The 288,358-nt window shown below is 43.6% G+C and overlaps 6 protein-coding genes and 1 long non-coding RNA gene across 35 annotated transcripts in view; 4 read left to right on the top strand and 3 right to left on the bottom strand.

Annotated features, from left to right (window-relative positions):
- Positions 1-82,010, bottom strand: part of PDGFA (platelet derived growth factor subunit A) — an 86,496-nt gene extending 4,486 nt beyond the window's left edge. Inside the window, exons 1-8 of one of the 17 annotated variants that reach the window (XR_010030008.1) lie at positions 81,546-82,009; positions 80,294-80,390; positions 72,952-73,056; positions 70,668-70,855; positions 63,966-64,092; positions 62,267-62,349; positions 61,160-61,273; positions 57,833-61,051 (exon numbers count right to left, since the gene is read on the bottom strand). Coding sequence is in view for 9 of the 17 variants with exons in the window: in XM_063171836.1 (XP_063027906.1) it covers positions 56,024-56,157; positions 63,966-64,092; positions 70,668-70,855; positions 72,952-73,056; positions 80,294-80,390; positions 81,546-81,608 (714 nt within the window). In the remaining 8 variants the exon portion in view is untranslated. The other 16 variants (XM_063171832.1, XM_063171833.1, XM_063171834.1 and 13 more) reach the window with 16 other exon arrangements.
- Positions 82,011-102,698: 20,688 nt separating this feature from the next.
- LOC134426641 (uncharacterized) lies at positions 102,699-109,357 on the top strand. The gene is made up of 3 exons (XR_010030007.1): positions 102,699-102,805; positions 103,110-104,578; positions 109,100-109,357. It is a non-coding gene; the product is annotated as an uncharacterized LOC134426641 (long non-coding RNA).
- On the bottom strand, positions 105,575-199,269 carry PRKAR1B (protein kinase cAMP-dependent type I regulatory subunit beta). 2 transcript variants are annotated; one of them, XM_063171829.1, is made up of 11 exons: positions 199,170-199,269; positions 197,396-197,600; positions 187,947-188,117; positions 184,073-184,164; positions 146,850-146,911; positions 146,067-146,113; positions 137,456-137,614; positions 128,636-128,696; positions 125,103-125,224; positions 108,525-108,606; positions 105,575-108,107 (listed from the first exon to the last, which is right to left on the bottom strand). In XM_063171829.1, exons 2-11 carry the CDS (start codon positions 197,570-197,572, stop codon positions 107,935-107,937), a joined length of 1,146 nt encoding a protein of 381 aa, XP_063027899.1. In that variant the 5' UTR covers positions 197,573-197,600; positions 199,170-199,269; the 3' UTR covers positions 105,575-107,934. The 2 variants fall into 2 exon arrangements, with proteins under 2 accessions (XP_063027899.1, XP_063027898.1); XM_063171828.1 differs by having other exon boundaries at positions 197,396-197,579; positions 199,170-199,246.
- Positions 199,270-201,656: 2,387 nt separating this feature from the next.
- On the top strand, positions 201,657-227,918 carry DNAAF5 (dynein axonemal assembly factor 5). Its single transcript, XM_063171827.1, has 13 exons — positions 201,657-202,194; positions 202,907-203,091; positions 204,079-204,203; positions 204,653-204,768; positions 208,684-208,916; positions 210,610-210,822; positions 212,940-213,083; positions 216,940-217,108; positions 219,745-219,892; positions 223,344-223,494; positions 224,826-224,982; positions 226,237-226,428; positions 226,910-227,918. The coding sequence occupies exons 1-13, from the start codon at positions 201,657-201,659 to the stop codon at positions 227,047-227,049; spliced, it is 2,511 nt and encodes an 836-aa protein (XP_063027897.1). The 3' UTR covers positions 227,050-227,918.
- Positions 227,919-229,929: 2,011 nt separating this feature from the next.
- Positions 229,930-263,045, top strand: SUN1 (Sad1 and UNC84 domain containing 1). Of its 12 annotated transcripts, none has more exons than XM_063171817.1 (23): positions 229,930-230,062; positions 240,787-240,883; positions 246,493-246,684; positions 247,016-247,206; positions 248,324-248,350; positions 248,440-248,634; positions 250,295-250,417; positions 251,386-251,469; positions 251,775-251,885; positions 253,262-253,360; positions 253,994-254,087; positions 254,203-254,261; positions 255,110-255,255; positions 255,406-255,630; positions 256,131-256,217; positions 256,591-256,634; positions 257,320-257,459; positions 258,002-258,252; positions 258,786-258,870; positions 259,278-259,393; positions 259,851-260,018; positions 260,837-260,929; positions 261,341-263,045. In XM_063171817.1, exons 2-23 carry the CDS (start codon positions 240,807-240,809, stop codon positions 261,452-261,454), a joined length of 2,721 nt encoding a protein of 906 aa, XP_063027887.1. In that variant the 5' UTR covers positions 229,930-230,062; positions 240,787-240,806; the 3' UTR covers positions 261,455-263,045. The 12 variants fall into 12 exon arrangements, with proteins under 12 accessions (XP_063027887.1, XP_063027885.1, XP_063027894.1 ...); XM_063171815.1 differs by lacking the exon at positions 229,930-230,062 and adding an exon at positions 234,212-234,301; XM_063171818.1 differs by lacking the exon at positions 229,930-230,062 and adding an exon at positions 234,679-234,866.
- A 582-nt stretch (positions 263,046-263,627) lies between these two features.
- Positions 263,628-275,570, top strand: GET4 (guided entry of tail-anchored proteins factor 4). Its single transcript, XM_063171813.1, has 9 exons — positions 263,628-263,822; positions 267,751-267,829; positions 268,237-268,318; positions 268,594-268,743; positions 270,371-270,509; positions 272,676-272,816; positions 272,901-272,976; positions 273,136-273,208; positions 274,254-275,570. Exons 1-9 carry the CDS (start codon positions 263,665-263,667, stop codon positions 274,340-274,342), a joined length of 987 nt encoding a protein of 328 aa, XP_063027883.1. The 5' UTR covers positions 263,628-263,664; the 3' UTR covers positions 274,343-275,570.
- Positions 275,571-276,971: 1,401 nt separating this feature from the next.
- ADAP1 (ArfGAP with dual PH domains 1) overlaps positions 276,972-288,358 on the bottom strand; it is a 50,334-nt gene continuing 38,947 nt past the window's right edge. The window contains exons 5-11 of the mRNA XM_063171812.1: positions 284,572-284,684; positions 283,578-283,724; positions 280,594-280,677; positions 279,684-279,746; positions 279,244-279,315; positions 278,611-278,839; positions 276,972-278,240 (exon numbers count right to left, since the gene is read on the bottom strand). Coding sequence (XP_063027882.1) covers positions 278,212-278,240; positions 278,611-278,839; positions 279,244-279,315; positions 279,684-279,746; positions 280,594-280,677; positions 283,578-283,724; positions 284,572-284,684 — 737 coding nt within the window. The 3' untranslated portion in view covers positions 276,972-278,211. The remainder of the gene's footprint in view (positions 278,241-278,610; positions 278,840-279,243; positions 279,316-279,683; positions 279,747-280,593; positions 280,678-283,577; positions 283,725-284,571; positions 284,685-288,358) is intronic.

Here is a 288,358-nt window from a genome sequence, read left to right as displayed (position 1 = left end):
TCTGGAGGATAAAAAATGTGGGAGTATGAAACATTTATCTGTTAATTAGCAATTATAAAACAGTAATGGAGCTTGTGTGTTTTAAAATATATAAGACAATGTTTGATTTTATGATTCGTGTGGAAATATCGTAAGGATTGAGGTATATTCTGTAAATAATTTAAAACAATAGAGGAAGAGATAGGTGTAACCAAATGAAAGAGACAAAAGTCTATGCCTTAAGTTACAACTTTTTAGCAAAGCTGGGTGTGTTTGTATGAGCACAAATGTCTGGGTGCCAACTTCAGCATTAGGACTTGCCTAATTCATTTAAACATATGCAAATGAATACAGGGTATCGGGCTATGCCAGTTAATTGCACAATGAGTTGCATTCGTCAGCAGAATTTCCTTGCACTACCCTTTCCCTGCTCCACTGATAACAGATATTTTTGTTCTTTCTGTACATAGGGGAGTTGGAGAACATGAGGTGTCTCAGTACTTATTTGATGGGGTGCAACCATTGTCATCATGGGGGGAAAATGCAGAATAAATCAGTGTACAGAGTGACTTTGACTGACACGTGGTGGGATCATAGATCTGAAGTTTAACCTGGCAGAGTTTCTGTCCCTTCTGAGCCATAAACCCCTGTCAGCTTCACACTGCAAAGCAACACCAGACAGAAATCCCCACGCTGAAAAATTTACACTGAGCCAGCAGGAAATTGAGCCATTTGCAAGTGTGCACACCAGGAAGGGGCTGAAAGGAGAGGCCAAGTTGAGAGGAGGATTTCTGTGTCCTGATTCCATTGAGAGCAGGATTGCAGTGGTAGGGGAAAGGCAAGTCCTGTAAGCTTCCATCTGAGGCTGGAGCAGAAGGAGACAGGGCTGCAGAGGATAAAACAGCAACAGAAAATCCCTTTCTTGTTGAAGGGATATCCCCTGGCCTTTGCCATCAAGGTGCATCTGTGGTTTTATTTATTACTGTCAGGTGGTAGCTTATATCTGAGAATAGCCTTTAAGATTCTCTTCCCAAACACTCACAGAGTAAATATGGAATAGAACTGTAGCAGGACATTTTCTGAATCTGAGGAGAGAAATGCCCAAGTGCAACTGGGCGTTTCAGCCTGGAAAAGAAAAAACTGGGGACACAAAGATGATTCAAGAGAGCCATGGGTGGCCTGGCCCTCCAAAGTGACCACAAACCCTCTTAACCTCACTCAGCCTGGCTCGCTTGGGCTTGCTGACACGGGCAGCTCTGAGGTTCTTGTTTTCTCTGTAATCTCATCTCTATTTGTTGTGAGATAGAACTCCTGCAATGCTTTCTTCCACATTGTCGCTATTCCATTTTTGGGGAGTTTATGAAGGGCCAAGGGCTTTGTGTCTAAGAAGGGCTCCAGTGAATTGCTTTGAATCACAGAAAAACTCCCTCATGGAAGGCTGGGAAAGATGTGAGTGGTCTGTGAGAGGATGAGCTTACTCAAGAGCTTAAAGGGCATGGTGAAGATGCTGAGCTGGCACAAGCAGTGACCTTGGGAGGGAGCAGAGAGACTCTGAGGAAGTGAGGTGTCCATTATTTCTGAAGCTTCCTTCTTCGCTATTTCCTTCATTTCCAGATCCAGCTATCAGTGCACAGGGTAGCTTTGATGAATTTCCCTAGGGCATGGCCAGACACTCTCCTACAGAGAAACAGCAGGCTTTAATGGCAAGCCAGAATGAGCTGCCTTCCTTGCCATTGCTGCCACCTGAGGATTGCAAACCCTGGGAGTAAGTCTAGAGGGATGCCAGCCAAAGCATCCTCTTGTTTCAGAAAAATTGTGCCTGTCATTAAAGCATGGCAGGGCAGTGCTTCCATTATCTCCTGGAGATATTCCTCCCTTCCCATCACCACTTCCTTCCTACCACCACCCTCCCAAGTTCCTGCAGGAGCAGACACTCCTTATAACACCCACTGTGCTCTCAGGCTTGCTGCTATTTATATTAATCCCAATATTAATTGTCACTATTAACCGCAGGGGACTTGGGAGGGCAGTTCTCAAGCCAAAGCAATGCCAATTACATCTCCCTTCTGCAGAGAGCTTCATGTCCATCCATCAAAGGCAGCACAAAGAGAGAGACTTCAGGAGGTCAGATGTTGAAAAACCATGAAAAGCTCACATTTCCCTGGAGTGCTCTGAGTTCTATTCACCTCCTTACTCTGCACCTCCTCTCAACTGCCCTGTATCATGGCAACCAGCTAATGGGACTGTGCATTAATAAAAATAAGCTCTGCAACCAGAAATAAGTGGATATTAGATATTTTCCCTCATTTGTGACTCCCAACCTTGCAGATCTTTAGGGTGTTTTTTTTTTTTTCCTGTTCCTGAACCTTTTCTCTTGAGGCTCTACAGGGGTTCAGACCCAAGCAAGCTGGATACAATTTTCAAATAAAAATAGACAGCTTATTTCTCCAATGGACTCAAACAGATGATTTTTATATTTTTTTTTTTAATAAATTGTATGTTTGGGGAAGTTCTTTGTATGCTGGATCTGAAGTCCAGATTCCCCATTTCATGAATCTTGTGTCCCAATGACATCCTAACTATTCTGAGTGTTTCACCTTGGAGTTTTTGAGGGGAAGTTTGTCTGCTTGCTCATTTGAGAGACCCACCAGGGCACATGGGACATCACTCCTACTTCACTGTCAACAAAACTGTGTGTTGCTAGAAACAAAACAAAAAGAGAGACTAAAAGAATAAAGTTAGTCTTGTGGAAGGAAGTTGCTAGTTAAGAACGTGGTTGTTGGAAACAGGTGTTAATCTTTACTGGCTTGGTCCCTGCAGGAGTCATACAGGGTGCCAAAATGTCCCTGAGCTCCTTGTAATGTCATTGCCAGCTGCACAGAGAGTGCAGTGACTTCTCCTCCCTTCCCTGCCCTGAGAGACACGGGAGAAATAAAGGGGGAATATTTTGGAAGCCCTGCCTTGGGAAGTGCTGGCTCTATCTGCATTGCCCACTGCACACAGGAAGAGCAGAGGCTGCAGCTCAGCTCCAGATTAACCCCAGCACAAGCTGCTAACACCAGTTCTAACCAAGGCAGGATTTTCTGAGACCTGACCACGTTACCCATGCCAAAGATGAGCCCTCTCCTTCCTCTGCTCTGTCACACCCGTGGGCTCAGCAGTGCTGCCCCAGGGTCCTGCAATGCCCAGGGAAGTTCCTGCTGCTGGAGGAGTCTCAGAGAGCTGAAACGCACCCCAGGCAAAACAACCAAAGACTCATGGAGCAATAGTGGGATTGGAGAGAGATTTCAAACAATTTCTCTGTATCGTGCACTGAGCTCATTGAATTGTACCGTACAGAGGGGACCTCTGGCTCCATACCAGACACTTCCACTCTTTCTATGCAGCTATTAATAATAATGGCAAAAACTGCACTCCTTTCCCTGTTACCCTGCTGTACCAGCTGAGTCTGTTTTTTAGGCAGCATGACAGCTCTCTATTCACAGTTACCTTGTGAACAGACCCAGAGTGCAGCTGCAGCTGTGACACGGCAGCTTGAGCATGCAGCACACACAGCTGTGACAGGTACAGCAACCATGTGTTATCCTGCTTCTGGGCTTGGGCAATTAAACATCTGCTTTCCACAGGGAAATAATCTTTGTTGTGTAAGCCTGAGGGAGAAGAAGCTGGTTTGTTTCATTTTTTCACACTGAGCATTTACTCTTCATTAAGACAGATTACAGTTAAGGCAGCCCAGCATTGCCCAAGCCATTCCTTTCCACCAATAATGAGAGGGGGCAACTTTTGATCACTGCCCACTTTGATTGCCAAACCATCAACCTTTTTGCTTGTTCATTCAAAGAGCCTTTGGGGAGCTACCAGCTCACTTGCAAGCTCCAAACACTCCCATGGTACAACTCACATCCCAGCTTCTTTGACCCACTTCTAATCATTACATTCAAATCATTATTTTTAGATTAAGCACTTTTGAAAAATAACCTCTGTGCGAGGCAGAAAAGCCAAGCTGAAGTCAGCTTGCAAATTCAAACCATCTCACACTGCAGCAATGTCCAAGAGAGAGGCCATAGAATCAAAGAACAGCTGAGGTTGGATGGCACCCCTGGGTATCAGCCAGTCCAATTTGAATGCCTGTGGACACCTTGGCTAATGGATACCATAAATACAAATCTGCAAGGACAGAGCAGAGAGATATTGCCTAGAAACTCAGCATTGCAATAGGATTTTAAAACTTAAATGTGATGTGCACTTAGCTACAGACTCCCAGAAAAAAAACAGAGTACTCTTTGTAATAATTTGTCCATACAGTAAATTTGGGTACCCACAGATGAGCCCCATCCAGCCAGGACAGAGGAGCCAAGTGCACACAGATATTTATTCCCTGTTATTCCTGTTTACTGCTGCAGCAAACCAAATGCAATTTCCCATGTGTTTACCCAACATGAACACAAATCTGGCCTCTGAACTTCCCTGTTCCATTTTGACCCTTTTTAAACTGCAGTGTCTCTCCCAGACAGGCTCCCCCACTCCCCCCATGTTTTCCACATTTCACACATTTAGCACATTTCCTCTTGCCATTTTCCCAGTTCAACCAAGTGTGTTTTCAAGCAGCTGGGGGCTCACTGGTACACACGTGCATTTTACACGTTTTGAGGCTTCTGAGCCAAGTGAGGAGAAGCAGCAGTTTGGCTCCCCCTGAGCCATCACAGAGGGCTGGAGCTGACCCAAGAGGGTGTGTGTGCATGTGTGAAAGGGAGAGAGAGAGCACTAACCAGCTCAGGTTGCATCCAAGACAAAACAGTTACTCATTGCCAGAAGCCAGTGGCTTTGCCTGCTTGAGGAATTCCCATCTCTAACCTTTACAGATTAAAACAAAACCAAAACCCTGTTGCATTTAGCCAGCCCCAGATCATCCTCTCCTTTATCAAACACAAACATCTCTAACAAGTCAGCTAGAGCATACAGGGAAATGCAGCATTCCCAGCTCTCAAACCTATCAGTTACAAGCCAAGAGCCAGTGGCTAAACAAATAGAGGAGTAATCTTTCAGAGGAATTGGCTTCCTATCTATTCTGAGAGTGCCTGCAAATCCAACAGTGATTTATTAACCTCTATTGAAGGACAGAGCTGTTAATAAAAGTTCACCTACAAATACCTCAGAAAATGTCAATGTCCACAAATGACAATTTCCTGAGATTCCCATTTAGCCCAAATCAGCACAGCACAGTGCATAAACAATTACTTCCATTCATATAATGTGCTTAAGTCCCATTGGTTTATTTTATTTAAGATAAAGACAGATCCAGACTAAAACAACAGCACTTCTCATGACCTAAGTTTTTAGATCTGGCAAATTCATACTGTTGAAATCATGCTCAATGTTACTGGATTAGGAGCAAAGTCAAAAAGAAGAGGTCAAGAAGTATTAAACACAATTGCAAAGATCACTCACATATTATGACTTATTTGCATTTGCATAAAAACCCAGGTTTGGGGTATTTTTCATGTCTACTGGCCTAAATTTGATGTAGTTCATATGAGAGCAGAATCTGGCTTCCTTTCAGGGAAAGTGGTAAGTGTATGATCTCTTAGGATTCAATATTCTGTGTGATTATGCTTTTGTCGAGAGCAGGATGTTGCATCAAAGGCCTTCTTCATTATTTTACAGACTCATTTTTTCAGGCCTGAAACACTTTAATATTGCTGAGGACAATAGAGCTGTTGTGGCAATTAAAAGAAAATAGATTACATTTTTAAGTAAGGTACCAAAGATCATACTGTTCATGCCTGCCAAAAATAGCAGCTTTGGATTTCTCATAAGAATTTCAGTACTGAAAGGAGGGGAAAAATGTCAGAGCAATCATTCCTCACTCTGGGAATCAGTGAAAAAGCTTAGTGGTCCAGACTGTGCAAGATCCACAGCCTAGATTCCCACCACTGTGTCCCTCCTGTGCTCATTTAGACATGTGCAAAGGAGACATAAATTTCTATTGCAGCACAGAAATATTCCTGCTTTCCCAGTTTCCAAAAGTTTAAGTGACAAAACCTATTACAGGAGAGGGGAGAATCAGCCCCATTACAGTACTTCTTTAACTGGAACTCCTCAGATCTTTTGCTTTTTCCCAGGAAGAAATGATCACTGAGATTAGATTTTCTTGTTTTATTTCTCATAAATTCTAGTCAACAACACATTGAAAGTGTGCTGACAAAAAGGTTTTGTTAGACTTGTCCACAAGATTAAGAAAAAGGATCCAACTAGAAAAATTAATTGAAATTTTAAGAATTTGCTATCAAAAATTATTTCAGGTGTATGAAGGAGGTATAATTAGGGGTGAAGCTTTGGTAGAGATTTATAGAGTTAGATTTTCTGGTTGTGACATACAGATCTACAAGTACTCTCATTGTGTTGTATTTGTCCCATATGAGAGCCTATTAGACTGTTAAATCTATTTTCAATAAAACACACGAAGCTTTAACTGTGCATACTTTAACAAATGTCTGTGCAATAATGACATGAACTCTATCCAATATTTGTGCTGTTTGCAGCATATTGGTAAATATCAGGCAGAATTTAAGTCATTTGTCCTAAAGAATCCCATAATTTAAGACACCTAAGGAATTCCAGTGCTTTGCAAGGCAGTACACGAAGTAACATGCAACTCCTGCTGTCATTATGGCTTATTTGAGGGGTTTAGGTAAAGGGGAAAAATGCCAAAAGCAAACTAACACTTCAGAGGCACAGTTAAGAAATGACATGCTTTATTGGGGGGTGGGGGGGAGTGTAACTTTTCCCTAGCTGATTTTATTATTTTTTTTCCCCCAAATCTGAATAATTATGGCATTCCATTTCTTGCACAGCCTAATGCCTGGATGTACTGCCCAGACTGTGCTGCTCAAACACATTGTCAGGACACAAACTTTTCTTTCCTAGGGCACAGACTGAGTGATCCAATCCTCCACTGTTGAATTACCCTGCCTGTGTCTGGGGCAGGTCCCTGTGGAGAGCACACAGGAATCCTGCAGATCAGCCAGGAAGCACTCCAGCCCAGGAGAGACTTTCCCAATTCCCTTCTGAGGCACCAGTGCCAGCATAACGTTCTTGGCTCAGAAAAGTGTGAGCTTCTGGTTCATTTTTATTTTTAAATGGAGCACTGCATGGTGGAAACCCCAAGACTTTCCATTCCAAGGGCTGCCATTATTATCAGTGACATTTAGCTGGGGAACACTGGGTATCACATAAGAGCAGCAGAGTTTCCTGGAGGTCAAAATGCTCAGATCCAAGATGAGGATGCTGTTGCGTTCTGTGGGGGTAACCAGCCAGAGGTGTGGGGAGGTTCTCTGCCCAGGATGAGCAGGGTGGAGAGCATCCTCTCTAGATTTGGGATGCTGCTGCTGCTCCTGTTTGGAGCCTGCTTTGTTTAGAGCCTCCTGGTTTGGAGGACAAATGTGGGCAGTGAATACAAAGAGCAGAGGCACACAGACAGGAGGGAATGAGTGAAGGAAAGGGGAAAAGAGATTTAAAAGTTCTGGGAACTCCAATGACAGACTTTGCACACAGGGCATGTGTAGCACAGAAGCTGCCATGCAGCAAGGGCTCCTCCTCTGTCCCTGTGTCAGACAAATTTGGATTTGGCCCTTCTCAGCATGGCTGGAAAGCCTTGGCTTTGGTTCTGTGCCTGGTGGTAGCCCAGGGATTCACAGTCCTGCTGAAAGGTGAGCTGGTCAGCAGCCTCAGGTGAAGGAATTGTCCACATCACCGCAAGCTTTAAAAGATATGTTATTCCTCAAAAAGTAACTCAGCAGAATAATGGCAATATTTTCAGAAATGTCTTTTTCTTCACACCAGAATTAGCCTCTTGTGCTCATGGTCAAGCAGACCATGCTAGGCAAAATTAGGCAATCAAGGCTTGAGCTACAATAAATTTCCCAAGGAAAATGGTATCAAAATGACAGAAGCCAGGTAGGGAGACACGCACCATGTATTGGCTTGGGTTTGGATTTTTTTTTTTTTAATTTCCTTTTATCTCATGAAATGGGGGAAAATAAAAGCAGCAGACACCAATTCATCGGCATCATGAGCTTAATGGGCAGATATGGTCATAACATTTCCACCAGCTACTCCAGACCCTCAGCCTGGACCTCAAGGTGCAAACCTTGTTTACTGTGCAGCCAGGCTATTGCACACAGGGACATTTTAGTATGCAGCTGACAGCTCTCACTTGCACTTCACATTAGGAACAGGGCAGCTCTGCAGGCACATGAGCATTTCCAGCACTCCTGGGTTACTGTGTACGGAATGGCTCAAGTGTTCGTGCCACTGGCAGGCCTGGCAGAAACCCAATCTCACTCCTGACTATGTGGCAACCCCGAGTTTAATGATCAAAACTGAAACAAAAAGCCCAGATAACGTTAAAGTCACGTTTCAGCTCAATCTCTGTAACTTTGAACCACCAGGTCAAGGCTGAAGGTTTCCTGGGGAATTTTTCAGCAGGACAGCCACGTAGCTCACTTCAAAGCACACGGACTTCAACATCTCATCTCTGACAAGGGATCATTTAAAACCTGCCCAGTTGTTGTTGTTGTTGCAGGGCAGAATTCAGGTCTGAGAGTGAAATAATCCATTAACTTTCCACCTTGCTGCTCCTTGGTGCTGCTGTGCTCGAGGCAGGGACCCAGAAATTCCCTCCCCATCACCTTTTGGGGCCATCCCCAATTTTGGTTCTCATTAATTGCCTCTCAGTAGAATGGAGGGCCCCCAACAGAGATCAGTGCCTGACACCACAGATAGGTACAGAGGGTGGGATTCCTCTCACCTCATTTCAGCTGCCTAAAGATTAGCTATCTAGTTTAAACTAGTCATCTAGTCTCCCTTTATAGTCCATGGAGAGAGATAGGCACCTTTGTGGCAAAATTTGTCAAGGGTCCTAGCTGATGAATTTAATGTGTGTGTTTAGGCCTGAATTCAGCAAAGTACTTAAGCAAATGCTTATCTTTGAGCACATGAATGATGTGATCTCTGTTAAGTGGAGCACTTCAGCATGTTCTGGGTTTAAAGATTACCACAGGCCTAAGTGCTTTGGAGTTGGGCTTGACACATGAATCATGGCAGAGCACAAACCCAAAGCACAGAATTAAGCCTGAGAGAAAGAGGGATTTGGGGAAGGGTGGTGGGAGGGAAGACAATGCTCAAAGGAAAACAATGTTCAAGGGATGGCTGAAAATCCCAGGTGAATGAAGGAGACTGGGGGGATTAGGAACAATCCTGGTGGGTATCTCTGGTATCTGTGAAATTCCCAGGGCTCAGGGCAGGTGCTCTGCCCTCTGTGCTGCTGCCACTGAGCAAGGTGACATTAAGTGCAGTGGAAATGCAACAAAACCAATAAAAGGGAACAAGGATTAAATGCAGGTGCAATTAATTTGTAAGCACATCACCTCCACAGAAAGCCACCCAGGGCTTAGCACTATCAAACAAGAGGTTGAATATTTCCTAGGGTATTCAGAGAGTGACAGAAATGATACCAAGAGGGAAAATTATGTGTGCTGACTCAGCATCCTTCTCTAGGTCTTGAGCCAATTTCTAATGGCTAGAAATAAAGGTGAAACACACAAGGAAATGATGAGGGAGCAGCCTCTGTTTGGGTCCCTCACATCACTCTGAAGTTTTTCTACCAACCACTGTCAGATTCACACTGAGTTGATGTGAGCATCCATCCCTGGTTCTTCTTTTGAACCTTTGTATGTAAAAAATCCTATAACAGTTTCAGCACTTAAATAAACGCCCTGAATTTATTTCAATCTCCTGAAATTAATGGGTGCTGGTTGGAGCACAGTGCTGCATTAGGAAAGGTTGGCTTGATATGGTGAAATTAGGAAACACCCATGTCTATAATACACTCTGAACTATCTCATGCTTTCTAAATACTCTGTTCCACTTCATGCAGATCAAAGTGAGATCTTAACTATGTCCTGAACTACAGAGCAAAAACATCAGCTCAGGGGGGGTCTGTATATTTATGTGTGGTCCAGGTTTCACATCTCTATCTGTACCCAAACATCTCCTGGATCTGTTGAGATGTCTCTCAGTTCTTTTTCTAATCTTGGCATCATTCTCCCTACAAATTTCTGACAGGCAGATGTCATGCAGGTCCCATGGAAGAGACCAGGACAGAGGAGGCTGCAGACACCAAACCCCTTGTAGAGACAAAAATACCAAAGAGGCAACAAGACAGCAGGCACCCAAAGAAAATGCAGAAATTCAAATCCCACAGCAAAAAATCACCTTCAATGGCACTGTAGAGCCCTAGAATCTTTGTGCAAGAATGGATTTTTTACCAGTTTGGTACCTTGCTTTTTAACCATGTCCTTTGCACAGAGCCCTGCCCTTGGAGACGCCTCTCTGTCCCTTGCAGGAAGGACAAGTGATGCAAACATCTGCCAGGTGACCCTGCCTGCAGCCCACATTGCAAAATGTCACAACAGAAGCACAAAAAATTGCTGCTGCACTTCAAATCAGGTGTCACTGATGCCAGGGGCTGGGACAGCACAGAGGCTGGAGAAATCTGAACTCTGAGGAATAAATTCCCTTATTTTCTTACAGGAAATCTTTGTATGACAGAGTAATTTGCCCATGAGGCTCCAAGTGGGAAACAAGCGTGAAAAACATCAGCATCTGGGGATTTTAGTTGTCTTGGTCTAACTGGGAAAGCAGACAGGAAAACAAAGGTGATTTACTTTTTTCGTGGAAAAAAAAAGGACACCCAAGCAGAAAGTCACAGGAACCACCTTCCCAATAATTTTTTTTTCTCTTCTTATTATACATTCCTTTTCATTTCCTATGTGTGTGATAGTTACAGGAAGCTAATTGAAGATGTTTTATAGTGCATGTCAGGAAATATTAATATCACCTTTTAATTACCATGTAACACCCTGAGTGCTTTAACAGGATGTGTTGAGGGGGAGAGCTTTATAGATAAAATGAGTAATAGAGCACCTTTCAGTACCTAAGGCCTTTGCAGTGCTGAGCAGAAAATTAAATTCCAAAAACACCAATCAATATTTCTAATGCAAACACATTGCTTCTAACTATTCTGAATCGTCCCTCATCTCTTGGTATTTTGTTCTTTCTTAAATGGTCTCCCTGGAGACAAATGATTGCATGAGGTTCAGGGCTTTTCCTTAAAATAGAAGAAATTGTAAGTTTTTAAGTCCTGGTGCCTATGAAGAAACATCTGAACAATGTTTCAAACAACTCAGAAGATGATTTTTCAAAACCCCATACACTTTGCACCCTGTATTTATTGTCTCCATTCTCCAAGCTCATCTCATGTATTTGCACACCTGCCAGATGAGATATGAATATTCATTGCAAATTACCAAAATGCAAAATAAAATAAGTGTTTGGGCATTAGACTGGCAGATTTGGATGAGTATTTTGAGGGTTTTTTGAGTATATGAGGTTTTTTGAGCAGCCACACCCGCAGCACGCAGGTCAACCCATGGTCACTGATTTCCAAGGACTTTGTGTCAGCCACAGCCACCAAACTCCTTGGTGCTGACTGTGCCTTTAAACTTTATTCCTACTGCAGAAGGAATTGCCATTGATTGATTAAAATCTTGGATCAGGGGCCCAGGCTGACTGCACTGCCCCCGGGCAATGGCTGTGATATTGCCTGCCTCAGCTCCCCACAAAGAAATGTGTATTTATCTCTGTGAGGAGGGGAGAAAATCATTTTCCCCATTGATTTTCCCCAGTGATCAATCCACACAGATTTCCAATAATCAGAGGGTTTTCTCTGGTCCAGCAGCATGTTGTAAACTAAAGTTCATAATGTTGCAACAGCAATTGCTGGCAGATTTCTTCCTAATTTCTTGCCTAAGTGAAGTGCAGAGACCAATTTCCCATTTTGCTGTTACCTTCAATAAAAATTAGCGTTTAACTTGTCACAAGGAGCTATCTTTCATGCCAAGCAGTGTCACAATGTTGAAAACTCTGCACTGGTATGTTTCTGTTAGCTTTTTTCCAGCAGCAGGGCAGTTCCCAGAAAAGGAGAGCCAAGATTCAATTCCTTCTAATTATTGACAGACCAAGCACATGTGCTTAACAAAAAGGCAGACACAGAAGTACAGCCCAGGGCCAAGTTTAATGGTCTGTTGGTGATAGTGAGCAACAAATGGACATTTGAGAGATCTGTGCAATGAATGAAAATGGCTTTTTAATTATGCATCAGCTGTAGAAGTTGTTTGCAGCCAAGCCACTTTTAAGAAGGATGTTGGGAAGATCAAGACGAGAGCTCTGGGAGCTCTTGGGTTTGGTGAAACTGTCCTGCCACTAAGGCAAAGCCTTTTCTGGTGGTTACAGCTGAGGGGTTTGGCTCTGCTGGCACTGTCCCCTCCATGTGGATGAGCTTTTTGCTCCTCTCCTCCATGGCTGTGAGGAATGTTCCCTCCACAGCTCCTGCTCAGGTGGCTGTGTTGACTTTGAGGAAGGTCACCTGGACATTCTCACTATGGCCCACAACATCAACTGCTGGACTCAGGCACCCAAACCTGCCCCCCACATCACAGTGCCCACCCTGCAGTGCCAGAAGTGGCTATTTTAAATATCTGTGTTTTTAAATACGCACGAGATCTCCTGACAGAGCAATTAGCAGTGTGTGAGCGATGTGGGTGGGATCCACCTCACCCAATTTCAGCTTCTCAACACAAGAATGGGTGTCACCCATCTGGGCTTTCCCTGTCATCAGCAGAGAGAGGCGAGCACAGCCGGAGGGTGACTCATGCAGGTTGGATGGGTGAGCTGGCTCCTGGGAGCAGGGATAACTCCACAGGTTGAGATGGAGTCTAGACACCCACCTGCAGCCAGACAGCCAATTCTGAGACAGGAGAGGGAGGGCAAGCCCACCCCATGGACCTGCTGCTGTGCAGGCAGTGATCTCAGTGAGAGGTCCTTCAATTAGTAAGATTCATGAATGTTGACAAGCACAACTGTCTGAGGGAATTTTTTGGCTCCTTGATGTCTCAGAACTGCATCTCCTTGCATCCCATTCCCGTGCTCACTCCACAGCACTTGAACCAAATAAAACCAAGGGTAAGAAACATTTGAATTGGTAGGTACTGTGTTTCTGGATATTGCCTGACCACCTCAGAAGGCTGGGCTTGCTAAAATATGGACTTTGAAAACAATGATGGGTTGGTTGATAACAAGTTTCCTCCTTCATTTTCAACCCTTTCCTTTTTTACAATCCTCAATATCAAATGGTTCTGAAAGCATGATTTAATTTATCTTCAATGGGAAGATCAGGAATCAGAAATTGATCATATCCTGGGACCATTACTTTCTTTGACCTGACCAAACTGAATTCCCAACCTCAAGATTTGGTTCTTGTGAATAAACTGCAATGGAAACAACTGTGGTTGAACTAATGAGATAAAGATCACCCTTTCAGAGGGCTTTAAATCAAAGAGAATGACTTCGTTTCTGTACAAGTGGGGCTTCTTTGTATAAGCCCATTGACTTTTTGAGTGATTTTGAGGGATTCTGTAGGTTTCTGAAGGATTTTCTCATGCAAAAACCCCCCAAGTCTCTGACAGCAAACTATTTAATCACTTTTCATCTGAAATGCTCAGTAAACCTCTATTTCAGGGGGGAAAATGCAGGTAAAAAACCCAAACCACCAATCAAACAGGTATAACTATATCTTCTAAATGAAGTGGCACCTTGTGTAGACTTCTCCTCTCAGCTTGTTTGAAAAATTTGTCAAAACTGTAAGGTTTTGAGAAGTGCTCAGGTTTGACTGACATCCACACCACTGAAAGAGTGGTAAAACTCCAACTGGCATTAAGAGGAACAGGAATAGCCAAACCTGAGTATTTCTGAAAATCCCACACCACTACTCTTATCAGTAATATCTGAAGGGAATGTGGCAGATGCTCACAATTCAAATTCACTTCAGATGTAGATCCCAAACTTAACATAATGAACTTGATTAATTCCAAGAAAATATAATTAGGACATGTTTATAGGCATTAAGCCATTCTGATGAAAGAAATATTTTTCAGCCTTATGAAGAACAAGTCGTAACAGACTAGTGCAGGTTTAAAAATCTCGATATGATTAATGTATTGGATTGTACTTCTATCCGTAAGCAGAACAGTAAATTAATTCACTGATGAATAGTAAGAGGACAAAAATTACCCAAACATCTTGTACCTTCAAGTGCAGCAAAACTTAGCAGCCCTACAGCACTTGAAGCAGTTTTCCATTTAAGCCATGTTTAAATGTATATAACTTAAAAATGGAAGAGATCCCTTTAAGCTGAATTAATTATATTGATAGAACTATGTATATAGCCTTCAGACCTCAAGGATGAAAATCCTATTTCTGTATTAGAAAATTATCTGGACTCTCCAGATGTTATTTTGCAAGTTTTAGCCTTACCTCTGATAGTCTTAAGAAACAGACAGGCTGCTTAAGGCATTCTTCCTTGAAATCAGAGACAGCACAGCAGCCCATCCAACATGGCAAGTGAAAAGCTCTGTAAAGTCATTCCTGGGGTTAAAGCATTGCTTTGCATCTGGCCATTCAAAGGAAGCAATGGGACTTAGGGGTTTTAAAGCTGGTGACTACAAAACCCAGCGAACGTCGCTTTCTGCAGTTGGCAGTGGGGAACAAAAGGAGAGCTACACTCCAACTGGCCCCAGGAATTCAGCCCAGACTTTGACAGACTTTCAAGGGCTTAAAAGAGAGGAATGGGAAGGGAGAGCAGTTGGGTGTGAGACATCCAAAGGACTTTCTGACCCGGAAGGATTTCTTTAAACTGGAATAACCATTCTGCGGTAGGCTTTGACAAATGTGCTTAAATAAACAAGATGGGTAAAAGGAGTTACACTTTATACCATTTTCTGGAGACAAAAGGACAGCCCAGCTGGAAGAAAGACTATCTGTTAGTTTGTCATGGCTGATTCCCTTCATCTCACAAAGTCTTTGGTAATTGGGTGGGATTAAGAAAAGTTCAGTACATTCCTGATTTTTGTATACCAGTGATAACGATGCTCATGGTATACTCAGAAGCTCTCACCATTTTACATGTTCAAAGCATTTTATAAACATCACTTAATTAATAGTTGCTAAACAGGGCTTTTTTCAGGTGCTTCTGATATGCCTTTTAAAGGTACATAAGTACTTAGATAGTATATAGATTATATACTTTGATACATTTGTTCATTTTAATTAAGCTTTTCCGTGTTTACATACATGATACAAGGTCACAAAACATGATTGCAAAGGTGCTGGAATGGAGAGGAACCACAGGGGCCCAAGGGGATACAGAGAGCTGGAATGAGATGAAGCTGGGAAGGAAAATTAGACAGGTATCAGACAGTGTTTGCTACTGACTGAAAACTGGAGGACTCCTGAGCATGCTGTATTTATGGCAGGAGACGTGTTGGCCAGAATGATGCATGAGAAAGAGCAAGGGAAGCAAGTTGAATTTCAGACACACGTCCCAGAAATGCCATGGAAACATAAGTTCTAGTCCAAAGGACATCAAAGTCAATGGAAAGATTCTTACTGAATGCAGAGAGCTCTGGATCCCAGGTTTCCCAGGGGAAATTGTGAAGGTGTCATTTCTGGCTCACTTTAAAGTTAAAAAAAAAGTGGAAGAGTAGTCTGCACTTAGAGGGGTCACAACCAGTGTCTGAATTCTGTTCTTGCACAGCCCAGTGATCCGGAGCTGGTCCATCTCAGCCTTCCTTCTTTATTTTTTCTATTTTCATTAAAACTGATAAATGCGCCAAAGTCCAACCAGAGCAACTAACATAGTAACAACCTAGTAACAGCTGATGAAATCAGTTATTTCCAAAAATTGGTCATAAAAGGCTACTACAGCAGACAGAGCGAATGGCCTGAGAACAATGAGGATTGCCTATAAGTGTAGTCCTTAAATAATGATACCAAGGCCACATCTGTCACAAAGAGGACAATTCTACTGCTGCCTTTTGTCTGCCATTGTCTTCTGCATTTGCTTCACTGAACAAGAGAGAGAAATTTACATGGTTGTGAGAAATGATTGGAAATGCCCAGGGGCTGTGGTCTTTACTCTAGATTTTAGTTCTTCCCATAACATATTTTTCAGAGATAGTGTGATTTAAGTGATTTAAGGAGGAGGCATAGTTGTGTCTCCAGTGCTTCCCCAGAGATTTTGACCTCTTCAGCTCCTGGATTCAGCTCCCCTCTGACCACCATAAATATGAAGACTATCCACTGAATGTGGTGGTATATTCAGCCACACTCATTTACAAAGCTTTTTTCCATGCTGTTCCCAGTTTCCAGCATTCCCTCTGATCTTTTTCCTACACTGAAATATCTTCCCGGGGTTGTTTTTTTTTTTCCTCCTGTCTGTCCAGCAATCCCCCAAAGTCTGCCCTCATACACTTACCACGGGAGCTCCAGTAGGACACTCAACCTGCTAAAATGCGTGGAATTTCTTGGTCCTACTAGTTAGAACATGATTTGGTCTTCATTCAAAGTGAAAGGCAAATATTTGTCTGGCAAGGTGACTCTGAGCATTTACTGCGTGTTACTTATCCAGTTGAGTCTTGGCAGCTCTCCCTACCTCGCACAGGCTGCCTCTCCTCCCTCTGGTTTTTCATGCTCAACTAAAGCTCCTCCTGACTCGCTCTGCTGCTGAGACAAGCAGGGCTAATTTCCATTCTCTCAGTGTGGGGTGGAACGCTGCATTGCCACTCATGCCTTCCCCAAATATCAGCCCTTTCTCTACCAGCAAAAATAAATGTGTTAAAGACCACGGCTGGCCCAGGCAGGACAGCATGGAGCCCGTATAAGTGCTTTGCTGGACAGACAAAACCAAGCCCTAAAATGGGATAAACTTTCATCTTGCTCTTCACGAGGGTAGAGCAGCCATTTCTCTCTGTGGGATCTCACATGAAGAAATTAGTTCTTGTGAACGTTTCACTCCCTCCAGCCTGGTGAAGGACACTTGCTGGCGTGTTTCCAACCATGCTAGAAGATTACTGAAGGCTCCTGGAGGGGAGCCAAGCCATGTCACATCCATGGGGCCCACTTTGCATTTTTGGCTTGTATGTGATTTTTGTTTTCAGCTGTAATGGATAAAGTTTTCAAGTATATGATTCATTGGTGCTGTGTCAAGCCTACAAATCTTTGTTTCTGAAATCTTTCCCTTGCTCTTTAAGTTATATGCCAGCCAAGGCTAGAAAGGCAGAATTGTCATTCAGAGGCTTGCATATGGCTTAAGTGAAAATTGCTTAGTAGGGGGTGATGTGACTTTATGATACCTATGCTGTCAGCTGAGGAGGGTTTTTTATAGTTAAATGTGATGACAACTGCACCCTATTTATACCAGTGAACTTAGGCATATCAAAATAGTAACATCAAGAGGAATATCCTGGGCAAAGAAATTCCCACTGCTCAGTTTACGCTTCAGAATAAATATTTCTTTAGCTTACAATTGATCACTGGCTACAAACATTGCAGAAGTATTTTGTGGCTTTGACTCCACCCTGCAAACAAGAGGAGGTTTGGGGCTTGGCTCATTCAGGTTTATGGGACTAACAAGGCACATGAGGATACAGGTTGCCATCCCTACAACCAAACATCCACACTACCACTGGACATTTCACTCTGTCTCCAGGGCAATTTGAGCAGCAAACAACCAGAAAGGGAAGAAAACTTGTAATTTTGTGGTTTGCATGGCTATGGCTCTTACCATGATTTTTATTATTGTCATTACTATGAAGGGGGGTTCAGTGCCTCCGTCCTCCAAAATTTTGGAGTGCCCTTTCTAAGCCAGGACAAGCCTGTTTTCCCCAGCTGAGTGCAGGGTGGAGGAGTGTATCTGGAAGCCAGGCATCCCCTTTGTACCATGGAATTTTTGGGGGGTGTCTTTAGGCCACACTGAGAGGAGAAGCAGCATTCCCAGCTCTCAGCTTTCACCTTCCTCCCGAGAGGCTCCCGAGCAGCTGAGCACAGCAGAGCAGTGCAGGGGATTCAGACACAATTTATTTAATGGAGTGGGCAGGCTGGCAGCACCAGCAGGCTGCTGCCCATGCTCCCAGAGGAGTTATCCACCGCTCAGCCCACTTAGCTCCATGCTGTGGGAAGATTCACCTTCAGAGGGTAGGCTAGGCTTGCCTGCGCTGCTGAAACAAAATTCAACTTTTAATAGTCACATTTGCTCTTTTGCACCCTGTGGTATGATTACCAGAATTCAGTCTGCTCCCAAATCCCCCTTCCCACCAGTTCCCACAGCTTTGGAACAGTTTAGAGGTCACTCTGCATTTTGCTCCATAGCCCTAATTACTACTCAGCACTATAATTGATACGTTAAAGCCTATTAAAGTATGGAGCCGAGCCACTGCTTTACAGTCAGTGCACTTGTAATGCCAAAAATCACTTACAGTTTGTTTCTGTGCTTCATTTCAGCTACTTTTAAATAAATGTCTCTCCCCAGGACCTGGACGATGCGAAAGGGATTTAGTCTCAGAGTGTGAAAGTTGCAGCCTGCAGCACCAGAAAAATAAAGCCTTCTTACAAAGCCATTCAAATGGATTTCCCTCACTGATTGCTTCAGCCAAAAGTAAATTATAAGCCAGACGTTATCAAAGAAAATCACTGTAGCACATTCCAGTTCATTTCACTGTACAGCAAGCATTTGAATGCAGAGGTGCAGGCCCTGGGTCACATTTTCATATTTGCTAGGCAAACTCACACACCAGAGCAAACTTTATGTATACATGTATACTTTAACTATCACTTCTGTTATTTATTATGGCAGAGGATGCCTTCAGGACATTCTTGAGGGGATGAGCTGTCTGGCATGCATATAAAAATGAAGCAGCAAAATCAAGAACAATTAAACTTAGCAGAACTATTAAAAGCCTTAGACACCCAGCAGCCAGGCAGGGCTACTGCAGGACATTTCTAAAAGCTCATGAATAGAAGATAAGAGGGGAAGGGGCTGCCAAATGCCAAGGTGGAATGTGTGCTCTTGCATATAATTTCAAAAGAAACACTGGGAAACAGAGGGAAAGCAAGAGAGCTCAAACTGTGCCTTGTGTCAGGACAGCTTGTGTCAGAGCAAAGAATAACAAGGAGAAAATACAAGTGCTGAGATAAATATAGCCACAGTTTATTAGAGAACAGCATTCTCAAAATCTAGAAAACAGAGGGATTTCTCCAGGAAAACTCCACAAATACAGATGGATTTAAATAAACTCTACCTGTTTCAAGAGAATTAAATACTCTGCAGCTAAGACCATGCTGGGAAAACCGAGTCAAACTGAACTTTTCATAAGGCCTTTTAAGAAACAGTTTGGCCAAAGTTTCAAAGGCATCTCAAAAGTCACTGGGCACTTCTATTCAGGCATAGAAATAGGCACACACTGGCTCACAGGGTTTGTTCCATCTGAGTCCTTTAAGGAGACATTACAGACATGGAAATGAATCCCCTCCATGTGCCCCACAACAAGACTGCCAGATGCTGCAGGTAACACGTGGATTTGTCTTCCCAGCCTTCCCAAAGGACCCAGAGCTTCAGAGAAGCTCACCTTCCTGCCTTGTAACAGCATCTGCTTGGATTTCTCCAGTGCCACACTCAAGACAGACAGAGACAGAGGGGACAGATGGAAATTAATATCTAAAATCAGTGGAGGACTAAGAGGTCTGATACCAGTGACAGCAGGAGCCTGGACTTCTCAGCACTGTGTGCCTCAATCCCTGTAGCTCTGCAGCTCCCACAGGGTTCAGCACATGGGAATCTGCTGCATCTTTCAACCAGGACCTGGATTTGGCTGTCATGGAGGAGAACCTGGGAAGGGCAAAAGTTCTACATCAGCAGGACCCTGTAGAGCAGAGGGAACTGCCCCACTTGGAGCCAGCAATGACACCAAGGTGGCAGCCACCAAGGAAAGACCATTTTCAGAAACAGAAGGCATGTGAGGGATGTGTGGAGCCAGGGTGGTTGTGTCCTGTTTAGGGTGTCACTTGGGTGTGAACACAGCAGCTGGACACCATCCTCCTCCATCCTCCTCCATCCTCCTCCATCCCCCTCCATGCTCCTCCATGCTCCCCCATCCTCCTCCATCCTCCTCCATCCTCCTCCATCCTCCTCCATGCTCCTCCATCCCCCTCCATGCTCCCCCATCCTCCTCCATCCTCCTCCATCCTCCTCCATCCTCCTCCATCCTCCTCCATCCCCCTCCATGCTCCTCCATGCTCCCCCATCCTCCTCCATCCTCCTCCATGCTCCTCCATGCTCCTCCATCCTCCTCCATGCTCCTCCATCCTCCTCCATCCTCCTCCATGCTCCTCCATGCTCCTCCATCCTCCTCCATCCTCCTCCATGCTCCTCCATCCTCCTCCATGCTCCTCCATGCTCCTCCATGCTCCTCCATCCTCCTCCATCCTCCTCCATCCTCCTCCATGCTCCTCCATCCTCCTCCATGCTCCTCCATGCTCCTCCATCCTCCTCCATCCTCCTCCATGCTCCTCCATCCTCCTCCATGCTCCTCCATGCTCCTCCATGCTCCTCCATCCTCCTCCATCCTCCTCCATGCTCCTCCATCCTCCTCCATCCTCCTCCATACTCTTCCATGCTCCTCCATCCTCCTCCATCCTCCTCATGCCCAGCCCTCAGCAGACTTCCCCCTTTTACCACTTCTTTCCTCTGTGTTTGCAGCTGCAGTGTGAGACCCCATGCCTGGATTTAACCTGACAGGACATTCCCAGTGGCAAAATGATTCCCAAACGGTGTCTTCAGATCTGAGTCCATTCCAGATGTGATCATCTACAGCTGTACTATATATCCAAACTCTGCATATCAGATTCACATGTCTGATAAGGAACCAGCAGCTTCTGCAGCTCCTGCCCTTGGCAGGAACCAGGACATTATGAGAGTTTGATTCTCACTAAATTCTCCCTACCCCTGGCACACCTGGGACAGGGTCTGGGTGCTCTCACAGCTCCTGAAAGAAGAGGATTTTATTCTGGATCCATGTGAAGGAGAGGTAGATCTCAGCTGGTGGGATGCAGCCCAGCTTTCTGAAGATGAATATTAAAAGTGTTTGAATACCCAACTCTCAGCTCACAGGGAGGTGCCATCACAGCTCTGGGAGAGCCCTGGACTGACAAACTGCAGCAAGTGCCTCATCCATCACCCTGCTGCACGGGAGCTCTGAGCCACCCTCAGCCAAAGTCAATAAAGTGCCACAAAGATCCAGGATAAATTTAAGCTGGAACAGCAGTAATTTGGTCTGTCACCCTCCGGAGATGTAGGGAAAAAAACTCTCTGGCACTGCTCAAGGACCTTTAAGCTCCAGGGCAGAGTGGCCATGGAAAATCCTCGAGCTGGATGAGATTGTCCCAAGGAGCAGTAGCAGAGCCAGTGGGCAGGAGCTCCAAACAATTTGTTCCATTTGAGATAGAATAAGAGACTTTTCCATGATTACTTCCAAGCCGGACAAGAACAAGTCTTTTCCTGCCATCTGAAATACATCCTACTAGTGTAATACTGGTTTAAGGAAAGAAAAGGAAAAAAGAAACCTATTTAAAAATTACTGCAGTTAAGCCATGCCCACAGGAAACATTGTGGAAAACAAATTTTGTCATGTGAGCACTGGAGCATAGATGGGTCCTTTTAACCAAGAAGATGATTGTTGTGCTAAGCTGGCTCTCTTTGTGCTCCTCCAATGGGAGCAAAATGGATTGCAAAATTAGTAGTTAATAATAAAATGTCAAAGGGTGAAGGAAGTGCAGGTTCCCCCACATAGCTGGGTCCCTGTTTGGGAGTTTCCAAGCAGTTTTCCACATCCCTTTGCTATTCAGCCACGCTGCCAAAAGGGCCAATAAATGGAGCAGTCATAGTTGTGCTTTTTGCGCACAAAATTCATGCTATTCATGCCGGGCCCTCCACGTCAGACAGATGCAGCTCATTCATCTCATGAGGCCATCAGACAGAATCTGGGTGCTGAAGGCATCCTGCCCCCCTAATTTGGCTCAGGTCTTCCCCACCACGAGGGTCTCCCCACCCCACTGCTGGCCCTTGGAGCTGCTCACTGGCTGAATTTTGGGCTCCTTTCTTCCCATTAATGAAACAGAACCGCGATTGTCAAGGAAATGCTGGCAGTGATCTAATAGGTCATTCCTATCTTTAACTTCTATCATTCAAAATAGAAGGAAATAATTTTCCAATCAGTTTGAAAGTTCGCATTGTGAGCAAAATAAAGCAAAGTTCACCAACCTTTCGTTTGCTTTGTGAGTTTTTTCCTCTTATGGGTATTTAAAGAAATCAGATGTGACAATTCTGGGTAATTAAATTCTTTAAGAAAGGTCAAAAAGCTCCCCAAAATAGAGAAATTAAAATGTTTCCAAAAGGCTGTTAAATCATTTCCAGTAGATTTTGAAATAATAATAATTTTTTTTAAAGCCCTCTGTTTCTCTGCCAAGTGCCACCAAACAAATCCATGTTAAAGCCAGAATCCTCTCATACAGACTAGTGCTGCACACTAGAAAGATAAGTTTCCCGATCTGAAAATTAATCTGAGTCATGTCTGTATTTTAGCATTTGTGAGGAGCACTTTTGTAATACTGCTAATTCCCTGATTAGTCTGACAGGAGTTTTTTTCCCCCAGATAAAGGGATTCTGTAACGCAGCAGACATTACCACATTGTCTTTGTGCTGTTGTAACTGCAGAGGGGAGGAATTGCAGGCTGGGATTTTCAAGGGCACATCAGGCATTTGGTTCCAGCTGCAACTCCACACAACTGGGCACCTACCCCGGGCTGTAACCATCAGGCTCCAGCTCTCCAAAAGGTCCAGCAGGGATTTCAGCCCCTTCTGGCACGGGTTCCTGAGCTAACCTCACCTCTTACGTTAATAATATCAAGATTTTCCTTCTCCAGCAGAGAGTGGGGCTGGATGAAGTTCAGCTCTGGCTTGCTAAAGCCTATTTTGAGAGCTCACATGAGACTCTCCTCCTAGAAGAACGAAGAGAGTCTTTTCAGCCTCTGGCTATTGTGCACATCACAGCAGGTGAAAGCATTGTCTACAGCTCCTTCCTTGTTTTCTGTGCAAACTTTCGCTGCATCATTTCTCTGGAGGGTTAAGGAATGGTGAGGGGTGGGAGAAGGGAGGAGGACAAAAGGACTGACAGATGCGTTGGAAAAGTTTCAGTGTCGGCACCTCGAAACTTGATGTTCTTGTCTGTGTGAGCACCTCCATGAGAAATAGATAAAGCCTGCCTGAAGAACTCACTGGGAATGCAGTGAACCAGTGGCATGACTTTGCCTCATGCTGACTTCTTACAGTGTCAGTCGGGAAAAATAAAATAAAATCAGAAATGTCTGGCCCTGAGTCAAAAGCAGTTCTGTCCTTAGGACCACATGGTCAAGTTTTGTCCTGGTCATCCAAGTGTGGCTGATATTATCAGAGAAAAATGAAGAACTAGAACAAAAGACACAGGCAGACCTATCCCCACACATGGGAAGGGTAAATCAGCTCTCAACCCAGCTGCCTGCAAACACTGATTATTGCTACAGCCTTCTGAAAGCTGACGGTCACCAAGGACGTTGAGCAACGTGGTGTGTCCTTTGCAACACAGCATCTCTGGGGCAAGGGCTGCATTCTGGGCTGCAACCATCTGAAGTCTGCTCGTTGCTCTTACCATTATCTACTCATTGCTCTCACTAGTAACTACTCACTGCTCTCACCATTACCCACTCACTCCTCTCACCGTTGTCTACTCACTGCTCTCACCATTATCTACTCACTGCTCTCACCTTTACCCACTCACTCCTCTCACCTTTACCTACTCGCTGCTCTCACCATTACCCACTCACTGCTCTCACCATTATCTACTCACTGCTCTCACCTTTACCCACTCACTCTTCTCACCTTTACCTACTCACTGCTCTCACCATTACCCACTCACTCCTCTCACCATTACCCACTCACTCCTCTCACCATTACCCACTCACTCCTCTCACCTTTACCCACTCACTGCTCTCACCATTATCTACTCACTTCTCTCACCATCACCCACTCAGTGCTCCCACTAGTACCTACTCACTTCTCTCACCTTTACCCACTCACTGCTCTCACCATTACCCACTCACTACTCTCACTAGTAACTACTCATGTCAGGGCAGCTCACAGGCACAAAAGGCAGGGACCCACAGCTCCTCACCCCAATAACAGTTCTGAATGACAAGTGGGACAGAGAGAATTTATCAGTGTCCTAATGAATTACCCTGCAATGGAAAACTGATACCTGCTCCCCACCTAGGCATTTTCCAAAGGTTCTTTTCCCAGCTCCCTCTAATCCCACTCAGGTTATCAGCAGCAAACCAGCTTGGCAGCACCTACAGCCACCCAGTAAACATGTGATGCAGTCACTGAAGCCAAAGTTTGTCTCTGAGCACCCTCCCACGAGGAATGCAGTTGTGGCAAACTGGTTTAGACCAACATCTGCATGGCCAAGATCAGCTCCTGCTGGCCCTGGGGAGGCCAAAGGGGACACACACTGCTGAGCAGTGACTCAGCAATAATTCCATCACAGATATTTATTAACTGCATGCTGGGCAGTGGCTGGTGATGTCAGAGGTGCTCAGTGATTGTCACTATGGGCACAGCACAGCACAGCACTGCTGCTCTTTGGTTTCCTGCTCCTCCACCTGCCTGTCCCAGGAGGTTTCTGGGTGTGATTTGTGTTCTCTGCCCCAGATATTGCAGGAGAACAATTGCAGAGGTTTCAGCATCTTTTTTCTTAATTTTTTTTTTCAAATGATGTGAGCTTTCCTGCTGTGAGGGGATCATAAAAATACAGACAAGCTCTCACTTAGTAGGACACCTGCAAATTCGCCCTCTGCCTAAGTATTTTTGGAAATATTATTGGCTCAGCAGGGAATTAGAAATGTATTGAAACATCCACAATACCTGATAGACAAATAGGCCACACAAACCCAGTTCAATTGGTTAATTATGTCTTTTCGTTAAACAAAAAGCTTATGTAATAATCCATTCTTTTCCTAATCCTATAAATATATTTTTTTCTTGATATAATTTATTTTTAATGGGTCAAGAGGAATTTAGCCATGGATTTTAAATAAAGAACAATTAGACCTAAATACAACAAAGTCCTAGGAAATGTAGCAATATCTTGCTTTAAAAAGTCAGTTTTATATAAAACAAAATTAAAAGGTTTGTGTCCAATCAGATTATCTCAGTACAAAAATGCAAAGAAGAAAAAAAATAAGAAAATATTTAAAAGGAAGTATCCCCTTGGGAAGACAAAACTGCAGTATATTAAAAGAGTAATAACAGGATTGGCGCAAAATAGGAAATTTTAAATATAGACCAGTGGTTCTCAGCCTCTTCTGTGCCATGATCCCATACTTTAAGGGGGAAAATTTTGGGACCTTATTTATGGAAAGAAGGGTGTTGCCTGTTCCTTAGAGATGGAGAACCACAGATCCCACACAGAGCATGAGGAACCAAAACCTCAAGGAAATTCAGAAGTAGTTCCAAACAGCCTTTTGGAGGATTTACCTAGGTAATTTCTTAATCATGAACAATAATCTATCACCCAATCTACAACTGTTGTTGCTAAAATACATTAATACCAGAAAATAGGCCCCTCTACCATTTGGGTATCTTGGGAAATTCTAATCTCAGATCTCAAGACCTATTTTCCAAAGAGGGCTGGAAATCAGGACTGCCTTGCTGAAAAGATGATCAGCAGCTGAGAGCAGCTCAAGCCTTTGTGGCTCAGGTTTCAAAGTCCATGAGAACCTGGCTGATGACTCGCTGTGCCTCTCCAAGGCACACAGCAGCTACAGCAGTGGGGACCCTGCAGGCCAGTTTATCACCAAATCAACCTCAGCAACCAAGATTTATCTCAGCAGCATCATCTCTCACTCCCTTGCCTTGGTCTCATCCTGGCCCCAACAGCAGAGGCAGCTGTTGGCCTGCACCCTCTGGGGAAATTTTTCCTTTTCCCCCTGTGGAGTTCAGTAAGCCATCCCACTTTTTCTCTCTCTTTTGGAAGAGGTGTTGGTGGTTTTAGCCAGACAGGGAACCAAATCCCTTGCTAGCAAGGGACCTTATGCAAAGACTCTCCTTGTGAAGAAGAATCTTTGTGTGCCTGGCCATGCTGCAGGAAGTGAATGTGACTGTCTCCGTGTGAGGCTTCTCAGAAGTGTCCCAGCTTATCAATTGTGCATGGCACAGGAATGAGAACTTCAGTAAGAAAACAGAAAAGATCATCAAAATGTCAGGAAGCCACCCCGCACATGCACAGACAAGACGAAAAGGACTTTCATGCACACAATGATTTTTTTTCATCTCTGACTCAGATGGCCAAACACAGAGCAGAGTCTGGCCAGACTTGGGTGGGCTCTGTCTCCTCCCAAAGGGGGAAATGTTTGCTGAGGAACAGAATGATGTCTCTGTGTGGTGTTGGAATGAACCTGAATGGGGACAGCTGGAGAGAGATCAAACAACTTTCCAGGTAGTGCTGGTGAGACCCAGGGCTGCTTCTTTCTCCATAAACTGTTTCAGGCAGATAGCAGAGACCAGGTGTTCCTGTTGCTTGGCTCATCTCTGCTCCAAGGAGCATTCCTGGCATTTCTGCTCCCTCCTGCAGGCTGGGTATGCAGGAAGCACCCCCTGTACCCTGTCCAAATGAGGCCTGGGATGAGGCCTCACTCCACCACTGCTGGGAAAGTCTTCCCAGGCTGCCCTGTGTTGCCAGGGGATGAAGATCTGGGCCCTGACTTCTAGGCTGCAAGCAGTGCTGGTATACCATGTGAGGGTCTTCCCCTCTCTGTCTTTTCTTCCTCACTCCACTGTTCCCCTGTGTCCAAGCCATACCAGGATGAACAAGTTGGTGAAGGAGGCCACTGGAGGTTCAGGGACTGCCTGATCTTGGGTTTTACCTTCTGCTACCATAGAGGTGGTGACATCTCACACCACCTGGATATGACTCACCAAAGATGCCTGTGACCCTCCTGAACACAGTGAGGATTGATGAAAATAAGGCATTTCTGCCATCAACTTCTAAGCTACACTTCTCCCTGAGATCATGATATGGCTGACCAGGTTTCCTAATTTATGTCTCATCAGAATCAGAAGAGAAATCTAAGCAAATCCGAATAAATTATGGTCAGCACTCCTAGCTGGCCTGTGAACTGTTAATGATTTTCTGTTTTCTGTTACAGTCATTCATCCATGAGGTGCTTTTGTGGTGTTACAGTAGAGCCTCCCTGTTCTGTGCTGCTGCTGAGCAGTCTCTCCAGTGCATTTATATAATTCATATCAGTAAAATTTTCATGTGTGCTAATACATGAGACAGCCAGAGATAAGAAAGAAAGTTTGCTCAGGGGGAGGAAAAATACCATCAGCACCAGACTTAGCTGTTTCACTTAATAGCTTTCCTGGAATATACCCATCTTGCCAATAGGAGATAGTGGCTCCAGTAAAGCCATCTCCTTCACACAACATATGGGACCACAGAGTGTGGGGAAGATGAATTCCTAGAGCTACCTTTTGAAATGTAATAGCCTGGCTCGCTCAGCCTGTTACCCATTTAATAGCAGAAGAATGAAATGCATCTCTGTGGATCTATTTCCACTGGGGTAAATGCTTTTGCTGCAGCTACCAGCTTAATCACATCATGCACTGGACTCTGCTCCCCACTGAGAGCTCCCAACCACCCCGTGGCTGATCTGTCACCAGAGCAAAAGCCCTGCAATCAGATGGTTGGGTGAAAAGCCACAGAATCACAGAATGGTTGGGTGAAAAGCCACAGAATCACAGAATGGTTTGTGTTGGAAGGGACCTTAAAGCTCATCCCATCCCCTGCCATGGGCAGGGACACCTTCCACTAGACCAGGTTGCTCCAAGCCCCATCCAAACTGGCCTTGAACTCCTCCAGACATCCCCACCTCTTTGGGCAACCTGTGCCACGACCTCATCACCCTCACAGGGGAGAACTTCTTCCTGACATCTAATCTGCCCTCTCTCAGTTTAAAGCCATCACTCCTTGTACAGCCTTCTGGTTCCCACCTTCCCTTCTTTCCTGGACAAATCTGGCCAAAACTGGGTGATGCCCCCCAAAGAAAAGCAGCAGCCATGGAGACACACATGGTTCTGGGCCCCTGCCCCCTGTCAGCTCTGAAACTCCAGGCTTTGCTCTCCTCACTCACAGTGACCCTGGATGTGGGGTCCCCTCTGTCCTGCTCCTTCCTCTCTGTTCAAGCCTCCCACCAACCAACCATCATTCTCCTCTCATGTGAGTTATTTTCCCCCTCTTTTCTGATCTCTTCCCTCTCTTTATCACTTTTCTACCCCTTCACACATTTTCTTCTCTCCTTTCCACTGTTATTTTTCCACCATTCTTCCCCCCTACCTCACCCCTAACATCCCCTTCCAAAATTCACCCCAAGGCACTTTGTCTCACTGGAACTCTTCTGCAGGAAAGAATGACTGGGCTCATAAAACCCAGCTAAGTCTCTGCTTAGGCACATCTTTCCTCTTTCCCTTTCCTCTCTTCCCCGCACACTGCAGGCTGGGGGGGACAGAGAAATTATTTTCCTGCCTATCTGCTGGCACACACTGCACACTGTTGTTCTGCTGAGCTATGAACCTCCCCAGCGCTGTAGTAAAATCAAGTGGCTCGGGCAAGGGATACAGTGGATATATTTGCCTTGTTTCTTGGAAACCTGAAAGCCAAAAACCTGTTTAGTAGAAAATTTTTTGCACTGGGAGCCGGAGGAGGGGAAGAACTTTCAGCCAAAAAAATATCAGTTTTCTACTTGAAAATGGAAATGTAACTACAGCAAATACTAATAAAATTGTTCAACTCACAGTACAGTTTCCATCTCAATGGAAGAATTTCCAGCAGTCTTAGCACAGTATTTTCTAAAACTTATCATGTATCATGCTTATTCTGTGAGAATTATTTATGAACAAGAAGAAAATCTTTTGTGGCTTTCTCTCGGTATGAAAGATTTTTTCAAGATTAGTCACCACTGCCAGCCTTCCTGATTAAAAATATTTATCAGAAATCAGTAAAAGATCAAAACATTAAATGTAAAGTCCTAATAGTTCATAAGATTTCCAGTAATGAATTCTTCCAGAATGTATGATTTTCACTAAGTAATAAAGCTTCATATAGTTGTTTTAAATTCTTTATATCCCACACTCAACCCCCCAAAATCTTGAGAAAATCTCATTTCACAGTTTCCCATAAAACCAGGTGCAAAACAGCTGCTTTGGGCATGGAGGGATTCCTGAAGCACTTCATTGGTATCAGTAGCCAGTGAAAAACCATGAAATTGAAGGGATTTTGATAGGTACATTCCCAATGCTTCAAGAAGGTGCCATGGAGGGTAGTATGGCTGAGCATTTCCCACATTTGCAGGAAGGACATTCACACAGCCAAGTTTTCCAAGCTCGGTGGAATATTGCAGTAATGGCTTGGTTTGTCTCTGTTCCACTGCTGAAAACAGCCTCAGCTTGCTCTGCAGTGCTGATATGGGTCACTGACACCCCAAAGCTCACTGAGAGCATCCATGGGGAAAGGAACTTCCCAGCCTTCCTTAATGACCCTCACACCTCAAAGATAAATGGCTTTGGCCATTTTGTGAGGCTTTCCTGGGTGGCTGCTGCCTTTCCCACACACCTTCCCCAGAATAATTTGGTTTTTATGGCCATTAAGGCCATGGTAAGAGGGAGATTTTACCCATAACTCTGTCCAAAGCAAATTAAAAACAAAATCTCTCCATAATTCATCTTCTTCAGCATTACTTTGATTGATCCCCAGGTTTCTTTCTGCTCAGTACCTGCCTTACTATAAGCCTTGCTTTAAAATGGTTCTCTCCAGACAGGTTCTGTAGAGCTGTAATTTAATTTAGGTGATTCAGCCCTAGAAACATTTACCACCTATGTCCCATTCTTCCTCCACCAAGCTGAGTTCTGCAGCTCCATAGGAATGTCATTTCAACGACCATGTTTTCATCCACCTGGAGAAGGAAAAGGGTGAGATCATGTAATGTAATAATGCCTGTAAAATTAAACCTAAACCACTGAGAAAGCAAAAGAAGCAGCTGCAGGTTCTAGTTGCTAGATGTTGGGGGTTTTGTTTTGGGGTTTGGTTTTTTATTAGAACTCCATTGAACTTCTCACTGTTCAGCATTGATTTAAAAATATGCTGTTCTTAAGTACAGGTTATGCATTTCACTCACTATGTATGGCATCTGAGAAAGACATGATGATATGTGCTTAAAAGAGTCAAAACAGTGAATCAAACATTGATACTGGAAGAATGACAGTTCTTTTTTCCACCTCTACTTTAAATGATTATTTTAAAGAAGAGCACTGTGCAAATTGCAACAGCTTCAGCAAGACTCACCTACTGGGACAGAGTCTGACTGCACTGCATTGTAAAGGATGTTTTCTAGGGCCAGGGGGTAGGTGGTCATTCTGGCTATAAGGCTGATACCAGTGATATTCCTACTGTGAAGAAAGTATTCAATTTTCATCATTTGCTTAAAAAAGTACCGTTTTGTTTTAACAAATGGGAACATAAATGAAGGATATTTCTGTGTGCTTCGCTTACATGAATATTTCCCAGTGTTTTTATATCTCAGTTCTCCAAGGAATAATGTTTTCAATTTCCTTCTGAAATGTAAAATAAGACCTCTGGGCTTAAAGACTCCATAAACGATAGTTCTTACTTGCTTTCTATTTAATTAGCATGAAACAGATCATGTAATCACTCAGGGATAAATCCTGACCTCTCTGGAGAGAGAGGAGGGAAAAGAATAAAGGAATTTTCTTCTTTTGTCAGTAGCAAACAAATAAAGGCATAAAATATATAAGAATGAACTGGCATTTGCTGTTCTATTAAAAAGTCACACTCTGAACTGATCAGCAGCAGAAGAAGGCATTTTAAATGCTGCTCCACATGCTTTATGCCATTGCAAATCACAGAACCATTAAATGGTTTGGGTTGGAAGGGACCTGAAAGATCATCTGGTTCAGTCTTCCTGAAAGTAAACCAGCTTTCAACTAAACCAGAGGCATTTCCTTTCCACTGTCTGCATCACCTGCATATTCCAGGTCAGCTTTTGGTTAAGAGAAGTCCACAGATGGTGAAGAGCCATTATATAACTGTGTCCATAGGCAAGAGGAAACCTTGGCCCAGTGCTCTCAAAACTGTCACTATTTATTGATACTTCTCACATTTTTCCACTGAGAGACCTGCCTCTGGAAAAGCAAGCTGCAGGGCTAGCACAGCCCATAATTGGTTAGAGTCACACAGCTGAGCCTTGGAGCTCGCAGGCTCTGGAGACCAGAGCACAGGGAATAAACCCAGGACCATTTTCCATCAGCAATTCTCACAGCCCAAAGTCCCCTCCTTTCCCAAGGAAATTCGATGGCAACAAGAGGATTTCTTCACAGCTTGGGTCAGCCCTGAGCAGGTGGGGTTGGAAAGCAGCTTTGAGGTGCTGCTGTGAGTTGAAGGGAATTCTTTAAATCCCATTATTTCCCTGCCTGGGTATCTTTTGCTTGATCCAGAGCTCTCTGGATACAGAACAGGTTTAGCACTGACCACAAATAGGAGGCTGCTCCTCAGCCCCTGCCTTTGCAAGAGCTGCATACTGTTTTTGGCCCGGGGATTTTGGATGTTACAACCCTGACCTGCTGTTCTCCTGACTCCAAATAGCTGTTTGTGCCTGTGAGGTGCAAGGCAGGTACAGAGCCAGCCCTGTCTGCTAGCAGGCTGCATTTATTTCTCCCTGGAAAGGTTTCCAGACTATAGATGCAGCAATAAACATCTGAAATGCCAGGAGAGATGGTCTACTAAGTGCATGAGGCTAAGGACATAAATGAGTGGAATAAGCAGGTACTGGAGGAGCAAATTAGACACTTGGCTTCCTGTAGCTAATTTAAATGGGAAATGGGAGTTGTTCCAGGTATTCAGTAAACAGGCTTGCAAATTAGCTTCCCACAGTTTCCTTATGCTGCTGTACATGTATAAAAAAACACGTACTGTGGTTCATTGCTTTAACTCACTTTGTTTCCCAAATCAGTGCATTCTCCCATTATTTTTATTTTTTAGAGTGAATGTTTTCATACCTGGTTTTGAGCAAATAGAGTAGGAGATAAGTAAGCACTGGGCTGTTAATAACCAGGTAGCCAGATTCCTTATTTATGAAATGTTCCTTGAGCCTGGTGTTACCAGGGGATACAAAACTGCTTTTCAGCAGCTGCTATCTCCCTGCATGAGAGAGAGAGAGGCTCAGAACAGCTTCACATCCTCACCCCTTTTTCAATTCCTTATGAATTAACTGGAGGCCAGTTCAGGCTCCAGAGGAGAAGCACAGAGGGAAGGAAACTGCTTCCCAGAGCAAAATCAGCTCCTGCTCATGGGGAAAAAGGGGGCTTGAAGGACATCTATTATTTAATAAAGGACAAAATCGTTTAAAACAATCAGTTCCTTCAAACTCCAATGTTAGCTCCAGATTAGCTTCAAACCTTACCCCAAGATTTTTCTATATGACAACAGATCTAACTGCCTGTACTTGCCATCACAATATCCCTTCCCTGGCTAAAGGCAGCAGTGAAGATGGTGTTACTGAGCTCATGACAGTCTCTGGCAAGTACCTACATGTCCCATGAGCTTCTACAAACAGTCCTTTCCTGTGTGCTCCCTACCCATACACAGGATGAACACAAGAGTAGGGCAGCCCCTTCCTTTCAAACTGGTCAGAGACCATTATGCTTTAGGAATATAATGTCAAACTTCTGATTCCTGGCTGGTGAATCATCAGCAAAGGGGCCAGCAAAGCTCAGAGCAGAGCACAAGAACACCAGAACTACCCACAAACCATTTTCACTGGGAATATTCAGTTCGCTACATTGTCCATTTCATTTGAATGCTAAAGGCAAAAAAGAAATCAGCATTTCCACTTCTGCTCATTCCTTATATGGTGAAATGTTAGATAACTTGTGTTATTTATAACTTGCACATTTGGTATTTTTTTCATAAAGGGGGGAGGAGGAGGACATAGTGGGCAAGAAAACTCTGGATCTTTTCCTGTGTGACTGAAGAGTTAAGAATTAAACTGTATCATAAGAGCAGTCAACTTTATGCCTATGCCATGTAGAGGGGGAAATTTTGACCTGGACAATCACAATTGATGTATTTTATAACTTTAAAAAGGGATCTACACACATACCACATACAGCATGGTAAAAAGTGATGGACATCAATCCTAAAGCTTAGAGCTGTAAGGTAGCCTTTAAATGTTTGTATTTCAAAACCTTTATACATCCCAACTCTGTAGCACTTACAATAAAACCCTAGGAAAAAGGTTTTGGACTTACAGAGATAGATGGCTCGTATAAGCTCCTGGCTTCCCTCCTGCCACAGCTGAGGTGCATTTTCAGTCATGATGAGCTGCATAACACGGCTGTGCCACTGCTCATTCCCAGGTAAAGTGCTCTCCATCCCTCTTGTCACTGCCATCCAGCTGTGTTGTCTCATCTGCTCATTTTGTTTTTCAGCAGTGTTATTGTTCTGAAGGTAAATCCTGCCAAACCTCACTAAATGACCGTTCTCCCTCCATGGTGCTCATGCCATGTGCAGTGTGGAGCCTTCCCATTCCCCAGCCCAGGTTTCACAGACATCACTCACCAACCCTTCTTCCACACCCCAGGAGATTTATTTCAGACGTGAAGGGAAGGCCACACCATCACCCTGCCAACTTACCCTGATCAGCATGTAGTGACATTTCTCTGCCATATTCATGAACCACACCGCTTTTTAAAACTGTCAAACAGGCAATTTTATTTCACAGAAATCATTTTTGGACAAATGACCTTTACCTGAATCTGTGTGGCAGCTCTGTCAGGCATTCTGCAGGGCTACAGCACAGGACTCTGAAGCACATAATGCTGCCCAAAATGTCAGTCATTTTCTCCATAGTGGCATTTAACTTGGGGAAACCTCTTTGCATGCAGCAGTCTTTGTCCTAACTCTTCACTCAGCAACAGCAATGATATAAACAAGATCACAGGTTATTTCTAAACTGAGCCTAAAACAAAGGTTAGAATGGCATGACATATGTGAATTTAAGGGCAGCCATTAGCTGTGCTTGAAGATTGCTTGCAGATGCTGACTACTGATTTTTTTTTTAAGTTTTTTTGCCTTGCTCTGCCTCTCAAAATATTGTTTTCAATGTCCTCATTGTCTTATTAGCCTTCCCTTCCCCCTGGACCTAGCGACATGCAAAAGGAATGACGGTAGATGTTACTTTTTCCTGCTCCGTGGCAGAGAGGAGTGTAGGGTTTCAGAGATTGTAAACTATTTCTTCTGCACTGAGAGACTGACTGCATGGGTAGAGCCCATTAAATATAGCCATGCTGACAGTATTGCTTCAGAGAGTTCTGTGGGAAAAAATCTGTCTGCACTATGTTGGTACCTCCAGCCAGGCAGAGAGCTGTCTTGATAACTCATTCAGATAATGAATAAAATGTGGAATGAATTCCATGCAGGATCAGCACTCTGCTGATGTGAGAACCGGTTGCAAAACGTAGGACAGGATCCTCCTGTGGCTGTTGTTTTAAGCTTGGCAAATACCGTGGATTGTATATGCTAAAGTCAGGATATTATTAAAATAAACCTCTCAAAACTCCAGAGAGTTAAGATATGATGCGGCTTCCTTTGAGCTCAGGTCCCCTTATCACCCAGAAATGTTGTGTGTGAGTGCAATTTATATGAAGTTCTTTAAGACCAGGACAGCCTGTTATTTCTGCCATGTCCAGGAAAATCAGGGAAGGTATGTAACAGTAATAAATCAATTATTTCTTGTAAATTAGACCAAGATAGCATTGCTTAACAGCAGTCTTCCAGATGGCTGGGATGAAAGGTGGACTGGGCTGGAGGGGAAGGGAGGATTTCTAGATAACCAGAATAAATGGGATATACTTTAGCAGTAGAACTGGAAAGATCCAGAGGGATGACACCTGTGTATAGAGATATCTGGCAGCTCGGGTTATGTCACTGGGTTGGCAGAGCAGGATGAAACAAAGACTTTTTCTTGACATCATCAAGGAGGCAAAGCTTTTGTGGTGTTGAATTAGGAGTAACCAAGGGGAAAGGAAATGACAGATTTAAATAAATGTGGCGTGTTTGTACTCACCCAGTAACCTTCAAGTGACACAAGACACATTCCAGTTCTTCTAGAAGAGATCAGTCCAATACTCTTCAGATGGGGATGTTGAAAGCAATAGTAATTACAGTTTTAAAAATTGTAATTTTTAAATTACAATTTTTAAATTAATTTAATTAATTTTTACAATTAATTTCAACTGCAAGGCTTTTATCACACCTAACCGCCAGAAGCTGTAAAGTGGTCAACTGAGCAAAGAATATAATCAAAGAAACTTGATGCTAATTAGCCAGAAATTGCCATTAACTCATTAATATGCATATCTTGAGATAATAAAATGTAACATCTAGTGATATTAATATATTAACATTAATTATTTTAATATTAAGAGGTAAAACCCTGAAAGCTATTGAAGAATATCTGCACGTTGGTCCCCAAAACACAATCTTGATTGTCAGCAGAATGGGTGATTCCATGAATCCTTCAAGGAGAAGGATTCAAACCCCAAAAAAGTCCCTGACTGCCCAGCTGGGGTGGCCAATGGGGAGCCCAAGTAACTGAATCCAGCCTGTGAGGCTGCTCCCTGTGGCCCTGTGACAAGCCAAACCAAACAAATTAAAAGCATTTTTGCAGGTATTTGTCAGTGAGGAGCCAGAGGGTCTGGTGAGGCACTGCCCAGATGCTGGGCCCTCCTCTGAACATCTGGCTGGGAATAAGAGTGGCTCTGGAGTGTAGGAAAACTGATGTGATAAACCAAGTAATCCCTGCTAAGTCTGTGTAACAGACCAACGTGTCTTCCCTGCTAGCTCTGAGAGGGAATTAGTCACTCAGAGGATTTGGGATGAACCTAAAGGAACAGCTTTGCACTTTGTGGGAAGCAAGAAACACTCAACATCATTTTGTGCCTACGCCTAAAATGCTGGTGAAGAAGTACATGTTTTACCAGAGGCGTTTTTCCCAGTGTCTCTCAAATTGCTGCCACTTTCACAGCACTCCTAAGACAATTCCTCAGCATAATTCCTTCCCCCATGGCTGAGTTTGCTCAGGCCTAATCACACTTGGGCAGCTGATGAGAGCACGTGGTGCAAAGGCTGTGGAGCTCGTGCTCTGAAAGAACAGGGCAAAGACAGACCTATGTCCCTCCTACCCTGCGCAGATTCTGGGCTGAACTTGAACCTATGGCAACATGGAATAGCCCCATGTTCTGCTATGAATTAGTTACAGACTCCTCACAGCTGCCCCTGTGATGATGTGGAGATGAAAATCAGCCCAAGGCTCACACCAGGCACCAAGTCTCACTCTGTGTTTTGCATCAGTCCCACTGTCTTCATCAAAATGACTATTTTTCTCCATTCAAAGACAGAAAACATCCACATCTGCTATATTTGGATGCTGGACATCTGAAAAAAGAATCACCCATGCAAACAGCCTGAATGAACCTGCTGAATGGCAAACCACTGCCAACGAGTCTCAATGATTTCTCTAGCAGAGATGTTTTTGCTGGTTTTGCCTCTGAGAAAAATAGAAAAGGATGGGGGAAGAGCTGGTTTCTTTTCTCACACATGCACGCATCATCAACAGCTTTGCTAAGGCAGGAAAATGATTTCTGGGTTGTTTTTCTTGTTCTTAAAACTTGTAAATTCAACAAAAGTGTTTTGGCTGTTATTGCTGTTATTGTGAGGTAATAAATACAGAAACTCAGAGTACAGAAATTCCAGGACAGAAGCATTTAACCCAGACACAATGAAACAGAAACATGAATCTCTTTGAGAATGAGGCAAGGGAAAACCAAAAAGCAAAGGAAGAGGATGAGGGTTTGTTCCAAGGTCTTCTTTGTAAGTGAAGAGGGTGGGTGGTTCAAGATAAAATCAGGAATTTGACTTCTCAGGACAGATGGATTTGAAAAAGAAAAAAAATACATCTACAGGCCAAACTAAAAATGGTTATCATGGTGAAGTTATGGGCTGTTTCAGGCTGCCAAGACAAATAGCTTGCATCCCAAAGCAGCAAAGGTTACATGCATGGAAAATGGAGCTATCCCTGAGGACTAACTAATATACTACAATTATTATTATAATTTTATCAAAGCATTTTGACAAAACCAGGGCATGCTGAGCTACCTAGTCTGACTACATCTGCAAGAGTCTTCACAAGAGACATTCCAGCCTAAAATGTTTTCATCTTCTGATCTTCATATTCTAGCTAATATCAGCTAATGCTGTTTGAGATGTGAGGGCAGTGTCACTCCAGCAATTAACCAGAACTGTTTGAGGTTACTGATGTACTGAAAATGCTTTGAATTTCAGTAAGTTGGAAGTTATTTCCTAATAGGCCTCATGCCACTGCTGTAGGAGACATACCCAAGGAAAATGTAATCACCTGTGGAATTTCAGCTAAGTGCAGGTATTGCAGAGGGAAAAAAGTATCCACACTTCTGACAAGGTTGTATCAATCTCCACTTATCTGCTGTTTTAGTAAAACTGCCAAGGTATGCTGAAAGGCACTGTGTCCAGCCTGGCACTTACTCTGATGCACTGATAATATACATTATTATGTAATTATTCTAGATTTATGCTTCTAATTGTATAAGAATATTGCTTCTTTTTGGAGCAACCTTCATGCTTGGAAGACAGTGTAAATTCCCCCATGTCCCATATTTCTCCAAGTGTAGCCTAATGGTTAGAGGAAAGGACAGGACACTGGGATCTCCCAGGCCTCTTTCCCAGCTGTGCAAACCATGAGGGTCACACAAATCAATGAAACTCTGCACTGAACTTTCCTGGGAACGCGATAAAATCCTTAATCTTCCCTATCCTGCAAGACATCAAGCACACCAGCCCAGCAAAGCCCTCCAGCAAATGCCTGGAGCTCTGTAGCCAAATCCAGAGCTTGTGGTGAGCAGAGCTCAGGGTGTGCTGCTGCTTCCAGAGCCAGGAATGAGTGGGGGGCGACCACATCCATCTATCCTCCAAAAGGGTGTTTCAAACATTAAGTAACAGGATTCCTGGAGACTGGGCACAGGATGCAACAGAGGGAGATTATCATTTCTATCCCTATTCTTAATAGCTATTAATGGAAATGGGTGATAAAGCATCTCTAGCTAAACATATACAACATCTCTCTCATCCTGTCAAGGTAGAGCATTACCCTGTAAAAAAAAAACAAAACAAAAAAAAAAAAAAAAAAAACAACAAAACCTGGGGTTCAGGGTGGGGAAGGGGCAAAAGAAAAAGCTGTTTATAACACATAAAGCACAGTTTGGAAGTTTGCTCTCTAATTCTCCCTGGGAAGCCAGAACCTGCCTACAGGGTGTGTTGAGTTAGTTCCTCATTCTTTCATTGCTTTATTTTTTTATTTTTTTTTAAACTTCTTTTGAAATCACGGTGTGTGGAGCATACCTTGCCCCGGGGGAAGGTATTGCTGAGCCATTACTCACACTGTAAAAGGGTGCTAGCTCTCACTCCTCCCTTGCTTTGAGGCCCCTTTGGAGGTGAGGAAAGGGCTGCCTGGCCAAAGCACCAGAGCCCAGGGTTCAGCAGCCCTGGGGCACAGAGCAGGGGGGTTTGGGGGGCTCATCCATGGTGCCTGGCTCTGGGGAGCTCCAGCCTGGGGTCATGGTAGGCTCCAGGAGCACAGCCTGGAGCCTGGTGTACCTCTTAAGGTTGGGGTTGGCTTAACAGCTGTCTTTGGGGGGAATATCTCCCTATGAAAGTCCAGTTTCTGTCTTCTGAATGAGTGGAGATTCGGAGGCAATGGAAAAAGGGGGTGTTCTCTGAAATTTAAAGGTAAAATCCCTCACTCCCAGTTCCAGTGGACTCTGCCCCTTTTCTGTTTGCTTTTCCCTCTGCATGTGCTGGCAGTTGGCCCCAGCTGAGGCTCATGTGGGGTCATGTTGATGCCCAAGATCAGCAACTCTTGGAGCTTTCCCCTTCCCCTCAGCACAGCACACAGCCAGGGTTCCTCACAGGTGTCAGAAAAAAGGAGAAATTTCTCATGGTTTATAAACTTCTCTGACTTCATGGACCCCCATGAACCTGCAGCCTTCCAGTTCCCTACCACACTGCAACCCAAGCTACGTGAATGAGGAGAAAATCATCAATGTAGTTAGCAATGTACCATAAAATCCACTGATTAAATTACTGGATAAATATTTGAGTGGATCTAGCTGACAGGTATGTCATGCATGCAGTCTTAAAATAGGAAGGCAAAGGGAAATGAGGGAGAAATGAGCCAAGGAACAGGAACAGGAATGTGATTTCTGGTAACACAGCTCATGTTCATCAGTGCCTTTTTGGCAATAGAGAGGATGTGTGTGGTGAAACTGAGAGCAAGGCACCATGTTAAAATAAACTGAGAGAAATTGCAGCTATGAAGGAACAGAGCATTGAGCAGCAGTTCTCAGGGAATAAGGCTGGTGAATGAATTTATGAGGATTTACATCAGCTGAACCTGGCAGGTAGTTTTTAACATGCTTGCAAGAAACAGAGGCAGGTATTTCCAGCAAAATTTTGGGAAGCTGGGGCAAATGTGAGCTCAGTGGAGAGGACAATGCTCTCACCAGCCTCTGATGGTGCTGGGCTGTGCTTCCACACTGGCTCCTCCACCTGCCATCCCCACCAGGGGCTGGCTGCTCCTCCTGCAGCCCCAGGATCTTGTGTTTAATATAAAAAGATGAAAGGAAGAGCTTGCCCTGTTGCACAAAGGCATCAGGGCAGCGTGTGGTGGCCAGCAGGGCCCTGCTGATGAGCTGTTGAGGCACACACAGCACAACTCTGGGCAGCAGCATCAGGGCAGGATTAGGCATCACCACATCCATCAGGTCAGGCCTGGGAAGGCCTCTAAGGACAGGCTGATCATATTTGCGCCGTTCCAAGTAAACAGTCTGCACAGGAATTACTTTAAAACACATTTAATCCATTTCTGACCGATTTTGCAAATGTTTCCCCTTTCCTCAATGCGGCATTGACTGGCCCTGCAGAGCCTTTGGCAGTGGCCTGGGTGGTGTGTGCAGTCACTCTGCTCCTTGATGTTACCTCATCAAAGAGCAGCTGAAAATGATATTTCCAGCCAGACGGTTCTTGAGAGTGGCCGGTGAACTCGCTCTGCCCTGTGCCCTCCAACTGGAGATTAGAGCAGCTTCCTGTATGCCAATTCAGTGATAAATTTAGGATTGCGACACGCTGACCAAAAAAAAAAAAAATCAGTAAAATCATGACAGGCTATTTTTGGATTCAAAAGAAACTCCTCTTGCTGGGTCTTTCTGAGCCCTCACCTCCACGTACAGCTGCAGAGGAGAAGGAAAACAGGATGCAGGTTTGCAGAGCTGGAGGAATAGAGCATAAATCAAAGGAGACAAGCTGGTCCCTGTGTGGTGCCTGGGTTGGACCCCAACCTTTGGGCAAGGTGAGCATTTGTCCTCACTGGGGACTCTCCCAGGAACAGCTTTGCCCAGCTGCCTGAACGTTTATACTGGGCCATAGCCCCGTCTCACTTTTTCCTCCCACTGTGTCACCTCCTTCCCCTGTGCTGACAAGTGATTTAGACAGCCTGCCCTGCTGGCCCTGCATTTGAAATGTAAATCAAACATGGGACATAAAGCTGGGTTTCAAAGTTGACTATTAACTAGGGCGGAAGGGGTGGCGTAGCAAAAACAAACAGTTCCAAGTTCAAGTCTAAACCATGAGAGCAGGCTGCAAACCCTTCCTGCTCTCCCATCACCAGCCAGCACGAGGCTGAGCACTCTCCTTGGGGCAGAACGTGCTTAGGGGCTGTCTGAGCTCCTATCCCATGTGCCTGGACTCCAAATCAAGTCTGACAAGTGACTTCAAAGGGAGGAGGATGCTGGGATGCTGGCATTGCACATCAATGTGCAGTGGTCACAGAATCACAGAATGGTTTGGGTCAAAAGGAACCTTTAAACGTTGCCTAGTGCAGATCCTGATGTCCTGGAAGCTTTTGACATTGAGCTCTGCAGTGGGCTGGTCCAATAGCTCACACCCCAGAACACTTCACAGGCCCTGCCTTGGAAAAGCTGGTGTTTGAAAGCAGCATCTCCTCAGCTTCCTCCAGGGGAGCTAATGGCCAGCTGTACCTCACGAGATGGGAGGTAATAAATACAGTACCCTGGAGGCACCTCTGCTGCCCCACTGCTTTCAAAACCAGTGGAAGTTTTGCTCCAAAACTATTGGAGGCCCAAAGCAAATCAGTGTGAACGTGGTTTTTAGCAAGTAGAGTGTACTTTTACCATTACAGAATGTAGTTTAATATTTATTTACTTGTCACCTCAAATAATTCTGGTGGGTGGGACCAGCAGCAGCACTTATTTTCTCTGAAAAGATTTGTACTATGACTTAGAAATTTGTCTCTGATAATTCTGTACTGTCACCATTAAGGTCTAACTTGGAGCTCAGAGATATGAGTAACTGATAATGCAGAGAGGTGTGAGCAGTGCTGCTAAGTACACCCATCCTGGTACACAGCAGTTCCCTGGGCTTGGCCTGGTCAGCATCAAATCCTGCCTGGATAGGGTGAGATTTCTTTGCTCTCAAGGGCAATCCAGCAAAAAAGAAATCCTCACCTTTTCCTGAATCAGAATTCAGGCAGTATTTTTAGTGGAAATTTTCTGCCACTGAGAGATGGTGAGAAGAGCAGCTGTGAGAAGTGCTGATCTCCAGCGAGCAGGGATGGTCCCAGTGGTGCTGGGCACCAAGCTGGCTGAGCAGGGGACATATTTGTGATAGATCCAGCCTTCAAACACCCTGCTCTGATAGATGGGTCACATCCCCTGGTAGACAGGATGGTGTCCTGGACTCCAGGGAGCACCTCTGCCTGTCAGATGCCTTGGGCACATCATTGCATCTTTCTGCCCTCAGTGATCCTATTGGTGGAGTGACAACACTTAATTGCTATTGAAGACTCCTTTTGGGGAGGGAAGCAGTGCTATGTGATGTTTCCCCATCTCAATCCTGCATTTCTGTCCCCTGTCCCCTGTCTCCTGTGTGCACAGGAGGCTGTTCCACCCCGGGGAGCAGCTCCACCCCAGGGCTCTCTGAAGGCAGAGAGCACCAAGGGCAGTTTCACACGAGCTGCTAACCAACATCCCCGTTAGTAACATTCCTTTGTTGATAGTTTGGACTGTTTTCAAACAGGCTCTGTCAGCTCCTCCAATATGGGAAAGCGTTGTCTGAAGCCATATAGGATTATAACTGTCCTAGCCTTCCTGTAAATAATGTGTCACTGCAGTGAACTGCTCTGCTCCTCATTAGGCAGCATTGCAGAGCTCATTGAAGCCAATTTACCAGAGCAGCAGTGAGGATATCATCTCACCATCTCTATTTCCATTAAACAACTGGATCTAACTCTCTTTTATTTTTAGGCTAACCATGCTGAGCTTTCAAATTGCCTTGATGATAATGTAGCTTTTAACTGATTTGTCGTGGCTGGTTGTTTTGCACATGAAAGTTGCTACTAGCTGATTAGGAAGAAAAAAAAATCCACCATTGCTTCTTCTATTGCTCAGGAAATTGCAATCCCCAATCTGCAGCTTGAAAAGCATGTTGCCATGGAAATGATGCTTATGCTGTCGTAAATAAAAGTATTCCAGGGTCACCAGGGTCTGCAGCATAAACAGGGGCACAAACACTGCCTGGAAAAGTGCCAGTGTGCTTTAAACATATAGGAAGATAATTTTAATGGTATTTTGCTTTCACTGTTATCATCAGAAGGACTGATGAAGGTTAACACATAGCTGTGACCTTGGCACAAAAGCGAAGCAGAAAAAGTCTTGGCTCCTGGTATTAATAAGAGTAGAGAAAACTGTATCACAGCTCTCCTGGCCAGTGTTCCCCAGCTCAGTCAGAGCACTGTTCTTTTCCCACTGTATCTCTCACACATTCAGCAGTGAAATTTCATTGTATGTTCAGGGCACTTTGTTGGATTCATGAGCACAGGAAAACCAGTTGATCCTGTGAAATGCTGTGTCATGGGCTACCTGCTGATGCAGTGAATATTCCCTGATTCTCTGGCTACATCCCACCTACAGCCCAGGAAAACATGGGAAATTGCTCTTTTCCTTGGAGGGGAGACACTTTTGAACAAGATCCCAGCTGAGGGAAGGAGCCCATGTGCCTTTCACTGCTCCTGAGCGAGGGCAGTGGGAAACAACTCCCTGCAGAGCATGGACACAACTCTAAAGGAGAAATCCAGAGGCCAGCAACACAGAGGGTTGGGATGTGTTGGTTCTTGAGAGTGTTCATGAGGAAAGCAGGCAGTTACTGTTTCTGGTGGGTTCTTAACTGTTCAATGGACTGCTCAATGGCATTAAATGGGCCATACCCTGAAGCTGCCTTGGGCAGTATCAGATCAAGGATGCACGCTTTTCTATCTGTGTTTTTAATACCCACACAAGCATTTCCAGTACAGGCAGTCACTTTAAATAAAACTACAAGAGATTGCAAATGCCACAGCTTGCTTATTTACTTACTGTCTCTTAGTCTGCCCAAAATGTGGAAATAATGTTTCCAGAGATGCTCGAATTCATGTGCCTGTTGAGAATCCTGGCTTGTGTCCTGGATGATATTGCATATTCAAGGGATGATTCACTCACTCCTGAGAGGGAGGAAGGACTGTACCAGCTGTACCACCTCCCCGTGGCTGACTGACAGCCTGGTGATGTTTCCACAAGGAAGCCTCATGCCTCCAGGTTAAGCCAGCAATTATGGAACAAACAAAAGAGAAGTGAAATGGAGAGATGAATCACTGAGAGGCCAAACAAAAGAGAACTGGAAAGGTGATGCCAAAGCCAGAATCACAAAACAAAAACAAAGTCTTCATTTGTCTCAGCCCAAAATGTCTAGAGTGGATTCTGCATTTCTTTTTTGTGTAAATCAACAATGTTCTTGGCCATCTGCAAAGGGAGGATTTGGGAAGGACCAGCTCAGTTTTTAGGGCTTTCTCACCTCACCCCTGTGAGAGACTGGCAAAACCTACAATCAGCAGCCCTTGGTTAAAACCAAGAGGACCCAACCCTAACACTCTTGACTGCTCCATAAACTGACTCAAAAGTCCAAGAAGTAGGTTTTCCCCTTTTGTACTCCAGTTTTTAAAAAAGCTTTCATCCCTGTTGGGACAGGAACTGTGTGGGATCTGGGGCTGATACCATGTGCATTACACACCTCAGCATGGATTTATCACAGCAGGGCTGGCCAGGGCTTTGAAGGCAGCTGACAGCTCCCAGCTGGCCAGGAACTCACTCGCGTGGCCTCTGCAGCTTCCTAATGGGAACAGGGTGGAAAAACTGGGCTCAAAGGTTGCCCAGAATGACTAAGAGAGGAAAAATCCCTCCTGCCACTCCTGCGCTAATCAAAGGGGTGTGGAGAAGAAGTTTCAATTCCTCACTGCCAAAGAGGAAAATAAGATAAATATATATGTGTATATATATAGAAATTACACAGCCAATTCCTGTATTAAGGAAGAAGCCTTCGTGCCATTAAAATCAGTCTTGAAATAATCATGCTGGTGGTGTAGGGAAGCTGAGCCAGATAGCCCAAGCTCCCTTGAAATGTCTTTCAAACACATCTAATCTGTTTACTCCTGGGTTTTACTGCTGGCAGTACCTGGGACTTCGCCTCTGAGATTTCCTACAGTTTGTGATCCCAGCAGGTCAAAGTTCCCAAAGGTGGGGAGAAAAGGCAATCCCTTCCCTGCCTGTAGCAAAGGTATGTGCCTTGGGGCTACTAATTTAGGACCAATGAATCAGGAATAAGTCACATAAAACCCGTCCAGCAGTGGTGTTTACAGAACAGCTCCTCCAAGCAGACAAAGGCATGTGCCAACAGGGAAAGTGCCCTGTAGTTTGTGTGGTTATTCCAACAGCTTTTGCAGAGATTGAGAACATGTTGCCAGGGAAGCAGGAGCCTGCACAGATAGAGGTGCCCTCCTGCTCTGTACAATGGGAAAATGGAGCTGCCCCTGCACTCCTCGCTTTTTGTTTTCATCTTTGCAGCTTAAAAATAGGCAGAAAAGGCAGTTCTTCCAGAGGCTGATTAATGGCCCTTCTGCACTAACTGCATTTTGCACATATTTAAAAATCTTGAGCTAGATAACTCTTTGACCTAAAATATAATGGGTTCCTTTTATTTTTTCCCTGATAATGTCCAACATTTGTACATTTTCATACCTTATTTTTGAAGCAAGTCCTTCCTAACGTGAAGAACAAAGTGGCCAGGCTGTGGGTCTGGACGTGTGTGCACCCCCTGCACCTGTGTGGCTGCTGGCTGCTCTGAGACATCACTAGCCCAGCTCTGGGGCTCACCAACACATCTCAGACCAGTGGGAGAGATATCCCAGCCTGGCACCAAGAGGCCGAGGAAATGTGCCCAGCACAACTCCCATTCCCATGGGGCTGGAGTGATCAATGTCATGCCCTGCCTGTGAACCATTCCCCAAATTTTCTGTGTGTGTGATGTGAGACCAGGTTATATTAAGCCCATTGCTGAAAGGAGCAGGGACCATGGCTCCCATGGGCACATAGCAACTATGCTACAGAAAGAGTGAAAAATTCAGGGAACAAGTGGCGCTGTAATCCATCTTACCTACCCGGAATAGATGTATCCATGTACTGATCTCTATAAACACACCCTTTTCTCCATATGGGTGGGTATATATTTATATGCACCAGCCTCAAAATACCAGTAAGTTTTTATTAGCCCCATTTGCAGATGGGGTGATGATGACAGACAAAGTGCTTTGATCCCTCTAGGCTGCTCCTCCTTGGGAGGGGAGAGCTGGAGCCTTCTCTCCCCAGGAGAGGTAACAGAGGGAGGTGAGTTCTCCCAAACCCCCAAGGAGCTCCTTGGTGTGGAGATCTTGCTCAGCTCTCACTTGGAATCGTGCTGGCAAATAAACATGAAAGTGAAATCAGCATTGTGAGATAGTTATGCAAGAGCGGGCGGATCCCAGGACTCAGCCATTGTTCCAAAAGTTTAATTAACATTATGAAAGCTGATTAAAGGAAAATCTTTAACCTCCAGGGAAATCCCATTTTCCCTCACTTCCCATACTGCTGTAATTTTCACAATGTAAGAAGGAAAGTGTTATTTCAAGGCATGATTCATATCAGCTACAACCTGATCTTTGCCACAGTCATGTCCTGCATCTTAAATAATCACCAGCAGTGACACCAGACGGGGACACTTCTGAGACAGCATTTTTCCCCCTTTATCCCATGACCTGAATTGCCATCATAATTTCTAGACTTTGTGTCATCCTGGCACGACGACAAGCGTTCACCCACGCTCCAGAAGTAAAAGTTGGTTTCACAAGGACAGTGATACCTACCCAGACACAGCATCTCAGATACAAAGTGCGAGTGACACGCCACAGTCCAGCGTGGTAACAGCAGGGGCTGTTTGCTTTGGTCACCACAGCAAATTCCTTTGAAGGCAGGAGTGTGGAGCACCATCCCCAGTGACTCCCACCTAACCTTGAGCCAACTACTTACCCTTGCTGCTCTTTTGGAATTGGGGGCAAAGGCAGTGTTACCTCTCAGGGCACTGCAAACTCATGAATATAACCAGGCACTGGAGATGTTTGCGTGGAAATTGCTGTTGTAAATTAATGTTAGTGGAGAGATTTACTTTCAGCTGCAGTGGGTCTGTGAGCAAGCACAGCCCCCTGGTATTCAGCTATATATGGATGGCACATTGCCTCTCTGCTCCTCCAGGACTATTTTAATTATATGGCATGGCCCATCAGAGACCTAATCCCAGGATCTAATCCTGGAGGCAACAGACAGCTGCCTGTCTGCCCTGTGTGCTCAGAGAAGTGCCCTTGGGGCTGCAGTGAGGGTGATGCAGATGATGGGACAGCAAGACAAGCACTCACCCCACACACAGAGCAGGCACCAGCCCTGGTCACCCCCTGGCCAGGGCACCACCAGCTCCTTGACCTCTCTGACATGTGAGTGGCACTGGGCAGACTTCAGAGCCCTGGGTCCTCCCTTGATTAACAAGAATCTGGGTGGATGCTGCATCTACAGACCTCCAAATCTAATTAAGAACGCACACGGCTCCAGTCCGTTCCGAGCATCAGGCTTATATAAATACATACACATATAAATACATGGTACAAATACAGCCTCTGGCAGCAGGAACAGTCTCGTACTCAGATCTTCAACAGCTCTTTCCATCTGTAGATCCTGCAGGTCAAAGACATGGCAGAGCTTCAGGAACCATTCTGAAAAGGGGAAAGATTATTTTTTCCCACTGTTGTCTGCATGTACGTGATGCAAAATCCATTTTAATTATGATACAACAGGGTCATCCTCATTACTCTGACTCTGAAGAACAGGCACCACTTTTGTGCACACAGAGACATAAGTAAAGCAGAAGTTCTATTTGTAGGATGAAATTTCTCCTTCAAAAAGCACTAGAAGTAAATCAAATTCACACCATGAATACCAAATGCATGAAATTCTGACTCAATAAAAGGCAGACAGCTGTATTTTCTGATAAAAATGTGCCTTTATTTTTTTAATATTTCTTTTCATTACCTGGATTCTGTGTTTGTCAGAGCAACAAAAACAAAACATAGTTCTCTTTGATACGCGGCAAATCTGAAAACAATCCTGCAAACAGCACAACACAAAAACTCCCACAAAAAGGGAAAGCTATAAAATTTGAGAGGCGACGAGGCTTTCAGAAGTGCCAGTTTCCCAGTGCAATGGCTGGAAGGGTGGCCTGGCCTGGCGGCAGTTCAATCATTTTGTAACGAAGGACAAATACTTTCAACATCCTGAGAAAGAGGGCGGGGGGACGGGGGCACGACTCCCTTGCTTTCCCTCCTCCTGCTATTCTTTCTCCTCCCTCCCCCCACCCCTTGGATTTTCAATAGCTCTTTAGTGTTTCCATCAAAGGCTTTTACCATTCATCCTCCCTTCTGGTGCCTGCCTTCCACCTGTCTATCCATCACAGCCCTAACCCAGGTCCCTTCCCCCCCCCCTCCCTTTTGCTATTTTTCACGCGGTGGGATTTGTTTATAAGCTTCTGTATTACCTAAACTGCAGGGGAAGAGGCTGCTGGGAGGAAAGTGAGAAAGCAGGATTAAGGAGGAATAATTCAGCTCCATTGCATTTCCATCTGAACGGTCATAAAATGTGCAAATCCTGTTCCTGGGAATTTCGTGTCAAAGGCCTTCCCTGCCACTGCCCTTCCCGTAGCCCTTCTCTCTTTCCCCCTCATGGAAAAACAAATGTTGGGAAGGATGACTGTGACTCCACAGACCCCAAAAGCCATGACGTGTGTGCCAGCAGGGAGGAGGCTCCTACCAGCACGTGTGCAGGGAGACACTCCAGATGTGGCCAGAAACTACAGACAGTGGGGTGGGAGGCTGCAGGGATTGAATCCAGCAGGACAACAGGAGTGAGCAGGGAAAGGCTGCTCAATATGACAGCTCCCAACACCCCCCAGCTAATTAATGAGCCTGGGTAAAACACAAAAATAACCTCCCAGGCTTGTTGGCTCTCTAAGTAAATCGTACAGAAATATGTGATTCAGACCCCAGCAGCTTGAAGAGTTTCTACTCTCTCATTTTTAGCTCATCGCCATCAAAAGGCACCAAAATAGGCACAGACCACATTTCCAGACCCCAGAGAGCCACCAGCAATCCACCTGTCTGCAAACTGGGAGACAGAAGAAGGGCCCCTGCTCTGTACAGGTCAGTGGAGATTTGTCACCGATTCAAGCAGAAGTCACTGTGACCCCTGGACTACCTGACCAAACACTCTCAGGGGAGCAAAATTTTAAATTTTTCATGTTAAAAAAGGAGGTGGCCCTTAATCTGTCCCCAATCCTTTTGAGCCCACAAACCTTTTCTTGGTGGAACTTCATGTCATATCTGCTGGACCTGGCAACAGCTAGCAGCTATCTTCCACTTACAGACACATCCTGGAGATACTGCAGATCACCCAGCAGGTAGCACATGTCAAAATAAGTTCCTTTGATTGACAGTTATTTATTATTTTTAAATAAAATGAGAATAGATTGAATGGGTTGCTCAGCAGCAGCCCAGTTCTTTGTTTGGCAACTTCTTGGACAGTTTGACCATACATATGACAACACAAAATAAATTTCACTTGCTTGCAGTAGCAGTTGGCTATAAATTCAGTCCATCGATGATTTATAGCTCTAGCAGCAGTGGGATATATGAAATGAGAAGCCCTTTCATCCTTGAACTGCTCTGCAGTCTGGTAGAGATGATGAAAGCCATTGTTCCTAAGGCCAGAGGAGAGCAGGAGTTCATTCAGCTGTGGTAGGAGGAGGTGTGCAAATAGGGTCCAAGGTGAGAGGAAGCCCAGAGACAGAGCAGCCCTTGGTTTCGAAGAGCAGCCAGAAAGAAATCCTTAATGATGCTCCAGCTTTGCAGTCTGGAGGGGAGCAGTATTTCCATCAACTAAATCATCTCAACTCTTTGGCTTCCCTGAGGGCACTGCACCACGACAGACTGGGATTGCTCAGCAGAGCCACTCTCAGATGTTTGTGTTCTTCCCACCCACCAGCAGCCCCAACCTGAGCGTGTCTTTGGCACAGCAGGTGGGATCCTTAATCCTGCCCAGGGCCAGCCCCAAGCAAAGATTAGCAGAAGAATCTGTTTTCATTAAAATCCAACCTTCCATCACCATCCTGCCTGATGGTTCAGTTTAAAATGCACATGTCCAGCTCTTGTAGCAGCTCTGGTTCTGCAGGGAAAGGGCAGTTCAGCAACCTGCCTCTTCCCTGGCTAATGTCTCTCTTTCTTTTCATCAACAAGTAACTAAGACAGACACTCTGAGGAATGTTAAATGCACCTCTTCCTGGAGAATTTTGCCAGCAGGATCAATGGAATTGGGATTTTGCCTTTATTATGTTTCTTTTGACTGTGGAACTGGTCTGATTTTCCTCCCAGTGATTTTTTTTTTTTTTAAACCCCACAAAACAACAAAACAGGAGAAGACATACAAATAAACACTAATACGTACAGGAAAAATACAAAACTTAGCACCATGCACTCCCCTCATTATTAGACAAAGGTTGGGAAGGGTTCACAAGTGTAAAACACTCATGTGAATTATGAGATTACTGCTCAGTTTTCTTTCAAGTCGTGGGCTGGAAACAGATGGTGGCTGTAGCATTTATGATGGCACAACATGTTACTGCAAGCCTAGCCATCTCTCTTTCTCTCTCTCCTCTCAAAAATGCAGCTGCAAGGAAAGTTGTGGAAAATCACATTAATAGTCTCTTCCACCACACAGTTTTCCAGCCCTTCATCCCTGGCCAGCACATGGACAGAGCCATCTTGTATGCCAGCAAGAATACTCTCCTAATCCCTGTCCTGAATAGTTACCACTGACTGGCTTATTTAACAGCTAGTTAAAATGTGAGGTTTGTTAGCATTGTAAAAAAGCCTCCAGAAAGCAGGTTCTTAAGGTCAGGGCAGATGCCATGTGATCCCAAGGGCTCCCTAAGGGAAACACTCAGAAAGAAGCCATCAGAGAGTCTTTTAGCTGTTTATTATTTAAACATTCAGTTCAGACCAAGCAGGTTGATTTATAAAGAAGCAGAAAGACAGATAAAACAATTGCTAAAGCATCTTTGTAACTCAGGAGTCCAAATCTCACTTCCAAGCAAGAGTAGAAACTTTTACAAGGGCAAAGGCCTCTGGGTTTTCAGTCAGAGAGCCTTCCAGTGACCATAGGCTAAGAAGGATCTGGGGCCCTGAAGATACAAAGAACAACTAAACCCATCTTTAAATGTCTTGCCTGAAGACAAGAAAAAAATGTCCATGTACTTCAGTCCTGATGGAAATGCCTTGCTGCCTAAAATATGTTCATACTTGGGCTTAAACACTTGAGCTGAGCCTGGGGCACAAACCCTCCACTCTCAAGGCACCACAGAGGACTCTGCTGACACCAGAGAACTCTTCAAACAGTACAAAACTGTTAACCTGTGACTTCTGTGTGTTTTACAAATGTGAAGCAATCCTGTATCACATCTTTTCTGAGAGCATTAACTCTCTGGGATTCCAAAACTGGGATTTTAGAATTACTTCTTCACTTGAGTTAATTAAGACTCTGTCAAGTAATAATTTTTCCAGACAAGTGTCACTGGTGTATTGGAGTATCCATGCTGCTATTTTCACTTTTCTGGCCTCACTACCTGGTTGGGAACATCAGCACCAACTTTATGTGTTCATCCTTAGCCACTCCAGCGTGTTCCTGCCAAGCTTCCTGCACCCAGCTGCACACAGGGCAGCATTTCTGTCCTCTGGGGTGTAGAACAGGGCAACTGAAAGCAAGATAGACTTTTACCATTCCCTTTATCACTTTTCACAGCTAGACCAGGAAGTTGCCACAGAAATTCAATAGTGTACACACTTGAAACTCCAAATCGCTTTTTGCCAGAGATAGACTCTCTCCAGGTGATATGACCATACATATCCACTGCATATCTGTCATAACTGCAAAAGCCCTCAGACCTTTTCTCTAAGATAGAGAAGGTGCCATTTCATTTTTCTTTTGGAAACCTCCTCCTGCAGAATTCATTAGTATCCTATGCAACAATGTACTTCCTGTAAGTACTGAAATATAAAGTGTATTAGAAGTTTCCACTTCTGTTTTTATCTTTTCCTGATCTAGCCTGAAAATTCTTTTGAAGTTCCTCAAAGTGTTCTTCATATATGCTTGTTTTAGGAAATACAAGATCACTATTGGCAAACTTCTCTTTAATTAAGTGAGATAAAGGAATCAAGATGATATGATCTGCTTAATTCCCCACCTTTTTTAGGTCCCATTTTAGGATTTTTTTTTCCCACTTGCCTTTGAAAAGAAACATTCTGAAGAAACTAAGGAAGGGGAAGGCCCAGAGAGGGCAAGCTTAGCTCTGGGCTCTCCAGTATACCTGAGCTGACTGGTAGAAAACCACGGAATAAAGCTCTCCCTCATTACTATGGAATGGTTTATTGAAAGGTTTCAGACCCTTCTGAAACTCACATCTCTCTGGACAATGCTTAAGAGGAAAAGACTAAACTGCACTGTGTTAGCACAATGTGCTCCTTCAGGCCTCAGCTCAGCAAGCCAACTCAGATCATGCCTAACTTTAAGCACAAGTAACTTCAAAGAAACATTTCACAGGCCTCAAGTTCAGCTCTGCACTGTCTCCCTTGATGAATCACAACTTAGGGTATGCAGGGAGCTAATGGGAAACATTTGCACTCCCTAACCCCAGCTGCAAGGTCCCAAAACCCTTTAGCTAAGCAGGCATGGCCCAACCACTCTGGATGAGCCAGAGGCTCATCACAACAAATGGGTACAAGCTAGTAAAGCTCTTCTGAAGCACTTCTACAAGAAACATATCCCAGAGCAACTAAACTTTGATTTAAAGGCAGTATTTGGGGCAATCAGTGAAGTACAGCAGCTGAGCATCAACCTGTCCGACTCCTGTGCGGCCTGTTGGAGAAACCACTCTGTGGGATAAATGTTTCTGTCACTTTTGCTGTGGAAAAACCTTGGATAGGTTTCTGAGGAGCTTTCTGGCTTCAAGGAGACCTCTGAGCAGAATGCTTTACAGTGGGTGAGTTTGGGCCAAGAAATGTCTGCGGGGTGAGCCCTCAGGCCTCACCCACACTGGAAGTGCTGGAGCATCTCTTCTCCCTCTCTCCCTCCTCCTCTGGCCCCACACAGACTCCACCAGCAGCTGAGCAAGGCCCAGAGGTGAAATCTGGCCTTTTGAAACTTCCCTGGTTTTCAGATTAAACCAGCACCACCTTTACACAGAAAATGCATGTAAAGCCAAAGTGCTAAGCAAAGGTGAAGCATGGCTGAAGTGAAGGGGCTCCGCATCTGAAATGTCTGAAAACCAAGGTTTGAGTGCTGTTGCCTGCACATGGAAGGCAGAAGTCACAATAACATCATTGGGTCAAATTAGTCTCTCTTCAGAACAAAGACAGAGATGTTCTGAAGCCAACAAGTGTTTCATGAAAGTTACGTAAAAATGAATTAAAAGTGGATGCCCAAGTCTCTTAGACTGATGAAAAAATTCCAGCTAGGGATATCCAACAAGTCTGGAGGGGTCCTTCATACTTCACTGAGGTCTAAAAGTTTGAGTTCATCCCCAAAGGGAGCTGAGGCCACACAGCACTTTACCCACAGGCCCTCTGTGAACAGAGTCTTTCTTGTGGTCAGAGGGGCTATCTTGAATTTATGTCTTACTTCTCCCCTTGTAAGCAAACAAAACAATTTCTATGAGTAATTCTACCCACTAATTGCCAAGGAAAAGTCTGGTAAGAAATGCTCTGCATTTTTGACAGGTCAGAGGCTTCCCTAAACAAAGTTGCTGTTTTATGTTTTCTATCAGCACATGTTCACATCCGGGGTCCTCGCTGAATTCCAGCGTGGATGAGTCTCTGTGGGAAATTGCTTTTCCCTATTTTCTTGTTCTAACTGCTCCAGGAAATGAGTCTATTTTTACAACAACACTAAACAGCAAAATATGAAACCATTATCTGCTTCGTGGCAAGAGTTTCGGGTCAGTTCTCAGGTAAGTGTCAAATCCAGAGAAGTCAATGGAGTTGTATCTGCTCCTGCAAGGCAGAGACCTGACCAATTATGTAATTGGTTGATCAGTTACCAGAGCACAGAGCTACCACAGGCCTAAGGAGTGTCTTGTTTTCATGCGTCTCAAAGTTCATCCAAGCCCTGATGCATTGATAAGTGAAGTATTCTAGTATTATGGTCTGTAAAGATGATAATTAACTGCTGAAAGATTTAAGCATGAGCCTTCTCTGCGAACACATACTTTGTCACTGAATGATCCTTATAAGTAGTATCTCTTCTGGATCCTTTTTTCACCTGCCAAATAAACCAGGGTGGGATTTTCAGAAGTGTTTAAAATGCTTTTCTCCTACTTATTTGTGATTGCTTTCAAGAATTAAGATGTTTTCAAAATCCCTGGGGATTTCAAGCCCTGTAGGCTTGACTGCATCTCTGTGTACTTCTGCTTTTTGCACACTTGATTTAACAGCTACTTTGAATTCAAAGCTGGACAGTAAACCCAGTTTCCTTCATTACCAAGATCAAAGATAGTACATAGAGGCCCAAACACTAAGTCTGATCTGAAGATGAGTGTGTAACACTTGTCACAAACTTGGCCTCCTTATTTACTGGTTTCAGGGACTACTCCAGCCTTCACATGTGAACTTCTTTTCTGTTGAAGCACTCAAGTGAGCCTTTTTTGTATATTTTATCTAAGAACTTGGGAGACATCTGGCATACACAAGTATCAGTCCAAACAGAAATTCTTGAGCTGCTCAAAACTCAAACCAAGTCAGATTTGGTGGCCTGCTAGTAAGTCAAACAAATAAATTATCTGATTCCTCTCTACAGGAAGAAGTAACCCTGGAAAAATGTGAGATTAAATCTTCAAGTGGCAGAAATTCTATCACCAGGATGCTCCCAGAATTTCATCCATTGATGACGAGCTAGACTAAGAGTTAGCACTTTCTTACCTTCAGGCTGGGAAAGAGGTACTCATGACTTTCCACCTAACTGGAAAGCTCACCAAACGTCACTCGAGACCAGCATACAGAAAACAAACTTAGAGACAATATCTAAGGAAAACAGAACCTAACCTATGACTTGTTCTTTGATTTACAACTGTGATTGTGGGCCCCACCTCACAGTCATATGCTGTGGCAATAGGCAGCAGTTCAACAAGAACCAGTCCTAACTTTTCACATGTTGCAGTGATTCTGAGCTACTTCAGCACATACTTTAGCCTGATGCAGCAAGTAATTAGAATGACTAAAAGGACAGGTGGCATGCCACAACTGAAAAAAAAGATTGATCGAGCCTTTGGTCTTGTTTATTCTACCTTTCTAATTCTTTTTTTTGAAACCAAAAGTTGCCAGATTTCACATGAAATTTGCTCTCAAAAATTTCTCAAAATTTGTCTGTTATCAGCACAACTTGTGAGTTTTCAAACTATATCCTGAGGTACCCAAAAAGATCATCTGAAATGGGCTCACTGGCATTAGCAACTGCAGTCCTGAATCCACCCATGCTAAGAAAATATTTTCCCTAAAAATAACAAATATGTAATTCAAAATGGCAACCTCCATGGGAGCAGGAGTGGCACATCCCAGCTGTTTTCCTAGTTGTATATACAAGTTTTGTTACTTCATCTTTGAGGTTGCTTACGAAATACTTCAATGCTCTGAGAGCACAAAGACCCCCAGCCCACAACTGGGATCCTGTGTCAGGAAGGCACACACTAATTAAAAAATAAAGCATCAACTCTGCTCCATTTGCCTCAGGTCAATGAGATGTTTGTCCAAACCTAGGAGCATGCTCAGGCACCAGTTTGAAGATGAGCAAACACAGGCATCTCTTAAAGTGTTTTTCCATGTTAGGGCCTGGGAAAAAAAATTCAGATTGAGCCCATGATAAAAACAGTTCCCCATGGAAAAGTTACCCACACCATAAAAGGAAGTAATGACACTGAACTGAAAGAGAATGAAAATTGTCTACTGAATTTTTGTAAATTCCCATAAAATCTAAATCTTGTTCTATGTGCATAATTTTGACTGTAAGTCATGAAAGGCTGATTCCTAAGAGAAGCAGGAAATGACTGGCTCATGATAGGATAAAAGGCTGCATAATTGCATGGGCAGAAAGATGGATTTTCATCAATCACTACATTCTCTGACAATATGGCAGTGGCTTTTGATCATGTATCCAATGCACAGTAATTAGGCAAAATGACTTACCCTCAATCTTTTCAGTATTTAGCTCTAAGGGTGCAAGGATTCATTCTTGGAAAGGGAAGATGGTCGTGTGATTTAGGGCACTGGATGAGCACTCAGATCTGAGTCCTCTCCCTGGTTCTGCCACAGCCTTGCTGTATGACCTTGCACAGGCTTTTCTCCATGCCTCGGCCTCGCCTAAAATGGGATAACAATAGTTCTTTATTTCAGAGGACATAGGGATACAAACCAGCTCAAGGCTGTGCCACAGAGATGCTACAGCAAAGAGCAGCACAGAAAAGCTCAGACATGGAATAATGCCTTGCTAATAAAATGTGGGAACACAGACAGTAATTAAATTGAGTAATAAACACAAAACATAGGTTCATTTTTGAGGAATGCAACACTGATAGGCTTTGTACCTGGAATTAAAGGAAATTTAAATGGGATTCGTATGAGCTGACCTGACTCTGAGATCTGCTAGCAGCACAAACTGTGTATTAGAAATTACCAAGGAAATTACTTCATTCAAAACTACTACATGATGTCTGTTTTAGAGCAACCATGATTTCCAGCCCAAGTAAGGGTCAGATAACTACCCAGAACATTTTCAAAGCCATGAGAGGGGCCTACAAACATGATTTCCTTCGCTTTACAGTAAAATATGAGCATGCAAATCTGAGGTAGTTTTGAAACTTCAAAATAAAGTCTGAAACATTCAAATTAAAACATAAACGGGGCCGCTGATCCTAGTCAAAGTGTCAGATGTCTGGAACAGCCTCAATGCCAATATTCCAGCATCACACTGCTGCTGGAATTGGACAGAGCTTTAGCAAAGAGTCTTCAGTAGTATTTTTTCCAAATGCAAAGATGAATCTTTTTCTCTAAAGCATTTGCCTTTCATGTCAGGAGTCAGTTATGGGCCTGTGGGTCTGGGAGAGAGGATCTCAGGGCACATGCCCAGATAAACCAACTGATTTGGAGTCTACCAGATCAAAGGCTGGTATGTCAGGCAGGAGGAGAGAAAACAGACATGAGACACATCTTAGGAAGGGAAAATCATTTCCCTTCCTCAGACAGAAACAAGAGGGATGGAAAAGTCAGAGAATGGCTGGAAAACAGCCCACAGAAAGGCAATATGGACCTAAGGAGGACAGGCAAGTGGAATGTTGAAGCCCATTGGAAGATGCTGTTTCAAGTAAGAGTAAAAAGCCTAAAGCCAAAGTGCTGGAGCTACCTGGGAACCTGGGAGAGCACCAACTGCCTGCAGTCACCATGCACTGCTTAACAAAGCAGATGCCAGGCAGGACAGAGGACAGGAGAAAAGGAAAGCAAACTGGCACACAGTCCCTGGTTTCACTCAACAAAATCAACTGAAGGACAGGTCTGGAAAGACGAAGCACCGAATTAAGTGTAATGAACTGACTAAAGAATCAGTGACCATGCACCATATTGTAATGCTGAGATTGGGTTTGGGCAGTCCTCTCTGAATGTCCTTTCTGATCTGGCAAGACCTCAGAAAAAGACATAATCAGACCAAGAAGTTTGGATCCCTGGACAGAGGAAATGAGTGCAGAACGTAAAACAGAAGAACATTTCATCCCCAAACTGCTGCCTACAATGTGGAAGGACAAAACCAACAAGGTGTTAAAGCATTGCATGGAAGTGCAACTTTTGACAACCACCACCCTTGGCTCCATTAAGCCCCCTACTCACCCCCCACCCCACAAATCACAGAGCTGTGCATCAGATATCTTGTGGCTCCAACTGCTCACACCTTTCCCTGCAACACTCCAAATGCAGCACATGAGAAGTCCAGAGGGAGTCCACCTCTAGCAGACAGCAGAAGAAGATATGACACGGCATTCACGAATGCACAGAGAACTGTTTAATTTACAGCCACAATGGTGAAACAAACCATTTCAGAGCTTGGACATTCAAAGTTAAGTCTGACACTCATTCTTATATTCACTTATTGTGCTTAAGTATTAGAGAACACAGGATTACATTAACCATACACAACAATCTGAGATCCCTGCGGGACCGAGGAGCGGAAGGGATGAGCAAGAATGAGGGACCAGCCCCTCAAGTGGTGTAAGCTGGTACAGCTCCATTGCAGGCAAGGGAGCCATGGTGATTTACACCAGCTGAGGATATGGCCCTTGAAATGTCCAACTTAACTTTGAATTAACGACTCCCGTGTCACAACCTTTAGTGTCACTGTTCCTTCTGGTTGTATCTGCCATTTGGAAGGAGGACTAATCCCACAACCCGCCACAGCCCCCAGGCTGGTGGGTGAGAGCTCAGCTGGACTACAGGAAGTGATGCTCGTGTCGTGACACTACTCCTCACAAGTTAACAGCCATGGACTGCATCCTCATCTGATGTAAATTAGCTTGGGGCCATCTGAAGTCAGAAACATTTGCCAATTTATAGTAGCTGAGAACATAGCCCTGAGAATTTTGTGTTTTCTGCCGCATGCTGTATGAACACTGTGCTTGACAACAAAGACTCACGTGCGTTTCATTCCTTGTAACAAAATTAACTCAAGACTACAAGTCTCAAACGAACGGCTATTGGAAAAGTCCCCATTCAGTCTTCACTCTCTCCTGGTGTGCTGAATTTGGCATAACATGTTTATTTGCTGGCACCAACAAAACCTCTTGGTTTGCTTTGTTTTCAAGGCTTTGCTACAAGGCCAGACTCCCTCGTGATGTAAATCAGAGCTCCAGGATACCCAAGGGAGTCACTCCCAAAGAGCTGGCCCACAAACCCAAACACAACCTTCTCATGCAAGTCTAACCACAGGACTCTTTCCAAGAGTTGTTTTGCAAACTATTCCACTTAAGTGACTTTGACATCCTTTCACACCTGCACAGTGTCTGAGTGGGTCACATAATGCTTTTCATCTACATGATTTTAATGGATATATGTTTGGTTTTTTTTCTTTCATTAGATATCTTTTAGACAAAAAAAAAAAAAAAAAAGGAACGGAGCAACATTATTGGCATCCCACTGAAACATAAATATATAAATTACATTTTATACACTTTTTTAAACGCAGACACATACATTCATGTGCATAACATCGTGAACAGTACACTTAGTGGAAAACAAGCACAGACAATCTTAGTTAAATGTATTTCCAGTTTTGGTGCTCAACAAATACACTGGGAAAATGATCACAAAATAGAACGGTGACTAACTATCTCTGCATTAGCATCTGAAGCCAATAATGCCTGTTAGCTAACATTGCTTTGTTTGGTTGAATTTGGACATAGCTACAGGAACAGGAGGGGAATGTTTGAACTATATTTAGAGAAATGGAAAGGTTAAAAATCTCTCTCTCTTTTGTTGTTTGAAGGTTCTGCAGTTCATTCACATTTGAATATATTTGAGTGGAAACACTGTCTTCAAGACAAACTTTTTTGTTGTTCCAAACTAAGAAAACTCTTTCATCTCTTTGTAGATGTTTCACAAATAAAAGAATCCAGTAGTTCATTTTACATATCCAATGTAATAATCCAAATAAAACAAAGGGTACATAATCCAAACTACTGGGGTGGGGCAGTGATTTTGGCCAAGTGAGTAGCCATGTCATATCTGGCACAGCCCTAAATTTCCAAAGCAGTACAGAAGGATTTATCCATGTGGCTCCCACTGCAATCTGTGGGGAACTGAACATTTAATCCTTTGGCACTTTGAAAATAAAGGAGCTGGTGCCAGAGTATTTTATCTGCCCTGCTATAGTTAAAATAGATTTTGATGTTATTTGGGCTATTCTACTACAAAAATATGACCACAAAATGCTTTTTTTTCTTTTTTTCTTCTTTTTTTTTTTTTTTTTTGGTTCAAGAAAACATAGCAGGCTTTCTCAAGTATATAAAACTGTTAATTTTTAGATAAAAATACAAACTTCACCTTTACAAAAACACATATTTCTGTTGAATACACATAAAGCATAACATTTTACCAAAAATAAAGAATTTTAGGTTTTGTTCAAATATTTGCAGCAAGGTAGTTCCCATGCCACCATGACATTATACAATGCAGATACAAGAATTTGTACATTTCACACAGCTCCAACATGTGAAATAAAAGTATCTGTATACTGATAAGAATGACAATTGCTAACACAATATCACTAGTAGGCAACTGGCATAAGTCTTAAAGAAAAAAAAAGGATTTTTGCATGGATATCCTATGATTTGTTTACGCACATCTCTCTTTTTTTTCTCTTTTTATTCTTTTTCTTTTATGTAATGCTTTAAATTACGGGGGAGGTTGGGGAACATAAACCAAGAAACGTCTAGAAAATTATGCATAGGTATACCATTTTTATTTTAATACATCTCATTAGTTTGCATCCCACTAGGAGAAATACCATAATGTTTTGTGTTCTGCTTATTGTTATACCAGTCTTTTATATGTGTTATTGGCAAATGTAGTCCAAGAGATAATAAAAAGCTAGGCAAAGAGTAAAAAGAAAACTTAATAATCACTTTATGGTGTAAAAAAAAAATCCACTTAAGGCTCCCCAGAAGGTTTTTTTGTATAGACTTTTAAAACACCACCAAGCAAGGATGTATTGTTCTATAGTGTTTGCGTGGCATTTGATCATTTCATACATTCCTGCTTTTTTTGTGCCTGAAGTCCACCAGTGTCCATCCATCTTCATCAAGAACGCAGGCACATTTCTTGACGTAAAGCACCGTTGACTGCTCTGACAGAAATCCACTATTCACTTAGATTTTTGTCATGTTTTTTAGTTCTTTTGGTATCCTCCATTCATTCAACTGTCTTTTTTTCTTTTCTGTTTTTCTTTCTTTCGCTTTTTTTTCTTTTTTGGACAGGGAAGCTTCCTATTGTTTCACAGAGTGCTACAATACTTGCTTTGATGTCACATTAAACAAATGTACATTGTCTCTTTGTTCTCATTAAGTGTTCTTTTGAGCCAGTTTTTTTCACAAAGGAGAACAAATAAAGTATACAGTCAATAAGCACCATACATAGTAGGTTCAGGAATGTAACAAACCATGTACATCCATGTCCCAGAGAGAAGTTTTTTTTCTAGCTTATTTTCACCTTACATCTGCAGGAGAGAAAAAAGATACAATAACTCTATGATTAGAATCAAAGGTCCTGTCCTTGAAGTAGAGGACTTAAAAAAAAAAACTGTTCTGCATGAAGAGTCACTAACCTGGGACAAGAAGTTCTAAATGCTGTTTTGATTGAGTTTACATGCTCACTTTTAAAGTTGAATTTTAGAAAATCTTTGCTTCTATCATACTACTCCCAATAAATACCTGTTAATCTGAAACAGGATATCAAGTTTAGCATTCTTTAGAAATGATACATAGGTATAAATGAAAACTGCCACTGGGAGTTCATGTGCAAAAACAGGGGCTTGAAATTAAATTCACCATCATCCAGGCGTTAGGCACAGACACTGCAAAATCCAAATCATTCCCACTCCAAATACCAGAATCAATTGCAAGTGCTGTAGTTTACATACTTTCAAGTCATTAAGAAATGGAAATTCCATATTTAATTTGGAATGTGTGTCGCCATCATCATACATTGCTAATATGTTGGCCAAAGGATTTCAGTCATTTTTGCACTGAGAGGGTGTTAGTTTCTCACTACACTGAAAACCTCATGAATTTTGATGACTGACTATCATCATCCTACTGAGACTGAACAGACCAAAAATAAAGATCTTAATTTTCTGGTGTAAGTAACACAGGACTCTGCAACACACACAAAAAAGGCATTTCTTAGCATTTTTCTGGTCAAGTAAGCAGATCATCAGACTGTGTCAGGTGCATGTGCAATCAACCCCAGTTCATGCCAGAACGTGGGTTTGATGGTCACACGAATAATATTTGCTGTATGTGCACTGAATGTTTCACAGCCAAGGACTGGGAACACAATGATTTGTAACCTGGAAATTCATTCATGCATTATCACGTGATGTTTTGACCTCAGAAATCAATAATAATGAAACACAAGCAGAGGCAATGGAACTTGAGATTTCAGAAGCTGAAGTATTAGCACCCTCCAATAAAAAAGAAATCAAAAAGGCAAGAAAAGGAAGTAGCTCAGGAATGCAAGATGCTGATGGTGATGTGGAGCTTAAAGGGAAAATACCAGCAGGTAGAATTATCAAAGCCAATCAAATCTAATCTCTTTGCAGCCTTGAGGTAGCAAGTGTCAAGATTTTGAACAGTGATTAAGTTGAAGTGATGATATTTGATTAAGTTTTCCAGTACTTGTGCTATTAGGGTGTTCAGCATATAGGTCCTACCTGAATATCAAATAGTTCCAGTAGGTTTTATGTTGGTTTTAACTTTTTTCGTTTCCGTTTTTTACCTGATTCCCTAGGCCTTCCTGTTAACATAAGGGCAGGGCTGGTGAAAAGCCCTAAGGTAATGCATTTCGTGTAACACTGAAGTCATAAATACTCAAACCGTTTACATTTCCAAGAAATCTCATTATCCTTTGCATTAAAGTAATAACTTTATAACGTCTGATTTGACATTGAGTTTACAAAGTAATTACACAAAAGTAAAGAAATAATAAACGAAGTTGGCATTGCCCACGTCATTCCCAGGATCCATCTATAATTGCTGTTACCATGCAGTACTCAACATTTGCCTTCAGTTCTGGAGTTGAGCTATTTTCAGCTCACCATCCACTTGCTGGGTGCAAGTTTTGCTCCTATCAGTAATTAAATCCTAGAAATATGCATTTTTCCATGACAATTCTGCCCCAGTTTTTACACATATCAAAACCAAAAATTTTGATCTTAAAATCATAGCTGCTTAGTCTATGGCAATTAAAGACAATGTGAAAAACTGAAATTGATCTAATGAAACTTTTTTTCCCAAATGGGGGACATAGAAAATGTATCGAACCATACCCACATTTAAAAATAGCCACTTTATATGTGGTTTTGTCTAATAACTCCACCTGGTTTCAGCTAAACACTCAGCTCTGATGATAAATTGATGTCCAGTAAAATTGCTTTCATAGAAATTCTAACTCCTCTGCTCTGTACATAGCAACTAAAGTTTACATTTGCTTGGACCACGTTTATGTCTCCCTGCTGGATGGAGCCAGTACAGAAAACCCTTCCTCACCCAGCCACCTACAAAATCTACCACCTTTGGGCAGCTTTCCTCCTATGTTTAGCTGCCCTTCACTGACTTTTTAATTTTGGGCTGGTTCTACTGCACCCTTAAATTCCCTGCAGAGGTACAAAACAACCTTTTATAGCAGCCTTCAACCAGTATCAGGAGAAAAGGAAATGTCTTTTCTACCATAGTGGGTTTCCTGAATAAGTGTGCTGAGCTCTGCATTGATTGCACTGTGGTAAGTAGATCAGAGCCAATGATTTTTAGATTAATTTAGAATGATTTTATGAAAGCCAGATTGGAAGTAATTTTTCCCCACAAATCTTTCCCTGTTGTAACTCAAGGGTTGTCTTGACAAGGCAAATTTAGGTTTAATGCCACAACTGACAAATTCTTGAGTATACATCTGTAAAGAAACAACAGGAATGAGCAATGTTGTTTCCAAACTAACTCCTTAGCCCTGAATCCTGAATTTATTCCCAAGTGCTTTACATTAATTTCATTCATATTTTCCCCAAGGTCAAGTAAATCTCAGTGTTATCCACAAAGTCTAAAGAAATTAGGCAACAGAGTTCATCCACGAGCTGCAACATGACAACCTTTAACTTAGTGAAGCAAGACCTGAACACTACTGGGCATTTGTATTTATTTAAAGGCCAACCTAATGAGAAGTGATACACATTAAATTTTAAATCCATGCTCCTTATACAGCACAAACTGGCCCTCATTTGGCATCTTCAACACAGAAAAGTAGCTGGGAGCTTCTCTACTCAGTTCACTGTAAGCAACGTTTGTTTTACGTTCTTTACTAATATAAAAATGAGGTCCATATGAAATCAGCATTAATGCAAAAATAAAAGGAAAACATACCAGTTTCTTCTTCTCTATAATCTGAATTAGTATTTGATGATGTACAGGTGCATTCCATATGCTCTTCTAATCTCACCAGAACTTCTTTTAATTTTGGCTTTTTTCTAACATACTCCACTTTTGCCACCTATAAAATACGATGAGGTATGTACTGAGACACATCAACAAGGTTACAGTTCAGAACTGAAGACAGATAACTATATACCTCTATTTTTAATGTAGCCAAACCCATATAAAATGTTAGCATACTAATCATCTTTTATCTTAATTGTGCATCGTGTAACTATTTATTGCACAGACTATTTGTTTATTCAAGTTCAGTAGTTCGAAACAATTTTCCCCCAAGAGATAAAACAATTTCCCATTCATTTTGGTTTGATGTTTTAAGCAACTCAGTTTCCACATGTATCACAATAAACTTCTATACAGATTCAAATCAGTGGTTTTTCTTGTAAACTGCCACTTTTAGCACAATCTTCTGTAGGTGTTGTTAAAGGCTGACAGTGAAGGCATTAGATTGGTTTGTAATACATTTTATTATTTACAAATTGGTGTCTCCAGAGTCCTCTGAATGTGAAGTGCTCAACCCTACATGACCAGGATCTGGACATCACCTTAAAAAGCAGTTTCATTCCTACTCACCCCCTGCAATAACCTGGGGCTTGTTCACAAGAGCTCTCAAGCACAGTTTTTAAGTCCAAGGAACTACCACTCCTGAACTGGGTCCAGCCTTTGGCTTTATTGTGGAAAGCTGGCAGACAGAATATTTCTCCCCAGTCCTTCCAACTGTTCACAACTGCACTGTTCCACTTATGGCATCCTTAAATAAAAATGTCTGGAGGGCAAGTTGAGGTTGGAGGAAGGATCATGCTGGAGCAGCTCCGGCTACATGCAGATCTCTGATCTTAAGGAAACCAAGGCAGAACAGAAGGATGTTGGGGTGGGGGATTCTGAACATCCTGACTCACAGGTTGGCAGCCAGGAGAGGAGGAATGGCAGAGGGGACAGAGCACTGATGTTCTGAGGTACTGAAATGGCTCATGGGATGCTGGGCACTGACTTGTGCTAAGTGTAGTGGGCATGATGGTCAGGGCCATGCAAGGGAATATGGCCTGATGTGGGCAAGGAGAATACTAGAGACTTTGTAAGGGGTCCTGTGTTCAGCTCTCAACTGTGTTGGACACTGCAGAATAGGTGCTGAGCATTTGCTTGCAATTGAAATCACTACAATTAAATCATGGCTTCTCAGACCTACCCATCTGACAATTGGGCACAGCAGTGTGGCTGTCCCAGCAAACAAGAAGACCACAAGTCACAGGGATGCTGTATAAATGAGGTGAGGGAGCAGAAGGACAGGGCAGGCTGGTTGTCTCTACAGAAGTTACATGACAAAGCCATAAAGGCTGGTCCATCCAAAAGCTGCAGTCACTACCAAATAAAGCATCCACAGTGACACTCCCAGCCATGACCTCCTTGTGTGTTTGGTGGGGATTCAATGCTCCAAATCAATCTTCACACTGCGAAAATCATTCCACTGCCCTTTCAAAACTGGAACAACACTGTCACAAAATGAGAGTGGTGGCTGGAAAAACCCATTCTATGGCCAGCTCCCAGAAAAACTCTTCTGGCTCTGGGGTCACAACTGTCAAGGGCCTCTGAATGCCAGTGAGAGAAGCTAGAGCGAAATCCTGGCCTTTCTAAAGCCAATAGGAGATCTAAGCTTTCACAGAGCAAGGAGTTCAGATCCATGTTTTAGTCACCACCCCTTGTGTCAACAGGATCTGGAGATGATTTTCATTTCATCCAGCAAACCAAAGTTACAGAGCCAGATGCAATAACTAAAGTACCCACATTAAAAGGTATATTCTGAAACTGTCAGCTCTCCATGTAAACAGATTAGGAGCTGGCCATGGCATACCAGAACACTTTATCTGAAACACTAACTATGGGTTGAAGCAGTTTCAAAATTTCCTATCAGAACCCAACTCCATCAAGCCTTTGAACACCATGATTGGAAAATGTATGGTACAACTGAGTCATCTGGTGTCAAAGGATGACTAATCCTTAAAATTTATGAAAACAAACAGTAATTAAGACACCTCCATCATCAGAGACAAAGAAAGGGACCCAGCAATCACAAAACAGCTCTCAGATCTGTCATGCTTATTACAGCTGTTAGAATAAACCAGTCTCATTGAAAATTACATGCAACAAAAATAAACTGTAATCAAGCTTTTAAAAGTCTGTCCTTGTTTCGCCTGGTTTTACAAACTGAAAGATATATGCAGTTCCTGTGGCTATTTGGTATTAAACAACAGTTAAAAAAACAGAAACTTTGTGGGGGATCATAATGAATTTATGCAGCAATTTGAAGCTGGCTTTTAGCGTTGTAGTTAAAATACAATCCAGCACACGTTCCACTGCCCTACTTCACGCTACACAAGTTAAAGGAATTTCATTTTGTAGATGTTGCAAATACTGGAAGTGAAGCAGCACAAACCAGATAAGCTGCTGTGCCTGTGTCACCCGTTAACACCTGCTGCCACACACAGTGCTGATCTACAGCGATGAAGGCTGCAGGTCACATTTTCAGTGGGTATAAACAGGGCTAGCTGTGCCAACAGCATGGGATTTGGCCTTGTGTGCAAATTCAAAGTTTTTTTCTTCTTTGTATTTTTCTCCCTGGCATTCATATTGTAAAGTTTCTCAAGTGTATTACACAGAACTTTGAGGTGGTCAGTCCTCGACAAATCAACAAGCTCCTTTTACTTGTCTCTAATGTAACAAAAATAAAAATCCTCAAGCCCTCCAGATCCAGAAAATATCACTACATAAAAACTCTTTGAGAGCAAGACAGTGAAATAAGTGATTAGCTTCTCAAATGGTATATAATCAGTGACACCACACTTGCATCAGTGTAGATTCTAGATCTACATCCTGCAGTACAGTGTGGTGGCTAAGTAAAAACGAAAATACAATCTGATAAAAATATGCGGGCTAATGGAAACATCATGGCAACACTTTTTTTTACTGATTCTCCAGGAGAGATGAAATCAGGGATTAATAGCGGGGGGGGGGGGGGGGGGGGGGGGGAAGCAAGACTGTAAACAGAAATGTCCAGAACACCTCCAGCATGAAGCTAAAATTTAACATGGGCAGGAGCTCGCAAAAGAAGTGTCAGCAGAAACAATTCCTCATAACAGCAGAACTCATGTGCTGATACTTAAATACTGGATGGAAACAAGCCCAAAAAGCAACTGAATGAGGATACTTCTTGGAATCATCTACTGCTTCCATATTAAAATAATTGTGTGCTGATACAATGGAGGGAAAGCCTGTCTGTGAGGAAGATGTGAGTCAAGAGAGACTAAAGGACTGGGAAGGCATCAGGAGCCTTCAGGGCCTGGCAAGTCAGGGCTGCAGGGACAGGAGGGCAGGAATGGCTCTGTGAGGTCCCTGTGTCCCTGAGCAGAGCAGCCAGACCCTGCCAGGCTGACAGGGCTTCCCATGCTCCAAAGGCACCTCGCTGCTTTTCCGCCTTCACCTCTGTCAGGGTTCCCTTTGTTTCTCCTTTTCCTAAACTGACCTTTGATACCTGGTCCTGCCTGCAATTGCAGTTAAGCCACAGCTCAATCCAAGTGCTGCTTATCCCAATGGCAGAAGAAAAAGGTTATTGAACCTGCAAATGTGACATACAGCCATTTCACCTGTACACCCCATGTGTTCTGCAAGGCCTTTTCAACCCTCTCTGAGGCTGGGTAGCTCTGCTGAACAGCTCATCCTGAACTACTAATTCAAAATTAGTAGTATAGGCAGGATTTGCTCCAGAATACTAATGATTTTCTGCTTCTCTGACCAAACTCACCAAGAACAACACCATGCTGAAAAAGCCTCTTAGGAAGACTCTTGTTCAGAACCCCCCAAATAAATTATAGTCTGGTACTTGGTAAGTACTGAACTCACTGGACAGAAGCAACAGGATCTGCAGATGTTACTGAAATGCTTTTGAACACAGAGGAGAAAATCTCTCTGAAACAGACACCAACACCCCTAACCACCCCTAACTCCCCCATCCTTGTCAGCATTGCTCTATGAGGAGAGAAATGGAATCCTTTCCCTCCCATCAAAGAGCAGCTCCCATCCAGCCTCTCCATCCCAGTCTGAGTTCTGCAGGGCTGTGCATGTGCAGTTTGCTGAACAGAGATGTCTCTAGGACCAGAGCTCTCATGGGCTCACTGTCACCAGGCAGGGCAAACCCACCTTGCACTAATGAAACCCACCCTGTGAAAGGGAAACCTCACAAGAGCCATTTCAGGGAAGCTGATCCACCAAACCCCCTGGCTTGGAGCCTCCCTACAGCTTCAGTTCCACATAAATGGTATTTCACTGATGAGAGCTCGGTGAAGACGAAAAAAGGAAATCCCTGAACCCTCCAGCCTTTGAATCATGTCCCAGGAATTAAATGCCCCAACACAAGCACCTCCACTGCTCCTCCCACCCTGCCCCAGCCGTCTCTTAACCTTGACTACAGTGGCCCTCAGTGAGACAAAGAAAACACCCTTTGCTTTGGCCTGTTGGATGATGCAAACCCACTTGCTGACCTTTCTGGATGAACATTTTTCTAGTGTGAATGGGCCAGCTATGATCTCACTACCTTGTCAATGAGGAGGAAGTGGGGAAAGCCTTTTCAATGTTCCATCAAAAGAGAGCTTTTATGCAGTCTGACATCAGGGGAAAACACAAGCTGGCTTTCCAATGCACTGCAGCTGAGAAGGCTCTCCAAAACCGCTCCCACCTTTCCAGGGACCCTCGCTCTGAGCCAGCTACTTAATGGCATGAGCAGACATTCAGCTCTAAACTTAGGATTGGCAAAAGGCTCAGAAAACCATCAATTACATCAAAGCTACAAGGGGATCTGACTCTGGAGGGCATAAATATGGATTCTGTTCTAAGAGTTCTGGTGTTACAGTGGGGTCAGCCTACAACCTTTACAATGAACATCCTGTTCCTGCTTGACCTCTTGTCCTTTTTTTCCCCTGCTACTTAATGACTGTTTGGAGCAGTCTTGGAGCTTGGAAAAAAAAATGTCCTCCAAAGCTGGCTGACGTATATTGATATTGCTGGTGGCAATATATTTACACAGCCACGAAAAGCAGCTGCTCAGCTGAGCCTACTTTTAGCTTGTGCCCTACTAAAATGAATGCAAATCTAAAAGCACTACAAGGGGCTGAGAGACTAAAATTCCTTCAGCGTGGTGGTGTGCTGGGGAAGCAGCCCCAGCAGTGCCATCCTGCAAAGCTGCTGCCAGGAGTTTGAGTCTCTGTCTCATCTGTCATCTCCCCCATCCCTCAGGGCCAGGAGAGAAGCACAATCTCACAATATTGTTCAATATCACACACAGGTACAAACAGCAAGTTCATCACACATGTCTCAGCTCATTGCTGAGCACATCCAGCTGCTCTGTACATGTTTGCTGCTACACAAAATCAAGGGGAAGCTTCATCAAACCCAAAGGCAACAGCACTAAATATCACAGCCCTGAGGCACTTTGCTGTTTAGCTCCTATTCAGAAAGGTTTACAATTGTAGTCCTCCCCACTTTGTTCTCAGCCCTCAAGTAATTATTGATCCAAATTTATACATAATTTTTAATTGTTTCTGCAAAGTGTATCCCACAAAGGCAAGGCAGCAAGCAAGTGTAAAGCATGATTATTTTTGGGAACACTGACGGAATCTCAGATGTTTTTCCAGCTTATTTGGATACAAAAACATTGTTCTCAGATGTTCAGAAACAGAAAAGAAAAAGAAATTCTGCCCAGACACGTCTGCAAGTATGAAAAACAGTGTATGAAAAACAATGAAATGGCTTAGGTGCCTTATTTTTGTTTTAGGATGTCCAGCACAAAGTGAACAGAACTTTTCTCAAGAAATCCATTGCAAGGGCAGCAATCAGTGTGTTGTGCTGAGTAATTTTACATTCAAGAATGTGGTGGGGTTTATTTTAATTCTGCTTTTAAGAAATTCAGGGCAACAAGAACTCAGAGTCTTCACAATATGAATGCTAAGTGTAAGTCTAATCTCCTACACACAGATGTAGATCAACAGCACTTGTTTAAATACTGATAAAAATTAGAACACAGTGAAGCCAAATGAGCATAAATATTTCACGTAATATTTACTGGAAAGTTGCAATAGGGATTTTGTCTAATGAGTAAATACAGCATGAAGCTGTTGAGTCTTCTATCCCTGGGGTAAGATAATTTGAAACACATTTTTTCAGATCAAAAGTGTTATGTTGTCAAATATAAAAGCCCAATTTAGGCTGCATAATATTTAATTAAGAAAACAGCATTCCATACTGTGATTTATTTGTTTTTTTAAGTCCAATGCCCCTTGAGTCATTTTATCTTCTTAACTTTAAGATCTGTACTGCGCGAGATCATGGGAAAGGCACAATCAACTTTATTTTCATTGTCAAAAAAAAAAAAAAAAAAGAAAGAGAGAGAAAACCTAAAGGGAATCCTGTGAAAACCAAATCCAAACCCAAGATTTCCAAATGACCACGTAACTTAAAAAGGCCATAAACGGAGAGGGGCGTTCTATGCAAGGATGGACAGCAGAGATTTGGGTCACACAGGCAGAGGGGTGAGGGGAGTTTCCAGGCTGCAGAGGAGCCAGGGAGGGCCCTGCAGCCCCTGCTCACCTTGACACTCCTGTGGTGTATCCGGGAGGGCTGGCACTTGACGCTGCTGGTGTTGCAGCAGCCGGTGCAGCGCTTCACCTCCACGCAGGGCGGCCATATCAGGAAGTTGGCCGAGGTGGGGTCGATCTGGCTCCGAGGTATCTCGTAGATCACCGTCCGCGTCTTGCACACCGCCGGGATGGCCTCCTCTGCGGGCACAGGAGAGTCACAGCCCCAGGTGAGCGCCCATGGGGATGAGGTACATGTGGGCACAGGAGAGTCACAGCCCCAGGTGAGCGCCCATGGGGATGAGGTACACGCGGGGTCACTGCTCCCAGTCCCCGCTGGTCACTGGAGAGCCAGCGCCGAGCGCTGTGTGCTCACAGCTGAGCTGTGCCCTCACCCTGGGGACAAGCCTGACTCGCTCCCAAAGCCCAGCCCTGCAATGAGGGTTTGCAGTGGCCTGGCTCCCGACACAGCTTGGAGCACATGCCATGAGATAAGGCAATCCTGGCTCTGGAAGTGACAGCAAGCCAGGAGCTCCTCCACATTCAATGACCCCCTAGTACAGAGTGACTGTGACCCCTCAGAGTCACTGTGCAACAGCAGCTGTTGCTTTCCAGCACCTCTTCACACAAATACCATCACACCTGGCAAACACCACCTCAGAAGTCAAACTGAGGATTATCTGTATCATACCCAATTTGCACAGCTGAGAAACAACCTGCACCAGCTTGAAACTTTCAAGACATGGGTTTCCACTTCCAGAACTTTAACATCCCCACATCAGGGAGTCTGGTTTATCCACCATTCCAAAGGGCAACTACTATTTTTCCTGCAATCATCAAAGCTTTGTAGATGGTGGGTTTTATTTAATTTGTTATTTCTTGAATGATGCAAAACCACCAGAGCAGCATGATGGAAAAACCTGCAGCTAAACCAATATCCTGGAGGGCTCAGGTAAGGTGAGCTTGTTCAGGATTATAGAGAGTAGCTCTGTACTACTGTGTGATGTTGCCATGATCCAAACCATTTATCATCATCAACCTAGGAACTGTTTAAGAAGTCACACTGATATTTCAAAACAGTCCAGTAAAAAAATAGCAATTTCAGGGACAAGTTGTTTGCTGATAAGTTCTCCAAAGACAGCTGGGATTTTTTTTTTTTTTTTTGCTTTACAGTGGAAGCTTGTGATAGCTTTGGGTTAGATGTGTCAGGGAACTGGAACACTGCCTGCACTTCTTCACTTAGTTCTTAAGTACAAGAAGCTCAGGCCTAGCCTGTGCCTGCAACATGGAAATCTAGGCTTAGCTTTGAAAGATGCATCTCAATAGACTAAACAGCGTGAAAATCCTTACACTCAGCCCCCAGTGCCATGAACTCAAGAAAATTAACAGATGCAATCCTGCAAGAAAGCTGGCAACTCCCACAAGGTACTGAGCACACCCAGTTCCCAGTGCCTGTGGTGGGGAGGCACCCAGCACCTTGCAGGGTGAGGCGCCAACGTCGCCGGCTGCTCCAGCACCGCTGCTCTCCCCAGGCAGCCAAGGCGCTGCCAACTCACACTGCAAATCCCTGCTGACAGCAAGCTGGGCTGCCTCTGCCTGCCACCACAGCTCCAAGGACAAACACGCTGAATTACCCACCAGGGATAGCACCAGGGATGTTTTCCACGGGCCAGTGGAATGGTGGAACACTCACAGCTAATCAGATGAACAAGCACTGCACATAAATCCTATTCTCATGCCCCTTTTTTAATTTATATTTGGGATTTTTTGCATCCTCATCACCATTAATAAGGATAAAATCCCCTGTAAACATGCCTGCTGCCCTACACAGTGATGGAAATCAATGCCCCAGCATTTCCATCAATGGCTTTTAATTTTTGGGATAAACTGTATTTTTCTTGTGAATAAAGAGTCAAGCTGTTTCCTTTTGTGGAGCTTCTGTACTGAAAACTCTACCAACTGTTGATGTTTTTTAAAGCACACTGCTGTAGTTGTTCCCCACACTATGAATTATACATTGAATATCACAGCATTTTCTAACCAAGGTCTAGCTTTCCAACATGCTGCAACAAGAAAGTGAATGTAAAGAATTTGTGCATGTCTGTCTCCTGTGGACATCCTCCAGAAGACAGCTTCTCAGGCAATGGCTCGTTTTGTGCAAAAAGAAAAGCAGAAGCTAGAAATGGCCCTTTTTTCCCTTTGTGCATGTCACATTTTTCCAGTGAAATGTCCTGCTTGGCTGACCAAAGGCACCCCCTCTGCTTTCACTCCCAAAGTACAAATAGCTTGTTTCTTACCAATGCTTCTTTTTCTGCGAATGGGCACAGGACGGTTCTCTTGCACATGTTTAGCAGAATGAACACTGTAAGATCTCAAGTTTGTTTCTGAAACATCATCATATCCTAGAACAGGAAACAAAATGTTATACCTCAGGTATGTTATGTGCACCAATGTCACTACAGTGCTGTTCCACAGGTACAAATCTGTGCTGTTCACAGGTACAAGACCAAATCCTGCTACAGTCACTCTAATGTAACCCCTGTTAATGCAATTGCAAGGGCATAAGGCAGGGAGTAAAGACACAGACATTGAATATCATGTATAAGCATGCACAATTTAATTCCAATATCCATTTTACTGAAAGACCCCAGAAAGAGTGCACACACTGTGGCACAGAACCATATCTAAAGTAAAACAGTTGCATTTTTATGTGAAAAGCATAATACAGCTTTTCTTACTGGAAAGGTGTAGAAATAGGAACAATATTCCTGCATGTGTAATGTTTCTTACAAACATTTTGAAGTTCTGGTATGAGGCAACAGTAGAAAATATGGTATTAGACCCAACAGCAACAATGCTGCCTCTGTAAATTTTCTGTTGCTTGGTTTTTCAGGGCAGTACTAGGGCAGAATCAAAAGCAAAAAGTAACTAGCATGGGTTTCCTTTTAGCCTCTCTGTTGCAGAACAAATCCCCTGTGAAGTATCCTAACCTTTGGAGGGGCATCTGAAGCTACTGCAAACTCTGGGACTGCATCCAGGCTTGTCTTGTTCCCTAAATAAGCCTACCACATGGGTTAAAGGGCCATGAGAAAAAGCAAAGATGGAAAACTTGGCATTTCATTTATCATAAAAAACAACAAAATAACTGCTCCAACTATTTGGGTTTGTTAAGTGAAGCAGTTCAGGTCGTGTCCCATGCCGTGGGGTCTGAAAACCACAAGCACAGTGTGCAAACAGGGGATGAGGAAGAAGGAACCAAACAGAGAACTGCACACAGACCCCAGGACACCCAAACTAAGGGGTTTAGCACTCTGCTGCTTGGAGTGTCCTCTGGAACATCACTGCAGAGTTTCAAGGTTTCACTGCTGGCTCCTAAGAAAACTGTGACATGCTCTAATAAAAAGCAAAAGGGTATTACACAGTACTCAATTACCCTCTCTGCAAGCTACCAACACCCTACACTCCCATCTTCTGCACTGTCACACTCCCTGCTTCCAGTTTGTTCTGTACACACAGCTGTCTGTCTCTGGAACGTGTTTTAATCTCAGCTTTATTAGTAACACACATCATAAGGCTCTGCTCCACAAAACAACCAACTCCTTTTCTCCTCCCTCCAAGAAATTGTGCCCTAAGGAACATGCAGCTTGTGAAATCACCTGTACAGCCAGGTGAGGCAGGAAGACAGATGGATCTTCAGCACCTTAGAAAGAGTTCTGCATCCCAGGGTTTATCATTACTTCTTGGAAAATACTAATGTAAGTAGCTAAGAGAAAATAAAATCGGAGGTCCAAGAGGTAGTGCCAGGATCACCCACTGGTTCTGCCTATTCTCCTTTATCAGCTGAACAGATCCTTGTACGAAATTAGTCATTAGTCTCAATTTATCCAAAGAAATTGGCTCCTAGTTCCTATCTATGGTACTTGTTTCCCCTAGATTTCAATGGGAAATTTTGGAACCTGACTAATTACCTGGTACTGGGCCTTATTTGCAGTCCCAGTCCAGTAATGTAACACAGCAATGACTAAAGGGTATTATTTCTGCTTTTATTGCACCCCATACTCCAGAAAACTCATCAGTGGTATAAATAAAATGGCTTGCCAGAGATCCCACAGGAAGTTTGCAACTGAGCTGGGGAATGGAGCCAGGTCTCCCACATCCCATTCCAATGGCACCAGGCCATCCACCTGATCCCAAATGGTGTTAGGCAAAATGAGGATCCGTTCTGATGTGCCTCCAGCCCTCTTCTGTTTCCTAGCACTCAGCCACCCAACACCTTAATACTGACCTCCTTTTTGGCAGCTTCAAGTTGTCACAACCTCTCCCTCAATTTGAGGCAATGAAGTGATACTTGAAAGCAGCATGAATTCTGCTCAGCCTGAGATCCAAACTAGGCTGGGAGCAAGAAGCATGTCCATGCACAAGCAAACAGTGTTTAAAAGGAGATTAAACACAAAAGTAATGCCTCTAATCCCAACTGCTTGGTGGGCACAGGCATCAGGCTGGAAAGGGAAGCTGGCAGGGCTGCCAGCACTACAGCAGGGCTGGGCCATGGCTCCTAATCCCACACTCAGCAATGCTGGCACAGCTCCCTCCTAGCATGAAGGATCCTCCTTGAAAGAAGCTGGTAAGAACCAAAGGATTGGTATGATCAGCTAACCAGTGTGTTAAGTCATGTGCTTGCACATAACTGCTCAACTCAGCTGCAATCAGTCTTTTTCCATCACATATTTTAAAGCAAAATGACACCTCAAAGGGTTGTGTTGCTTATAAGATGATTTCTAAGGTGATGAAGGCCTCTGGCCTATGCTGTACCTCACTGTCTCACTACATATCTTAAGCATGTACAGCAGTTCCTAAGTTCATGTCTCTCTGTGAGGGTTGCAAAAAGAAATCAACACAGCTAGCTCAGCAGAACAAGCTCCAGTCAAACCTCAATGTGTTATCTAACACAAATTGTATTATTTCTACCAACACATCATCCAAGTTTGGTTTAATAAACAGAATCATGGGGCATGGCTGGAGCCAGAAGACACTACAATGCTGAAGGCATTTAAGTGTCCCCCCTGATTCCCACAAGCATTTGGAAGGAATTCCATTTCCCAGTGGAGTCAATGGGAAAATCAATGCACTTCAAGCAATGTTTAAGTCAACAGGAGTCTTGCCCAAGCAGGAGTGAAAAATCACCAAGTCAGGTTTGAAACTCACAGTTGGCTCTGAATGTCTGGCCAGAAGACTTCCTTTTCCTTTATTAAAACCATGATGCTACATTAAGGAAGAATGATACTTAATTTGTATCAGTTCTTCCCCCAATGTAATGAATTAGCAAAGGTAGCTCTTAGCAAAGGAAATGTGAGTTTATGGGTTAGCACCTCACAAAATGAGGCTTGGAACAGAAAGCCTAGAAATGGGTGGTTCTTAGTTTAGAACTCAAACACTGCTCATCACCAAGTGAAGATGGAGGATGCTGCACAGAGCCAGATTAGTGCAGCTTTCTTTTAATGTTTTAATAATAAAAAAATGTTTTCATGGCAGCCGATCAAGAAATTTCTCTGTAATCTTTTATGTACTGACAACATATCAATGATGGGCATAAAAACTCTTGCAATTAGCCTTGGTCAATCCATTAGTGTAGCTGAAATTGTTCTTTTTTGTCAGATTGGCAACTTTCCACTGGGTCATGGAATATAAATCACAGAGTTCCTGTGACATTCTGCCAATACATGATTACTCTTTTTACTCAAGAAGCATGTGGAAAGCATCCTAAGTTTACTGCTATTTTCTATTTATCAATTTATACTTTTGAATTTCCATCATCTTACCAAACTATTTTATGTGAGTACAACCCCCAACACCTCCAGTCTTAATGCAAACCCTTCTAGACTGCACTTTGATACAAAGTACAGATCCAAGATTTCTAGAACCAACAGCAGCAGTTTAGGAAATTCTTATAATCTCATTTTTTTCAGGAATTCAATGTAAGGTACAATAAGCTGAAATGGTCTGTCTCACAATCATTCCTAGAGCCAGAAAGCCCACGGCAACATCAGTTTGGTTTTTTGATCTTCTTTTTGGCTGATGCAAAATTTGCCCTTCTGACATCCAACTGCAGAGATAGATGTCATTAAATTTTCAACTTTGATCTGTTAAAGGAAATATAAGTAGCAGCTCACAAGATCCTGTTTTGTTTAGCTTGTTTTTGTTTTTTCCTTTACCTAGGTGTGATCAACCAGCTATAAGGAAGGAGGAATATTCCCTCATCTGTCTACAGGCCACACATGGAAGATGCCTCTCTCTCTCTCACGATGCGTAAGAGGTGCAAGAGAAGCCAACACACTGCACTGTACCATCCTTCATGGAGCACCACACCGAAACCCACAAAGTCAAGAGCTCATTTTCCAAAAGATTGAGTTCTGCAGCAACCCAACACTTTCTCCATGGAAGTATACAGCTAATTTAGAACGTTTCTCCACTTAACAAAAGCTGCTCTGCTAGCTCTTAATCACAGGCCGTTAAATTCACATGGCCTAAGGTGACCCTGGTGGATGCCCTTAACCCGTGCAAAGAGGCACACTCAGCCCTGCCTCTCCCCAAGCAGGCAGATGACTTGGGGAAAAAATCTGTTCCCAGCGGGAGGCAAGCATAATAGGTGATGAAATGAACTCTACCTCCCACAGGACAGATGGGAGAGGTGAAGCACGAGGAGGAAAAGCACGCTGCCGAGCCACAGAGAGCTGCACAAGCAGAGCAGAGGAAATGCCCCCGTTTGGGGGGTTTAGTCTGCTCGTAGTAAAACTGTACTGTGCACGCTAGAGCTGCCTACTTCCTGGGACTGTGCATGCTTTCTCCTTTAAACAGGGTCAGACTCTGCTCTCCTTCATGCCAAGGCAATTCTGTCACTGCCTCCGGATCCCAATTGCAGCAAATTAATACAAGACCCTGTTTCCAGATAGGAATAGAGAATTTTCATGCTGCCTTTACCCTCTGAGTCGGACATGCAGAACTGGGCTCTCACAAACTGGCCTGGATTTTCTTTTTTGAATACAATGATAAGCTCCATGTTGGGTAGTGTTTTTCTTTAAGTAATATGCCAGATGGTCTGGGGGTGTGGTTTCTAATTTTATGAAGGGGGTTATCAGTCATCTCTGCGCTACAATATAGAGACCAAATCTGTCAGAATAGAAGAAAAACCTGCCCACTCTGACTTACAAAACTTACTTTTCCAATTAAAAATATATATTTTGCATTGCAGGAGTGAAAATGACTGTTCTTCCTTGATTTTCCACAGATTCTGCCTTGTTACTCAGGAATATCAGACACTTTCTTCATGCATGCCTGATCCTGCAAACTCTTAGCCTACAAGATCATTCTTAATTCTCAAGTCCACCCACTGAGTTTAAACAGGGCTACTCACATGCAGAAGGACTGGCAATACCATGCACTAAAACGAGGGAGAGGATAGTCACTGGAGTGATTTTGTTCTAAGCCTCAGTTGAAACTGAGTACATGCTATAAAAGTGAAATATACCTACTGTACAAGCCCTCACTGAACTGGCTTTTCCCTAAAGGCAATTGCAGCCCTAAGGAAATAAATTTCAGAAATATCACCTTACCAGGGACAACGAGAAAACATTTGATTTGCTAATTCAAGCTAATACTAAATATAGTAAACAGGCCTGATCCTGTTTACTGAGGAAAGCACAGCAATTTCAATACTTGATTAGTCACCCTGATAAGCCTTTAGTAAGAATTACTCACGACAGTAAAGTCTGCAGGACTGTGCCCAGGAAAAGCAACTGTGGGTAGTAAAGCAGGGTTACTCCATGAGAACCCAACCATGAGTAGCTCAGAGCACAGCTTAGCACACAGGCAAAAGCAGCACTCATATAAGCAAGAGCCGGGTGAAAGGCTGAATATTTTGGTTTTATTTTTTAATATTGTTTGAGTTCATGTCTCAAGGAATTACTGTTTCACAGTGAAATAGTAAAATATTTATGTCTCTTGTTTCTCCAATGGTCTCTAAACTGACAAATTGCAAGAAAACAGCAAAATGAAACGGGTAAACTTGCGGATGACCTTCTCCATTTTTGGTCTTGCATCCTCCAGTTAATATTTGCCATGAGATAAATAATTATTTTCTGAAATAAATTTCTTTGCTACATCTACCCATTTATTCAGCTCCTGCTGTTGCCCCACTTGTCTGCCTGATTCACTTGCAACGGAGCCACGTGAACTTTTGCTCTCCTTCTAAGTGGTATTTAAAAATGAAGCACGGGCTTGTTACGCTGAGGTATTTGAAAAAATAATGTATTCTGGTAGCTACAGAACCCTGACTCAAAGGCAGGAGCAGTATGCACTATTTTAAAATGCTAGCACTCAGATCCAGCCCTTCTGCAACAGCAGCCAACTCCACCAAGTTCACTGGGAAAAAGATTTTAGCAGTAGTGCACTTGTCTGGTCCAAAACAGCCTTCAGTGAGGAAATATGAACTGCACACCCCTTCCCAGTTGTGAAAGTTTCTTTAATTTTGGTGATAAACAACTGTGATGAAGCACTGCTCTCCAAAAATACTAAACCAATGCCAATCTGGTAATTACTAATTAGCCTCTATGGTAAAGTGTTGTGCAAGAGAGAAATACTCCCATTTTCAGTGTAATGGGAAAACATTTGCTCTCTAATCACATGAAAATTGAAAGCTATGACTGTAAAATACGTTCCTAGTGCATTCCTGCTCGTTAATAGAGCACTGCACAAAAAGCAGAGAGTTAAACTCTAGAAGGATGCCGCAACTCTGAATGAAGGTGATTGAACCTGGCACAGACTTTACAAAAATACACAGCATATGGTTTAAAAGGAGATGGCCCAGTACCAATGCAAGCAAGAACTCATTCATTTTTCTCCATGTTTGTGCTTCAGCAAGATGCAGGCTTCCCCAGGGCACATCAAAGGTGCCGGGGTTTATTCTTGCTCTCTACTGAGAGAAGAAATCACCAGGAACAAAGTGCATCAAGTGAAACCAAATGATAAGGAACCCAGCAATACCATGCTTCTAGATCAGATTTACTGCTGTAACGATCTGTTAAACTGCACGTTCTCACTACACCCATTTGCATGCCTAATGATGCAGAAAATAACCCTGCACTATTTTATTTTGAAAAAAAAAGAAAAAAGTGTATTTTTGAGGGTAAGCTTCATATGCAGGTTTCTGTTTAAAATCAGTGCAGACCGTTTTATTTTCCTTTTAATAAAGCCCAGCACTTGAAGAGACATTACTTCATTCATAAATATTGTTTCAAATATTTTAAATACCTCTAGGACAGTAGTTTAAAGATAACACAGCAACGCAAGACCAACAACAAACCTTACGGCAATTCTTCTCCGCTGCGAGACGGAGAGAGCTCTAAAAACACGGGGGGGGGTCACAAGGTCCCTCTCCACCCTGAACCCCAGGAAGTTTCAATCCCCGATGGGCCCCTTGGCCGCCGCCTCGCTGTGACTCGCACCCGGGGCCGCCCGGCTCTCGGTGCGGTGCCCGCACGGGGGTCTCGGGCAAGGCGTGCGGGGAGCGCGGGGCGAGCGCGGCCTCCCCCCGGGGCGGCGGCGGCCGACGGCGCGGAAGGAAGGAGGACGGGACTAATTTACCTACGGAGTCAATCTCCAGGAGGCGCTGCAAGTCGCGGATGCTGTGGATCTCGCTGTGCGCCAGCCGCTCGATGAGCTCCTGCGGGATCTCGGCCTCCTTCAAAGACACACACACCGCGGGTCACCGCGCAGTCCCGCCCGCAGCGCCGGGCATCCGGCGCGCCGCGCCTCCGGGCTCGCTGGGGAGGGTGCGGGGTGTTTGCGAGACATGCGGGGATGAAGCAGGGGGAAAATCCACGCGCGCATCCCCCCACAGCGCTCCGCGGGGCGCCGGAGCGCTCCCGCCGCCCCCGCCTGCGCGCCCGCGGGGGCTGCGCGCCGCCCGCCCGACTGCGCCACGGCTCAGCGGGGCGGCAGCTCCGCACGGCCCCGCCTGGCAGCGTGTGCCCGGCAGCGCCGAGCGCCGAGCCCCGCCGGGCGGCTGGAGCACACCCCGGGCAGCGGCTGCCGGAGTTCGCCCGGGCGGGTGCCAAGTCCCCCGCGGGCGCGGGCTCCCCCGAGCCGGGCAGCAGGAGGAGGAGGAGGAGGAGGAGAACCGCGTCCCACGGGGCGCCGCCATCCTACCAGCGCCCACGTCGCGGCTGCCGGTGCCAAGCAGACCGGGTCCCGGGAAAAGTTAGAGCCGCTGTGCAGCGCCGAGCACCGCGCTCGCCCCGGCCGGGACCACCTGTAGCAACCCCGGGACGCGGCTCCGCGCCCCCTCCGTCCCCTGCGGGCAGGCGGGCGGCAGAGCTCCCGACTGCTCCGGGGAAGATTCACAGAGCGGGGAGCGGCGTTTTGGGGCGCGGGGGATTCAGCCAAGTTCTGCCCGCGGCACTAGCGGTGCCCGCGGCCGCCGTGTGAAGCGCTGGGCGCCGCGGGGGCGGCCCGGCTCCGCGCACCCTCGGCTTCCGCACAGCCGCAGCCCGCTGGCACCCGCGGGGCGTGGATATTTTATCATATATTTATTATATATATATATAATATATATTATATACATATTAATTCTTAAGGGCGGCCAGCAGCCCGGGCGCGGAATGCACGGTCATTCCCCTTCGTTTCTGCCATGCATGAAATGGCAACTTGCTGCCAGGCTCGGCCGCGCAGGGCCCGGGGCAGGGCAGCGCTCCCGGCGGGGCCGGGGCGCGGGGATGCCCGCGGAGCCCAGGTGGGCAGCCCGCTCCCTCCCCGCTGCCCTCCGCCGCGGATCGCCCCGACCCCCGGCTGCGCCGTGCCCCGGGGACCGGCAGCGCAGGAAGCCGCTCTCACCTACCTCGCAGAAGGTAAAGGACAGGTACCCAAAACCTATCAGCAAAACGCAAGCCCAGGTCCTCATCGCGGTCTAGTGCACTTTAGACACGGAGGGAAGGCAACGCTGATGGAGAGGGGCTGCAGGCCGGCTCCTGCCGCGCAGGAATTCAGTACCATCCCTCAGGGGAAAGGCAGCGGGGTGGCTCGGGGGTCCTCCGCATCCAGGGTAGGTCGGGGCTGCCCGGGGCGGCGGTGGCTTAATGACGGCGCGGCCGCTGTTTGTACGTTCCCCTCGCTACGGGAGCGTGGCTGCTCTCCCTTCTGCCGCTCTCGCTCGCTCCTCTTGGCTCTTAGGACTAGACCAGCCGGTACTTCTGCATATTTGCTTAGATCAGACCAAAGTGAAACCCAAGGAGTCGATCCGGAGCGCAGCCGAAACGCCCATCACCTGTCTGGGGCGGCTGCCCCCCTCGCGCGGGCGGCGCTGGGGCCGCCTCCCCCCGCCGCGGCCGCCGCTCCGCGCCGCGCCGGGACCGCGGGGCTGCGCTCTCCGCCGAGGGCCGGCCCCCCCCGCCGTGCCTGCCCTCCACACCCGGCCCCTCCGCGGAGAGGGGAAAAATCAAAAATCTTTATTGATAAGGAGAGAAATGTTTCTCTTGCCGAGAATGGTCCCGCTTCCCTCCCCGGCTGGGGCGAGGTCAAAAAATAATAATTAATTAGGAATAATAGCAGGGACAAATCGGAGCGGTATTGCAGGATCTCGCGGGCTGCCTTGGTGCAGTTCCTGCTCCACTTTGCACGGGAGAAAAAGACGGGAGGAGGAGGAGGAAGGAGGGGGAAAAAAAAAATATATATATATATATATGCAAGAAGGTTTAAATCCCAAGGGGATCGGAGACGAACTGCAACTCCAGGCAGAGGGAGGCTCGGGGCTCGCTCCGGAGCGGTGGCCGGTCTGGAGCGTGGCCCCGGCGAGGAGCAGCATATACCGCTCCCGCCCTGCCGTGCGCCGCCCCCGCCCCTCCTCCCGGGTACTCCCGGCACCAGACCCACCAACAACAAGTCGTGGGGGTGCCGGCAGCTGCGGCGCCTGCTCCGGGGCCAGGGGCTCTGCCCACTGAGAGGGGAAAACAAGGAGCCGGCGGCGGGCAGGGGTCGGGGGGAGCGGGGCAGCCCCCGCCGCCGGCCCTCTGCGGCACCGGGCGGAGGGGCGGGCGCTGCTGCGCAGCAGCCGCCGTGTAACCTGGCGGGCTCGGCCGTGTGCTTTGCCTTTACATAAGGCAGAGCGGATCGCCATGGCCACGGCGCGATCGTGTGTGCGTGTCTGTGTGTGTGTGCTTTCTTATCGTTGTTATTCTATTTTAGCGGGGGGGGCCTTGCCTTTTGCAGAAGGGGAGGGGCAGAGCGGTGGAGGGTTGTGGTGTGCGGCTTTTAACGTTGCTGTTGCAGCGCAGCCTTCATTGCGAAGGACAACACACACGCGCAGCCTTGAGGAATACAAAAGCACCCCCAAACTGCACGAGAGGCAGCGGGGGCGGTGCGGGCGGGGGGCAGCGGAGCCCTCCGCCCTGCGGCACCCGGCTGCGGCATGCGCGGGCGCGGGGCTCCCCGCCGCGGCCGCGGGCACGCCGCGCCCCGGGGCTCCGCCGCAGCCGGACCCAGCCTCCGCAACTGCCCGGGCACCCCGCAACTGCCCCGGATCCCCGCAACTGCTTCAGCACCCCGCAACTGCGCAACTGCCACAGCCCCCCGCAATTGCCCCAGACCCCCGCCCTGGATCCCCGCAACTGCCCCGGCCCCGCACTCCGAACCGATCCTCCGCAACCGCAGCCGGCCCGGGCCCCCCGCAGCCCATCCCGAACCCCGCAGCCGGCCCGGGCCCCCCGCAGCCCGTCCCGAACCCCGCAGCCGGCCCCGAGCCGGCCCAGCTCGCGTTCCCTTCGCGTCCTCCCTCCTCGCCGCCCCGGAGAGAAATTGCCCCCGTTCCCCCGGCGCGGATTGGCACAAGGTGCCTGCTGCACCCTGACATCTCCCTGAACTCATTGTGATTTAAATAACAGCCCTTTCTCATCTAAACAAAGGTTCTTAATAGCAGATGCAAAGAATTCAGCTCATCTGAAAATCCAATAGCATTTAAGTGGATTAACTGCAATAACACAACTGAGGAGTGATACTATCCTTCATGGAAGACAATAGACTGTAAATGCACAGCCAGGGAGACTTATCCTTTCATCTCTGAATTTCCTTCAGCATTTCAAAAGCGAATGCTTTCTAGAAGCCCTGAAGGGGTTTGCACGCTACTGGCTTGGACATGCTTCTAGGAAACAACCTGTGCTTTAATGGGCACTTTGCAATTGCATAGAAGTTCCCACCAAAACAGAAGTGGCCTTTCAAGTACGTTTAATTCTCTCTCATGATGTCATGTAGGCTTACAGGGTGGTCTCCAGGACCACAAGGGGGGAAAAAAAAGGTGGGGGTTGAAAAGAGAGAGAAAAGGAAAAGAGATGTAAAAGATTTGGAAGCACTTTAAAAAGGAGAATGCTGCTGCTTTTTTTTTTTTTTTTTTTTTTTTTTTAAGACAGAAAATGCTGAGCCGCTGTGGAGCCATTCTCAAATGCCTCCTGATATAAAAAAAATGACCCGAGTGCCACACTGCAGCAGAGCTATCCATGCAGGGCAGGAGGAGGCAGAGCAGGGCAGGACACTCTGGTAGTGCCATCACTTTCTTACATGGCAGAAGTAAAAAGCAATTACTTCAGTTAAGAAAAAAGTCTCATCTGCACAGTCTCATTTGCTGGGGTTAAAGAAGCAATTCTTATGGTCCGTGTTGTCATAGTAATAAAAAAAATAATTACTAAACAGTGAAATAGATTCTGACAGTACCGGCTGGCTGAGCATTTAGTCCTCTCCTTCCTTTCTTGGTTGGCTAGTGCATTTGGGATCAGAAGTGCTGTATATTTGTAGCTCTTGCTAGTGGTATTTCATTGCAAAAGCCAGCAGAGATAACTCTTGTTTTATCTTATGGTAAAAAAAAAAATCTATGCAGTTTTGATTTTTCTTATATTCCCCTTATTTTACAAGAGACATACTGCATCAGCATCTTTTTTTAATCTGTCATTGTGGAGCTCAGATAAGCATCTTTCCTCTGGGTCAAGTTACACTTGGAGTAGCTTTTAACATTAGACTGTTTATAGGGATCATTACAAATATTTGATAATAATGCAAAATATGTAAGATCCCAGAGGAGAGCAAAGACCAGGAAACATAAATAAAATTCACACAGATTCTGCAAACAACTTCATACTTAGGTTGTCTGTCTGCTTACAAAACACATTTTGTCCTTGTCTATTGTTTGATCTAAAATTGCATTTGTTGCCTCTAAGTCCCTACATACAGCTGTGTGAAAAACAAAACACCAGTGCATGTTTGCTTCAGCATGGCACCTTCCTGCACATCTATTGCACATGTGTGCGCCAAACATGAAATACCACCTTTTATGTAATACCCACAAGCCACACGTGAGGAAGGAGTGAAGCATGGCAGTTCCAGGTTTAAAAGGAAATCAGTACCAAGAACAGAGTGTCAGAAAATTAGATTTTACACTTTTTTATTTATCTGAGAGCAGCAAGCAAGATATTGCTTGTCTAATTTAAAGCACGCACTGTTAGAAGTCTCTCAAATGTCAGGAATTATAATAGAATTACACCATGACAGAGTGTTGAGAGGGAGGATTCCCAGGGTTTGCACAGCACTTGGCATGGGGGAAGGGATGCAGAAGCTGACACGAAATGAGACCACGTCAGTGTCACCAGAGCTGCTTTCTGAGGGTGGAGTCACTGAAGCCAGGGTGCCCCAAATCAGGCTTCCAGCACCCACTACAGAGCTCATTTAAATCTCTGCTGGCTCAGCTCTTAGGAACACAGGTCAGGCAATGCAACAGGACCAAGTGATGTTTCACAGATGCACACTGGGGCTGGGGGAAGGTCCATGGGAGAGGTGCAGCCAGGAATGACCAGCAAGGTGGGCATGGTGGTGCTCAGAGGAGGCTGAAACCATGGGCAGCACTGGGCTGGCTCTGAGATGGTACCTGAGGCGTCTATTTCAGAGCTCAGGCTGGAATGATGCTGGTTTGACCCTCCTGACAAGTCTTGAGGTTGTAAGAGGAATCATTTCATTGCAATGACATTCCTTGGGAAACCTGAGTTTTTTCAGATTTGATTTTAGTGGGGTTTTTGCCTCACAGATAATCCAGTTAAAATTAACAAAACAATGGGTTTGGGTAAGGGTTTTTGTTGGAAGAGTGGCCTGCTTTTATTGCAGTGTGTGTTTGGGGCTGGCCAAAGCTGCTCAGTGTGTTCTGCAGGGTACATCCTGCCACCACATCTGTCCTGGCTCTGGAAAGGAACCATAGGAAATACTCTCAGCAGTTTGGACCTGCACCATTCTGTCAGTGCCCCACGGTGTATAACAAAGGATAAAAGTGCAGAACATAAAATCCAGAAAGCTGGATGGGAAGATCACCAACTTTGGGTGGTTCCTCTCTGGTTTTGAACATTTTTTTTCGCCTGTAGCTTCAGAGGGGCATGTGGCCATGGTGGGGGGAGATCATTTTCCTGCTCTGCAGCTCAGTTGCTGCCTGCCTGTGGAAAGGCATGAGGCTGGCACAGGTGCAGGTGCAGTGCAGGCAAGGATTACAAATGCAGTAGGCACTGGTGGCAGACACACCATTCCCCTTCCTGAATCTCAGCCCATAAAGAGCAGCAAGGAAAGCTGCAAGGAGAACAAGCAAGGCTGTTATTATTCCAGCTAGTGCACCTACAAACATTATTTCCTTCTTTTCCAGCTCTTCCTTTTGGGTCCTTGCACTGGCTCAGTCCTTCTGGCTGAGTTTTGTTGTCTTTGTAACTTTTGTTGGTGCAGCTTTCCAGATGCTTTCACAGTTGATAATTTTCTGAAATAGTCATGAAATGCAAATCTGCTACAAGGTTTCAGCTAAGAGGAGTGATCAGGAGTGGTGTGGAAAGATGTTATGATGTCTCTGCCCCAAACACAGAGGGTGGCCGTGGCCAGCATCCACTTATGTGGGTTGACACTTAAACCTACAAAATTTCTGGAAATATTTTGCTCTGCTATGAATGGGGCAGGGTCCCTGTTGAGCTGATCCTCCACCCAAAACTGCCCTTTTGACTTCAGTGGGGGTTAGACCCAATTGTCTCTGGAGTCATTACTTGGTTTAATAGCCAAGACACAGTTAGTAATGCTCTTGCTAATGTGCTCCTCTCTCCCCCAGTGCCCAGCTGCTCCTTGCCCAGCAGCTTCAGCAGCACGGCTGAAAGTGAGGGACTGTTTGACCTTCCCTGCTGCCACAGCCACTGCTGAGTGACACACACTTCACCTTCAGGGCTGGAGCACGAACTGGCAGCCCTGCCAGCCTGGGTAGCAAGATACCATGTTTAGGCATTAAACTAGGGCACTTGCATACCAGCACTGGCCGCTATTTTAGTGGGTATATGAAGCTGATCCCTGCTCCCCACCCCTGTGGGACAAGGGAGCTGCTGTGAGTGAGGGATATCCTCTGCCTGGTGGATAAAGCTATTAAAAATGGACTGTGTTTTGTCAGGAGTATGTAGTTCATCCAGCTGAATGACTGTAAAAGTACCAGCCCAGCTTAAGGTATGCTGATACACGCTGTAAATGAGAGCACTGCACACAGGGCTCGGCCCCTGGGGTCCTGTGCGTGGTGTGCTCATGCCTCCTCAGCAATGGGGGTGTAAAGCTCTTCTCCTCTGACTCAAATCAACACCACTTGCAGTGATTCTGTGGAGACCATCCAGGATGTAACTCAGCCACGCTAAGTACCATAAAATTGTGATATTATTCTCCATTGTTTGTAGCTTGGAGGCCTGTAGAGGCCTAGCTTGGAGCAGTCAGTTTTATTAAGCTCCATCCAAACACAGTGAGATAGTTGTTCTTCCTGAAGAATTTGTGTTCTCAAAGTGTGAGCCGCCCCGTTTGTGTTCTTGTATCCATGCAACCTTGTTGCTCTTACATTACACATTTGTCCTGTGAGATTCCCTCCCTTACAATAAAAACTCACGAGAATCATACACACATTTTCAACTCCGAGCACTCCAGAGACTGCAGGATCCAGCAGTACCTAAAGGACACAGGGGATATGGAGGCTGCTGTAGTGGAATTGCTAGCTTTGAACTGCAAGTGTTTGTAATGGCTGTGAAGCTTCCTAATTGAATTTCTGACCCTTTTTGTCACAGAAACCTAGTTAATATAAGGGAAGAAGAGCAAGTAAAGGATTGGTGATTGGTTTGCTTTTTTTTTTTTTTTTTTTTTTTAACAGAAACTCCAGTGTAGAGTTTTTTTCATTTTTCTTTAAATTTTCTTACACCTACAGCAGCCTGATCCTCACATGGTCTCAGCGACTGTACATCATTCAAGGATCATACCTGAAGTCACCAGCCCAGAGTAGTATCTCTACAGAAAGGCTTCATGGAGCCCATGCTGAATCTCCAAACTCATCCTCCCTGACCATTTCCATCCTTTCAAGACACACTGGTATCCACAGACCCACTGATGGTGGTGGTCAGACCAGAGCAGGCAACCCATGTTGTGGCATCTGCTCCTCAGCAGAAATTCCCAGGGAATTCAGTGCTTTCCATCTCTTTATTCTCAACACTTTGTACTCAGGTGATTTCTTCCTGAGACCTGATAAAGATCTTTCATAGCCATGAGGCACATCAGTAATCAGAAATGCAGGGAGGATGGAGGGAACCTGCCATGGGGCCATGGCCAAACTTCAGGTGAGAAGCTGGTAGCAACCATTCCTGAAGCCCTTTTCTCACCACCTTGGGACAAGTTTTATCATTGCCCTGCTAAATTTCAGATCCAGAAGACCTCTGAGAAGCACCTCTGGTCACATCATTTGGCTGTGTCACATGGAGATGTCTTAACGTGGTCTGTCACCTGCTAGCCACCATCACATGGTCCCTGTGAACATGTTCCTGATACACTGCTGGGCTAGAAAGGGACTATGCACCCACATTTACATCAGAGCTGGTGTAAATTGTTCTTGCAAGAAGTGAAGTACAAAACCATAGATTTGTAGAATCATTTAGCTTGGAAAATACCTCTAAGATCACCAAGTCCAACCATCTTCTCCATCCTATTGAACCTAGCATTTGTTTACCTTTCAGCAGTGGCTTGTGATGCCATTCCCATCAGTTGGGATACAGAACTCCCTCTTTCTTGGAAGTCAGTGAGGAGTACAGTGTTAAAGCTGAGAGCAGGCAATGGCCCTTTAAGCATTGTCTGTTTAACTGTAGCACGATCTCTCCTGCACTCCAGTGCTTTCCATAAACAGCAAGCCATCCTGGAAGGGGAGGGAGAGGATGATAAATAATCCTGTTATTCATGCGACTGCGTTCTTTCATGAAACTGGGAAAAGGCAAAATAAAGTGGCGACTGCGAGGCTGAGAATGAAACGTGAGGCAGTGGGTTGTGTTGCTGCATTTATTTGGGGCTGGAAGAAAATCTGGAAAGAGAAAGGTGAGCAGAAAAGCTTTAAAATGCCAAGAAGAAAGGCAAGAGACAGGACATAAAAGAGCATCTTTCCCTGCATTTGTGTCTGGGCTCACTGCTGGGGCTGGCTGTGGTTCTGTCTGTCCAGCAGCAGCTCCCACAGAATGGCTACCTTTGCCAGAGGCTTCCCTGTGTGTGCCCCTTGTGAAAATTGGGGAGTGGGAGATGACAGAGCTCCAGTAAGAACAGCTGGGCAAGGAGAGATGCAAAAGTGAGCAAACCCTGGGAAAGAATCTGATAGAACAATGAGGAAGCAGAGAATAAACCTGTTTGCTGAGGGTCCTAGCAAATGAGCTATAATTATTTTTCGTGGGGCAGTTATGGTATTGCCTTCGTCACCCTTTGCATGTGTGCCAGAGGTGCCTCCCCAGTTTGTGTTGGAGGTGCCCACGCTGCAGCCGCTCCAGTTCTCCATCTGTGCTCTCTGTGCATCCCCTGGGCCCTGAGCTGGGACAGCTGAGGCACAGGCATCCCTCATCCCATCAGCCCTGCTCGTGGGCAGCCTCCCACCGAGAGCTGGGACACACAGCTGTGGGGAACATCTTAAACCACTGCAGCTGTCTGCTCTCTGCATGTGAGCCACAGCCCTCCATCCCTGGGATGCTCCTGGAAGCAGCCAGGCCCTGTACCAGCCCCTTCTTTGGTTTGTACGAGAACCTCCTCCTGGGACAGTGTGCCAGCCATTCTAACACTTCAGTAATGGCACACATCCACCTCAGCAGCATCAGGGCTTGGGATAACCAGCCGCATTGTTATAATCTTCCAAAAGTGCCTCTTCCCCCTGCATGGCATCAGTGCAATTCCTTCAGGGTTATAAAAGCTTAAGCCTTTGTAAACAAGGCAGCCCTGGGGCCTAGGTATTGTAGAGAGAGAATTCCTCTCCATGTCCTAAATATTTTGGATGGGAAAAAAAAATAGAAGAAGAAAAAAAAGAACACTTAAGACATCAGCTTCCCTTCTAATGTAAATGGGACCAGCTCCACCCAGCTTCAGCCTGGAGTCTCTAACACTGTCACAGTGCAAAGCTCCCAGTAAGGCAAATGGGAATTGCACATGATGTGATGGGAAAGCAGCAGATACCTCTGTAAATACTGCACCCTCACACGAGCCACAAGTATCTTTCCTGAGACACCCTGCCAAACTAGCAGGTGTTTTTTACATCAGGCCTTATATTAACACACTCCTACGTATGTCTGGCTGCATCTGCTGCATTAACGATCCCTCGGTGCATAATGGCTGGGTTAGTTTGTGAAGTTAAATACCACGGGCAAGAGCCCAGCCACAATGCATACAAACCTCAAACTGCTTCTGTTTCTATCACAGGAGTTACTGCTCTGCTTCTTTACTGTGACTTTTTCTTTCTTTTTCCTTTCACTGAGTTTTTCCCTTCTTCCTGCACATCCTTTCCCCAGTTTGTGGTGTCCAGATTCCCTCCATGTCTTTATTTTCTCCATCTTTTGCTATGTCTTTCCTGTCTGATTTCAGTTTCTGCAGATGCCAGAGAGAATGAAAGCTGCAGCCAGCCAACCCCAACTACTGCAACACTCCAACAGCCCCAGAGTGGTCAGATACTCCTCCAGCCAGTGCATGTCTGGAGTCTGGGGGCAGTGCCATGGGGCTGCTGGGTGGGGATGCCACCATTTCAACTCTGGGTGCTTGTAGTGGCTGCTGTGGAAGTGAAAAAGGCCAGCTCAGGCCTGCTCAACTTCTACTCTCAGTGCAGACAACAAGTACAAAGCCACTGGGGAAAATCCATGCCTGTAGTGTAAAAGCCTGTTTTTACAGTAGCCAGTGGTAGGAGTCTTTGGGGATTAGTCTTGTGTTGTAATTATCAATGATTTTAAAATGCATTGTGGCCAGGCATAAAAGCTGCTCAGAAACATGGCAGGGCTGAATCTGAAGCCAGCTATCACAGACTTCTACAAAAACCCCCACCTGCCTTTGTAGAGCTGACACTAAAGTTAGGTAGAAATTTTCAAGGGCACCAAAGATGTGTGTGTATGTTTAACTTCCACTGAAATGGGAGTTTGGGGCATTACTTAATGAGAAGGATTTGACAAATACTCTTCTATCCTCCTTTGTTTAAAATTAAGATGCCAAATTCAAACATCCATGCCAGCGTGGTGTCTGTTTCCATTGCTCATGCTTTTAGTCGTGCTGTTGTTGTCATGGTCCTTCATGGAGGTCTCACCTTTGGTCCCAGGCTCTCTTGGCCCTAGGTTTAGCTTTTTGCAGTAGTTCCATGGTGTGTGCACACACACAAAGCACAACAGCTGGTGGATCTCTTATTCATGGCTTAATCACTTCCCTCCGGAGGTGTGCGGTGTGATGTGTGGTCTTGCTCAATCCTGGCTTCCTCAGGGATGGAGCAGGAGGGTCAAACGCAGCTCAGATTCCCTAACCCAGCACTTAGGAACATGACTAACCCGGGGCATGGAGTATTCTCTCGACATCATTAGGCTGGACCTGCTTCTTTTCCTGGCGTTAAGCAAGCATTTAGCCCTTTGGAGTTTGTCTTACCACACCCTTCCCATCTCATGCTTATCTCTGTATCACACTTTGAGCTGCCCACTGGTTTTCCACACATCTCCTCTGACTTTCCGCAGGCCATCCATCTGATCTCATAACCACAGCTCCTCTGGTGGTTCACCACATGCCCCAATCCCGCCCTTTGTAAAGGCTGGCTGTATCACTGCTACTTTCCTATCCATCTGGAATTTCCCCTGAAGGCTCTGAGCCACCTACTCCATAAGTGTCATCAGACACCTTTTGCTGGGAGGGACTTTTATTTCTTTGTTTCATGGTTTCGTAATCCAAATTGGCTGTCGATTTAATTCAAAATGCCATCACACCAGAGCAGGGCCTCTGCATTTGAAGCAGTGGAGAAAAATAAAACACTGATAAGGAGCCAGATGGCTCAAGAGATTGGGAACCAGCAATGGAGTCAGTAACCTCGACATCACTGCTCCAAAATGCAGCTCTGATCCACAGTGAACTTCCTGGGCTCAGTCCAATTTCTAGTGTATGTAGGGTCATGCCAGAAAAACTTCCCTTATAAACACCCCCTGCTTTAGCTAGGAGGCCTGAAGAGATGTGTGAGGGTCCTTCAAACAGAGGAAATGTCACCTACTTCATATGGATGATGCAGTCCCTAGCAGTGCTTGTGCACCTTCTGCAGCAAGGGAAATTCATATTGCAGCATTGCCCACCTGACCTCTTTCCACAGGGAAGACATTTCCTTCTCTTCCAAATTACCTTTCAAGCCAGTTTTAAAATTGCCTCATGCCTAAGTCTCATGAAAACTGTAACTCTGCAGTCCCAGTGGTCTGACTGATCCCATGTGTACCTGGTGAGAGGCTCCTCAGAGGTGAAAGAATATTGTGTCAATAAAGAATAGTGTCAATAAAAGAATAAGAAGCAAGGAAGAATTTGTGTCTGGAGCATCCCTAGGATTAAAACAGTGTGAGAACAAAATCTGGCCATGCACACAGAAGCCAAAAGCCTTACTAAACTAAGCTACAGTTTCTTGCAGCACAGCCTTCCTTCCTGCTGCTGGTTATTTTCTAACCTCGCTGTGCAGGAATTGGAAAGAAGCAGGTGCCAGAGAAGAGGCGACTCTGAAATGGCACAAGGTCATTACACAGAGAGCAGAAGAGCAATCCAGCCTCCCAGGTTTCCTTCACTAAAGCCATAATAGTCTGATAGGGCATCAGACCCCTTAGTGGTAGTCTTCAACTGTATGTGAAGGCAACAGAGAAAACAACTGCTTTTCCCTGCAAGGCTTCTTGGTGTGGATGCTGTCTGTCCTCAGCCCATGTTCCCTCAGCTGTTCTCTCCCAGATTCCCCTTGCCCCCACTGGAAAGCTGCCCAGGAACTCCCTCCACAGCTTCAGGGCCAAGACCAAATCAGCTCAGTCAGGCTTGTTAGAATCATAGAGTCATTAAGGTTGGAAAATATCTCTAAGATCATCAAGTCTAACTACTAACCCAGCTAAATGGTGTCCCCAGGGGCCACACCTACATGTCTTTTAAATCCCCCCAGGGACAGTGATTCCACCACTGCCCTGGACAGCGTGTTCTAATGCTTAACAACCCTTTTGGTGAAGAAATGTATCCTAATATTCAATCTAAACCTCCCCTGGCAGAGCTTGAGGCCATTTCCTCTTGTCCTATTGCTTGTTGGAGAAAAGACTGACCCTCCTGGTACAATCTCTTTTCAAGAAGTTGTATAGAGTGAGCAGGTCTCCACTGAGCCTCCTTTTCTCCAGCTCCCTCAGATCTGTCAGACCTGTGCGCCAAAGGGACTCCTTGTTATGTGGGTTCCTGCCCTGCCTTGACACCCTGTGCAGGTTGTTCTCATTCTGTGGTCCTTGTTTTGGCTACCCAGGCATCCCCCAGTGCTCCTGGTTGTGAGATGCCAGTGCTGCTCTCTGCACCCCTGAGAGCTGGTCCCATCCCACACGTCCACAGCCCTGTGTCAGCCCCGGGGAGCTGCTTCGTACCATCCACAACTGTTTGGTTTATATTCGCGTATCGGGCCGTGACCCTGAACTGGCTTCTCCCTTTAAATTCCTTCCACATGGCTCTGCCCACACTGTCCACAAAGCCTCTCAAAGAAATGCAGCTTGGAAAAAAAAATCTGAGAAGAAGAAAAACCCCTTCACAACAAAATGTCCTTCTCTCTCCAGCAGCTCCGCTTGGGTGCGGTTTTCCCAACACTCCCCCGCAACTGAGGCGCGGAGTCTGTTCAGCTCTGCTCCTGCCTGCACTGCAGGGACAGGGTCACCCCAGGCTGGGCATAAAGCACCCCACTGCAGGGACAGGGTCACCCCAGGCTGGGCACAAACACTCCCACTGCAGGGACAGGGACAGCCCAGGCTGGGCACAAACACCCCCACTGCAGGGACAGGGTCACCCCAGGCTGGGCATAAAGCACCCACACTGCAGGGACAGGGTCACCCCAGGCTGGGCACAAACACTCCCACTGCAGGGACAGGGACAGCCCAGACTGGGCACAAACACCCCCACTGCAGGGACAGGGACACCCCAGGATGGGCACAAACACCCCCACTGCAGGGACAGGGACACCCCAGGCTGGGCATAAAGCACCCCACTGCAGGGACAGGGACAGCCCAGACTGGGCACAAACACCCCCACTGCAGGGACAGGGACACCCCAGGCTGGGCACAAACACCCCCACTGCAGGGACAGGATCACCCCAGGCTGGGCACAAAGCACCCACACACAATCCCCATCCACAGGGGCTGGGCACTGCATTGCTCTACAATAGTGTTTTTACCCAGCTTTCATCCCAAAAGCCTTGATAACCTTTAGCCTCTGCTGTGCCCAGCCCTGGGATTGTGCAGCAGGGCCAGGATCCTTCTCCCCTGGGTGAGCAGCCCATGAGAGCCCCTCTCCATTCTCTCCCTTCCATATAAACATATATATAGGACTGTCCCCATATAGTGGCAGCTCCACACATGTGCTGGTGGGCGGGTAGCTCTGCATTTGCCCTCATGATTTCATGCCAGAAACATTTGCAAGTTCAGCTCGCTGCTCGGTTTCCCCTCTCTCTCTCCTGCTCCCTTTCAGGGTTACTCCCCGAGTCTGCAAAGGCATCCCACATTCCCCCCCCAGGCCCTGGGCTCCTGCCTGCCAGCATCCCTCCAGCTTCATCATTGCCTCATCCTGCCCCAGCCTCTTAAACATTTCCTTAAAGGATTTCAGTAAGATCAAAATACATTTTGCCATACGCACTGCTGTTATCAAGCCTTCCCTTTTTGCCTCTTTTCTCAGCAGCTATTTTGGGGATGATTAATAATTCACAGTGAGGCTTGGCACAGCAATGGTTAAAGGGACAAAGCTGAGCTGACGCAGGAGCCTTCTGGACAGAAGCAGTTTTATAAAGTCTTATAAGTGCTATTTTTTTCTTTAGGAAAGGAGTGGATTTTTTTTTTTTAAGTTTTGTGAGAACAGGAATGTTTCTCTTTTAGCCAATTCCACATACTTTTTGTTATAGGAGAAGATGTGGTCTGAGGGTTTTAGCAGAGGCTAAAACAGGGGAGAACTGGATCTATTTTGGTGGTGTATCAAGTGGATAGGAAATAATCGAAAATGCTGTGTTAAAAAATGAGTTTAGCAGCAGCTCCAGGCGAACCCTGTTCTGCAGAGAGCCCTCCCTCCCCTCACCTGCCCAGCACCCAGCAGACCTGGCAAATGTGCAGATTTGATCCATTTCCACCCTTTGGCCAAAAGGCATTCCTTTAATCATGCCCTCCTGGGAGCTGAGGTTGTGAGTGTTTTTCTGTTGGTAAAACGAAGCACACTGGCTGCCAGAGGCTGTTCCAAGGCTGTTCAGGGGGTGTGGTGCATGGTGGACAGACAGGTCTCTCCTGGGGCTCCACTGGGATGCTCCCACACATCCTGGCTGATGGGCAGCCTGTGGCTTTGCTCAGGCTGAAGCACATCAAACATTCCTTTCTGGGCACGGTGGTGCAGCAGCCTCCTGACTTGTACCAACTATTTTTCCTTCCCCACCTGCTGCCTGGGCTGAAATCAGAGCTCAGACCCATCCCCTCTCATCCCAGCACCCTGTCTCCATCACACCCTGCTCAGTGGAAAGGTGATGGAGTTTTTCCAGGACCCCACATGACACACATCCCTTCTGAGGACACTCACTGGTCCCATCGCTTCAGACACACCTCCAGGTCTGCCAACAGCCTCGCCTGTAGCGATGGGTGGGATGTAAAATGGATTAAAAAGCAGAGGCCAGAACTTTTTCAAGTTAATCTCCTAATGCAAAAGGATCATATTTGGCAGCAACATAAGGCAAGCTCTCATCAGTTTATATTTCTGTTTTTCTTCCCTTTAACAATCTAATTTTGTACATCACTGTGTGGAATCCAGATACAGATAATCCTCCCCCAGTTAACACCACTCTGGCTGTGCCCTGTGGAAATCTGTGTGCTGCCTGTGGGAGCTGGAGACATGGGGGTGCCGTGCTGGTCTAGAGACTGTCTGAAAGGGTTTCAGCAGGTAATAGATAGCTCAGGGTCACAAGAAGAGCTGCTGGAAGCACTTTTCATGAGCATTTTTGGAGAAAGTGGTCTTTTGTGTTTGCATCTCACCTTACACTTTGGTGCAGGGGACAGTTGGTAGCTGTTGAAAACTGAAATATTCTGATTGTCACAGAGGAGAAACTCACAATTTTCCATTAAACATTTTCACACCAAATGTAAAATTTCTGACAAACTATTCAGCCAGAATGACCTTTTGTGCTGCAGAACAAACTGTGATGAACATTTTTTCTACCAGGTTTTTCTCCTGACATTATGAATCCTGATGGGGGATTAGCTAACACAGCTCGTTATCAGCACATGCAGCATCAGACAGGACTTGGAGCTATGTGAGATCTCAAAAACAACCGTCTGATGCCAATATTCAATTTGAGATGCTGCCTCCATCAAAATGGAAAATTCATGGGCTAAAGTTGGTGCTGATGTTAACCCCAGCTATGGGTGAAGTTGCCCCTAGGCTGAATTTGCCTCAAGAGAGTCAAGCTAGGGAGTGGATTAACTTCTAAGAAACTCTGAGTGAATGAATTAGCGGAATTACTGGGTAGGGTCAGCAATGAAATTATGAGTCTACAGCAGAGGAAACAGGATGCATTTCTAAAGGGCTAAGAATGGCCCCTTTGCTAGATTTATGGGGCTGAGGTGATGAGCCCGGGGTCAGATAATAACCTTTCAAACCACCAAGGCAGACCAAATATGCTTTGCCATGGCCCGCTTGCTTTTCAATGCATGTGTGTCATGTTTGGAAAACAAGGCCCCATCTGTCCAGGCTGAAACAGCAGCAACAAAATAACGCTGCTTGTTAGGGAAATGCCACCGCAGAAGAAGATAATTGAAACATTCAGGCTGGCAGTACAGGGGGATAAAGGCAATAAATCCTGAAAGCACGCTGCCTTATCTCGGGCAGGAGCTGCCGGCGCTGCTCCTTGGCCCGGATCCGCCAGGCTGGGGAGGCCTCGTCCGGGCCCGGTTATCCTGAGGGCCGGCCTTCAGCCAAGGCCACCAGCCCGCCATAAAACAGGGATGCTGAATCTGACAGAAACCTGTCCCTCCTCGTACTGCAGCTGTTTTCCCTCCCTGACACATGGGGAAGCATCTGCAGTGGGTTGGGGCGTGTGAATTAACCCAGGCTGCAAAGCGGCACAAAGCTGTGTCAGGGGGGTTTAGGGTGGATATGAGGAAAAAGTTCTTCACCCATTTGTGTCAGGGAGGTTTGGGGTGGATATGAGGAAAAGGTTCTTCATCCAGCTGTGTCAGGGAGGTTTAGGGTGGATATGAGGAAAAGGTTCTTTCTTCACGTAGAGGGTGGTTGAACACTGGGACCTCCAGGGAAGTGGTCACAGCACCAAGCCTGACCAAGTTCAAGTGTTTGGAGAACATTCCTGGGAGTAGGGTGGAATTTTTGGGTTGTTTAGTGTGGGGTCAGGAGCTGGGCTCAGTGATCCCTGTGTGCCCATGATTCTGTGAAAACAGAGGTGGGGCTGGGAGGGACACACAGCCCCTTATGGAGCCACTCCAGGCTGTCCAGTACAGCCCTGGTGAGTGTTCAGCACCCCCAAAAGAGCTCAGTGAGCTGGAGCTGCTGCTCTGGTGCTCACAGCCTTCTAGGGCTTTCCTGATGCCTCCACAATTCATTGCTCCAGGGACTCTGAATTTATCTTAACATTGCAGAGAGTAAGTGGGCAAGGAACCCCCATAATTCACCTACAGATCTGATATAACAATGATGCAAACTTTTCCTCTGGATTTGTGTACAGCTGAAACATGAGCAATAAAAGGGGAAAGCCTGCAAACAAAACTAGTATCCTCAAGTCTTCTGCTTATTACGTGGCAACAAAGGTATGTGATGCTGCAAAGCTCTTGGCTTGTGGCCTCACCCTGCTCTCACACAAGTCCTGAAGAAGTTACGCAAGTGCAGTGGGAATCCATGAATTTTGATGAGGAGTATCTCTGCTTCTCACCATTCATGCCCCTGTGCCAGGAGGCAGCACAGAGATGTGCTTCAAGGCAGCTGCATGGCAGTGACCACTTCATTACTGCCCTGACTTTGTCCGTTCAATTTTCCATGCTCCTAGAAAGTTTCCATGGTCTGCTGTTGTGGCACTGAGATTCTTCTGGGAGTGGTTTTTCAGCTGGCAGCCTGGGCAGCAGCAAGGCCCAGCCCCAGCCAGGCAAAGAGAGTCCATGATGGGACTTGGGCTCCAGGGAGCACATTTGGGCTTCAGGGCAGCTCCCCTTTGAGGTTTTTCAGAGCCCACCCTCTGCCCCTTTACTTGCTTGATGTTCTTCAGATGGAGACAGGATTTACAAATGCTTGACTGTAGGAAATAAATATAAAGGAGAGTGGTATTTCTCCCCCTGCTTCTTTCCCCCATCTACTCAAGGACTTGATCCTGCAAGTACTGCTGAGACAAAGCCACAGTCAGGGGGGAAATGATGTTTTCCAAGACCACTCCAAGGTGGGCAGCACAGAGCAATCAGTTCGGGTCTGTGTTGCTTTGTGCTTGACAAGCAGCAGCCAGAGAGTCTCCAGGGAGACCTGCTTTTCCTAAGGTGCCAGTACAACTCCTTACACGGAGCACAGCAGTTTGAGGTCCTGAGGCATCACTGTCAGACCCCAGCTTGCTATGGAAATGTTGCTCTGGGAAGAATTACCTCTCTCTGCAAAACACAAACCTTTTTCTTTGCTGCAGTAATTTTTCTGCAATTATAACTTACACTGAGCAGCTCAAACTGCAGGCATTAACACAGCACAGGCTGCAGTCTCCCTTTACCTTCGGGTGGACAGCATGGATCAGACAGCACTCGGATGGTTTCAGCATGAATCACTCACTGCCTCTGTAACCAACATTCCCATAACCTAAATCTATCAAAAAGAACATAAACCACATCAGAAGCCAGTTCTCAGATACTCATTTGCTAAGACTTTGGAAACCTCTTATATTAAACAGATCATCTCTTTACAGGAGCATGAAGCTGCCCTAATTATACAAAGGGTGGAAAGGGACAATCTTCCTTCTGGGAAGGCTGTTTAACTTCTTCTGGCTTCCTAAAAAGCTATTGTCTTATAAACTGAGCATTCCTTCACTGGCCTGGTAGACACAACATTCCCCATGTCCCAACCAAGTGCTGTGCAAGGAGCAGCAGGACCTGAGCCAGTCAGCCTGAGCAGCCCCGGGCACAGCCCCACAGGGGCTGCTGCTGGCTGCCCCTGGAACGCCCCATTCAGAGCATGATGTGCTGCCAAGCATAGCTCTGCCTTGGCTTTTGCCTGGGGCTCTTCAGCAGTGGCCTCTGGCCTGGATTTTTTTGGAAGGAAGAGGTGCTCTGGGCAGCCCCCTCCTTCACACCAGCAGTCACTGTGATTGTAGGAACCCCACTGGGTGAGCAGCAGCTCTGCAGCATTGGTCTGGTGGCTCTGAGGTTCTTCCACGTGGCTGGAGACACAGTGAGAACCCCAGATCTTCAGGAAGAGGAGCAGATTCATCACAAAGGCTGTGTGGTTTCTCAGCAGCCACCAGGGCCAGGTCTACCCACAGGAGGGTGATGTCTCAGGATGCAAACAACACCCCTCAAACCCCCTTTGCTTGCAAACCTTGTTCGGCGCTTTTCTGCAGCTGGAAAACCAACTGTGAGTAGCACTGAGGTGTCAGCTACTAACACCAAGTCACATCTTCTAGGAAGGACATTACTTCCATGTTATGATAAACCCAGGTGTTTTTATTTGGAACCAGTAGCTTTTGTTATTCTCTTCCTTCATCTGTCATCAACACTGTGCTCAGTTTCTGCTTGTGTACATGCCATTGTACATCTGACAGGCCTTAAATTCACAACTTGTGGGAGGCATATTTATTTCCTAAGGTTTTACATCACTGAAGGTAGCAAGCCACAAAATAAAACCATTGTTGCAAATATCATTTGAAGCTAATCTTGGTATAATCCACAGTAAATATTTATGTGCAATGCAATAGTGGATGGATTTGTTTACAGTTTGAAATTGTTAGAGAGGATTCCATATAGATTAGTCAGCTAATCTGCTGTAATCTGCTTAAAAAGCAACTGCAATGGGTTTTCTTTCACTGAATCATGTTAGCCCTGTCTGTGCAGTGGCTTCAGATAGGGAAGGGATTCAGGCACAAAAGGGCATTTACCTTGTGGGTGCTCACAGCATTGCTCACATTGCAGAAGAGCCATAAATTTCCCCTCCTGCCTTAGAGAACGGGACAGCTGCCGTGACTGAATTTAAGCTGAGATGAGTGTCAGGCCCTTCTATCCCATTTCCTTGCTGCAGCTTTTGAACTCTATTGCCTGGGGATAAACTGATCTTTGATGAGGCACCTGCACGGTGTCTGCACAGAAGTCATCCTTTCTGAATTTATTCTGTTTTATTTCACTCTCTCCTAAGGAGATCTACAGGAGGTGCCTTTACTTAGCATGCTCCTGGGTTAATAAGGAAAGCATCCCATATCCTTTACTCCCAACTCACCTTTGTTCACAGGGAAGTTGCAGCTCAGGGTAGAAAAAGATTTTAGATACTCACTGTACTTCACAGAAGGTCTCTGGGTGATGTGGGCATCCATGGGACAGGTGTGTCTCCTCTGGGCTGTAAAGGTCCAGACTTGGACCTCTGATAGCCCAGTGAGTGAAAGGTAAAGTCTGTGCAGCAGAGAGCTTCCTCCAGCCAAGGGAGGAACAAGCCCAACACTGGTTTTAATCCTGTCTCCTGCCCCTTGCACTGGAAAGGTTGGGCACCTCCTGTCTTCAACCTGCTCCTCCATCCAGGTTTGAGCAGTGGCTGCAGCCCAGCTCCACTTCTGGAGGCTGAGACCTGGAACATCCCCAGAGAAACCTGGGGAAGGCAAAACACACCTTGTGTCCCCCCCATAAACAGCAACACTGGCAGGTCTGTGGCTCCCAGTCTTGGAGGGGACCTGGCCCATCACCTGAGTGACCCTCTGGCAAACACATCAGCCCTTGGTGTAGGGGAAGTCACTTTTCTCCCCTTTCACACATCCCCAGTGCCGGTAGATCATTTCAGTGTGGGTGCCTCTGAATAATACATTCATCCACAGTCCTTCCCCCACCCCATCCTCAGCAAGGCCTTCACGAGTTGAATACGGTGGCTCGGCTCCAGCACACACAGCTGCCATCACTGCTGCAATTCTTTTGCCTTGAGAAAAAGCATATACAATTTAATATGCTCCTGGCACAACAGCTTTTCTGTAGCAGAGGAGGCGGGTTTGTTTATGGCTATTTTGATAGGGCAGCTTTCATCCGGACACAGGTTCTGCTGCATCTCCCCGCCCGCACAAGGGTGCCTTTGTTGGGCTGCTTCTCGTGTTCTTCTGCCCATTTTGGTACCTTCTCCTGCTCCCTACAAACCCAAGGTTTAAAAAGCCCTTCTTGCTGGTCATGTTATTCTTTAAAAGCTAGATCCTGGGCTAGGAGCCAGACATGCAAGGCAATGGGAGAGGGTGTGATGCTTTACTGGATATGTGTCAGGGATATGAACCATCCTGCCATCTCATGGGAATTTGGCCCATGGAGCAGAGTTCTTGGTGCTTGTGGTGGCCGTTAGCAGTGATTTACAGGCTTTCCAGGCCGGGGAGCAGCTCTGTTGCTTTCTTAGACACCTTCTGTCTCACCAACAGCCATATGAACCATGCTCAGGGGCACAACTCCTTCCTCCAGGCAGGGCCAACACAGAGCTTTTCCATCTCTGCAGGAGCTGGCACTGAGAGATGCAGATTCCCTTCCGGCAGCAATTTCCAGAGTCACCCTTACGCAAGATAAACTGTGAACAGTGACACATCTCCCTGCTGCCATGGCACTCAGCTCCCCTGGCAGGGTGGGGTGTGCAGGAGATGTACCTGGGGCTGGGAAGTCTCAATCAAACAACCCAGAGTCTGCAAGCTCAGCCACCTCCTTCTATTTGGCAAGCAGCTTGAGCTGCCTCTAGTTGATGAGGAGAAACAATCTCTTGTGTTTTTCAGCTGCTGAGTCTGCTCCCTCTCACTACCACAGTGGAAATAAATGGTGGGAGGGTTTAGCCAGCACTAATTCATTGCCACGTTCAATCTGAAGCCGCTGTGACTTTGTGCTTGGCCCACAAACACAACGGAGAAAATGAAACCGGATAGAAAATACAACGGATCATCCGATCATCGTAAGCACATGGGAAAGAAACAGAGTCACTCTGTAGTGCACATGAATTCCACACATGTGGAGGAATGCAAAGCAGCTATTGTACCCCCACTTTGCAGATCCATTTCACTGTTTTCCCAGTTTATCTGGAAAATACATACTGCATGGTACTGTACGTCGTATTTCACTGCTATGCACCATGATGTCTTCTAATGGAACAATCGCCATGCTTGTAGTCTAAGGGCAATACAAAAGTGCTTTCAAATAATAACAATACATTTTCTGTATAAAGAGGATAGGGAGTAGCCATTTCCCAGAAAGGCTTGATTTCCCTGGAGCCAGCAGTATGAACATCCAGAACGCCAGTAACAGCAGGCAGTGGTGAGAAATTCCCTACCTCATCATCAGTCTATACATCCTGTTTCCAACTGCCAGCTCTGGGAAGAGTGGAGGCTGTCAGCACCCACCAAGGGTAAGGTGAATGCACCCAGTGAGTCTTGGCAGCACAAGGCTCCATTTATCCCATCAGGGCTTGGGTGGGGGGCACTTTGTTGGCAAAACAGCTCTCTCAGCTTTGAAGCAAAGCTGTGAGCAGAGGAGCAGCGTTCTCACAGCCCAGCTCCCAGAGATCACACAGCAGCACAGCATCTGCCAATTCATTCAGCACCGCTGGCCCATGCAGCAACATGGCACGCCACTGTTCCACGTTTGGAGGCAGTTTATACTGGAATAGGAACACTCTTCTAAGGTAAAATGATGATTTTTTTCCTCCATAGGATCTCACGACTTTTTAAAGGGAACACTGGACACTTCAAATTGCTGAAGCACAGGAGCATGGGAAGTATGCTGCAGCTGGTCTGGGCTGTGGAGGCTGTCTGTGATACTTGTGCAGGGAATGACTTCAAAACAAGAATTAAAGCACAGCTGGGGAGGAGCTGACACACTCAGAAGGGAAAAGTTACCCTCGTACATCTGAGATAGGAGTCAGAGCAGCCCAAGGAGACACTCATGCTTTGCTTTCCTTGCCTAGGCAAAGTGCAGCCTCTTTTCTACAAACTCAATCCAGATTTTTAGACATCAGAAGAATCACTCTGGTATTGGAGCCTGATCAAGCACAAAAAACATCCTCAGCCTTCAGAAAAATACCAGATGGCTGCAGATGCCAGCTCCTTCGGCCAGGCAGTGTTTTGAGAGAAAAGGCCAGCTTGTTGTGGTGTGCTGCATCCCAGATACAACTCTGCAGAGCAGCAAAGAGCCACAGAGAAATCCCTGGAGGAGGAGGAGCATCCAAGCCAACGTATTCCCGTAACATCAGATTTTCAAGGCTGTTACATATGCTCCCATCCAAATATGCTCTCTTCCTCTGGAGGGAAGAGGGACCTACAGAAGTGACTCTGGCTGGAAATGCTCTTATGAGTTTCTGAGCAGTCGTGTGCACTTGAAGCTCCAGTCAGAGTTGCCAAATCATTGGAAACAAGTTACAAAAACATGTCTGGCAATGTGAGAGGGAATAATTTGGTCTCCACATAGTGAACTGGTCTTTGGAATATCAACTATGAGACTTTAAGCTGGTTGGTTCTCAATCACCTACTCTTTGAGGAGGTCATCATGGTGTTGCTGCTGCACAGGATAATATTCTCTTTGTTCTACAGAAGTGAGAGCAAAGAATAGACACTTCTCTCATAGATAGCACAGTGAAAGGATTTATGCACCATTTAAGACTTAAAACTTTATGTGGTGACTCCACTTCCAAAGACCACTAACTACAAGAAAAACAGCCCAGCAGCCAATAACCAGCTGGGGTTACTTGGTTCTCCAACAGCTCTTGTGTCCCACCAACACCTGAACAGGTAACATGGTGTCAACCTGTGGTTTCTTGATGATCAAGGAAGGATTCACAGGGTTCACAGTGACTCCATGACTTCGGCACCACTTTAGCACCACTTTAGTGCCACGAAGCAGTGGGAGTGCCTGAGCCAGCCAGAGTAATGTGATACACACACCAAAGCCTGGTCAGCCACATGGCCTTGTAAAAACCTGAGGTGCAATTAGTTTCTATTGAAAAAAAAAAAAAAAGAAGTATTTTCTTTTGTTTCAGGAGTCCTGAAATGGCTGTGATACAATTAAAACCAACCAAAAAAGGAACGTCAATGAGGGTGAGATGTTCATTTCTGGGGAGCGTGGGCTGGTAATGTCCGTCTGGAAGGACCTCAGAGAGAGTGGTCACTTTTGATTACTGCATAATGTGAGTAATTCTCTGGAAAGACCAATCCTTCCCTCCTGAATCGTAGGAAATGGGGGAAAAATAACACACTCCAAAAATGGAAAGCTGCACAGCCCTTGGATGTCGGGAGCCACCCAAGATTTCTGTGCAGGGGCCACCACACAGAAGCTGCAAGGAGTGAGCCACTGGCCCTGCCCTCTGCTCTGGGGTGGCAGCTCTAGCTCTGGAGCCAAACTTGGACCATAACACACCTACTGAAGTGGCCACCCAGGGCTCTGGTAGGTGGGGTGACACTAACAGCACATGGAACACCTCATCACCCAGAAGCCATGCTCTCCAGTTCTAACCCATGTCTGCACCTTGATGCATGAGGTGCAGGTGGTTCCTTTGGAGGCTCTCAAACTCCAAAAGAAGTTTGTCCTCAGTGCAGTTCCTAGCCAGCCCATGGCATGAACACAAGCCATGGAAGCAGAGCAGTACATCCCTGGTGCCAAAAATGGGGCTGTGCTCCAGGACAGCCACGATTCTAAAAATCCATGTGTGTGTCCATAAGTTGAGAGGAAAAACTGGGACAGATCCCTGGTGTGGTTGGGACCATGGGCTTTGCCTGTGATACTGGGGGAAAGGAGCAGCAGTGGTATTTGAGAAGGAAAGAGCCTGTTTTTGCCCAGGTGTACCCCAGGCCATACGACAGCCTCAGCATCAGTCCTGAGGGTTTCACAGCTGGCACCTGCACAACAACAGGAAGGCCCAAGAGACACATTGGACCCCTATTTCTTTATATAGACATATATGGTTACATTTAAACAGATGATTTTTTTCCTTCATGCTAATCCTCCACAAAACCAGTTTGGTTTCCATTACTATATATAGCACTGGGAATCTTGGTCTATTTTTTGTCCCTTTGCATCTGATTATTTTCAGTAGAGCTCAAAGTCTTGATGATATACAGATTTTAACTGGAACATGACATCTACTCACACAAACTTCCATTAGCAATAAACCCACAATGGCCACTTATAACGTAGAAGAATTTTATTCATACCATAATCCTGTCCCATCATCCACTGCAAATATTACAATTATCTTCAAAATGTCACTGAATATCATTTTGTTCCACTTAAAGCACAGGAATCCTGGTGTTAGACAGTTACATTTCTCTTGAGATTGCTTATAACAGAACCATAATTCAAATGTATTTTCCATGAGCTGTAAAGGTTTAAAGCAAAGAATCTGCAGTGTGTCTGTGTGCTCAAGTAACTTCTAAACAATGAGGCTAATACTTGGTATTTGACAAGAGATGTGTCCTGCATATTATGCGAAACACTCACAATTTTTTTACCAACACAACAGAAATGCAACAGGTAAAAGAACATACTTGAGTGACTGGTAACATTTAAAAAATATTTCTTTTAAAAATTGCACAAGAGAATACAAAAACAGTGCAGCAGATAACCAAATGCGTATACATTGACATATCTATATAGAATAGGTCTGCCTATATAAATGTACGTGATAAAAATTGCAAGGTTGGAAACTGTGAATGGTCATATTTAATAACACGTGCAAGAAGCATAACGTAACCATAATAAATAGCAACAACGAATATACCCTAACAGGACCACTGAAATTATGCTAAAATAAATTAAGCACCTTTAAGTGATGAGAAGAGCATGAAGCTGAGAAGCTTTTTAGCTCTGTGAGAACCACTGCAGGCAGCTACTGGAATATTGGGCCCTTGGTGGGAGTCAACAGGAACGTGTCCAATTAGCATTTGTTAATTCCAAAGAAGAAAGCAATTGTGTGTCAGTAGGACTCATTTTAGCCATATAGCCAAGTTCAGCTACATCTCTACTTTCAAAAGGGAGACTCATGTCGTATTTCACTGCTTAACCTTTGGCATGTCAAAGGTACAGAAAGCTTGTATTTACTCAGAAGAATGTTATTGTAAAGAAGAAATGGAGTTTTTGGCCTAGCTGAAGGGCAGGCAGTGCTGTTTAGCATGGCTGAGATGCAGAGCTTTGCTGCTGCTGGCAACGACAAGTTTACCTGCAAAGGTAAAGCTTTGCACATCATAGTCCCAATGATCCCATCCTTGAGGGCTGTGCAGATCCCCAGCCTTGAGAGATCTGCAAAAAGCTCCTTTCAGGAGGAGCCCCATGAGTAGGCAGGGCAGCAATGACTGCCAGCAAGGCCATGAGGCCCCTGGAGAGACCTGGGCTCCAGGATCCTGGTGCTCTTTGTTACACAATACTGTCTTTTGGAGGAGAAGCAGCATTTTGAAGCACTTATTTGGCTTTCAGAAAATTTTTAAAAAATCTAAAATTTAGTCATATACTAGAAGAAAGGCATTTGAATTTCATTAAGTGGACCTTATTAAAAACAAGCTGCTGTATTTTTCCCTGAAGTGCACCTGGCACCATCTCTTCAGCATTTTATGTAATGCTCAGAGAAGTGGCTGAGGACATTCTGCTGAGTTTTGAAGCCAACTTAATTCAGCAGAGAAGCCCCCACTGGACTCCTAAGGACTCTAATGTAAACCCTCATTTTAAAAAAGCTGAGGACAAGTAACTTAGGTCCTAAAGGCTCCATTTGAATTCTTACAAAACATTGTCCCTTGACCTTTTCACCCAGAAGACTGGAGCAGGCTGTTTGCCTGAGCATATCCTACAAAGCAGACCCAAAAGGGGTTGTGACATGGAGGAATATGGACCCTATATTTAAGCCACAAACAAAATCACTCAAAAGCTTTACTTTTCCCTGGCTTGCTGGAATGATCAAAAGCTTCCTCCAACCTTCCCCTTTAAATTGCATCTCATCAATGAGACTGCCACTTATTCCATGGGATTTTGGAACCCCCCAGTCTGTAACCAGTGAAAAGTCTTTTAGAAGTGACAGGCAGAGATATCAAGGAATCACAGACTGGTTTGGGTTGGAAGGGACCTGAAAGGCCACTGACTTCCAATCCCCTGCCAAGAGCAGGGACATCTTTCACATCACTTGATCAAAGAACCTTGACAAAAGGTAAGACCAGCTTTAAAGATAATAAAGAAAACAGAAATTCATAAGTATTTTAAATAGTTGAACCCACAGTTTTAACCAATATGAACCAACAATAAGTAAAAATCTTGTCTTCAAGCCACGAGCTCAAAAGAGCCCCAATCTTCCCCAAAGCTAGTCTTACCCAAATAGTTATTCTTCCATTTCCATGATACATGAGATTTGAGCTAACATCCACTAGGTGACATAAACAGAAAAAAAAACCACATAAAATGCACACTTCTTTTTTTTTTTTTTTCTTCATAAAGCTGTGGAGCTGCACAGAGCAAATTTTAAGTGCACAAGGTCACATGAAGGCAGCTTTCCAGAGGAATCATTTAGACAGTGAGCGAAATGAAGCTGTTGTATCTCTGAATGTTTCTCTTGAGGATCTCGGAGCAGGGGCCGAGCACTCGCTCGAAGCGGGGCCGGTCCAGCTTCACGCACTTGAGGGGTCCTCGTGCCACCACCGTGGCTGCCCGGGGCCGGTTGAGCAGCAAGGCTATCTCACCTGGAAACAGAGACAGCACACTGCCACACACCCTCCTCTCTTTCGCAGCATGCATATTCCACCATCCCGTTGCTCTGCTGGTGGAACATCTCCCTTTATGTATCTCTTGATAGACACTTTACATAATTCTGCTGACAGTACAAATGCATTACACATGCATAATGCATGTGTGTAAAATGCCTTTGAAAACAAATGCTTTCAGACTGTTTTGCTGATTCTGGATCTGTCTCCTGTCAGCTACACTGGTGTAAACCATGGAATGGATTCAGCTTCCCTGAAATCTCTGAGCATCGCTGAGAGCAGCGGCTGACCTGCCCATAACCCCTCGCATGTAAGAGTGGAACACTAATTAAGACAATAAGTACTTGACCCAGACGTGCCTGTCTTTCTGAACCATGCCCAGCTGAATTTTCTTACCAAAATAATCTGAGGGACCGAGTCTTCCAACTTCGACGTACTCCTCATTGTCAGACCTGCGCTGCAGGACAGAGGCTGTGCCCTGGGAAGAGAAGGGCAGGGAGTCAGCTGGCTTTGCTCAAACCTGTTCTCATTTAAAAAGTACCCAGGCCTGAGTATTTCCTTTTGCATATCACACTCCTTCCTGATACATGAATGAAAGGAATTAAAGGATTAAAAAAAAAAAATCCATCAAACGATTTCTCTGTTATGAGTTGTTTGGATGTAGACATATTCCGCTCATAAAAAGAAGAGGAACAGGACAGAACCCAGGAATAAAGTACATCATGCTTTAATATAAATGTATGCTTTAATATAATTTTGAAATATGTTCTGCGTGAATGCAGAACCTTAGAGAGAGAGACACAGAAAAGATTTACATTAAAAGAAATAAAAAGGCAATTTTCCCAGTAATTATCCTGGGACACAATTTTGTAAGAGCAACTAGAGCTTATTCCTCACCTGACCTATTGCTGAAATGGGTGGCAAAAGACATTTTTAATGCTTGTTGTAACAAAGGGTGATTTTTTTTTCAGGGGCTTTGCCTGCTCGTGGCCTGTAGTGATCTGGACACCTGCGAGTCAGTCTCTGGAGAGATGGAATGTGCCTTGTCTCCACTACCCTTAATAACTGCTGTACCTGACACGTGCTAATACATGTCAAAACTCAGTTACAATCTATTTAAACCTTCAAAGAGTTTTACATGCAGAAATATTCTGACCTGGAGGAAATCTTAAATTATTGTGGCATAAAGCTTTTGTAGAGGAACAGAGAAGGTATCTGCTTTTCTGGAAAAAAATTACAGCAACTAGTAGAATATCATCTGAGTCCAAACCAAAAGAATAGGAAAAGGCCAAATGTTAACAGATTTTGATTTTAACTAAATAAAATAAACCTCCCTCCAGTGCAGAGTGTTCAGTGAACGTTCACTGGCTGCAAATATCCTGCAGCCTCCTTCCACCAAAAGAAACTTGTGCACCTCCAGTAGGTAAATTTTATTTTTTCTGTCAAGTTTCAAAAAAAAATCCTTTTCCTTGATTTAACGAAATTGTTCCACCAACACTGCAGTTTCCCAAGATCTTCCAGTAAATCTGCAAGGGCATAAAAATGCAGAGATAGTGTGATGAGTGTTGCTATTCACACTTGCAGCAGCTTTCAGGGCAGACCCACATTCACAAGCAGCATTCTCAGAAATACCCCACGCAGGGAACGATGCCTGCATCCATCCCTCTCTTGCCAAACTTTGGATCAGGTGCAGCTCAGTAAATTGATGCTGTTCTCATGGCTTGTACAATGTAGATGGATTCAGCTTCAGAGTCACTTCCAGCCCTTGTCCTCCTCTCATCTCCATCTGCAGCCTGGCAAAAACTGAACCCCTTGACCCAAATAGCTGCCTGCAATCCATGTCTCCAGTTCCTTTCCCAAAACTCATCTTTTAAAAAATCTTTTATTACAGATGTTTTATTACATAAAACAAAAAGAAGTCCCTGAAGTAATCACAGTGACCACCCAGGTCAAATGAAGAAAGGACTCAATTCCCCACTGCTCACCTTCAGCACATTGCTATAAAGGTAATCACAGTATCAAGCAATATTGCTTTCATCTCCCTGAGTGTCAGCCTTTATTGTGGCTAATATTTTTCTGACAGGGTCCATGTGATATAGGACTCCAATAAGTCAGCCTTCTGAAGCAATTTCTTCCACTGTTCCACTACAGTCAGCCTTTTTAATCCAAGAAACACCATATCTGCTGGAGAAGGACAGATGTGTCTGGCCTCCACAATAAACACTTGGCTTGGCAGGATAAAGCAATGCATATTCCAGATCCATCTTTTTTCCACTCTTGTTTTAACAGTCACACAGGCTTTTCCCCTTGCCCAGTGAGAGCAGGTCTATCTCAGAGCAAAACAAGCTTCCTGAAGCCCTGACAGAGAGCACCCAGATGTCAGCTCTGATTACACTGCTTGGCCCCTGCTGCAGCAGCCACCAGCTCCACAAGTACATCCTGGAACATTGTCAGAGTGACCTTCAGGGGAAGGCTGCCCACCCCAGGAAACAAAGAAGATGTTTTTATAATTGCCTGTCTGTATCACCTTCACTTTGTGTCTCTTATCTCTGGAATCAGCACTATTCTGACTGTAGTAGAGGAGGAGTCCAGTTGTAGGCAAACAGTGGAAATGGGGCAAAAATAACACAGAAATAAAATAATAAAGAACAAAATAAAATATTACAGAATAAAATAAAGAACAAAATAAAATATTACAAAATAAAATAATGCAGAATAAAATATTACAGAATAAAATACTACAGAACCAGTCCTTCATTACCCATATATCTGATAAAGTTTTCATTAATTCAGTTTTGACCCCTACCCTTGCCCTCATCCCAAGTTTTGTGGCTGTTTTTAACTTCATTTTACTTGTCACATACTTGTGATAGAGTTTTTGGTTTTTTTGTCCTTCTTGTGCTTTAGGATCTCCTACCTCCCACAAATGATAGGACTGAATAAATCCTCTGGGCCCTGTCCCAGGAGGTAAGGGCATTATCTAACAAGGGTTCAGGAGCTCATCACTGTCACTCCCGAATGCATTTTTTCTCTATGGGAAAGACTTCTCCTTAAATGACACACAAAACTTGGCAAGATGAATCTCTGAAACAAGCTGCATGATCCTAGATTTGCAGGATCAGGCTGCTTAGTGCTGCTCAACTTAAAATGCTGCCTTGTACACTGATACCCATTCAGCCTACACCACCAAGCAAACCCTACAGAGCACAAGCTCGAAGGCTGTCAGGAGGGTTAACACCATAAAATAAATCAGCCCTTTGTGATGATATCAAACTGAAGGCAGACAGGCATGTCTTTCTGCTAGCAGACACTTGGGAGTGAAATTATGGTCTTTGGGGGATCCAGGAATATTCCCTTTCAGTCACTGGGGAGTGCCTGTATTCCCAGAAACTGATAGCATTAACCTTCTCTCCTCTCCTCTGAGTAAATACAAGCCTCCAATTGCAAAAACAACAAGAGTAGGAGTTCCCAAAGCACTGTGCCATCAGCACCTCTCTGCCACCCTCACCCCACGCACCTGCCTGCTCCCTCTGGCACTGCTCCACAGCACTGCTGGGAGTGTTTATTCAACTCCTTCCAAATGCTTCAGCAGTTTGTTTTGCAAAAATTTATGCCTTAGATATGGCACCATGATTTAAGATATAAAAAATAAATTAAGGTTTATAATCCATGAGCTCCCATCGTCTCCAAAGTAATGAGATTTTGATAGATGTTTCACTTTTAAACTCTCAGATTCTACAGATAGATGAGGGAGACATTCTAGTGTGGCCCATCTGGATCAACACTGGGATTCCCAGGCTTATCCTGCAGGTACTTACAAGCACTAATAGCTTCAGGAGCCCTGGTTTCATATTTAACCATGAATCCTGTAGCCAGCAGTTGGCCTAAAGAGCCTGGCTACAAAAGGCAAGTATGATTCATGGTGCTAAAAACTGAAATCCTGTATTTTTTTTCCTCTATTCCAGCTCAGTGGATCAGATGGGATCACCCCCAGGCAGCACTAGGCGAAATGTGTTCCCCCTGGGCTGGACAGGCAGTGCAGGATGGGCTTCACCAGGGGCAGGGGGTGGGATGAGAAACTCCACTGATTTAGAAACTTTTTTGGTTTAAAAGTCAGTCATACTGATTGTTTGGTTTTGTTGGTCTAACCACCTATTTTAAAGATATAGCCATCAATAAAAAAATATAGTGAGGCTCCATCTGGGATAAAGGATAATTATAAAAAAGAAGACATTATTAAAATTATAAGAAAATAACTTCAATTTTCATAATCAGAAAGTTACTACTTAATATCTCCAGTTTTATTTCATAATTTTTTTACTTCTGCTTTTTCTAAAAAAGCACAGGCAAAGTTTTTCCCCCATGGCCTCAAAATGTGCCATTTTTATCCTAGTTTTGAGCTTAGAAAGTGTTTCTAGCCTATTTTATTTTCCTCTGCACCACCCAGCACAAAGGGCAGTGCAGTGTATGGAGTGAGAGATGGAAAGGTCAGGCTGATCATCTGCAATTGCCATTACCTCCATCAATGGCAGCTCTGAACATACCTTTGCTCTTTCTCGCTATGTTAACCCGCACACTCCATAATTCACATGTTCAAAAGATAAGTTTCCCCTCACTCCACAGCCACACAAATCCTCATTAATGTGTTGCTATTAAATCATTGCAGAGTTACTACAAAAGGAGAAGGAAGGGGCTGTGCTGTGGCACAACACGCTGCTGCTCCCATGGAGGAGCAGAGGGCCTGGATGGAGGTGCAGTGGGTCTGAAATGAATGAAAAGATCTGTCAAACAGCATGATTCTGGGAGGATTTCATTTAATTGCAGGCAAGATGGGGTTTGTGGAAGTAATATATTTTATTAGATCAACAAGCAGAGCTAGAAAAAGGGATGAGAGCTCTTGGGCACATGTCTATCTTCAGGTTGCCTATTTCCCCAGGTAAATCTAATAAAATCCACCATTCACCTGTCTACAAACATTGTCTGGGCCATGTTCTCATATTATAACAGCTACAACCATATTAAGTTGCATCTTATTCAATCATATCTGCTTCCTAGAGCATCTCCAAATCATTAACTTAATTTAAGGAGAGCCAAAAGCTCAAAATTTCCTGGAAATTCCTGGGAGCTGGAACTAATTGATATTTAAAGTCCCTTCCAAGCCAAACCATTCTATGTTTCTATGAAACAGTGATTGCCTGGTGAATCTGGGAGACCTGTCAGCCAATGCTTCACCCTCCACTTCAAAAAAGGATCATATAAATCAGTTCAGTTGTCTGATGTAAAACCTCAAGCAAATTTGGTCCAGTTTAGACAACTCTCCCTTCTTGGCTATCCCTCCTGATGAGCCAGTTTTGATGGTGGGAACAGGCTGCCAGAGCAGCCCCAGGTTTTCACTGACAGGAGAAGTGGTGGCAGTTTGCTTTGCTTATCTCAAGCAAGTCAGTTCTTTTCTGCTTCCATTAGAACTCACTATAAATACAGCACAAGGCAATGCCCAAGGTAATGAGCTGCTGAGAGCTTTTGAGAACAAATGTGCAACATTTTACACATCCAGCTTTTTTAATTTGATTGTGATTTAGTACATTTGGAGTTGCACTGATTTCATGAGATTTTCAGGAAGCCAGCACATTGGAAATGGGGTTAGGATTATTAATGCAAGGTCAAAGGAGCTCTAAAGGCAATGTTAAAGTTACAAGCTCGGCACCCTGATACTCAGTTGGTCTCCTTAAGAGAGCAGTGCTGCCAAAATCACCTTTACACTGTCAGTGATCATCACCAAACTGTCAATACAACATTCATCTTATTGGCCATCATTCTCAACAGCACATCAAATTTTAGCAGAGATGGAAAGCACCTGTCACTGCCCAGCTGGCAGAGGTCCTGGACATCATCTCTGCAGCCACCACTGATATCAAACAACCTGCAGGCTGCTGTGTGTTTAATATCACACCTGCACCAAACTGCCCTACATGTGCCTGGAGTTTTCCCAGCTCTCTGCTATTCAGACATGTTTATATTAGTTTGGGACTATGGGTTTAGGAATAACACCCAGACCCGGGAGAGAGGAACAAAGCTGTCTAGAGCAGTCACCAAAATAGCCACAAACATTTAGGTACTTTTAAAGACGACAATCAATCATAAGCCAAGTGTAGCTTAAAACAGCAGAAAGAACTAAGCCACAGGGCATTTCCTAGGGATATACAGGAGGCCAGGGTTAAAGCCCAGACATGACTACACCCAGCCCATCATTAATCACCAGGAAATGCCTTTGTCTTGATCGTTCAGTATTTAAAATCATAGATGTCTGACACGGGAAGACCTTTTCAGTCGTTTTGTTCATCCCCCTACTGCATTACCTCAGACAATCTTTCCCTTCAGTGTTTCTTTGATACAGCCTGCATTAAACCTGTGCTGTACCTTTGTATTCCTCTTGAGGTAAAAGAAATGCTGTTATTAAATGGAAGAAGTCAAGATTCAGACAGAAAGAGACCAGTAAGCACAGTGACAAGCCAAAAGAAATTGTACAAGCTGCAATTTGCTTTGTGCATGGAGACCTCTGCAATACTCGGGTGAAATAAAATAAGTTTTGCACAAAGTAAAAAATGGGATTTCTTGTTTTGTTAAGCTTTTCCTGTTGAAAGACTTTACAGGAGCAAAACTTTAAGTTTTATAGTACATATTGACTTTAGATTCTTGCCTTTGAGCCACAGCAGCCAAGCTACCATCAAGCTAGACCACACAGGTGTCCAGTAGAGGCATATCCACATGCTGGGGGACTCATGACTTCATCATCATCCCCCATCATCAGACAGAGGGACACCACAGCAGCTCTGCCACAGTAGTGCCACACTTCTTCAAACCACCAGTTGCCAATGGGACTGGGAAGCCTGAGAGCGAAGGGATGGTGGCAGAGGAATAAGGATACCAGCTCTGAGACATGGGAGGAGCCCCTTGCCTGGTGTGTGATCCCCCTTGGCTAGTTGTCCTGGCTCCATGCCCAGAAACCTGGGAAGCCATTGCACCATAGCCCTTGGGGCTCCTCTGCATTTTTATCTTTATTCTGTTCTGGGATTTTGGTCGTGCCTTCCATTACACATTCAGTCACCTGTTGAAGGGGTGACAAGAAGCAGAGCTACTCAGTAAAGGTGGGCTCAGATGTTGGTTTTAATGAATCATCTCAGGGATACTTGGCCTTGACTAATCAGTAGCTTCTGTGGGAAAACAACTGAATTAATATTCATCCCAGTGCCAGATTTTTAAGACCGTCTGTGCCAAGCGCTGTGGATTATTGGCAACAAGGCCCTGTTTTCCTCCCTCAGACATGTCAGTGTACAAAGCAATAAAAGTCACAAAGGGAAAAAAATGTTGCATTTTAGAGATTCTTTCTTTCTACAAAGCTAGCCATTATCTTGCCTCTCTCTGAAGCCAGGAAACGTCCACTGAGTCAACATAAAAGTGACTTTATAATGGGTTATTCATCAACTGTTCATATTTGTGACTGACCTGACAGGGCTCATCTCCTGCAAGCAGAGAGCTACCACCTACATCCAGGGCAGGGGTGAATGTATGGGAGAGAAAACACAAAAACAGAGCTGAACCTCCCTCACCCTGCCCGCAGAATCCTTTCTGGTGAAAATCGTTTTTAGCTGTTAATGCTGTTTTACGGCCCAATTACTCCTACCACCATCTGCTTCTTTGTGAAAACATTCTGTAGATGCTGAAGTAACCAGACCAAGCAAAAGGCTGAGGCAGACATTGTCATTAAAGTCTCATAACTAATGCTGTGACCAGGGCTGGGAGAGCAGCTGTGGCCAGCAAGGGCAGCAGCTTCTGAGCAAGAAATAAAACTTGGAGTAAACTGGAGGAAGGAGAGAAGAGAGTTTATCACAGAGATCTGTAAAATCCCCCATGGAAAAATCTCTTTGAGTCCTTTCAGTTAGTGAATCTTGTGTGTTCAAAGGACCAAATTCTGAAATTCAGAAGAAAAAGCCTCACAAACTAAAAATTGGCTCATCCTGGAGCACACTGAGAAGTGTCTTGCATGCTCCAGAAAATCCACACTGCACAGCTAATGAAGGAGCCCTAAGGGCTATATTCTTGCAGCAAATCTGCAGTCAACTCAATGATATCTTTGCAGAGCAGGGACTAAGGAACATATTTAACATGATCCAGAGAAAGGGATGAACTCCAGCAGGGACTGGGAAGTTCTCCATTTCTCTTCCTCTAGGTTGAGCACCACCATATTTCAGGTCTTGTTTACACTGCAGTGTTTTTGCTTGAAGACAGAGAAGCTCCCAGCTCCTGACACAGCAGATGCCTTTAATGTCAGTTCAGATTTAACATGCCTGGGGCCATAAAGTTCTTGTTCACCTTGACTAAGTGCTTTGAATCAGGGCTTGTGAGCTCAGGCTCCAGCGCCAAAGGAGCTTACAGGGATCCTGAAAACCTTGAGGGGTAAACATCCTGTGCTGCTCTCCTTACTCCAATGGAGAGGCTTTTCATCCCCTGTGAACCTCCAATGCTTTTGCAGACTGTAGGAAAACACTTCTGGACAGGATGAAGAGCACCAACCATACCCTAAAGTTGGTATTAGCTCAGGGAGAAGTCACAGGCTGCTTTGAATACAGAGAAAATCTTGCACTCTGATTTTTATGCAAATTCAAATGGGGCATGCATATATTAAGAATGAAACTGCCAATTACTAACTTTGGGGTTTCCTTCTCTGCCCACCAAATAATTTCCCTGATTTCCCTGATTTCCACATATCCCATAGTGGTACAGGGCCAGGGTGTGTCTGTCATTCCAGCATAAACTTCAGTTTTATGGGTTTACAAATCAGATGTTTTAAATTACAGCTGAATGAGACTGGAGACTCCTACACAAGTTGTCATGTCAAAAGTGAACCGGGGAAACATTCATACATATTATTTTATGCTGGGTATAGCATATGCAAAAAGAGGCTGGGAAAACAACTTTTAAGCCTTTGGGAGCAGTATGGCTGCACTGCATCCTCCTGGGAATTGTGCTTCAAGATGTAGATTTATCAATATCCCAAAGACAGAGTAACACAGCAGGTCCTGTGTGTACACGGGGGTGCTGACATAAGCAATGTCCTCACTCCCAGTGTCCTGGAAGACCACCAGCACATCACTCCTCAGCTGCCATTTCAGCCCTCAGGGACTGCTGATAGCATCATTCCTGGGACAGCTTTCATGTTAGAGCTAAGGATCAGCAGTTCTAGGGCTACTTTCCAAAAGAAGACAAATCCTTTGAACTATGTAGCCAAAGACACTGCAAATATTCCTTTAGCCAGTAAATAATCTTGGATTCTTATTATTTGCCAGCCTTTGATTTATGAAAGAGACCTTTCTACAAAAACAAGGGAAGAAATCAACACATTTCTGCCAATACAAAGTGCAAGGGACTTCCACAGAACCTGCAGTATAAAATAACACCCATCATTTTTGGGTGGTAAGGTTTAACCTAAAGGAATAAGGACGGCCCATTAATGATGGGGTGCTGTCCACAGCTCCCATTGTTTCTGTGCCTTAAACCTCCCATAAACAAAATCATAAGGTCCTTCAAGGTGCCTAATTCCCATCAATTGATTTTTCAGGAATGAAGAACTATCCCAATTTTTGTGCCCTCTGCTTCAGATCATGCAACATGGAGGATGCTTCACACATCTCATCAAAAGGTTTGGTGAGGATAAAAACCCTGTGACCTTCATGAGTTGTTCATGCAGGTAAAGAGGAATGAGCTGGTTAAAAGGTTACATGTAATATAGACCATAATTATTAAAACTCTTAAAATTATTTAATTATAAAATTATTTATCTCACACCCTAATGGAGGAGACAAATCCAGGTGAAAAGTCTTTTCCATCACAAACTATTGGCTGTGCACATTGCTTTTACACTGTTTTCATTTCCATCAGACCTCTTTTTCAAAAGTACTCATTTTAATATAAAAGCTATGTGACATTAATGGTCTTGCTGAAGGATGAAGCAAGAGGACTTAATTCTGGTTGTGGACTTAAGATTGAGTCATGGCTGGGTTTGACAGTATTTTTTAACTGTACATTTTTAAACTATTATATATTATTCTCCACTCTCTGGGTTCATAGCAACTCAAGGCATTTACATACAGTTGTCCTGGTTTCTGCCACAAATGAGGAACAAAATCTGCAAAGCTTTAAAATAGACTAGAAATAGTGGCTAATGTGAAATTTCACAAAGTTGTTAGGAAAATGCTCCCTCGTACATCACTTCTGAGGTTCTGCAGAATTCACCAGAGGTGACTGCTCTGCAGTGGTTATTGGTGGGGCTGGAGAAAGGGTTGAAGGAAAGGCCAAAAGCTGCAGTCACTGACAGGTCCTCCATGGCTGGGAAGAAGAAAGGGAGCAGCCATTTGCTTCCTATGAAACATTATCCCATGGATATGCAGCCTGACCCACTGCCCATGGAAGTTAAACTGAGTTTAACAAAAGCAGGACTTAGCTGACAAATTTAAGTCTCTTTGACTCAGCAAAACACTTCACCTCCATCCCTAGTCAGGATGGGACCCAATCACACACCCAACTTTCCATCTTTGGTGGCAGCTGGCCATTAAAAATGGATCCTGAGCACAGAGGAACTCTGTAGCAGGGCCAGTGGAAATGCTGCTGCCCCAGCACAACTGGGTGCTGTCAAGAAAATCGAGCGTCCCCTTCCTGTAAGAGCTCTGTGGGAAACAATGTCTGTGCAGTTAAAAATAAGCAGAGTACAGAGCCCTGGTGCCTGCTGGCTCTGTTTATTCAGGATATTTTGTTTATTGGGTACATTAGGAGTCGCTGCAGACTGCCTTTGACAAACATTTTTGGTATCAACAAAATCCTGGTAACACTAAGCAGTTCAGATTTGTAGCCTTTGAAACTCCTTTTCTAGACAACATTCATCTTCCTAATTAATAATTAATCGCACTGTGTTTTAAAGAGATTATCAGGTGTGATAGCAGAGTGTGCCTAAGGCAGTGACTTCATTATCCCTATGGAAGGAGTTTACTTTGTAGTTCCCCTGCCTGTCGCAGGGGTAGGTGCCAAAGGGGTCTCTCTTAGGTTAGAATGTCAAAGAGCAACGATTTAGGGCAGGAAACAATTGGGCTATTATTTTTCTTTTTTCTTTTTATTTTTTTTCTTTTCCTTCTTAAGGAGCTTTTAAATCATAAATCTTCAGATGCTCGTTGTGTAATTTAAGACTCGAGTCGAGTTTTCCTACAGAAAGGCCCAACTCTGTGTAGGACCAGGTGCCCTTCCGAGGTTACCATGGCAGGAAGAGTTTACAAACACTGTTCCACCTACAGGCTTTGAACTGCATCTGTGCAGAGACGCTCCAGAGCGTGCCAGGAGTGTCAGCAGGGCTGGAAACACTGATTTCACCTACAGGACACTATCTCAAGTACACTCTCATCAAGAACTCACAGCGGATCCTGCCCAGACCGGAGCCGGTTTGTGGCCCTGACTTGAAATGTCAACAGCAGCACGGAAGGAACAGCCCCCACCGAGGGCTACTGGGCTGTTTCCAATGTGATCAGCCAAGGATAGTGCGGGAAAAATGATCATTACCAATTAATCTCAATCATTTATTTCAATAAGGCAGCCTTCTGCACTATCAGTGGGGTTTTTTTCTTTTATTTGTCAATTCTGGTATTCCCATTGCCTGGTTTCAGTAGCGACAGATATTTATGCCTTTTCCCATTAAACTTTTCCTCACCTTTAAGAAGTGTCATTTGGATTGTTCCCACTGATGGGGAAACAGGGAGGGCAATGTTCTGCCCAAAGACTGGACAGGTGACACTGAAAATCAGATGCCCTGACCATGCCTCCTCTCTAACCAGCAGGATAATAAGGAAGGATATAAATCCCAGATTTTTATAAGTGCTTTTCACAAAGGAATTGCAGAGGAGTACCCGCTGTAACTTACCACAAATCTGCAATTAAATATATTGGGCTTTAAAGCTAAAAACAAAAATCCAATGCCAAACTCCTTGATACCATGGGTCCATTTCTCCTTGAATTGTCTCCTGTGAATTATCTTCTATTTTTAGGTCTTTTATTTTTAGACTGCTGCATGCGATTGCTGGGCAGCTCAACCAGCTATTAATTGCAAATGTTTTACTTCTCATGCAGATTTATTTCCACGCTTTCTTTTTAAACCAACCTGTCCTGGGAGCAGATGACAGGCTGTACACTTAAAGGGCAGCCACAAGCTGTGCTCCTCAGGCTCACCCTGGCCCTGTCAGAAACCTTTTGCTGCTCTCTCCTCCTCCACCTGCGCACGTTTGTGTGCCTGTGCACACATTTTTCTTGAACCATGTCAAACTTTATGAGTATCAGGGCCATATGGCAGCAGCTCAGCAAGCTCTGAGAGTGCAGCTGAGACTCAGAGAGTCCCTGGGCACGGGGGGTGAGTCCCGTGACAGGCTGGGTGCGCCGGACACGGCGCTGGCTCGTGACAAGCCGTGCCAGGGATGGGACAGGGCAGGGCTGGCAGCTGGAAACCCCAGCAGGCTGCAGGTCCCTTTGGTGATTTATGGAACGGTGGTTTTGGCAGCTGCCTCACAGACTTCGAGGTACTGTGCCACCCAGCCAAGCTGGAAGCTGAACTTGAGAGAGTGGTACATGATCAGAACCGCTGCTTTTAATGCTATTGTCGCTACCTTTCCCAGTAACCTAGACAACAGCAAAAACCTCTTTTCTTTCCAGTTTCAGAGCACTACTACACTGGTTTGAACTACTGTTTGAGCTGGAGTCAGAGGCAAAGCACAAGTTGGGAATAAAACCAGCCCCTGTTCAACTGGCATTTCATTTAAAGGGGCTTTTAACTCCACAAAGCTCACATGCCTTTGCATCCACCACTTTAAAATGCTGGCTAAAAATATTTGCGTTATCTGAAGTCAGATGAATAAATCCTCCCCACTGCTGGGTACACAGTGTGGCAGGGCACGACACAACTGCAAATTTATTTGTTAGAAACCGTACATCTGTTATGATTTACGCTTGCCAAAGTATAATTCTTTATGGCAACAATTGTTTCATGGTGCTTAAAGTTTTTCACCTCTGTGCCAGGAATCTCATATGGGATAATTCCATGACCTTGGAATCCAGCAGATACATTCCACATCTGTCTGGTCTGGGAAAGCCCGAGTTTGTTGTGTGAAAACCATAGTGGGAAAGTAAGACCTGGAAATATCTGAAAATACAGAAACTGCAGGGTTGCTTCTTTTTTATTTTTTTTATTTTTAATTACTAGTTTCAAGTGCAGTAAATCAATCTCACAGAAGTCGTTACTTTGCTTTTATAAGCAGACATTAACTTCTGATTCTATCTTCACATTAGGGAATCTGGTATAAACATCACAATAATTCTATCTCTGGGAAAAAAAACCCCACAATCTTTAAATATTAGAACTAAATCTTTTTGAAGGCTGCTTGATATTTAAACAGAAAAGAACCCAAACTACTGCAAGTAAACATCTTACTGGTGCCTGTGAAGATTTAGGATGGCAGAAAAACTGTAGCTGTCCTGGAATCTCAGGGTATACACTTTTCTCATTAGATTTTTTAGCAAAAAATGAACCATAAACAGCTTTGTGAGCAGTGAACTTAAAAAGCTCTGGTTTCCTGTGATTCTTCCCTGTGCACATTTTCTGTTATTATAATAATTTGGCTAAGCTCCTGCTGCAGCCTTGCTTTCCAAGAGGCACTGTAGCATTTCCATGCTCACAGCCTGCACCTCAAATAACCTGCACCCCAAATAAACTGTGCAACACTGGAGGTAGGAAGGTGGACAGAAAGCCATAACAAAAAGGTTATAGTAAGAAATGGAGAGAAAAGGTGAATGTGTTTTCTTGATAGAAGGGGGAGACTAACTCGACTTATCCACACTAACTAGGATGATATTCCTGGTTTAAAGCAGGAGTTGCTCTTCTGATCATCACTGGGGCTATCTGTCTCCCTTTCCAAAGGTTTCAGTGGTTTCTCTTCAGTCTGCAAATCCTGAAGGTGCCAATCCACTCACAGGCCGTGTCCTTGGGCAGGACCAATGTCCTTACAATGTCCCAAAGGGATGGCACAGAGCAAGGCAGCAGGGCAGGCCAACCAGAAATTAATGACTAATTGATGAAGTTCAACAATTTTAAATCCATATGTGAGTCCTAGGTGCCTCAGAGATGCTTTTATGGTACGATTCACAAAATTCCACTTGGAACCAGTATCTGGGATGCACCAAAGGTTTATAAAGTGATAACTGGTTTGTCTAAGGCATGATATGAATGATCATGGTTATGATAAATCATAGAATGGTTTGGGTTGGAAGGGACCTTAAAGCTCATCTTGTTCCACCTTCTGCCATGGGCAGGGACACCTTCCAGTAGTTCAGCTTGCTCCAAACCCCATCCAACCTGGCCTTGAACACCTCCAGGGATGGGGCAGCCTCAATTTCTCTGGGCAACCTGTGCCAGGGCCTCACCACCCTCACAGGGGAGAATTTCTTCCTGATATCTAATCTAAAGCTGCTCCTTTTCTTTTGAAGCCATTCCCCTGTCCTGCCACTCCAGGCTCTGGCAAATATTCTCTCCATCTTTCCTGCAGGCTCCCTTCAGGTGCTGGAAGGGCACAGCTGGGTTACCCTGGAGCCTTCTCCTCTGCAGGCTGAGCAATCCCAATCCTCTCTGCCTTTCCTCCCAGGACAGGGGCTCCATCCCTGTGATCATCTCAGGGAAGGGACCCCAGAGCTGGACACAGAGAGCAGAGCAGAGCAGCAGCATCCCCTCCCCTGACTTTCTGCCACGCTGCTTTTGAAGCAGCCCAGGACACAACTGGGGCTGCATGGAATGTAAAATGAGTAAATAAAAAGGTAAATGAGTACCTTGTCCAAAAATCATGTGGCCAAGTTAGCTTTGTAGTACTGGACACGCTGTGCTCCAAAGGAGGCTGCATTTTAGTGATATATGAAATGGTTTTCTGCATACACAGCAGCCAAACAACTTGGCTGCATTTCTAGTGGTTTGGATTAGAAGACCACAAACATCAAAAAGCATATGAAAGAAGCTAATGGCTTTTCAACATATTGTGACAACAAACCAGCCAAAACTACTTTCAAGCAGGTTGTAGAATAATGTGTTCCTGGTGACTTGCAGCAATTTTTCCTACAGAAAAGCTTAAAATCAAAGATGTGAACTCCTGTAAAAATCACGTTTAAAATATGAAGCTTAAACTCTGTGTGAGAAGGCAGAAATACTGCTGCAGCACAAGAAATATTTGAAACTGGATGTTCATTCTTTAAAGTAAAAAATATAGGCAATTTCCAAAGTAAGGAACTAAGTCAGATTTGCAGTGAAGGGTGAGGTGAGCAGGTATTTTCTACAGAATGCAGTGTTAATGCTTTTCTACCCATTCAAGACTTAACAGCTGTTTCAGCAAGAGGGGGAAAATAAAGGCCCTTGGTAACTCTTAAGCAAACTGCCAATTTTCCACATGGGATTCAATGGCTAAGAAAATTAAATTTTCCTAGTCTCCTGCTGCTGCAAGGAATAACAGCACATTCAGAAACACTAGGAGCAATAAAAACTCTGTATTTCTGAAAAACTTCTGTTTCCTAAATTTTTCTCATATACTAAACATCTTCTTAATGAAAAAGATTCCCTATCTAATATCTAGTCTCATTTATTCTAACATTGTTGTTTTGATGGGAGACTGCTTGTCAGATATTTAAAGTTCCTGAATTGTCTCCCTGTATGATAGACAGATGCAGTTACTTGCACTGACAATTTTGTGAGCATTGTAGAAAAACTATGTTCACAAATAAAATACATACTTCCAACACTCAAGAGGAAGGAAGGATGGAATTTTAAATGTCAGATATTGATTATGAACCAAATTCTGGCTGCTTTGTATAGAGGCACCTGTCCAAAAATCCACAGATAAAGAGCAAGCAAAGCAAAGCCTGGGCTGCATTCTGTGTGCATACAGCTGGATCCCAAGGCTGCACCATGACAGCTTCTGACCCCTCTTACCCAACTTCTCCCACACTGAGGGGTTCCAGTTCCCTCCCAGTTCCTGTGCCACCACTGGAACTCACTGCTGGTCATGTAACACCTGGCAGGTGTGTGCACTGGAGCTGTCACCACAGCCATATGTTGGTTATTTGGTTTATTTTATTATATTGGCTATTTCTGCTCTGTATATTTGCACAGGAACACTCACAATCCATAGACAATCATATCCTAATGCTCTCCTGTTATTCAGTCTGAGCGTCTCTAATTCCTCTTTATAGCTTGTTATATCACAATGCCTTGGTGCTTGTGTGAGATAGCAGGGATCCAAATATTTATGTCAGAGAGGGGGGAAACCCTGCCAGCATCTGTTTGCAGAAGTGAGATGGTGGAACTGAAGTGTCAGATAATCTCCCCAAAAGATGTCAGCATTTCCAGCTGCCTGACAGATCTGTCTGCCTGTGTCAGAGTAAACAAAAAGATGGCTCAGCCATTAGGAATGAGTTTAAGGCAAAACAAAGAACAAATTATCCGTTTTCTGATCAGGTCTCCTGCTCCAGTTTTCAGATGTCCATTTGTGATATTCCCTGTAAGCCCCTTTGGGAACAATGATCAATGCACTCTGTGGCTGACCAGCCCTGCTGAAGTATCAGAAATTTGGAACTAGAAAAGTCTCCCACATAAACAAACCTTCAAACAGTAAAGGCACCAGACACACCTCAAAATTATTCTGCATTTTCAGTTTACTGGAAAGGAGATTGTCTCACTTAAGACAATTCCATGGAACTGGTCTCTGAATTCATTTGAATTTTGAGTAGGTCTCCTGGTTTAAGTGGAGTTAGATTTATGCTGAAGTAAGAGATTGAACTGAACCCAAATGTCTTTAATACAAAGCCTTGATCTTTACCAGGAAATGACAGAGCTTATCAGGTTGCCAATCTTACCTCTGTAATAATGAAGAAGTCATCACCAGGCTCTCCCTGCACAACAATTTTTTCTCCATCTTCAAACTGGACAGGTTCCAGTGCATCAGCCACTGTCAGCCTCTCCCATTTGTCCAGGGACTCTAAAATATTGAAGATCATAAAGCTATATTATAAAAACACTCCAACTTTGGCTGAAGATTCATATCTAAACTGACAGCTCTGCCGTGCCTGGTTCTGTTATAAAAGAAACATTTCTTTCATCCAGGCACTTTGCACGAACCTTCAGTTGGGAAACATGAATGTATTTATTCATTGTGTCTTAGCCATCAGTAATCACCCAGATAGCAATCTGAAGAGTTGGACAGGGGAAGTTGGCTCTGGTTCCTCACTGCTGAGATCTGATCCGGGCTGCCCTGGCACTGCCAAGGCCTGGAGCAGCTGAGGAGCTGCCTGGAGATATGGGAGCACCTGAGATTCCCTCACCAGGTGTCAGGACAAGTCCTGCAGTGTTTTCATTGAGCTGCTCCCATTTCTGGGGTGAGTGATCCATCTCAAGGATGGGTGATACCACCACAGCCAAAGGCCAGAGCCTGGTGGCACCAGCAGCAGGAGGCCAGAGGCATCCAGGTTTATGGATTTTGAAATGGCACCTCTTCTTCATTTGCCAGAAGGATGGCCTGCAAAATGTTTTCCTTTTCATTCCCCCGCTTAAAGGATAAATGTTATAAAACTTTAAAAAATTCTGCAATTAAAAATGATGGGTCTGGTTTAGGGTTAACAGAGCAAAAGCAGCCTGTGATAGGGGTCCTCACCACCCACCTGCACCTGCCCCAGATCCCCACCATGAAAAGGGACAGCCTGCACATTCAAATCTTAAATCCAGGGCTGCTCAGGGTCCCAGTGCCCTCCCCTGCCTTGGCTGAGGGATGGATTCCACCTGTCCTGCCCTCAGGGAGGAGGTGCCACCTGGGTCTCTCTCCAACACACATTTGCATGAGAATTCTAGAGAGTGAATTGTACTTGAACTTTTGTACTTTGATCAGATTTGACTGAAAAATTACAGGTTTAAGAGTTATTAAAAGCAACAGATAATATGATGATTTAACCTTCACTGCCTCAAAAAGCTGGGCTGAAATTGATGTCCCAGAGCTCTGCTGATTCCTACTTACTATGAATTATTGAACTAATGTATGTCAAGATACAGTTTCTGACACCAGGATTAGATGTGTGCCATTCCATCAGACTCTGGTTTCCCAATTTTTTCCAAAATATTTCTTAGAAGGATTGTGTGAAGGTAAAAGGAAGTTCATTAGAGTTAAAATGCCTTTTGGCTGAGCTCAAAAGAACACCCTGAGCCTGGTAACAAAACCAGACCAAAGTGCTCAAAGCACCAAAGGTAATTTTGGGGTTGACTGACACAGCTTCATGTTTTTATGCCACTTTCTTGTTGCTGCTTGGGAAATTAATTGTTTCTAACATTTTCCCCACCTAAAGCACTTTCCTGGTGTGTTTGTGACCTTTGCTGCAGAAGAACTAACGTCAAAGACCAAGCCCATATTGTCAATGCACCATTCAAAAACTGCTCTGTTTGATTAAAAATAAGCATAAAACTCTTTCATACAGACTAGAGAAGACTTTTTCTTTTCTTTTTTTTTTTAAGGAACTCAGTAATTAACAATGAAAAGAAAGAGCCTCTTGAAACTTCTTCTTCAGTTGCCTTTATAAAAAATTCAAAGCTAATTGTAGCTCCAGTCACGAAGTGTCTCTCTTTTGTCTAAGGGAACTGTACCACTACCAATACATTGGTTAATAAATCTTGCAAACAGATCATTATATAGAATATTCTACAAGTTTTAGTTGCAGAGTTGAAGTATCAGATAAATTAGACTACATCAATGCCTAAATTGTACATATCAATTCATGACTTTATATTTAATTAAACTCCAGAAGAAAAATTTAAAAGTATCATTTCTTTCATAAGCAACTACTGATAACCTAAAAAAATCCTTAGATTTAAAAAAAAAAAAAGTGACTCTTGCAATTATACAGCTAATTCCAGACACTGGACAGACCTTGGAAAAAAGAAACATAAGAAGCAGGTAGAGGTTTTTCCACCAGGAAATCACTGAGTTCTGACCACAGCAAGGGATAAAGTGAAGTTGACTTTTCAGTGCCATTTTGAGATTTCTAAAATATCTTTCTGCTTTGCAGGTGTCATCCACTTTTTAGACATGTCAAAGGGATCCTTACACATTTCACCTAAATTTCCACGTTCCTGCAATGATGTGTTATTTTGTTCACTGCTTTTCTGTACTTAAAAAAAGTTCAAATCTTAAAGTTCTTCCTCTTTTTTTGAACCAAGATTCAAAAGCCACACTACAAATTAGGCTCTAATTACAATGCAAACCACAATGAAGGAATGTGTTTAAGGAAGCACATCTCTGAATAACCTTTCTACTCTGAAATTGTTTTGAGATGTCTCATTGTTGTAATTGCTCCTCATTAGTGCAGGTGCACAGATTCCTTTTTTTCTTTAAATATTCATTGTAATTTGGTATAATTTGTGCTCTTAATTTAGGAAGATTTAAATTAAGCATAAAAGAAGGATTTTAAATGATGAAAACTTCATTAATAAGCAAGAACATACTTGGCCTCACTTTAAGCATACAAATATAATTGAAAATCTCATGGATAGCACCTCTCAGAAGTTCAAGTATACTCTCACTGAGACACTCTCATATTTCAGGTACCTCGGCTTGAATGGTAGGTGAATATCATAAACAAAAAAAACTGGAAAAATTTTAAGCAGAAACAGAAATGCTTCAATTATATAGCAAATAAATCCCGAGCTGTTTTTTTCCAAACAGCCCCAGCAAAAACATGATGTTTCTCCTACAGAATCAACAACTCATTGTACTGTCTAACACTGTCCTCCTTATTAGAGGCTTTTGTTCTCCTAATGGTGATTGATTGGTCAGGCATTATGGGTTTGTTGTTTTTCCTACTGAAGGCCATCAAGAACATGTCCAAATTTCGTGGCTATCACATTAATCAAAGGGAAACAAAATCCAAGGACAAGAAGCTAAACAGATGTTTTAAGAATGTGAGACAGGGCCTGTAAAATGCACAGAAGAAAAAAGATCGGTCCAGTTTGATTTGTAAGGTTGGTTTGTTTCGTGCACACAAACACTGTGTTCTTGCAGGAAAAAGCTTCTCACCTGCTCCCTGGGAGGATGTGACTGGACTTTATGACAAATTCATATCTCTGCACTGCTTTCTGCTCTATCAACATGATCTTTACTCAGCAGCAGCTACTGAAAGTACCAGTGTGTGCCTGCTCCACCTTTAGTGCTGCAAACACAGGGGCAGCGCACAGGAAAGAACAAGAAAAACAAAAAGGGCCCTTCACACTTTCACTCCTTCAGAAACAGCACAGTGCGAGACCTTCTGCCTGAGCACTGCTCCTTTCATTGTGCCATCAAAGATCAGAACTCATCCTGCCAACGTGAACAACAGAGAAACCAACAGCCAAGTTCCAGAGGGCAACTGACCCAAAATGGAGACCTTGCTCAGGAACTCTTCGTACATCTTCCGCTTCCTCAGAGTGCTGCCCTGTTATTACAGGAGGGAGAAAAAGGAGAAGAACATTACACACAAGTATTTTTGTGATTTCTTCCTACAGCTGCTCCTTCTTTTTTTTCCCCCCTCCCTTTCCAAATCTTAAGCATAGCCAGTGTAAACAGCCTCAGGCAAACGTTTCCCCATAAAATGTCTGGGCAAGTTGCATTGCTGATAAGCAAAGACAGAAGGACTCAAATTCAATCCTGCTGTAATTTCACTGACTTCACTGGTGTTACTGGACACTGCAGATGAATTGTATCCATTTACAGGCATTCTTTTTAAAGCCTGAACTTCATCAATTAACTGTTTAGGTAATTCAACACATATATAGTTGCCAATGAGGCTCTTTGTAAATACAAAGTAGGATAAAACTTAAAATATGCCCCTTGTAGAGCCCATCCTTTTAGCTTAAGAACTCTTTATTGCCAAATGTTTATCTGTAAACCAGATTAGTGTTGTATCTACTGTACAACCTGTACAGTGTTGTGTCTATTGTTATGCTGAGCAATCCATTCATATTATTATTTTAACAAGATTTAAGCATTTGGGAGCAGACAATCCATCAATGTATGTGCAGCCACCAGCACAGTCATTCCCATTCTACTAAGATTTTGTTGTGCGATAAATTTCTAAGACACCTTCTCCTTACATGGTGTTTGATCAGCAAGACAGAAACCACAAGCAGCTGCTCCAGCATGCTTTTTTGAAGGTGATTCATGTTGGAATAATTATGATGAAATTTTACCAATAGAAAAACAAAAATAATGAATGCATCCTTATTTCCTTTTGCAGTGACATGAAAGTCTTGAAGTCTTGTAAAGAAATTCTTCCCAGGTACCAAAGAGGAACTCCAGGGCCTGCCTTGTCCAGTGCAGTTGGTTCCACACTGGTGACACCCCAAATCCCTCCTGCCTGGGCAGATTTCCTGGGGATGTCAAAGGCTGCCTGGTGCCTCCTACTCAAATCTACAAGGCACAACACAAGGATGATACATTGATCCCCTCAATAAAAGGAAAACAAAGATGCCATTTATTCATAGACTGGGCAGAGAGGATGGAAGCAAATGTCAGTGTCTGCCATAGAAAAAGTCATTTCTTTATTTCTCCTCCTCCTCTGAGTGACCACATGTGGATGCTGGGAATAGAGAAGGTGAAAGAAGAAACATTTTGCCCTCTGGTGTGAGAGCATTCAGAAGTGTTTTGGGTATGAAAATGGGATTAGGTGATGTATTCAAGAATTAAATATCATCCCTCTTCCTACAAATGTGGTGCAGGTGGGGCTGCAACAACTCCCAGAGCACCACGAATCCTTCCAGCAGCATCTCCAGAGCACCACGAATCCTTCCAGCAGCATCAATGGGCTCCGGCTCCAACTAGGAGCCACCAGGTGCTCTCCTCTGGGGGCATCTCCCATTTGTGCCCCTGTCCCGGGGTAGCCCTGCCCCCAAAGAGCCCCAGCAGCAGCAGGAGCTGCCCCTGTTCCCAGGTGGATCAGCAGCAGGAGCAGCAGCTCCCGAGGCTCCCCTGCGCAGCCTGGCCGTAACTCGGGGCTGGTGCTGACAGTTGTGCTCAGCGATAGCATCGCTCACCCTGCTCTGACCCCTCTGTCTGACTGACTTGGTGCTCAACCTCGGGGGGCCCCGGCAGCATTTGAAGTGCCAGGAAGAAAAAAAAAAAGTGGAGGACTTCAAACACAGGAGGCTCTGCGAGCCACGCCAGCTTCTGACAGCTCGCTGGGAGACAAAGAATGGAAAACTGGACACTGTGCAGTTGTTGCTTTCCTCCCTGCAATCGGGTGGAAATGAGAGCAGCAAAATTGACAGCTGTGGAAAACCAGATTGGTGGTTTAGTTTGATGGGCTGGGACACCCAGGGACAGATGTGGAAAATGCTTTTTAAATGACTTGCGGACACAGATGAATTTTAAGAAGCAGTAATCAGCAGCCATAAGTGATGCCTGACCACGGCTTTGAGTATTTAGAGATGCAGACAAGACCCAGGAAGGTGGGAATTGCAGCCATCCCACCTGGCCCAGGCAGAAAGAGCCCACCACTTCCTACAGGAACACAGGTGTGCTATGCCTTGGCTAAACTAAGCCAGGGCAGCAGTACAGAATCCACAGTGAAGACAAGTGCAAGAGCAAAACTGAAGTGGAAATAGTTAATTAAAGGTGCTGTTACCATTTTTTGTATTGCCATATTATCTAGAACCCCTCTTAATGCATAGCTACACTGCCTTAAATATCCCATCAGAATGATCCCACAGGGCTGAGGGAGAACATGGGAAGAACAAATGACTGGGGCTTGGGGCTGCTGTTTGCCAGCACATGCACTGAACCCCAAGGTGACCCAGCTGATGGCTCCTGACTCATCCTGCAGGATGGCTCCATCCATCCATCCCTCCCTCCCTCTCTCCTCAAGGAGACAAACAGCAGCCCCTGGGGTGGTACAGCTTCACCTCAGGGCACCCAGGCAGGCACAGGAGCTTCCTCTGCTTTTTCAGAGCATCTGAGGCTGGATCCAGGTTGGCACAACCAAATCCCAAATTCAGTTCCAGGTAGGAGAAGCCTGGCTCAACCTTATGCACATTGTCTTTATTTGAGTGTGTTTTCCTGCTGCAGCTCTCACAAGCAGAGTGAGGGGAAGGATTTGGAGAGATCAGTACTGTAGTGCAAGCTGAAAACAACCCAGCAGTGGAATTACAGCCAACCAAACATGTGTTTATTTCCTTTGGTATTAAGCATCTTTTCTCCCATGAAACAGAGAGAGAACACAGGATCACAGAATGGCTTGGGTTGGAAGGGACCTTAAAGATCATCTTTAGTTCCTTCCAACCTACTTTGGCCAGCCTGATATTCCTCTCTCATCCCCTCAAAAGCATAGCATCACCTCTGACTTCTGATGTCCTTTTCACACTTTTCTTTAGTTGCTTTACCCAAATTACTGAGGCCAGAGCTATGAACAGCATCACAATCTCCTCTCCTACCCTTCAGGTGCCCTCTGCAGAGGTGCCAACGTCTGCATTCCCTGGTACATGTGCTGAGTCTGTCCTCATGCAATATTTTCATGGAGCTCCCAGAAGCAGCAGCAATTAAGACAGTAGCAACATTTACAGACTATGAGATGCTGAAAGTTCACCAGAGCAGGAAAATAACGAAAAAGGGATCTGAAGACGTTGGAAACGGGGCTAGAAAATAATAGAATGTTCATCCATTCGGAAAATATATCTAATAAAAAAAATCCAAAGCAGAGATGTTTGACATAGAGAAGACCTGCAAGTTGTAAAGCTGAAAGAGATTCACAGACAGGAGGTGAGACCTGCATCAGACTGCAACAAGAACACAGCCAAGGCTATTTTGGTCTGCACAGGCAAAGATATCATCCAGGAATGAAGTTTAGAGGCTCCATCTCCGTGGCTCAGATGTGACGGCGCCTGGTGTGCCACATTCTGTCTCGGTACCTCTCCTCCAGAAATGTGCTCCCAAATCCAACAGAGCCTGAAGAAATGCTGAAACACTCAGGGAGAGCTGATAAGGAAGGAGCAAAACAAATCCAGCCTGTATTTGTTGGCTCAGCACTGGGATCATAGGTATGTCATCCTCATAGCTAGCATGCACTGTGGCAGGGGCTTTAAGTAGACAGTGATAATTATCTACAGATATGTGACAGAAAGAGAGGGCAATTCAGTACAGCACAACTTGACACAACTCAAAGTAATGGGAGAAAATCAAGGAAATCTAATTTAAGATCAATATCAAAAAAGTTTTCCAATGAAGGAATTATTCTCTCGCAGAAAAGTTTCCCAAGGGAAGTGGTAGAAATCTTACAGCTTCAGCCAGATAAAAACAATAGTAAATGTACATGAATAATTCTGCACTGGCAAGGTTCTTGATGGCATGTTTTAAAAAGTCTTTATTAATTCTGCTTTTTTCTATCCTATTAATAACTTATTTCAATAGTTGCTGCTTCTCCCTCTCCCCCTTCTCCTTTGTTCACTTTCTCCCTGGCTCTGAGCTGTCAGGCACAAGCTCATCTCCTCAAAGGCAGTGGCTCCCATTAACTACAAAGCCTTGTTAATATTCTAAGCTGCAGTGCTCCTCCCTGAGACAGTCCCAAGGAGAAACAAGATCACTCTCATTCCTCAAATCCACACAGAAAAGGCCTCAAAGCCATTTTTAGGACCATTTAATGTTGCAAGGCCTAGGCTTAGCTTAAGCAATACACAGGCTGGGGAAGATGAATACCCCAGAGACTGTAACAGGTCCTTGAGTTCCTATTCAGCATCTGTTTCATCTCATTTCCAGCTGCCCTTTCCCTGTTTTCTCCCATTTTTTCTTCTCATTCCTCCAGTCCAATCTTTCTTTCTTTGTGTCTTGTTTCCAATTCATTTTTTTCAGGTGGAGCTGATTGAGTCCTTCCTGGAAACCCCCACCTTCGGTAAGAAGCCAAACAAATGTCTACTGAGAGGCAAAGCACGACTCAAGTTTCAAAGAGAGAGTTATCCTGGCAGGAGGTGCCAGAATGGACTTCAGGACTGCACAGCCCCATTTAATCCCTGGTTAAGCTGTTCCTGAATGATGCTTTGGGTGTCCATTCCTGCTGGAGCATGAAAGAAAGAGCCCCTGTGCATTCTGGCCATGGGCACCAAGCAGCTCACACAGTCCTGGTGCTCTGTGCCACAGATGTCAGGTGGATTGCAGCCCTTGGAGTTGCATTATGCTTTAGCCACCACACAACCTACATTTTATGGCAACCCAAAATCCTCCTGACTTTATTTTATCTCAGCTGAAAAAAAAAACCCTGCTTGTAAAGAATTTATTCTTGGGTTCAAAGCTGTAAAAAAAACAGTAGAAGAAACCCAAACAGCATGAATAAAATGAAGTATAACATTAGGAACTGACTATCCTTGATTTGTCACAACTTACAAACCAATGTTATAACTCACTTTCTGTGAGCAGTTTGCCAAATAGGCCAAAGGTATTGAATCCCACACAGCTCCACTCTCAGAGCCAGGTACCTTGGGCCATGGAAACTAGAGGGTAGTTAAATTATCCTGGATCAAGTCCTCCTCAAGAACAAATTGCAAGAAATTAATACTTCAGATTTTCTCAGTCTGGGAACTGAATTGTCTAGGGGATCAATCTGATGTTGGGATAGAGACATTTGCTTCTCTGGTATTTGTGGTATTTGCTATATTTAGAATACAAATATTGTACTACCCTGGGATGTTCCCCATTCCGTGATGCTCTCGAATCCAAATTGCAAAGAACAGGGCAGCAACTGAATTCCATGAGAAGCCCATGGCAGAAAAAAATCCTCTGCTCTCTCCCAGAAGAATGTAAGTAAATAAATGTTGAATATATCCACAAGTGTGTGTGTCTGTGCCCGTGTGCACACACACAGAGAACATATACATAAAAGAATTTGCAGCAGAGTGAAAAGTATGTAGCCCAGCAGAGATGATTCTATGAAATGAATGGAGCACACAGATGGACAGATAATTTGTGAGTGCACCACAGAGGGAACGTATTGAAGTGGGTTTTTGTACTCCACCAAATACAATGAATTTCATGGTGTAATACTTTGTCAAGGACTGCAGTTTCACTGCACATTCTGACAAAAAGACCCATCCCAACATTTACAATCATTACAGCTGCTAAAACAAACTTGAATGTGACCTTGAAGCCATCAGGGTACCTAAGCTGAGACAATGAAATATAAAGAACTGTATCTGTATCAACAAACTTCCTCTGGGACAGGCTAAGTAATAAATGGATGACAAGTGTAACAAAAAGCCAGCAGGAATCTTCTGCATCAGGCTTTGTCCATCCATAAAAAGGAAACCCCAAACTGCAAACCTCCTGAGATGCATTTTATTCATATCATAAACCAGTCAGGATCAATGAGACACGTAAGTGGGGAAAATGGCACTAAGCAGAAATAAAACCAAGAAATTATTAAAAGCAAAGCAAAGGACAAAAATAGAGCCTGCAAGGAGAAAGGAGGTGGAGAGTCAAGTGTCTCATGACAGGATAAAATCTTTTTGGCAAGTGTGGATCTGAAGGCATGATTTGCAAATAAATATTTACAACTTGAATAAAATTTCAACACTTGACTGAGAAAACACGGGGCTGGTCATGGCAGGGAAGGAATGCAGACAAGAGAAATAACTATCTGGGGTTATGGAGGGGCTTTATCTGACTACAGCAAAAATCTTTGGCAGAAAAAGGTCATTTATTCCTTGGACAAAAGGATTTGAAACCAGAAAATAAGAAAAAAGAAACTCACTCACTCCCAAATTTTGAAACCATCTTAAATGATACACTTCAAAAGATACCCTAAGAATTATTACTCCTTATTTAAAGGCAGAAGTATTTATACATTCAAAACACCCAGTTAGAGGCTAAATGGCAGGAAAACATGTATTTGGGAGTTGAGAGACAGCCACTATTACACTTGAACTCAGAATAGCAAAAGCAGCCCCATAATGGTGGGGTCAGCTCCAGGTATGAGATGCAGCCACTGAAACATGATGTAATTAATTCTTAGGCTTGAGGAAATGTGCAGAGAGCCACTGCAACCTGCCCTCACACGACTGCACAAGGACAGGTGTCTCATTTCACCTACAGCAACAAAGTTATCCACCCTGCACTTACAAATAAATGGGAAGGTGACAGTATTCATTCAGCGTGGATGGGTAAATTGCATTCACCATGGGCTGCATTTAGAATTGGACATTTTCTACACCTGCAGAAAATCATTTACCAGGAAATATTTCCTGTCTCAGCACTAATAATGCTGTCTGGGTATCTAACACAGTGCAGCAGAACATCAATTTTTAGTGGGCTCAACTGTGAAAAAAACACAAGAAGCAAGAGAGGGAGTGAAATATATCCATGTTAATCAAAAGGTCTCATTGACTGCAGAAACTGAGCTTGCTAGCTAAGGTACAGCAGGCACTGGTCCAGAGAACATGTAAATTAATTGGAAAAGCACTTCGCACTGCTAGAATCAAACAGAAGTGCAACCATAATATTCAGCTTGTATGTACGACCAAACTAGCATTAAAAACACAGTCTTTTCCACTTGGGACTTTAAATCTTTTAGCAGAGTCCTGTCTCTGCATCAAATATTCATCTTCTGAAGTGTGCTATCAGGTGATAATGGACACATGACCAACCTTGACAGCTCACAGGGCTGGGTGGTTTTGGGTACCTCTAGTTCCATCAACACCAGCACTGAAATCACCTCCAGGCTGCAAAGCCTGTGAACCTGTCCCTTCAATTCCTTACACAAACTCACAGGCAGCTTCAGAAAGCTCTGCTTAAAGAGCCAAGGAATATGAGCCTTGTCCTGACGTTTATTTCCCTCCTACATTCCTTCGCTTTTGAATTTTGGATTCTTCCTTGTAGCTTGCAGGTTCATCACACCAGTTACTCCAAACCTCTGCACTGCATCCTTGTAGGACATGGGACAAATAAGATGTGTGTGCCTCTCACATCTCTTCAGAAATTCTCCTGCTCTGAGTTTTAGAAGTAACTCAGCGTTCTTGCCTGCACTGGGAACCTTTCAGAACTATTCATCCTGCTTACCCAAAAGAGAGAAGGCAAAGCACTTTTCATAATTATTCCTCAATTTTTCTTGGGGCCATCAGGCTGAATATTTTGGGGTAGAATAAAGTTCCATCAGCTGTACTCTCCTACATGCCAGTGTGATGTTTGTTTATGTGACACTGAACTCAGTCCATGAAATAGGGAGTGAAAAGCAGCAGTGCTCATGCAGACACCCAACAGCCATCACACAGGGTAAACAAAGATCACTTTTACCCTGCTGCTTAAGAATTAATCATTAAAGGGTAAAAACTACTCAGTTCCTTTGCTGGTTTTTCTGTTTTCTGTAACACCCACTAGAAATACAGATGATCTCAAAATTGTTAGTCTGAGAGCACAGTGTCACTTCAGATCAGAATGGAACAATGCAGCTTTGAGAGACAAGTCCTATTGAGAAATAAGCTTTACAAAGAGTAATGTCTGTTAATTATCAAAAAGAAAGGAATATTTTACAGAGAAGGAAGATATGCACATGGACATTGGAAACAAACTCATAAAAGAGTTATGACTTTGCTGAAGTTAATTATCTGTCAAAGTTTCCATTATAAACTCACCACAGAAGAACCAACAGCAAATCCATAAGCTAGCACACGCCCCAGGTGCCACAAAGGTCTGCAGAGCTCTGCTGCAGGGATGAGGGAGTTTGAAAGGAGCAGAGCAATGAATCATTAGCAGCTACAACCCCATGGTATGTGTGGCTGGGTGCTGGCTAACAAAGATGGAGGGCACAGTCCAAGCAAGCCTTTTTATTATTTTAGTGGAGCTGGATTTACTTTCTATCACCTGCCTTGAGGAATGTAATACAAGATCAGACAAGGACTTCACAGGCAAGGGGTGCTGCTGAGAGATATTTCCAGGCTCACAATAAGGAGAGGATTTGCATAGCTTTGGTGGGTAACAGAGGCCTCCTGAGGTTTTCATTCACAGAACAGTTATGCATAATGTTTCTCAATTGCATTTCTGACTCAGCTCCTTTCTGCTGAATCCTGTCCCCTTTTCTTTCAGCTCACTTCATTCAGCTACTCTGCGATTTCGCCATGTCCGCTCCCTTTCACATGGAAGCACCGGAGCACTCTGAACACAGAGCTGCAAAAGAAACTAGAAAATACCCACCCACAAGGAATCCCTTGCCCACGAGCTCACCATTAGGATGCGTCTGTAGCTGTCTCTGTCGATGCCCCAGAGCTTCAGGTCTGTCTTGGCCTTGACGGTGGCAGCGCGGGGGGTTCCGTAGATGAGCGCCAGCTCCCCGAAGCTGCCTCCTTCCCCAATGCTCGTCACCCACTCCCCGTTGACATAAACCTACCACAGCACAAGACAAAAGAATCAAAAGCAGAGCTGGAGTTCTTCTCCTCACTGCCTAAAAGGCTGTTAGCAATTTCCTTTCTAATTGTCAATGTTGGGGACACAGAAGGAAAACAAGAGCGCGACGCTTCCGACAGTTGGTCCCCAAAGAGGGGAACAACCTGCTCTGTGGACAGAATTTCAAGTTGTCTCACTTCAGTACAATGACTTTATTTACTCTCTGGGTTTTCAGCTCCCATGGTTAGCTGGCATCATGTTTTCCCCCTTGTGTTCAAGGCTCAGGCAGTCAGCAAGCAGAACTGTCACAACTTTGGCTTTTTATTAACACTGTCAGACTTGAAAGGAAGTAGGTTTGTTGATATGTGTAATGAGGATTACTGAAATGTGCCATGGCCATGAAATGAAAAACAGTCAAAACAAGGAAATATCTTTTGAAAAGGAACTTTTTTTTCTTTTCTTCCCTAAGCCTAGTGCCTCCAAAACCCATTTAAATGTAACTATACCGATCTCCCTTAGTGAAGATGACTAAGGGCTTTGGACTTGAGAAGCTCCAAGCAGAATGACCCTTTAACATCAGCTCTAGAGAATTCAGGAAGCAGAATTTGACCCACATCCTATTTAGGTACTATATCCTCTTGGAACATGGTATGGATTGATACCACTATTGCTATATTTGTCCTGGATGATGTTTAATTTAAGAATTCCTGCACTTGAGTGCTATGTGACATCTTCCCTGGAGGAAGGGGACTCATGCAGGTGTTTTCTGCTGGGCAGCTTTTTCCTCACTATTTATTCACGAACAATGCTGCTCAAGAGCCAAAAGAGTGCATGCAAAGGCTGCTGTGGGCTGTGCATTCTGCAGCTTGCTATAAACTACACAAAAACCCTTTCAATTCTGTCACTATGCCTGTGAGTTTGGAGGGGAGGGCAGGAAAGGCTGGGTGCATTTACTTAAATATACCCCAATCTGTTATAGATCAGTAACATCAGAAACCAACCAGTATTCATTTCATTTGCTTGAAAGTTCTGTGAAGAAAAATAATATGAAAAAAAGAGGCAGGTATTCTCATCTTAAGCAGAAAAGCATTGCAGAGGCAAAGATCATAACCTGATATCAATTAGTGAGTAATAAACCAGCAGTTTTTTAAAAAATGAATGAATTAGAGGTGTGGAAATCAACCAGTATTCATTTCATTTGCTTGGAAGTTCTATGAAGAAAAATAATGTGGAAAAAAAAGGCAGATAATCTCATCTTAAGCAGAAAAGTTTTGCAGAGGCAAAGACCATAACCTGACACCAATTAGTGAGTAATAAACTAGCAGTTTTTAAAAAATGCATGAATTAGAGCTGTGCTCAAGCTGGGCATGAGAGAAGATGGTGACCAAAATAAATGAACTGGGGTCAAAACTCAACAACCTGTCAGCATTAATTTTAATTCCATCTTCGTTTCATGATGAAAAGGCATAATACAAAATACAGCTGGAATCAATCCCAATTTATCCTCACAATATTCAATTAAGATTTGCTCCAGCTCCCACTGAGGCCAGTGAAATGCTGGTTCAGTGGGAGATGGATGGGGCCACGAAGCAGTTCAGCTGATCAAGAGACCTCTTGGGCATCAGCTGAAAAGGAGCAGCTGAACTCCAGGCAATGTGGTGGCTCCTGGTGCTCCTGGAACATCAAGGGGCTTAAAAATAAAGGGTAAAAATAATCCCAAACAGGCAGGTGGTTGCAGACTGCCAAGAAAAAGCTGAAGCCACAAAAGCTAAAGCTTCATTTCATCACCATGACAGGATGAATGTCACCCAGGAGAATATCACACAAGAGAACAGCAACAGCCTTCCCTTTCAAACTTTCACACTCGCCGCAGAAAGAAAATCTCACAGAACATCGAATCTACTTTTGATTCTCCCCGTGATGAAAAAATGAAAGCAAAAAAAAGAAGTTTTAAAAAAGTCAGGCAAACCCAAGCAGTTTCCTGGTAAAATGAGAGGGTAATTCTGTGGTTTCTTTCTTTTTTTTTGTGAGACAAGCAGGAGAAATGGATGAATAAAATGAGGATTCTGAAAGGTTTGTAACATAGTGAGAATGTACGAACATTTCTAAACTCTATTGGTTCATTGCAAAATTGCCCAGATGCATATTTGACTGTCGGGACACCCTCCTTCTGTGGGAACTTCACTGGATGGGGTCACTGGGTTTGCCACGCTACAGTAATCCGTGTGTTCTCAGTAAAAATCTCAGGGATGGTGGGGAAAATCTAAATTCCAATGGGTTTTGGATCACATCCTGAGTGCCAACTGACATGGTACCCTTGACTCTTTTTCAGCACACCAAAAATAGATGTGTATGTGTAGAGTACGTGCTCTTCTGAACAACACAGATTTTGTTGCTGCAGAAGGGTCTGAATTATAAGCAGGAAAATAAACTTATTCCAACACATATTTTTTAAGCAACATGGTGACATTTCTTGCTAAAGCAGTGTGCAGGATGTGACTGCAGCCCAGAGAGGGAAATTATGGTAAAACTCAAGACTGAGCAAGTGAAGGATGGACATTAAATGTTGCACAGTTTTTATTTAGAGAGGCTGCTACTGAACTGCTCTAAAACTCCTTTAATTTTGATGTCCTGCTTGACAAGACTGTACAAAACATGTTTGACATCTCGCCTTAAACTGTTTATGCAAATGGTCATTCCTCCACCCTGAGGGTGTCAGGTTTAAAGTGCTCTGAGGTGAAACCAAATCACCGATCTGACAGTCATTGGGCCCAGCACTCACTGCCCCAATAAAATGTCATTTCAAATATCAGTCTCTGAACAAGAAAACAGTTTGAGAATAAGTTGTTTTCTAAAAGCAATACCATTGGACTTCATTCTCTGCAAAGGCCTAAGTCAACACTCAACTGTGTTTGTGATGAAGTTAAAGTGCATTGATGGCACACTACAAAGCCATCCTGCCCTTTAACAGAGTTCAGCTGCACTATAAATCCCTTTAAAATAGATTTTTTTTAAAGGAGTGGAAAGGAAAGAAGTTCTGTTTGTAAGGTGTGGGAAGCAGAGCTATTTTAGGCTCAGAACAGCTTATGAAAGTCGATTTTATATGGCAGCAGCTGAGATGATCTCCCTATTTATCCTAAAAAATGCTGGGCTGAGGTTTTGGCTGAGCCAGTTTTAGGCATTTGTGAACTCTCACCAAAGTGGTGAGAGTTCATAAATGAATTATTCCTAATTGAGAGAGCATAAATGAATTATTCCTAATTGTCACTTGACCTGCCCGTCACAGATCCATAACAGCTGGAACCTTCTTTCATGTAGCTGAAAAGTGGAAGTGCAGATGACCAAATATGACCAAGCCATCAGGGACCATCTACTTTTCACAGAGCAAAAGCACTTTATTTCTATACTATATTTCTACTTTGTTTCTATTGATTTCCATCATCTAATACGAACACTGCAGTTTCTGGGGGCTTGAGAATCACACAGTTTGGTTCATTTCATTATATTTTTAGGAGGCAAATGGGCTGTGGTATCCCTGGGCACCAACTGTGGGAGAATTTGCAGAGTCATACAACGTTCAGTGCCACAGGAATTAATCTGGGCCTCCCTCACCTTCATGTTCTATCTCTAGAGATGCAGAAAAGGCTCTTGCCATGAGCATTTTACCTTGCAGGCAGGATAGGAACATCTACCTCTGAGCTTCACTGTAGTGAATTTATTTTTCCTTTAATTTTGTATTGCTGATTTCAAGTTAACTTCTAGCATCTTTTAAATTTTTTTTTTTTTGTGCTGCCACTTTGTGATCTGTGTGGACAATCTAATTTGTTCCAGGCATGGTAATTCTTGTCTTAAATCCTCTCCCTTGTATCTGTTTGTAATAATTTGTGCTTTGTGTCTTGTCAAGCCTCACTATTTGTCCTCTAAAAATGAAGATGGGTTTTATTTATTCTTGGAAAAATGAACAAGCCTTAGACATGAAGGGTATTTTTATGTGGGTAGTTTTCTCAAAGAGAGTGTTTTATTTCTAAGTTTGAATTTGAACACATGAACTTGGAGATTGCCTTAAGAATCCTTAAAAGTTCAAGTTGAAAAACTCCAAACATGAAAATGTTCTGCTTCAAATTTCAAAAGGCAACCTCCCAATATTAGAAAAATCATTGATGATGAAAGAATTTAAACTAGAGGCAATCTATGGAATCTAACCATTAAATATAGCTAGTTTTAAAATCCAACAGTATTCTCACATAAAACACTGTGTAATTTTCATCTTTGTATACAAAAATTAGACAGTTTGTATATGCAAATAATGGGTGAGGAAGATTTGATCTACAATCAAGAAATAATTTTATCTATTGTCCACAATATTTGTGTATAGCTTCGCATAGAGATTTATACAGTAAATACAGAAATGAAAGAACAAAACACTGAAAAGTTTTTTCATTTTGATTTTCACCAATAGTACAGCTTGACTGCTGTTGTCTTACAAGAAGAAAACCTGAGAATGCCTGTAGAGAAAGTTGCTGTGACATTAAATAGAATAGGAAGTTGCTGAGTCTAAAAAAAAAATACATCTGTTTGAAAAGGGCAGCCTATAGTTCTTTTTAAAGTAAAAAAATGTGAGGTTGTGAGATTAAAATAACAAACAGGAAGTCACTTTATACTTAGAAATATGGATTAAAGATTTTTGCAAGTCATATTTTAGCAGGTACTTTCAACATCTTTACTGGAAACTATAATTTAAGTTCTGCCAGCTCCTTTTTGGCACTCGTTCCCACTTGTCTGAGCAGGAAAGCTTCCAGCAGACAAGTGACCTCTAAGACTTCAAAGTTTGTGCCACCATCTGCCTCATACCCATCTGCAGGGACAGTCAGGAGATTAAATTCTCCTCAACCTTGATGTGCTAAGGAGGAAACTGTGAAAATGCAATAATGCAGCTTTGGTGAAAGTGTACCTGGTTTGTAGGATACAGCAGAAGAGAGGAAAACCCAATGTTTTCCAAGCCGACCTCTTCCTCATTATAAAATCTTCTTTTACCTATGAAAATTTGTGCCCTTGCCTTGGCCCACAGAAGAAAATGTACAGATATTTTGTTCTGTGACAACAGGGCTTGTTTATACTCTAAGAAAATGAAAGAGTTGAGAATGAAGTGCTATTCTATTAAAAAAATATTTTATGATGCTGCTAATTTGACTCAGATTATTTTGTAAGGGAAAATTTTAGAAAGTTCTTGCTTAGTCTGTGGGGTGCCTGTGCCAAAACTCAAACAAAAATTACTTTTACATGCGGCAGCTTTTTAAACTCAAAACACCACACATTGATTTTGTTATTCTCACTTTGTTGGTGGTGTCTGTTTGGTTTTGGTTGCTTGGTTGATAGATTTTATTGGGGTTTTTTTTCCGTTTTGTCATGACTTTCTTCCATGGATAGGGATTTAATGATGACACTTGCAACCTCCTTTATGTCTGTGCATGGAAAACCAGGGTGCCTATCACACATGATGATTCCAGAGTATATTTCTCCTTGAATCCACCATTCCTGCCACTCCCAAGCAGATCAGGGAATGGCAGCAGAGACCCTGGCCAGGGGTTAAACCTCTGTGCACGTGCCAGCACCAGCTGAACCAGGCAGAAAATGGCTCGAGGCTCCGAGTCCCAGGGTCAATTGTCTCCACTCCAAGTCACTTTTCTTTCTTGGAGAAGCATGGAAGCACGCCAAAAAAGTCTCTGGCAAGGCTTAAATGAACAGCAGCTCTCTTACTCGTGGCCTGGGGTTTCCTCAGACAGCAAGGATTCCTGCAGTTCTGCCCAGAAAGTGGCAGAACTCTTCTGGGGAGCACCAGTACAGGGTGATGGTGCCTGCCCAGGGGCTCTGGGAGATGCTGCCCTACACAGGAGCAGCTCATCCTGCCCTGGTGCTCTGGAACAGACTTTGCTCTCAGGGGGAAACTGGGATCACCCACCTGCAGCCTCCCAGTTGAAACTGGGATCACCTTCCTGCAGCTTCCCCATTGAAACTGGGATCACCTTCCTGCAGCCTCCCAGTTGAAACTGGGATCACCTCCCTGCAGCTTCCCCATTGAAACTGGGATCACCCACCTGCAGCTTCCCAGTCGAAGCTGGGATTGATAGTAAAAGGTTTTAAAATCATAAAATTCGGGGAATTAGAAAGAAGCTAGGCTTAGTGGGGTCCTGGATAAATGTTAAAATGGACTCTGAAAATGTTAGGCTTTGTGTTTGTCAGATCATGTGAAATTGCACCTGCGTTAAGGAGTATATGATCAATGATATGATTGTTGGATGTGATGATTGTTTAGTAATTAAATATGATTATTGTTTTACGGTAGGAAGAATCATGAGAAACTATGTTAGAAGTTTAAGGGGGGGGTCACGAGGAGCCCATGCTTGAATGAAGTCTATGTATACAATAGAACAATATAAGTTTAATAGTTAACATGAAAGTTCTATAACGATAGAATATAAAAACATGTTCATCCCGAACCCATGTCGGAGTCAGATTTGGGTTTGTACCCCTGACACCCAGAGCTCTTCAATAAAAGCACCAGCATATAATCATTCTCATGATTATGTGTTTCTGAAGGCTAGCAGGATCCCCTCCCTGCAGCTTCCCAGGTAATGCAGGGAACTTCCAGCCTGTGGCTCCTGCCCTGCACACCACCTTGCACTGGAATCCTGGGAGTGTTTTGGCTGAAGTTTTAGGAGAAGCTCAGGAAGGAGAAAGAACCAAGCTGAGCAGATGGGGAGCAGTGGGAAGGTGCATCAGGAGGCTCCTTGGGGAGGGCTGAGGTGGGGCAGCGTGAGAGATGGTCACAGAAGAGTTTGGCACAGATGGTCAGGGGCTGCACTGGTCTCTGGACAAGCACAGTCCAAATTACATATTTAGGTCTTGTTAGGAAGTATCTGTCCCACAGGTGGTGTCGGTACCTGTCTCTGGTAAATGTCAGGATGACATTGTGGTGGATATGTCCATTTTAATCTGTCCTAGCATCTATAGGCTGATTTCAGGGGAACAGGGAATGATAATGCTCATGAAATCAAAGTTGCAATCTACTCAGTGAAACCCTTCCTTGTCACTGTTCTTTAAGAGCACTATATGCATATAGAATATTAACTCTTTTTGCAATATTAACTCTTTTGCAATTAATTGCAAGGCTTTTGCAAACTGTTATCTGATGCCATTCAGCCTCTCACTGTCCCTGAGCTGAACACTGAAGAAAGCTTTCCTAAAGGTGTTGAGAGAGGACAAATGATTTTTAGAGAGGATTAATCTATAACTCCAACATGAGCATTTGCGTGTTTGCGGGTCTGGTTCAAAGCCAGTGAACTCATTTAGCTCCCTATCGGTCCCAAGCCAATTATTTTAAAACTAAATTTTAACACTGTTCTATAAATATTGCCCTTTTATTTTCTGGCCCCGTGGATGTGGCAGTGTTTGCTGTTGAGAGGGCTGTCTGATAGGAACAGTGAGTCAGACGGATTTCCTGAGGAGCAACTTCCAGAGGCAGAGGCAGCTTGTGAGGTTTCTCAATTCCCAACAATACCAATTAGATGGTCTCCTGACACAAACAGAGTGCTAAAAGAAAATAACTTTCACTAAAATAACTCCGTGCCTCCTGCCTGGATTTAAAATAAATCACCTTCTTCTTTAAATATGCCAAACCAAACTCATGTGGGCATCGGAAGAGTAAAGTTGCTAATGAGAAAGTCTGTCCTACCCAGCTACTGTGGATACATGCTTGCAGCAAAACTGAAAAAGGGTGAGTTTCATACAGGAGAGAAATGATAGGAGGTGAATAATTTATGATTTGGAAGGCAGGTTCAGAAAGAAGCTTCTTTTCAAAGACTTGCTGATTAAACCACTGCATACTCCTGTAAACATTTTGTGGTCTAACAGATCACTTTACACTTATAATAATCCTTGCTTTATTAATATGCTGCATTGTTCTTATATTTGGACCTAATTTTAAAAGCAAATTAAGGTTTCTAAGATGAAACTCACTGCCTGAGGCTGTATCTCAATTTCTGGAAAAAAAACAAAACAAAACAAAAACAAACAACACATGAGCTAAGCTAACTGATTAAAGAAAATATTTTCATTATGAACCCTCAGGTGCATTCCAGCATGGTGGCCTGCTCTGCCAAACACTGCGCACCTGCAGGTGTGGTTAGGGCTCTGAAGATAATGTCATTTGCTTGGTTTTGATTTCCTGCTTGGAATGGACAAATAAGCTAGGATGTAACACATGCCAAATTTAAAACTATGAACAAATAACTTAACACAACAAAAGCAAAGTAATGAAACCCATCCTGTGAAATCTAGTTCAAGAAGAAAGGAGACAGACCCACAGCACGTGGCTGGCTCAAGCCCTCTGCCAAAGCACACAATTTTATTCTGCAGCTTCAAAATAAATATTATACTGCAAGAGCATACTTACATCCACCTCGCCTTGGTCAATCACATAGAAGTTGTCTCCCTCATCACCTGGAAGCAAAATACAAAAGGTGATTGTTTCCTGAAGGACTGCCAAGCTACTCAATAACTTCCTGTCCCTGCATTTAATCCTGTACATATTTGCACAGGTTTGTACACCAGATTACTTAGAGAGAGATTAATTTTCTGAAACATCCTTGCTTATTTGCCTTCACAAAGCAAAGTATCGCTATGGTTTCTTGCTATTAATACCTTTCAATTGCATTAATTTATCTCTTTTGATTGATTAAATATTCATTCAGGATAAACACTCAAGAGGTTTTAATATAGCCTGAGGGTAATGAAGTCCTCCCTGACGTGCTGCAGGCACGCAGGTAAGTTGCCAAGTGTGATAGCTCTGATACAGCACAATGAGGTGTTGAATATTCCCAACAACCATAAAAATATTTTTCCATCTCTAATTACTCTCAGCTTGCCAGTGCCACCCTTATGCAGCATCCTGAGCTGGGGTTTACTTCCTGACTATCTTCAGTTAAGGAATGAACATTTAAATTTGCAGTGCTGCTTATCTACATTTAACTGTAGCACTTGGGAACCCTGGAGATCCACCAGAGTGGGGTTCTCTGCATGTGTAGCAAGAGACTTGCATCCATGAACTTATCATATAGCTGCACATCTGGAGGCCTTTGGAATATAGCTGATCTTCCCATTAAGCAAAGAGGGTGAAATCTCAAATGGAGAGATGTGAACTAAAAGGCTATAGCAAACAAATGACAGGAAGAATTACCCTGTTGTATGACTGTTTCTCCTGCGATGTGTGTGACAGGGAACATGGCATCAAATATGTCGCTGCAAAAAGAAAAGAAACACTTGTTAATAAATCAGACCTATTTCTTATCTTGCCAGTAGACCTACCTTCATTGTTTATTTAGCCTTTGTTAACAGATTTTGCAGAAAAAGGAAAGGAAAACATTAGCTATAACTGGAAAGCGAACCCCTGCTCAGCAAGAAATCAAAATAACTTGTTAGGCACAAGCTGTGGTTTAAAACTGAGACTGTGCCTTAATGTGTGCTGTTTTGAAAGAGCTCCTGAATTAAAAGGAGAAAGGCACCTCTTAGAGCAGTGCACAAACTGGCCAGCCTGAGTTCTGTGTTGCCTAAGCAGAGAGATTTCAGATTTTCAGCTGTGATGGGTTTGTGGCCCAGCAGTGACTGCCAGATGCCCAAACGGGAGCTCTCCTCTTCTGAACATCTGGCCTTGCATTTACAAGCAAAACCTGTTCCACAGAGCAGAGCACATTTGGAAAGGTAGTTGGCTCTAAATTAATGCAGCATAAGAGCTGGCAGGAGATTGCACTCGCAGTGCAGAAGGGGCCAAACTCTGAAAATCTCAGCGAGTTACTGGTGAGAAGGAATCCAAGCGATGCTGCAGAAAGAGGGAAGCTGCAGAAGAGCCTCGTGCTCATTAATCACAGCTGAATTACACACAATTACACACCTTTCCACGTCTCCAGCTCGCTGTCACATCGCCTTAAAAGGCCAGGCAGAGCAGTGGGGATGGGAACACACCCTGAACCAACACTTCGGGCAACGTGCCCAAAGCCAGTCCTTTGTTTATTGAGGGAGACAGCAGGCTCTGTGGAGCCAGGGCTTCCTTTCCCCACATCAGATTTTGGGGAACTTATTTTCAGAAGCGTGAACCACACTGAGACGGGCACTCCCCACCTCTCTTCCCCTTCCTATGCCTCAGCCTCAAGGGCTAAAGGAAATAGCTCCCCAACAAAAACAAAGGGCAGCAAGAGGGGATTGTTAACTGCTCTCTTCCCTGGTCTGGCCTAGAATGGCCCATCCAGGGACCACTGACGACAGTGGAGAGATGAAACACTTCAGTCTGGAGAGGAGAAAGGACCTCACACACACAGCTACACAAACAGGGAAGAAACCTAAGATCTTCACCCAAACAGGCAGAAGATCAGCCACCAAATCCATAAACCTATGCTACATTTCAATGCCTTATATGGGAAATGCATATTGTAAAATCCCATTATTAGCTTATTTCCTGTTCAGCTGTTCCAGACTTTATTCAAGCTCAGTTCTAGGAAATGTTTCACTCCTAAGTTCAAATTGCTCATGTCTTTCCTCTTCATCAGCCTGAATGTTTTTGCTCAGGATCACAGCTCTGCGTCAGCACCATCCCAGCAGGAGAACTGGAGATTTCAAACCAGGCACCTCCTGCAGCACCTGCAAGGGATGCTCAGCCCATGGCCTATATACAACAAAATTATATATTTTACTCCTGTTGTTTTCATCAAGTCCAAGCACAAGAGACTTGAATCCTTGAACTTATCATATGGCTGCACACTTGGAGGCCTTTGGAATATGGTTAATCTTCCCATTAAGCAAAGAGGGTGAAATCTCAAATGGAGAGATGTGAATTAAAGGACCCTAGCAAACACACAGGAGGCCGTGTTCTCTGCTGCTCACAGTCATGCAGAGCCCATGGATTCCAGTCTCTGTGCTATTCCTACTCACATCCAGGAAACACCTCCACCATGGACACAAAGCCTGCTCTGAGGCATCCAGGAGAAACTTCCTCCTCACTTAATTCTGAGCACCACTGCAAATATGTACAACAGATTATTTTGAAAAGTCTATGGATCTTATTCTTAAATCTACTAAGCTCATTTTTGTGATCTTACTTAGGTTCAGCATTTCTCCACTTCAAGGGATTTCTCTGCTGGCAGGAACCATCTGCCTGGTACAGACAGATCCCTGGTCCCTGTGCCAATGCTCCAGCTGGAACTGGGAGCTGAGGATCCAGCGGGATGGAGAAACAGCCACACAGGTGGGTGCCAAGCTGGAACAGCCCCAAGGGACTTTGTGTCCATGAGGGGAGTCCAGTTGTTGTTCAGCAGCTCTGGGACTGGGAATTCAGTGTGGCAGAGGCTCCTTTGCCTGCCTCTGGTTTCACCCTGGCCATGCTGAGGCTCCTCACTGAGCTCTGAGAATGGTTCTGCAGCCTGCAGAACATTTACTGAGGGAAAGGCACTCTTTGAGACAGAAAGTCTCCAATGTGATGCAGCCAAAAATAGGTACAACACAGTGAATATCAATAACCAAACCAAAATGTGCTGTTTGAGCGAACTTGGAAACTTTTCCTTTTTTTTAATAGAAATACAGAGGAAATAATACCCGCAGTTTCACCCTTTCATCCTTGTGTTAATCCTCTATTTTATTTATAACTCAACAATTGACTGTACAAACAGTGCCCAATAAATTATGTATAGCACTGCACCCTTCTCCAAAATGTTCCACATTTTATTTCTACATAACCTTTTAATTTTATCAGGAAAAAAAAAACTTCTTTGAAACTCACAGACTAAAAGATTCATCTAATAAGGTAATGCACCCAACGTCTATTAGCAGAAACAGCAGATTTACCCCAATACTCTTTACTCCCAAAAATATGATGAGATGAAATCTTACTCTTAATTCAGTGAAGTCTTAATCTTATTAGGCCAAGACTTGGATTTTTGAATAGCCCTTTGAAGGACATGTCATCAAAAATTATTCTGAAGTACATATGAACACAGAGACATGCAAGGCGCCCAAAGTTAGGGTGGTGTTGATTTACAACTGCAAAGTGAATCCAGGGCATGTCTTTGATATAAATGTAAGCAATCAGCAATATCACAACTGTCACTGAAAACACACCACCATGTTTCTTTTCTGCTGGAGAATTACTGCTCTTAATTGATATGGTTTGGCCAAGATCTCTCACAGTGATTAATGAGTTGAAGTGTTTCTGCTTTTGGATGCTCAATTTGAGATTCATTAAACACCCTCAGATCTCCAATGATATGGATCAGCAGGCAGCCCCAAAGTTTCTCAGCCAAGAACTGGGTCTTTCAGAATGGCACCAAAGAAAACCACCCTTCTGGAAATTATCACCTCCTAAAACACCAAATGCTTAAGATCCCTGTAGGAAATCTGGCTTTTGAATCAGTTCAGACTAAGTGTATAATGGGTTTAGAAATTTTTATTCCTTCTATCTTCAGTGTCTGAAATAAACACAAAAATGTCACAAGCATCAATATACCAAAATACTTCAAAAATTTGAAGTATTTGTTCCTGAACCAAGCCAAAATCTGAAACTGAAAAAAACCAGACCTATTTTCCATCCCCCCCAATAAAGGTCTGATGCTGGCATATTTAGTTCAAGCCATGTGTTCCTGGGCCTGTACTATGTAGAGAAAACAAGCTTTAAATACTGAATAAGTTGAGTAAGTGGTGCTTGCTAAAGGCATAAACAATACAGCCAAGGCCAAAAATATGGTCTGTTGTTTTTCCCTGTACCACGCACTTGTTTATAAGACATCCAAAATCATTCTTTGGCCATTACAGCAAAAAACAGCCCTTACAAACACAGTGCTGCAACCATCCCACCACCAATCAGAGACTGGAACTACAGCTCTGCTAAAGTAGGTGCATTTCTACTGTTTGAAGGTTTTTTAAAATAATTATGGCCGAACACATGCAAATACATTCCTCACAATCAATTATTTTCTTTTTCAAGCACAAGCAGGTTTTCTTCCAGCACAAACAGAAAGCCAGAAAATCAGTAGTTAAGTCTCCAAACGTTGAACTACCATGATTTCATCTTCTGTCTGAGCTGCAGCACCAAGAACACAGCAGCCTCTGTCTCCTGCCCCTGCACTGTTGACACTGACCGTGCTGGCAATGCTGTGTGCTCAACTGATATGGAAAAGGTTTGATTTTCTGCCAGGATTTTTATGATTGTGCTGTAAATGAGAACCGCTCAGAGGGATTTCTTCATTTTGTTGACCACGTATCATTTGCTCTCTTTCCAGATGACTTATTCAGGTGGCAGATGAAGAAAATAGGGCACCAGTTCTGGTATCTGAGCTGTTGTTTTGTGAGGCTGCAACCAAGAGAGCTGTGCTGCACCCAGCGTGTCCTGGGCTCAGCATCAGCACTTGGAGGGCCCTTTTTCACCCTCTCCACAGCCAAAGACTTTGACAGGCTTTGCAGTTTTTTAAGCCTTCCCCACCTCCTCCCAGAAGATCTGTGTCTGGTTGCTCGTGGCTCTTGGGAGCCAAGCGTTTGTTCCAACCAGAAGGGATCAGGGGCAATTTTTTGTGCAGCTGCAGGTGGGACTGTATGCACCCAAATATCCATGCTTAGATCCAAAGGGAGACACTAGCAGGACATTTTTCCAGGGATATTTCTGCCCCTTGAATTCTTTGCAACCTTTTTGATGGTATCACTCAAAAACAAATCACAAGAGAAGATTGTGAGCAGCAGAGAACATACAGGGAGCAGTGAACTAATCCAGCAAAGTGAAACCAAGAAATGCGTTTAGACATGAAATCTCTATCTATTCAATCAAAAAATACCAGCTGTCTGCTTAGGGAATATCAAAATTTAGACGGCTTTTTTTAAAAAGGTCAAAGATATCAAAGGCTTGCAGCAAGTTTTAACACATAAAGTGTCTTCCATGAGTGTACATGGAATTGCAAACAACTGCAATCAGATCTGGAATCACAGGGGCTGATCCTCTGCTCTCTGGTATCTCTGATGACTCCTGGCCACCTGGCCAGGTTGAGCCAATTCCCTTCTGATGCCAAGAAGGCAAACTGCACTCAAACCAGTGAGACTGCACCTATTTAGATCAGAAAAGGATCTATCACAGTGATTGCAGAGTAAATATAATGAAACACTTTGCTGGTTTAATTCAGTAGCATTTTATGGACCCCATTTGCCAAGAAGCAAATGCCTGTGCTAGGAAGAAGCCAGTGGAGAAGTCAGGGCCAAGGGGTTCTCTTTCTCACGAGAAAAAGTGAGTGATAAAAATAAATCATCTCATCTGCTTTTACACCGAGGCCTCTTGGAGTTGACGTAGAATAGGAGATAGAAAAAAAAAATAAAAATGATGTGCACTGTGGGTAATATAGCACAGGCAATAGGCAACTGAGAAGAAGCTTGTTAAAACAAAACGAGAGAAAGAGAATTCCAAGCACTTTCAGAACCAGACCATGGCAATGGCCAAAATAGGGAAACTATGTAAGACAATTTATCAGTTTCACAATCAGATTTCTTTCCAGCCCTTGCTGTGCTGAATGCATTGCAGGGAAGGAAAAATGGAAGAGACAAAATGTATACGTGTTAGGCAAAAATGGAAAATCCTCACTGTACCTGCAGGTTATAATTTGTCAAGAGTTCAATCAGAACAATTTCATTGTGCAGGCAGCCTCAGAAAGCCTTCAATGTTTGTGCTATGCAGTTTTTCCTTCTTTTGCTACGTCTTTAACAAAACAAAGCCAGCCCTGTGTTGTTGAGGACAGCTTTAAAAGATATGGAGCTGTTCTGGCATAATTCAACAAAAGACATGCAACATTTTCTCGGAATGAGGCTGCCCTAGAAGCAAGATTCAAGTATTTTAAACCTTTCCTACTTACATACCTTTAAAGTTTAGTAAACACAGTTCATAGTAACCCCACCTCCCTTTAGCTGGAGCTTTGGGTACTATTTTAAGATTTCTAAACTGGGGGGGAGGATAGGAGGTGGGGCTGTATGGGGTCTTCTTATGTACTTCTGAGATTTTCATATGATTCATTTCCTGAAAAGACAACATCTTTCTAGCAATTGTTCTAACAACAGCTCCTCCTACTCTGTAAGGATGAAGAGCACAAAATTTAAACCAGACTGGCTTCAATAAACATCTGTACAGTGAGGGAATAAACACAGTACTTTACCACTGAATTAATTGCAAGGGTTTCTGCTATGTGTAAGTACAAGGCTCCAAATCCATACTCCTTCTTCCTAGGAATGCTGCAAGTCCTTGCTAATGTACAATACTGGAACCACCAGGAGTCATTACTATGATTTACTGACTACTGAGAATAAAAGCATTGCAACCAGGTAAAAGAAAAGAATTCCTTTTTAGAGGTATTTAAAATTAACAGCCCTGAGGTTACAATTGCTATAATCAAATATGTGGTGTGGCAGGCTTGTACCTAAGAAAGAGTCAGTCCTGAAGCCTTAACAAAAACATTACCCATCTGCTTCTGTTAATTTCTTTTCCTGTTAGGGCAGCAACAAATTAATTATAGCAGCATCCAAAGTTATTAACAATTTAGAGTATTTAATTACTTCATTATAATGGCTGATGAATAGTTACTATTACAATTAAGACATGCATTGATTTTACCATAATGATCATAAAAATTGGACATGAGAGGACATTGTGAATGGTAGGTTAACACTAAAGTCCATGTCTAATTCCATAACATGCACTGAGTCACAGGTCCACATAACTAACAGACATATGAAACAGAAAGAAATAAAAATTTATCATCTTCTATTTCTGTGAAGTATTTCCATTTTTACTGTTTTATGAAGTCCCTTTATAGGTTCATTAATTATGACACCAAATGAACAGAGTACAGCTTTATGGGCAGAGCATCAATTCATTTTACAGGCCCTGCACATCTACGTGCCAATGGGTCACATCATCCTCCACATGTTAGCAGCAGCTTCCAGAGAGAGCTTCTGCAGGGATCTTCATCTGGAAAGCTCTCTGCCATGGACTACTGCAATGAGAGGTAAAAAGGGGGACAAACAACGTGGCTCAAGGACAGGCCCTGCTTTGGCCTCTTTTCCTCTTACCCATCCCTAGAATCATCACCTCATTGAGGTCTCACTGCCAAGCCTTGCTTGTACCACACTTGTCCCAAAGGCAGGGCTTGGTGGGAATATAACTCAGGTCCCCTTCTTGCCATCAGCTCCCCCTAAGCTTTCCCAAAGCTGAGGGAAGACCCAGGGCTCCCTCAGCACCCCCAGGCCCATCCCCAGCTGCCCAAGGAGCCCTGTGGCAGAGCAGCACTGGGGGCTGGGGCAGAGGAGGAACCTTGCACTGTGTGGATGCTCAGCCCCATCCCAGCTGTGCCCAAAGCCAGGCTCAGGCACAGGGCAGCCCTTTGCTTTGGGCAGCCCCAGCTCCCCAGAGTCCTTCACAGTAGACCAGACCCATAGGTTTCAATAATCTGCACTTCAAGAGCAACTGCAGGCTGGGCTGTACCTCCAGGACTGTAGCCAGCAGCTGAAGGAATTGATTTTCTCCCTCTTGGACAGCCTGGAGTACCATTTTGGGTACCACTTTTGGGCTCCCCCACACCAGAAAGACACTGACAAACTGGAATACCATTTTGGGTACCAGTTTTGGGCTCCTCCACACCCAAAGACACTGAAAACTGGAGCAAATCCACAGAGGCCATCAAAATGGCCTGGAGCATGGAGCATGTCCGGGGCATGGAGCATAGAGCATGTGAAGAGAAGGGGGAGAGCTGTGTTTGGTCTCTCTGACAACAGGATCAGGGACATCTCACTGCTCTTAGGACAACAGGCACAAATGGGAACGGAGGAAATTACCACCTGATCAAGAGGGGGAAAAAAACCTCCCGATGAGGGTGGTCAGGGCCTGAAGAGGGGCCCAGGGAAGGGGATTGTTTCCAAGCCGGGCAAGGCCCTGGGTGAGAGCAGCCAGCTCCGAGCAGCCTGGCTGTGAGCAGGAGCAGGGAGCAGCAGCTCTGTCTGTCTGTCTGTCTGTCTGTCTGTCTGCCTGTCCACCTGCCGGGAGCCGGGCCTGGCGCGGAGCATCTCCCAGAGGGAGGGATGAGGTGGTCCCAGCTCCCAGCCCGGCCGCAGACACGGGGGAGGCAGGGCAGAGTGAGTCAGGGGCCAGCTGGAGCAAATCCCATGCATAATGCACGGAAAATATGCTCTCTGTGCACTGGAGGAGGAATATCTGCCCTTCTGCGTGAATAATTGCACAGAGGCCGGGTCCCAGCTTCCCATCACCAACAGCACTGCTCACCAACAAAGCCTGTGCATACCAGGAGGCCTGCAGGAGGAATTGGGCAACACAATTTTTCTCAGGAAAAAAAAAAACAATTTGGTGAAACTGAATATTCCTGTCAAAAATGGCTGATGCCATTTTCCCATTTAAAATGCTTCAAAAGTTTAGAAACTGTCTAATTGTCCTACTGTGATAACTCCAGATCTACTTTTCACAATGAAATTACTTCAAAATAGCATTTCTTAGTGAAAAGCTAAAATCAAAAGAAGGCATTGTTGATTTCAGTTGAATATAATCACATTTGTTCTCTTGTTTTCTGTGTGTGAGCATTCTCAAGATTTTCATCTTGGAACTAGGATTCAAAATGAGGGATGAATTTAAATGCCAAAAGGAAAACCAAAAAGCAAAAAACCAAAAGTCTAGAGGAGCTTGGGTCAATAAAATACACTTTCTAGCTGATAAAATGTACAAGTATTTTTATATATATATATATATATGGAGGTATAAAGAAACACAAATACTAAACTGCACAGGCTTCTTTCTGTTTTAGTAGGTACAGTGAAGTGCTTAGGAACTCTTTCCTTAACCTGCAGGTACTGGATCTAATGCAAAGACAGAGTCATTTATAGAGATTATACACTGTAAAAACACAGCACTGCTGCAAGCACACTCTGCTGAAAGTTTTATCTTGAGAAGTCCCCAAATGCATCATTATTTGAAGCAGAAAAGGGCGCAGTAACAAATTCAAAGGTGTTATTTGTATGCATGGGCATCATAGAAGTGACCCAGGGAAAGGCTCAGCACAACAACAAACCATGAACTTCAGACTAAATTCATGGTCTGGTGTCACTGAAATGAGATTGGAGTGTTGGAGCTGACTGAACACAAGAATGGACCTTTAAGTCTCACACAAGTTTATGGTTTTTCATTTTCCCCACAATTAATTACTTTCTCAAAATTCTGGAAAAGCAATGGATGATACCATGCTGAAAAAATAAATATTTTTACTTAATACTTGAACAAATAAGTGTTTTAACTTAGTAACTGAAAAAAAATTGCTTCTGGTTGGACTGGAACACCCCACCACAAGAGTAACCATCACCCCCAAAACAAGGCTCTGTTGTTAATATGAAGCAAATTCCACCAGTGATAAAGGGCAACCACAACAAAGCCCCCATATTTGAACAATTTATTTCCTTCTGGTGCTTTTAAATCCCTTCACTCTTTAATTTCAAGCTCCCTCTTCTGGACTATCCCAATGAAGCTGGAGAGTCACTGTGCACTCCCATCCTGGCTCCAGCAGCCAGGTGACACAGCTGAGGAAGCCCTGGGCAGGTGGCACTGACAGAGGTGATCCCTGTGGCCAAATCATGGCTGCTACCACTGAAGTGATCTGAAAATATAACAGAATATGCTGAGATTTCAGGGGCTGCCAGAGGGCTGCAATTGGAAATGCACTATTATGTGACCTCTTGGAGCAGATGATGGTGGAGATGTCCCTCAACACAGGTACATGAAAAATGTATCCCTGAGGATATCCCTGCATAGGGATATAGACATTATTTTCAATAAGAAACTGTAACAAATCCTATTTCACATTTACATAAGTAAATATGAACAAAATCATGCTATGCATATGACCTTACAGTTCACATTTTCCAGTGAAGAGGAACATAAGAGGAACATCTTCCCCCCCCCCAACAGTAATAGCTTTTTTTGTTTTGCCTTTAATACTGAGGACATTCATGAAAATGAAGTTATATATACATGTGTGTATGTATATATATATATATGTGTGTGTGTGTGTGTATATATGTATATATATGCATTTACATTTTTTTACATCCCTATGATTAGAAAATTGTTGCCAGAGAAAGTTTTATTCTAATATTTCACCCAATTTTTCTATTCAGAACATGGTTACACACAAACCACACAAACTGGTGTGGTTGTGGAACTTGGACATGAACATGATATCAATCTACTTACTTTTTTTCCCCACCATTTTCTGAAGGAATCACTTTTAACAGTTTTCTGTAAATATAGGAAAATTAAATAGTATTTGATAATTGCAATTGTTCCTTCAAATTATATACTTACTGCTCCTACACACTATTTTTATGACTATAGCTTGTGAGCCTTGAGTGTCACAAGACAGCACCTCTGCCTGGCAACTGTACCAGCACAAAAATAGATAAGAACTATCAAGTATTAGGCTAAAATCTTTCTGCTTCCACACCTGGTGGTTCTTCTCATTAACACAAAAATCAGAATACTGCAAGGATGCTAAAGATGTTAAAGAATAACACAATGCTAGAAAAGGATAAGGTGCTCAATATAAGTGCGGTGAGAGGGGGTTTGTTCATGCACAGTAATTTAGTTGGAATTAATCAGGAAATATATTAATAATAATAATAATAAATAGTAATAAATTATAAATAATAATAATATTAATAATAATATTAATAATAGTAATAATAATAATAAATTCCTTGTTAATTCTGATAATATCAATATATGGGGCCACTGGAAAGGCTTGGGAGCAGCGAGAGAGCAAAGCCAATCTCTGCATGTAGCTCTGAGTCCCTGAGTGGTGCCTGCTGCCAGTCAGGAACGTGTCCTGTAACTAATCACAGAGTGTTTGACACGTGTCTGCCCTGGCTGACAAGCTCAGAGCACTGGGCTGCAGCCATCTCCCACATCTTGCTTAATTAATTTCCATCCCTGTTGTGTGCTCCCACACCTGCAGATATCAAACAGCTGCCTAGAATAAAAACATTTTAACCTGTGTTAGCAGATAGGGTTCAATTTAGTTTATAATTGGATTGGTAAATGAAATCATTATAAAATAGCTGATAAAGGTTCTCTGGAATGAGTCAGAATGGTTTTTTGAAAGTGTGTAAATCTAGTGTTAAAGAGCTGATGAATAAAATTCACATCTAACGAAAAACCACATGTCCACAAGCACTTGCTTTTCTATTTGCATATCTATTATAGCGTACAGACATGTGCAAACTCATACACCCACACATTTTCCTTATGTTTTCCTGAAGTTCATCATTACTCCCCTTCATCTCTGATTCACAGCATTTCCGAGATAGAATCTTCTACAATAAAATGAACTGGAGATAAAATTTCCCCAGACAACAAATGCTTCTTTTGTAGGAGTTCTGAGTGAACTATAGCAATTAAGCAGTTCCATTTTTTACAGCTCCACTATAATTCAAAGAAGGAGAAAACAGAGGTTGATTAGATCAGACAAAACATGCATGTTTCCTTAAGTGGTCTGTGTTTGCAGGGCTCCAAAGGAAAAGGAGATTTTTAAGCATGAAAAGCTTAAATCTGTAGATGCACAAACACAGACCTAAGGGCACGCTTTCCTCATACCTATGGAAATAAATTCAGACCTTACATTGCTTCATTCCATCTTTCTCAGTAATTTTCTTCCCAAGTCTTCACTAACCACTGCAATGTACATCAAAGACATCTTGAAGAGTCCCAGCAATACCCCTGGCAGCAACACCTGCTCCTTCCAGCCTCCCAGCACCCATTTCCCAGCAGTTCAGGGTGCTTTTCAAACCTGCCCAGCAGACTCTGCACTCACCTCTTTATTCTGCACTCTGCCACAACCATCACAAAAATCACGAGTGCCCAGTGCTCAATTCTGCAATGTGCACAACCCTGCTTCCATCTCTCCACAGTGAGAGCAGATCTGGAAATCTCAGCTGTGCTGGGCTTTCATTAGCATAGCTGGGATGGGAGAGGGGGAAAAGCAATATATGCCTTCCTGCATATCTGCAGGACATTTTTTAAATGCCTGGTTGAAAGGGGACATGAAGAATTCGCTGGGCAGTCACTGGGTCAGAATTAACCCAAACCTTTGTGGTCGCTCTTAGCCCAAACCTTCAAACACCTTTGCTTACCTCTGCTAATTCCATGTTTGCTCTCCTGCTGGTATAGTTTTGAAGCAATTTCTCAGCAGAAAGAATTCCATTTTATGGCATTAAATAAACCCAGCCTTGAAACAATTCGTGAAAAAATGAAAAAATAAACCTGCAGGAGTACATTATCCCACAACTCATGTTGCTTCCTCCCAACTAAACAACCCTCCCAGTTTACAGATTTCTGTTTAATTTGGCCTCTGGCATGACAGAAAGGAATTTTTTGCCCATTTACACAACTCTATGAATCAAAGGTTGACAACAGTGAGCAGCTCCTCAGTCTGACTCGGAGGCATGCGCCCAACACCAGCCAAGTGCTGTACTTGCTCCATCAGGTCTCCTGCACACACATCCCCCCCAAAGACCTCATGGATCAGCAGCTCTAATTGCTCTGAATCTTGAATCCTGGCTCTGTTTGCTGCTCTGAACTGCTCCAAGCACCTTAAAATACTCTGAGAACTGATTTAGGTTAGGTTTAAAAAATAGTTTTAAAATAAATAGATTTTGCTGTTTAAGGAACATACCTCCGCTGGTTTAAATAGATTTTTTTAGGGCAAGCAGGCTTTATCTCTGTTGATAAGAAATTCTAATATACAATAAAGAAATGAAGCAGAAATTTCTATACTAAAGCCCACTTAAAAATAAATCCAATTAAAGGGAATAAATAGGACAAGAGAACAACTAATTCCTTGTCTTTGCTTCCCTTCAAGGAATATTCATATAAATCCCTGGTCTGACATTTATGCTGTTTCATGTGACAGGGATCAGAATTCTCCATAGCACAATGTTTTTAAACCATTTACTGCAGCAGCACATTTATAACTAATAATAAAAACTTCTCCACATGCACAGAACATTTTCTATAGGCTCACAAAGGGTTTAACCCTGCAAGCTTTTATCTGTGTGAACAGTCAGCACTCTAAGTTGGAATAAAAGGAGTAATTTAATGAAAAGGGGGTGGCAGGATCAGGGATTGGGGGTGAGAATGTTCTGGGATGAGCATCTCTCTTATCTGTGCTGGTGAAGTGGTTTGTGATCACGAGCATTTTATGTGTGCTTTGTGGTGCAGTAACAATAATAACAAGGAAAATCTTGAGCTTGGTGCCTGAATTAAGTTAATGCCCTGGAGCCTTCAGAGTGCTTTATTTTAAAGAGAGGATTTCACAACTCAGGGGCCAACTCATTGCCTTCTCTACCTGTTTCTGTGGCCAGAGGAGGTGGGAAGAGGTCATAAACATTTAGACTCCACTTTGAATCTCACTTTTATAGGAAGGACATCAGGTGGGACCCAGCCACGCCTGAATGGCTCAAGGTAACATTTATATGCAGTGTTCCTGCTCAAATATCCAGGCAAAAAAAGGGCAATGCCTGCATGTGCTGAGGGACACAGCCCAGGGAGATCCAGAGAGCAACACTCCTTTGGGACATTCAGTGTGAATCTAGACTGAGATGTTATCACAAATCAAATCAAATGCAGTTAAAAGGAAAAATTTAATAAGGACACTGCAGAGAAATTTAACTCGGCGAGGGTCAAAAGAGAGGGGAGATGGAAGGAGGCAAAAAGCGCTTCTTAAATGGAGGAGATAAAGATGGTAGGAGATAAAAAGGTCAGACTAGATGGTCTAAAGGTCCCTGTTAACCCCAAACTCAGTGACAGATACAGAAAAGCAAACACTTGATCTCAGAAAGATTTGCTCATGCAAAGAATGTCTTGAAAATCTCCCAGAAAAGAGGCAGCAATCAAAGCAATGCTTGGACCCTGGTAGTGGGTAAATATGTGATGAACCACACAGATATACAGGGATCATCCCTCCCCACTGGAAACAGCAACTTGCACTCACATTCCTGAGATTCTCCTCAAAAAACACTCTCTGCAACACCTCAGCAGGAGTATCAGACATTATTATAAAAATCTTACAGGAATAAGCAACTGAAAAATAAACTGCTGATGAGCTATAGGATTGGTAACACTAGGTTGACTTTAAAAAATAGACTAATACATGCAAAGGTCACTAAAATATTTATATTAATGATGGAGCTGAACACTAAGCAGATATTGACTTCTGTTAAGGTGAACCTCAAGATTTATTGGCCTAAGAGGTAAACATTGACTGAGATAAATCCAAGGTCAATATTTACTACAAAGGACAATAAATCTTGGTGGCCCATGAAACATGAAATAAATACATATATATGTATATATACACATTCATAGACACAAGCATACCTACTGATATTTACACAAATGATCATCAATTTCATCTTTTACATCTTGTTCCCCTAATTATTCCAGAGAGAACCAATGAGCAATTATGAAACAGTGCTAAGAGGCATCTATTTGTGTATGTTTGCACTGGTGATATCTTGGGGTGACATTTCTGCTTCTCCAAGTGACTCCTTTGCCCACTGAGCCAGGTGAAAGAAAAGCCACAAAGGGAAGTCAAATTAACTGTCCTATTTCCATCTTAGCCTGAGAACCCTTGCTTGTAACTCCAGAAGCAGAGCAGCAAAGCAGCCTGAATAATTGTCAAGCTCTGGATTTATCAGCCAGAAAGATTTCTGATGGAGCTGCTCTGAATTCAGTGTACCTGCAGCTAAGGTCAAGTTTCTTCCCACCCAGGACAAGCACAGGAGGGGAACACGTGGATATTCTGGAAGTGTTTTAACAAGAGGCACTTTTACTGGAGCTGTGGTCAATTTTGTGTAAGCTCAGAACAAAGATGTATCAATCAAATGGAGCAAAATAAATAAATAAGAGCATTGGATGACTTTCAGAGTTATAGGCTTTTTCCTTGAACTAGAAAAGCAAATAAATTTAACAGGGGTGCTGACAAAAGTAGACCTTCTTCCTCCAAACATTATACAAGATCTAAGCCAAAAGGAAACAGATGACTTTGTGTGTTTGTAGGAAGTGATTAGAGAAGATAGAACTTAATTTATTAAGATGGGAGATGGTGATTCTTTTGTTGACTTTTCAGGTCAAGTGTTAAAACCTCCTGCAAATAAGGCAGTAGACACACTACAACTGAGCCTTAGTGGGTCAGGGGATCAGGCTCTTTGATACTCGGGGTTTTTCTTGTTCTTTGAGCAATTGTTTTGGGAAGCCAAGTGAGAGAAATCTGCACTCCTTGCCTGGGCTTTCCTGGTGGCCACTTCTCTGCCCATTGCACCAGTTTGGGCAGCTAGGGGCTGGTCTGGTCCGGCCTACACCTAAAGTGCCAATGCTGGGCACTGCCCAAAGCCAAGGGCTGACAGAGCAGGCTAAAAAGAATATAGAAAAAAAGGAAAAATAGGGTAAAATAATACATTAAAAAAAAAAAAAAAAAAAAAGGAAGAAAAGACAGAAGAAAGTGCTTGAAAAGAAGTATTTCATTTATCTACCAGCCTGACAAGTCCCAGGCAGGAATGTGGTGTTGCTTAGGCAATGCTGGCCACTGGGTTTGCAGGAAGGAAGGGCAATTAGAAGCTCTGGGCAGGAAAAGGCCTGTTAGCACTCTTACCTTTAACTTAATCTTTAATCTCCTCCTATGCCTCCAACTTGTCACCACAGGCATTAATCACCTTGCAGGTCTTATAGGCAGCTCAGGCTCATTTATATTATTTGTTTTAATGGGCTCTCTCATGCCATCAGTGCTGAGCAGTGAGTGGATGGTTCTGCCCTTATTTCCTGCTGGCTGCTTTGGTCCATCAAAGCCATGTGGTTTATTTTCCCACAGGTTTCCTAAGGCTACAGCACAGCCACAGTTTCAGTGATCATATCACAGTTGAACCTCTTAGAGACAGTCCTCCAGCATAACCCATGAAATATTATTGCTCTGAATATTTTAGAAGCCTCTGAACTCTCATTAATGTGAACACTTTGTATTTCACTGAATTTTATTAATGTTCTTAGTAATTCAAGGAATGGCAGAACGGCTGCACTCTTAAGAAGGATTTATTTGTTAGCTTGCAAAGAAAGGAAAAGCCACTTTCAACTATAGCAAAATTGGAACATGAAAAATAATAAACTGACAAGAAAAAGACAAAATGTCTTTGTACTCTGTCTTCTAAATCCAGATGAGATCTCAGGCTAAGTGTTCTCTCGACAGACAGAATCACTATATAAAACTTATAGCCAAGATTTTTAAAATTAGAAGCCAAAAATCCACATTTATGGGTTTTCAGAAGAACTGATAATTTCAGAATAGTCCCGTTCAGGAAAAATATGATGCCAAAATGGGCTCAATTAGTTAAGCACAACAGCTCTCTCCTTTGAGGAGAATCTGTGTCCAGAACAGGGAGATTTTGTTTCTTGCAAACTATTTACCCCTCTGAGGATGCTCTAAAAGGGGCTTTCAGTGAATGGTGATAGCAATTACAATATTCAGAATATTTACATTTAATGTCACTTTCCCTTTGAAGTAGTGCCAAAAATTTCCCTTAAAAATTGTGGTCTGAAAGCTACTGAGAAGATCCAACTAGGAATTCTTAATGTAATACCATATATATTTTATATGGTGAACTCATTTATATGCCAAAACATTTTATATGGTAATTATTTCACAGCATGCAAAATTGTGAGGAAATAACGAGGAAAGTTTTGGAGGAGATTTTAAGAGAAGTGGTGACTCAGTGACCTGCTGGGGGAAAAAATGGAAAAGCATAAACCACTTTCAGTTTCATTTGTTTTAATTAGAAATAGAAATTTCTCAAAAATACTGTGTATTCCACTGGGACTTTGAGGGGAAGACAGCCTAGTTTTTAATTTTCATGCAATTGAAAATTAAATTTTTCAGACATTCCCACAATCTGAAATTCTCATTATAAAAGGCTCAGGAAGGTATATTTTTCCTGATGTGAAATGAGGAGTGCAGCACAAATGTCTGACCTTTTTTTAATCAACTCAGAAAAGACTGCATTAAAAGGCACTTGGCTCATCATCTTTGATGTCTGCACATTGATGTCACCTCAAGGTAACCTGGGCAGCTGTAGATTCACCATTAGTCCAACCTCCACCATGCAAGGTTTGAAAACAAATTTTTAAGTCAGGAATAATGAAAGTCAGAGAGGTAATTGGAAAATGAGGCACACTGGAATATCTGCTTTATTTGATAACTGATTTTCTACAGAAAATCAATCAATCAATTCTTTAAGCAAGCAGGTTCAGTGCTAAGAGGCAAGCTGCTGGTTAAAATGGGAAAGTTGATTAGGAAGAAGAACCATAATGTGTTTAAGGCAATAATTTAAGGTAGATTAACAACAGTTGATATTGGAAGTGGAAGAACAAACCCAGAGGACATTTTATTAAGGATATTTCAAGGCCCAGTCCTGACCGGTGGAGATGCTGTGTTCAGATGGATTGCACAGAGGATGCTTTTGATGACTGAAGTAATAAAGTTGGAATGAAATTCAGTAATCTAACATGAAAGGCCATGCATGTTGGAGTTACAACAACAATTTCTGCTTTAATCTGAATTCATTAAACCACTGGGTAGCTGCAAGCCACTCTTTTTACCCCTGGCTGGGAAGAAGGCAAACTCACCCTACATCAGTTCAAAGTGGTGAGCAAGGAAGGGTTAATGCCGTTGTAAAAAGCCCGTCTGTAAATTATCTCACTTCAATACTGGGCACAATTATCACCAACCATGTGCAAAAGAAATGGAGAAACAAGATGCATTTGATTCAAAAAAGATGCAGAAAAAGGTATTCTGGGGTGATATGGGTAATGAAGAGTCTATAATTTATAAAAGAAGAAAAGAGAATCAATCATTTACTGCAGTAAAATAAGTAAAGACCAGATATAATTTTAATTTATAAATAAATAAGGATATAATTTTAGTTTATAAATACATAGGGATGAAAGGGAAGGGTTAGGCTGAACAAGAGTTGAAAAGGAGTTACTTTAACTGATGGGCAATGAGGCCATGAAAAATCAACACATATAAACATTTAGTCTGGAAGTGAGATGCTCTCTTGCCATGGGAGAAGTAATATGCAGCAGCTTTCCAGCAACTGCAGCCCAATAAACAGGAGAAAACAGAAACATCTCCATTTGGGTTATATGAGGGATCATATGACTGGGCTTTTATGCAGTTATCAGATGGCTGAACTCAGTGACTCAAGAGAACCCTTTCAGATTGCATTTCCAAGGACAAGCAGGAAGATGTTTCCTAGCAGGACAACGAAGAGTAAAACAAGTGCAGGATGACAGTCAGAGAAACCACACTGATTCCTGACTGAAGCCCATCCTTGTAACCCAGACAAAATAGCTGGGAACCTCATCAGACTCGTTCCTCCCGACTTTTTAAAGGATGAGAGGCAGTGCCAAACACTGCAAACAATAAGGTCTTGCCTTTATAAACAAGCTTTGGTATCAGTGGATATAAAGCAGAGCCTTGGCCATGTGCTGAGCATTCCTGCTGGACTGGCACCAGCACTCTGCCCTGGCTCAGGGGAAGGTGACGGGTCAGCAATGAGACATCTCCTGCTCCAAAAACACCCTCCCAATCCTGCCACTGGTGCCTTTCAGAAACCACCTCCTCCACAGCCTCAATCTGCCTTGTTTTGGAGGTTTTCAGGCATCCTCTAGTTCCAGTTAGAGCTGATGATCTGTCTCAGTGCGTGTGCTGAGGAGAATTAGGGACTCTGAGGAGCTGTGTGGAGTTCAGGCTCTTGGCACAGCCATGGGTAATGCTCTGTGTCCTGGTACATACTGGGAACAGATTGTCTGAGTCTGCTGCAAGAATTTCATTGTTAAAGATGTAGCCTGGGACTGCCTTTCCCCCAAACATCCTTCTCCAGCCTTTAATCTCTCTGCTAATAAATGTTATTTTTACACTGCTCTAGTCCTCTCCATATTTTGCACGTTCTCACCAGAGATACAGCCAGCCTTTATCCAGACAAACATGCTGGATAGACAGGGGATGATTGGAAAACATCAGTACCAGTGGGACAGCAAGAAAAAAACATGCCATCCCCAAATAATGCTATCACCCCGATAACTTCTGAATTTTCCCCCTAAAATTGGCACACCCAAGGTGGCACAGCCCAGCACCATGCTGGCTGAAATGCAGAACAAACCAGAGCCACTTGCCACAAAGTGTTTCCTCAGCTTCAGCTAATGGGATGATTAAACCAAAACAGAGCTGCAGATGAACACAGCAACTGGTGAAGGCACCGGGTGACCCAAGCGAGCCCAGAGGGAAGGCAGATGTTTGGGTACTGGAATGAGCAGTGTGAGATCATTAACACCCAGCTGAGGGATCACAAGAAAGGCAGAGGAAGTCTCTGAGCTCTCCTGTTTCTTCCTTTCACCGGCCTGAAGGCCGGACAGAAACACGGGCATGTGTGAGGGAGTGTGAGCTATTTTAACAAAAACATTTCATCCATCCCTAAATATGGTCACAAGATTTTAGATACTTGGCTTACTCTTAAACAGTAAGATTCTGAATTATCTCCAACTGTGTAGGCTGTAAAAGAAAATGCATAAACCAGCAATCCTGCAAACTCCCTAGAAACGTATTCCCTGCCAGTTTCTTCTCTGTAGCTGTTATATTAATCAGTGTCTTAAGGAATTAGAATGCCCTGTGATTATATCTCTTTCAAACCTAATAAGCACTGCTTTGCAATTAACTTCAACTCACTCTCCTTAATGTCATTATCTATCATCTAGAGCTTTAAAACACACCAGAGAAAAATGCCAGAATTACGGCTCCATGTGTATGGGCTGCACTTTCCTTCCAGTGAGCAAACATCAGTATTTCAGTGGCATCTTGGTTACTCTCTAAAGATTTCTAACCCAAATGGAAAAAATGTGAAAAGATCAGCTGTTCTCAAAAATATTGCCAGAAAAACACATTCAGGGGATTTTGCCTGAATCAGAACTCAAATAATTTTCCAGAATCTGACCCTTAACAAAACTCAAGAGATCAGATTTCAGGCCTCAGTTTTATATCTTACCAGATAATCACATACAAGTTCATCTTTCAAAGCAACTTAGATGCACAAGTGTGTGAGTGTGAATGTACACACAGCAAGTGTGACACTGGGGTGTAGTCAATGGATTTTATTTCTGCACTTGTAAATTTATATAGTCTCACAGAAACACCTCTCCCCATCTGCCATATGAAAGTGTTATATATATGGCATGAATGGTGTGAGGTATTATCAACATAAATTTGGAATAGTCAAGTTATTTATAAACAGGCTTTGCAGTATTGGATTTTAATTGACGAATGTTGATAAAAATGGAATTTATATTTCCTTTCAAGACTCACGGGCTATAATTTTTTTTTCTGAAATTGAACAGATGCCAGAAATAAATCAGAAATTGCAAAGTGGAAGAGAGCTGTGAGGCAATGCGCCGAGGGCCAGGAGGAGAAGAAAAGTGGAAAATTACCAGAATGTTAACCCAATGGATTTAAGAGAAAAAGGCAGAGTGGCATCACTGTGAACTCCATGGCAATAGAAATAGGGAGAGAATAAAAGTTGACCAGAAATTATAATCAGCATTGTGAGTCAGGAACTAAGAGTGTTGTCTGAGTTAAACCTCGAGTTTTCAATAAAAATAACTGCAATATCCTACCAGCACCACGTCTCCAAGTGCAGTAGATGGATTTTTTTTCAAGCAAGACACAGAGCAAACATGGGTGAGTCTTCTCTTATCTCTCATTTGCATTTCAGAAAAGAAAACTGTTATAAAGTTGCTTTAATATATGATTTTTAATTATGCTGATTTTTCATGCCTCTGTGACTGGAAAGCTGGGTCACTACCAAGAGGCTGAATCTGGGAGCAATGAACTAAAAAAACAGCAAGAAAACTAGAAGGAAAGATGGAAATTTTCAAAAATAACTGTTAGGAAAATTTCTGGGTTTTAAGTCATACGCTTGCAATCTATGCAAGATTGCATTGATGCAATATTATACTCCTGCATTTCAAATCAATAAAAATAAGGAAAGAAAAAAGAAGACTCCAGCAAAGGGAAAACATTAATTCAATCACGTTAGAAAACTACTTGACTTTATGTGAAACTTCTAGTAACTGTGCAAGGCAGCCAAGTTTAAACAACTCCCAGAATTTGTAAAAACTAATTAGCAATTTTCTGATTTAGTTCCACAAAAGAGCCATCTAATAGCACAATTTCATTCTCTCCCACCAATATTTTCTGTTGTTTTGCTCCCTGTTGACAGCTCCTTTACTTTGGCCACCAATTTAATTCTGATTAATCCTCCTTCCTCCAGCAGCTCCCACTGACGTCCACAGAGCTCCTCCAGTTTATAAAACTTTGTTTGCAGAGATCAACTTTTGGGATCAAAACCTCACTTTGTAATTTTATTCATCAGCCACAATAGCAAGGGATATCCAAAAATCATTCAACATAGATAATGGTTGCTTATCCTTCTTAATAAAAAGCCCAGAGCACAATAGGCAAAGAGCACCTTTAAGAGCCAACTAATATTAAAACAAATATGCTTCACAAAGCTTTCCATGGCTTGCTTTTTGCTGCCATTCATCCTTTCTGCTTCTCTGGTGCACAGAGTTTCTATCAAGCTGCAGATCAGATCCTATAGCTGGATTCTCCATTGCCCTGAGAGCTGACACAGTTAGATGTCATTGATAAATTGATATTAATTGATAGATGCCATTGATAAATATTGATTTAAAAGATCTGTAAGGATTTTTTGCTTCTGCCTAAATCTTTTATCTGACCCATTAACTGTGGACTGACCATGAGCATCTGAGGGACAGCTCAAGCTTTACAGTGCTTGAAACCATTCAGACCTTAGAGAAGAAGTGCAGTGGCATCTGCACCAGCAAACAGAATTTATCTGGACCCCAACCAGCCAGGAGAGAGCCCACCCTGCAGTGAGCCCCAGAGTGATGCTCCCCCTGCATCCCTGCACCTCAGTGGTGCCCTGAGCCCTCCTCTGCTCCCAGCCTGGTGCCTCAGCACTGAACCTCGTGTTCTCTCACCCAAAGGGCTGCAAATTCTCTTCCTTACTTCACATTCCACACATTTCCACATGTGTAAAGGGAAAGCAGCTGTGCAGTATTTTTAGCTTAACCGGTTGAAAGGAAAAGCAAAGGAAGCTAAAATCAGAAGTATTATTCTGCGCTGTGCAGCGTATTAATGACGCCTTTCCAACCTCATCAACATTCCCATCGAAACTAACATGTTAATTTATATTCTTCATATAGCACTAATTATGTGTACAGCAGCATGATAGCCTGCACGAGGAGATATCTCACTACAAGAGATGAAAACATAATGTTCTGATTCTGACCTCGTGATGGGATACATAATTAATTACTCCAAAGAACACTGATTATAATAGCACTGAAATCTGCTTCTGAGAGATGCTTTGAATATCGTGGAACTACAAAAGATGCTAAGTAGTTTTATTTAGAGGTGGTGCCAGTGATGCAAAGATGAAAAGGCACAGGAGTAAGGCAGTTCTGACTATAAAATCCTCCAGTATTGCAAGAAATATATGATTTCCACTTGCAAAGAGCTGTGAAGGAACACTACTCTGAACACTGCCACTGTTTTCCACCCTGCTCTCCTTCAGTTATACCTGTAACTGAAGTACTTCTTATCTAATCAAATGCACAGATATGTCAACAAAAGCATTAAGAAAATTGCACACATTATAAGCGAATTATACAGGAATTCTTTTCTATGAGGATTTTGAGGCACTGGCACAGGTTTCCCCATCCCTGGAAGTGTCCAGAGCCAGGTTGGATGGAGCTTGGAGCAATCTAGGATAGAGGAAAGTGCCCCTGCCCATGGCAGAGGGTTGGAACAAAATTGTATTTAAGGCTCCTTCCAACCTAAACCATTCTGTGATTCTATGATACACTTTTCATTTAGTAAGGACAAAAAAGGTTAAAAAAACCAATTTACCAATTTTTTCTACTAAAGAGCAGGTTGAATTCCATGCAATGTCTTGTACATCCCCATTGTCTAGAAGTTCCAGCAATATTTAGCTAAAAGATGCAGTCCACAGATGTGCATTAACTCCTCCAGCTCCAGTGGTGGCCACCCACTGCAGGTACAGCAGGAGAATTCTGTTCTCTGGGTACCTACAGGCCTTTATAAAAGGATTTGTGAACAGAAGAGAGTGTAAAAAGGATTTCTATGCCTTTCTGCTTTAGCTTAGACTTTCAGAGCACAAGGCAGCAATTTTTCAGCTGTGTTAGAGCCAGCTCAGAGGGCAGCAGGGATGCCCAGCTTTGAGCAGCTCCCACACTGCAGGGCTGCTCTGACAACAGATGGGCCTGGAAGTTGAATTTGCATCATCTGGGTTTTCCTCTTTTGCCAGTGCACAAACAGCCCTTCCTCTCTCACCTCCACAGAAAGATTTACATCCCCACAACATTTGGGGGAGTTTTAACATAAATACCTATTTTGACAACTTTAAGCCTAGCCAGCTTGAGGATTCGGCCAAAGTGCTCTTAAGAAGTACTGCTGGGACATAATATATCATGGGGGGTTAGCTGAGACAAAGCTTTCATTAATAGCACACTTGAGAAATTCTGTAAGATGGGTGCAGATTTAAAATATCCCTTAGACTCCCCTATAATCTCACATGTGTAAATAACAGGAACAGCCACTGGGATTTTGAAGCAGTTCAGGGATTAAACCAGATCAGCTTCAAGAGCACAGAAGATTTCTCAGCCACAAAACTACACAGCTCCGAGGACCTTCAAAGTCAGTTGTAACACCCCGTAGGAGCCAACAGGTAGAAGAGACAAGATGCAGTAAGAAAAGGGTACAAGAGGCAACACTTTCCTTGTGATAGTCTATGCCTGCTTTATACAAATCCCTGACCTGCTTAAGTAGAGTTGTTTACACACTTCGTTTTCTCACTCACAATAAAAATTTCAGCTAATTTGTATACTTGTAGTAATCTCAATTTTAGCCTCCAGGGGTTAGGGTTGGGAAGCAGCATGTTTTTGCTGCTTCTATATTCTTTGTTACTTCGTACCTCTCGTTTTTAATAACCTTGATCACAGTGACCCCAGGTGGCAGAGACAACCACGGCTGCTCTCAGAGGCTGAGCCAGACCTTCACATCTCATCCCGGCGCTGAGAAATCCTTGTGTCCCAGCCTAGAGTCCCCAGAATCCATCCAGGACAGCTCAGATGCTGCCTGGGACTGGAGAGGGCTCATTCCAAGCAGGTCAATACAAATCCCTGTGGGACAGAGCAACCAAAGGTTTTCAACCCAGCACCTCCCCTCCTCGTTTATCCATGGAGCTCTCCCTAATAACTCTTTAATTTTTCTGGAGCCCAGCAGCACAAACTTCTGTATCTGGAACTAATTCAGGTTGCTGAGAGGCCCAGTGAGGGACCTGGCACAGTTTTGCCCCAACTCATAATTCTGTATCACCAGCTTGCTCTGCAGATGCACAAGGCTGCTTACCAAAACAAGACACAGACCTAGATGTGACAAAAAACATTAAGTATTTTCCAAAACCTTGATTTTAATAGAACTTAGGCACCTTAATGCCTTTTTCCAAGCCTCATCCACCCCACCTTGCTGTTCTAATTGCCTCAAAAGCTCGCTGGTATTTCTTTTTACTGCCTGGAAAAATGTCAGCTGCAGGAAGTTTGTAATTTCTGACCCATCATGTAAGACAGCAGAATTAAAAGCAATTCCAATGCAATATACAAAATTAACAGTGAGTAGACAACTCTAGGCTTTCCATCTTTAAAAATGTGTGTTATTTCCCAGCAGAAGGGATCAGTGAGTCTCAGCTCTGGTGAGAGCCACACCACAGCCAGAGCATGGCTAAGGCTTGGCTCAGAGCCTGTGCTCCAGAAGAGAAGAGTGTGCTTTAGAGTTGATGTAAACAAATTAATTTAAGCACAAAGGGAAACTTTTCAAGCTGCTCACCAGAAGAAAATCCAACTCACCAGAACAAAATGTCCAACACTGTTTATTGCACGGTGGTGGATTTTGTATCAATTAGCCATCATGTACAATGCTAACTTTATTTTCACATGTGGGAATTTCAATCTGGAGCCAAACCAGCTCTGAGGGAAAGCAGGACAGGGCACACCAATGCCTTTCCCATGAGGTTGCTCACAGACTGCTGCTGAAGAGCCCCTAATGGCAAGGGAGCTATCCTGCCATTGCCAGAGGGTGTCACTACGGCACTGGGACAAAGCAACCAAACAAATAAAACAGATAAACAAGAGATGTGGAGAAACCTTTCAGAAATAAGCTGTATGTAACCTTCACATGTTCATCAGCACACCCGTGGGCTTTCAAAACATGGATCTGGAGTCTGGATACAACATCACTCTGTATTTTCTTTTTTTTTTTTTTTCTGTATCTCTGCTGCTCAAATCTGATTTTAACACTAAGCCTTTGAAGGAAGAAAGGAACTACCTATGAGAATTGTTTGCAGAATCTCCATTGTTCCCACATAATCTTACCTTGTTTTCCATGAAAGCATCCTTTGAAAATGAACCTGTTCTAAAAGCATATAGTTCACAGAAACAATGACTGTATTTGTGAGGTAGCTGTTTTCACAGCAAATTGCTGCAAAAGAAATCTAAATCTTCTCACACAATGACACATAGCTGAGGTAATTAAAAAGAGCCAAATTGAGCATGTTAAAGTGATCTTGAGTGTTTGGTTAAAATCCTAAACCAGAAGAGGAAGGAAGCCAAGAAGCCAGAGAGCACAGTAAATGAAAACACTCAGAAGGCTGAGAAAAATAACCCTGCAGGACAAGGAAGATTCCAAGGCGCACCAAATTAGTACGTTTATTGTCTTTGTAGTCTAGATGCCCATTCTAAATACTTATTACGAGGAAATGGCAGGGGACACATGGCCATGAGCCTGTATTAATGTGGTATTTGATGGCCAAGAAACTTGACAGATGCTGGAATGTCTGAGCAGTCCAACCAGGACGTGTGTGCAGGGGATCAGGACCTGCAGGGTGTTGGTGGCTGCTGCTCTGAATGTGGCTGTCAGTGGAGAGGATGGGGTGACTGTGAAAAAGAGAGAATTAATCCCAGATTCCCTGCTGGAGCAACTGAGAGCTTCATTTCAATTATATTTTGGTACCAGGGCAAACTGACTGATGCTGCTGAGGACAGTTTTGATAGGAAGGGCTGCTCCTGCAAAGTGTTCCAGAGCTCTTGTCAACCTGTCAAGGAATCAAACCTCATGCTCTAATAATAGAACAATAATTTAATATTCTTGGAAATACCTTCTAGTCAAAGCACAGGATTTAATAAATAAGAGAAGAAATATGACACATTTCATAGCATTAAGGAACAGCAGGTAAACTTGGACGAAACAAGTTCACTATTTTAAACCAGGTTTCTAAAAGCAAAGGAAAATCTGCATGGATGTTGTAACCACATTGCAGAAAGCAGCTCCATGAGGAACATGGGTCAACTGCAGTGATTAAACTGTCAGGACTTGAAATCAGGGCACTGCTACAATACTTTAATATAGCAAATCCAGTCTATCATGGTGAAGGTTCAGTTGGCTGTTCTGGGAATTATTAGGATGTCAAGAGGCCAAAGTCTATTTCTGGATACTGAAAAGTAATTCCCATTCACCTCATACAATAATGATGTGCCTCTGTTAGGGAAAAGAAGAGCAAGCAATCCAAAGGTAGCAGCAAAGTCTCCTTAAAAATCTTTTCAACAATGAATAACATAAGAAGAAATTAAATTCAGAATATATGTAAATCTGTTGGTTTGTTTCTCTTGTTTTTCCCCGACTTTCATGACAAACAGATCTCTCAGACTGTCAGACATGAAAAATACAGAGATGTGGAAAACAGAGCTGGAATTTGGCTTAATGACAGCAGACTTGGTCTTTCATTGCAAATGCAGAGAGGGATGGCAGGAGGTCTGGCCTTTATGTGGACCTTGCAGTAACTGTAAATATGTAACAGACTATCAACTGTTGTCCTATTGATTAGAATGAAAGCTCTAGACTGAGCAGCTTATTCTGCTTACCTCAATTATCACATCTGGAAAATTATTCAATTTGTGTGTCAGCCTTTATTCTAGGACATTCACTCACATGAGCAAAGAACTTTCAGATCCTCTGGGGTCATGGTGCAAATCTACTTTTTTCACATAGTTATATCCACAACCAGAATGAATTAAGCTTGATCCTGTAAACAGTGATGATAATTGCTGATCTTTTAGTTATTCAGATGGTGCAGGACACATGGAGATAGGTTAGACGTGATCAGGAAGAGTTTTTGGAAGAAGCTTGGGAATACTTTTGGAAGTATTTCCCAAGCTGGGAAATACTGAAGAAAATGGCTTAGGAAGAAGCTTGAGGCAGTGTGGCTGTTCAGTGCTGAGCACTGCACTCCTGCTCCGGGCAGCAGAGCTCCTCTGGGCCCCTCTCCCTGGGTGCTTCACCCTCTCCATCACCAACCACAGGAGCTCATGTGCTGTGCACAGCTTCTCTGCCACCATCCAACACCAGCTACAGAATCTCTCCCAAATCAAACCCCATCCTTTGTAGCTGAGCTGGAACAACAGCCTAGCAAGAGTCCCAGTGTGTGCCTGTTTCAGACATCCCAAAACCAGCTGGGCTCCAAGTTGTGAGAGCTTGGCTTTCAGGAGGGCCGATGTCATACAAGTGTTTTGTTAGCAAGAGATGGCTGCTGACTCTTCTTTAAGTGAAATCAATTTTCATGTCATCACATTTTGCCATCTTTGAAAAAAAAAACAAAAAAAAAAAAAAAAAAACAAAAAAAACAAACCCTCACAATATTCTGGAGCACTTCAGAACATACTGTGAGGACCAGCACGAGCAGAGAGCCAAGTTTGATCTGAAGGTTTCAAGCAATGGAAAAATCTGCCACATCCCAAGCTAATTTAAATTATGGATCAGTTCCCTGATTGCTCTAAAAAGAGAAACTAAATTTTTCCAGTCTGAATGTGCCCAACTTCAGCCACCACCTTTTGGATCTCACATGGATCTAACATGTGTCTTTTAAAGAGGTTGTTGCTATCACTTACCTTTCCCTCCCACATATGATAAATTCACCTTCATTCTGCTTCAATTAACTAAATACTGTCTCCACATACAAAACTGGGAAGATGCTGAGTGCCTAAAAATAGCATCTGATGCTGTTTTTTGGATATGCACTATTATATTTTCGTTTTAGTGCACCACACAGAGAAGCACATTATACTTTTCTAATGCAAATTTCAGCTGTCAACAAGCATGTCTTTGGAAGATTTATAAATCAGAACTTGAATAAATACAAAAAAGACAAACTCCCTACAAAGAAAGTGATAGTTTGGGGAATTTTGTTTTGTTTTTCAGTTTCTGAAAGCAAAAAGCAGATTGAAAACCCAATTTCTTTTTCTGCTTTAAAAAAAAAAAAGGAAAAAAGAGAGAAAAGGAATCTGGTGGTGCCCAAGGGTTAAAGTATCCCATTTCGGGCAGTCTGAATATCTGAATTTAGCAGCTGACAGTGCATGGTGTGTCAGTCCCTTACAGCTGTTCCAGTTGATTCAAAGACCATCTTTGTTTCTCCAAATCTTAGCAACTGTTGCTTTTTTCCGAAGACAATGATGGACCAGCTGTTACCTCACAAGACGCCATGTACTTCAGGTCAAAGTCTTTAGTAAGGAACTTGTAAAACAAGAACTAAATCATTGTTTGGGTTTGTCAGGGCTTTTTTTTTTTTTCATTAAAAGAGAGTTAGCAGCCTAACAGTCAAATAACTTACACTTGGTATTCCCATTAAGTGCACCGGAATGACAGAGAAATTTCATCTGGTTGTTGAGTTGAATTCTCTCTTTCTATACAGAAGAAAAATCCCACTACTAAATCTTGCAGTATTATAGGATATTTTTTGTGTTTGAAGGGCAGTTCCTGCCTTCCCAAACACGGTGTTACCGAGCAGATGTCACCTCATCATGGAAACACACAGAATGCAAGGTGGGGATTTTCAAGAGAACCTTACAGGAGTTAAACATTTGCTTCCCACTATATATCAATCAGTGGGAGTATCCAGTTCCTTTATGCTCTTTGAAGACCCTCCTCTAAATGCATAACAAAGCAATGGAATCACAGAGCTGATCCTCCAGGAGCATCCCACCCCGCTTGAAGGCTCTCAGAGCCCTGCAGGGCTGCAGAATCAGTCACCTCATGAAGTCAGCAGTAACTGGTGATGGGTTACCTGCATCCCTTCTGGGGGGGTGAAAGAAAGGAAGCAGCATTTTAAAGAGCTTTGGTTGAAATAAACCCTCGTTCATCCCAGCACAAAGACAAATCACTGCTTCCATCTGCTCTGATGCAAAGACAAAGACTTGCTGAGAAGAGTGGACGTTCTTTCATTTAACCTTTGTGTTTAATTCTGGAAAGCCTTAGCATTGAGCAATGTATTTGCAGAGCCACTGCCAGCTAATTGTTGTGTAAAGAAGCACACAAAGGCACAGTCATGTGTACTGCAGTGGTAGAAAAATTTTACAAGCCCTGTTAAATTCAAGCAGTAGTCATAATTTTTCTGTTTTATATATAGAGAGATAAGTTTAGACTCAAGATTGTTTCACGAGCATGCATGAATACTATTTGCCTCAGGCTATTTTTTCTAGACCAAAAAGGATTTATGTAAATAACTTCTCTGCTTTAACTCTGTTTTTCAGAATGGGTGACATGCTGCCCATATGTAAACCAGTGCTTTATGCAGAATTAAAAATAACCCCCATTAGGCATGGCGCCGCCAGTATTTGTGATGAAGAATATAAACTGTCTAACAAAACACTGAGGGTGAATCACAACCCCTAAAAAGCTACAAACTGACACTATTTGTTTCTAGAGATAAAAATATCCATAAATACCAAATGTGTGTGCTTTTAGTTTTGTTTAAGAGAGCAGCTTACCTACCAGGCCAAATCCTGACATCACAAAAAGTACATTCTGCTGATGCTGTCAGGCTGTTGTAAGGGGATTGGTACCAAAGCAGATACAATCTCTGGGTGACTGCTGAGAGCACAACTTTGCATAACTAATTTAAAGTCTGCTGCCTGCAGGCACCACAATGGTAATTAAAGACAATAATTCTTGGTCAAATGAGATGGATGTACTGGAAAATAAAGTCAGTGCTAAATTCACAGCTAATCCTTCAATAGAGAATAGGATCATTTATTTTCCAGACTGCTGGGCAACTCTACCTGGTTTCATTTCCATCTCTGCTGCCAGATGATTCTTGTCTCCAAAATCTGTAATTTTTTCTAGTTTAAGTAGTATTCCTCATTGGCAAGCTCCAATTCAGCAAAGACTGAGTGTGCTTCCATTTAAACACATGAATAGATCCTTTGACATCCACAGCCAGCCAATGGAACAACTCACAGTTAAACAGAACACTTTTAAACACCATGAGGAATCAAGGCCATAAACAAGGTACAAAAGGCACAGAGAAAAGCTGGATTGCAAGGCAGTTTACCTGGAAAATCGCTTGGTGCCACCCAAAGAAGAAAAGCTTTGTTTAGCATGCCTTGGTAAATCTGACTTCCCTCTTTTTACAAGTAGAATTCACAGGACAGGCCAATCATCCAATACCACTGATGGTCAGGAAAAAATCTCCCATACAGTGAGAAGATTTCCACCAGTTTCTTCAGTACCAGACCTGTTACACATGCATAATATATCTTGAATATATATTCACACTTCCTCTGACCCCAAACCACCACTGTCTGCTGAATCTCCTGAAGTTCCAGCACAGCTGGGGCGTTCACACCTTTACAAACCCTCATGGGATGTATCTGCACAACACTGGGATTATGCTGCATCTCCTCTCTCTTCTGCTACCTCCAAAAAGGAGGATGAAGGATCCCATCCAAGTCTGGTCACCAAAAAAATCCTAATGTAACTCAAGAAACCCATGTTATGGATCAGTAATGCCCTTCAGCCCCTGCTGCCATGCCTCACTGTGCAATTTCCCTCTCATCTCTTATTCTTTCTTTTCATCTCTCATCTTCCCAGTGGTTTAGCTCAAAGTCTTGGGTATTGTTGGCAAAGCTTACACACATCTATTTCCATCCTTAGCCTCGTCCAGTGACTAGAATGGAAATTAGGGTGCAGTTTTGCCAGCAGTTAGTTTGATTTGAGCCCCTGCTGCTGCCAAGAGGGGAGATCCTGCCCTGCCCACTCCATCCCTCCCCTTGCCAAAGCATTTTCAGCCAGGCACAGGGGGACAGGAAGGACCTGCTCTGGCTGAAAATAACCCTGCAGGGCAGGATCCCTTTTCAGAGAGCTGCTCTGGCCCACCTGGCCATGAGAGCAGCAGGAACATGCAACCAAGGTCTGGCACTCACTGCTACTTCATCCTTTGGTACCAGCTCAGAATTCAGCTTAAATATACCCTGAGTTTTCTGTCTAAGGTGGAATTTTTCTTGCACTGTTCTGCACACTGTAGGCATATATGAAGCACAGGCAGAAGCTAAATCTGTGTTTGTTTTTTGACAAAAGACTTAAGTTACAAATGCAAGGCAAACACAGGATGTGTAATGAATATGTCATGGCTGTGGCATCCTGTTTCTAAAATATCTTGCTCCTGAATGGTGCAGTCTTAGGTTTCCTCCACATGCATGAGGCTTTCCAGCTGGCCTGCAGCCAGTGCTTTAATAAAACATGGTATTATGCAGAAGTGAATAAAGCTGATGGCAATAATAATGTCCTTGAAATTCACTAATCACCAGAAGTTTCAAGAAGATTTCAGTATGAGATCAACAGGAGAACAACTAAAATTCATTTGTTAGCTATGGAAAGCCCCTTTTCTCATGATAATTTATGCCTGGATTGAAAGAAACCCCAAGTCATTAGTGACCCAGATGAAAAGTGTGTTTTCTGAATTTGAAGACAATACCTTGCTGCAAAGGAGCTGCAAACACTTTAAAAAACTTTAAGATGTAAAATGATTGCAAATTGAAGAAATAGTCTGAGAAAATAGATATACTGAAAGTCAAGACACAACAGCTATGAATATTAAGGGAGGGGTGACCAACAGCATAAATCCATGGTGAAGATTCATGGCCAAAGTATCACATTTGCAGGAAAGGAACCACTGGTTGCACTAGTCTCATCCTAAATAGGACTCAAAAATTCCCATTGCTGTGAAAAATTTAAAGAAACAAGCAAGACATGGAGCAGCTAGGGAAAGGTGAGAACAACAAAAATGGTAAATAAGGTAAGGCTGAGGAACCTGGTCTGCAAAGTGCCAACATCCATCTTGGTCCCAACAAGCCCAGGAATTAAAAATGCTCTTTATCCTCCCACCTTTGCCATGCAGGGAACACACAAAAGTAAACACAACACTGTGTACTGCTGAAATAAATACAGAGTCTTCAAGTTCATTTCTTGGTAGTTTTCTTCAAAAGGGCTCAACATTTTAGTAAAAACATTAAATACTATTTTGTGCCTCTTGCTTTCAAAGCTGTTTCACACCATTATACTGTTCAAAGAAACCAATTTATTAATAATGCAAGTAATAAAATACACCAAAATATTCTAAAAGCTGCCTGCGCATTAGCAACAAATGCTTCCAAAAATTACATTAGCTAAACATTGATCCACTCTCTTCACTCCCTGATGAACAAGCTTGACACAGCATTTACACACAGATATGGTGAACATTTAACCTTTCCACTTCTTTATGTGGTCAGGAGGCCACTGAGCTTCTGCACAGGGACTGGCAGATGTGGCTCATGGCTCAGCAGGGCAGCCTGGCACTGGTGACAGCCTGGAAGCAGGAGTGACACTCCTGCTGCTCCCAGCCCTGCTCTGTAGCCATGATATGTTATGAAAAATCCTCAGAAACAAAATGTAAACAATGGTTATCTGCTGCTGTGGAATGCAACAGGTGCATCTGGGATTGGTCTCATGTAGCTGTTTTTAATTAATGGCCAATCACAGTCCAGCTGTCTTGGACTCTCTGGTCAGTCACAAGATTTTATTATCATTCCATTCCACTTCTTTTCCTTTCAAGCGTTCTGATGAAATCCTTTCTTCAATTCTTTTAGTATAGTTTTTATATAATATATATAATATATATCATAAAATAATAAATCAGCCTTCTGAAACATGGAGCCAACATTCTCATTTCTTCCCTCATCCTGGGACCCCTGTGGACACCACCACACTGCTCTCTCCCCTACTGGTTACTTCAGCTCTATTTCCTTCTCCTCCTTGGCAATCATCAGCCTTGGGTCCAGCCTCCATTCCCACAGCAGCTCACCCCTGAACTTCCCCACTGCCCCTGTGCAGCAGAGACACAACATCCTGTCAATGAAATGATGAAAAGTGACTTTTTTATTTTTATCCACAGCAGAAAATTGAATAATTTCTCTCTCTTGTTTCCCTTTACTACTCAACATCACGGCAGAGCCAAGTGGGTGTGCTGGTATTCCAGCATTACGTGATGAACAATGAAAAATCTTCACAGCCATGCTGCTGGGTTAGAAGAGATTAATCACAAGAGGTCAGAAAAAGGTCACTCAGGCTGGCCCCTTGTCACCAATTCTGACTTTATACACCATTTCACAACTAGGAGGATGTTAGAGGATGTTAATCTGCTGGATATCCAGGAGTGGGAGAGGAAACAGAGCGCTGCCAAGTTCTGGGTAATTCTATCTGTGCACAGACAGGAATCCTCAGAGGCTGCAGAGGCAGAGCAGTGGCACAGCACTGGCCTCACCAGCCTCCCCCACGTGCAAAACTCCCACACAGACTGGCCAAAGAAGGGGGGATGTTGGTGCAAACCCTGAATCATCCTCAGAGCGGGTCTGAATCGTGAGATCGCCTCAGAGCCAGAAGGGAGAAGATCAGCAAGGAAATTCCCCCCCAAGACAAACCATATTATATAAATTCAAATAAGAACAACAGCTCCTCACATCTAAAACCACATTCCCACTTCAGGTAGGGGGCATTTTGCCACTGGCTTTGGGAGAACCAGGACCTCACTCCGGAGTTTAACCAAGTGCCATGAGGAAAGAGCGGAGTGCCAGGTCACTGCACAGAGCTGCACTGCTCCCTGCAATGTGAGCAGCTCTTGAACATCCTGGCAAAAGCTGCTGATAACTAGCTCTGCTGCTCTTGGTACTGGTGCAGTTACATTTCCCTTTCACTGCACTTTTCAGTATAATTTTACACCAGGGACTGTGTGTGTGTAGGGCATAGATGGCAGCCCTGTCTGAAGCAGGGCACAGGGAAAGACGTGCTCCAAAATAAGACTTGAACAAAAGTATTTCCAACACAAGTGCAAAAAGATACCTGTTTACCTTAACTGCAGCATGATTTCTCATGCAACCAACCCTTCATATGGGATATCTGACACAGAGATTGTATGCTACACTCTGCCTTTATAAATAAGGGCTTAAGTTTCACAGCTGCCAAGCAGTAAGTGCAACACAAGTCAGAGCAGGCTAACACAAATATCTTTTTGAAGAAAGAAAAAATGCAAGAGTCATCCATTGTAAATGAGAAATTGCTAGTCCATCCTTCCCCACCTAAACACCCCCTAGATTTTGGTCAAACATGAAATTAGATAAAACAAGGATAATATCTTCAGTGTAGAAAGCACAAACACAAGCTAATAAACACCACCACTGCAGCACAGAAAATAAAATAACCTTACCCAGCTTTCCACCATTGCAAGAGCCCAAATGAAGTAATTTACCACTTACTTCCCTGAACTACATATTTGCATTAAGGAGATGCAGACTGGAAGTGATGGCAATGGTATGCTCTGACTTGCTGACTTCTCCACACTTGACAAATGCAACCAGACAAGGGCAAGAGCACGATGTCAGTTTACTCCTTCATTTCAATCTTGTCTGCAGAGCAGAATATGCACCCTTCTGTGGGCTCCTTTTATTTTTCCTGATGTCAGCAATAGCCTGCTGTGCTCATCACGAGGCTCAAAGGAGGCCTCTGGACATATCCCTGAGCATCAAAATGGTCTGAACCTGAGCATGCTCCAGTGCACAGCCCAGCAGCTCCTGAATCTTCTGAGCAGAGGCAGAATACACCTGGCCAAGCCGTAGTTTGCAAAAGCAAAGACTCCACAATGCACCTGCAGCACACACAAGGGAGCCTGTGCGGGTCTGTTCTCACTCCTACCACAAGTCCATGACAGGACAGAGGAAAATGGGACACAGGGAACAGACAGGAGAGACCATGATCATGGTGTGCAATCAGCACAGTGTAAGAAAAAGCATTTGTCCTTCAGATTTTGTCTCTCGCCCTATTTTGATAACAAATTACTGAAATATCCTTTTTTCCAGCCCTAAAACCTATCCTTCAGTGCCTGGCACATCAGCATGCTGACAGCATAATCAGGATTTACAGCAGTTCTGTACAGGGATTCTCCTCTGTGGGTGAAAAAGCTACAAGAAATGTGCAAACTTCATCCTCTTCTAATTACTCCAGAAATCTGCATGTTAACAGGATATCATTAAGATTGCAAAGTAATTAAACTGTGTCAACATCTGCAAGAGGGAGCAAAATTTGCACTCTTGGAATGTGCTTTGAGTGCGTTTGAGCAGCCCCACAGAGGGACTGTGCTGCTGATGTTCTGCCAGAACTGAAACCACCCGTGTAGAGAAAGTTTTTGTCTTTTCTGACGATGGAAGCACAGAAAAGTGGGGTTGGTGAGGAGTTCCTGACTCAGTGAGCCTTATCTGCTGCCAGGCAGGGCTGATCATGTCATTCCTGGCAGCCTAATCTGTCCTTAATGGCCTAAAGTGGCGGAGGCTCCACAACCGACCCAAGCAATCAGAGACCTCCTCTTGGATCTGGCTTGAATCTCTCCCACTGGAGAAAACAATTTAAAAAAATTATTTTCTTTACCCTCTGGCCCACAGAGCAGTTTATCACTCATATAGCATAATTCACATGCAACTATAAGCTATTATTGCATCCCTCTGCCCCAACTTTTATTCTGCAGGCCAAGCCATCCCATTCCCCCCTCAGAAGTGATGTTATCTAGGTCTGGATCATTCCCACCACTCCTCCATGAATTTCCTCCAACTGTTTTTCCTTGAAGTGCAGTGCCCAAACTGTGTTCCAGCTGAAATATTTCCAACACTGGGACATCTTGTATGTTCTGTTTAGTTACCCCAGAAAAACATTAGTATTTTCAAAAAAAAAAAAAAAAAAAGAGGGTTTACATTAGTGACAGTTATTCAGACCATGAGGCACAATAAGTTCCACATAGTTTTTCAAGGAACTACCAGAACTGTCTTATAGTCATAAAGGTGTTTTTCCTGCCTAAGGAATACTTCTCTGCACTTGGCTCAGTGTCAACCCATCCTGCTTTTACTAGAACATTCCTTCAAGCTGGCAGCATAATTCTGAATGCTACCCTTGTCTCCCAGTGTTTTAGCAGCCCTTCCCATCTTCATGTCAGCTAAAAATTCAACACTCATCCCCTGTCCCACTGAGGCCACTAATGACAATAATGGTGAAAAGCAGAACAACCCCTTCAATGCACCTTTCCATTGGAATGATGGACCAGTGATGCCTGCTATTTGTACAATTCCATCAGTTTTGCACAGTAGTTTCACTAAAGACACACTTCCCTGGTTTTCTTTTATGAACCCATCATAAACATTAATGTCAAAATCATTACTGGAAGTTGAGCTGTTTGGCCTCCTTTGTGCCTCCCCCAGCTGTACAGCTTGTTATCAGTTCTTGAAAGACATTTTCAAGCCTTTAAAAGTCACATTGGGTTTTACTGAACTCCTTGGTCTCCTTCAGGTGCTTACACATAATTTGTTTGCTCCAGTTTTTCCAAGAACAAAACAATTTACCTGTCATTCCCTTTTATCTCTTTACAGACTTTATGTTTTTTCTTTCCCACTCATTCAGCACTTGACCTGTCTTGCCTGAGTTTCAGAAGTAATGACAAATGCTTCTGAGATTGCTTTAGCTAATTAAGTAATCTAGAATAAAGTTTATCAGGCCTATCTGTTCTGAAAGCATTAAATATGTCTGAATACACTCCAACCTGTTCTTGTCCTTTTTTACCTTGTGGTTTTACCCTCTGTCAGAATACCATGAGCATATTTGAGGGTGTGACTCAAATGCATCAGTGAGAGCAGTTCTGGACCTTGAGAGGAAATTTAATCTAATTTAATCTAATTTAATTTAATCTTTTTTGTCCTCACACCAAGCTGAGAATTCCCTTGAGTCATAAAGCCCCTCATACCTCCGTTCATTGTCATCAAGATGAGCAAAGAGCACGTTCTTGGAGATGGCCTTGGCCAGAGCAGTCATAGTTTTATAGTCCTTTGGAATAACCTGTAGAGAAAAGAATGAGAGGTAATTACATGCCTGATTGTATCCACTCACAAATCATGAAATCTACAGAAAATTCCACTATTCCAGAAAATGGATGTGATTTGATTTCAGGCACTGAGACAGGATTAGGCTATAATATAAAGCCATTAAGAAAGTAATAAATTACAGTTTTGATAATGTGTGGATAAGAAATTTTGTTCTCAAAATGACACTCAGAAAGGCAATATAAGATCAGAGATGACTGAGGAGAAGCATATCCATAAAATACTGTAATTAGGATATAGTGGCAGCTGTGTAATCTCCTTTCAAGTATCTTGGACTGAGGAAAATGTATTTTATGTTCCTCTTCCTTCCAACCAATATCAGAAGCAACCTACTTTTAAAACTGTGAAAATAGCAACATTTCTTTAGGAAAAAGGTAAAAATGTGTTGAATACATCACATTTTTCAGTACTGCCTGTGGTATAAGGAACCAAGCTCCTGATAGGCCCACTTAAGTCAAAATTCTGTGCTTGGGTTCATGGCAAACAAGCAGAATTTCCATTTGAGAATGAAGAGGTCTTTATTTGTTAACTGGAGAGATGTCAAAAGTCCTGTTGTGCATGAATTTGCTTAAAATAAAAGTTGAAATTCATGAGTATTTCCACTTTGGAAAGCTAGGCTTTCCATTTTTGGTAACCATTTAGGTAAGATACCAGTAGATAAAGTATCTCTCTATTTGCCAAGTATCTTCTCCTATCAGTCAGAGGCTCCAAAAGTAGGAGAGACACAAGAAATTTGCAACAAAATTATGACCTGTCAAAGATATCCATTGTCTTTGATAATGTGATTTTCCTTAATAGTTTAATTATAAAAGGACAGAATCAAGCATAGCAAAAGTTTTAAGTGTTAAATTAACCTTACTGCAATCTGAAAATCAGAATCTGTTTGTCAGTCTCAATTACTGCACAGTAAAGGTCTGATAAGGGGCATTTATCTCTCACATTTTCTTATGATAGAAGTAGTATATCTGTCTGTTGCAAGTTACTACCTGTGTTGATGTGCAGGTATTTTCCTTCTTTCATCCTGGAAAGGCAGGAAATACCCATCCAACCAAAAGAAGGACGCCTCAAAGGGTAAAACTGATGTAGAACCAGTTCCCACAAAGAATTATCAAGATTTACCTCACAGGTAAACACTGCACTGTGAAAATCTAGAGTTAAACTGGCTTCAGACCTCTCTTGTATTGACTGCTGCAGAAATCAGATTACTCCAATTAAGTCCAGAGAAGTACACATGCACAAACTGCATGTTTGTATCAGAGTGAAATCTGATCTAATTATCTAAAAGTTTAAATTTCTCAATGTTAAATTCAGCCAGTATCTTATTCTTGGTTTTTACCCTATCAGAGGAACACTGGATTGAATTGCAGACCTGAACCCTCGCTCTATTAAGAATACACCAGCTCAGCTTACTGCTGATGAGCCAAAGGGGTAAATAATCAGATCACTGAGACACTCAACTCCAGCCTTTCTGTCTGATGATGAAATAGCACTGAGTAGCTTTCCTCAGTGTAAATTTGCAGTAGTGAAGGCCACAAGGCTTTGTGGGTTTGTTGGGGCATGTTCTGTTTAGTTTCCTCCAGAAAACACAGGAGAGGCTCTCTAGGAGTGACCAGGCATCTGACCAGAGTCAAGTGCTGTAAGAATCACTTGGCCATTTCTTACCTCACTCTTCCAAATAATCACTGGATGTTCTCTTCAAGCTGATCACCCTCTTTAGAGCAAGATTCCTGTTCTCTTAGTGGCTAGCTGTGTTGTCAGATGTGTTGACAAATATTGCTTTCTCTGGTTCAAGGATGAACTAAGCCTCCACAGAGATCTTCCCCAGAATGAAGCCATGCCATGTGCTTGCTCAAATCACAGAGCTAAATCTCTTTTGATTTTCTCTCAAGGGACATAATTCATTTCACTGCCTCTAGCACTACTCATGCTATAGCTCACCCCTTCAAGGGATCCTTCAAACTGGCTTATAACCCAGATGTGCTTCCATCCAACACCTGAATTCAAGCCAGCAGTTCCTCCTGACTACTATCTAAAATTCCATCTGTTTGCAATAGTCTAACACAACCTTTGCCTTGCTTTTTACTCTCTTAAATTTGTTCCATGATTTGTCCTTTCAGTGTCTCCTTTTTATTTCTGTGTTCTAGAAATCACACACCCATGGGTTTCACCATGGGATTCCTTTGCTTATGGCAGAAGACAAAGCACTGACACAAATCCTCCCAGTGCTAGCTCTGCATTCCTTCCAGCATCTGTACAAGAAACCATCCGCTAAATTATTATTATTTAGGATCAGTCAGTTCCTAGGAAATTGAAATCATAACAGGACTAGTCAAAGAACACAGAATATGATCTGTATTGCTGCTTCTGGTTCTTGCCTACTCATGCTACTGTCAGGGCTCACTGACATCACTGTTGAGAAATGAAGAAAACAAAGTTTACTCCAGGTTCCATTACAAACATAAAAGAATTGCTCAGGGGGGTGGGAAGGGATGTTTCCTTTGATTTTCAGAAGAATCAGATGGAACCCATAATAAGCAGAAACAAATGGGATCTCTTCATGGAAGTTTTTTGGGGGATATTGCAAAATGCACAGAAAGAAAAGTGTTTTAAAGTGGCTTCTGAAGTATCACACAAGTTTTTTAACAGTGCAGGGCATTCATTAACAACTTGACCACAGTGCTGTTAAAATTTGCAAATTACACTTGCAAACATTATTTAACTGCCACAAGAATACTCTTACGCACTTCTTTTTAGGATTAATGGCTCTCCTAATTTTTTTTTTCCTTGGGAAAGAAATCCCCAGAGCATCCAGTGAACTTGTATCATAAGCAGATGACAAAAGCACATCTGACTGCAAAGGCAAAAAGCATTCTGCCAAAAAAACAGTGACTGACAAAATGCATTCCCATAAAGAAAAAGCTCTTTGAGTTAAAGCTACTCCAGGCGTGCACAAAAGCACATTAGCAGCATCTGTCAACCTTATGAAATACATTTTCAGCCTGGCTCCCTAAACAAACATGACATATGCTATTGTAATGTCTCTCTTTCAATAATCTTTGAAAACTTTAGCCAGTGTCAAAAAAAAATGCAGAGTTATTAAGAGATATCAAAGATATAACATAGCTAGATAGTTTTATGAAAAAAGGCAGTTAAAAAGAGGGAAGACCAAAACAGAGCTCCTAGTGGAGAAATTATCTAATTTGGGATTGGCATTTCTTCAAAGACAATGGTCACACAAAATCACCCAAGTATGGTCAAGAGACTTCCAAAATTCAGTGGGTTAAGTGGTACCTAATCAACAGGGGAAATACGTGCCTGAGTGGTCTAGGAAACCTGAATGACTTAGATTAAAGAAAACTTGAGGCAGATCTGACTTTTGGAAACAAAAAACAAAATGAACAGGAAATGCAGCAATAGAAAAGCTGTCCTGAATAATGAGATTTTCTGATCAAACTCAGACGATGCTGAAGCCAGTGACTATCAAGAAAATGGCTGCGAATTACTGACCCTGTTAGATGAGCAGCACATCTTAAAAAAAAAAAGGAACAGTGAATACTGAAATCTCATTGTTGGGGAAAATCCTCAGTCAAGGAGAGAAAAAGACCTTGAGTGTGAAGATGGTTATGCCAGCATGGGGACACCACCCTCCAGGCTGGCCCAGGAGTCCAAATCAGGGACAGAACACGAGTCACTGGATTGCCTTGCACATCTGGGAGGCAGAAGGAGGGTGCAGGGTACCTTTCTGACATAGGACACAGCATCCTCCTCCGTGTACACCTCTGCGCTGACGCCGCCGCGCCGGCGCCGCGCCTTCACCACCGGGTTGGGCGGCGGCGGCGAAACCTCATCGTCGTGGGAATCCGACTGGGAGCTGGACTTCTGCCGGGCCAGGATCTGCTTGCATTCCTCCTGCAAGGAAAAAGGGACAGTGAAGCAGCTCTTACTCGTGGGTACAGCCAATTTGACCTTCTTGTATAGATATCAGCAGCCCGTTCATGTCTGTGTTTGGGTGACGGTCGGTTTGCACTGCTGAACGAAAATTACAGATTTAATGAGAATGGCATTAACCACAACCTGTGTACAGGCATTTCGCCTGTTCTACTCTTTCTTACACATCATGGCAACAAATGTATATAAAGTGCAGGCATATCTTTGCATCTACTCCTGGCTGAGAAAGCAAAACTTCCACTGCTTACTCTCCAACATCACAGTGTTATTTTCTCAGTTGGATTGTACACGTCATTGTCTCTAATACAAACAATTTGTCAAAAGTCACACATTGATAAATTAGATTGGTTTCTTCATCTTGCTCTGTTTTGGAAGCCTACTATCACCACAAACAACAAAGATGCTCCCTCCTCCAGAATTTCTGCCATAAAACTGATTTATAATCAATGGGACTCTTTCCAAGCAAATGGGATCCAAGGTAGGCTCCAGAGGACTATGAGAGATGGTGGCTGGCCTAGCACCAGCTGGCCAATGGGGAGGTTATTCTCCAAATTTCATGCTTGTGGAACAGAGAATAAAATAGGAAAGGGAATCCCTGAAGAGAGAGTAACAGGAGTAGAGAACAGTACAGAAAACCTTCAAATAAGGAGGTCAGAGTTGCAAGACTGTCAATTCATACAGTGAATTTGACTTCTAGAGGACAGACACAAACCAGATTACCCACAATTACAGCACTTTCCCAGACCCCCATGTTCTATCCCTCAGCTTCCTCGGATCCAAGGGAAAGCAAAAAGGAGTAAAAATTCCCTTTGCATCATCCATGTCTGTCAGTCAGGAGCTGTCTGCTCAGACCCAGCCCTCCTCCTCAGCCCTGGCACTGCTCAGCCACAGCACACTCACTGCCTCTTGGGGCTGGCTCATCCCAATCTCCACTAAAGGCAGGGAGAACTGGAGATGGGGTGGACCATAAATTCTGTTCCCTGGTACAGGAACCAGAGGGCAGGAGCACTGCACTGCAGGGAGGCAAGCTGGCTGCTGCAGCAGTAGCTTCATGTGCTGCCACCTCCTCTGTGCAGGCAAACCCCAGAGCCTGGCAGCCCCAGAGCCATGCTGAGGGACGTGCACACTCCAGGGTTTTTCAGATAACTCAGCTCAGCAGCACTGCAGGCTCCCCAAAAAGAAAGCACAGCAATGCTGAGCTCCCTGCACACACCATAAACCAACATTCCACCGACAGGGATGAACTGCCAGGACCTGGCCTCTGTCCTACAGGAAATCTCCAGTGAGATTTTTCATTCAGAGCCAGGGTGGGAGTGAGGAGGGAGGGAGATTCTGGGAGCACCAGCACGAGTGGCAGATCCCCAGCATCACCAGCTGGTCCCACTGACAGAGGAAGTGACTGATGCACAGCTCATCGGGTATGGATGGCACCAGGAAAGGGCAGCACAGAAAACTGGCACAGGCTCACAACTTTCGAGCTTGCAAGAAAAAGGGATGATTAATATATGCCTTGCCATTGATGTTTGCATCAAATGCATCATGCCACCTGTCTTTTCTGGTCTTATTCCAGTCAATTCCTGCACCACCACTGACACTGCCCTTCTCATTAACCTCTGACCAGTCTTTGATGCACTACTGTTACTTGAAATAAATAACTGAGCAGTATTTCCCATGCTGCATGACTCAAAGCAACAAGTCACACATTCTTGTTTTGAAGAAGGCATTAGTGAAATAGAGGGGACAAGCTCAGATATAAAATGTAGAGGGCTGGCTAAAGATCTGACTTTTCAAGACCTCGATCTGCCTCAAAAAGTGCCAAGTTCTTTCTGAGATCAACTGGGGTTTGAATTTAGCTTACAATCCCAAAACTCCCAGTGCTGTAACTGAAAAACCAGAATTTCAGATGTATTAAATCCTTACTGAAACTTTTAATTTTACATTCAAATAGCAGGACTAGATATTTTAAAAAATTACTAAATTAGATTTTCCTATACTGTAAGAATTGCAAATCCTATTTCAGCATTCTCATCAACCTCTTCCTTACTCCTCTCTGTCTCTAGATTCCTAAACTACAATCAAGCAAAATATTTCAAATACAAATGTGTGCTATATATTACAATTATATTTAATATCTAGTGTTTAAAAACAAAAGCTGTGGCTGAAGAATTTCAAATAGCATTACTGACTGCCTATCTCTGATAGTGTTAATGGTCTCTGACTATAATAAATCAACACAACCAAATTCACCTTCTTCATGAGTTTAACTGAAAGGCAGTAAAGACCTTACTGAAGAATAGCAGCTAAAATTTAACTAAAAGGTAAGTACAACAAGAGGGCAGTTGGGTAACTAATGGTGTGCAGCACTTACACAGTTCTTTTTATCCAGAGCATATTTACTCAGAGAGAAGAGTTGTAGTTTGCCACATTTGAATATAAAATACACTCTTCTCTCTTCAGTACACATTGCATAAAAGCCACTTCCAAGGAATTAATAAATAATATCTCCCCCACCCCAGCAGAGATTTATATACAAAAGGAAGCTCAGTGAGATAAAATTAATACTACAAAGCATGCTCTTAAACTCAAATACTTTTAGAAGCCAAGAAGATTTGAAAGGATTATAAAAGTGAGTTACTGTGTGATTCATTTTAAAAGGAAGTCTCTTCACTACAAACTCCTTCTGTACAAACAGCAGGCACTGGACTGGCTGGTTCTCCATAGCTGCAGGCTGGGAAGGATCCCCATTCCTGAACTACAGCCTGCCTTCTGCAAATAAAGCCTTTGCTCTGTCCTGGGCTGCGCTTTCAGAGAGATGTCTTCCACATATCCTGGGGGAAAGCTGCACAAATGCAGCCAGTGTTTGGAAGGAGGAATGAGCTGTCTCGAGAGGAGTTCTCCAAACCCCAATCCTCAGATGCAGCTTGATGTGAATCCTTGTGCAGAACTCAGCTCCAAGTAAACACCTCATCATCTTTTGTTGTCATGACAACAAGTGATATCTCTCTCCCTCTCTCTCTCTCTTTGGATGGCACTGATAAGTCATAATCATACTGCCCAATTGTGTCCACCTCCAAATGAGAAAACACATGGAAGGCACAACAGCAAGGCAGTGGAACTGCCTTTGATCATTGCTTCAAATTGAAAGAACCAATAAATACAAGTGCAGGAACCAATTTACCTTTTGAATGTCCACTTTCAACAACAAGAGGCTGAGGTATAAACCACAGGAATTTAGCATATTGTCCTCAGCATCTCCCCCAGATAATGCTTCCATGAAGTTTTAATGAGTTTAAGCATTGCAAGTGAAGCAGCCACAATGCTGAGGCAGTTTTTAGGTTTCCTTCCCTTCCTTTCAGACCACTGCTTAAGATCACACACACCTCCTGACCCAGAAGCTTTCTTCCCTATCATCTGGAGCATTTCCAAACAGAAATTCCCTTCCTCTCCCAGTCTCTCCTTTCAGACTTTGTCATTACCTGAAAACCCAGATGAGCTGAAGGAAGGAAAGCACCAAATTACTGTGCAGCCTTACAACAACATCCCCAAAAGACTTAAAAGCAAGTCAGACATTTGATATCAAAGCTCAGCACCTCTGCTCTGCTTCCTACAATGTATACATTGCATTCAAAAACCACACCACCAAGTACACTCTAAATGGTTGGGGGTTTTTTCCCCCTCAAGCACATTCATAAACTTTTCTGCCTGACAGACCTGGATTGTTCACAGAAAATGTGCAGGAAGGTTCATGCACAGGTAACTAATCTCTCTCTGCACTGGAATTGACCCAGAGGAGATGCTCTCAGTGCAGGAGGGTTTCTGACACCCCTCACCACTCCTTGGGCTGATGATTTACAGCAACCAATAAAGGCCAAAGGCAAAGCACTTCATTTTGCTGAAGCATGGGACTGCCTGATGCCATCATTAAAAGCAGGAAAATCTGGGAGATCTTAATGTTCTTTCCAGCCTTATCTTTGCCAGGACAGACAATCTTTGTGATCAATTCAGCCTTGTTATTCTCACAATCCCAATTATTGTTCTACTGCCTTCCCCCTGCTCCATTTTACTTTTCTTCTACAGCACTTCTAAGAAATATCTTTAAATGCACTCCCTACCATCCTGCCAAGGTATTTACCCCCTCCATAGTTACCCTCCACTTTGATTACTATTCCTGCATCCTCCGTGGTCTCTCTCTGCATCTCTGCTCATTCCCAATTTCCAATCTAGGCAAAAATCTCCTGCCCAAAATCCACCTGCCCTGGTGACACTCCAGCTGCATGGCTGACCTTCCCCAGACCCCTTACTGCCATTGTTTCACCTTCTGCAGCTCATTCACACTTCTTGTCTTCCCCCCACCAGCGTCTTCAGCATCCCAACCCATCACCACCTCTTCCCCACTTTCTTTGCCTCACAGCAAAGTGAGAGGTTATGTTACAAAACACAGACCCTATTTTTGATACTCGAAAGCTTATATAATCAAAGAGAATCATGGCCAACACTTCTGATTCTTAAAATCCAGCCAAATAACAATGTATGCACACATAGCTTGTGTAAGAGGAGACAAGCCCACATAAAAGTGGATTAAGTAACCTGATGAATGTAAAACAGGGCAGCTTGAGATGTGAAACAGAGAAGTCTTCCAGGCAGAATTCCCTCCATGTTCACTGCATTCTGGTTTTGTTAGGTTTTGGCTATCAGAGTGGGAAAGCCACTCATACTTGTGGACACACAAAGGAAAGCTCATATGAGCATGGGTTTGCTTATAACTAATTTTATTTTGTATGGAAAAAACTTTTTTTCTCTTTCTGCTCTTATTCCCTTCATCCTCCACCCTTCCCTTCACGGAGGAAATTTGCCCGGGGATGGCTTTAAAAATTCACCTTGTTTTCCTTTACCTCTCCCAAGAAAAGTGTCACCTCTCACAGCACTGCCTGGGGCTGGCTCTGGCAGTCCCAGCGGTGCCACCTGAGCTGCTTTTCCTCCAGCTCTTGCCAGTGCTGATCCCAGGGGAGAGGCAGGACAGAGGCTGCCCCAGCCTGCTCAGCCACACGGCCAGGGCAGCTGCTGCTCCCACTGCTGTGCTTCTATCAGCACCTCAGGTATGTTCCTGCACGCTTTTCTGACCACCACGGAGATACCACCCAACTGCTTGGCAAACTTTGAAAAATATTATTATTAGGCTTTCTAAAACTGCTTGTTTAATGCATTTTTTTCTATGGTTTTTTTCTCTGTGTGATTTTGCTTCAAATCCGTAACCACTCCCCAGTTTATCTGAAAGCAGTGAGTTATACTTTGCATAATTATAACCTGTACTGTTAAAAATTAGTTTCATCAGTTTAGACAGGTTCTGGTGGAAATTACTGATTGAAGGACTCTTTTTTGTGATAAAATACAAATACTGGGAGGGAATACTGCCACAGAAGAAGAGCCTGGTGCTCCAGCTTTGATGCTCGGGTACCTTTGGTTGTAAAAGTCCCCGTGGTAAGTAAATAAAGAGTATTTTGCTAACAGAAATAAATATTTTTGCATTTTGTTTTATCGCTCAGGGCCGGTCCCGGCACGCCCGGGTGCAGTTCCGCCCGGCACCGCCAGGGGGCGCCACGCGGGAAGCGCTGTTGGCCCGCGGGGTTCGAGCTCCAAATTTGGATTTTCCCAATTTTGCCCAAAATTCCCTTTCCTTCGCCACCGTGAGGATGCGGCATCAGCCTGCATCCCAAACAACCCTGCCGAGCCGCTGGCCGTGGTTTATTGGAGTAAAATATTGTTTCCTGCTCGTGCTGAGGGCGACAGAAGGGCCTGGAGAGAGCTCAGCTCCGGGAGGCGCCAGCAAAGCCCAGCTCAGCCCTGCTCTAAAATACCCCACATTAAAATGGCTTCAGCAAAGCCATTTTAAACACATCCTGCGGTTTACTGCTGCTTCCTCTTCGGTGCCATTTTCTTCATTAGTTCTATTCTTCATTCGAATTCTTTGCTGTGGAACAGCTGAGCTTAGCCTGGCAAGACAACTCCACCTTTGATCACAGAATCATGGCACTAAACAGCCTGACACTATGAAATTTTTGCAGTCTCAGTATGGCTAAAAATACAAAGCATTGCCTGTCATCTCTCAGTAATTGACTTTTTCACATAAAGTAAGAACCAGAGATAAAATATGGGTTCCCTGGTTTTTTCTGCTATGCCTCCTTTAGTCCTCAAGTAAACAGGACTAAATTACAGCTGTTAAAATAATGCCACAGTTTCTTAGCTAACATCTATTCCCTCACTCCAAAAAAAACCAACTACAATCCCTAAGGGAAAGACTTTCCTCACTCCATCCACCAAGATCTACGCAGTCAGAGGGAAATGTAAAATAAATTGTTCAAAGGAAATATCACAGGTTTTAAAATCTAAAGTCTCTAAACTGTTTTCAACTATTTTTTGTGCTCAAGGGCATGTTGTAGATTTTTACAAAGTAACTGTTAATGTGATCAGAGTAGATGTCATCTTGAAGTCCATAGGGTCACAGCATATAAAAGTGACTTGCAAATTTTAGAATATAGAAACATAGGCTGATTCCCAGCAATTACTGGCAACTTAAGCGGGTCCTGCCAGTATTAAATGAACAGAAAAATGTGCATTAAAGTTTTCCCACAATTATTTTCAGAGTAATGGTTTGTGACATTGTACTTGATACAAATAAGGTGCAGTTGAAAGGCTTTGGGGGAGTGTTCTTTGTAACACTGGCACTCCTTCAGAATCAAACATCAAACCTCAGTCTGCAGTACTTTATTCAGAATTATTTATTGATGTTCTCCCTTTACAGCCCTCTCAGGCCACGTCCATGCTGTGAATAAAGAGTGGCCCAGGCCCAGAGCAGAGCCCACATCCCCTGGGCATTTCCTCACTGCTGGCTCTGCTCTCAGTGCTGCAAACAGCAATTCCTGCCATGACAAACCTGCTCCTGGCGTGGGACACCTGGGAGTGACACCTGGGGACACTGGGTGTGCTGGGGTCAGGGTTATTGCCCGATCCATTCTCATTTAGCAACAGGCTGAAGGGAATGGACCCAACTCTGATGTCACCAGAAGGTGAGAAGCATTTATGATCCTCTCTAATCTTGCATATCGTAATAAATCTTGCTTTTCTGAGTTGATTTCATGAAATTGAGTTAAAAATTAGCAAAATTAAACTTACTCTTCTATTTTTCTATTCACTTCTGTGGTAGCTTCAGTACATTGATGAAGCTCTTCTTGTTTTCCACAAGCTCATTTGTTAACCACTTGAAAAATATCCTACACTTCATCTCTGAACTTCCCACATGTGTTTTTGACAGATAAACTGTTCTTCTCCTGCTCTCTTCAGTGGAATGTGTTGTTTATCCTAATGAGTTTGGAAAATAGCCCCACAATACCACACTTAGGTGGAAAAATGCATTGCTTTGTTTAGAAAATCATTATTAAACCCAAATATTTTCACTCCTCTCCCTCCACAGGACCAAATGAAAGGAGCTAATAGCGAATGTGCCACATCAATATTGCACATTTACAAAAATCTAATGAACAATTGCTAAATTCACAATTCCATTAGGATTCTTCAAACTACCTGTATATGACAAGTGTATAAAAACAGGATAAAACTTATTGAAAGATTTTTCTATCTTTAGAAGTCTTCCTTTCAACTGTTCTCACACAACCAGCTAAGTCAAAATATTATTCTACAGCAGAAAATCCTTCAGAGTACAATTTATCCCAAGGAAGTCCTCAGAGATGTTTGGGCAACAAGGGAGTCAAACTGCTGTGGGAACAAGAATTACAGTGCTGGAAACCTCCAGAAGGAGCCTAAATCCCGCAGGCTCACCAGGCTCAGCCCCCAGGCTGCTCTGGAGAGGTAGTGCCAAGATTGTGTCCTCCCACAGCAAGCACAATATTCCCTGCAGTTGATGCCTTGATGTTTCTAAATCATCTTCCATTTTGAGACAAGTGATATCCATCAGCTCCTGTGCTGGCATCCTGATTGATGTCCTACACATTCCTGGCATCTGCTGCTCTTTGGGAAATAATGGAGATTGCATGGGAGAAAATGGCATTTCTCAAGGATGCCCTCCTGTCTCAGGTGTGTGTGCTGTGTAAACACCAACAAATGATGATGACCAAACTCCCCCAGTACAGCTCCTCAAGAAATCCCTCCAGCAATGGAGCATATTCCATAATACCACAGCATATTTTAATGGGTTTTCTTCAAGAATGGTGTTTATCCTTCTTTTCAAGAAGCCCAAAATTCCACGTGTTATGATGGATAATAATTCACAACACAGTGATGAAATTCAACAATTTTGATTCTCTCAAAATAGGTCTTGGCTGTCAGAAGTTCAGAATATACAGAATTAAGAGACTGTTTCTTTTTCACAATAATCAAATACAATTACAAATCACCTTGTACTTTCTCTGATGTCCCAGGCTGCCACCAAAACGCGATGTTTGCATTTTTTAAAACTACACAAATTTGGCATATACTCACCTATATAAAAATTAATCTGAAAAGCAGAAAGTGAGATGCATTAAATGTTTTACATCACTGGTGATATATCAGCCTCATGTATTATCCACTCCTGAAGGAAGAAACTACTGAGCCTTGTCTCTCAAGCCTACAACAACACTTGCTCACACAATGTGCTCTTCCTGCAAAGACACCCCTGGGCTTTAGAGAGAATTTGTCTGGGAATGCTCTGAAATGTTTCCCCCTCTCTAGACTGTTTTTGAAGGCACTCACAGTAAGTGAGGTCTCCCTTAATGCATCCCCTGTCAGAGGATCCTGGGACAGGCACTACAGACAGGAGAGAGCAGTGAAATTCAATAGCAAAATGTTCAAGGATTTTGAGAATTGCTGCCTCCCTGATTTTGGTCAGTTTTAGGGGAAGGCCACCTGACACTGGAATAAACATCATCTTTTGCACCCACAGGCAGGTTCTTCCAAGAGATGAAAGCTCAGGGTACCATGCCTCACAACCCATTTGAGTCATTTTTAACAAATTCAATTTCCTGAGATATTATAATCTTGGTGTTATGCACAAAAATTTCTAAACTATAGCTAGTGTTATAGTAGTCATCCACAAATGAAGGGTTGGGGCTTTTTCTCTTAACAGTTTACATTTTCACAGTTGTGTGATCATTTAAAAAAAACGAAAAAAAGTACCAAAACATTTGAAATCTTTAAACAATCATTTTCATTTTATAAATGGAAAAAGACACCTGAAAATCACTGACCTTTTCTAATTTTTCAAAGTGTTCTCTGAGGAACTTCATGGGTCGGTCTGGCTTTGCTATACAGAGGTTTACAATGCATTCTTTTAGAATCTGTTGGATGTTGTGTTTCTGAACATAGAGTTCACATCCCTTCAGGCTCTCGTCTTCTTCCACATTGCAGGAAGCAGCAGCAGCCATCTTCAGGCTTGTAAACAGAAAACACAACCTAGGTAAGAAAATGGTGCAAGAAAGAGATGAGAGACAGACCTCAAATCCTTTGTCAGAGAGATCTGAAGAGCAAAGACATTTTAATATTGCCTGTTGCCTATTGAAGACCTATTCAATTTTAACATTTTCATGTCCTGGGGTTGTACAGGGAAATGCTGAACTGTGTCATCTCTGTATCATCAACATCCCACCAAGTGCACAAACAGGATTTAAACTCATAGATTGTGATCAATTTTTGAAAAAAACCACACAAACTGGTGAAATTAACCTACGAGGGAAGGAGTTTCAAAAGCACTCTTAAATGACGGCATGATGCCTTGCTTTGCTGTCCCCGTGGGGACTCGCTCCTGTCATCAGAAGCCCAGCTTCTTGCTACAAAGATTTTCGGGCAATTTTAGCATCTCTCCCTTTCCCATTCACCGACCCTTGGCTGCCTTGGGAAAGCAGGGGGGGAGCAGGCAGAGCGCCCTGAAGTGAAGTGAATTCCCCAAAGAGAACTTTGGTGACCTGCGGGGAGAACAGCCCCAAACCCTCTTTATTTCCCCCAGCGGGGTTATGAGCGCTCCGTTACGAGCCCAGAACGCCGGGGCAGCTTTACCCCGGGGTTTGTGCGTGCGGGGGGCGGCCGGGGCAGTGCGGGGCTGTGCGGGGCTGTGCGGGGCAATGCGGGGCAGTGCGGGGCAGTGCGGGGCAGTGCGGGGCAGTGCGGGCAGTGTGGGGCAGTGCGGGCAGTGCGGGGCGGCCGGGGCAGTGCGGGGCTGTGCGGGGCAGTGCGGGGCAGTGCGGGGCAATGCGGGGCAATGCGGGGCAGTGCGGGGCAGTGCAGGGCAATGCGGGGCAGTGCGGGGCTGTGCGGGGCAGTGCGGGGCAGTGCGGGGCAGTGCGGGGCAGTGCGGGGCAATGCGGGGCAGTGCGGGGCAGTGCGGGCAGTGCGGGGCTGTGCGGGGCAGTGCGGGGCAGTGCGGGCAGTGCGGGGCAATGCGGGGCAGTGCGGGGCAGTGCGGGGCAGTGCGGGGCAATGCGGGGCAGTGCGGGGCAGTGTGGACAGTGCGGGGCAGTGCGGGGCAATGCGGGGCAATGCGGGGCAGTGCGGGGCAGTGCGGGGCTGTGCGGGGCAGTGCGGGGCAGTGCGGGGCTGTGCGGGGCTGTGCGGGCAGTGCGGACAGTGCGGGGCTGTGCGGGGCAGTGCGGGCAGTGCGGGGCAATGCGGGGCAGTGCGGGGCAGTGTGGACAGTGCGGGGCAGTGCGGGGCAGTGCGGGGCTGTGCGGGGCTGTGCGGGCAGTGCAGGGCTGTGCGGGGCAGTGCGGGGCATTGCGGGGCAATGCGGGGCAGTGCGGGGCTGTGCGGGGCAGTGCGGGGGAAGTGTCCCGGGCCCGGCCGGGCGGCACCTCGGCAGCGCATCCCCCGGGCCCGGCCGGGCGGATCTGCGGCCGCTGTCCCTGTCCCTGCCCCCTGCCCCCTGCCTCTGTCCGTGTCCCTGCCCCTGTCCGTGTCCGTGTCCCTGTCCCTGCCCCCATCCCTGTCCCCGTCCCTGTCCCTGCCCCGCCGCACGGGCCCGGTAAATACCTGGTGGCCGGAGCCGGCTGAGCGGCGGCGCCTCCGGTGTCCTGGCCGGCGCTGGAGGCGGGGGCAGCGGCTCGCCCCCGCCGGTTTCCGCAGTGCAGCCGCCGCCGCCTGCGCTGCTGCCCGCCCGCCCGGGGCCGCGGGGCGCCGCGGGGACCCTGCTGCCGCTGCCGCACAAAGGCTCCGGCTCCGCCGCCGCCGCTCGCCCGCAGGAAGTGCGGCCGCCGTCACTCCCCGGCGGGCGCGGCCTCCACCGCCGCCTCCGCCGAGAGGCGGCACGGAACCCTCCGCTCCGAACAGAGCGGCACGGACCCCCCGCTCCGGGAGGCACCGAACCCTCCGCTCCGAACCGGGATGCACCGACCCCGCTGCTTCGAACAGCTCCGCACCGACCACTCCGCTTCCGCCCGCACGGACCCCTCTGCTCCCATACGCTCCGAGCAGCTCCGACCCCTCCGCTTCGAAGCGCACCGCACGGACCCGCAGGGTACGGCAGGACCTGGCCCGGCTGCCAGCCCGAGGACAGGCTAAGGAGGACCAGCCTGGCCACCATGGACAATGGCCTGGCCGTTCAGAACAGGCCTGGCCACGAAGGACAGTCTGGATGTGTGAAGTGGCCACACCATGGCCATGAAGAATGGGCATGGCCATGAAGGACAGCAGCCTGGCTGTGACACATGGCCCGGCTTGGGCACAGAGGACTGTCTATCCTGTCCTGACTATCACGGGTGATGAGCTGGCCATGCCAGACAGGCTGCCGAGCCAAGGCAAGGGCACGGTCCTGGGAACTGCCAGTCCTGCTGAGCACCCAGAGCTAGGGAAGGGCTGGGAAAGGCTGGGAAGAGCTGGAAAGGGCTGAGAAGGGCTGGGAAGGGCAGCTCACCAGCTCTGCCCAGGGGTTTTTAAAGCAAAGCCATCACAGGCAGCAGCACCTCTGTGGCAGGCCGTGAGGAGTGTGGTCCCAGCTGGCACTCAGCCATGGGCCAGCACGAGCTGTCAGGAGTGCTCCAGAGCACGCTTGTGTTCCTTCTGTTGCCAGGAAATTCACATCCACGGTTCCCATAGAATAAAGGGTGAAACAGGACTCCAAAAGATGACAGTCAAGCTAGGAGAAGCGCAAGAATGGAATAAACTCTGCTGGTAAACACAGGGCTATTTTAAAACAATTTGAATTAGTTCTGTGGTTTATTGCACTTTGGATTCGGTGTGATCACTCAAGAAAAGGACCATGAGAATCTTTTTTTGGTGTCTGTTCCTTGGAGTCACCAGAGGAGAACACAAAACATGAGGTTGTGTAAAGTATCCATAAGTACAACATAAACACAAAGTACATACACATTAGCTAATATAAATAAATGTACATACACATTAGCTAATACAAATAAACACTAAAAAGCATACAACGCTGGTACAGAAACTGACAGCTTCCTGCCCGTGCTGTTTGGTCCTCAGAGCAGGGACAGCGGGGAGGTGGCACATGTGAGTGCGGCCGGGCACGGAGCCCCCGGTGCCTTCCCGCTCCCCCAGCCCTGGCACCACCCGCGGGCTGTCCCGGGCTGGCACCGCTCGATCCCCGGGACCCAGCAGCGGCTCCGTCCTGCCGGTACCGGCCCGGCTCCGGACCCGTGTGCCTGCCCGAGGGCCCGGGGAGCGCCCGCAGCGCTGTCACCCTGCCCTGGCTCTGTCCCCTGTTCTAGCCCTGTCACCCTGCCCTGTCCCTGTCCCCTCGCTCTCTCCTGGTCCCCCGCTCTGCTTGTTTTCCCCGGCTCTATCCCTGTCACAGTCTCTGTCCCTCCACCCCGCTCTATCCTTGTTCCCCTCTCTGTCCTCGTTCCCGTCCTGTTCTCTGTCTCTGTCCCTATCCCTGTCTCTGTCCCCGTGTCTCTGTCCCTGTCCCGCTCTCTATCCCTGTCCCTAGCCCAATCCCTGTCTCTGTCCCTGTCCCCGTGTCCCTGTCCCTGTCCCGCTCTCCGTGCTGTCCCTGTCCCTATCCCTGTCCCCGTCCCTCTCCCCTTGTCCCTCTCCCTGTCCCCGTGTCCATGTCCCCCTCTCCGCATTGTCCCTATCCCGTGTCCCCGTGTCCCCCTATCCCTATCCCTATCCCTATCCCTATCCCTATCCCTATCCCTATCCCTATCCCTATCCCTATCCCTGTCCCTCTCTTGTGTCCCTGTCCCTCAGTCCCTGTCCCTCTGTCTGTCCCTCTCCCTCAGTCCCTGTTCCTCTGTCTGTCCCTGTCTCTCAGTCCCTGTCCCTCTGTCTGTCCCTCTCCCTCAGTCCCTGTCTCTCAGTCCCTGTCCCTCTGTCTGTCCCTGTCCCTCAGTCCCTGTCCCCGTGTCCCTGTCCCTCTGTCTGTCCCTGTCCCTCAGTCCCTGTCCCTCTCCCCGCGCTGTCCCGTGCACTGCCGGGCCCGGCCGTAAAGCAGCGCGCTCCCTCCGTCGCAAACGCCCCGCGCGTCCCTGGCGACGCGGCCGCCCCGGTGCCGGGATCATGGCGGCGGCGGCCGAGGCGGCGGCCGAGCTGTCTCAGGCTCTGTCCCGGCCCCTCAGCCTCCTCCAGCAGCCGGACTGCAGCCGGGCGGCGCGGCTGCGGGCTCTGGAGGACATCCGCACGCAGCTGCAGGGCCGGCCGGTGCCGGGCGCGGTGCTGCAGGAGGTGTTCGCGGCGCGGCTGCTGCGGCCGCTGTCGCGCTGCCTGGCGGGGGACGCGGCGGAGCGGTGCCGGGAGCTCGCCCTGCAGCTGCTCCGCCACGGGCTCAGCCAGGGCGAGCGGCCCTGCGAGGCGCTGCCCGTGCTGCTGCCGGCCCTGGCGCAGCGGCTGTGCCCGCCGCAGGGCGCGGAGCCCAGCGAGGAGCTGCGGCTCGGCCTGGTGCAGCTGCTGGGCCTGCTGCTGCAGCGCTGCGGCGCCTCCATGGCCCCCTACCTCGGCGACATCGCCCGCGTTCTCCAGGCCACCCTGCTCGACCACTACGCCGAGGTCAGGCGGGAGAGCTGCGCCTGTGCCGCGGCCTGCGCCAGGGCCATGCCAGGTGCGGCTGAGGGACGGGCAGCGCTGCGGGGATGTGATGGGGATGAGGAGGGCACGGGGATGCAGGCAAGAGAGAGAGGAGGGGTCGCACACACCCTCACAGGTGTGCTCTGCAGGGTTTCGATGGAGAAAAACCGTGCCGGGAGTGCGGGCTGAGCTGTTAGGTGTGGGTAGTAGCAGCAGGAGGGGCAAGGGGAAGGATTGCAGGCAGCGTTCAGCTCTGATACTGTATAAACTTATTGCTACATAAACACAGCAACATTAGTCAGGCTGCTGTTCATAGTGGTACAGAAATCGTGTTGCTGCAGGTCTGTCACCCACGTAGAGAAAGAAATAGAATTATGGAACAGCATTAAGCCCCCTCCCCCCAAGTGCATTAGTCCATCCAAAATCATCTCATACTGCTGGCCCCAACAACTGCTGGGTGTCATGGATATATCCATGCTACATACTGTCACCCACGTAGAGAAAGAAATAGAATTACAGAACAGCATTAAGCCCCTCCCCAATGCATTAGTCCATCCAAAATCATCTCGCACTGCTGGCCCCAACAGCTGCTGGGTGTCATGCATATATCCATGCTACACAGAATCAGAGAGTGGTTTGGGTTTGAAGGGACCTTAAAGATCAGCTAGTTCCAGCCCTCTACCATGGACAGGGATCCTGCCCACACTGGGAGCTCACATGGTTGATGTTTCTTTCTGCCCTAACAGAGCACTTCCATCTGCAATCAGAGTCTCTGATAAAACCCCTGATGCAGACAATCTCCCACCAACACTACAGAGTTCGTGTTGATGTGATTCAGGCTACTGGAGCCGTGATACAGTTTGGGAATGGAAAGTCTGTGGATGATGTCCTATCTCATCTGGCCCAGAGGTTATTTGATGAGATTCCCAAGGTGTGCTTTTCTTCCTTCTTTTCCTGGCATTTATTTCAAATCTGTTTAAAACCCATCCCCATGGCATGCATTTCTTGGTGTTTCTCTCCCTGCTCACCCCGTTTTCAGCTGTCTTGCATTCAGCTGAGATCTGTAAATACATCTATCATGGTTTAATCCCAGATGGAATTGAGGACGACACAGCCCCTTGGTCACCCCCAGCTCGTGTCACCTGTCCTGGCATTGCTGCCTCAGCTGTTTGTGCAGAGCTTGAGACACCCAAAATTCCTTGACTTAGGGTAAACTCTGCTTAGCAGCAGGTAAACATCAGTGTGTTATCAGCATTGCTCTCACAATAAATCCAAAAAATAGCACCCTACCAGCTGCTGAGATAAGCTCTGTCCCAGCTGAAGGCAGGACAATGTCCCACCCAGCCTGTATCAGTTGTAATGTGTCCCAAACCAATGCTGGTGACTGCTATCCAGTTCAGCAGGGTGGTGAGGATTTTGTTCTGTCTTTAATTCTCTGTCACATCTCTCTGGCTCTTTGTTCTCTGGCCTTTTCAGATGCTTAACAAACATGAAATGGGTCCCTTTATAAGATGCAACTGAAGCAGTAATTTTAAAATTAATCTTTCCTTAGTAGTGAACAGAGAAATTTTTCTTCTGGAGATGTGCTTGGAAAACCACAAATTCTAGAGAAATGTACATTTTTTAAATTCTCAGGAAGGAATTAACAATGACAATTTCTGAGTTAGGTTTGTGTCTTGTCTTCCCCTCAGAGCTGTGCTTTTGTGCAGCACTAAGCCAGAGAGAAAAATGAGAATGTGATTCCTTGTGTGTTCCTCAAGATGCTTCCTGCAAGTGAGGAAATGCTGGGTTCCTGTAATTTTTTCTGAGAGTATTGATGTGCTTCTCCATGTCCTATATACAGAAAGCAAATATTGTTTTTATTATATTTCTGTTATTTTCCTGACACCTTTAACATAGTTTTTTTGTCTCCCTGCAGGTACGGCACGCTGTGACAGCTGTCATTGGAGAATGGTTGTTGCACCTACGAGACAGATACTCATATTTTCACAAGCTGATCCCTCTGTTACTTGGCAGCTTTACTGATGAAATTCCTGAAAATGCGTATGTGGAACATTTAGTCTTTCCCCTCACCCTTAAATAGATATCAGAGAAGTGTTCCTAAGCTCACAGATTTTGTCCTCTTGTTTGGAGGAGAAAACCCCCTTTTCTGTTTGTTAGTTAGTTAGTTAGTTTGTTTTTCCTTAGACTGAAAATATTAGCATTATCTTCAGTAAATTTTGTTATATTGTCCTTTCATGCTACATTCAATTAAATGTGAGAGAGGCAAAAACAGGGGTGGACAGAGACAGAGAATTATCCCTTGGGAGAAGAGGGCTCTGTCCACTGAGTACAAAAGAAATACAAACTCTCAACTTAATGTGCCTAGGTTAAGTGGCAGGAATGCTTCTCATCCTTCCAGTTGAATTCAAGTAGTCAGTTTTTCCAGAGGTCTCATTTTAAAGTGTTTTTCTTTGGGGCATTGTGGTATAAAACTCTTATTTTATTTCTAGGAAACTGGCTTGCACCTACTGGGAAAAGATAGGCTTGCAATGGGAGAAGGAGAATGAAGAAGATTTGAAGGATAAGATGGATTTTAGTGTTTCACCATCCCATTATCCCAAAGGAGGTAAATGTTGTGCTGAAAGTGGTTTTTGCTTTGTGAATAATCTCCAAGAGCTGCAGTGCAGTACTGACAGCAGAGCAGGATGTGTAATATTCATTACAATATGTAATATTAATGTAGAGAGGTAGCACGTATAAAATATATATAAAATTATTTAAATTATTAAATTTAAAAAGTGATTGTTCAGTAACCTCATTCTTTTTTTTTTTTTTTTTTTTTTTTTTTTTTTTTTTTTTTTTTTTGTTAATCCAAAAATTCATTTTGGAGAAAGTAAATGAGGCTACCTATGCTGAAAAAAAGGTAAAGCAGTGGTGCAGAGACAGCAGTAAGTTCTACATCAACCAGCAGCCAGGTGCACAGGGGGCACAGAAATGACTGGAAAGAAAGGCAGGAGAAAAGAAGCCATGAGCTAAGTCCTTGAGTAATGAGTGCAGGTCACAGCATTAATGATCCATATAATTGGTGCTGAAGAAAAATTTGCAATGAAATTATTTCAGACTTCTCTGTGAGACACAGGGATGCTACCTAAAATCTGCCAGTGCACATGAAGAATGTGGGAACAGAGTAATTTCCTTTATTATGCACAAAAGCCCCAAGATGTGCAGAATGGGTAGTTTACTTTTTAGTACCATATGATTTATAGGTGGCTTTCAAACACTGTGTTTGCAGTAGCTTGAAGCTTGTTTCCTGTCTTGGGTTCACAAAGTTAATGTTTAAAAATATGTATATGGGAGTTGGGGGAAGACAGAGTTTAACTGGCTCATTTATTGATTTCTATACTCATATTTAACTGAAGAAAAACTCTTTTGGTGTGAAAGAACAGGTTCATGCTTGACTTGTGCCTACATGACAATCACATCACAGAATACCCAGCAGCAAAATCCTTTCCATGACAGTGGGTTCCGGAGCTCTTTCTTCTTTGAATTACACTTCTTTTTTTTTTCTTTAAAGTTGTTTTACTCAGTAATGCTTCAATGAAAGGGGAAGCACTTCATAATGGTGACTGGTTTGACAGAACTGTTTAGCTTTGAAGGCAGGCAAGTTGATCTGTCATCCTTCCCAATCTTTTTTCTTTCCTCCTTATTTTCTGTATAATTTTACCTCAGGGGTTTGGAAATGCTAAAGAACTTCCACTAGTCATGGCAGAAACGTATTTCTTCTCCTGGCAGTCAGAGAATCTTTTAACAGACACAAAGTGATGAAGTTGAGTGTCTAAGCTCCAGTCACTTATTTTGCAGTGACCATGATATGGTGAAGGTCATAAAAGGTTTAATTTCATTGTCTTGGAACAGTGATTACCATTTGTACAGCTGATGGGGTTACCCTGGTTAGTTTTGTCAGGGTGTGTGTTGGGGTTTGTGTCTGTAAGCTGTTGTGGAGAGGCTTTTTAGAAAGTGACATCTACCAATTACTTAATAATTCAATGATATGTGATCTCCTAAATAATCTCCATACTACAATAAATATGCTTCATGAATTTGGGCAACATTCCAGCTCCACATTAAATTGAATTTTCATGCATTTTTCTTGGTAGAATGATGCAGTTAAGGCTTGAATGTGACATATATGGGTATATTTATATATATGTGCACATACTAAAGAATATTTTAAAGAAATGGCCTGATAATTTTGGACTTGAGTCTCAAGTTAATGGTGACTTTTAGGTATCATTTCTTTTGTTTATCTTTACATCCAAGTTGTATGTCTTATTAATACAATATACAGGCTTGATGTGACAAATAGAAAAAAGTCAGAGGAAAGGATGATTGGCTGCTGAATCCTACAGACACAGAACTTTATCAGGGACACTGATATACCTTATGTGGTGCCCTACCACAGCTTCTGTATGGATGATTGTTATTATCTGTGTCCTTTCTCTTTGCTCTCCATGAACATTTGGTTGGTTTGGTTTTTTGGGAGGGGAGTTTGTGTTGGGATGTTTTAGTATTTTGTTGCCATTTCTTGTGACTTTAGTGGAATATTTTTTTCTCCAACTGTGTGTCTGTGGTACATTTTACTTAAGTAGCTTTGTCCAGCTGTCAGACTAATGGAGCTGCCCCAGGAGCCCTGCTTTGATCTCCCAGTGACAGATCCTGCAGGTCAGAGGGGAGCAGAGGGAGCCCTGGTGTCATCAGGCACTGCACAGCCTGCACTGAGCCCCAGCACTCATTGCCTCAGGATACAGGTGCAGACAGTTTATAGCAGGGAAGTCTTTGACAGGAGTAGCTACAGGGATAAATGCCTGCATTTGAACATCTGAAATGAAGGAATTGCTGATAAAGAATGGGCCAAATTCTTCAAACAAAATTCTGCCTCAGGTTCAATAGGATGCCAGTCTGTATTTGCTGTCTCAAGTTGATTTCTTTATTTGACCTTTTGCTACTCATTGTCAGCTTTCATAATCCAAAATGTTTCCTCCATTGACAAAAGAAGCAGCAATTCATGTCCTGATGCTTGAATTTTATTTTTTTCCCTAGTTAGGTATTTCAGAGGTATTTATAAGCCTTTTGTATCCTCAGACCATTTACTTTAGTCAGCTTTCCTTTTAGCATTTGTAGTTACACAGGCCAGTGCAGGAAAATATCCCGAGACAGCTCAGTCATTTTCTTCCTGAGCATTTACAGAACTCTGTTTCAGAAATAAAAAATGCACTCACACATTCAGCGTATTTTGACGCCTCATAATGGATGATGTCTCTTTCTTAAAACAGCATGTGAACATTGTGAGTGGCAATTATGAAATCTTGCTTATCAAAGAACAACTTTTCAGATTTTATTTGTATAAACATATACATTGTTAAGAAAAGAAAATAGACTGGAGGAAAAAATCTCTAAAAAAGTTTATTGCTGTTTTTTGGAAAGGGCTGTCACAGCTTTATCTGTAAAGTACAGAACAGGACATTTGTTAGATGCTTGTGATATTGGTCAAGTTGCTCTTCTGAATCTCAGTGATTTGTAAATTAACTAATGAGTAAATTTGATGATTACCAAGGCAGTATAGTAGGCATTTGTTGGGAAAGGTAAGTTTGTTAATTATCCAGAAATCTGCATCATTTGTTGAGGCGGGGAATATATATTTGTCACTTTCCACAAAGTCATTACAAATTAAATTCAGTCTTAAGAAAAAAAAATTATATCCCCCCTAAACTCGTGTATCATAATTTTAAATTTATTCTTCCATTTTTGAAACATTGAAGAGGCACTTTAGTGAGCTGCTTCTCCTGGAAAAGCCTTAGCAAGGAGATTATACAATAGCTGTGATTTTTAAAACACTATCAGTTTGTTGGCCTGATCTATTACACAGCATCTGTACAAGCCATAGCTCGTGCCCTTTCTGCCCTCAATTTGCCAGATACACTTTTAACCTTTTCCTTTAGAGGGCACAGTTGACATTGTCTGTTTTACTGCAGCTTAGGTCTTCTGTACTGTTTGTGTCTTCTACCTTCTTTCCTCCTCCAAATTATATTGACCTCAGCATTTGCATGCAAAGGTCTTTATTCTCTTTATCTGTGTGTGTTTCAGTTTATTTTTCTTGGGATTTGTGTTGCTATCAGAATTAAAAGGGAATTATTAAGCTATGTTTTCCAAAGTGGGTAAAAACATGCATTCATTTCAATTCTCTTTCTCCTCCTTCTGTAAACATTTTAAAACATAAATCTAAATCACCATCCAATAATAAATAGATAAATATTCAAAGAACTGTGTGGAGTTTTGATTCTGCAATATTTAACTCTGCAATATATATTGCAAGGAAATGCAACTTGCACAGGTAAATTCCTCAGCAGCATTTGGAATATTTTGTTCTATGCTGAAGCAGACACCCAGAGCTCTTACCTTGCAGCTTTCAAACTTTTCTGACATTGTTATGCATGGGATTTTCCTTTGATATTTCTTTTTGTGCTGTTTTTGTTTTTTCTAGAGACTCGACCAGGACTGGGTTGTCGGGAACTTGTGTCAAGAAACCTCTACAAAATTCTCCCAGGTCTCTGTCATGATATCACAGACTGGCTTGGAAGCACAAGAATCAAAGCATCCCAGCTCCTGTACACATTACTGCTGCATGCAGAGGATCACACCACCCAACACATGGAGCTGCTGCTGAGAACTTTGTACCAAGCATGCTCAGATGAAGAAAGTGAAGTGGTTAAAAATGTAAGTTTGATCTACTAAAGTAGCTGTTGTACACTGAATAAAGACTTTATAGAAGGTTGACTTTACCTTAGGTCACTGGGAATTGCCCATGACTGAAGGATCAGGCTCAGCTTTATATGGATGTTAAAAACATGTGCACATTATACCTTCCTAATCTGTTAAAATAAATGTATTCCTCTGTTACTGGTATGAAAACCAACAGTAAAGTTATTTAAAAACTGTTTAGTTTGTATGCCAACCCCATGAAGCATTGATAATAATCTCTCTGAAAATTATAAGCAGTGGATTAAAGTGTAAATGCCTTGGGGCAACAAATTCAATGTAAAAAAATGTGCAGGTCATGCCCTTTCAAGTTAATTTCACTTACCTCTCCCTGCTCCATAATCCAGCCATATATTGAGGAATGTTTATTCCATGTGATACCCATATTCAGTGTTTGAATCCTTGACTTAATGCTTGGAAAATGCAAGTTGAGGGAGGTTGTGAGGAATAATTAGTTTGATTTTTACTAAAAGTTGATTCTTTCAACACTTTGATCAACAAACCAGTAAAACAGATGCAGTTGAAGACATGAGATAATTTTAGCAAAAGAAAGACAGGTGGTACAAATGCTTTTACAATTTTAAGATAAAATCTTCTGTTCCTGTTTCTACTCGAGGAAGAGAACATATGTATAACAAAAATATATCTATGTAACTTACTCTAAAGTTACAAGTTTTACTGCTTTGGGAAATTGGAAGAATGTGTTCTGCCTACTGGATGCAGATAGTCCAGCCCTAAATCAGGCTTTTCTTTAGGTTCCTGCTCTCAGCTGGGCTGAAAGAAAACATAAAAAATTAGGACAATCAGGCCATGTAGCCCTGCTGTCCTGTCAAATTTCCTATCAAGTACTTATTGCTATAAATCTAAATTCAAAATATGTGTTCAAGCAGCACATAGCTATTCCTTGTCTTTTATTGGCCATACTTGTCTCTTTCTTGGAATTCCACCCCTGCTCTTCTCACAGGTGCTTCCAGGGATTTATTCCTGGTTGGGAGATGATTTCAGTATTTAATTGTACTTTTCCTTGTGCCAAACATCTGCAAGGCAGCAATGGGATCAAAGGGTGTCACTGTCACACTGTCATGGGGAATACACAGTAATTTAAACCTTTCAGTTAAAGAAATAAGATGGAAAGCAGTGGGCAGTTCCCCCATGGCATTGCTTCCACACTTAACCTGATCTGTAATGTCAGCTTCAAGGTATAGTACAATAACAAAAATTTCCTCCTTCCTTTTTTTGTAGTTAGTTTTAAATCAGTTTTTAACAAACGGGGGTGATGCATTAAGGGCAAGCCTCAGAACAGCATTTGAGGAACAAAGTGCTAAACCACTAAATGTGCAACATCTGGTTACTCTAAATTGGAAACTTTATTACAGTGAAGTTGTACACTTTGTTTCTGTGCACTGCTTTCTCCTGGAAGTTTTGTGATGTGGGGAAGGCTGCTTGCAATGCCTTATTATGTGCTTACTGAACATGTCAAGAAAATCTCTTCATGCATCTAATCATTACTGAGCGAGTGGAAAAGGCCTACAAAGCAACTGCTGAAGCATTTTAAAGTAACAGCTGGAGTCATAAAAAGAAAAAGACCGTGATACCTTGAACAGTCTGTGTTTTCAGGAAAATCCTCAAGTTATTCCTGTTCTTTTTTCAGAGTGTGAAAGCAGCAGAACTGATTGGAACGTTTGTCAGCCCTAAGGTGTCTTTGAAATTAATCACCCCAGCCTTTGAGCAGACCCCCAAAGCCTCCTGTGTGATGGTTCTGGCTGCAGTGATTCGAGGCAGCCCAAGAGAAATCTTACAGCCTCATGTGGCCCAGCTTGGCAACACACTGGCGCAGGCTGGAGTCTGTCAGAGGTCTGAGGAGGTAAGGGAAGCTGAAAAGCACACAGCAGGATACATGAACAAACTACTTTTACACTTATTCTCCCTAAATGCTCCCGTTCCTGTCCTTCCCTTGCACACCTGTCTCAGGATACAGCTGTGGACATGTGTCTGAGACAAAACAGGAGCTTCCCATCCTTCCTGGGCCATGTTGTGGTCTCCTGGGGAAAACTGCTGCTTTCAAAGACTTACCAACAGTCCATCCTCTCAGCAGATGTAGGTTCAGGTTTGAGAACAGCTCTAAAAGACTTTATATAGTGATAAGAAAATGAAGAGGCAAGGCAGGGAGAGAAGCAGTTGTTTAGTAAGTACTGTACTAACAAAGGACTGCCCTGGCTAGTCCTGAGGCACAGTTTAACCCATGGTTTGAAATTCCTTGTGTTCACAATCCAAACAAGATCATGCATTTCAATCCTCATCAGTAAAAATCACTGACAATTTTTTATAGTCTGTTGTAATTGGTGTGTCAGGTTTCCCAAGATTCCCTCTTAATGTTATCTGATTTTTTTTTTCCATTCTTACTTTCCATTTTAAAAGGCAGGTGCCAGCACTTCATGTGTATATTTAGGAGAATGTTTTGCAAACTTTTGGGCTTGGTTTCTTCTCTTTAAGTGAAAGTCTAGAAGGAAGACTTTTATCAATTAGAAATTTACTTCCAAGTGTATCCTTAGGTAATAGCTGAGCCCAAAGACCATTTTTGTTTTAGCATTTGAAGAATATTCATCAATTGCTATATAAGGGCATGAGAGATTCTCTTGAACACGGAATTGGTATTTTTTAACTTGCAGGAATTTTTTTCCTTCCCATGTTCAAATGTAGAAATAGATCTGTTAGAGATGCACAAGAGGAATCCCTGTAGTTTTCCCCACAAATGAAATCCTGGCTTTCATTCCACCAGCAGTTTGTTAGACCTCGGCTGTTAAGATGACCAAAAAAGGGCCAGTGCTGTGCCTTGAGGAGCTCTGACTTCATGTCAGATGTAGGCTTCCCTTAAAACAGTTATTCATGTGTGCAGACTGAATCTGCCCTAATTGTCTTTCTGAGCCAATGGAAGAAATATATTTCAAGTCCTTCCCTCATTAGGTTTCTTCTCTAATGGAATATGTACCAGTGATGCAGGAATTAACCTTAATCTCCATGAAGCCTGTGATGATTAGGAGCTCATATAAGTGGAAGCACTATAACCTGATTGTTCAAATAACAATTCCCTGAGGTATAGCTGCAAAATTGCTGTGAGGTTTAGGCTTACCACTTCCATTTGGCATTGGCTCCAGGAGTCAGATCCATCTGCAGCTGAAAGTTTGGCAGAATTGTTCCAGCCTTTAGTCTTGGAAAACAATCTCTCTCTATTTTAGCCAGCAAATGCTGCACAGACTCTGTTTAGCTAAGGATTGACCATGTCCATGAGATTAATAACACTTATGGCTAACCTATTCCTAGACTTGATTTATTTTTTGGGAGTAAATTTGTAACAATGGCCCCTTCTGTTCCCTGACAGCTTCATGGATATCTGATGCACTTTGTCATAGAAGTCATGGCAAACCAACTAACAGTATTGACTTGAACTGGTATCAGTTGGATCAAGATAACATGAGTGATATGGCATCAAATGAGATAAATTGGCTGAGATAAAAGCAAAGGCTCAGGGGTTTTTTTGTTTATGTATTTAGCTGTCATTGTTCATCCAAGACAGTCAAACATGGAATAATATTTCAAAGAGTTGTAACAAATATGTTATTAATTAACAAATTGCACTTGAGAAAGAGAAAGTACTATCAGCAAGCACTCCAAAATGCTTTGATGTTTTTATTCACCATTCACCAGTGGAACCATTGTGTGATTAAGAGCAGGGTCATTTATTTTGTTAACAGGACAAGGTAAACACAAACAAACAGTGTGGGAGGAAGATTATATTGTATTCTCTAAAAAGTAGAATATAGGTAATTAGAAAAACTAACATGAAATTACCAATATGTTACCAATGTAAGGGATTATACAGTGCTCAGATTTAATTACTGTCATTTCCCATATCTCTCCTTTAAAGAAAACCTTATATTTGCTAAGAAAACGTAATAAATATGTGCTTTTATTAATAAATAGGTCTTTTATATGGAGCAGCTGCTTTATTGTGTACAAGCATTGATTGAAGTGTGCCAGGAAGACTGCAAAGAAATTAGCTTGCAGCTAATGAAAGTTTTGGTGACCATAATGGCAACACCATCTTCTCAGGACCTTAAAGAAAAGGTAAACTATGAGCTGGTTTAATATTTTGTCGTGTTCTTGTCTTTTCATTTTGATAAGACACTTTGTGGAAACAGAGCCATAATTATTTGTGGGGAGTATTTGTGGCTAGTCTGAGATTGTGCATCTCTGACAGTACAGACTGTACATGATTAGTACCAGAATTAAATCTGGAGTTGGGTTTACAGTTTGGGACAGCAGAGCCTGGAGAATTATGTTCCTTCATAACTTTGAATAAAAGCTCCTAGAGTTAAAATACATTCTGGTTCCAGAAAAGGATTTCAGTTTTATTTTGTGATCAGAAGCATCTAGCATGGGTCTGCAGCTGCAGTTACAACTATAATTTTCTGTTTCTGTGTGTTTAGGTTAAGTTTCAGAATAGATGGCTTGAGGTACATTACTGGAGCATGGGAATCTTGGAGCTGGATGGGGGCAGCCATGGGCCTCATAGAGCACTTTTTTTGGGTGGGTGTTAACAGTTAGGTAAAGTTTCAGAGCAAGAAATGTCCAAGATTTTATGTTTACACTGGATCCTTGGGCCTTGGGCATGCTGGTGGTGCTGGTTGAACTGCTGATGTTTACCTCTTAGTGGGTATAAGTCACTGGGAATGTTTGGTTATATTCAGGAAAAAACCTGACATTTATTTTCTGACTGTTAAACAACAATTCACTTAGAGGTCAAGAGTACTACTGGCCTTAAAAATGTGATGTGATTTTTTCATCTTTAGCCAAATATCAGACTGATTTTACAGTAGTTGACCTTTTTACCTTCCCACAAGAAACAAAAGTTTGAATGTCACAGGAATGCTTTAAAATCAAGGACAGCTGTACATGCCCAGATAATAGATGAGCTTTTTGGCTCAGCATTATCTCACCCCCTTATTTTTCTCTTCCTCTTTCTTCCTGGAGCTAAATATCATATAAATCAGCGAGCCATCCTCATGCAGTACAATTATGACCTATCCCAGTTGTCTTTTTTCAAACACACACCTTAAGTGCAGTGGCTATTCTGCTTCCTTTGCTCTTGCTCCCAGGCATGGTGTTCCAAAGGCCTGTGCAGGATCAGTATTTATGGCCCCAGAGCTGACAGGCTGCCTCCAAGGAGAGCTCAGAGAGCTCTTCAGGAAGAAATAAAGTGGAACAAAGCTTGAAACAAGTACTGAAAAGACTTTGCAGGTCAAAGAGGGGTGGGATGATGATCTGTCTTATGGGAGTGGGATTTGGAGGTTTTGTTTGTTTGCTTGGGGGTTTTTTTAAACAAAATTCAGCCTTAGACAGATGGATCTGGAATGTTTTGTGGTATCTTGCCTGTTTATCCCTGTGGTCTATAAAGTCAGCAATGTCCACTTAAAACCTTACAACTTCATACTCCTAAGAAAAAAGCAGTTTCATGGAGATAAATCCTGATTTTCATAAATGGAAAACTTAATCTCTTGAGATTATTAAAGGTTTAAGATGTTCCTGCAGTTCCAGATGATTTTTTAAGATGACAGAACTTTGGATGAGAATCCTTTTTCTCATTAGCCTTTCTTTCAGCTAGACACATACAAAATCTGGCAGTGAGATTACATAATTGCAATATTTCAAAATTGTCAAAAAGACAAATATGGCTTGAATTTTATTTTTTTTTCTCCAGTTACTGATTATTCCAAAACTTCAAAGTGAGTTTGGAGAAGGCAAGAAGTCCCTGTTAAAATAACTTAGGAACATGTAGAACACAAGTATGACAGCTGCTGTATGAATATGAGTTTTTTTGTTCAGAAAAGAAATCTGTATTCAGACTCAAAAGATATTGAGTATAAACATAAATTATTCAAAAATTTGCATTATAAAACTTTAATTCAGGCTTTATTGTAAGAGGACAGAAGACCACTGAGACAGCGGAGACCACAACTGCTGTGACCTGGTGGTGAACACTCAGGTCTGGTCTGAATTTTGGCTTTGTGTCCTGATTTTTGGCTTTGTGGCCTGATTTTTGGCTTTGTGTCCATCGTGTTTGTGGTTGCTGGGGGCTGAGGGAATGGACCAAGAGCACGAGCTGAGCCCAGCAGAGGCACAAGGAGCAGGGTGGGCCACAGCCCCAAAGGGAGTGAAGCTGTATCAGTTGGTGGAGTCTGTTTTGAGCTTGTCAGGGATTTAACTGGTGACCTAAAAATAAGGTTTTGTTTCATTACCAGTGCCCTGTGCCATTCTGGCTCTTCTTTCAGCACACTGAGTATTAGCAGCAAAATATGGTGTCATTAAACTTGTTGGCTTTCAAATAGAGGAAAGAAAAATCACCTTAATTTTTATTTAACTGTGAGACACTGCTTAATGAGAAAACATGCATCAGCCTGCTGGCATATTTATTTTATTCTCTCTTTTTTTGTTTTTAATTGCATTCTTGAAACCATAAAATTTACTTTAAATCACATGTGAACAATGTATTATTTTGTAAATCCTGTTCAATGGAAAACAATCTTGTGTGTTATGTGTTTTGATGGGACTAAAAATGAGGAATAGTTTCTGTCCTGACACATTCCGTTTAATGCTGCAATTAATTTACAAGTAACTTACATGTAAAATATTCATTTATCTGAGTTTTTTTGGCTGTCTGGCAGAATGCTTCCATAAAGGAGAAATCTACTGTGCTTGAGGCAGGCAAACCTGCTTCAAGAGTAACCTTTGTCCTTAGCAAATCCTGATTTATTTATTTTCTTCTTCGAATTCTCATTTATTTTCTCCACATCTGGTACTTCCATAAAAACATCTTTGTCTGGCAAGTGATTAGTCTGGAAGAGTCTAAAGGTCCTAGACATGTTTGAGCTAACTTGTGTGGTTGAGTTCAGCTTAAAAATATTGAAAATATGAGTACAATTTGTAGTTCTACTGCAGCACTTGGAGTCAAATGATGTCACTGCCAGCACTGCACTCCATCTTCCCCTGCTGGAACTGGCCCTGCTGGCAGCACTTGCTATTCCTCAGTGAGGTTCCCAACAGGGCCTTGCTCCCCATTCCTGATTCACAGTCTGCTGAAATCACCAAGGCTACAGCTCCTGCTTCCAGCATGCTTTTAATCTCCTCCTTGGAGAAGTTTTATACTTCTGGTAGGAGCCTTCAGGAACTGTAAAAGCAAATTTTCATTTGCTTTGAAACACTTGTGCTGCAAGTGATTAGGAAGATCTACAGGCATCCTTGCCAAGCATGCTCATGTCTGGAATTCATTTAGTACTTCTTACATGTTTCATTTGTACATGTTTTATTTACATGTCTCATAGGATAGTCTTAGCTCTAAACATGAAGAAGGTATTTCTGATGTAACAGTGAGTTTTGGTACTTCTAGGCAACAGAAGTTGTGAATTTCAAAATGAGCTTGCCCAGCTACTACAAAGAGAGAAATCTTTCATTATTAAAACTGGGGGGAGAAAGGGAAGAGGGGAAATTCCATATTTTCTCTTACCTGCAACAGCAGTACTTTCTGGAAGCTACCATGGCTTGGGATTGTGAGAAATTTCCCCTGTCTTTATATTTTAAAGCATTCTTAAATTAAGGAGAAAAATCACTACATCTTTAAAACCACTAAGAGCCTTTTTTATGATGTGGTTAGTTTTTGGATAGGTCTGCACATGGGTTAGAGACTCTTTCATTTTGCTGTTAGGTCCCTGTGTTCTTGATGATTTCATTTTGAAATCAGGACAAATGTTTCACTTCAAATAAAAGTTAATGGATGTAGTATAGACAGACATTAAATATCAGCCTTGATTGTTTAATAGAAGCTGTGAAAATCTTCCCATGTCCCTTCTTTTCTTACAGAATGAGTTTTAAAAGTTTGGGGGTTTTTTAATGGTTTCAGTTAAATATTCTGTCTCTGTTCTAACAGGTGGAGAAAACAATGTCTTCCTTAGCTGCAGTGCAGCAATTGGAAAGTTTTCATGGTCTCTACAAGCAGCACATAATTCAGCTGCTGGAGTGGCTTGCAGTGTCCTGTGAAGGGTGGAGCTGCTATTCCCCAGAAGTGTTGCAGTTCGAGGTCATCACAACCCATTCAGGTATGACTTATTTAGTTCTAAAAAAGATCCAGTCAGGATCTCCACAGCCTGCAGACAGCTTGTGTTTTGTAATGAACAGTGTAACATTCAGAACCTTCACAAGAACATGATGGAAAATAAAAGAAATGTTGAAGCAGCTCATATTCCCAGAGATTCTGTGGCTGCAGGGAGAATGCTAAAAGCACTTAAGGAAAATGCACCTTCAGGTAAATGAAATAGGTGAGGATTAAGGGCAGACTAATTGATGTAGATTGTGTCCAAAACTCCATCTTTTTATCCCATCTATTCACAAGTCTTTCAGAGGACAAACAGTTCCTCACTGTGGCTGTCCAGCACGTGGCTGTGCAAGGTGAGTGACACACTCTGGTGTACATCTCACACTCCTTCAGTCCTGCACAGTGAGCACTCCTCTGCCACAGCCCCCAGCTGGCATCTGCAGCAAGGGACATGGGGACAGGCAGTGCTTTCCACCTGGACACCCATTTTAGGATTATTAAAATGAAAAGTCCTGGTTATTTGTTTTTTCCTTTCTGTTGGTTGTAAGGGAGATGGGAACAGTCACTTCATGAAGTATCACTGTGGCTACTGCACAGGTATATTTTAAAGGAATGTATTTTCTGCATTTAATCTTTGAATCTCAAAGAAAGCCTCCTCCAACCTATGTGAAACACCCACTTGTTGGTTTGTGCAGCATAAGTACTTTTTTTGGTTTTCATCTGTGGAAAGAACAAAAAGTTACTTCAGTGTGAGATTTGAGAGGCCAACTTCTCTGTATATTTGTGCTCCCATTTCCATGACTGAGGGACTTCTAGACAGTTGTCTCTGTTTTCCTTAATGCTAAATAAATCATCAAATGTCTGGGCAAACATTTTGGCTTGCACCCAACACTGGTAATATGCTATTGTCTGTGTTTTCTGTCTGACACAGCAGCTCCTAGAGCTATTTTTTTTCCTTTCTTTTCATTCCCACACATAATGTTGTTTTTAATCAATTTAATCAGCTTCACTTAATTCATATTTCGAAGTTTTTATGTTTTTCAGGAGCATATGCTTAAGCTGAATTTAGCAGTGTAGTTTATTTTGTTTATTTTCCATCTGTTGAATTTGCTGTTATCAGTTTGATATAGTAGTAGTATCTTGTGAATGTCTCAAAACTCACATGAAGCAATGTATCTTGAATAAATGCTGTGAAAATAAAGACCTATTTGTTGGCACAGACATTTAGCAAACTGCAGTTCAACACCCTGTATTGCTTCAGTCTAGACAGTGAAGTTTGGGGTTTTTTCATTATTGTTTTAAACATTAAATTTCCAGATATTATTAAATGCTATTGAGCTTGTTTTGGAATCTTGAATACTTCAATCTGTCCATCCCATGTGTGAGGAATATTCTTGTCATCATGAATACCAGTGTTGTGTCTCCTCTGGAAGGGTTTTCTGAGTTAGTGGAGTTGGATAGAATGTGGATCTTAAGGATGCAAAGCTGAAGAATTTCCTAAAGGAAAGTAGTTTATTGCAAAAATAGAGCAAAAAGAGCATTCTACAGCAAAAAGTTTGCAGAATAAAGCATGCATACAGTCTTATGCAGTCTTCCTCCTTAAAAGCAGGCAGATGTTAGTCATTATCAAGGAGAAAGGCACAAATTTCCCTCAGTTGTGGGAAAAGAACTTCTTAAAATGTTGGGATAACAGCTTAGAGTTTTGTTTGTTTGTTTGTTTATTGTTTAAATTTTTCACAGGGTGTGAAAATATTGACAAACTAAAGAGTTAATTTAGAAGATATTTTTATTTCAAGTAGCTTCTAAAGTACATCATATTTTGGATTGTCTTATAAGCTGAAAATAAGCATTATTTAAAGGAAGAAGGAATGCTGCTGCAGTAATTGTATTATCCAAGTTTTGAAGCTGATCCTTTCAAACAGGCCCTTTCCTATGCCTCTGGGAGTCATGAACATTTCAAATGCTGCATGTGGAAAAACTTGAAAGAAGAAAGTGTAGCTAATGCTGCTGTGTCCAGAGGTGTGAGGGTCATGCCAGATCCATTGTAGTTTTTCATTAAGTTTAAGACAACCAAAGCTTTGTGCATAGTCTCAGACTTGCAGAGTTACAAGGGAGCAGCATTAATCCTCCAGCCAAAATGCCCTCAGGTACTGATGGTCCCAGCAACTCTGGGTTGTCATGGATAGATCCATTCCAGAGTCATGAAATGATGGAATGGTTTAGGCTTGAAGGAGCTTTAAAGACCATCAAGTTTCAACTCCCTGCCATGGGCAGGAGCACCTTCAGTATCCCAGGATGCTCTGAGCTCCATCCAGCCTGGCTTTGGACACTTCCAGAGATGGGGCAGCCACAGCTGCTGTGGGTAAATGTGGTACAGCCATGCCAGGCTGACTAAATGAGACATGGGGAACGGATCTTCAGGCTGCCCTGGCCAAAACTGAGGTACCTGAGCCTGTGGGGAGTCAGCCTGGGGATTTGTGCACCACCAATATGGTGTCACATGGACCCCTCAACAGCTGAGTGGGAGGCTAAGGACTGTTCTAACACCACTTGTATTAGGAATTTTAATGCACTCACATATGAAACATCTAAATAGAACTTACTAGCATTCTGAAAAAAGCCTTTGTGTTTGTTTGCTAGGTGCTGTCATAGGTGAAGCTCTGGATGACTTTGTTCTGGTTCTGAGGACGTGTCTGCAGCCAAACAGAGATCCCCAGATGAGGTTAAAGCTCTTCACTGTTTTATCCCAGTTGTTGCAGAAAGCAAGTGAGACCATCAATTCTCAGGGGTAAGTGCAGCTCTGATTTCAGACAGCTATTTGAAAACTCCAGTGGCACTAAGAAATAATGGCCTTGGGAGTTATTTAACCCCTATAACCATCTCCATGTGACTGTGGCTGGAAGAAGAAAGACTTTCCCACCATCTCCTCCAGCCTGTTTTTCTTGCTGTAGTTTTTAACAATGATTAGGAGGCTAGAGTGCAGTAATTAAAAAAATATATATAAATAAATGGAAATCTTGGCTTCCCCACTGTATCTTCCTACCTGTGCCATTACTGGGAATTAAAGGGAATTAAAGGGAATTAAAGGGAATGTCATGCAGATCTGTATAGTTTTCAAAAAGAAAATGAAGAGCTGTGGTTGAAAAGAATACTTTTTGAAAGCTAAAAGGGAGATTCTTAGGAAAATAATTGGGGAGGAGGGATGTTACTTGTTTAAATACTGTAAAAACTGTAGACAGGTACTTGTTTAAATTATCATGAACTGACTGATAGTTGTAAAATTAATCTAGATATCCTACAATCCAGAAAAAAAGAAAAACACTTTGAAAACTGTTTGAAGTGTTCCAGGATCTGACTATTTGTTTTAAACCAGTTTGTATCATTAACTGAGAATGCAAAGCCCTTGGAACCAAGAAACCCAACCCAGTGAGCTGCCAGCTTCATTAATATTCTCAGGAAAGGGAAATTATCAGTTTGCAAAAACCAGAAGAATGTTCCAAAGTAATTCAGTGAGTATGGCCACACAGCACCCCAGCTCTGCAGACAGCATGATGGAAGTTGTTTTGCTCAGGGCAGTGTGAATGAATGGCCTTTGTCAGGATGAGATACACCCAGGGAGGGTCACAGACCTGTTTGTATGAGGGATGGTCCAGTCCAGCTCATAATGAGGCTCTGTGCTCTGACAGCAAAAGCAAAGCCACGAATTTTACCAGCAGGTTTATCTTCAAGACTCAAAAGCAGTGGAAGCAGCTAAATGCCTCTGAAGTTTTGATCCTGCTTACCATGGACACAGCAAATGTTTGCATGTAGGAGGTAACATGTGGAGTTTTTGTGTTTGAAGCATTGTTTGCAAAACATTTCTGGAGGTTTTGTTTTGTAAATGCCAAATCAATTTTGTTTCAAATTATCTGGGTTTAGGATGTTACATTTTAAAAAAAAGAAACAACAAAAGCATACACAGAAAACCCCAAGACACAGCAATCCATAAACATATAAGGCAGTGTCATAAAAGCAGAAAAGGAACCAATGCCAAACAAAAATGTATAAAAAATAATTAACATGGAATGAAAGTTTAAGTATGCAAGTTCATAAAACCAATTTTAATGGAAACCCAGGCTGTGCTTTGAAACATCTGCATAAGAGCAGGGTATTGATGTCTCTGCAGATCACATTTTAGTGCTCTTGTATCCAGCTGAGAATGAAGTATCAACTCTAAACACAAACAGCACAGACAGAGTATGTCCTTTCCTGGAAATTACTGACTTTTAGAATTAAGTTACACAGATTTACAGCAATAAGATCTGAAAATGGAAAGAGGGAGCATTTAATTGCATCAGCAACAGCAAAAATGAAATGTTAATGGTTATGAGAGATAGTGTTGGGGAGCAGTAGTAAATTCCAGTTGCACTCTCACATTCACTGCTGTCAGTAATTTGTTTAGCTCCTTGAAATGGTTCTCAGAGTTTGGATAGGGAGGCTTTTGGTTATTATGCTAAACACAGTTGTGTGGTCACCTAATTGTGTTTGAGCCTGACATGACTGAGTGAGATAATTGCCAGATATTGTTTTACTGATTCTGTTTCAAGGCACTAGAACAAACATTCTCACAAATAGCACAGCACCATGGTTAACATAATGCTGATGGAATTTACCTTTGTGTTTTGACAGATTGTTTTCTCACTGCAGTTTAACAGAAAGTTTTATTAAAAACAGAAGCAGCTACTGATCTGATAGCACAGACAGCACAGAGCTGCTTTTGCTTTGGAGCTGAAAGGAGATTTGGAATGATGCTGATCATTAGTTTTATTTTTTTCCAACAACTTTTTAAACAGGAAATTATTAATGCTTAAAAATGTGTTTAAACTACCACTTCTAAAGGGGTTTACAGATTTAGATGTGTCTAATGGGATGTCAGATTTCTTGTTATTCCTTAAGTGCCATCTGCTGACAAGAAGCAGCAGTGGATGGATCTCTGACTTCTTCAGAGCCCAAGGGCTCCCTTGCCAAGGGGAAGCAGCAGCCAGGTGGATCTATTTCCACAATGCTGCAGGTGTGTGTCAGCACACAGCTGAGGCCTGGCAGTGCAGCTGCTGGTGCTTTAATAATACCTGGATAACAGGGACTACCTGCAGCATGGATTCTTTTTAAAGCACTCCCTGGTAATTGTTAGTTGTTAACATGGACCTGTTATGTTCCTCCTGTGTCTTGGCACATCACTAAAGGGGCCACTCATTCACCCTGGCAGTGTGGGACTCTCAGAAAAGTCAACAAGAGCTTGTTCCCTTTGTATCAAGCAGCAGGGTGGGGATGTGCTGTTGGGCTCTCAGGGGCTGCACTTTGAACAGAGCTCAGAGGGACAGTCAGGGGAGGTTCAGTCTGTTTGTGCACTGCCAGCTGCTCTCTAAGGCACAGGCACAGTGGATAACCTGAGCCTGTTACCAGCCACAGCCAGCCACTAATGCAGCAAAACTTTAATTAACTTGGGAGATCTGTGTTTTTTTTCCTCTTGATTTGAGATTAAACTGTAACTAAACAAGTGTGAGGGAATCCTGCCTGTTGTAATTGCTGACTCTCACAGCTACTTTTAGCAATATGACAACCTATTGAATGGAGGAGGAGGAAAAAGCATCAGCAAAAACATCACAGATTTATGTGTTTGTAATAAAAATCCTTGCTATGGGGACTGGCACCATCAGAAAATCCATCAGACCTCTCATCTTTGGGGGAGACAAGTTTCTGAGCCAAGAGAGAGCTGAAATATTCTGTGTAGGCTCCCAGCTGTATCAGTGTCATCAATAGCATTCATACTTTTCACATTATAAATACTTTTGCCTGGCCAGTCTCAAAGGGCCTCACAGATATTAGTGAATCCTCACAGTACTGCACAGGGTGTTATCTCCACTGCACAGAAGGGAAGGTGAGACACAGAGAAGGTAAGAAGTTTACCAAGATAACACTGAGTCATGGTTATTGCCTGAAGTGGGAGAAAGTCTAGCCTCTCCTTTCTATGAATGTTAGGTAATTGTTTAAATATTATCTAGAAAAAATAAGTTGTGAAAAGCTTATAACATACATTACAATAACATTGCCTTAGAAGATGTTATTTATTTTTTTACAAAGTCCCATTTTTCCCCTTTTCTGCCTATGTTTCTATGTCAGAAAATTCTCTTTTACATCCTGTCAGTCTCTTTATCACTTCCTCATGAACCTTTATTTTGCTTTCTTATTTTTGGCTTCAGGCTGTTCCCTAGCTACCTTGAGACTGTGATAAAAGACATCCTGGCTCCTAATCTGCAGTGGCATGCTGGAAGAACAGCAGCTGCCATCCGTGCTACAGCTGTATTGTGCCTTTGGGCTCTCATCCACTGTGAAATGCTTTCACCAAAAGAGGTAAATTCTCTCTTTCTCATCCTTTGAAATCTTAGGCAGGAAAACAAAATAAATGCAAAGGGGAAAAAAAGAATAAATCCTTAGGGTAAGTAATGTTTTCAGAAGGACATACAGTCTTCATAATAAAATTCATTAATTGGAATTGAACGTTAATGACTGAAACAATCACTAGTGGAGGGATGATGACATCCTAATAAGAAATCTGAAGCCTGCAAAATGCTGAGGTGTAAAACTGAGTAGCATCACATTCTGTAGATTTTTTTTTCTAACAGATCATCAATTCTGTAGTGCAAGGCACTGACCATTGTGAACACAACAATCTGGGTGTTGTTAACACAACAGTCTGGGTGCTGGACATTACTGGACCCACAGCAGAGCCTGTGCAGCAGCACTGGAGCCAGCCAGGATGAGCTGTGCTGTCACGTGGCAAAGACAAGTTGTCTGGTTGCCTTGGAGCCCACAGGTCCATTTAGAGAAAATAAAAAAAACATCTAAAGATTCTGAGAAAGGACAGGAGGACTTGAAAAGGAACATGAAGAATATGAATAGAGACTGGAGTGCTGGCACTTGAAGAGTTGTTACCCATCCCTAATAAAGGATTAATTGAATCTGGGGCTGTTTTTGAAGTTTCTTTGCTAACAAAATTAGCACTTGGAAATTATGCACTGGAAATATGTTAAATACAAGGTCATTTTAAAAATATAAATTTAATTTAAATGTTATTAAATGTTCACAGTCTTTAGTGTCTTTATACCAGACCTTAATTGAACAAAGTGCTTAAACACACATAACTAGTTGAGTTCACATATACAAAAACGTTGATATCAGAAGCTGCTGTTGTAGCTGAACATTTTTCTCTGTATCGGTGCCTTAATGCCCATTTCTCATTAATGGCTGATGTGAAACACTCGGCATTAATTCCGATTCCGAGCCTGCCAGGCCCCCAGCCCGGCGCGCCCCGTTGGGCTCGGGGCGCCACCTGCTGCTCCCTGTGCGCAACGCTCGCTCCGAGCCGCCACTATTCGGTGTTCTTGTTTTTGTTTTTTTTTAAAGGAGAGTAAGTTTTAAAGCTTTTACAACCTTGAACATACATATGAGTTACGTAAAACTCATCTGCTTGTATACTGAGTGCTCATGAGCTGGGTGACTGACTGGTGGATTTTCATTTTCCAAGCTAATGTAGAGGCAAAATTAGAGCTCTGTAACCTCAGGGATTTTCAGGGTAATATTTATAGCAAATTTTTTAACTAAGCAAACAAGTATCTTCCACAACTAATGGTAAGTGCTGTAACACTAAGCATATTTTTTAATGATTTTCCTATTAACTGTAGATCTTAAGAGTGAAAGATGAGCTGATGCCCCAAATTATTGCTTCCATGGATGAAGACTCTAAAATTACTCGACTGATGGCCTGTCGTATTGTTGATGTTTTTCTGAAAGTCTGTGGGAGGCAATTCGATGCAGATAAATTTAAGAACACTTACACAGGTATGTGTAAAGCTTTAGTAGACTTGGGGTGAGGGCACTGTTGGTTTGTTTGTGTGTTTTAATCAAGATCGCAATGTTAACTTTTGCTTTTTTACCCAAATGCCACAGTTTGCTCGACTTTTAAGGGTTTGGCAGAACTGAGCAGTATTCCCAACGTCATTATCCATCAGACCACTAGGTGGAACTTCACTCAATACTTTGGTTTGTGCAGGGCTTGCCAGCAGCTCATCTGCATTGCTTCAGAGTTTGGACTATGTGAAATAATGTGCTAAGTATAGTGAGAGCAGAACAGTACTGCAGTGTATAAATGGAAGTCACATTGTTCTCCGTGCTGTGTGTGAGAGCCAAGAGCAAACCATTTCAGTGTACCATAAATAGACCTGAATAGGTAGTGGGTTGGGTTTTTATCTAAAAAAAAAAGCAAAGAAGAAAACTCTAATCTAGAGTTTTGTATTGCCAATTAGAGCTAGGAGCTGTAATGCCTCTTAGGATGAAGTGCTAAACCATTATTCAGAAGTACAAACTATGCTTTGAGCCAGGTTTTATGTTCTTGTACAGACAAATAAATTCGGCTTTCCCTAACTCAGTGTCTTAGCAACTGATATTTTTTTCTTACATGGCACAGTAGAAATCTCACTACAGACATTTTTATTTTGGAGAAATACATGACCAGATAATTCTGAAAGTATATATGTCTTTGCATCTTGCATATTCATGTAGTCTGCCATGCAGTAATTCACTGAAACAGTAATATTTAATTTAATAATTAAATTAATATTATTTATTAACTAAATTGATATCAAATTAATAGAAATTATGTTCTTTATTAAACGTATAGATACTTAAATTCTGTAGTTCTGTAATGCATAAATAGACATCTATAGTTCTTTGTTAAAGGAAGTGCTAGATAATGTTCAATTAATTAAATACTTCTGTATATGCCTTTTATAAATGTTTGGACAATAACATCCAATATTTAATATAATATAATAACTATAATAACATTTATTATATAACATCCAATATTTAATATTATATAATAAATATAATAACATTTATTAATGTTTGGACAAATCATCCACTAACAATGAATGAGGAGCTTTTAGGAGCAGTGTATACATGTATTTATTATGCTCACAATAGAAAAATACATCAGAAATGTAACAATAATTTGAATGCTGACAGAAAACATTTGTTCTTTTCAAATGCCAAAGCCAAGTGCAGCGTTGCCAGAGCATTTTGGTTCCTTTTCAGAGGTGTTGAAGCGTCTGGACGATGCCTCGTGCGAGGTGCGCCTGGCAGCTGCTCACACCTTGGCTAATTGGTTTAAGTGCTTAAAGGACAGTGATGTGAAATCCTCAATGGAAAATCATGTTGAGTTTCTGTACCAAGAGCTCTTGGTACATCTCGATGACCCAGATGAAAATCTCCAAAAAGCAGTCCTAGGTAAGAATTTCAGCCATGTATATTTTTAACAATGTTTTTTAAATCATCATTTTGAGTGTTCGTGAAGCAGCACCTACAGGTAGAGGATAACCCTGCCAGGCTGGAGCTTTCCTGTGGGTTTCAGTGGATGAGCTCTGACCTTTTACCTGTGTGCAGAATGAATGCTTTGCCCAGTGCTCCCCAGGGAGGCAGCAGGGCAGCTGAACCTGCAGAGACTTTAGAGATGGTAAACAGGATATGGAGCACTGCAGGGTGTCACCATATCCCAGCTGCAGGAGGGGCTCTCTGGAATTTATTAGTGTAGCAGCCTCTGTTGATGAACATAAATATCAAAATACAGACCTCAGCAAATGGGGGAGGGAGGAATTGTGTTGTCATCACTGCATCACTTGTAGAACAATTTCCTCGTTTGCTTTCAGGGAACTTGGGCAGAGAAACACAAACAGCTACTGATTTATAAAAAATTATTTTTGTCTTACAGAAGTTTTAAAGGAAGGAAGCATTTTATATCCAGATCTGCTGGTGAGAGAAATTGAAGGGGTTGTACACAAGCATCAAACACCAGTCTATTGTAATCAGCTGCTACATCACATTCAGTCAGCCAAGGAATCAGCTTTATGAATCACTGCTCAGATTCTGTGTAGGAAACTGATGTGAAATCTGTATGACTTGGATTATTTTTGTCATTTTGTTTGCTTAAGAAAGGCTGAGCTGGAAATACATTGTTTTTTCTTTGTAAATTCACTGTTGGTTCATTTGAAAGTGAAATTAGCACAATTCAATGTTCTCTGCAGTTTGAACAGTTCTTTGTATTTTCTAGCAATAAAACAATGTTTTAATTCACTTTGCATTGGTTTTTCAGATACACAGTTTAAAGAAGGGATGTTTTTTCAGGAATTTAATTTTTAGATTATTTGACAATGTAATAATTTAATTTCAGAGTTACTAATGTCATGCAGCAAGGATTCAGTCTTTCAAAAAGCATTTCACACTGGATAAAATCACACTTCACAGTCAGGTATGTGGTGACCAGTGTTGTTAGGGAAAAAAAACAGCCAGACTTCTCTTTCATAATGCAGCAAAGAGTATAATGTTTTGAATATTCATATTTATGCTGATATAATAGGGAAATAGGTAGCACTAAAAGAATAGTTTTTATTTTTATTGTATTACATTTCATGAATGAGTAAAGCTGAATTTTTTAAAGAAGGTTTATACATGGAAAAATGTGCTGTTTTGTCATTTAGATTAACAGTATTTATATTTTTGTACTAAATATATGTCATTTGCAGTTTTTATGTTTACACCACTGTGCCTTGGAAAGCAAGCAACATTTGTTTGCATATTGTTTTGAAATTAAATTCTGTGACTTTAGGTTAAAGCTTGGTTTGTTTGGGGTTTTCTTCAGTAGCTTTGTATTGTGTAAGTTTTGGTGTCATCTTCTATTTTCAGCTGTGTAATAAAAAAAGGGAGCTCCTGGATGCCGTGTACACCATTGTGGGGTAGAGTGCTGGGGTTTTTTTGCACACACAAATCATGGAAAATCAGGATTCTGATGTGGGTATTTTAAATTATCTGTATTACAGACAGAAAGTGCTCTTTGACTTCTAATTCCCAAGTGCCTTGGCTTTGTGTCAAGTCTAAAAACAGACTCAGTGGGGGTTGTTCGTGCTCCTTATGCTGTAGGAAGTGCTCATGTTTGTTGTCCATCTGACCTAACTTTACCTTTTCAGGCCTGTGACATAGTTGTTAACCAAGCCATGATCTGTTTACAGCAATGTCTACTTGCCTTCCCAGAGAAACATTTGAGACAGATTACACACACAAGACAAGTTTTATTCCTAGCTTAAAGGCACAGTCAAACTTCTGGCCACTTCTCCACAAAACACTGGCTTGCTTTGAAAATTCTCCAAAAAGGGACAATAACACTAATGATGCAGAATAGTTGAGGAGTTTCTTATGGATCCAAAAGCTATTGTGCATTCCTGTAGAATAGGATACTCATTTTAGGCCCTTTGTACTGTCTTTGAAGTTCAGCTTTCTTTTAATGAAAAGCTGAAGTACAGCTGTTCCTGTACTGAGCAGCATTTTAATTGACTAAAAGCTATTAACTATTTAATTCACTAAATGGAGGGACAGCTAAAATTCTTACATGGCAATATATATAGAAAATATAAATTTATATAATAAGGCAATGTGAGTGAAGTAAAGAATCCCTAGAAAACATTAAATAGAGTGAAGAGGTGGAGTCTCCAGCTTTGGATATATTCAAAATCTGAGTTGATGCAGCTCTGAGAAACCTGTTCTGCCTGAGCCTGTTGGGCAGGAGTGGGACTACATACAGCATCTCCAGAGGCCTCTTCCAGCCTGACTATTCTGTGGTTCCATGAAATTGTTTCCTTAGTCTAATCAATTATTAAAAAGCCAATTAAATTAGACTGGAAATAGACTGTGCTACCAGAGACCTTGTTCTCAAAATAGCCTTTCAAAGCACTGCAAAGCAGCAGGTTCCTGCAATACAACCTAAAGTCTGACTTCAGCAGCAAGCACTCAGTTCTTATGGTAAAGTTCCCTTGAAAGTCCCCTAATTAAATCCTACTTAATGATACTACTACAGGCATGATATTTTTAGCTTTTTATGTTGACAAAATGTAGATTCTTTACCACTGATTAACAGCCTCATGATAGCTGCAGTACAAATGTTGGTCAAGTGCATTTAATTACTCTTGTGATCCAAAGCAGAGATGTTTGCAAACCCAACTTCAAATGTGGGATGAGAGAAGAGAACATTCGTGGTTGACATGGAATCTGGTCAAAGTTTTTCAAGATGTTCTAAAGCTGGCACACAAATAGTAAGAGCTGAAGTATTCATCAAGCTTGATATCTTCAGCAGGCTGGGAATAATTTTTTCCTCCATATGTTAAACATTTTGTTATCTTTCAGAGCAGTCCGTTGTGGGATGCCTCACAAAGAAAAATCTCCACATTATCCAACAAACCAGCTTTTTCTTCAGAGCCAGGAGAGCTTGTTAAAATGAAAATTCTAATAGTCCTTCTAGAGACATGCTAAACATCAGCTTGATCTTGTTTGTGTGTGTGTGACAAACTGGGGATCTGCCACTACATCCTTTTATTAGGTCTTCTGGGTGTAGGACTTGACAATGTGCTAACCTTGCTTGTAATTTACTGTATTTCAACTTATATAACCCAAATTTCTTAAATCCCTTTACAAAAATTTACTGAGTCTCCTGTGGATGGTTTATGAGTCTGGATTTTAGTCATTTTCTTTGAGACTCAACTTTCATCTTCAATCTTTTACTGGACCAGTAGGAACTCAACTAAAATATTTTAGGTTTTTTTTCCTGTTTGGCCAGATCAGCTCTTATATTTTCTAGATTTAATTAGTGCACATTACAGAATGTCACTGGCACTATATGCATTACGTCACTTTTAAGCTAAGGCAATTTTGGGGAGCAGAGCTGTTATCTCAAACTTTCAGGCACTTTAGATAAGCAGCCTTTAGCCCTGCCCTTCCTGTGACGAGCAGCTGGGCCTCTGTCTTCGTCCCTGTAAGCCAGAAGATCTGCTGTGCAGGATCCTGGGACTTGGATTCTCAGCAAAACAGAGGTTTTTAGGTAAGTGCATGCATTTGTCTAACTGAATATAGAATCTTTTATATATTTGTTAACTACCTTGCATAGATTGAATTAATTAGACATTGAGAGGGCACTGACAAATGAGATAACCAAACTTTGAGACAGGGTCTACATCAGAGAGCATTTTAGGAGAGGCTGGTGGTGAGGTGTGCTCCAGATCCATCCACTTCTCCTCCATGTGAGTCCATCCAGGCAATGTGCAGATTTCCAGGAACTCTCTGGCAGATTGCAGACTCTCTGCAGGTGTCCAGCCCTGCAGGGTCATGTGAGCCCACAGGAAGGTGCCCTAATGCACCTCTCTGCTTGTGTCAGCAGCCTGCTCCCAGACACTGACCTCCAGCTCCAACTGCAAAGTTATTATAGGCTGTAATAACAGATCACAGCTCTAATCTAATCTCTACACAGAGAAATTTAGCTATTAAGGTATAATAAGTTAAAACCAATAGAAACCAGAAAGAATTAGTATAGTCCATAGTACTGTTTTACTACATAAGACTATGATAAAACTATCCAGTTATACTACAGTATAACCATAACAGGTATTTATGTCATTATGGTAGAAGTTATTTATTTATTTATTTATTTATTATAAGTAAATTGTACTATAATAGTTCTATATAGAAAGGTAAGAGTTCTGATGGGCTATTGCACAGGCTTTATCTTGCTGGGGGAAGCCCCTTGTCTGCACCACACAAACACACCAGAGCACTGCCCCAGAAATAAAGGAACATCTTGGCTTTGGAAAGCCAACTGCTGGCTTGAGAGCAGTCAAGCCTCTGTTTCATCTGCAGAATCTGTGCTAGGATCCCTGCAAGGGAAGGTGAGCAACTGTTTGCTAGAAGAGTGGATCAGAGCTGGTCCTGCTGGATACATCATGGACTGCTCTGTCTCAGCCCTCCATGTGAATCTCTAACCATGTTTTAAAAAGAGAGAAAGAAAAATAAATGAAAGAATCTTCATTATTAGGCATCTGAAGGATCAACAAAAATTACAGTTAACAAGCTTGTGTCCATTTACTGGGATCAATCCCCCAGAGAAGCAGGAGCTGAGCTGAAGCAGCAGATGAGAGCTGTGAGGAGAGCGGCTGCTCTGCCTGCCTGCCTTGGGTGTAATCGGCTTTTCTTGTTAATGTCTGAAATCCCTGTAAGGCAGGACCACGGAGATCCAGGGACAAAACTGATCTGAAGTGCTCTGCACCCCCTTCACCTGATAACCCAACTGCTCTGGATGCAGCACCCACTGCCTTTGGCTGGGGGGAGTGGGGAAAGGACCCCGCTGAGCTTAACCATAGAGGGATGCAGGTGGTGAGAAACCTTTTCTTTAATGAGCAGGAAATCAGATTTACAGATATCTCAGGTGATTTTCATACTACTACATATATATGATGATCTGCCCAGCCAAGGTCACCAGTCCCATCCTGTGCAGCAGCATGCCATGCCCAGTACCACCAGTCAGAAACACCTGGCTGCACTGGTTTCTGCCACATTTGGCAGAAGGAGGATTTGCCCCTTTTGATAGCAAGGAGCAGAATGTGGAGCACAAGAGATTTGCTAGGTGTGACTGCAGGAGAGCACTGGGAATGGGAATCATAGTGGGAAGGGAGAAATAATGTGGGAAAAAGGGAAGGGAAGGGAAGGGAAGGGAAGGGAAGGGAAGGGAAGGGAAGGGAAGGGAAGGGAAGGGAAGGGAAGGGAAGGGAAGGGAAGGGAAGGGAAGGGAAGGGAAGGGAAGGGAAGGGAAGGGAAGGGAAGGGAAGGGAAGGGAAGGGAAGGGAAGGGAAGGGAAGGGAAGGGAAGGGAAGGGAGGGGAAGGGAGGGGAAGGGAAGGGAAGGGAAGGGAAGGGAAGGGAAGGGAAGGGAAGGGAAGGGAAGGGAAGGGAAGGGAAGGGAAGGGAAGGGAAGGGAAGGGAAGGGAGAACTAGAGAAATATCGTCCTTGGATTGGTTTGGCCCTGTATTGCAGTTTCCCCATACCTGGTGTCAGTTAAGAAAGCTCTTTTTCTCTAAATTCTTAACTGCCCTCTACAATGTTAAAAATTGAACATTTTTAATATGGTCAAATTTTCTTCTTACTGACCATTTTTCTCTATACACTTCAACTTAGCCAATTAAATTGTCAGCCCACTTTACATTCAGAATTTGTTTGAGGCTGAGAAATCTTGAAGGAATTTTTGTTTGCCTCAGAGCAGTTTCTTCTGAAATGTGGAAAAATTAACTCCCTGTACACAGCTTGTTTTAACAAAACCAGGACATCTGACCAAGTTTCCCTTAAATCCTGGAAACTTAAAACAAGTTCTATTGCCTCTTATAGCTGTGAAATGGAGGGAAAACTGAGCTTCAGCCATCATCCTCCATCCAGCCTCTTGGCCTGGTTGTGATGGAAAAACAACTGCTCAGGACAAGTCAGAGCAGCCTGGGAAGCTGGCAGTGCCCTGGGAGAATGACATGCCTTGTCCTGCCAGAGCTCAGTCCTGCCTGCCCTGCCTGGGCTCCAGGGAACAGGATGGGAATCACCCCTCAGAGGGCCTGGCCTCACACCACCAAGGAATTTCAAGGAGATTTAAACTAAGAGGTGATTTTGCCCTGAGTATCTTAAGCTTTTAAATATTATCTACTCTTAAGACAGGAAAACAGGTATGGAGTAAGTACAGAAAGAGAAGGAGTGGCCAGAAAACTTTGATTCTGCAAACCACTCATATATGCAGGGAGGAGGAGACTGGTGCAGGGCTGCACATCTGACCAAACCAGACACTGGCTTCCAAGTGTCACTGGGGTCAGCTCAGCTTTGGCTGCAGCGTCTTAAAACTGACACATAGCTGGAGCAAAGCACTTCTAAAAGAAACAGGAATTGCCCAAAATCAGTGCTACAATAATATCAGCTAATACCTTAAGTGAATGTGTTTATCTTGCATTTTCTGTTTCTTAAGGATTAGCTGCCTTCTCTCATTTTGTATCCAAACATTTGGATTATTTGATAATTACATATTTATTAGCCAGTCTTTCACAACAAGCTGAGTCATTTCTCTCACATACAAGTAAACAACAACTTATGGCCTGGTTAGCCTTTCCCAAGTGACAAATTCTTTATTCTATTCACTGATATTGCACCATCCCTGCCAGCTGGGCCCACAAGAGAACTGTGGAGACTGAAGGCTTAAAAAAAGTCACTCAGGCACAGGGTTTACATGGAATGTATTTGCATACGTTCCCCGAGTGTTTGAACAATGGGGCTTGTTTCTTCTCTGCCAAGAACCAGCCCCATTCCTGGAAAAGTTCAAGGCCAGGCTGGACAGGGCTTGGAGGAACCTGGTGTAGTGGGAGGTGTCCCTGCTCAGTGCAGGGGAGTTGGAACTAGATAGGCTTAAAGGTCAGCTCCAAGCCGAAGCATTCTCTGATTTCTTTTCCGTGTGGCTGTCCGGAGGTATCTGTGGCCCGATGGTGACATTGGGTCGGGCACCACACGGAGCCGAGGCGCTTCAGTCCCACCGGGTGTGCTGTGCCAAAGTCTTAGCGGAGGAGGGAGAATCAAAGAGAAGGAAAATCCCAAAAAGGCCGGGTAGGAAGGAAACAGTGGAAACACTGGGAGGGAAAGTCAGTGAGTCAAGCAACAGAGTGAAAATCTGAGTTAACTCCTCGCCTCTCCACTGCTCGCTCCAGAAACTCCCACAGCTCCATTTTGCGGAGGGGGGAGGCGAGGCAGGAGGGGCCGTGGCGGGGGCAGCGCCGGAGCGGGGTCTGAGGAGGAGGAGGAGGCAGAGGCGGAGCGGAGCCCCGTGCCCGTGTGTGAGGAGCCCGAGGAGGAGGAGCCCCGTGCCCGTGTGTGAGGGGCCCGAGGCGGAGCGGAGCCCCGTGCCCGTGTGCGAGGGGCCCGAGGAGGAGGAGCCCCGTGCCCGTGTGCGAGGGGCCCGAGGCGGAGCGGAGCCCCGTGCCCGTGTGTGAGGGGCCCGAGGCGGAGCGGAGCCCCGTGCCCGTGTGCGAGGGGCCCGAGGAGGAAGAGCCCCGTGCCCGTGTGCGAGGGGCCCGAGGAGGAAGAGCCCCGTGCCCGTGTGTGAGGGGCCACGCGGGGCGGGCGCTGAGGGGGCGCTGCCGGCACGCGCCGCGCGGGCGGGGCGGGGGTTCCCGGCGGCCCCGGCAAAGCGGGCGGGGCCCGGGCAATCTCAGCCGCCGCCGCTGCTGCCGCCGCCGCCGGCTCTGCCTTTCCCTCGCTGCACCGGCACCAGGTAACCCCCGCCGCGGCTCTCCTCGTCGCGCAGGGCCGGGCCGCGCTCCCCCGGCCGCCCCCGGAGCGCGGGGCTGAAGGCGGCGCGGCTCAGCCCGCCCCGGCCGTTGCCAACCGCCCCCCGCCCGCGCTCACCCGTCCCCCGCCCACCCCCGCCCAGGCCCGCCCGCCGCCGCTTCCCGCCGGGCCGGGGCCGCGTGTGGCGGCCGCCCGCCCGCGTGGGAGCCCCCGGGGCGCGGTGTCTCGGGTGTGCGGCCTCCCCCGAGCGGGGGATCGGTGTCCCTGGTTCGGGCAGCGGCGCTGAGCAGGGAGCGGGCGTGAGGCGCCGCGGGCTGGAGTCGTGGGGCGGGCGCTGACCCCTGGGTAGCCCGGAGTTCTGTCGGTCGGCGCTGTTGGCTGGGAGGAGAGAGGAACATCAGCTACCGCGGTCCCTCTGGGCCTGGCACCTGGAGGGTTTCCTTGTTAGAAGAAGCTCTAACCTGCAGCTTTCTGCCCTGATTGTGAAAAAGCTGATAAGTGCGCGGTGGTGCCGGCGCTCGCCGCCCCTGCCGAGCCTTGGTGCAAAGGTAACGTGCTGTGATGGGTGTCGTGCTCTGCTCTGGCTAGCACAGGTAGACAGACCTGTCCTCGCTGCCCCCCGGCTGTCACCTCAGGGCAGCTGCTTTCTGTGAGAAAAGTGTAGTTTAACAGACGGGTTTACTGTGGAAGAGTTTGGCATCGCTCGCCGAGTGAGTGACTGCTCGTGTTTTTACAGCAAAATGTGCTATTTTAGTGCTGTGCTCCTTTTGAGGTGACAGTGCTGAGTTCCTCATGCCATGTTCACGTTTGGCTGCCCTTCCATGACCGTAGGGGTAGAAGTGTCAGGAACACTGGAGACAGCACCTGTTTTCTGACAGTTCCAGTAAGTTTTAGATCTGCTGGGAAGAAAAAGTATCTGGTTTGCCTTATTTTGCGTTCCTTATTTTACGTTGCCTTACTTAACATTGTACTATGTTAAAATAAAATACATTTTATAAATATATTGTTTATAATGTATTATAGGGAAGGAAAATATTAGCCAGCAAATTCCGGGTCTCTGCAGCATTTGCAGGCCCCCCCATCTCACCATCTGGTTTTCAGTTTAACATTACGCAAAAAGGAAGTCCAATATTTGCTAATTTTTTTTTAATGTTTCTGTTTCATTTCTTTGCAACTGACTGTTCCAGCCTAATGCTTCTGTTGACTTTCCCAGTGAATCTTAATGTCTAATTCTTGCTTTTACATATGGGGGTGAATTACTAGTCGTTGATTTTCATAGCAATGTTGTGGAAGTGATTTGCAGGGTGTTTTTCGTCGTGAGCGAGCTGGACGGAGGGTTTTATTGGCACGCTTAGCAGGCTTTTTACATTGCTCTATTAGTAAAGGTGGTGGCGTTTGGAGACCCTTAAATCTGCGGTGCTTGACTGCTTGTAATTCGGTGCTTATAAGGCGTGGACGTTTAGGCATTCCGGTGTCGCTTATAAAGAGTAAGAGGTGGGGGTTTAATTTGATCGCAGATACCGGGGCTGTTTGATCGGGCGGGTGACGGGCGAGGTTAAATAAAACACGCCTTTTGTTGTGCGCCGGCGGGCTGGGGAGCGGAGCCGCAGGGGTTAAGGCGGCGGGGTTGGCCGGGCCGCCGCCTCCAGTGAATTCAAACTCGGCGAGTGACGGGGAGCGCGGGGGCCGGGCGGGCTTTGTTGGGGCCGGGAGCCATTTTGGGCTCGATGTCTCGGCGTGTGCCGCCCGCCGGGCAGCGCGCCCCGAGCCCGGCCCGGGCGGATGGCGGAGCGCGGCCGCAGGGCCCGGCCAGGCCCCGCTGCGAGCGGGCCGGGCTCTGAGGCGCTCTGCGGGGCCCTGCGCGTAAACAATGAACCGGCACGCTGCTGCTCTCACCGCGCCTGAATGCGGGGCTGGTTGCTGCTCTCACCGCGCCTGAATGCGGGGCTGGTTTCTGTCAGCCCTCCCTTTAAAAAGCGTTTCGAGAGGTACACGATGTGAACGTGCGGTGTTGTGATGAACCTGTGTTTTGCACCTGTGTTTGGGGATCTGTGCCGTAATGCTCAATGGTAACGTCTGGTGTCAAATATCGGTTTTGTTACTTGCGGGGTTTTTTTGTTTGCTTGCTCTTTTAAAGGAATAATAATGTTTTGTGAATGTGTGTTTTAATAAAATGGTGATTTAGCTTGGAGCTCTTTGCTCTTCAGCCTGTTTAAATCAGTAATTAACTTGCTATGATGAAACATCCTTTGTGGAGTATATTTACTTTTGGTTCTTTAACCAAAAACAGTGATTTTATTGGTTATTCTGAATAATAGAATGAAATAACTGAAATTGCAAATAAAAGATGGGTTGCTCTCAGAAACTGATGGAGTTTGCATGTTCCAGTTTCATTGTTATTGATAGTTTGCCTAAATCTGTTTACATATGTGGCATCAAATGTGTTAAGTCATAGTGACTTAAACTTACTTGGCTTTAAAATGTGAGGATAGTAAAGGTTCTATTTGAAGCAGTGCTACCAATATCTAAGACTTTATTGTATCATTTTTTTTATCCCTTGTAACAAAAAATAATAAGACATGCTGTCTTGGCAGTGTTCTTTGTCTAACAGACTTTGGTGAATATTTCTACTCTGCCAGGGTCCCTTTTGTGAAATGACAATTTACCACTTCCTTTGTTACATAGGTTTTCATGGGCAACTGCCTGGACAGTATGCTGGTAAAAGTCTGTGTACCCCAAAAACCATCAGTGAGGGTTTGCTCTGTCCCTGTGAGGTGTTTGTAGTGCACGGTCAGGGTTTGGTGCTGCTCCCCCTGCCTTGTGATGCTTCTGTTCGAAAAGGCCTCTCCTGGAGCATTTCATCATCTTTCCTGGAAGCCAGGAACCTGCTGCCATGGTGCTAGGACCTTGTTGAGGCTGCCTGATTGTGATAAGTGACTGTCAGATAAGCTTTTTTTGAATTAGTGGTGCAGCCTCGTGTCACTCAGAAGCTTCAAAGTCCTTAGGAGACAGCCAAAGGCCTTGTGTGCAGGTAAATTCTGCTGCACTGATTGCAGGAGTTCCTGACAGAGTCACAATCTGTCTTGTCCTGCCCTTCTGCTGTGCTGATTTATTGTAACACAGATTCAGTTTAATTGCAAGGGAGAGATGGTGCTTAGGATGACTGTTGTGTCTGCTTCCCAAAAAAAGGCAAATAGTCCAGCTGTCCCCTCTGCAGGATCTTCGATGTCGGCTTGTAAGCTGAGGCATGCCAGTGGAACTGTGTGCTTCCCTGTAATTCACTGTCTTATCAAAGTGCTCTTATTACTGGGCTTTTATACAACTACAGGCTTGGTTCTTGCACTATACTTACCTTAGTATTAGAAGTAGATGTTTGTGGGCTTCTACAAAAGGGAAAAAGTCTTTTAGAGTTTGGGCCTGGTAATCTGCCTCAAAGCTGAGACTAAAAGTCTGCATGAAACTGAGTCCAGACAGATCTGTGGTACTAAAGCAGAAAGGTGTTGGGCACCCAGAAGTGTTCAAACTGGAACTAAATACAGTGCTTACCTCTCAGGTTCTCTGCCAAGTTTTGTGATTTAAGATTTTCAAATATTTTATTAGCATGTCTCTTTCTGTTCCAGTTGTGTATGAAAGTTTCATAAATCAGAAGATTATACGTGTAAGGTGGAGTGCTGTTAAACACAAGTAAACAAATTAGAGTGAGTCAATGTCCTACACCCACCCTGTGTCTGTTTTGTAATACAGATGTAGAATATTTCTAAATAAATTGGGTTGATCATTTGTTTTGAAGAGGTGAATAACTAAGATTAAGCAGTTGAAGTAAAAGTCAGGCCTAAAAAAAATCCAGTTTCATAGTAAATTCTAGATGCCCAGTTTTGCAAATGGTGGTGGCCATCTCTGAAGATGACTTTCAAATTCTTAAGTCAGTTAAGCCTGTTTTGTTGCCATGAAAAATTGAGTAGAGATTTCTCCTCCTGAGTCAGAATTAATTTTAGAGCATCAGACAAGCAGTGAATCAAACCAAGCCCCTGAATCTTCCAGGAGTGATTTCTAAGTGTGTTGTTTAGATGGCAAACCTGATATCCTCACTGGGGAGCTGGGTGCTGTGAGACCCAGCTATTCATAGAGCTGCGCCTGAGTACCTTGGAGGCTTTGCAGTTTGCACTGCCCTTGTCAAGCACATCTTTTATCTATAGTAACTTAATGATACAATTAAAACCTTATCAAATAAGAAATACTGTTTATGTTCTAGCATTTGATTTATTCAGAAATCAAGTAGAGAGAGAACTGGTGGTGAAGGGGAAAAGAACAGGGCAGAAACTGAGCCAATGTGTTGTTTTTCAAACTCAGCAGTTGCCCTGCCCATATGGGCAGTGCAGACAGGGAGGAGCTGGGGAGCTGCTCAAAGCTCACTGCCATAGCTGAGCTTTCCATGTGGGAAAATATTGTTGGGTGTCAGAAGGATTCGCTACTGAGTTGCCAGTTAAAAATTAGCACGCATTTCACCATAAAAACTAAGCACGCGCATCAACTCCAGTGGAAACTGAACAAGGTTTTTCTACCTTGAGGGTTAAAAATCTTTATTGGCATGAACCAATTCAAACAGATCAACCTTAATCCTAGTTTTCAGCTTCAGTAGGCATATGTCTGAAAAACCTGTTTTGCTGTTTTTTAATACAAGTGCTCTCTGATATTATCAGCATCCCTCATTTTGAAATTCACAATATTTCCACTTCTGTTCCCGGCGAGCCATTGCTCTCTGGTCCCCATTTCCTATGTGCTAAATTGAGCTCCTGTTTGTTGATAAAGTAAGGCAGCAGTTGTTACATATTCCAACAGGATTTGCTGCTCATTCTAGCAAAAGAATGAGGCTGCTTTGCTAATACTTCCGCACTACTGATTTAAGCTTCCTGTAAACAAACAATAAATTTATATACAAGTTAGTGAAAACATTCTGGCTCTGGGGCAAATGAAGTGAATGTAGAGGATCACTTAATGGAAATGTGTTTTCTAGAATATAAAAAAAAAGTAAATAGCAGGAGACCTTATTTTTCTTTAACTCCACTTTGCATGGGAGGTGCTTGGATTCAGGAAGCTCCAATGCTTAGGCCCGGAAGTTTTAATATTTTTAAGTCTTCAGTCATGGAAATACCCTCCTGCCTTACTGACCTCAGGATTTGGAGGCTGCAAGTAGACTGACTAAGAGCATTTTAATGTTACATGTACAGATTGCTTTTGAGCTGCTTTTGCCTGTACCTGCTTTTTGTCCCCATTTCTGATGCATATGTAGCTGTACAAAATAAAAACTCGTATTTCAGCATAGGAAAGTGCATCTCCAAAATGACATGCTTGTTGATGTTATGATTATGAAAACTAGCTGGGGATATTTTTATCCTGGTTCAGATATGTCATCACAGATGTGTGGAGTATCTTTCACTGCTGTTGAAACAGGAGCCATAGATAATCTGCAAGTAGCCAGGATTCTGCCTTGCTAACCATGCAAATCCAGGATAGCCAGATCCCTATTTGTTAACTACAAATCAGCTATATCCAAGAATCTTTTCTGCAAAATTAAAAATTTTATTTGACTAATAAAATTGAGGTGGGCTGAAGTCAAAATTGTTCATAGTACCACAAGTAGTCACCCCTGCAGCTCTACAAGTTTGTTGATACGACAACATCAGTTTTTATTTTCTTCTGAAAGCTATAATACCTTTCAAAGACCCAATGGAAAGTTTTACAAATGTCACTTGGGTGGTTTTGATTTGTTAGTTTTGGCTTTGGGTTTGTTTTTTTGGAAGTGGATGGCACTCTGGAAAATGTGCCTAATTCCAACCTATGAGTCACTTTGCAGTTGGCTCTTTTGCTAGGGTGTGTATTCGGTGTTTTAATGACAGGAATAAATTATGTGAGATGAAGGATTCTCCCTCACTGCTTAGGGGATAGTATTCAAAAGTGCTACAGTAAAATGATTTGACTATATGTAAAAACTTTCTCAAGTTTCATCTGCATTATCCACAGTTGGTGCACAGAGCAGCCTGTGCCTTGCTCAGAGGGCACGCAAAGCAAAACACATTTTGAGGAGATCTCTGAACCATGGCTGCCTGGTTCTTTAGATTTTTATACTTAGCTTCTTTAGGGGATACCAGCATAACATAGTTCCTGTGGAAGTGTTGTCATTTGGTTGTGATAAGAGTTTGGCTCATAACTGAGCCAGGGAACTTGGAAGCAGCTGAAAGTAGGGTATCACAAAGAAGGTCCCAGCCAGAAATACCCTGAGCTTCCTGCAGTAATAAGGGATACCTGGCACTAGCAGCAGTACTACTCCACCACTGAGAGCTCCATGTTTCTGGTAATAGCTCTTTTATTCAATGCTTAATAATAACACAGGCTGAACAGTGCAAGGGCTCCTTGATTGACTTTATGCAACTTTAAGTCATTGCATTACTTTATTTTCACCTTTTACAGTATGATTTGAAACTGTCACCATGGACTTTTCACGTCTACACACGTACACCCCTCCCCAATGTCTGCCAGAGAACACTGGCTATACATATGCTCTCAGGTGAGAACCCTTTTCTTCTTGTAGCCAAACTGTCTGTTCTCAATGTTGCTAACTGGAAAGTTGAGCTTTCATGGTAAGTAGCTGACTTCTTTGAAGAAGTGGGCTTTTTCTAATCTGGTTTGAAATGCTGTGTCCTAACTGGAGGAAAGAAATGTTGAACTAACAGGACAATGACTAAGATAATGACTCAGTGTTTATTTGTTGCTATGAATAACTTGATTCCGCCTAGTTACAACTGCTGCTGGATTTCTATAAATGTAGAAGTCCTCCAAATTCTTCCCTGTTTTGTGTCTTGTAACTTTGGTGTGTGCTTTCTTTTGTGCTTGGGACCGCTTTCACTTTACTCCACTGATTTTTGCGCACTCATTGCCGCTAGTGTGGGACTTGGCTGGAAGGAAAATATTGATTACTTCTTTTAGCAAAGCTGCTTGTTGGGTGAATGTAAAATCTGAATATGCCTAATATCTAATCAACTTGCTTTTCCTTGTAATTTTTTTGTATCTTCTAATGATCTTGTTTTTTTCTTGTATCTTTTGTTTTGCTTAAATCACTTCAGTTTTCTAGAAACTAACTGTAGTGCTTGGTAGTTTTTGTATTATGTATTCAGAATAAGTGTTGTGATGCTGTTTTGAGTTTTTTTCTATTAATGAAGCAGATTGTTGCTGTTCTAATCTATTGAGCTTTTCCTGCTGTTGAGATCTATACCTGCTTCAAAGTATATCAGGGATCTGAGTTATTGGTTTAGCTAGTTTTAAGTTTTAAAAAATGATTGTTTGTTAGAATGCAGTATGAGATTTACTTTTCTATTCCCTGTGTACATCATTATTATGTGTTGTTACTAAAATCCATTATAGAGATAGGAGAATACTTGGCTACTTGCCAATAAAACAGAAGTTGGCAAAACTGTGGCATTAAGAGATTACTGAGTTAATTCTCTTCTTTTGTGTGCTCCAAAACAGTGCATTTACATTTTCTCTTGGGGATCATGGCTTCTTTTTTTTTTTTAGCTATAGCCTAATGTCAGTAGTGTTGCAAATGTAACATTTTAGTGTTGCAAATGTGACAATATTTTGTGCTGCATCAATTCAATTGCAATTTTGCCTGAATTTTACGAAAAACTATTGGTAAAATGTTGATTATGTACAAGTGGGTTTTCTAATTTCAAGAAAAGCGTGCTGGGCAATGAAATGTGATCTACATGCCTTGTATCCAGCAGCAGTTTCACTTCTGTATTACTGAGTATAGTTACCTTTGTGTTGCAAATGTACCCTAGAGATTGGCTGAAATATTGTAGCTTCTGACAGGTTAGACTCCTGTGGTGTTCTTGTGCAAAATTCTCAACCAGTGAAACAGTGGGCAAGGAGAAAGGAAGATGCAGAATGATAAATCCTGGACATCTGGAGGATATTTAATTATGACTTTGGGGTTTATTTAGGGGACAACTGAGTGTTTGTCTTGCTGCATAAATGAAGAATGCTTTGCAAAACTGAGAAGTTGTGCAGGGGTTATATGTCTTGAAACTTTCCAGCTTGCCATTTCACTGTGTTAAACTATTTCTATGGCATATCCATAGAAATGGATAGAGCTGGGTAAGATGAAGTTTCATAACAATTAAGGAAGGGCAGTATAGTTAAACTAGGTTGAAATTAATTAATTGCAATTCTTCCTTGTGTAGAAAAGAAGAATTGGCAAGCTCTTTCTTTAGAATTGTGTGAAGCCCCAAATGTTAAAATAATGGGAGCAAACTATCTGGCACACTGATGTGACAGTGCTTTCAGGGTGTCAAGACAATAAACCACAGTCTCTTGTGCAGACTCTTGCTGTGCCTCTGCTTGCTCTGTATGTGCAGAATGACATCTGTTATTGTAGCTCTTCCTCCTCTGGGTCAAACAATATTTGAAGATCTGAGGAAATTGCTAATCAGAAATATTTTCATGTTGAAATTTATTCTTTCTTACCCCTCACCTGTGTTTGTTTTGCTTATATTGTAATCTGATTTATTCTACCTTTGACAATTCAATTTTTACAGAATCTTTTCTTTAAAGAAATTGGCTTGGGATGTAGCCCTGCAGGAAGCAGTACAGTGAAGTTTGATACCACAAAGCTATTAATAGAGTTGGCTATGATTTATTAATAGAACTTATATTAATACTCACTGGAATCACTGTGTGTTCATAGCTATAGTGCTTCTACTTTGTGCTTCTACTCCTCCAGCCCAAATCAGAAAAGCATTTAACTGAGATACCTAAATAATCTTTATCCTCCTCCAAATGCAAGTCAAACTTGTGAATCTCACCCACCTGTCAACATGCAATTTACACCCCACTCTTATGACTGATCTTGCTTTTTAGTCACCATCATCCTTTGAATTGTGTTGTCAGTTTGGGTGGCTTTAACACTTCTCACAAATATGGGTTAAATCAATAAGAATTTGGTTTGATTTTCTGTGTCAGAGCATTCAACTGGGATGTAATTTTCTGCACAGTAATTGAATAAAATCCTTTGAGGTTTTTAAGTATGTTTTGAGTCTGACTGAAGAAATAACTAAACAATTCAAGGTAGTGTCCTTGGTCACTTAATGTAAGCATTGCCCCCTGGTTAGGAGGCCTGTGAATGTTTTTGTATTGCCTGTGTGTCTGTCCATGGTAGGAGATGTCTGTTCAGTTGTAGTTCTCTGGCTGTATTGCATGTGCCTGTTAACCTGGATAGTCAAGAACATCACTGCCCATTCCATTCCAAGGAGTGTTTACAAATAAATGACTCCTGAGGTCCTTCAGACGAGCTATAGGCATGCTAAAATTGGCAGGCCTCATTCTCATTCTGCTTACTTGAAAAATGACCTGAAGTCTAGGACATTCTTACTCTGTAGAAGCTCATGTGAAGGAGTTATCAAGAAGATGGAAATGTAAGATTAGATGCAGTCACCAGCTCTGCCAGCAGCCATGGGAGCTGTTTGCTGGGGAGGGAACCAGCCCTCCCTGTTAGCAGAGGTTACCCAGGGGTGTGGGCTATTGCATCCCACCTTTAGGTGTTTCTTGGTTAGCTGCACAAATTGCATAGCAGGGCATCGATGCACAGGTTCATTTCTGGCCCTTGAAAGAAAGGGCAGTGGTTTGGGTTTTTTTATTTACTGTAGTCTTTTCTGTGGAAGAAAAAAGGCTGCATTCCAAAGCATGGGAAGTGAGATGGCAAGTTAGGAGACTTCTAGGTACTGTCCTGCTGCCAGAGGACTGATAATGTGAAGAGAATTATTGCCCTGCATAAGTGAGAGACAAGCCCCTTTTGTGAAGAAGATTCCATGATGATTTGTTAGGTTTTTTTAGATAGTAGAGCTCAACTTTTAACTATTTATTCAACCCACGTTGATATAAATGCTCATTGAGATACTTGGTAACAGCAAGTGTTCATAAACAGAAACAAATTGAGGCTGGTCACAGCTGTCAGCTTGTTCTGTGTACTTTGTGTTCTTGTGAATTGAGTGTCTGTAAGAAACGTGGGGTGAAGATGAGAAAAGGCAAATGCATAGTGGCAAATGTAAATAGCAAAACTGAGTTCTGAAACAACTGTTTAGGGAGGGACTCAATAGAAAACTCTTGTGGCTCTGACCCTTTCAGAATAACAGCAGGAGGAGCCACATTTAACCCATATTCTCTTCATATCTGTCAGAGTATGAGTAATTTATGTTTAGCATTTTTGAAAACTAAAAATTAATCTCTTTAGTCTACAATTGGTTGAGTACATGAGAAAACATGTTATTTCTTCTCTCTCTTCCAGCCAAATGAAGGCAAGGATTAACAAGCCTAATGTATGTAGTGTATATGCAGGGTTTGTTAAGTTGTGCTGAGGCTCTTTCCTGCCTTGCACAGGGTTGCCCTGCACGTGCCAGGGTTACCAGGGCAGAGCAGGGAGATCCAGCACACAGAACCAAAGCCCTGCCATCAGATCTCTCTACTCTGGGACATGGAAGCAGCTACTTTGGACAGACTCTGGTCTGATCTTTTGGGCTGAATGCCCAGCTGGTTTTGGAGCCATGAGATATTTCCCAGCAGTGTGTTGTCTGGGTTTTTTAACCAGAAGAAGTTGATATGCTCTGACAGCCCCGTTCTACATACTTTTCTTTGTATTAAGGAGTAATAAAGAAACTGATTTCAAAAGCACCACCTTGTCAGAATTACATCATTACTGTAAGTGTAGTTTCAAGGCCTTCTGGTGCTAACTTAATTTCATGCTGAAGCAGTGCAATACTTACCATATTATTGCTTTGTGATGTTCTGAGATCTTTAATGATGGTGTGGGAAAACTATTTCCATTAAGTCGTTTTTACACAAGTACATTTTATAGTAGCTATTTATATGCATTTTTAAAGGGAAAGCTTCCATTTCAAATACAGATTGCACAGCAGAATCTACTCATTCAGATCTAATTTGCTTGTTTGTTTTTGTTTGAGGAGAAAGAGCTGCTGTCATAAACAATCCTTTGCTTATCTCTTTTAAAAAAATCAAACAAAGCCTCCAGGAGTACTGAAGGGCTGTTACATCTCTGTATATCCCTGTTACATCTCTATATCCCTGTGCCCAGGAAGGGACAGAGCCCTTATGAAAGCTGGCCCAGAGCACTCAGCATTTGGATGCTGTGGGTCACAGGGCTGAGCAGTTCTAGATCCTGACCTGTGTGCAGTGCCCTGTGCCAGCAGCCTCTGCTCACTTACATAACTGAATGTTTCCTTTGCTTGGGAGTATGACAGTTCTGCTTGAGGCTGAACTTCTGCTTTGGTAAATGTATTTCTTGCAGACTCCTCAGCTTAATCTGTTTGTGTTTGCCTTGTGTTGCTGCTTTGTCTTTGCTGTAAGTTTTCATGGTGGCTCTGAGAGAATCATGTGCTGAAATGTGGAGTTCCTGGGGTAATGACATGAAGGCTATCTATGTGTAAACTTGCCTCTGTGGAGAAAAACAAATTGAAGTCTCTAAATATTTTTTGTTAATTTAAGTATTTCTAATGGTTTGCATTAGATTAGGAAATACTTTTAAACCACTTTTTTAAAAGCAAGTAATGGTTGTTAAACTGAAATAGCTGAAGTAGGGAAGTCTTTAAGTATCTTAAAGGGAGGAAGTTCCTACTTGTTGAGAGGTGGAAATTCAGGGTAATGTGGCATATGGAACTTCAGTTTTCAAAACAAGGACTTCACAAACAGAAAATTGACAAAAATAAACTTAGACTGAAAATTAATCTTTGCCTTGCAACTTGGAGTGTGTCATTTTTAATTTGCTTCTAGGCATGGTGAAGAAACTGTCATGAATAGCTTCTACTCTCAAATTGGTCCCAAAAGAATGAGTGCTTGCTCTGGCTAAACTTCATATGTGGTTTCCATGGTGGTTGTTTCTTTCTGTGATGTGTTTTCAGTTGTAGAACTGGTAGTATGAATTGTCTAGGAGAACTTTGAATATCTACACATATCTGGATTATTTGGGTTATTTGGTATCTCTTGTGGGGGTTGTACCATAACCCCAAATAAACTACGTTTAATGGAAACTTGGACTAGCTTGAAAAACCTGTTTGTTACCAGGTTGAAAATTCTCCCAGTAACTTTGCTGTTCTTATTTTACTGCAGTTCGAGTTATTCTTCATCTGCTTTGGATTTTGAGACTGAGAACAAAATAGATCCAGTGTTTGATTCACCCAGAATGTCACGGCGTAGTTTACGGTTGGCTGCTGGAGGATACAGTAAATCAGATGATGGACAGAGTGATTCCCTTCATGACAGCTCTTATGCTGGAAACATGTCCTTCAGGGATCAGTCTAAGTAAGCATTTTTAGTCATCACTAATAAATCCTGAGTCTTACTGTTGGAACACAATAATGCAGAAAGGTTACCTACAGGTCTTTTTTTTTTTGTTCTTGGTGTTTGCTGCCATACTCAGAAATTTATGTTCAGTATGTGGTTTGCAATGACAATTTTTTACAAGGATCTTTGTCAAATTATAGGTGCTTGAAGGTGAGGACTTCCTTTTAAACCTTGTTTGCTCTGTTTAGTCACATCAGTGTTGAAATGACTGGTAATTCATTTATTAATAAAGTGAGAGAGTGACAGAAATGTGTCTCAGTGCTGTGTCTCACTTGCCTTTGTTTCCTAGGGTGGCAAAGCAGCACAGAAGTGTGAGCAAGCAGTCTGGCAGTGGAAGACATGTGCCAAGGAAAAATCTGTCCAGCTCATCTATTTTTAGCCAGAGCAGTTTCAATAGCCATGCCAGTGATACATCAATGATATCCACTGTATTGGATGAGTCTCTGATTCGGGAACAGACAGAAGTTGATCATTTCTGGGGTAGGCAATAATTGCTATTGCTTGTATCAAACTGTGCGAACTGGTTTTGGTTTGGTGTGTATAAATTTATGATCTTTGCATCACCTGTTGTCCATCCTGTCCCCAAACATGTGAACATTTGCACTTCATCTCTAGGGGTCTGCTTGCTAAGATGCCCACTGGAAATACATGGTCCAGTGTGTAAATTTGATTTACTGGCATGGTTAATGTCAAGACATTCACAGTCAAGTTACTATGCCAGCAAACATAAACACTTCTATGATGCAATGCCATAATTATCTCCTGTCTGTGCTTTCTTCAAAATGTACACTGAGTTCTGTATTGAAAGAATGGTAAACATATAACTTGTTTTTGAAAAGTCAAAGGCAAAGCGTTGTCTCAAAGCATTGTCTTACTTGTTTGTAGGCAGAAATGTGTTTCTTTTTAACATACCTCAAGATGAAAGTTTCAAATTAGTGGCATTTCAGAATTTCCCAAAAGGTTTTTTGTATGTGGCTGGCTGGTTTGGCTTTTTAACTATACCAAAATGTATTTTTCCTGGAACCTTTTCTCTTCCATGAAGATAAAATATGGGAGTTGTCTATATAAAGTATTGTCTACGTGAAGCATTGTGTACAACCAGCTCAGCAATTTGTTCTATCTCCCAATTCAGACTCTTTGTTTCCAGTCAGAATACTTGTGACCTTCCCAGAGTCCTAGTGGGAAGAATTGTGTCCATCTTGGTAGAACCCATGCTAAATTTTAGATAACCTGGCTCTTAAAGCAGAATTTTAAATACAGTAGTATCAAAGTAGTTACCAAGCAGCAGAAACATTGTTAGCAGTAATTAGCTGCTTTAACTTCTTGTGGGAACCAAGTCAAGGTGCAGTTGGCATTCATGTTGCTCTGCCTGCCCCTTCTGTTATGGGATGATTTTCACAACTATTACCCTACTACAGTAAGGTCTGGATAGGTGTTTCTCTGATGGGCTGCAAAATGTTAAATGCTAACCATAAAGACACTTCCTCTGAAGTCTTAAAATTAGTGGGACTTCTAACTTGAGTTTGTCAGATACTTTAATTCAATTCAGGTCTTTCTTATATTTGGGACCAATTTCTTCTATTTTTTTTGTTTGCAGGCCTTGATGAAGAAGGTGACCCCAAAGGTAAGCACACTTTGCTTTTCCTTGCACACAGGTTGTGTGTGACAGGCCGGGTGCTGGCAGTGCTGCCATGGTGCTGTGCTGTGTTGCAGGCAGTGACACCACGCTGCTGCTGCAGGGCAACGGGGACATTGCAGCCCCGGAGCTGCAGCCCACGCTGAACGGCTACACGTGCAGTGACTGCAGCATGCTGTCAGAGAGGAAGGAGGTCCTCACTGCCTACTCAGCTTCCCATGTGCCATCCTCCAGGATCTACACGAGGGACAGGAGCCAGAAACATGCATCTAGTAAGTTACTTTCTCTTGTATTTCATTTCTACAGTGTTATTTAAGCATCTGTCTGACCCTGATGAACTTGCCAATAACCGAATTCTAGAGATCAGCTTTTATTTGCAATACCTTTTTCTGTATCAGTTGAAATTATATGTACTTGTCAGATTCTGATATATAATAATCTACTGATTTTCAGTGCTGCTGTAGCAATCAAACAGTTACAAAATTGAACAATTACAAAATTCAAATGCTCTGCCCTTAAGTTATAAAATTATTTGGCCAGCCAGCGCTGATTGTAAGTCTCCTAATCTGACATCAGATCTGTGTGGCTCTGCCTGTGAAATATTTGGTCATGGTTTCTAAGATACAAACTTCCTGTGCTTTTTGGTTTACAATTTTTTATCCCTCATGTGATTTGAACTTTCAAGGTTGAGCAGAATTGTTACTTTGCAGTGCTTGTGTTATCAAGGGAGTCTCTGAAAGGGCTTTCTACTTTCTGCTTCCTTTTTTCCTCCTCTTTTAACCTTGGAGCTTTTTATAGTGTTTCCAAAAGCTAAACCTCAAATACATGAGAAAATTGAACTCCAAAGGGAAAAACTGATTCCAAATAGTCACTCTAGAGACTGCATTCCTAAAGCTTGAAAAGCTGAGTCTATATAAGTGAGATTCTGCCTTTCCAAGACAATCTCCATTCAGTGGATTGTTTTCCTCATTGTCTTGCCCATGTCTGCCTGCCTCTTGCACCTGGAGTTTCCTGATTACTGGTAGTCCTCAGTTACCACACAGGATTTCTTTCCTTAATGACCTTGAATTAGAAAGGAGCCAGTTGTGGAGTTTTGTGGGTTTGTTAAGTCTTGAATGAAGTTTGTTTTCAGTACAAGAAAATGGAATTAGTCTGTTTGAGCTATGTGATATGACTTCAAATACTTAAATATTTCTTTTTAGTTAGTGTGTAGCACAGGGTGGAGTTCTTTTGACTTGAACAGTCAACTGCTTAAAGTGGCACTGCATGAAAACTCTTTCGGTACTTCTGAGTTTGCATTCACACGAGAGTTTTCCTCATCTTTGTACATTCCTCTGAGGAATTTGAGTCAAACTTTGGGGTTGTATGGGTGGGGAAAAGCACACAGTCATGGCAGGGTTTTGGGATGTGACAGAGCCCAGGACAGTGGCAGTGGTGGATTTTGGCTCTGGAGAAGGGTGTGTCTCTAGCACTTCAGGCAGACCTCTGTAGGAACTTCCTCTGATGTTACAACAGGGAAGATGGTGAGCAGTCCTCACTCCTTCAAATCCAGAATAACCCTATAGTGTCTCTTTGGAACTGTGACCCCAAAATCAGGAGCAGCAGTTCACCTCAGTGAGGAATCCTGAGTTCCATAAGCAAAGAATTCATTGCTCTTTAGAGTTCTGCACTCTCACTAAGCAAAGCTGTTCTTGCTGAAGTTCCACATTTTGCCTTGAAGTCATTATCCAGGGTGTGTAATTCTTACAAAAGCTTTTATGCAATATCAAATACACCCAGACTTTTCAAACCACACTTTCTGAAGTGTCATACTCTTGGCTAAAGGCTTTCCCTGCTTTGCCCTCACTCTTACACAAGCTAATGGTGACCAGAGAACAGAAGTACATATTTCTATGGATGAATAATTTGTATTCACACTGTTTTTTTCAATAGGAGGAACATATTTCTACATGAGTAAGATTCTGCGATTGGTCAAAAATACTGCAACATCTTTTGCATCACTATTAGTGCAACTCTTTCAAATGGTTTTGCTGAAGCTGGGTTATGAATATAAAGGTACCTTTTCAGTTGTCTTCCTTGGTCTGCAGACAAAGACAGAGTGTGTGTATTGGGGTTTTTTTTTCTTCTGTTCTTCATCTTTGGCACTATGGTGTTCTTCTTCTATGGTCTTTTGGCTGGCTCCTGTCTTTCTCAGTTTTTATTTCACTTGTGCTACACTTTTCATACCTTTCCTGTTTTGAAAGTATCAAGATTCCCTTGTATGAGATCCACATACTGATTTCATTAGGAAGTGGTAGAGAGTAATTTTTGAATCTAGAAACTTAAGTTGATTTTTAAAAACTGTGGTGATAATATCAAATTCTAACTTTTCAATGTCTTTCATTCTCTCTTATCACCCTTAAACCTGCTGTGCACTTAAAGCTTGTTTAGATCTGTCTTGCAAAACTCAGACTGCTCTCATCACTCTGCACTACTTTAGAGCACATCTTGTTTTCCCTGAAAATATTCATTTCTTCTTTGGTGCTTTCTCTTCTATAATACCTGCTCTACAAGTGAAGTTAAATTGCCATAGGCAGAAGGGAACTGATTTTTGCATGTGAGTAGAACTTTGCTCTCCTCCTCTCTGCTCAGAGCCTTATAATTCCTAATGCTTTCTCTCTCCTTCTTGTCACAAGTTTGTTAAAATCAGCACAAATATGTAATGAATGGCTGACCCATTTGATGGAATGTTGGGAACAGGGACTTATTTGGTGAGGGGTTGTTTGTTGGTTTTTTTTTTTTTTTTTAAAAACTTTGCTATCTGAAAAGAAGTAGAAGGATATTTTTTGAACTAAGAGGTCCCTTGATATTTAAAGAAGGAACAAGATTACACAGAGTAGGCTTCTTCCTCAATCATTTGCCAGGTTTCCTTAGAGTAATCTGACTTTAATAATGAACCAAGCCAGTTTAGCTAAAATCTGTGTCTATGAAAGGCTTTGAATTTGATAATCAGAATCTGTGTGTGCTTTTTGGATGTGTTGCAGCTCACTCAGACTACTGTGGAAGCATGAATGTAAAGGAGTTCTACAGAGAAGATCATCACCTTGGCGTGAATGAGGAGTCAATATGTAAGTACAGAGATTGATGCAGTCTCAGTCCTGGGCTCTTGTTGCTGTAATAGTAGCAGCACACAGCCCCTGACACTGTGGGAGCTACAAAGTAAATGTTTGGTTTGCAACTTAAATGTGGGGGGATGGTGATCCCCTGGTGCACTGTAGTATTTCCTCTGAAAGTTTCCTTCCCTGAAGTTTGCTTGGCAGTTTTTGGGTTGATAACTGATGATGTGAGATAGACTTGTTTAAGTCTATCTTGTAACAAATCTTGACTTCATCCTGGCTTCATCCCATTAATCAACTGTTACCACAACCAACAGGTGATGACTGTAAAGGGAAGAAACATCTTGAAATGTACACCACAGACCACATGCAGTCCTCATGGGCTAAAAGGGTAGCAAGGACCATTGGGCACACCTTTTCTTCTGCAGGTTGACTTGGATATTTTTGTTTGCTTTTATTTCGCATCACAATCTCACAATGTTAATCACACGTTTTGTGTTTGGGCTTTTTTTCCTTTCTTCATCTATCAAAGTAGGGTAGAAATGTAAAGTGCCTAGACAACTAACTTCCTTAACACCTCTTCTGTCTGAATTCTTGCTCTGATTTTGGCTTTTGTACAAGCTTGGCAGGCTGCTTACCTGTTAGTGAAAACAAGGTATAGGGTAATGTGCATCTCGTATGTTAGAAGGAACAAGTCAGATTAATTCATTGCACTTTGGGGAGATCTGTATGCTTGCTAGGTTGAAAAGCTGACTTTAAATGAAAGCAAGGTATGAGATACTGGTATGCAGATTATTTGAATAAAGGGGTTTTAATATTTTATTTTTGTTCTAGTGATAGTCAATTTTTACAGGAATCTTGTATAGGGATAGAATCTACCCTGTGAGATGAGCGTTCCCTAGCTTGAATGACATCAAGGATCTGTTGAATGCTCTTTATTCAGCAAAGGAAAATGATTTGAGACACTTCAGTCACCTAAATGATTTGCAAAACATTGGGTTGGTATATCTATAATCCCTCAGATTAACCCAGGCATATCTGCTAATCTAAGAATGTAGGTTTATTTTATAAACATATATGGTGTAGTTTGTTCTGTAGAAAGATTGGTCCTAGTCTTGGACGTAGTATTTGTTGGCCTCAGCAGGCTTTAAGTTACAGCATTTTATTTCAATGCATTGGATGGGGAGGTTAGTGGTAGTTTTGTTCTCTTAAAGAGATACAGAACTATCCTACTGAACACTCAGCTTAATGTAAATTTACTGCTTGCAGCTTTTAAGTGGGAATACTTTCTATTGTTTATCAATATTTCTTAGACATCACTGGAATTTTAAATTTTTAATTGTTCTCACTTCTGCACAGTAACCCAGATAATGAACTTGATGTATAATTTTGAACAAATAAGATGCTTTTAAAGTAATGATGTGCTTAAAGCTTGTTTTTGTGGTAGTACTCTTGCTGTTCTCTCTGCTACACTTTGCATGGCATTGTTAGATAAACATGTTACAAAATGTAAGCTTTGATTTTGGAAAAGTGATATTCTAACTGCACAGGTGGTGTTCAGCCTGTTTATCTCTGTCCATGAGAATTCAGTTTCTAAACTCTCTTGGTTTTACTTGACCTCATATTTACTAGTGGCTTGCTTTGCTTTAGAGTAGTGAAGAACCAATTTGAGATTACTGAAAGGTACAGTTCAAAATTCTGCAGAAGCTGTGATGGGCAGGGGCTGAGCCTGTTTCACTGTCCTGAAGGGAAGCTGCAGCTCCTTTGTGTGTGTGAGCACATGGAGTTTATTTGTTCTAACCAGGTTACTTTGTGCTTCACGGGCTGCGAGCAGCGGGAGCCGCGGGCTGGCTCGTGTCGCAGAAGGTGTTGTCTCTACTTTGGCTGGCCATTCTCTCTCCAGGTTACTGTTCCAATCTCTGTGTGTGTGTGTGCATTGCCTGCTCCTTTTGGCAAATCAGGGCACTGCAGGAGCTTACACGAATTCAGCTGTGCTTGTGCTGTAGCTTTTGTGTCTTGAGATGCACGTGCTGCTTTATTGACCAAAATGTGCTTAATGAGAGGGTGTGTTCCTGTTCACAGGCATTACAGGAGACTAACCAGAGGGAATGAGTGTGTGAATATGGGGTGTCAAGAATAATGGGGTGTGTTTGGTTTGGCAGTCAATTGCTATATTGGTATTCCTCTTACCAAAAACTGCTACTGCTAATCTGTGTGTTTCCTGGAGCATTCTGAGGCCTCCAGTGTGTGATAACTTGTGTTCAGACATTAATACTGAATTTTCAGTGAGGTAGCATTGCCATAACAAAAGAGCATTTAATCTCTTTGCATGGCTGTTGACCTTGTTGAGTAGCTGTTGTTACAATGCTGTCATACTTGTGGTATCTAGATGTCAGTAAGCTGCATGCATTGCCTTATTCATGTATTTCTCCACTCTGCAAAGCTTTGTTGGCCACAGCTGCATGTCCCTCTGCTTGGTTTCTTTGAACAAGTGCTGCAGTAATTACATTTCACACTCCCACCTTTTGTCTTCCAGGGAGGGCAGCTTCTGGCATGTTCAGGTTGCTTAGAACTGGGTGGTATCAACTTGTTACTCTGATGTCTTTGCTCAAGGTGTTTCTTGTAAGAAGGTGTGTATCCTTTGAAATAATTGTTTTGTGAGCAAGTTATTTACTCAGTTATAATATAAATCAATTAATCATGGTAAATGTGTTCGTTCTTGTAAACTGTGCTCTCTTTCTCTAGATGCCTTCCAAAGAACTACAGGTGGTTACTGTTTCTTATCCCACTCCTGTTTCTGCTAGGTATGTTAATTGTTGACTTTTAATCCAAATCAGTGTGTGTACTACAGCTGCTCCAAAATAGCATTTTGAATTGATTTATGAAGAAGATGCAGAACTGCAAAAGAGCAAGTTTGTTTGTGAACAGGGCAGTAATTCAGGCTTTCAGGGTACTACAAGTCAGCAATGTCTCCCCTTGACACAAAAGCAATACCCTTGATTTAATTGCATAGAGCTCTTTAGAAAGAGTGGCTGAATAAATAAATGCACTGAAGTCCTTTTTTCTTTATCTCCTTTCATAGGGGTAGCAGTGAAAGAGTAGGCTGGGTACTGATTGCTTTGTCAGCCTCCATAGAAATGTGGTTAAGTTTTTACCAAGTCATCCAAAGTCTTTCCTTTGCTCTAGACCCTGCTTTAGTTGCTTAAGATACAGCTGACTTTAGAGTGGTTAGTAGACAGTGTTCAGCCAGCTGTCAACTGAAACGAAACAAATTGAAGTATTTACCAGAAGTGCTGGGCCATTTCTGAAAAGCAGTTTCATGTCTTTGTGAGTTTTAAAAACTTGCAGCTATTTTGTGGAGAAGATGAAGCTTCTTGGAAAATTACAGTGGAGATTCAAAGTCCTCTGTATAAGGGTGGACAAGGAAAGAATTTACCCTGTGTAGAAAATGCTGCTACTTCCCACTAAGATATTACCAAAATAAGTGTAATCTTGTGAAATGCTATTTTATTTCCATGGAAGTTTCTTCCAATTTTTATTAGCTCTTATGCAATGTGATATGTAGTAAGTGAATCATGCAACATATTTTCCATGGAGATAAAGAGCAGCATTTATTTATATATATTTATATAGCTTTTTGTTTCTGTTCTAGGTTGGTGGTTCTGGGGGCTTGATGGCTTCATTTCCTTATTACCTCCATTGAACTGGACAAGAATTGGCACAATACAGAGAACAGAAGATTCTGTTCATGTTCCTGAACCACAAGATGACTCTTTTCATTCTGTGCAACCTCCAAAGGTAAGGGAGAACAGTCTAGGGAAAAACTTGCATATCTTTAAAGTTCTCTTAACTCTCATGTCTTCAATATTTTTCAATAATTACTTGTTGCACAAGAGTAATGTAGATAAGTTGATTTTTATACATTAAAGCATTATCTTTATATTTTAGGATACCATAAATATCTTTGACTTTGGTCGTATAAGTGAGCTGGAAAAGCAAATGGCCTTCGTGTCTGACAGATGCCATGACCGAAACAAAGAATACAGCAAAGTGATGAGCCTGCTCCAGAATCTTCAAGATCAGGTTGCCACAATGAGTGACAGAAGTGAAACCTTGAATTTAATAAAAAACGTCGTGAGTCAATATCTTAAAGATATGAAATTGGAGGAAAAGGTAAGACAGTCAGTTATTGATGTTTCCTTATACAGATTGTTCTGTTATATAAATGCAGATTGTGAGTGATTTGACTGGAGGATTCTTTTTCTGCTCTACAAATAACCAGTAGGTAGTAAGGGCCAGGGAGCAGTTGTGGGCATTTGTTCCTCCTTTGTTATTGGTGACAAAGGATTAATTCAAGACAGGTGGCCTAAAGTAGAGACCTACATTGCTGAAAAGCTGCTGGATTTATCCTGTTTTTATACAGATAAAGAAGACTATAGGAAGGACTAGTGACAAAGCAGGGATTTTGTGATAAACTTCCCTGTATATAACCCCTACTGCAGCTAAATCAGACTTCTATATTTATTACAGATTCTGTAATTTCTAACACTACCTGCAGGATAAATCATTTAAACATTCACAGAATGGAATGAAAAGTGCACTTTGCAAAAAATATCAATTGTGGTATTTGTACTCCAAAATAAATACACCCCCTTTTTCTTCTATTTTTTAAGGCTGATTTCCTGGCTTTACACAAAGAGCATGAGTTGCGCATCCAGACGCTGGAAGAACTTCTTAGAAAACTCTCAGCTGAATCCAAGGTATTGACAGTGAGCTTTGCTGACTTGTTTGAATTGTAACCTGTTGGTAAAACATACTGATTATTTTTAAATTTGCTGTTCCAAACAGCAGTTTCCTTTACTGTGGCTATTACAGTTCCCTAAGTCTCATAACTTGTTTGTATTTTGGTTCCCCTTTCTTGGAGAGGGTTATGTTCCAAAGTTGAAAAATTATTCCCTTGACTATTGAGGCAGGTTTGGACTGAAACCTTGTTATACAGAGGAACAAACATAATTGTGTGAGCAGTCCCATACAGGTGGTGCTAAAATTTCCTTTCATATAACATTCTTTATCCTCCTTTCTTTCACTTGAATTTCTTTGTATATGTTAAAATTTAACTTTTGTGTTTTTTAGGACATCCAGAAGGAGTTCGACCTGGCCAAATCAAAATCAGTGAGGTATAAGCACTTTTCAGATAGATTTTGCTTTTTCACTCCTGATGCCAACTGACAGTGATCCTTATCTTGTGTCAGTTAACTGACCCTGCAGGGTTGTACTGTCAGCAAGAGCACTTCTGTCTTGTACTGGATTTCAACTGTGGTGTCTCTCGGTTTTCTGTTTATTTGCTGAATTGCCATTTAAATTAAAATTAAATGTAAAATGGCTTTAGAATGATAGTTGAGATCTTTTTCCATAGCATTCACTGGACACTGATCTATACTGGTCATGTATGAGTTGCTGTTTGTAACTCAGCACTGCCTCTGGAGTTACTCTGGTTTGAGTGAGGTAGCTTGAGACTCACTCTGACCAGTGGCAAACTCACACAAGGTTTGACTGGTTTGCCAGAACCCCTTAAATTCCCCCAAATCTGTAAATGTTTGAGTTATTAACTTGTCAGCCTGGTGATAATCTGAAGTCATCACTGCTGAATTTTTCCATTACTTCAAAATACTTTGCTTTGAATATATTGATTCTAAGGATGCCTTAAGTAACAGTGTGTTACAAGTGCAAGTTCACTGTGTGTGGTGAACAATTGGACTGGAAGAGCACTTTGTATTAGACAAGTATATTCTCACACCTTTGGAAGTTGATGGAATGATTCCAACTACTCTTTCCTAATAATTGACTCCTTGTTTTTGTCAGAGATGATGATCAATACAGTCTACTTATGTCCAAAATTAAAAAGCTAGAACTGGAGCTGGCTTCTATGAAATCAGAGCTGTTATCTGGGGAAAGTGTGAAGACAAGTTGTGAGAAAATGGATGTCATTAATGAAAAAGTAGGTTCTGCAACTTCTCTGTCCCAGTAAAATTTGATATTACTTGGTTTTGTTCACAAATTTTCTTGAAATGCACTGCAATCAGTAACATGGGGGTAGTATTAATCTTAAAGAATGACAGTGTTGTATGTAGGGTTACTGTGAATTTTTCCATTAGTGCATAACATAAACTCCTAGGGAGGAGTTTATTGCTTGTTTTCTACAATGGCAGGGGTTTGCTTGGAAGCTATGACATAGGAGCAGTTCTCTGCACAGTATTTGTTGATGTATTTTGCTAATCCATGGAAATATGGAAAAGAAACTAATGTAAAATCAAATTAAGTTTGTTATCTGAGAGTTATTTCTAAAAAATCCTGCCTAAGTTCTTTTGAAGCCTTTTAAAAGGTCTGATTAGAATGTAGCCAACAAAATACAATACAACAATACTGAGATGGGATTATCAACTTAAATAAAGACTTGTGATAAAGGCCTGTTGTATATTTTTATATATATATATATGTTTATAAAAACTAATAATTGTAATTATTAATGGCTTCCACTAGGTAGATGCCCAGGTCAAGGAATCTGTCAAGCTATTGCTTTTTGGTGATCAACAAGAAGACTTGCCTGAATCACTTCTCCAGTGGCTTACCTCCAATTTTGTGAGCAAAAGTGATCTACAGACTGTGCTGAGGGATCTTGAGTTGCAGATCCTCAGAAATATTACTCTCCATATGTCTGTAACAAACCAAAAAGTAACATCTGAAGTAGTTACAAATGCTGTGACTAATGCAGGGATTTCTGGAATCACAGAAGCGGTGAGTGAGCTTTAATGTCTCAAAAATTCAACGAAAACTGGAAAGAGTTCTTTCATGGGCATTTTGTGGAGCATGACTGTCAACATAAATGTTAATGATTTTAGGAGATGTCAGGAACATCAGCTGAAATGAGGAGAACTGCAGAAAATGCTTTATTGAGTGGATTCTTGCACCATTGATTGTTGCCTATTGTCAACATTTGTGGTTTTTTAAAGTGTGCTATCTTGAAAATTGAATTCCCAAGAAACAAGTACACCAAAGAAATGCAGCTCAGGGTCTTGGGAAGAAGGCATGCAGATTTTAAAAACAAAACAAACCAGCAGTCAAGATGCAGTATGAACTTGTATTTTAAGACAGACAACCGTCCATTAAAAGTCACCTCTGTCTTGACAGAGGCTTTCAAGGACTTGTGATGAAGTGCAGCATCTCAAAGAGATGCTTGCAACTTCACAGATAGGTAAAGATCAATTATTTTATTGCTTGATCTATTAAAATATTTTTCCTTCCATTCTGTTGTATATGTACGCCTCTAGCAAGCACAGATTATTGTAAATAATGCACTGAAACTCTACTCTCAAGACAAGACTGGGATGGTGGATTTTGCCTTGGAATCTGGAGGTAAATAGTAGAGGAAACACCATTTTACTACTCATGCTCTTAGTAGTATTTACTAGAAATATTACAATGAAGAGTAAAGCTTAGTAGGGCATTTTTGTGTGTTGCCTGATGATCAGATCATTGCAATCTGTGATGATGTTTACAGGCCTGTACATCAGCCTAGGTGTGCATGGACATGGATAGAATAGTTCTCAATATATCTAAAACTGGATAGGAAAGAAATTAAAAACATTTAACCTGTTCTTAAAATAACATTGTATGTGATAGAAGCATTGCATCCACAGAAAGTTATTAGATCTTAACAATATCTTTATCTGGTATTCATTTAGCTTTATATAAATCTGTGTTAATTGCTCATTCCTTCTTGAAGACTTCTATTTCTGCTAACCTGATCTGTCTTTTTTGAGGTGGCAGCATTCTGAGTACTCGCTGTTCTGAAACCTATGAGACCAAGACAGCATTAATCAGCCTCTTTGGAATTCCTCTGTGGTACTACTCCCAGTCTCCCAGAGTGGTGATTCAGGTAGTGAAAGGCCAAGGAAACAAATGCAGCCATGTTATTTTGTGTGGAGTGGTTTGGGTGGCTCTTTGGGCGCTGGGTGTATCTCTGTAATGGGGCACGGGTACTTGGAGCTGTTTCTAAGAGTGGGATTCCTCTGGCAGGCTCTGGGCACAGCTTAAGTCCTAGTCTAGCAGAACTGAGAGTCACAGGAGGCTTGGGTGCTGCACTGGGATTGGGAGGGTTCCTGCTGAGAACTCATCTCAGGCCAGGTCTTCAGAACACCCCTGGTAGCTCAGGTGGGTGTGCTGCCTTCCTGAAGAGTTCCACCAAGGAGATTCTTTTTGCACCTTACTGTTTAAGACTGTCCCTAAGAACTCAGAATTCATTACAACTCTTTATTGCAATAAACAAGAAAACACTGCAACATTGTTTTTGTTGTTGTGTCCCATGTTGTTCTCTCCACCTTCCTTGTGTGCAGCCGGACATGTACCCAGGGAACTGCTGGGCTTTCAAAGGATCCCAGGGCTACCTTGTGGTGAGACTTTCCATGAAGATCTATCCAACTGCCTTTACTTTGGAACACATACCAAAAACTCTTTCACCAACAGGAAATATCACCAGTGCTCCTAGGAATTTTGCAGTATATGTAAGTCTGTCTCTGATTTTGAGTTGATGTTTGAACACAGAATATTTGTGTTATGTACCTTGGAGGAGAGCAGCTTGAGCAAGGACAGCTTAGATAATAAACTGTTTCACTCATTGCTCTTAAAAATTGCTTTTATTTGTGAGCTTTGAGATTATGAATAACAAGTGTTGCACCTAATTTTGGATGAGCTATTTACTCTTGCTCTATACAGTAGTAAACACTGATGGAGGGAGATGATGTTTTTTTATTTGATCTAGTTTTTTCATACATTTTGTTTCATCCTCCTTCCCATTCTTCTTCTCTCCACCCACTATCCCTCCCATTTTGTCTCTGCAGCTTAACTGTGCTGTGCCTTAAATAATTTTTTTAGTTCATTTTCCCCAGCACCACAGTTGTGTAGGCAGGATTTCAGAACAGAACAGACCACAGGGTATATCAGAGAGCAGCTATGATATCTGGGAACTTTTTGTCATTTTCAAAATGCTTAAACAGTCGCCTGTAAGCATCTGAATCTTGACTTCAGCCTTGATGTTCTCTCACTGTTTGTCCTGGACAGTTTATATTGTACACTGTGATAAGGGTTTAGCCATGAAAATTAAAGGGTTTGACCATGAAAACATGTAAACAGCACAGCTATTTACAGGGCAGGAAACTGGAATACACAGCTGTGCTTGAACTTTAAATTACATGGGAAACATTCTGATCCTGGCTTCATAGACCTTCAAGTGCTGTCTCTTGATACTCTGTGTAGGCGTGGTTCTGGTTTGGATTTGATTGGAAATTTGATGGAAGCAAAAATCCTTCTGCTGTTGTTACAGGGCCTGGATGATGAATATCAAGAAGAAGGCAAGCTTCTAGGAGAGTATGTCTATGATCAAGATGGAGAACCACTGCAGATGTTTCCAGTGATGGTAAGTCTGAATTATAAGGTTTAAAGTGTCAGGAGAAAAGTACTTTTATTTTCTACACTTGTGTGCAATGAGCAGTGAAGGGAAAAGCCTTGTTCTCATGTGGGCTCTGTGGAAGCTGAGGTTTGTGTCTCAAATCCATGGCCTGAATAGATGAGAGGGGAGGAAGGTTTATTGCTATGTGGACACAGATGGGGGAAAGTTGCTAAACATGGTGAGAGTCTGTTCCATGCTGCTTCAGACTCTCAAATAATTTTAAGGCAAGGGAGGTTCTCAAAGGAACAGAAAATTCTCAAGGCATAGCTTAGGTCCCTGCAAGTACCAACAATCATTAACAACTAAGAAAGCTTCAGTTGCAGATGTTTATCCCAGAACCCTGACACTGATTTGTGTGTTTGCTTTTTCCTTCTCCAGGAGAAAAATGAAGACGCATTCCAAATAGTGGAGCTGAGGATTTTCTCTAACTGGGGCCATGTGGAGTACACCTGCCTGTATCGGTTCAGAGTGCACGGGAAACCTGCCCAATAATCCACACTACAGCTGGGGGTGGCTGCTTTGTACATTTTGTTCCTAATCTGTATATACTGGGAAGCCTACAACACTGGAATCTGTAAAGGACGAGGATGCAAGATGCACACTGCAGAACTGTTGATCCTCTGATAAAGGCAGAAGACTGTCAGCAGAAATGTATAAACCCCAATTTTAACTTACTCTAAGGCTCAGCTTGTAATTGCCAGTTTGCTTCATATTTCTGTGTCCATGCTGAGAGAAACAATGCATGCAAACAGCTCTGGTTCATAAAGCCCAGTTGACAAACAGGTGACACACGTTTTATTACAAATGAATGTATAGGTTTTTTAAAAAGAATAAACCACACTTTCTGCAACTAGGAATCTGTTCTTTTTTAATCCAGGACTCAAGCATACTTTTGCTAGCTTGGCACCATAAGCCAAAAACTGTGGTACATTTTGAACACTGACTGTGGCTAAAGGTGTCCTTCAGTTGACAGTTGGTTGTAACCTTTTTGGTGGATCCAAAAGGGCTTCTTTGCTACATGTTGAATATAATAAATACTACTGTCAGGGAAAGCTAACACAACCAAAACCAGTTTCAACACCAGCGACTGAGAATGCTTTACTGTAATTTGTGGCCGTGAATTGCTCTAAAAGTCAGGGATAACTTCAGTTACTTAAAGTTATTTTAAGGGTTTTTACCATGGCAACTTGGCCAGTTTGTTCTTTTTTTAGTGTCAATCCCACATCGACCTTGATGTACTGACTGACGGGCTCGGAGCTGATAAGCCTGCTGAATTGCTCAGTAAACACTGCTGTACAGCAGCTGCACTACCTTACTTTGTCCAAAGTGGGACAAGATTTCCTTAGACTGGTTGATTGTTATTCTCCTTTTGTACTGTGAGAATTCAGTGTAGAAAACAAGCCTGAAGCAATTCTCGCTGCGTCACAGTTACCAGAGGGACTCGAGCTCAGCGCTGCTGGTGCAAACACGGGCATTCCTGATCCTCCCCAAAGCCTTAGTCGGGTACCAGAGGAGTAGAGTTGCTCTTGGAAACAACATTTTCACATAGAACAAGGTGAAACTGCTTGTTGCCCCCCTTAGCCTTGCTGCTTTGAAGATCCTTTTTGGAAAAGATTCCTGAAATTCACTCGTTTGCAGAATTTTTATCTTGCTGTTCCTAGTGCATTTTGTAGTTACACAGAACTGTTACACATGGACCTGCTGACTGGTTTTCTGAATTGAGTTATGTATGTTGCACAACAGTCCTCGAATGTTTGAAATACAAAGTCTCCATGTGAAGAACTGTTTTTCACTCGACCTAGAGACAGAACCTATGGCCTACGCAGAGGAGTAGATGACACATGTACAGGTGTTTTCATATTATAGGTCACATATTTAAAATTAGAATTATCCTGTATAAATTGAAATTAGGTAGCTGGGGGGGAATATTTTGAATAACACTAACTTATTTTTAAAAAAGCAAGATAGGACTTTGTGCAATGTATTTTTGTAAATGCTTTTCAAAATGTCTGTTATTCTTTGCTGCCTCCAAACTGACAAGATGCTATTGAGATGTTTAAATAAAGAGTTTTAATTTTTGAAAGTGCATGTAATACTTGAAACAAGAAATAAAGCCTCTTTTCTGTTTTTTTTTTTTTTTTATCAGGTGCTTAAATAAGTGAGGAAAGATTCCAATGCAATGCGATTCCAATGCTCCGAGCTGGGGCAGGGTTGGGGGATTTCACGGAGGTTTTTACAAGGGGTAGGGGCACAAAGCTGTGAGGGGCAGGACCAGGAGCAGCGTGTGGTTGGTGGGGCCTGGGGAAAAAGCACATTTTGGGTGGGTGCTGGATCCTTTCCAGCTGTGTGAGGGAGGGGAATTGCTTTAACTCCCGTGCCCTCAGCCTTGGCTGATCCCTGCGCCGCACCACTCCTCAGCCAGGCTGCTTGCCCGCGCTCCATCCGCCGTTCCTTGATTTTTATTAAGGTTATCCTGCGGTTTCCTGCGCTGTCGGTGCTCCAGGCCTGGCCGTGCCCGCCTCGAGTCCCGGGGTTCCCCTCACGGCGTTCTCAGCCGCCGTTACCGCTCGGGACGCCGCGCGCAGCCGCGCGGGCTGAGCCTCGCGGGCCGCCGTCCGAGCGGGCGGAAGCCGGGCAGCGGGGCGCCGGCGCTGCGTGCGCATGCGCTTGGCTCCCGCCTCCCCTCCCCGTCCTCCGCGCTGATGGCGGCGGTGATCATGGCGGCGGAGCAGGAAGCCGCGAAAGGCGGCGGCGGCAGGAACCGCGGCGGCGTGCAGCGCGTGGAGGGCAAGCTGCGCGCCAGCGTCGAGAAGGGTGACTACTACGAGGCGCACCAGATGTACCGGACGCTGTTCTTCAGGTAGGGCCGCGCCGGGCCCGCCGCGCCGCCCCTCCCCCGCCCGGCCTTCCAGAGCCTTCCCACGCACTCTGCTCCGCTGACGCCCGCCGCGCCCACGGCCGCTCCCCATTGGCTGCGTGGCCTGTCCATCTCCGTGCTCCGCTCTCTGATTGGCTCGCGGGGGGGCGGGGTGGGGCGGGCGCGCGGCGCCGGCCCAAGCGGGCCCCGGGCCGGGCCGGGGAGCGGCGGCCCCAGGCTTGGCTTGGCTTGGCTCGGCCCGGTTCGGCCGCGTCACCGCCCTCGGCCCCGCCGGCTCCGTCCACGGCTCGGGGCGGCGGGGCAGCCGCTGCTTGCCGGCCTTTGGAGGCCAACCCCGGCCCGGTCCGCGCCCCGCCGGCCCGGGCACTGTCCGGTGAGGCGCCGGGGCTGTTGCGTCACGCTGCCCGCAGGTCACGGGCAGAGCGCAGTTTCGGTCCCCGTTCCCCAACGCCGCTCGGTGGCCCCGCGTTCCTGCCAGGCCGAGTGAGGCCCCCGGGTCAGCGGGATGGGCCAGGGGTGTCTCCCCGGGTGTCCCCCGGCGCTCCGGTCCGGGCTCGCCCCAGGCCCGTCCTGGAGCCGAGCCCCGCACAGCTCTGCCCGCTCCGTGCGAGTGTCGGCGGCTGCCGGGAGGGTTCCTGGGTTTGGAGGTTGGTTGTTGCTCAGCAGGGACACGGGGTTACTTTGTTTCACGGCACGGTCACCCTGGAGCCGTGCTCGGAAGGGGGCAGCTCTCAGGGTGGCCGGAATCGCCTGCACCGGGCAGCTTTTTGGAGTAAATTCCACTTGGTGTAGTGTTTGTGTACGTGACGGTGACTAAGTAGAGCAGGGCTTTTATTCAGAAGTGCTACTACTGCCTCTTTTGACATAAGGAGATTGTTTTTATTGCAAAGCATTTTTAGGCTTCATTTTTCAGGGCTGCACCTTGCAGGGGTCACCCTTTCCTCATCAGACTTTAACATGGAGACCCTTGCCTGCAGGAGCACAGAAGAAGGTGTTTGTTCTAGGGGCTTCCTCAGCTGCCCCCAGCTTTGTTTACTTGTGATTCTTCTGGGAGAGGACAGAATGGAAATTGATTCACAGAATCAATTAGGTCGGAAAAGACCTCTGATGTCATCAGGCCCAACTTTTGGCTTTCATCACCTGTCAGCTGGACAGTGACACTGAGTGCCACATCTGGCTCAGTCCCCTCAGCTCCCTCAGCTGTTGTCATCAGACTCAATCTCTTGATCCTTCCCCAGCTCCACTGCCCTTCTCTGGACACATTCCAACCTCTCAGTGTTTTTCTTGAAGTGAGAGGTCCACTCTCCCTGTCCTGTGTCCCCTTTTCTCAGCCCTCATCTGTGTTAGGATGAGAACAGGCCTATGCGTAAGCACAGAAAAATAGAATTCGTGGAAGAAAGTGGGGAGGAAAGTCCTTGGTGCATAATCCTGCTCCCAGCATACATCAGCCAGCCTGCCCTGCCCTGCCCTGTGTCCCTGCACCATCACATTAAATCAGTTTGTTCTTCCATAACCCCTCTGATGGGATCAGCCAGGCACCATCCAGGCCTTAAGACTTAAATTGTATTTGAGAATAAATCTAAATTTAAGACAAAGCCTGGCCTATTTTATAGTAGGGATTATGTGATGTGGTGTCTGCAGTGGTGTGAGAAGTCTTGGCTCAGGAGGTCACTTCTCCAATCTTCTGGCTGTATTAACTCACATACTGAAGCCTCCCTGAATTAATTTGGAATCAAAGATCCTGCCTTTTCCATTTTAAATACAAGTGAAAGGATGTGTTCAGTTAAATGAAAGGGTGACATTTGCGTGGCTGGGTAGTCTTGTCAATCCTCTGTAAAATGTGATAAAAATCAGCATTTTTATTTATAGACACATTAATGCTGATTGGGGTGACCTGAACTCTGGAACTGTGATTGGGTTAGCCAGTGCTTATTCCCTTTAAACATACAGGCCTGTAAAACATTTGTCTCATCTGTCAGAGGGTGAACTTGAAATCCTGACTCAGTTTCATGTACTGAGCTGTATTTTAGGGTGGAGGAGGGGAAGAAGTGGAGGAGGAAAGATTACCATAAGCCTGCCTCCTGCAGAGTTATTATCCCTCTGTGATCCACAGAGCAGGTGGGGAACTGCTGTTGCTGCCTAACCCTGAGCTCCCCCAGACACACCTGAGCTGGTGCTGTTTGCTACTTCCCAGGCTGGCTGAGCTCTTCTCTCTTCATCATTTGGTAACTGGGTCCCTCCTCAAAGTGTAATATCCTTGTTCCATCCATTTCTATTTCCCTGATACTTGTAGGTCATTTTTCTGGTGTAAATAATGTGTTCCAGGATTTCTCTTGTTTTAAATACCATTTAGAGCAATGTCATCAATATTTATTTTTATTAAACAAGTTTTCTGATAAAAGTTCTTTGAAAAACCCCAGCTCTTTGTAAAATTGTCTTCAGCAGCTTTTAGTGTCATCTGTAATAATTCTCAGATTAGGAGCTTCCACATAGCATTGTGAATCTACTGGAAGTAGAACTTGTGGAATTGGATCCATGCTGAGTCCAGCTCCTAGAAGCAAACCTGGAAGGGAGCCCAACTATAAAAACATTGGAGCTGGGGATTCATTTGACTCACATTTACCATGGTGATTGAGTTGTTGAGAATTATTCCAAAACTACCATTGTGCCTTCCATTATTTCAGCTCTGTTTTGGATAAAAGACCTTGGTGTTTCTCAGAGTTGATGAACAGGATGGAAGGAGTGTTTCCTCTCTTGTTTGTTGTCTGTGTGATGTTACCAGCAGGGGACATGTGTGACTGGAATCTGGGGCACAGCACAAGAGGTTTGGGATGCTCTGGTTGTCCCTTTGGTTGGTGTGACCCCATGGCCACGCTGTCCTGCTGTCCCACCAACCCCAGAACCACCCTCTGTTACCCCATGGGCCCTCTTGGGCTTTGGAGCAGCCTGAGGGGCCCTTCAGGGGCTGAGGGGCTGCCCCAGGAACAGAAAGGGGTGACAGGGGCACAGCCCAGCCAGTGTGTCACAGGGGACAGACCAAAGTGCAGGTGCCAGACCAGCAGGGTAGAGCTGACACCTCTGTGATATGAACAAATCAGCTACTGAGAGCACAGGCCTTTTGAGTAGCAGTTGAGAGAAATGGAGTTTGGAAACTCTGCCACACCTAAACTGCTGTTATGGGAAATGCTGTGTTTATGAGCTGGGAATCTCCAAGAGCTGCAGTACTGGCAGTGATGATGTGCAGGAGGCTGCAGGCACAGCTCTGTGCTAAGAGCTCCTGAGGTAACCACTGGGAGCAAATTCTTTAATTCCTTATTTCTTCGTTAAGTCTTAAGTGAGAAAAGTGGAAGGTGTGTTTTGAAGCATTATATTTTGTTTCTTCTGAAGTGTTGCATGGTGAATCTTGCTGGCTGTGCTTGTCTTGCTCTCAAACCCATGAGGGATGAGCTCCTGTGGTTCACAGAGGGCCAGGACAGGCTGATGTCCCCTGGCAGAGTTGTTGTGGTCAGAGAGACTCAGAGAGACTTGGGCCAGTGGAAAGGTCAGCAAGCTCTCCAGGAGTTATTCCAGAAGTTGTTTCACTGGGATGGCTTTGGTAGAGGCTCAGAACATTTTGCTCAGTTGAAGTCTTGGGCTCATTCCCTTTTCTTGTTCCAGTCCCAAACATATTTGTAGCTCTCTCCATTTTCATTCTTATATTCTTTGTATTATTCCATCAGGTCTGGAACAGAAAATTGCAACTTGCAGTTCAAACTACGTCATTATTGAAACTAACCTGATTTCAAAACAAATCTCTTGTTGTCATTATTTTAAATTTTAGCCAACTTTTAATCCTTTAAATATAAGTAACTTTAAGCATACAAAACTAACTTGGTGGTAATTTTTATCATGGCTTTGCTATTTTTTTCAGGTATATGTCACAAGGAAAACATGCAGAAGCAAGAGAACTAATGTATTCAGGGGCTTTACTGTTCTTCAGTCATAACCAGGTAAGTCACTGCTTTTGTGTGTGTGGCTTGAGGGCAGGGAATTGTTACTCCCAAGATTTTGAGAAATGAATGGTGAGTTCCCAGTAGTAAATATTTGGGGTAATTGCTTTGTAATCTTTTGTTTTATCTCTTTGTTGAGCCTTTCTCCACGAAGAATGATTATGCCAAGCTGGAACATGCAGCAGTAGTGTTTGTGAGCATCCAAACAATGCCTGTGTTCTGCTTTCCTGGAGGCTTCTCTTTGATGCCATCAAATCACTATAATTTTTTTATCAGGAAGGCTGAGACTTGATACTGTGCCCTAGCTGTTGATAAAAGCATTAAACCTGCTGCTGCCAAAATTCTGCTTGATGTTTCTTTTTGTGCCCTGATACATTCATCACTGCCAGTATGTGTCTGTTTTGTAGCAAAACAGTGCTGCTGATCTGTCCATGCTGGTTCTGGAGTCTTTGGAGAAGTCGGATGCAAAAGTAGCAGAAGACCTTTTAGGTGAGCTGACCTCTGCTCTTGGTTTGGTGGCATTTAGTTGTGCTTTCCCTTCACAGTGATTTGTTAATGGTCTTGAAAGTTGCAATCCTTTTTGGATGCCTTCCCAACTCTGGGGGAAACTTTGTTATAGAATTGTGGGTTCCTGATGACTCTGTGGGCATGTTTGGAACCAACACTGCTGCCTGTCCTAAGGATGGATCTTAAAACTGCATTAGAAGCAGCAGATCATCTTATTTTTCTTAATGCTAAATATTATTTAATATTGTTTCTTCTAGAAAATTTGGCTAAATTGTTTAGTTTAATGGATCCAAATTCTCCTGAAAGAGTGGCTTTCGTATCCAGAGCACTAAAATGGTCCAGTGGGGGATCAGGAAAACTTGGACATCCAAAACTACACCAGTTACTAGCTATTACCCTGTGGAAAGGTAAGAAAAATCAACTGACTTTTCTGTGTTTTCCTTTGAAAATGTTGAAAACAAGGTGTTATAAGAGATCTGCTTTGGGAATAATCTAAAGAAGCTGAGATGGAAATTATTGATTGATTGATTGATTGATTGATTGATTGATTGAGTTCTGCTGTTAGCTGATTTTTGCATTAATGTCTTCTTAATGTTATAGGGAAAAAAAATGGGTCTGTGGCTCTATAATAGTGCAAAATCCAAAACACAACTGCAGAGAGGCACTCTGTAAAAGGCAGGTTGATCCTTTAGATACTGAGGTAGTTTGATTGTGTCATTAGGAGGAAAATTGCTGGGGAGCAAAGATGTTCTGTTGGCAAGTATTTTTGTTTTTTAATCCTGGATAAACATGACAAAGATTGAAAAACATCACCTGGCATCCAAAACAGTCTTTGGACTGTAATTAAGTACTTTTTGAGAAGTTGGCCAACAGGGTTATTTCAAAATGAATGCTGTTGCCTTTGATTTATGAGCCATTTTATCACTTGTGATGGGATGTAAGAAAAACACAAAATGCTCTAAATAATTATTATACTTGTGGATGATAGCCAGTATTTACAGTCTTGTATTCAAAACATAGCAAAGGTGATTGAGAACAATTGAATACATGCCATTTTTTCTGTGGTTTCTCAGGGATAACTGTGCAAGAAGATTGTTGATTTTACATTTTTCAGTAGCTGCCAAGTGATGGCAGTGGTTTCATGTAACAACCCTGACCCAATAATGGTCAATCTGCAGCCTCTCTGTGTGCCATAGGCAATTCCCCAGCTGCTCTCCTGGGATTTGTGTTAGCCTGGTGGCTGCTGCCAGCCAGAAAGGGAGGATTCTTCTCACTGCATTCAAGTCAGAGGCTGCTACAATTAGGATAAGAAACAGTTGCATTCTGAAACTAAAAGTCCCCATTTTGTAGCTCACTGTTCTCTTGATGAGCAAGATGCCTATATTTTCTTATTCTGTAGCTTTTGGAGTTTCATCACAAAAGGCTCAGATTTTTAAAACAATGCTTTCAAATTCAAAATATTAGCAGCTATATCCAGTTTTGTCATTGCTGTGATTTTACACAATCCTTTGCTTCAGGTTCTAACAAATCTTTGCCATTTCTTACACCATTTTTCCTGCATAATTGCTGTTCTGTTCAGCATATGAAAGTGATTTTAGTTTTGGTAGCAAGAGTGGGCTAAGCTAAAAATAGGGAATAAAAAAAGGATGCTGAAGCTGCTGTTGGATTTCTCGGTGCACTTGGTCTAATATGAAATTTCTTGATTCCTGTCCCAGACATTGGTGATAGCACATGAAGTGTCAGCATTCACTTAGACAAAATGATACAACCCAAGTTCAAACTAGCAGTAGCTGTAATTGAGTAAACTGTATTTAATAGCAGTTGTTCAAATGTACTTAGAGTAAAATTTACTATCATCTCCCTTTATAAATTATCTGTAACTCACAGACTTTTTACCAGCTATCTTCTTTATATACCACACCTGTAACTCTTGTTCTTTTACCAGCTAATAAACTACAAGCCTAATAAATTTATTTTTATGTTCAAGTTAACTGAACTGATCTCTTAAAAGCCTTTTCCTTTTTCTTTTTCTAGAGCAAAACTATAGTGAATCTCGGTATCACTTCTTGCACTCGACAGATGGTGAGGGCTGTGCAAACATGCTGGTGGAATACTCCTCGTCCCGCGGCTACCGCAGTGAGGTGGACATGTTTGTAGCTCAGGCAGTACTACAGTAGGTGTTCAACTCCTTCTGAAGCATTCTGCTGACATGACATTGTTAGTGGGACTGTTAGCGTTCAAAAACACATAATCACGGGGGATTATATGCGGTGCTTTTTATGAAGAGCTCTGGGAATCGGGGTGTATTCAACCCAAATCTGACTCCAACCATACATCCCAAATGATCATGGTTTATACTCTATCGTTACATAACTTTCATGTTAATTATTAAACTTATATTGTTCTATTGTATACATAAATTTAGCCCCTCTCTGAATTTCCAACATAGTTTCTCACTATTCTTCTTATGGTTATATAATAATTACATTTAATTACTAAACAATCTTCACATCTAACAATTATATAATTTATCATACAGCTTACACAGGTGCAGTTGATCTGGGAAAGCACAAAGCCTAACATTTTAGATTCTATCTTTAACTTCTTCCAGGGTTCCACTATCAGGGCCAATCTAATTTAACCACACAGAAACTGTGAAACTGGCCAGAGCAATGGGAGAAAACTGTCTGAAAACCGATGTGTTAAATTTGTCAGACTGGGGAGAAAAAAAGTAAAATAATGTATTAAGGTCAAGTCCTGAAATTATATTAATTGCCTGAACCCTGAAAGCACAATTCTTAGCTTTATTAACACCACTTTAGGTCTAGTTAGGGCTTATCTATATGTTCTTACAAATACTGGACTCAAGCAGGCCCTGTATTTAGCACAGAACTTGCTCTCACTCAGGTCCTAAGAGGCAGCTTGTCATGGTCAGCCTGGTCTGTGAGCTGCAGCTTGATGGTTCTTGCCTTGACAAAGTTGTTGCTGGCTCTCATTTTTGGCATTTATTTTGTAGGAGGTGGGAATGCAAGCTATTGTGTGCTTTTGCAGAGCTCATGTAGAATGAAGGTTGACAAAGCCAATCTTATAGTGTTCAATCAGCTGATGGCTTTCTTGAGGCAGGGAAGGCAGCTCATGGAGGAGTCTGAGGAGGAGGTGGAGACAGGACTGTGTGGCAGGGAGTCAGGGAAGAGAGTAGGTGTTGGGGGAGAGGGAGGAGGTGAGAGCAAGTTTGTCTCTCTTTTGGCAGCAGTGAGCTGTCATGTCAGATTTGTCCTGCTTTCCATAGCTGGTTGCTATAGATTGCTGTGATTTTGAGCAATAGCAAATCCTTTATGGAAATCCAATATGTGAAGGACTCAAACAATTTTATGGGAAGAAACTCTGTGGAGAAGTTAAAAGATTATTTTTTCAGTGTTTATACAGTACTTCTACTGCATCATTTACTGGTTTATATGTCAAATACTGTGTTAAATCCTCTTGCATGGTAGTTTATTCTCTAATGAAAATAATTGCAGCTCCTTGCTGTCAGTGAGGCAAAACAGCCCCAAGCCCTTGCACATGTGAGGGTGCAGAATTAGAGGCCAGCCTGCCATCAAAAATGACATGGCTTGTGGCAGCCTTCCTAGTGCCTGCTGACAGCATTTGTCCCAGATAAAGGCCTGTCAGGCCAATGGGACTTGCAGGGATTGCCAGTTAAATTAACTGGACCTGAACAAGGATTTGATCTGTTTGAGGGATCGATCTGTTGGGGACAAATGGTTTGGGAGCTCAAAGTGCAGCTTTATTATGAGATTTTTAGGCATGTGTGTCAAGCTATTAGTGATCCTGATGCCACATTATGTTGAGGTGGAATAAAATGACAGAGTCAACAAATACTGACAGATACATACTAAAAGGAGATGTGTTTGGGGATGAATGGGTCTTTAATTCAGTTTTTAACTCAACATAGTAAATCCTGGACCAGTAGATGCAATATCAGTTTCATGTGAATTACAGAGTAGCCAGTCTTTCCACATTTTGCAAATTGATGCTCTCTTTTAGTAACTATACTGTACAATCTGCTTAGATCCTGGTTGAACTAATTCTATAAATATTTAATGTCTGTTTTCCCTCCCAACCTGCCTATTGCACAGTGTGTTCTAGTAGTGATTTTCCCCTTCCTCAGCTGATGGCCAAACCATCCCCAAAAATGTCCATCTCTAACAGTTTTGTTTTGCCATCAGTTCAAGCCTGACATGGCCTCTATACACAAGTGATTTTGGCTTCCCTTTTTCTGTGGTGAAACCATTTCTCTACCCTTTGTTTTTAACTTGCCCCATTCTCTTTCCTTTTTCAGATTTCTCTGCCTAAAAAATAAGACCAGCGCCTCAGTTGTTTTTACGACATATACACAGAAACATCCTTCGATAGAGAAGGGTCCACCCTTTGTGCAACCACTGCTAAACTTCATCTGGTTTCTCTTGTTGGCAGTTGATGGGTACAGTCTGATTTCTGTCATGTCCTTCTTGGTTTCCTTTTCAGTTGTTAACTGAAATTACATTTTTGGTTGTTTCCTTTCTAGAGGGAAACTAACAGTATTTACAGTATTGTGTGAACAGTATCAACCTTCACTGAAAAGAGACCCCATGTATAATGAGGTGAGTTACTCATAAACACGATTTAACTCGCTCAAGGAGTGAAATAATGGCTGATTGTCTCCAGCTTTGTAGAGAAGAGCTGGTGATTTACTTGCCTGGGTGACTTCTGTCCATAGTAAATGAAATAATTGCTTTTTTTTTCACCTTGTGTCCCTGCAGTACCTAGATAGAATAGGACAGCTTTTCTTCGGAGTTCCACCCAAGCAGACCTCGTCCTACGGGGGATTGCTAGGTAAGCTCTGCTTGGAGCTACCTCCAGCCTTTGATCAGTGACCTGGATAAAACACCTGTGTTGGAAACACATAATCTGTTCTAAGCAATTTATAATTCTTTTCATAACCTGTAGGAACAGCCCCTGCTCTAGAAGACAAAATGAATGAGTTGCATGTGAAGGTGGTTTGGGGGAACTTGTAGACTTTTCATCATTGAGAAGGGGAGAAGCAGTAAAAAGATTCTTATGGTTAATTTCTGACATTATGGTCTAGCTTCCTAATGTAAAGAAGCATCTTACTGGTTAAAGTTTAATTTCCTCAGAGTTCAGTGACTGATTTTTCTTAAATCAAGTATATGGGGCTTTGTAGAGATCTAATCAGTACTGATACAACATGAATGTGTCCAAAGAGGAAGTTCTGAAATTAATACTGCCCTTCAACAAGGACTGAAATGGAATAGAGAAATTCAGCCCTCATTTCCTGGCTCTTGAATGAAATTAGCATAAAATTAATGTTTTCCCTGGGAACTAAGCTTCTTTGTAAAGTGAATGGAAGCTTTACGTGCAAAAGTCAATTCACTGAGACCCAAAAACATGATGAAAAACATGAACATCATGTTTTTACCATCTGTAATTTGCTTTTCAGCAATTCAGGCATCTTTAAATTGATGCCTCTGAGTTTCAGACAATTTTTTTACGCCGTGATGCACACTGTAACTGCTTCTTGAGAGTTTCACTGCTGGAGGTGTGTTTTTCCTCTTTTAGTTGGGTTTTTTTCCCTCTGAGGGCGCAACTGTAGCACATAAATATGTGACTTTGGGTTTTTCAAGTGTATTCTTAGAGAAGGAACAGTATCAGTGAACAGCTAAGAGTATACAGCTTCCCAAATCAATATTCATAATGGAAACCAGTGTGGGATTACTAATGTCTTGGTGAGACTCTTCTGCTTCAAAACTCTTGGGGTTTTTTTGTTACAGAAATCTGTACTGCAACAGGATGGAAGATTAGTTGAAAGTTTTTTGAGATGTAAAACTAGTGGTTTTGACTGTCCTGTATTTTATTCTAGGTAATCTTTTAAACAGTCTGATGGGAACTGGGGAAGATGATGACACAGAAGATGGTCAGGAAGACAGCAGTCCTATCGAGCTCGACTGAATGTTGTTGTCATTGGGTGCCGTGTAAATCTGATGATTCGATGACTCCAAAGACACTTTTGGAATTTGAATCCTGCAGTTGTTTCTTGGCTCCTAAAAGGGCTCCTCTGGTCTTTTAGAAATGGTTGCTGAAATGTTTATACTGTCGGTCTATATTATTTATGTAAAAAAAAAAGAAAGAAACCAACAAAAAGTAGCCAAACGAACCAATATCGGAGCGGTTGTTAGTGGGTGTCCGATGCAGCGGCTGGGACTGGTTAAACACAGTCTGCGGTTTCTGATGCAGTATTCCCTTTTGCACAGTCTTTAATAAAGCATAAACATGGGGCTTGTCCTTCACGGCCTACCCAATACCATCTGTGTTCTGAGAAAGCCTCCTTGCCCTCTGCCCTCTTCCAAGGAAGATCTCAAAAGGCAGGGGGAGCAATTGAATAATTGATTTGCGAGGCCGGTGCCAAAAGTACTGCGAGACGAGCCGAGCAGCATAATTTGAGATGCACATCCAAGAGACATTGAAACAAGAACTTGCTTCCACTGCCATGAGTAACATGCACACCCTTCATACTGCCTGCCCCTCTCCCCAAGGCCAGGCTCTGGCTGAGCCCACGCGTGTGATTAGCTGATACTTCCTGAAAAGCACAAGGTTGAGTAGCTCTTGAGTAAAAACCCATCAGTGGAACGCAGGTAATTGGCTTCCAGCTGGATCTCTCTTGCCTAGGTATAAAAATTTGGCATCTAAAATACATCCTGTGGCTTGTGGCTGTACTTTGGAAGAGATTTTGCCAGTGTAAGTTCCCAGCTGTACGTGCAGGCAGCAGCGTTGCTGTGGGCAGGGTACGTGCTTGAACTGGGTGGCAAGAAAGGGATACTGCAGAGCTTCTGGTTCTTTATGATATATTTATTTTTCTTGGGTGATTGATTCATTTAACACTTTCTGTTAAAAAAAAGAATAAATCAATAAATAATGGAGTAACTTCACCCCCAGCAGTAGGCATAGCCATTCTCCATCTCCTCTGTAATGCAGCACAGTCTGGTACAGGGAACAGGTGAAAGGGTGGGGAAACGCTTTATTTTTTCACGATGAAAATAAAAAGGCTTAGATTAATAAACAGCAATCATGCATGGGGGAGGGATTAATACAAATTTATTGACTGTATGAAAAAAAAAAGGCATTGACAGGAAGACTTTGTGTTAATTGTGAAGTCTCAAATAAACACTTTATACCAGGATGTGCGATACTGCTGCTTTCTAAGAGTTTCCCAAGCAGAGCTTTACATTCCTTGCTATTTTTTTCACTCTGCATTTCACTGTGGCTCATCCAGCCCTCGGTGCTTCACTTCACCTCTGTGCAGTAAAGGTGTAATTCTCTTGGGGTATTGGAATATCTGGAGCAGATGGGGCTTGCATTGCTGTGCAGCAGGTTAAGGGAAGAGCTCCCTCTCCAGGTTGGTGTTGAAGACATTTAATAAATGATCTGAGATGCCAGCAGAGGATGAGAACCACAGCTTTCATTTCTTTTGGCTGCCAGGAATGTGCCTCTCAGGCAGTGTAAGGTGTCCAGCTCATGTCCCCTGCTGTGTCCTGTTATGTGACCCAGTGTGAGGTTTTTGCCTCAGCTCTGTCTGCAGCCTCCAGCAGCCCCCACTGTGAGCTCTGTGTGTGCCCTGACCCCAAAACCCCAGCCCTGACAGGAGGGCAGTGCTCCAGAGCTGGGGCACCAACAGGTGGATATACTAAATGTATATTCAATAATTACAACAGTATATACAGAACTTATGTGTGTGTGTGTATAAAATATATACCTAGGAATTTAAAATACATGTATACACACACACACATATAAACAGCTTTTTGTATAGATAATAATTACATACTTGTATTACATATCATTTATAATATTATTCTTAATTATACATGCACACAAAACAATTTTTATAGCTACCTAGAAACAAAAAAGGAGCCCAGTGTGTCCTCTCCCTGCTTCAGCTGTGCCTGGGTTGGTAAGTATGTGTGAATGACAGTGTGTGGGTAACATACACTTATAAATACTTTAAATATAAGTTAAATATATAATTATAGTTAGGCATACACGTGTGCATGCAGATATACACCTTACATTTATAAATATATTTATAAATTATGTATATAAAGCATGCACATGTGTATACAATATATAATCACATATTTTAGAAAACAAAGTATACAAATGTCTATACATAAACAGGTGTGTGAAATACATTTAGCTTATATCTTTGTAAATTGAGTATGTCTGAGTGCTACATCTGTACATGAATGTGTGCATATGAACACCTCACACATACATTTTATATATTACACCTATCCACTAGGCAGTTGTCTGAATAGCCAACATAAAGTTTGTTTCTCTATTCCCCAGAAACAGCTATCCTTTGTGTATGTGTGCACACATAAAGAACTATTACCGAGAAAATACACAGAATATGCACTATAACACACACACATACACAAATAATAGCTAAAACAATACACATTGTGTTTTGAGGGTGTCCCACAGCCCTGGGGCCCTGCCAGCACTGGCACCTCCTTGTTTCCATTTGCTGCTTTTTAACCCCACCTCCCTGCCCTGCCCCAGCACCACACGGCCACGGCTCTGACATAATAATAATTTATTGGTTGGAATGACATTTAGTAGCACAGTTGTCTTACCAGTGACAGAACGAATGCACACAGCCGATGGGATGCTCTCAGATACACAACCACCCGAGGAAACGCGTCGGACAGGTCCGTGGCTGGGGCTGGGCCCCCAGGGCACGCTGGAAATCTCATTTTGGGCTAAAACTCCAGCACCTGGTGTGCAGGTCGCAGCCCGCCCGCCCTAACTGCAGGAATTACAGTGCTCAACACCGCTGAAACGTCACTTCAAGCAGCTTTTTTTTTTTTTTTTTTGCCTTTTTTTTTTTTTTTTGGGGGGGGGGGGGGGCAGGAGAAGAAAAATCAACCAAAAAAAATTGGATTATTGGGGGAAAAAGTGCAACCACCAAGTCCGGAGAAGGGATGTGCCTGCTGGGAGTGAGCTGGGACAGGCTTTGATGGTGCCCAGCAGCAAACCTGCAGATAAAGCTCAACACCCCAGCTTCATCCCAGGCTCCCCAAATGGGGCAAAGCCCCCAGACCATGGAACAGGGATGACCCAGGGAGCCAAACACAGGCCTGGCCCCCAAAGCTCTGCTCCCCCAGCATCACCTCATGCGTTGGTGTCTCCCTGGCAGCCCCCTCCTCCCTGCCCTTTGTTAACAGGCTGATGATGCCCATTTCCTCTATTTCTAAATCCTATTTGCCCCTCTCTGGGTACAGCACCACCTCCAGCCCCCAGGGGGATAATTCATGTATCATTTACCCCAGCACCATGGCAGGCTCAGCTGCATTCCACAGCACCTTTCCTGTGTTTCCAGGCTGCCTCCCATCCCACAGGGATGTCACCCTTGGGGACTTGCAGCCCCCTGGAAAGGGCTGGCAGCCATCTGGAAGTGTGGGGATGCTCAGCTCCAGCACCAGGGACCTGAGCATGGGGAAGAGTCCCAGCTGCCCCTGGGATGTGCCACCAACAGTCTCTGCCATCCTGGTGAAGCGGGTGTGGGGTGATGGGGTGGCAGGGCCACCTATCCCACCCCACAGAGCAGCCACAGAGCTGAAATTCAAGTTGGATCAGGATCTTCTCCGACGTTCCACCGCCGCCCTTCCGACATGATCACGTGAATGATGAGGGGAAAGGGGAGTATTATTATTGTTATTATTATTACTGTTATTATGAATTATTTTTAGCATTTCAAATAAAACCACGTCGTGTTGTAAACAGAAGCTCACTCCTCAGGTCTGCCCAGCCAGTCCCAGCTAAGGTTTATGTTTGAAATGGGCTTCCACTGAAAGGAAAAAACAGAGAAAATAAAGTTAGAGCAAGGCAAGCACTGGAAGGTGGTGACAGTCTGGCACAAGCCCACCTTGACAGGAGTCCTTGCTGATGCTCCTTGGCTTTAGTTACCCCTATAACCATACAACAGCATGGACATCACACCAGAAGCAATGAAGAGGGAAGGATTTCATCCTCCTCCTCCTCCAGGGTGAGCCCCTCTCTGCCCAAACAGCCTTTGCATCCCCTGGGCAGTGAGGAGCTGCCTCACAGAGCAGGAGGGAGCAACGCCCTGACCCCCCGTCCCTCCAGCCACGCCACCCTCCAGCCCAGGGCACACTGCAGGGCACCCAGCCACGCCATCCTCCAGCCCAGGGACACACCTGCATATTCCTGAGGCAGCATTGGCCGGCTGATAACCTTCTGGAAGGTGTTGATCCACTCCAGCTGGTCGTCCTCTGTCTCGCAGGCGAAGAGGAATTTCCGATCCGGGGTGACGATGGTGATCCCGTGCTGCCAGTGGTTCCCCTGCGTGGATGGTGGGAGCCCTTCCAGCACCTTGTAGCTGTTCTCCTTGCTCCCAATAAAAACCTCCCCTCTAGCAAAGGCATCCTAGGAGACAGCAGAGCAGGGGTGAGGGTGAAGGGAGCTCTGCATGCCAGGCACCAGGACAGCTGCAGCCGCCACAAACCCATCAGCCAAACCCCAACAGCACCACCCACAGCCCTGCTGCTCACCCAGGGGCACCCACAATGCAGCACCAACACCAGGGAGCCAAGATCCAGATGCAGAATATCTTATGGAGAGGGCCTTTAAAGTCGTTTTGGTATTTACAGGGTTACTGCCCACCAGGCAGAGCCACCAAGCATTGACAGTGTTGTGCCCTCTTGGCTCTCCCACCAGCCTGCATTTTGCTGCAGATCATTACTGTAATTATTACTGCTATTACTTTAATTATTAGTAGTGGTAGTATTGCAGGCAATTTCCCCCAGGCAGCCCAGGCACCCTCATCTTACCAGGGGATCTTTGAAATACATGAGCCGTCGGTCATCCATGGTGAACCATCGCTTCTTGAACCCCTCTGTTTGCTGGGGAGTCAGAAAATGCCAGATCACACACAAACAGCACAGCTTCTCTGTAACCATGCATGGCCCAGGAGTGTCAAAGCACCTGGAGCAGCCTGATGGGCTGGGGGAGCTGGGAACAGATCACTTCTGGGCCACCACAGCCAGGGGCTGGGCCAGCTCTACCAGAAAGGGACACTGGGTTTATGATCTAGATTTGGAATTTTTTTAATGTTTGCTCCCAGGTGAGGAAAGTGCATTAAACACATATTCAGAGAGTTATGAATTTGCCTCTCTGGCAAAGGTTGGTTTGTCCCACCAGCAACCCCTTCTTGGGGCCATACAGAGCAAGACTCAAGTTTGGAGGGGCTGAAAAATGCTTCAGATCCTACCTTTGGCCCTGTTTTCTCCATGTATCCTTCCTTCAGGTAGTTTCTAGAAAGCTTTGGCACCAGCTGGAGCAAGCAAAGAGGACAGAGAAGAGCAGGGTCAGATGGAGGGGGTCACTGGGTGTACTGGGGGGTCACTGGAAGGAAACCCCACCCTGAGCTGCCCCAGCCCTGAGCCCACCCCATAGCTCTGCCCCAGAGCTCCAGCCCTGCTCCTCAACACAAAACGCCCTGGAGCAGCTGCCCAGGACAGCCAGCAGCCCCCAGGAGCATCTCCCACACTCCTCAGGGCGCAGGGACAGAGCCACCCTGCAGAACCACCACTGCACCCCTCCCAGATAATTGGCAGAAGGCAGGAAATGCAATTAGATTTCAAAATCTACAGCCGAGGAGGAGCAGGGAGTAATCAACAAGCACCAGCACAGTGATGCTACAGCCCAGGAGCAGCACACAGCCCTGGCTGGCAGCACATCACAGCAGCCTCTGGAATTGCATTAGCTCAGGATAACACAATTAGCAGCTCCAGCCCCCGGAAAACACAGGCATTTATAAACCAGGCATTTATAAACCAGGCATTTATAAACCATTTATAAATCAGGCTGCAATGACCTGCAGAGAGCTCAGGGCACTGACATCCTTCTGCCCTCACCTTCCCTGCCTTCCAGCCTTTGCTTTGGCTTTTTATTACAGCCACAGCCTTTGAGCCAGGTGCTCAGGGCCCCTGCAGAGGTGGCAGTGCTGGAGCTGCTCCCACAGCCCCTCTCATCCCTCCACAACCATTCCACCAGCAATTACAGAACACTCCAAAGGATGGAGCACTCCCCAAGCCTTCCAGCTTGTTAACAGGATGCTAAAAATGAGCAAGAATGGGAAAAAAATAGCCCCACCCAGCCAATGGTGCAGGAGCACTCACATCAGAGTCGCTGGCTCCAGGGAATGCCACTTGTAGGTAATGGAAGCGTGCTGCCCGGATGGCGTTGAACCAATCCACGATTTCCTGTGAATGAGGGGAAAAGCAGAGTGAGGAGGGCAGCCTGCACACAAAATAACCTGATCCTGCTGGGGTTTGTCTCTCCCATCACTCTGGCTCCAGTGACAGAGCTCAGTGTAGCAGGAATCCTAAAAAACACAGAACACAGCAAAGAGGTGAAGGATGTGGAACACCCAGCTGCTGCTCCAGATGTGCAGAGAGCTCTGCAGTTTCCAGTCAGCACCGAGGGAGGATTTAAACATCTCTGAAGTGGCAAAACCAGCCCCAAAAGAGCATTTGAAACATTGAGCTGACCCTATAAACACAGCTGGGCTGGTGCAACCTGCCCACCCAGCCCTGTCCCCTCCAGCAGGACACCTGGGCAGCACCTGCATCCCACCCAAATTCCAGCTACAAACTTCAATGTTTTGATAAAAGAGTGGCTTAACATCTCTTTATCTTTGTATCCCAGTCTATCAGCTGTGCCTGTGAGTCCTCTAGGGACAGCCACAGTGATGCTGAAGTCCAAGAAGCTCTGGCACTTCTCCTCGTCCTTGGCAAAAAAAAAATCTCTCTCCACTTTTTTAACAACTAAGAATTATTACAATAATAATTTTTAATTGTTAATTATTACAATTAATAATTTAAACAGTTATTACAAAATAATTGTTCTATAATTTCCTTATTTTTAAACTCATGTATTCATTTATCTCTGGTAAGACCCAACAGCTTGTGCTGTATGTCTCTGAAGGTTTTGCTGAGAAATGCCACATTAATTTGAAGTGTTCCACACTAAAAGGCAGCACTCAAACTGTGGTCTGAGACTGTGGGACAGGAAAGGTTTGCTGGAAGGGAATCAGGAGCTGCCCTGCCTGGGATCTGAGCACAGGGACAGGGATGCTGAGCTGCCTTGGTGTCATCAATGCATGTGAAGCCTCACACATCAGATCAGGGACATGCTCAATGAGCCAGACTTAATCCCAAAATAAACATTGCCCGACCCTCTCAGGTGAGGTCGCTGTAGTGTAGGAAAGACCACATCAAAGGAGATGTTTGCCTTCTCTAAGAGTTAAATTTTTTTATGCTTTAGAAATTATCTGGGTAAGGAGGAAAAGCTCACATGAAATTTAAAAATTTCAGTTTTAATGAGCTGAATGGAGGGTATCTCAAAAATGGTCTAATGTGGCAAATAGCCATTCCAAAAATTAAAAATCTTTGCTTTGGTTTGTTAAGCTACTTCAAGTTGAGAGAAAAAAAAAAATCCCAAAACATAATAGGACATAGACAAACAGTGTTTTGGAAAACTCTAACCTACGTGTCTGAGGTTTTACTCACTTATCACTTGCTCTCCTACCCTAAGCAGCTAAGGACACCCCAGATAGCATCACAGAGAGGATCACTGAGAATTCACTCCTGAAGTTCATGATGACCAAACCAGGCTGGAGCTAATGAACAATAAGCTGTGATGCTAAAATTCTGAAATCTTCTACAGCCACCAATTGGGTGGTTATACACATATTTATTTCTTTATTTACCTGTGGGTCTTCTCTGTGATCATGATGTGAGGTAGGGTTTCACCCTGCAGAAAAGCAGAAGCTGAAACCCTCACTGACTTCCAGCAGTGAATTGCCTTCTGGAACATTGATAATCCATTGACACAAAGAAGGTTTGACCAAATTCTTCCCTTTGAGGGTGGGGAGGCCCTGGCACAGGTTTTCCCAGAGCAGCTGAGGCTACCCCATCCCTGGCAATGTCCAAGGCCAGGTTGGACAGGGCTTGGAGCAACCTGGGATGGTGGAAGGTGTCACCCACAACAGGGTGAAATGAGATGAGCTTTAAGGTCCTTTCCAACCCAAACCATTCTGTGACTCTATGAAATGTAAGAAGGAGCCTAAATGAGGCTCCCCCACCTCAGAGCAGGGAGAGGCAGCACCTCTGGGGTCCAGGAGGACACTGGGGCTGCTGGGGGAGCACAAGGGGGAGCCAAGGGCAGCAGGAGAGCACAGGGGGGTCCCAGGGCAGCCTCTGGTCCCAGAGGGCAGCTGCTTACCCCAGCAGTTTACCCCAGGAGTTCACCTTCTTGCAGCCCTTGTGCAGCCAAGGAGACAGACCTAATTCGGGGAAGTTGGAAGGAATTGAGCACGGTCACGATCAGAATTCATCTGAGCACATCCTGGCCTGCGTGGGAGCAGAGGCAGCTCCTTCCAGCAGCCAAACCCAAACCCCAGAGCCCTGAGTGCAGCCCTCACAGCCTGGCTGGGCAAACCACCAAAGCCCAGCAAACCTCAGACTCTGACACAACAGTGGGAGATGCAACTTTGCCACTGAAGAGCTGCTGCTCATTAGTCTGGCTCAAATTGCAGCAGGAGGTACCTGAGAGCAGCTCCAGTGACATGGGCTGGGCTCAAGAAGCACCTGCTGACCAGCACCTGGCATGGAGGGGAAGTTTGGCAGGATCACCTCAGACCCATGGACCATCTCCTTCGCACCTCCCTTCAGAGACACCTGAACAAGGGGATTTACTTCAATACAAACATGAATATCTGCATTTTATGAAGCATGAGACGGGCAGAACCACAACAGTTCCCTGCTTCTCCTACATTCCAGTTTGCTCCCCTTTTGCAAGTCTTTGGGCTGAGTCCCCTCATCTTCCAATGCTCCATCCACACTTTCTCCATCTCTGGGCACCAAGGAGCCTGCCTTGAAAAATCCTCTACTCCAAGCTGCAAGAAATCTCCAATTCCTCCCATTTGCATCTGTCTACTTAGAACAGTTTGCCACTCTCTGTGTTTGGAAGAACAGGACAAACACTCAAAGCTGGCTGTGCATCTTGTAGCCCTTCCACCCTCCAAGAGATCCCAGTTTGGCTGGAGCCTGGTGTGCCACAGGCTGGCTCCCAAACCTCCTCATTACCTCCAGGGCCTCACCTTGCCATCTTCATGATAGACAAAGATGTTCCTTGTGCTATTGTCCTTCAAGTAAGTGATCTGCAGCCCGTGTGGGTTCCCAATTTTGGCAGGCTGGAAAGTGGCGTTTAGGTGCTCGATCTTCATAATTGCTTTGGGTTCTTTTGCCTGGAAAACACAGCTGGGTGAGCAAACACCTGAGAAGTGGCTTTCAAACCAAAAAACAGTTCACTTGGTCAGAAAAAAAGGCCTATTTGAGGGCATTAGCTAAAAGCACCTGAATGCCAGCCCACAAAACTCCCTGGTGATGAGAGATCTGAGAGTCTGCTTGGGTGTCAATGCCAGCCTGGAAAAATGCTCTGTCCTTCTGCAAAATCCAGCAGGGATACAAAGAGACAGCTAACTAACAGGCCAGGGTGCTTTGTGACCCTCCAGCACCCACAAATAGTTCATCCTTGCCCCAAAAGACGGAGGATTACCCCCTTTGCCAACAACAGACCCGGCTGGGAAGCTCCATGTCCATGTCCATGTCCCCCCCTGTCCCATCCTGTCAGCTGAGCCACTGGCTGCTGACTCTGCTTGACACTGGAATAGGAAACCAGGGAGCTTTCCCTCTGGATTGCATGCCATGCCATGCCATGCCATGCAAAGGAGGATTCAGATGGTGACACCTTCATCACAAGGTTGTCATCAATATGAAACCCACGTTCGTTGGATGATGCAGAGCCAGAGCTGAGAGAAACTCCTTTGCTGGTGGCTCGAGAAAAGCCCTATGGACTTCAAAGGGCTACAGAGCAGGAATGTGAGAATGGGCCTGGGGGACATCTCTCCATGACTGTGGTGGAGGAACAAGGGCAAACCCCCCTAAAGGGAGGGTGAGCTGAGCCTGGTGCTCCTGTCCTGGAGCAGCTGGGGATCAGTGCTCATGGAAACTGTAAAATAAACTGGTGCCTTGGGAAATACATGCTCCAGGATGCTGCAATCCCATCTGCAGACAGCAACCCCAGGCACTCACATCGTTTTTGTTGAAGTACTTCAGAGCACCTTCCCTCTCTGATAACACGAATTTTCGGCTCAAGAATTGCCCATTGTCGCGTCCTCTCTTCCACAGAAATCCTTCTCTGTACCCTGCAGCAGAAAGGAGTCACTGAGATCCAGCCATAAAGTGCTGTACTTGAAAAGAAAATTGGGATAAAGAAAAGAACTGAGCCTTCAGAACTCAGCAAACCAAGTGTGGGGCTGCTGTGATGAGGAACAGCCCTTCTCCTCCAGACCTGCCCTTGTCCCTCTGCCCTCATTCTCTGCCAGCAGCTTCTGCTTCAGACATCTCCACTCTGACACCAAGGAGAGGCTCCCTGTGCATTATTGCAGCTCAGTGCTGGGGTGAGCCAAACACAGGGTTGGTGAAGGGTGCTGCAGGTATTTCTGATTGCACCTGCTCCCCTCAACAACACAGAATTTTTAGCATTAAGGGATGGAGAATAAAATTACTCTGTGTGTCACCAAAGATGATCTCAAATCACTGCTAACCCTGGCAGGTGGGCACCATCATGGTTGTATATGAAGAGAGGGAGGCCCAGAGAGGTTTGCTGAGCTGCCCAGGACAAGGCTGTGAGCCAGGATCAAAGTCAGCCTGGAAACCCAGCTCTCCCTGCCCTCTCACATTGGACATTTCACCATTTTGATGTTCTCTCTCCAACTTGTGTAAAAACACAGAACCCAAATTCACTTCAAGGAAGAATTACAAAAACCCAACACAACCAAGTGTTATTCCATTCTGTGGCTCACAGGTTGCTGCTTCTCCCAGCCCAATCCCTCCAGCTGCTCTGACAAAGCCAGCTGCTGATTTCAGTGTACTTTGGTACTGATTTTCGCTTGCTTCTTTTCTTTTTCTTTTTTCTTCCCTCCAGGGCTGCATCCTCAGGAGCTGCTCCTCTGCTCTGCCCAAACCTGCACCCCTGTCAGCACCCATCAGTGCAAACCACCATGAGCAGCCCTTGCACCCAGCATGAACCCACACAGGCTCCCCGGGCAAGCTGTGTGTCAGCAAGATGAGTCCTCAAAGCCCTGATCCACAGGGCTGTGACAGCAGCCAGAGAAGGTGCTGAGAAACAAAACAGAACTGCAGAGGCACAACAGGGAACAGATCTCACAGTGGAGGGCATTGGAGACAGAAAATTGTCACTACAGGACACCAAAAAACACAAGCTCACACTGCTGTTCTCAAGGTGAAGGAAAAGGGAAGTTAATTTTCTGACTCTAATATTTAAAGTTTTCCAAGAGTGACAGTGGATTGGAGGGTGACAGTGCCACCTCTCCAATGACACTGGACAAACCAACAGTCCATCAACTTTCTCCTCTTCTATAAAGGAATGCAAAACAATGAGTGATTTACAGAAAGCGTGCGAGAAAGTTCACTACAAGAACGTCAACATCAGAAGGCTTAGAAAATCTTAAAAAAACAGGGTGACATAAAATAAACCCTATCTCCCTTGTCTGATGTGCTGCACTATCTCAGCAACAGCTTTGTATTTTAGAGGCACCTGGTGGGGAGACCCTGGCACAGGTTGCCCAGAGAAGCTGTGGCTGCTTCCCTGGAAGTGTCCAAGGCCAGGTTGGATGGGGCTTGGAACAACTTGGGATAGTGTAAGGTGCCCCTGCCAGGGTGAAATGAGATGATCTTTAAGGTCTCTCCCAACCCAAACCATTCTGTGGGGGCTGCTCTGATTAGGTGGAAGCTGAAGCCCAGCAACACCCACTGGCTGCTGTGTTGGAGCACACAGCACCGTGTCACCAACATGTTTGCTCCTCTCCTGAGGCACAGAACGAGGGCTGCAGCCTCCTGCCACCACCCCATGGATCACCAGCACCCAACCACGAGTGCAGAAAGCACTGCTGGGCAGGACTGATAAAGAAACACCACTAACATTGCTAACATTGCTATCACTGCTTCTGTCGCCTTTTCTGCATCACTTCTGCCACCTGCCAAGGAGCAAAATCAACCACTTTGTTCTGCAGGCTGCTCTGGCACCAACCTGTGACTCCTTCAAGAGCCCCACCAAGTGTCAGTCAGCCAGCAAATGGCACAGGACACAGGCACACAGCCCAGGTGGGCATTCCTCACCTGGTACGTGTCCTCCAAGGTAAACTGAGGAACTGCCACCTCCACACCCACCTCATCCCCACAGCTACAACTCTGGGCCAAGGAAAACAGGGCACCAGGCTGAAAAGAAGACAGTGCATGGTCCTGTGCCAGCTGAGGCGGGCTGGGGGCTGCAGCTCCCTCAGGCACACAAAGCTGGCAGCACCCCCTGGGTACTCCAGCGTACCAGCCCTGCCCTGCCTGAGGGGCTGCAGAGGAAGCCAGGCAGAGGATTTTGTATAAAGAACATTGCTGTAGCCACCATCTCTCCATCTGACTTCCACCAGCACTGGGCTCAAGTTCCCCATTTTAAAGAAGAGGGATATTGCTACTTCCCCACCTCAGGAGGCTCTTACAGAGCTGAGTTAATGATGGGGGTTTGGTCTCTGAGAATGTGGATTACAGGAAGCACCCAAAATTATTTGTTCAGTTTTACCCTTTGCTCTCAGAGAAGAAAAATCCCTCCTGCAAGGAGGACAACCAGATCCACTGGTTTGCAAAAACCAGCTTGCACGGAATTCTCCTTCTGTCATCCCAAGCAAGGCATTCAAAAGTGGGAATTAAAACCATGTCTGATATTTCGTTTCTTTGGCTCCTTATTCACAGTTTCACCTGAAAAGAGGCAACACAACTGCTTGTTTCCATGATGCTTCTAGGGCTGTGGTAACACCAGGTCTGATCCCAGGCTTTCAGAAGAAACCTGAATGTATCCAACACACACAAATGCAGCACTGTGTTGTTTCTTGCCTTCTTATCTCACTGCAAGACAAAGCATGGGGGGCTGAATAAAAGGAAAAAAAAAATGCACTTGTGCATGTAATCCAAGATAATCACATTTTCCTGGAGTTCAGGCAGGGCATCTCCTCCTACAGAAGGCATTTTCCTTCCTCTCAGCAGTTGAAGTGCATTGACCCCGATTCACAGCTTTGGAGAAGATTCAAATCCAGCTCCCTCCCCGTGCTGCTAAAATTGCAGGGTGTGCACGGCCACTCCTGTGAGTGCCAGAGCTCAGCACTCAGCCTCATTAGCACGGGGAGGTGTTAATTAGGGCAGGGCAGGGGACAGGCACTCACTGGCCACGTGGGCCCACCTTTCCTGAGAGGTTGAGGAGCTGCATCATTATCTGGAGCAGCTGAGTGTGGAGTCCCTGACACCACCCAGCACCCCGTGTCACAGCCTCCTTTTTGAACAGAGAGTCTGAAGGACATTCCTGTGAAATAAACCCTGCTGCCCACAGTGAGAGGGCTGGATGGAGAAGGTGGCAAATTCTGTATTTTCCTTACAGACTGGACTTTGAACAGGGTTGCAAAAACAGCTTGTTTAGCCATGCCAGTGTGGATGGTTTGACTGCTCTAGGCTGTAACATTTCTTCCTGCAGCACTCAGCCACCATCAAGGCAAGACATTTCAATCAATTCAACTTGCATACTCTGAGAATTTGCATTCCAATAAAAGTCATAAACCAAGGAATATGAAGTTTGCTCATGGAATGAAAACATCATTCTTTGCCCCAATCCTCCAGATGCAAGCAGGGTCCAGGTCCTCAAATCCCTCAGAGCTTGCACCCTGCTCCGCTGCACAGCACCAGCAGATTGCTCTTTTTGCCTGATTTTTTTGCCTGTTTGAGGAGCTCAGAAGTTCCCTGCAATAATCCATCTCTG

The sequence above is a fragment of the Melospiza melodia genome, chromosome 18 (assembly GCF_035770615.1).
Source record: "Melospiza melodia melodia isolate bMelMel2 chromosome 18, bMelMel2.pri, whole genome shotgun sequence".
NCBI classification, from domain to species: domain Eukaryota; kingdom Metazoa; phylum Chordata; class Aves; order Passeriformes; family Passerellidae; genus Melospiza; species Melospiza melodia.
The sequence above is the reverse complement of the archived record's forward strand: the minus strand, read 5'-3'. Positions and strand labels throughout refer to the sequence as shown.

What these genes read in the sequence shown, in the direction of transcription:
- PRKAR1B (XM_063171829.1), bottom strand. Translation starts at nt 197,572, where the DNA reads ATGGCTGCTGCTGCTTCCTGCAATGTGGAAGAAGACGAGAGCCTGAAG. An exon ending in ACTTTGAAAAATTAGAAAAG is followed by an intron (nt 188,118 to 197,395) that starts GTCAGTGATTTT and finishes TTTTCCTTGCAG; the next exon opens with GAGGAATGCAAGCAGATCCT. An exon ending in GAGCAAGGTCTCCATTTTGG is followed by an intron (nt 125,225 to 128,635) that starts GTCAGTTGCCCT and finishes TCAATATTTTAG; the next exon opens with AGTCCCTGGACAAATGGGAG.
- DNAAF5 (XM_063171827.1), top strand. Translation starts at nt 201,657, where the DNA reads ATGGCGGCGGCGGCCGAGGCGGCGGCCGAGCTGTCTCAGGCTCTGTCC. An exon ending in TATTTGATGAGATTCCCAAG is followed by an intron (nt 203,092 to 204,078) that starts GTGTGCTTTTCT and finishes GTCTCCCTGCAG; the next exon opens with GTACGGCACGCTGTGACAGC. An exon ending in ATCCCATTATCCCAAAGGAG is followed by an intron (nt 204,769 to 208,683) that starts GTAAATGTTGTG and finishes TGTTTTTTCTAG; the next exon opens with AGACTCGACCAGGACTGGGT.
- SUN1 (XM_063171817.1), top strand. Translation starts at nt 240,807, where the DNA reads ATGGACTTTTCACGTCTACACACGTACACCCCTCCCCAATGTCTGCCA. An exon ending in ATTCTGTGCAACCTCCAAAG is followed by an intron (nt 255,256 to 255,405) that starts GTAAGGGAGAAC and finishes TTTATATTTTAG; the next exon opens with GATACCATAAATATCTTTGA. An exon ending in TTTTGCCTTGGAATCTGGAG is followed by an intron (nt 258,871 to 259,277) that starts GTAAATAGTAGA and finishes GTCTTTTTTGAG; the next exon opens with GTGGCAGCATTCTGAGTACT.
- GET4 (XM_063171813.1), top strand. Translation starts at nt 263,665, where the DNA reads ATGGCGGCGGTGATCATGGCGGCGGAGCAGGAAGCCGCGAAAGGCGGC. An exon ending in AGCTATTACCCTGTGGAAAG is followed by an intron (nt 268,744 to 270,370) that starts GTAAGAAAAATC and finishes TTCTTTTTCTAG; the next exon opens with AGCAAAACTATAGTGAATCT. An exon ending in GTCCTACGGGGGATTGCTAG is followed by an intron (nt 273,209 to 274,253) that starts GTAAGCTCTGCT and finishes ATTTTATTCTAG; the next exon opens with GTAATCTTTTAAACAGTCTG.